General features: G+C 43.2%; 10 protein-coding genes and 1 non-coding gene across 41 annotated transcripts in view; 2 read left to right on the forward strand and 9 right to left on the reverse strand.

Annotated features, from left to right (window-relative positions):
• Positions 1-28,965: 28,965 nt before the first annotated feature.
• TMEM42 (transmembrane protein 42) lies at positions 28,966-34,329 on the reverse strand. Of its 4 annotated transcripts, none has more exons than XM_003409706.4 (3): positions 34,106-34,329; positions 31,961-32,107; positions 28,966-29,892 (listed from the first exon to the last, which is right to left on the reverse strand). In XM_003409706.4, the coding sequence occupies exons 1-3, from the start codon at positions 34,295-34,297 to the stop codon at positions 29,752-29,754; spliced, it is 480 nt and encodes a 159-aa protein (XP_003409754.1). In that variant the 5' UTR covers positions 34,298-34,329; the 3' UTR covers positions 28,966-29,751. The 4 variants fall into 4 exon arrangements, 2 of the variants coding, with proteins under 2 accessions (XP_003409754.1, XP_010588183.1); XR_010319014.1 differs by lacking the exon at positions 34,106-34,329 and adding an exon at positions 33,547-34,027 and having other exon boundaries at positions 29,775-31,609; XM_010589881.3 differs by having other exon boundaries at positions 29,775-31,609.
• A 4,988-nt stretch (positions 34,330-39,317) lies between these two features.
• KIF15 (kinesin family member 15) lies at positions 39,318-100,957 on the reverse strand. Of its 4 annotated transcripts, none has more exons than XM_064274681.1 (35): positions 100,679-100,957; positions 95,266-95,308; positions 94,365-94,545; positions 91,740-91,816; positions 90,228-90,265; positions 88,906-89,003; positions 87,587-87,766; positions 81,482-81,691; positions 78,693-78,818; positions 78,457-78,579; positions 74,537-74,690; positions 73,711-73,787; positions 73,014-73,223; positions 72,016-72,193; positions 70,174-70,315; positions 68,919-69,060; positions 65,343-65,540; positions 64,397-64,504; positions 63,740-63,845; positions 63,075-63,240; positions 61,724-61,874; positions 61,423-61,508; positions 60,204-60,273; positions 59,721-59,807; positions 58,810-58,914; positions 57,885-58,007; positions 52,128-52,274; positions 51,356-51,457; positions 50,931-51,095; positions 49,431-49,540; positions 45,225-45,297; positions 44,832-44,869; positions 40,566-40,731; positions 40,196-40,327; positions 39,318-39,872 (listed from the first exon to the last, which is right to left on the reverse strand). In XM_064274681.1, exons 1-35 carry the CDS (start codon positions 100,695-100,697, stop codon positions 39,810-39,812), a joined length of 4,194 nt encoding a protein of 1,397 aa, XP_064130751.1. In that variant the 5' UTR covers positions 100,698-100,957; the 3' UTR covers positions 39,318-39,809. The 4 variants fall into 4 exon arrangements, with proteins under 4 accessions (XP_064130751.1, XP_064130752.1, XP_064130749.1 ...); XM_064274682.1 differs by having other exon boundaries at positions 74,567-74,690; positions 94,365-94,548; XM_064274679.1 differs by having other exon boundaries at positions 94,365-94,548.
• LOC111750646 (U6 spliceosomal RNA) lies at positions 46,960-47,066 on the reverse strand. The gene has a single exon (XR_002785748.1). It is a non-coding gene; the product is annotated as a U6 spliceosomal RNA (small nuclear RNA).
• On the forward strand, positions 100,920-108,355 carry KIAA1143 (KIAA1143 ortholog). Its single transcript, XM_003409707.4, has 3 exons — positions 100,920-101,070; positions 105,869-106,013; positions 106,873-108,355. The coding sequence occupies exons 1-3, from the start codon at positions 100,963-100,965 to the stop codon at positions 107,085-107,087; spliced, it is 468 nt and encodes a 155-aa protein (XP_003409755.2). The 5' UTR covers positions 100,920-100,962; the 3' UTR covers positions 107,088-108,355.
• Positions 108,356-109,633: 1,278 nt separating this feature from the next.
• Positions 109,634-122,302, reverse strand: ZNF501 (zinc finger protein 501). Of its 4 annotated transcripts, XM_023547808.2 has the most exons (4): positions 121,656-122,302; positions 120,223-120,304; positions 117,557-117,642; positions 109,634-116,088 (listed from the first exon to the last, which is right to left on the reverse strand). In XM_023547808.2, exon 4 carries the CDS (start codon positions 115,844-115,846, stop codon positions 114,971-114,973), a length of 876 nt encoding a protein of 291 aa, XP_023403576.1. In that variant the 5' UTR covers positions 115,847-116,088; positions 117,557-117,642; positions 120,223-120,304; positions 121,656-122,302; the 3' UTR covers positions 109,634-114,970. The 4 variants fall into 4 exon arrangements, with proteins under 4 accessions (XP_023403576.1, XP_064130768.1, XP_010588186.1 ...); XM_064274698.1 differs by having other exon boundaries at positions 117,557-120,304; XM_010589884.3 differs by having other exon boundaries at positions 120,223-122,302.
• A 1,769-nt stretch (positions 122,303-124,071) lies between these two features.
• ZNF502 (zinc finger protein 502) lies at positions 124,072-135,860 on the reverse strand. 2 transcript variants are annotated; one of them, XM_064274692.1, is made up of 3 exons: positions 135,780-135,860; positions 129,904-130,017; positions 124,072-129,354 (listed from the first exon to the last, which is right to left on the reverse strand). In XM_064274692.1, exons 2-3 carry the CDS (start codon positions 129,956-129,958, stop codon positions 127,781-127,783), a joined length of 1,629 nt encoding a protein of 542 aa, XP_064130762.1. In that variant the 5' UTR covers positions 129,959-130,017; positions 135,780-135,860; the 3' UTR covers positions 124,072-127,780. The 2 variants fall into 2 exon arrangements, with proteins under 2 accessions (XP_064130762.1, XP_064130763.1); XM_064274693.1 differs by having other exon boundaries at positions 129,904-135,854.
• Positions 135,861-150,243: 14,383 nt separating this feature from the next.
• On the reverse strand, positions 150,244-153,100 carry LOC135228450 (zinc finger protein 3). Its single transcript, XM_064274250.1, has 2 exons — positions 153,038-153,100; positions 150,244-150,906 (listed from the first exon to the last, which is right to left on the reverse strand). Exons 1-2 carry the CDS (start codon positions 153,098-153,100, stop codon positions 150,244-150,246), a joined length of 726 nt encoding a protein of 241 aa, XP_064130320.1.
• Positions 153,101-156,629: 3,529 nt separating this feature from the next.
• Positions 156,630-174,740, reverse strand: ZNF35 (zinc finger protein 35). Of its 2 annotated transcripts, none has more exons than XM_010589883.3 (4): positions 174,618-174,740; positions 172,254-172,571; positions 170,895-171,063; positions 156,630-166,654 (listed from the first exon to the last, which is right to left on the reverse strand). In XM_010589883.3, the coding sequence occupies exons 2-4, from the start codon at positions 172,443-172,445 to the stop codon at positions 165,408-165,410; spliced, it is 1,608 nt and encodes a 535-aa protein (XP_010588185.3). In that variant the 5' UTR covers positions 172,446-172,571; positions 174,618-174,740; the 3' UTR covers positions 156,630-165,407. The 2 variants fall into 2 exon arrangements, with proteins under 2 accessions (XP_010588185.3, XP_064130765.1); XM_064274695.1 differs by lacking the exon at positions 174,618-174,740 and adding an exon at positions 174,187-174,534.
• A 4,701-nt stretch (positions 174,741-179,441) lies between these two features.
• Positions 179,442-213,533, reverse strand: ZNF197 (zinc finger protein 197). 9 transcript variants are annotated; one of them, XM_064274684.1, is made up of 7 exons: positions 198,369-198,458; positions 193,857-194,062; positions 193,141-193,619; positions 191,755-191,914; positions 191,315-191,406; positions 190,909-191,035; positions 179,442-182,010 (listed from the first exon to the last, which is right to left on the reverse strand). In XM_064274684.1, exons 3-7 carry the CDS (start codon positions 193,537-193,539, stop codon positions 179,717-179,719), a joined length of 3,072 nt encoding a protein of 1,023 aa, XP_064130754.1. In that variant the 5' UTR covers positions 193,540-193,619; positions 193,857-194,062; positions 198,369-198,458; the 3' UTR covers positions 179,442-179,716. The 9 variants fall into 9 exon arrangements, with proteins under 9 accessions (XP_064130754.1, XP_003409757.4, XP_064130756.1 ...); XM_003409709.4 differs by having other exon boundaries at positions 198,313-198,445; XM_064274686.1 differs by lacking the exons at positions 193,857-194,062; positions 198,369-198,458 and adding an exon at positions 213,421-213,533.
• Positions 206,388-244,430, reverse strand: ZNF660 (zinc finger protein 660). Of its 6 annotated transcripts, XM_064274696.1 has the most exons (7): positions 244,180-244,430; positions 242,049-242,557; positions 239,253-239,421; positions 237,668-237,753; positions 237,256-237,382; positions 233,958-235,370; positions 206,388-213,636 (listed from the first exon to the last, which is right to left on the reverse strand). In XM_064274696.1, the coding sequence occupies exons 2-7, from the start codon at positions 242,469-242,471 to the stop codon at positions 212,774-212,776; spliced, it is 3,081 nt and encodes a 1,026-aa protein (XP_064130766.1). In that variant the 5' UTR covers positions 242,472-242,557; positions 244,180-244,430; the 3' UTR covers positions 206,388-212,773. The 6 variants fall into 6 exon arrangements, with proteins under 6 accessions (XP_064130766.1, XP_010588190.1, XP_010588189.1 ...); XM_010589888.3 differs by lacking the exons at positions 233,958-235,370; positions 237,256-237,382; positions 237,668-237,753; ... (1 more) ...; positions 242,049-242,557; positions 244,180-244,430 and adding exons at positions 218,218-218,255; positions 219,795-219,902; positions 221,446-221,529 and having other exon boundaries at positions 206,388-213,945; XM_010589887.3 differs by lacking the exons at positions 233,958-235,370; positions 237,256-237,382; positions 237,668-237,753; ... (1 more) ...; positions 242,049-242,557; positions 244,180-244,430 and adding exons at positions 218,218-218,255; positions 219,767-219,902; positions 221,446-221,529 and having other exon boundaries at positions 206,388-213,945.
• A 29,934-nt stretch (positions 244,431-274,364) lies between these two features.
• The window catches only part of ZNF445 (zinc finger protein 445), a 23,590-nt gene continuing 10,430 nt past the window's right edge, over positions 274,365-287,524 (forward strand). For 5 of the 7 annotated variants that reach the window (XR_010319016.1, XR_010319015.1, XR_010319017.1 and 2 more), the window contains exons 1-2: positions 274,365-274,446; positions 286,836-287,422. Coding sequence is in view for 2 of the 7 variants with exons in the window: in XM_064274699.1 (XP_064130769.1) it covers positions 286,994-287,422 (429 nt within the window). In the remaining 5 variants the exon portion in view is untranslated. The other 2 variants (XM_064274700.1, XM_064274701.1) reach the window with 2 other exon arrangements.

A 287,524-nucleotide genomic window follows, 5' to 3' on the forward strand; every position in this document is an offset into this window, starting at 1 on the left:
CCAGTTTGGGGTACTTTGTCATGGCAGCCTGAGGAAACAAATCCACCTGACACAACCTACAGGCAATCTGCAGTGGCCTCCCCTGGTGGCCTCCCACCTCTAGTAGGCCCTGCAGAGTGACCTGGGCATCCCCTGACAGGCAGCTCTGTGGGGCCAGAGGGAGCCCTGGTACTATAGAAAGCCACACCAAGGCCATCATTTTTTTAAATGGCTTTGTACTTTGTAGCTATTGCACCTGGATATACAGTAAAAAATTGATATAAAATGTTAAATGCTTGAAATTTCATAAATGCTAGAAGGATCATTCTGATCAGGGAAAGCTACAAAGAAAAAGTATTAGTGAGACACAACTTCCTTACTCTTTGCCACCCGTAGGTGGGTTGCTATCTAAATTCTTTGAGTATTAAGAAGAAAATAAGTCTCCGTAAGTGATGGTTTTTGCTATAATTGTTGCCTGCTGGAGCCTCTGAGGAAAGGGAGAGGACATGGACAGAGAGGCAGTCTCCAAAGGAGACACCGTGGGAGTTTCATGGAGCTGTTTTTCCTTGCTAATGAGCTCTTATGGAACCAGATGTCTGACCCCTAGAAGCCAGGACTTTTCCAGCCTGATGTGCATATTTCTGAGTGGGTCATATTTGGACTCCCGAGTGACAAGGCAAAAAGGGCTCAGGAAAGCCTCGTTAGTCATTTGGGCTTAGAACACAGCATGCTGCCCGGCCCAGCAGCCGTGGTGGTGTCAGCTGCAGACTCGTTCAGCCTCAGCACACACCATGCCCACCTGAAGCAGGCACAGCTCAATGAGCAGCGCTTGGCTGCAGGGACTGCTGTAGATGTGGGACACACCTCTGTGGCTGCTGGCTGGACTGTTGGGGTCATGTACAAATGTCCACAGGAAAGGGCTTGTTCTCTGGTGGGACCATCTGAAGTCCAACTGTGGTGGGCTCTTTCTTTCTGATGCAGAGGCAAATTGTCTTCTTAATTGTGATTCCTGCCACAGTGGAGGGCGCATAGCAGGGGCTGTGACTCTTCTGCTCACTCCTGACAGGCTACTCTGGGCCCCTCAGGGATGTCTCACTGTTTGTTGACTTGTGTTCAGCTTTCCAGATCAGTTGCAGTTTGCAGCAATGAGTGGGTAGCCTGGCTCTTCATCCCTCCTCTTTCTTCTGGTGCACCCACCCTCCTCAGTCTGGCAGCTTGATTAACTGCAGCTCCTCAGAAAGGGATTGACCTTTTCCAAGCTGCTCAGTGGATAAATTATCAGGAAGAAAGGGGTGGGGGACTGTGTAGCCCACTGTCTTAGTTGCCTAGTGCTGCTGTAACCCAAACACCACAAGCGAGTGGCTTCGAAGAACGTAAATTTACTGTATCAGAGTTCTGGAGGCTAAAAGTCCAAAACAGGGTGTCAGCGATGTCGAGTCCTTCCTTGTTGGTAGCCCCAGGCATATGACAACCTTCATATGGTGTCTGTCTTCCCCAGTCTCTGTGTCTATACTGTTCTTTATATAACTCGGAAGTGATTAGGTTTAGGATCCACCCTACACTGGTATAACATCCACTGACTGGTTACAATACATTAGATTGCAGTATGGAAGGTGATTTTATTACATTAGATAACATCACATTACATCTACAGTTATAGGGGCCAGGATTTCAATACATAATTTGGGGGGACACAATTCAATCCATAACAACCACTTTGAAAACTCAGGATTTCCTCCTAATTCCTGAACACGATGTATCTTTCTGGCTAAGTTGTATAAAAATGTTTTCCTGTGAAAATGCATACAACCCTTCCAAAGAAAGGTCTGGGTGAGAATAGGGGATGACTAAAAAAACGTAAAGTTATGACTGCTGAATGGGACACACTGGTTATGTTACAACAGAGAAAACACTAAACCTGGGGAGGCACGGAGGAGGGGGAAGGCATTGATGATCTCTGTTTTTCAGAATTTTTCTGGAAGCTTCCCCCTCCTCCTGAAGGAAAATTCCCATGGTGCCTTTCCAAGCTGCTGTAAGGACTCTAAATTCAAATGGAATCCTGAGCTACAATCACACCACAGACAGTGGACAGCAGTAACTCATGCCAGCAGAGGTGGCCTAAGAGCCTGCCCTTTCCACACAGAACACTCACAGATGCTGTCCATATTCTGAGGAGGATGAACTGGTGTCATAGACAAGCAACACTGTTTGGAACTGACTGCCTTAGGCAGCCCCTCTGAAACCACGGACTGAACTGGATTAATTGAGTAGACTGGGAGCTCTAGGGCAGAGGCCCCACAGTGGGAGGCCTCACTGGGGCCCCCTGAACCTGTACTGCCCAGTGTATGTCCTGCTTGGGGAGCCCCAGCATTTGTTAACTGTGTAAGGAGCATCACATGTGCCCTCTGGGATTGCATGTCTTCTGACTATCATGACGCTGCCTCAGCACTGGAAGGCATCAGGTCAGCTTCAAACTTACTGACCAGAATTGTGCCTTGCCTGAATTGGTGCCTTGGCCAGGTAAGAAAAGTTTGTACAAAAACTTAAGGAGGACTACAGGGTTAATAGCCTACAAGAGCCACATCCTTATCCACTGTGAAACCAGAAGAAGTAGATGGCGACCAGCTACCACTAACAACTGTTTTGATCAGAGCCGCAACAGATGGACCTGGACAGAGTAGGAGAAAAACGAAGAGGAGAACTCAAATTCTTTAAAAGTCCAGACTTACCGGACCAGTTGAGACTGGAGGACTCCTCAAGACTACTGCCCTGAGATACTCTTTAAACTTTGAACTGAAACTACCCCCTGAGGTCACTTTTTAGTGAAAAAACATTCACACACAAAATAAAGGATATTACCCATGAGTACAGGGCTCCATTAAAAAGCCATCTACTTCCAGCCAACATGGCGCCATACGCAGAGGCACCAGGCCGTCCCTCTACAGCAAAGCCCCAAAAAACTAAGTAAAAACAGAGACAAATGTCATTCCTGGAACCTGAAGTGCCAAGAGATAAAGAACTCAGCCCTGCACCGAATGGAATAAGAAACTGACAGAGGACAGAGAGAGAAAGGAGAGATACCTGTGGAGGGCTCCATTGCTTACGCAGCATGGATCCACCATTTTGGACTCCTGTTGGAATGGGCAGACAGGGAGCACGGGAAAGCAGCTTTGCAGAACTCCCAGCAGGAGACAGAGCACCCAGTAACCAGCGATACACACTTTTCCACCCCCCATTCTCTCTTCGCTGCTCTACCTCCGAGCTTGCTGGCTGGCTGCAGTGGCTCGGCCAGCCGGGAAGTGCAGTGTCTGGGCCGCTTGGTTTCACCCCATCCACATCCGAGGTCAGCGGACAGGGAGTATGGGAAGGCAGCTTCACGAAGTTCCCAGCAGGAGACAGAACACCTGGTAATGAGCAATATAAACTTTCCTAACCACTCCCTTCTTCCTCCCCCCTTCACCCTCCTCTGCTTCCTGCCAGCCGCAGCCTCTTGGCCGGGAAGCAACTGCTTTGGCCTCAGGCTGCTTGGATTTGCCCTGCCCACACTGGCCGGGCTCCTGAGCTGGTGTTGGTTCTTTGTCTCTTTTGGTTTCTTCTGTGCCTCCTCCCACCTCCCCCTCCTTTCTCTGGAACACCTGGCCCCGTGTGCCATCTTTGCTTTTTCTTGAAAGGCTGTGAAGCCACAGCTCGACTGGGGAGCCACTCCCCTGGCCCACGACACCACACTGGTGGGATCCCTGAGGCTTTTTTTTTTGCCAAGTTTTGCTTTGTTTTTTTTTCGTACCTTGGGAGGCCCTTCTAGCCAGGCTGCACTGCAGAGCTTAGGAGCCACTCCCCCAACCTGTGTAGCCTCGTAGGTGGGATCCCAGGGTGCGTTTCTCTTTTTTTAAATTTGCTCTCTCTTTTTCCCTTTCTGTCTTTCCTCATTTCTCAGTTCTCATCTCTCTACACTTATCTTCTTTTCCTGTCTCCTGAATACTTGCTGCTGTGTGACATCTATACCCCTCTAGCCAGGCTATACTGTACAGTCTGGGGGCCACTTCCCCGGTCTTAGCGGCCCCACTGGTGGGACTCCGGGACTCCTGGGAGCTTTTATTTTCCAAATTTTTATCTAGTTATTTTTTTCTATTTCTCGTTTTCTTTTCTTTTTTGCTCTTCTCCATTTCTTGGTTTCTTTTCTCTCCACTCCAATGGCAAGCTCCTTAGCACTCTTTTTTTCTTTCTTTGCTTGTTTGTTTTTAGCTCCTGTTTCTCCTCTCTCTCCTCTTTCCCATACCCCTATTAGCTCCACACATCACAACTTCCCCCCTCTTTCCTACCTACCTGCACCATGCACTGAACATCACACCCCAAGTAGCATAGGCACGGCCTACTGGAACCTGCCCAACACTGATTCCGGGCCTGCCCTGTTGGCCCTAGTACTTGCCACAAACAACCCATTCCAGCCCCTCCCCTTCAGCTGGACCTGCCCTGCTGCACCATAGCTGACTGACTGGCCCTGCCCATTGGACAAGGAGGTGAAAAGTATTGTGACTACAGATGAGCAAACAACAAAGAACACACAGCCCGCCTACTCAGACATAACCAAATAAAACAAAAAAAAAAGCAGGACAAAACAAACAAATCTACAATCAACAAATGAAGAAAATAACTACTGAATGTTCTGAAGACAGCAGACAACATATAAAAAAAAGGGACAGGATGGTTCCAGTAGGTGTCCAAAATAAAACACCAGATGACTTTTCAGTAGAAGAAAAGGCACTAGACCTACCTGACAGGGAATTCAAATCTCTAATATTCAGAGCAATCCAAGAGTTGAAGCAAAAAGTAGACAAAAATGAGGAAAAATAGACAAATTTATGGAAAAGGTAGACAAATTCATGGAAAATACAGACAAAAAATGGAACAATTCAGGAAAGTAATACAGGAACAAAATGCTAAAATAAACTCACAACTAGAAATCATACAAAAACAACAATTAGAAATCTAAAAGATAAACAAGATTTCAGAAATGGACAGTGTCATAGAAGGGGTAAGGAGCAGGTTTGAAATGATGGAAGACAGAATCAGCGAAATTGAAGACAAACACTTGGATACAACCCTGTTTGAGGAAAAATCAGAAAAAAGAACAAAGAAAAATGAAGAAACCCCGAGAATTATGTGGGATACAACCAAAAGCAAAAATCTGTGAATGACTGGAGTTCCAGAACAGGGAGAGAAATTGGAAAACACAGAGAGGATCTTTGAAGAATTGCTGACAGAAAACTTCCCTAATATCATGAATGATGAAAAGCTGACCATCCAAGAAGCTCAATAAACCCCATATAGGATAGACCCCAAAAGAAAAACAACAAGGCATATCATAATCACACTCACTAAAACCAAAGACAGAGAAAAAATCCTGTGAGCAGCTCGAGAAAAACAAAAAGTCACATACAGAGGAGAAACAACAAGACTAAGCTCTGATTATTCGGCAGAAACCATGCAGCCAAAAAAGACAATTGGGATGCCATATATAAAACCCTGAAAGAAAAAAAATGCCAACCAAAAATAATATATCCTGCAAGACTTTCATTCAGATATGATGGTGAAATTAGGACATTTCCAGATAAACAGAAATTAAGAGAGTATGTAAAAACAAAACCAAACTTATAAGAATTATTAAAGGGAGTCCCTCAATCTGAGAACAAACAACATAAGACCACAGCCTGAATCTAGGAGGCAAGATTGTACCAGCCAGACACCAGCTTAGGAAATGAACTCTCAAGGACTATTCAAAACAAAAACAATTGCAACAGGGAACCAGAGAGATTAATCTGTAAATGACAACAATGTCAGAACAATAAAAGAGGGAATAAATGGTAAAGGTATAGAACTTTCTAATGGAGAGGAAAGCAAGGTGATACCAAGTAATAACAGAGTGGCTCTAACCTAGGAAGATAAGGGTAAATTTCAAGGTAAGCACAAAGAAAGTTAACAAACCTACTCATCAAAATAAAGAAGAAAAACATAAAGTCTCAATAAAAACAAATTTACAAAAGCAAAAGTAATCCACAAACAAAAGGAACTCAGCACAAGAGATTAAGAGGAAAAAAGAAAATGTTAGCACAACAAAAAAAAAACCACTACAAAATAACAGCAATAAACTCACACCTATGAATAATTACACTGAATGTAAATGGCCTAAATGCACCCATAAAGAGACACAGAGTGACAGAATGGATTAAAAAAAGGATCCATCATTATACTGTCTACAAGAAACACACCTTAGAAACAAAGACATAAATTTATTAAAAATCAAAGGATGGAAAAAATATATCAAGCAAATAACTACCAAAAAAGGGCAGGAGTGGCAATACTAATCTCAGATAAGATAGACTTTAAAACAAAACCCACCATAAAACACAAAGAAGGGCAGTATATAATGACTAAAGGGATGATCCGTCATGAAGTCTTAACCATAAAAACATCTATGCACCCAATGACAAGACTCCAAAATACATAAGCTCTAACAGCACTGAAAACAGAAATTAACAGTTCCACAATAATAGTAGACTTCAACACACCACTCTCAGTAAAGGACAGGCCACCTAGAAAGAAACTCAACAAAGATGCAGAAGAGCTAAACAGCACAATCAGCCAACTTGACCTCATAGACATATACGGAACACGCCATCCAACAGCAGCAAAGTACACATTCTTTTCCAATGCACACGGAACATTCTCCAGAATAGGCCACATCTCAGGCCACAGAGCAACCCTCAACAAAATCCAAAACATTCAGATAATGCAAAGTATCTTCTCTGACCACAATGCCATCAAAGTAGAAATTAACAACAGGAAGAGCAAGGAAAAAAAATCAATTACATGGAAACTGAGTAACACCCTGCTTAAAAAACACTGGGTAATAGAAGAAATCAAAGATGGAATCAAAAAGTTCCCAGAATCAAACAAGAATGAAAACACATCATACCAAAACCTTTGGGACACGGCAAATGCAGTCCTCAGAGGTCAATTTATAGTACCAGATGCACACATCAAAAGAGCAGAAAGGGACAAAATCAAAACATTAGTTACAAAACTTGAACAAATAGAGAACAGCAAAAGAAGCCCACAGCTACCAGAAGAAAGGAAATAATAAAGATCAGAGCAGAAATAAATGAAATAGAGAACAGAAAAACACTAGGAAGGATCCATAAAACCAAAAGTTGGTTCTTTGAAAGGATCAACAAAATGGACAAACCACTGGACAAACTGACAAAGGAAAAAGAGGAGAGAATGCAAATAACCTAAATAAGAAATGAAATGGGGAACATTACAACAGACCCAACTGAAATAAAAAGGATCACAACAGAGTATTATGAAAACCTGTACTCCAACAAATTTGAAAACCTAGAGGAAATGGACAAATTTCTAGAGACACACTACCTACCCAAACTAACACAAAATAACATTGAAAATCTGAACAGACCCATAATAAGAGAAGAGATTGAAACGGTAATAAAAAAAAAAAACTCCCAACCAAAAAAAGCCCTGGCCTGGACGGCTTCACTGGAAAATTCTACCAAACATTCAGAGAAGAGCTTAAACCAGTACTACTCAAACTATTTCAGAACATAGAAAAGGAAGTGATACTTCTGAATTCATTCTAGAAAGCCAGCATAACCCTGATACCAAAACCAGGCAAAAAAAAAAAAAAAAAAAAAAGAACTACAGACCAATATTTCTCATGAATATAGATGCAAAAATTCTCTACAAAATTCTAGCCAATAGAATTCAGCATCATATCAAAAAAATAATACACCACGACCAAGTAGGATTCATACCAGGTATACAAGGATGGTTCAACATTAGAAAATCAATCAAGGTAATCCACCACATAAATAGAAGGAAAGAAAAGAATCACATGATCATCTCAATTGACACAGAAAAGGCATTCAACAAAGTCCAACACCCAGTCCTGATAAAAACTCTCAATAAAATAGGTATAGAAGGAAAATTTCTCAACATAATAAAGGGCAAAAACCAATGGTCAACATTGTTCTCAATGGAGAGAGGCTAAAAACATTTCCCTTGAGAACAGGAACAAGACAAGGAGGCCCTTTATCACCACTCCTATTTAACATTGTGTTGGAAGTCTTAGCTAGAGCAATAAGGCAAGAAACAGAAATAAAAGGCATCAAAATTGATAATGAAGAAGTTAAACTCTCCCTATTTGTGGATGATATGATACTATACTCAGAAAATCCAAAAGAATCCACCAGAAAACTACTGGAACTAATAAAAAGATTCAGCAGAGAGTAGCAGGATACAAGATCAACATACAAAAATTAGTTGGATTCCTATCACCAATAAAGAAAATGATGAAAACAATACCATTATAATAGCCCCTAAAAAAATAAAATACTTGGGAATAAATCTAACCAGGGATGTAAAAGACCTATACAAAGAAAACTACAAAACACTACTGCAAGAAACCAAAAGATATCTACACAAATGGAAAAACATACCATGCTCATGGATAGGTAGACTCAACATTGTGAAAATGACAATTCTACCCAAAGCAATTTACAAATATAATGCAATACCGATCCAAATACCAACGACATTCTTTAAAGAGATGGAAAAACTTATCATTAACTCTATATGGAAAGGGAAGAGGCCCTGGATAAGTAAAGCACTACTGAAGAAGAAGAATAAAGCAGGAGGTCACACTACCTGACCTCAGAACCTACTATACAGCTATAGTAATCAAAACAGCCTGGTACTGGTACAATGACAGATACACTGACCAATGGAACAGAATTGAGAACCCAGATGTAAATCCATCCACCTATGGTCACCTGATCTTCGACAAGGGCCCAAAGTCCATCAAATGGGAAAAAGACAGTCTTTTTAACAAATGGTGCTGGCAAAACTTGATGTCCATCTGCAAAAAAATGAAACAGAACCCATACCTCACACCATATACAAAAACTATCTCAAAATGAATCAAAGACTTAAATATAAAGCCAAAAACTATGACGTTCATAGAAGAAAAAATATGATCAACGCTAGAGGCCCTAATACACGGCACTAACAGGATACAAATAACAACACACAAGCTCCAGAGGATAAGCTAGATAACTGGGATCTTCTAGAAATTAAACACTTATGCTCATCAAAAGACTTCACCAAAAGGGTAAAAAGAGAACCTACAGACTGGGAAAAAAAAAAAAAAATTGGCTATTACAAATCAGACAAAGGTCTAATCTCTAAAATCTACAAGAAAATCCAACACCTCTACAACAAAAAGACAAATGATCCAATTAAAAAATGGGCAAAGGATATGAACAGACACTTCAAGTGGCCAACAGACACATGAGGAAATGCTCACGATCTCTAGCCATCGGAGAAATGGAAATCAAAACCACAATGAGATACCATCTCGCCCTGGCATTACTGGCACGAATCAATAAAACAGAAAATAACAAATGTTGCAGAGGCTGTGAGGAGATCAGAACTCTTACGCACTGCTGGTGGGAATGCAAAATGATACAATCATTTTGGAAAATGATATGGCGCTTCCTTAGAAAGCTAGAAATAGAAATACCATGTGATCCAGCAACCCCACTCCTAGGAATATATCCTAGAGAAATAAAAGCTGTCACACAGATAGATAAACCTGCACCCATGTTCACTGAAGCATTGTTCACAATAGCAAAAAGATGGAAACAACCTAGATGCCCATCAGCAGATGAATGGATAAACAAACTGGTAATTACACACGGCGGAGTATTACGCAACGGCTAAAGAAGGCTATCGAACAACGATGAATCTGTGAAGCATCACATAACATGGATGCATCTGGAGGACATTATGCTGAGTGAAATAAGTCAATCACAAAAGGACAAATATTGTACGAGACCACTACTGTAAAAACTCATGAAAAGGTTTACATACAAAAAGAAACAATCTTTGATGGTTATGAGGGAGGGGAGGGGTTGGGATGGAAAAACACTTAATAGACAATAGACAAGCGGTAACTTTGGTGAAGGGTAAGACAGTACACAATACCGGGGAAGCCAGCACAGCCTGTACACGGCAGGGCCATGGTAGCTCTGTAGACACACCCAAATTTCTGAGGGACTGAATTGCTGGGCTGAGGGCTGTGGGGACCATGGTGTTAGGAACATCTAGCTCAACTGGCATAACAGTTTATAAAGAAAATGGTCTACATTCTACTTTGGTAAGTAGCGTCTGGGGTATTAAAAGCCTGTGAGTGGCCGTCTAGGATACTCCACTTGTCTCACCCCTTTGGGAGCAAGGAAGAATGAAGAAAACTAAAGACATAAGGGAAAGATTAGTCCAAAGAACTAATGGACCACATCTACCACAGCCTCCACCAGACTGAGTCCAGTACAATGAGAGGGTGCCCGGCTACCACCACTCACTGCTCTGACAGGGATCACAATAGAGGGTCCCACACGGAGCTGGAGAAAAATGTAGAACAAAATTCTAACTCGAAAAGAAAGACCAGACTTCCTGGCCTGACAGAGACTGGAGAAACCCTGAGAGTATGGACCCTGGACACCCTTTCAGCTCAATAATGAGGCCACTCCTGAGGCTCACACTTCAGCCAAAGACTGAACAGGCCCATGGAACAAAACAAGACTAAAGGGGCACACCAGCCCTGGGGTAAGGACTAGAAAGTAGGAGGGAACAGAAAGGCTGGTAATAGGGAACCCAAGGTTGAGAAGGGAGAGTGTCGACATGTCATGGGGTTGTTAACCAATGTCATAAAATAATGTGTGTACTAACTGTTTGATGAGAAACTAATTTGTTCTGTAAACCTCCATCTAAAGTTCAATTAAAGAAAGAAAAAAAAAAAGCCACCTTAAAGAGACCAAAAGGTCAACAATTACTCTAAAGCAAAGATGAGAAGACAGGCGGGCAAGGAAATGAGAGTACCAGAGACAGAACAACCAGAACGCAATTAATGAGAATGCTGACACATTATAAAAAACATAACTAATGTCAGTGAACAGCTAGAGTAGAAACTGTTAAACAGGAACCTAACTTCCTTGTAAACTTTCACTGAAACACAATAAAGTATTATTAAAAAAAAAAAAACTTAAGGAGGAGCTACTTGGCTTTAGAGGATAGGCCTTTATGACTAATGGGATTTGTCTCAACTGGCTGAGTCCAGGTTTCCTAAAGGGCATGACTGAGATTGTTACTGCCGGTTGGCCCTTCTAATAATAATTTTGCTGTAAAGATGCCTTGGTCAATGGCCAAGGGGGTGGACTGTGCAAAAAAAAAAAAAAAAAAAGGAGTTAACAGCGGACCTGAGACTGCTCTCCTTAGAAAGGCCTGTTTGCAAGGTTGGCTCTTGGCTGGTGTCTGGGAACTTGGATTTTGGGAGCATTCTCACCATTTTCTGGTATGAGTGGCTCACTGAACCTAAACTTTTGTACAAACATTGTGGTTATTCTGAACTCCTGCTTTCCTTCTGGAAGGCAGAGGGTGCCTATGTGACCAATAAACCATGGGTACTGAATCTCTAATGAACTTCCCTGGTGGACAACATTTTACACATATTGTCACAACTCACTGCTGGGGGAATTAAGTACATCTTGTGTTGATTCCACTGGAGAGGGCTTGGAAGCTTGTGCCTGGTTCCCTCTAGATTTTGCCCCATGTGCCTTTTTTCCTTTGCTGATTTCAGCAGAAACTACCCAAGTATTCCCCAGGAAATCAGATAATATAATGTACAGACTATAAAATAATATACCACCTACAAAATATATGAAATAGCCAAGTCAAAAAATTACTAAGGACGTAAAAGAAGGAATCAAAAAGATAAAAAAAAGGAGTTGGACACTATTAAGACTGAGCAGAGCAATTTGAAAAACAAACAAACAAAAAAACTTAAGAACGAAAAACCCATAAAAATATGGCCCTTTAAATTAAAAAACTCAATGGACATGTTAAACAGATAGATATAACTGAAAGAAATGTAGTGAACTATAAAATAGACTGGAAGCAAATACTCATAATGCAGCCCAAAGAAATAGAAAATAAATATGAAAAAGCAGTTTAGAGACATGGAGGCTTGGACGAGAAGGTCCAAAACACATCTAATAGGAGTTCTGGAAGTAGAGAATCAAGAAAGGGGGAGCAGCGGCATCAAGGAAGTGATGTTTGGAACTTTCCGGAATGGACGTGAGACAGGAATCCCCTTATTTAGGAATCACAAAGAGACACAAACAGGATAAAAATAAATTCCCATTGCGAAAAATAAATCTCTTTCCCATTCCAGACTCCCAGGCCCTCTCACCAGAGGTAATCACTATGAAGTGTCTAAGTATCTTTTCAGTCTTCCCTGCCCTAAGCAAATATGTATTTATTTACACAAATTGGAGATTTCTCGAGATAGTTCTGAGTCTTTTTTTCTTTCTTATATAACATATCTTGAAAGTTATTTCCAAAATCACCCAAGTAAACCTATCTCATTATTTAACAAGGGCAAGAACCTCATTTAATGGGGAAAGAATAGCCTCTTCAACAAATTATGCTGGGACAATTGAATTCCCACATGCAAATTAACTCAAAATGGACAACGATCTAAACGTAAGAACCAAAACGATCACACTCAGAACAAAATATAGGGGTAGTGCTTCCAGGTCTAGTTTTTGACAATGGATTCCTAGGACATGAAAAGCACAAACAAGAAAAAATAATCAGACTTCATGAAAATTAAAAGCTTTATATCAATTTGAGGATATTAATTAAACTTCTAATCATGTTCAAGCACTGTCGAACTGGAATCACAGTTTTGACTGTGGTTTGTATCATGGTCTGTCCAACAAATAACTGGATTCACTCTTGATATTAAAAAAAAAAAAAAATAGAAACTTTTGTGCATCAAAGCACTTTATCAACAAAGTGAAGAGACAACCTATAGAATGGGAGGAAATATTTGAGAACCATATATCTCATAAGGGTTTAATATCCAGACTATATAAAGAACACTTACAACCTAACAACAAAAAGGCAAACAATCCAATCAAAAAATGGACAAAGGATTTGAATAGATATTTCACCAGAGAGGATATACAAATGGCCTGTAAGCACATGAAACGATGCTTAATGTCATTAGTCATTAGGAAAATGAAAATTAAAGACACAGTGAGATACCACTTCGCCCCCACTAGAATAGTTACCAGAAAAAGGGAAAACAAATGTTGGTGAGGATGTGGAGAAATTGGAGCCCCGAGCCGCTGCTGGTGAAATTATAAAATGGTATAGCCACTGTGGAAAAACGACTTGTGGCTCCTCAAAGAGTTAAATACGGTCCAGCAATTCTGCTCTTAGGTATATACCCAACAGGATTGAAACTAGGGACTCAAACAGATACTGGTACACCAATGTTCACTACAGCACTATTCACAACAGCCAAAAGGTGGAAGCAACCCAAGTGTCTACCCACAGATGACTAGATAAATTAAATGTGGTGTATCCATACAATGGAATAATATTCAGGCATATAGAGAAATGAAACCCTCATACATGCTACATCACGGATGAATTTTGAAACCATTATGCTGAGTGAAATAAGTCAGACACAGAAGGACAAATATTGTACAATCCCACTTATGTGAAATACCTAGAGTAGACAAATGTATAGAGCTCAGTGTTTATTGGTGGCCACCAGGGGTGGGAAGGCGGGGAGAAGGAGGAGTCGTGGCTTAAGGAGCATGAGCTTCTGTTAAGGGTGATGGAAAAATTTGGAAAGAGATAGTGATGATGGTTGAGCAACATGGTGAATGGAATTAATGTCACGGAATTTTACAAGTAAAAAGCATTGAAATGGCAAATATTTTGTTATATATTTTTTACCTCAATTTTTTAAAATGAGATACCACACTACATAGCTATTGCCATCAAGTCAATTCCAACTCATAGCAACCCTATAGGACAGAGTAGGACTGCCCAATAGGGTTGCCAAGGATCAGCTGGTGGGCTCAAACTGCTGACCTTTTGGTTAGCAGCTGAGCTCCTAACCACCGTACCACCAGGGCTCCAGACACAGCAATTAGAATGGCTAAAATCCAAACCACTGACAACACCAAATGCTGGCGAGGATGGCAAGCAACAGAAAGTTTCACTCATTGTTGGTGGAGATGCAAAACGGTACAGCCACTTTGGAAGTCAGTGTAGCAGTTTCTCACCAAGTTAAACATAGGCTTACCATTGGATCCAGCAATCGCATGCCTAGGTATTTACCCAAATGAGGTGAAAATGTACGTCCATATAAAAACCTGCTCAAGAATGCTTACAGCAGCTTTATTCATAATTGCCAAAGACTGGATGCAACCAAGACGTCCTTCAACAATTGAACAGATAAACAAACTGTGGTACATCCATACAAGGGAGTATTACTCAGTGATCAAAAGAGATGAGCTATCAAGCCACGAAAACACACAGAGGAACCTTAAATGCGTACTGCAAAGTGGAAGACGCCAGTCTGAAAAAACTGCATGCTGCATAATTCTAATTACATGACATTATGGAAAAGACAAAACTACAGAGACAACGAGAAGATCAGTGGTTGCCAGGGGCTCAGAGGGAGGGGCGAACAGATGGAGCACAGGGGATTTTTAGGCAGTGAAGCTATTCTGTATGACACTATAATGGTGGACACATGACATCGCGCTTTTGTCAAAACTCATAGGAGTGTACAACATAACTCTAATGCAAGCTATGGGCTTTCGTTAATAAAGTTGTTTTAGGTGCCGTCAAGTCAATTTCCACTCAAAGCAACCCCATGTGTTATAGACTGGAACTGCCACCATAAATTTCCTAGGCTATAATTTTCACGGGAGGACATCGCCAGGTCTTTCTCTTGCAGAGCTAAGGGGGTTCAAACTGCCAAACATTCAGTTAGCTGGTATGCGCTTAACTGTTTGCACCACCATGGCTCCTTTAATTATTATTGTTGTGTGCCATTGAGTTGATTCCAATAGGAACCCTATAGGACACAGTTGAACTGTCCCATAGGGCTTCCTAGGCTATAATCTTTATGGGAGCAGATCACCAGGTCTTTTCTCCCGAGGAGCAGCTGGTGGGTTTAAACCCTATGAGGCAGTTCTATTCTGTCCTGTAGGGTCGCTGCGAGTAGGGATTGACTCGTTGGCAATGGGTGTGTTAAATATATATGGTCCCTAGGTGGCACAAATAGTTCACTTTCAGCTACTAACCAAAAGGTCGGCGGTTCAAATCCATCCAGTGGCACCACAGAAGAAAGGCCTGGCGTTTTACTTCTGTAACATGAAAACCCTCTGGAGCACAGTTCTGCTCTGACACACACGTGGTCTCCGTGAGTCAGAATCCACTCCACAGCAATGGGCTTGGTTTTTTTGGTTTTTGTGTTAAGTACACAGATTCCCCTCACAGCCTTCTTCAAAATAGCTCCACAAGGCAGGTTTAATTATTCCCATTTTACAGATGAGGAATCTGAGGCTCAGGCCATACAACACAACACTGGGTTCTGTTCCTTCAACCCTGACCTGGCTTTTAGGGAAATGTTTCTCTACTGTGCTAACCCACAATGGAAGAACTTGTCTGCTTTCTGCAACAAGAAACTGTAGAAAAAATGTAGCATTGTTTAGTTACGGGTGAGTGGAAATGGAGCTGGCAAGTTGGGGCCTGTCTTAGTCATCTAGTGCTGCTATAACAGAAATACAAACAGAAATTCATTTTCTCACAGTTTAAACCAAAAAACCAAACCCGATGCTGTCGAGTTGATTCTGACTCATAGTGATCCTGTAGGACAGAGTAGAACTGCCCCATAGCGTTTCCAAGGAGTGGCTGGTGGATTCGAACTGCAGACCTTTTGGCTGGCAGCCGAGCTCTTGACCACCGCACCACTAGGGCTCCTCTCACAGTTTAGGAGGCTAGTAGTCAGAATTCAGAGCACTGGCTCTAGGGGAAGACTTCTCTGATGGGTCTGGAAGAAGGTCCTTTTCTCTTCAGCTTCTGTTTCCTGGTTGCTTGGAGATCTCCACGTATCTTGGAAACTACCTTACTCTATCTCTACTTCTCTGGCTTGTTTAATCTCTCTTTTATATCTTAAAAGAGATTGATTTAAGGCACACTGTATCAGAAGCTGGCCAAATGCACACAGAAATAGAGTGGAGGGAAGGAGTGTGCTGTCTTAGAGGGAGAGCAACTAGGAGTATATAGGAAGGTGTATATAAGTTTTTGTATGAGACACTGACTTGGTTTGTAAACTTTCACTGAAAGTACAATTAAAAAAAAAAAAAAAAGACATACCCTACACTAACCCTGTCTTATTAACATAACAAAGACAAGCCATTCCCAAACTGGATTTTAAATACAGGCATAAGCAGTTCACAGCAACCCTATAGTGACCCTATAGGTCAGAGCAGAACTGCCCCATAGGGTTTCCAAGGACACCTGGTGGATTTGAACCACCGACTTTTTGGTTAGCAGCCTTAGCTCTTAAGTACTAAAGGTTAGGATTTACAACACATATTTTGGGGGGGACATAATTCAATCCATAACATTCCACCCTTTGGAACCCCAAAACTCATGTTCTTGTCACATGCAAAACACATTCACCCCATCACATCATCCCCAAAATCTTAAATCAACTCCAAGTCCAAAACCTCCTCTTCTGAATCATCTAAACCAAATCTGGGTGAGACGTTAGGCACATTCCATCCTGGGCAAAGTTCTCAGGGTTTTGTTTGTTTGCTTTTTTAACAACCCATTATTTCATGAACAGATACTTACCAGCTGCGTAGACTTGGGTAGTTACTTACCTTCTCTAAGGCTTAGTTGCCTTTTCTATAAAACGGGATGAAAATCCCTACATCACATGACCTTTGTGACAGTATTATGTAAAAATAAAGTACACAGAGATTCCACCAGGTTATTATACCATATTCTACTCAGCTGTTGTATTATTGCTGCTAGAAATTTTTCATTATTGTAAGTAATCCTGCAAGGAACATCTTTGTACACTGGGAGGAGGAGGAAGAATCTTTTTTTTTTTTTTGACTTTTTTTCTTTTTATTTAATTTTAGATGAAGATTTACAGAATAAACTAGTTTCTCATCAAACAGTACATACACTGTTGTATGACACTGGTTAACAGCCCCACGACATGTCAACATTCTCCCTTCTCAACCCTGGGTTCCCTATTACCAGCTTTCCTGTTTCCTCCTACCTTCCAGTCCCTGCCCTAGGGCTGGTGCGCCCCTTTAGTCTTGTTTTTTTTTTTAATTTTTATTAAGCTTCAAGTGAACTTTTACCATTCCAATCAGTCTGTCACATGTAGGTTTACATACATCTTACTCCCTTCTCCCACTTGCTCTCCCCCTATTGAGTCAGCCCTTACAGTCTCTCGTTTCGTGCCAATTTTGCCATCTTCCCTCTCTCTCTATCTTCCCATCCCCCCTCCAGTCAAGAGTTGCCTACACACTCTCCCGTGTCCACCTGATTTAATTAGCTCACTCTTCATCAGCATCTCTCTCCCCCCCACTGACCAGTCCTTTTGATGCCTGATGATTTGTCTTCGGGGATGGTTCCTGTCCTGTGCCATCAGAAGTTCTGGGGAGCATTGTCTCTGGGATTCCTCTAGTCGCAATCATACCATTAGGTGTGGTCTTTTAGTGAGAATTTGGGGTCTGTATCCCATTGGTCTCCCGCTCCCTCAGGAGTTGTCTGTTGTGCTCCCTGACAGGACAGACATCGATTGTGGCCGGGCACCAACTAGTTCTTCTGGTCTCAGGATAATGTAGGTCTCTGGTTCATGTGGCCCTTTCTGTCTCTTGGGCTCTTAGTTGTTGTGTGACCTTGGTGTTCTTCCTTTGCCTTTGCTCCAGGTGGGTTGAGACCAATTAATGTATTTTAGATGGCCGCTTGTTGGCATTTGGAAGAATCTTTTTAACAACTAAAACTCAGGGTTGGGGGTGGTTCCCACTGGCATTTGGGTATCTAAGGAAATATATTTAAAAGTGAAAGCGTGAGAAGGGTGGAAGATTCTTTCAATCATTCCCAAGTCACCAGTCACACTGGCAGTCCCCTGCGTCCCCTGAGGGGAGCTGGAATATTTGTCTCCAGGGTTGAAGAAAGGCTGCTGCTCTCAGCCCTCTCCCGACACATTCCTCTCAGGGCTTGTTCCAGAGCAAACTTCCAACTGTAGGTCACAGTGTTTGCATCTGATTCCTTCCCAGGCATTTCACTCTGGTCTCCTGCCACCAAGCACTGGTGCTCCTCCTTGCTGGCCTCTGGAGGTGCCCAGCCATTCCAGGAGAGTGCTTTGCCAAGGCTCTCAGTTGCTCCTGGGTAGTGTCTGAGAAAGTGGACTGACCAAAGCAATGCCTTAGGACTGACCCTTTGGACTCCAGCCTGGGTGGACTGAGCGCCACAGGGACAAGCAAGGGGAACAGCTTTGAACCAGTCCTTTCCCCTTTCTTGGCCTTGATCTCTGCAGCTAATAGAGAAAGGGTGTTGGATCATGTCTAAGGTCCCATGCAGGGCTCCAGAATAGGGCAAGCTAGAATCCTAAGGAAAACCATCTACCCAGCCCTCCCACAACTCCTCTCCAAGCACAAGGAAATCTAACTAGCATCTCAAACTGGACACATCCCAACCAAACTGCTCTCATCTCCTCTTCCTCTATCTCAATCATCCCCTCTCAGCAAATGACAACTCCATCCTGCCAGGTACTGGGACTGAAAACCTTGGACTCCCCTTGATTCCTCTTTCTCTCACACCCACCATCTGTCAGTTAATCTTGTCTAGAATCAGACCATTTCCCACCACCCCACTTCTACCACCCCGGTCTGAGCCTCCAGCCTCTCTCACTGGATTTTTGCCGCTTCCCCTTTACTAGGTGACCAATCATCCCAGTTTGCCTGGGACCAGTGGTGTGCCCAAGGCACTAAAACTAGGACAGGCAAAGTGGGTTGAGTTGGTCACCCTACCTTTACCCCGTTATAGTCTCTCAATACAGCAGCCCCAGGATCCTTTTAACACACATCAGTTATTATTCTCCTTAACACTTAGCACTCCTGGGATACTATGTATTTTACTGGTTGATGTGTTTGTTTGCTTCTCCCCAATAGAAGGAATACTTCATGAGGACTGGGACTTTGTTTTCTTCTCTGCTGTCTTCCTGATACATGGTATCTAGAAGACCCTCAACCAACTTGACTGAATGAGTTCATGAATCTTTCTGCCACCTTCTGCCTCTACCAACTGGCTCTTACGTACACAGACCTCGGAGCAAAGTCAGCGTCCCTCACCTGGCCAGTTGTTACTGCACTTACAATCTTCAGGCTCAAACAGTACCACTGACTCCCCACCCTACTTTCCTGCCTTAGCGCCTGCCTCGCTATTTTTAGCAGCACTTTCAGCTGTCAGTGAGCAGCTTCCAGCAACCCCATTACAGTACAAAGCAAAGACAACACAGGCATTCCCTCTGGGGCCCTACCTGGTTCAGCTCTGACAACTCCCCAGGGAACCTGGAAAATTAGCAACCTGAGCAGACTCACCCTCGGGGCTCGCCTCCACGAGTCTCCAGGAGCTACTGTTCACGCTGCAGCCTTCCTCAATTGTTCCTAGCCAGGTGCCTGAGAAGAGCTTTCTTTCCTGATATCGGTGTTCCAAGTCATCCAGGGTACCTGGTTCCTCTGGCTTTTCCTGCTTTCACCCCTCCTGTTCTGCCAGTTCCTCAGAGCATGCCAGTCCCAGCCAGGGGCTGTAACCTCTAGGAAACTCACCCAACCTTGGTCACTGAGAGAACATTACCCACTTTCATTGTTTTACATTGCCCCACCCCAGCAGAACCAACCAACCTGTACAAAAGGGCTGGCCTTTGATCAAGACCCTCGAAGACAAATGACAGAATGTTCATGCCAGGAACTAAGTTCCAGGGAGATGAAGGAGACCTAGTGCAGCCCCTGCCTTCAAGGGACTTGGGCAGAAGGAGAGGTGAACCACTGCTTCTTAACTGAATTGACAAGCCTGGAGAGGAATCTAAACAAACTTGAGTGGTGTCACTAGGGTTGGTACCACCCAGTGCCGTAATTCACGCTGTCACTGCCCCCCACCCCCCGCCATGAACTTCCTCCAGTACCAGGTTCACGGATACTAATCACCACAATATTGTGGCTAAAATATCAGAAAATCTGACAAAATCAGCAACTATAAAAACCCTGGCAGAAATGAAAACAAAAGCTCGTGTACAGTGCTGTGCAGATGAAACCATGTGATTCAAAGCGTCATTGCAATCGGGCAATAATGACAGCTCTGACTCTAAATTAGCATAGAGTTTTAGCCTTGTAGTTATAATGATATATGTGAGCTAGGCAAAGATGTCACTTTAAGGACTAAGGTGCCCCTGACCCAAGCCATGGCGTTTTTCAGTCACCTCATATGCATGTGAAAGCTGGACAATGAATAAGGAAGACGGATGAAGAATTGATGCCTTTGAGTTATGGCGCTGGTGAATGTCATGGATTGAATTGTGTCCCCTCAAAACATGTCAACTCGGTATTGTGTAGTTGTCCTTCATTTTGTGATTGATGTAATTTTCCTACATGTTGTAAATCCTAATCTTTGCCGGTGGTTAATGAGGCAAGATTAGATTATGTTAAAGAGGGTTAGGGAGAGATACAACACCCTTACTCAGGTCACAGCCCTGATCCAATGTAAAAAGTGTTTCCCTGGGGTGTGGCCTGCACCACCTTTTATCTTACAAGAGCAAAAAGGAAAGGGAAGCAAGCAGAGAGTTGGGGACATTTATCCAGCAAGAAAGCAGGCCAGAAGCAGAGAGCGTCCTTTGGATCCGGGGTCCCTGTGCCTGAGAAGCTCCTAGACTAGGGAAGACTGGTGACAAGGACTCTCCTCCAGAGTCAAGAGAGAAAGCCTTCCCCTGGAGCTGACACCCTGAATTCAGACTTATAGCCTACTAGAGGAAACCCTGGTGGCGTAGTGGTTAAGTGCTATGGCTGCTAACCAAGAGATCAGCAGTTCAAATCCGCCAGGCACTCCTTGGAAACTCTATGGGGCAATTCTACTCTGTCCTATAGGGTCGCTATGAGTCGGAATCGACTCGACGGCAGGGGGTTTGGTTTTGGTTTTGGTAGCCTACTAGACTGTGAGAGAATAAATTTCTTTTTGTTAAAGCCATCCACTTGTGGTATTTCTGTTACAGCAGTACTAGGTGACTAAGGCAGCAAAGAATGTTGAATATACCATGGACCGCCAAAAGAACAAACAAATCTGTCTTGGAAGAAGGACAGCCAGAATGCTCCTTTAAACAAGGATGTCGAGACTTCGTCTCACATATTTTAGACATGTTATCAGGAGAGCCCATTCCCTGGAGAAGGACATCATGCTTGGTAAAGTAGAGGGTCAAGGAAAAGAGGAAGACCCTCAATGAGATGGGCTGACACAGTGGCCGCAACAATGGGCTCAAGCATAACAACGATCTTAAGGATGATGCGGGACTGGACAGTGTTTCGTTCTGTTGTTCATAGGGTTGCTATGAGTCAGAGCTGACTCGATGGCACCTAACAACAACAAAGCTGGGCTTACAAAAATGTTTTTGTTGTTAAAACCACAGGAATATTTTTATCAAAAATAATACATTTCTGCTGAAACTCTGCACAAAAATCTTATAGTCATTTTGGTGTCACCCCCTCTGACAGTGTCATCCAGTATTGTCAGCACCCCCACACTCCCCTAGGGATGCCGAGGGCCACTTGGCTGGAGGGGCACCAAGATGCCCAGCTGGCTGAGACATGTGGCTCCACAGAGATTTTTCCACTATTTGAGGGTTCCGCGAGCCCTTCAGCTTCTCTGCTGCAACCGCCAGGGAGTCTCTAGTCCTGATGCCGGCTGCTTCCACAGAATTGGTTCTCAGTAGGGAAAACAACCCCTTTTTATGTGGCCCTGAGTTAGAAGTTACCCTGGTATGGCTGCCAAGGGGCAAGCTTGGGAAAGGGACGTTGATTAGAAATAATGAAACCTTGGAACCTTCCATATCAGACTTAAGAAATCAGGAACCAAGATGAGCTGACTTGAAAGGGAAAGAAAATGGAGAATTACATTTCCTTGTCTCTTCTGTGGCTCCAACACATGGACCACATAACCTTGCCCACATGTGACTTGAAGTTCCAGTTACCGTCCAGATCAACTCTCAAAGAGCTGGGCTACCTTTACAAACTGTATGGTTTTCTTTTTCTTAAAAAGAGCTGCTTGTGGTTGTTTTTTTTTTTTTTTTCATTCTTTTGAATACATTATGTGCCCACATGGTTCTAAATTTTAAATGGGATCCAGCCACCCTGATGCATCCTAGTTACCAGTTTCTTTGAGATCCTTCCAGATATGCTTTTATACACTGAGAAGCAAATATACATATGTATCATTTCCCCCTCTTAGTTACACAAAGATGAGCATATTGGTATGTTCTGCACCCTGAGTTTTCACAAATAATATGTATCTGGGAAATGTGGGCAATCTTTCCATCAGCCTGTAGCGACCTGGACCACTCTCTCCTACAGCTGCAAAGTACTGCATTGTATCGAAGGTCCACAATTTATTCAACTAGCCTCGTCTCCATAGGCATTAGGGTTGCTTCCAATCTTGCTGTTATATTCAGTGCTCCAAAGAATAAACTTGTACACAGCTCATTTCACCCTTATGTGAACACATGTCTAGGAAGAATTGAATGTCTTAAAGTGAAATTGCTGGGCCAAAGGGCACGAGCAATGGTAACTTAGGTAGATATTAATGCTCTGCCCTCCACAGGGATACCTGTAGTTTTCTCCTAATGTTAATATTACTTGAGGGAGCCAGCCTGGTGTAGCAGCAAAAGTGCCAGACCAGGGGTGAAGAGATCTGAGAGCCAGCCCTGATCCCACACTAACTCGCTGTGTGTTGTGGGGAAAGTTGGTTGGCCTCTCTCGGCTTTCGTTTGGTTCCTCACCTGGAAAATGCAAGGATTGAATGATGATGTCAAAGGTCCCTTCCAGACCAAGCAGCCCAGACACCGACAGTTGCCCTTGCTGGCTTAAGAAGAAACAGAGTTATTCCTGGTCACTTTGAGTAACAAGAAAGGCCAGCAGCTTTCTGCTGTCCAGAGTACAAGCAACTCAGCACTGCACTTCCAAATATGATAAATCAAACCGAGCCCTGAAGTGCACCCAGCATTTACAAAAAGCCTCGGCTGTGCTTTGTCTGCAGGAGGTGCTAGGCCCTGCTGTTGGGGGCTCGGGGGTGCGGAGGGGGATGCTTACTTTTCTCTGTATTTCCTTTTGCATCATGAGAATTTAGCACCATGCATGTGATTACCTATTTAAAAACAAAACCAACTATATAAACTGGAAAGGGAGGTAAGCCTCTGGAAAGACCTGGCCTGCTGTGATGGGGTCTGGGTTTTAGCCGCCTCGCCTCTCCGGGCCTCCTTTTTCTCCTCTGACAAATGAGGGGCTTGAACAAGATGAGCTTTTCGTGGACCTTCCGGGCCAGAAGAGCCAGGGTACCAGAGTAAGTGCTTAAGCATCTTAAGGGGGCAGGTTTGGGGTTGGACAAAATGGGGCCTGTGTCCAGGGCCCTCTGCAGCCCCACTGTGTGACCACAGATAAAGAACGTCTCTGAGGCTCTGCTTCCTCACCTGGAAAATGAGAACCAGTGTGGGCACCCCTGCCACAGGGCTGTAGTGAGGACTACGAGATCGCACGTCTCAAGGAGCTCCACAGCGCCTGGCACAGAGGAAGCACTTGGGAAGGGATGCTGTGATAAGAAGAAGGTAATTCCAAACTCTTTACAAGAAATCAGCTCTATGGGGGAACCCCAACACTCCCATTTTACAGATGAGAAAACTGAGGTCCAGAAAAGGTGGCCCTACAGGTGTCAGCAGAGGAACCGAACTCATTACTCCCAGACCGGTAAGTCTCCCTTTCCCCCTTGTAAATGGAACATCTGGGCCTCCGCAGAGCTGGCTGTTTCATCTGTGTTATGTGGTGTGGCATTTTACCTGTCAGCTGGCCCTAAATGGTCATCTATTCTCACCTTTCCAGCCTGGGCCACAGCTAACCCCAGGGTCTGGTCACAGGCCACTGGGGGTGCGAGGCTCCCCAGGACTATGCCATCACGGTGCTCCTATGTGATGGATCCTGGGATTTCAGGGTTGGGGGGCCCCACTCAAGACTTTCTGCTCTCTGCTGACAGGGGGACCAGGCCTCAGGCCGCACTGCAGGAGGGAACAGGAGGTTCTAAGTGTAAACTCTCCGTGCCTGAATTCAAGTTAATCCAGGGATGACAGAGGTGGGGAAGGGAGGGGAGAAAAAGGCAGGCAGAAGGGAAACTGGGTGAGGAGTGGGAGATGGAGACACATTTCACAATGAAACTCACAGGGGACTCTGACTTTATAGCCAGAACGGAATCCTCTTCTTTCTGCGTCCCCAGCACAGAGTCGGTGCTCAGCAGAAGAATGAACGCCTGCCTGTGGTTCCTCACCTGGCAGGAATGAAGGCAGGAATGAAGGCAGGAATGAATGAGCAAGGGCACAGCTCAGAGAGCTGTTCTGTTTACTGAGAACTGTGAGGCAGGGGTTTGTGGCAACACCACGGCTGGTTCTCTTGTGCCCGGCGAGCATCTGGTGTGCAGGAAGCCCTCAACTGGATCAGGGTGACTAGGATGACTGGCTCACAAAAGGGCTGGGTGCTCAGGTGGCAGGCTGGGAGATGCCCAACACCGTGTGCCTGGGGGCAGGTACCTCCTCCGGAGGTCAGGGGAAGCTGTGTGCTATGTCCTCTTCTCCCAGAGGACGTTCCAAGTCTGTTTAGGAAGAAAAGCCTGGTGAGCATTGCTCTGGGGGATTCACATCCACCCCCTCTCCCCACCACCCCGTAATCTCTGAACTCACCTCCCAACCCGTCTCCCAATTCTGAGGAAGAAAGAGTGGTCCAGGCCCTCCCCGCTGTCCCAGGCACCATGGGGGCTGCTCATGGTACCAAGCTCGGGGTCTCAGTCATGAAGATTTCCATCCTGATACTTTTTCCCTCTTTTGTGTGAACAGAGAGGAGTTAGTAAATAGCCATCCATGGATCCACAGAGGCAAAATCTTTTCTTCTTTTATCTGAAGCTTTTCTTACCATGTGCGTAAACTTTATAGCAGAAAATGAAAGAATGCAATAAACCCTGAAATCTCTCTTTGTTGAGCCAGCCCTAGTGCTTGCCATGGTACACAAGTGTGTCTATGCCGTGCACACCCACAGGGCTGCAGGACATGCCTGGCTCCCTGACACATGGACTTCACCTAGTACCCTCCTACCTCAGACTCCTTCCTGTTCATGGGCACATGGCATTCTGCTGTATCTGCCTAATTATTTTTGTGTGTGTGTGTGCTTAAAGTCATAGTTTACAGAGCAAATTCGTTTCTCATTAAACAATTAATACACATATTGTTCTGTGACATTGGTTGCCAACCCCATGATGTATCAACACTCTCCCCTTCCCAACCTTGGGTTCCCCATTTCCATTTTGTCCGGCTTTCTTGTCCCTTCCTGCCCTCTCATCCTTGTCCCTGGGCTGGTATGCCCATTTAGTCTCATATACATGGTTGAACTATGTGTTATTGTTTGTTTTATAGGCCTGTCTAAGCTTTGGCTGAAGGGTGAACTTCAGAAGTGACTTCAGTACTGAGTTAAAAGGGTGTCTGGGGGCCATACTCTCAGGGTTTCTCCAGTCCCTGCCTAACCAATTCTTGATTGTCAGGCAACTGAGTGCTGTTAGTAGGAATGCAACGAGGAACCCTGTGGCCCAAATGGCGTATTATTTTCTTTTGGATCTCTCTCCAGTGTAGTGGCACCAGGGCCAAGATCACAGTGCTTTGCTTTGCCTTTTAGCTTTGGTGACATCTGGCTAGATTGTGTTGGGCAGGGCTGTGCCCATGAGACACAGGGACTACTGCTTCTCCAGAGAAATTGCCCTACTTTCTAAACGCCTTCTTATCTGAATATACATATATTTCACTGGCAGCCTGGCTGTACCATTTATTATCTGTATTTTCTTTTACTCATTCATTCATTCACTCATCCATCCATTCATTCAACAGCAAATTTTGTGAGCACTTACCAAATTACGAGTCCCTGGGAACACCGCTAGTCCCTGACTTACAACGGGGTTCCATTCCAATAACTCCGTCTTAAGTAGGTTCGGACATAAGTCGAATAACTAATTTTGTTTTTGGTGTTCATTATTGCCTTTTATTAACAATATTGTTCTAAGTCTGACCTTTGCCTGGGGTTGGAAATATTACATATATGATGATATCAGCGAATTATGCACTGGAACATAGTATTCTGTACATATTACAAATGATAAGATATCCAAAAAAAAAAAAAAGGTGGTCGTAAGTCCTGTTTGTCACAACTCAAATATGTCATAAGTCGGGGACTACCTGTACAGTGGTGAATCAAACAGCCACAGCCCATGCCCTTAAAACCAAACCCATCGCCATCGGGTTGATTCTGACTCACAGCCCTGAAGGCATGCACAGTTTAGGTAGAGAGGAAGCGGGTAAACTGACTAGTTAGTTTCTGGAAGTGAGAAGTGCTGTGCAGAGAATTAAAACAGGGTGAAACAGAGAGCAAGTCACTGAGTGGCTCCAGTGTGAGTAGAAAAAAAACACACACACACACACAACAAAAACAAAGCCCCAACCAAAAGAAGAATGGGCAAGGGAAAGGAACAGAGAGCTACGCAATGGAATATTATCCAGCCACAAAAAGGAATGAAGTACTGGCTCACGCTACCACATGGACGAACCTTGAAGACACGCTGAGTGGAAGCAGCCAGACACCAAGGACCATATTTTCTATGACCCCATTTATATGACATGCCTAGAATGGACAGACGCACAGACACAGAAAGTAGGCTAGTGGTTGCCACGGGGTGGGGGAGGAGGGAACGTGAAGTGACTTCTAAGTGTATAGCGGTTTCTTTTGGAGGTGATAGAAAATGTTCTGGAACTAGATAGTAGTGATGGTTTTATAACCTCGTGAATATACATTAAAAAACAACAACAAAACACTGAACTGTACACTTTCAAAAACAATTAAGTCAAAAAACAAAACAAAGGGTAATAGAGCCCATTCAGAGCTTATAAGCTAGTGAACCTGGAAGTTGAATTGCTAGCCCACAACAAACCACCTAAGGTTCAAGCCATCATCCAGAATGCACACCAGCAAGACAAAATACCAACACACAGTTTATTCTCTTATCAGTGTACCTCCAAAACGAGGAAAGCACAGGTTGAACACTTCCCCACCTTCAACCAGAAACGTGTATCTCTGTTTTTCAAAAAATGACTCATCTTCCTCTTGGAAAAACATCTCCTTCACAGGCCTGTTTGTTGAGAGTGACAATAGGTCAACACCAGCCATCATTATGAATGTGGCAGGTCTCTGGAATGGAGGCTGGGTCCCCTCAGGACAATGCCGGCTCCAGGGTAGACTTCTCTCAGTCCTTTTCACTGACTAGCTCGGGGGGCCTGAGCCCTGGCTCCCAGCAGCCCCCAGGCCTGGCCTTGGCCAGAAGTCTGACCACATGTGGGAACACACCCTGCAGAGCCTTGAATGGGCTTCATCTTCCTCTCTGGTAAAATGATGGGGTGCGGTCAGACCAGGGAGACCCAGAGTGTTTCACAGAACATGAAGGGCCCTCAGCGAAGGTGGCACATGAGAGATGAAAAAAGGGGTCTGAGATTTGGGGAGCGCTGTGGTAACAATGTGTAACAGGTTCCTCTACAGCAGGACCTCTCAGGGGCTTTAACATGCCGATGTGGCAGGGCAGTGCAGGGTTAAGTGCTGAGCCCTGGAGTCAGACAGAAGGGCTGACGCTGGTTCTGCTGCCCTTTAGCTGTGTGACCTTCTGTACTCAGTGGAGAAAACCGAGCTGAGCCTTAGCTTCCTCACCTCTTGTTGTTGTTAGCTGCTGTTGAGTTGATTCTGACTCATGGTGACCCAGTGTCTGCAAAGTGGAACTGCTCCATAGGGTTTTCAAGGCTGTGACCTTTCAGAAGCTGATCGCCAAGCCTGTTTTCCAAGGTGCTTCTGGGTGGGCTCAAACTGCCAACCTTTCAGCTAGCAGTCGAGCACTTAACTGCTCATACCACCCAGGGATCATTCCTCACCTCTGAAACGGGAATAACAAGAGCACCTCCCTCCTGGTATGGCTGGGGGACTTACATGTGCCAAAGTGAGGTCAATACTGTTCCATTCTGTGAATCAGAGTTTTGGCTGGGCCCCCGTGGAAGCACAAAGAGAGGAGCAAATTGTGTCTCAGGGTTTTGAAGGAGGAATAGGAGCTTGCTGGGAGAGGTGAGGGGGAAGGGAACCCAAAGCAAGTGAAACAGCGAGTGCGAAAGCACGGCGGCAGGAATGGACATGGTGGGCTTGACAACTATTGAGACGCAGCTGTTTGGGGTGACTGAAGCATGGTGGGGAGGCAGAGGAGGCAGGGACTAAGGAGGTGGCAAGAGAGAAGCTGGAGAGGTGGGTTTGGGCCAGATCGCCACCAGAAGGTGGTGTGGACCGGTTTTAGGAAGCTGGTTCTATCAATGCATGGAAGCCATGAAGGCGCTACTTCAAGCAGAGGCCGGTGGGAAGAGGCGTCAGCCTGGAGAAGGCCTCTCTCAGCCACTGCTGTCAGTCCTCCCACCTGCCAGGGAGCTTGAAGAGGACAGGGCCAAGCCCAGGACAGCTAAGAGGGCCTTCTGGGCATCAGGGAGTCCCTGGGGAGAACTGGGGGTGCTCCAGGCACCGAGCTACACTGGGAGAGTGTGCAGGCAACAGAGATGGTTTGGAACTAGAATTCCATGCGTATATGTAAGACTCAGAAAGAATCCAAGAGACCTGAGATAGAAAAGAACAGAAGAGGCCTAAAGGGAGGGGGGCGGGCAACCTTCTGGGCCAGTTTCCTTCCTCATACATAAAATAAGATGGGGTCCCCAAAGAGAGGTCACACTTTTCTCCTTGAGAGCACCAAGGGAATGGACAGCCCCTCCCGAATTAGAAGAGTTCTGCCATTTGAGTTCAGGAAGGAACACACAAATGCAGCCACTGAGAACACACTAGGAGGGAGCCAGCAATGGGGCCTGCCCCTCCTCTCTGGAAACTTCAGCTCACCCTGGCTGCTACTGCTTACTCCCAAGAGTAGGAAAAATGAAGATTCTGTACCTGGTAGTTTCAACTTAAAAAAAAGTATTTATTACCCCAGTTTTCCTTCTCGTGCCACAATACAGAAGCATGACACAGATGGCCTGGTGAATTGGCATGAAGGTGTCAGCAAGCCCCACCAGTCACTGATTCCAGTGTGTTATGTGACTGGCAGTAGTCAGGCAACATGACGACAATTACAGCTTGGTTTCAGGGACCACACAAAAAGCGGACCCACCCCAGGACCCTGGCATCTGCAGAGGCTCACCAGCAGAGGAGGCTCCCTGGGGCAGCCTGGGAGCGTGCAGGTCAAAAGCGTTATACAGATACATCAAGAAAGGGTCAGTCAGAACACTGCTGCGGTCGTACCTCCCCTGACAGAAGCCGGAGCTTCATGCCCGAAGGCCTCTCAAGGTCTGCATTCCCTGGCAGCAGAGCTGGCCTGGAGGCCTGGCCGGGTTGGCACTGCCCTCTGGCTGAGCTTGGCCGCCGTCGTCACCTTTCCAGCTGGTCTGTCCAGCCAACGGTGCTACTGCTGCTTCTGTGGAAGGGCCTTCCAGGTGGGCGGGAGTTTTCTGTGGATCAGGGTGAGTCCGCAGAGGATAAGGAACACACCCCCCCACCACAGGACCTCCTGGCACTCTCCGTACAGCACGTAGCCCAGGAAAGCCTGGAGGACAGACATGGAAGTAAGGCAGGGTACACACAGTGCCCAAGAGAGTGCCACGGTGGGTGGGCCCAACCTCACACCCCTGGGGTGGGCCTCCCTCCTAAGGTGCCTGGAGGAAAGGCACAGAGCTGGAAGTCCTGGGCTTGAAACCCAGCTGTACCTTCAGGCAGGTCAGAAAGTAGCAGAGGGGACACTACCTTCCTCAGAGGGCTGTGCCCCCCACCTGGTACATGAGAATGACCCAGCAGAGCTGGCAGGCAGACCCAGCACACAGCAGGCATGGTGTTCACGGACCAAGCCCTGGCTCCCGCATCCTCCCTCACTCTACACCGGGACTGGTTGGGTTCAACTTCAGCCCAGGGCAGCCAGCGCCACCTTGTTGGCCTCAAGGAACCCCAAACTCCAGACAACGGGGCTGCACAGGGACTTCAGAACCAGGGACAGTGAGTGGGTCAGCTTTTCACAGTTGGGCTTCACTCCCATCTAATGTGAGAATTCCTCCATGTTTGGGAAGTGAGACAGCAGCCACTCGGTTGTGGTCACCAGGAGACAGGCTGGCAGTCCGGGGTCCCAGGGCCTCACTCCAGCTCTGGGCCTCAGTCTTGTAGTATGCTTTTAAAGAGGAGCACTCACTACTTGGAGCCTGTGCCCACCAGTCACCCGGCAGCATGGCCTCAACCCCGACCAATGAACCGATGAGGAAAGCAGCTTAGAGAGGCTAAGCGAGGCACTGAGGGCTCTCATGCTTCCATCAGAAGACCCGAACTCTGCCAGGGGAGCTGGCAGCTTGTCAAGCCCCAGACGTACGTGGGGTGTATGAAGAAGCACCGCCACCACCACCCCGTCCCAATCTCAAGGCAGGTCTCATACACAGATGCACTGCTCTTTTCTGGCCTGTTTCCATCTTCCAGATGAAGAAGGGGTGACCAAACTGCCAGGACCATGTCTCTAAGCTCTAGGATTCCAATTCAGGAACTACCCAAACAGTTCTCTGCCAGGCTGTGTTGGCAAGAAGATTCAGCAAGACCTTCTTTCCTGCACCCTTCAGCCCTCACCTGACTCAGGGCCCTTAGGAATAGGCTCATGGCCTCCCACTGAGTCAGGACTACTGTGGCGGAAGCTGCGCCACAGGCAAAGGAAAAAACAGTTACCTCAGCTTCCACATCCAGGAGCCACCACGGCTGGCTAAACAGCTGTACAGCCCTAGCAAGGGGGCTAGTCCAAGCAGAAACGTGAGCAGGAAGCTTTATTGCTAGAAAACTTTAAAGTGGTTCAGAGAAACCGTTACTGACCACAGCAGAGAAAATGTCCTAGCAAAAACCCAGCTTACACATAAGAACTTTAGGCCAAGCTTATGGAGACGACTGTGTTTCAGGGGCTTGAGACAATGCAGCCTGCCCTATTGTGTGTCCATCAGAACATACATGTGTCATGGCTCAGGCACGTGAACACCCCAGCAGCCCAACCTCTATGGAGATGTCATAGATTGGGGCTCCCCAGCCTGGCTGTGCATCACAATTACTAGAGGGACTTGTTAATAGATTCCTAGACTCCACAACCTGGAGATTCTGACACGATAGGTGTGGGCCAGGCCCCAGGAATCTGTGACTCTGTGAACATCTTGGGATCCACTGGTTTCTTCTCTGTCGTCTGGAACTAACACTTAATTCTGTACCACGTTAGGTCTGTTCACACAGACCCTCTGGAGTGGACGGATCTGTTTTTAAGTAAGAGACAGGAAGAGGAGCAGAGTTAGCAGGAACCTGGGGAGGGAGAGGAGAAGATGAGAGGGGACTTCCTAGATTGGCACAATGACCCTGTGAGAGCCAGCCCCGCAGTGGCCCTGCAAAGCAGTCATCGGCCACATTCCACTGCTGGCATGTGGCCTGCTGGTCAGAAGGCCCTGGCTGGCTGACAGCACAAAAAATGAGCCACAGCCAAGCCTCTACTTCAATTTCTGTCTTTAATCCTTTTCAGAAAGCAGGAGTTCCCCAAGGATAACTCACCCAGATAATGAGGAGTGACAAGCTTTAGCTCCCAGAGCCCAGGTTTGGGACAGACTACTCACCGAGCTGAGGATGTTTGAAAAAGTCACCGTGACAGATGCAACGGCCGAAGACATGGAGAAACTGAGGCCCCGGCTAAAGAACGTCCACATCAGAGAATTGGTGAACGCCATCCCAACAATGCCTAACACGCATAAGCCCATGTTGACCTGCGGGAGAAAGTGTCACTGTAGCCACGTCCACCCGGGCAGCGCGAGCTGCAGCCCCACTCATAACGCACCCAGACACGTGGATGCAGGCAGCCCGGCCTCTACTGAGATCCCACCACGAGCCCAAGGGGCCTCACTGCTTTCCTGCCCAGGACTCCCTTATCCCTCAGTGGGCAGCAGACGAATTTTACAGATGAAACAAACTTAGAGAAGACACTAATTTGGCCACCTTGATGGCCATGTGACCTTGGGCAGAAGTAAAATGCTTATCTATAAGCAGTATTTTCTATTGCACACCAGTCCCTTATTGATTCCACAGTGACCGATGCTTGGAGATAAGTCCCAGAAGGTCAAGTATCTGTTATTCAGTAGGCAGTACGAGGAAGTCAGGTTCCAGACTACTCAGGCCAGCCCCACTGGGAATTCTTGAGCTTTTACTCTGCGCCAGGCCCTATGCTAAGTGTTTTGAGTGCATTCTCGCTTATTCCTTAACTTCATTTTACAGATAAAGAATGTGAGATGCAGATAAGTACTTTGCCCAAATGCCACTGCTGGTGAGAGCCTCCAGGATTCAAACGCAGACAGTGAGACTCCATGCTCTGCACCAGCACACAGCCCTGCCTGGGGAAAATAACACCTGAGACCAGCTGGCTGGTGATCCCAGGTGCCACTTTTTGAAAACTTGCAGATTCCTTTTTGGTTTAAGAAGAGAGCCTTGAGATGAGAAGGTCTTTCCAAGCCTCCTGCACAAAGGATATGCAGACCCCTTTGCTGGTCTAAAATTAGAAATCTGCCAGCAAAGTTTTGTATCCTCCTGGATCGGGCTGCTTTCTCTGGACGTTGTGCCCATCTAGATTTCACACCCAGCGTACTTCCTGTAACGGTTTTCCAGCAGCTGAACAGCGTCCTGAGCAAGGGATGCCTTCTTATAATTTACACAAAGGCATGGTCTGGGCCTTGTGGAAACCCTTTATACAAAAGGTTACAGAGGCCTGCTTCACACCTGAAAAGCAGAAAACCTCATGGCCCATACAGTCACTCATCTTATTTTGGACCAAACCAAAACCAAACCCACTGCTGTCGAGTCGATTCCGACTCATAGTGACCCTATAGAACAGAGCAGAACTGCCCCGTTAGAGTTTCCAAGGAGCACCTGGTGGATTCAAACTGCTGCCCTCTTGGTTAGGAGCCCTAGCACTTAACCACTAGGCCACCAGGGTTTCCTATTTTGGACCACATACCCCTAAAATTACAACCAAGATATTAACCTCAAGCATGGTAGCTCCCACTGGCTTAGAACTAAATAGGCTTCAACTGAAATAATTCTGGCCTTCAGTCTGTCCACTGTTCAGGTCACAGCCTAACCCTGAATTGCAGACGCAACAGAACCTCTAGCAAACAGAGACTGGACTGTGCTATGGCTCAGGCTGATGCAATACCTTAGTAGATGTGTGAGGAGGCAGTTTTGGAGTTCTTAGCGTCGGAAGACTATCCAGAACGTTCCTCTCAGTCTTCCCTTAAACCTAGGACCCCACACACCCCTAATTTTCCCATCAGCAGGATAGACCGGTCAGAACACCTGTTTATTACAGAAGAGAGATGGGCAATAGGCTTCTCACCTTAAGAGTCAACGCGGAGAGATTTAAAATGAGAGGTACAGGATGCATGTAGGTGTACGTCTTCCCCAAGAGCGAACTAGCCCAATCGGAGGAAAAATTTTTGGCCTCTGGTAAGGGAAGGGGCCTCAGTCCCTGCCATCTCTTACCGCCTGCACTGGACCAGGGCTTGACGCGATTTAGAGTCGAAGGATGCTCTCCCACCCCGGCTAACCGCAGCGCCGTGCCCCGGGACCAGGGCCGCACGGACCCGCGGGGGTGAGGCGGCGCTCTGCGCCTCCATCCCCGCTCCACCCCGGGAGCCCCGCGGGCCATGCAGCGCCCCTCCTCCCCCCAGCACCACCCGCCCGCCCGCCCGCAGCAGCAGCGCCCCGGGCTCGACCTCGCTGCCGAAGGCCAGCTTGGCGGAGGCGGCGGCCACGGCCCCGAACGCGCCGGCGCACAGGCAGTTGAACACGCCCCAGAAGCGGCGCCGCATCGCGCCGGCCTGGAGGTGCGGGGGACATTCGGCAGGGGTGTCGGGGTAGGCGGCCGCGCACACGGCACCGCTCGGGGGCCGCGACCTCCCAGCCATGGTGTCAGCCGACGACGCCCGGGTCGCCGGCCTCGCCTGCCTCAGCCAGGGTGCAGCAGGCGCCGCTATTGGACGGTGGCCTCACGTGACGAGGGCCGCACGTGACGTGAGCGCGGCGGCCAATTGGGGCACCCGGAGGGCGTCGGCGGGTGGGGGTGTGGCCGCCAGGGCTCCGCCCAGTGTTGCGGGCGCATGCGTGTTACCGGCGAGCCGCTCTCCCGGGGCGGTGGGCGGTCTCCTGCGTCGGACTTAGTGGTTTCCGCGCCAGGAGGACGCTGGGGCGGGATGACGGGGGCAGACGTTGTAGTTGCTGGTGTAGCTTGTAAACTGCACCACGGGGCATATCAGTTTCAATCCTTGCCACGCAGTGTGGTCCAGCCTTGGCCTCTCCTGCCGAATCCTAGGCTCCGCCTCAGATCCGCTCAATCGGAACCACCTTTCTAAGAAGACCCCCCAGGTGACTTGGGGTCATATTGCTGTTTGAGCAGCGCAGGTGTAAGTAGCTGTTGGCTGGAACGGAAAAGATGGGTCGGTAGAGGGCGCTGGAGACCTCCAGAGGAAGGCGACAAGGCTCTGACAAATCAAAAGCCCCAGATGGGCACACACTCATTGTAGCAAATTCAGAAAATAGAGATAAGCAATTAGAAGAAAATGAAATCATAATCACTACACTCTGGTAATCGAGATTCCACAAAAGTGGAATCTACCTCCTTATTTCCACTCTTCAGGAAACCCACTGTCAACAGAGTATTCTCCATTTAATCATATATAGTACAAACGTAAAATATACATACATACATGTTTTACATAATATGTACGAGGCTCTTTTAACAAAAACGACGTCACAGAATATATACTGTTCGTTAGCATTTTTTGTTGTTCATGTTTTCGTGGAAATCCTTCCACACCACCCTGCCTCTTACAGGGTGGTTTTTTGGCTCAAAAAAGCATGGATAATCTCTACAGACGCCTATGTGGTACAAATGGCCCCATTTTGCAGGAGGAAATTGAGGTTCAGAGAGGCCTCAGTGTACCACGCCACTGAGCAAAGAGCTGGGTGAATCCCAGCTCAAAGATGCTCCACTCTGAAAGCTGTTGTCACTTTGAACCTTCATCAAAGAAAGAAGTGTTGGACTTGATCAATTGTGCATGCTTTAAAGATCTAAAAGGAATTGTCTTAGAACAAGTGATGCCTCTATTAGCACTAGAGGTTGAGTATCTCAGAGCCACCTGCTCCCTAAAGCAGCCTGTACCACTTTCCAACCTTATCAGTCCTGTCTGGATCCTGTAGCTGGCTGGCTGCCTCCCTGCTTGCTGCAAACTCCTTGACGGCAGGGCTCACATTTTTCTTTCATCTCCAGGTTCCCAGTGCCTGGCGCAGGGCCTTGGTCTGGTGATGATAGTTGACTTAACACTATCCCTGACCACTCTGGGGGGGAAGTGATCTCTGCCTCCTAGACAGAAACTCTTGTGTACATACAAATCACTTAGAGATCTTGTTAAAATGAAGAATCTGATTCAGAAGGGCTAGAGCTGGCTGAGATACTGCATTTCTAACAGGCTCTAGGATATCAGTGCTGGTGGTCAGAGACCACACTGAGTAGCAAGGCTCTAAATGACTGTTGTCCTCAGTGCCATCACATATTTTGCAACATATGTGCCTCCCTAACAGGGCTATCGGAGTCCTGGTGGTGCAGTTAGCTGCTAACCAAAAAGCTGGCAGTTCAAATCTACCAGCTGCTCCTTGGAAACCCTATGGGGCAGTTCTATAGGGTCCTAAAGGATTGCTGTGAGTTGGAATTGACTCCACAACAATGGGTAACAGGTTTAACAGGGATATGAGGGCAGAGAAGCCCTGGTGGCACAGTGGTTAAGAGCTCAGCTGCTAACCAGAAGGTCAGCAGTTCAAACCCAACAAGCTGCTCCTTGGAAATCCTATGGGGAGTTCTACTTTGCTATAGGGTTGCTATGAGTCGGAATTGACTCAACTGCAATGGGTTGGGTTGGGTTTTATCAGGGCAGAAGTCACATGTCTTCTCTTTGTTCCCGCCATAGTGCCCAATACTGTTACCAGCTTGCGTATTTGCTACAAAGGTTTGCTTGAAGGGATTATGGTCTGCTTAATAAAAAAACAAACTTAATAGTAGCAACACAGATGTAAGCTAGAGGACCCTGAACTGGGACAGTGTGGAGCGGAAGGAATACCCCACCTCACATTTATTGAAACATCAATTAAAACAAACCTTAAAGATGGCTTACAGGCAGAAGATGCTCCACAAAGTTCTGGGAGACCCCTTCACATTCCTCCTCACCTTTAAAGGCCAGAAGTCACAAACTTAAGAGGGCTTAGGGGCCAAGGAGTGGATTTAAATGTGTGAAGCCCATTTAGTAAATGGAGTGAGACAGTAGGGATGGGTGGAGCCTGTGATTTAGGGAGTGAATGTCTCACCTGAAGACTTTCCCATCAATAATTCTGAAAATATTTTGCTGCTTTGTAACTCAGCTTCAGGCTGCATTCAGCCACCATCCCTCAACCCTTACTCCAGTAGTACTCAGCCAACAAAGGCCAGAGACTCTCCAAGTTCCTCTGGAGGCCTCTTGAGGATGGCCTTTTGGATTCCATGCTCCTCGCCTTCTCCAAGACGTAACTCCCTTCTGGCATCATGTCTTTCCCAGGCACCACAAAGGCACTCTTGTGCTATTCTTCTGCTGTAAACAAATAATCCTCTTCAGGATTTGGGGTCCATGAGAATTTTAAAATTCTGCTATCCATTTTTCTCCTTTTGATGTAACCTCTTTTTGAAGGCCCCACACTCCGCTCCTACCTATCCCTCCAACTTCATCCACTACCAGTCTCCCCGCTCACACATGGTGTTCTAGGCAGACATGGTGTTCCATTCCTCTGGGAAACCAAGCTGTTTTTCATTTCTACCTGGAATCCTCTTTCCTTGCCTCTTCAAGTGGCCAAAGCTTTCTCATACTTCAGATCTCAGGTTAAATGTCAGCTCCTGTAAAATGGTAGTTAGTAGCAGCCTCAGAATCTAACTTCAGGGAGAATCATGACCAGGATCAAGCCAAAGTTGATTCCCATGAGGGGGATGTGAGACATCCATCCAACTTCTAATCTTTTCACCAATTCTGATACCAACCATCCCTCCCGCTGCACTCGACTTCGCTTCTGAGTTTGATAATCCGTTGCAATGGCCACAAAGAACTCACAAACCATACTTACAACAGTTGAGGAAGCAAGAGGGTACACCTTGGGATCAGGATCAGGACGCACGTAGGCAAAATGATCCTTCTTCAGAGCAGTACAACTCTCTCAGCTCCTCTCAGCTGTGTAGGCCTCCTCTCAGCCCCCTCAGGACAGCCTCCTCTGGACCTCCCCAGGACAGGCCTCCTCTCAGCCCCCTCAGGACAGCCTCCTCTGGACCTCCCCAGGACAGGCCTCTCTTGGCCCTGCCCTCTGTCACCACACCAGTTCTGCCTCAGGGCCCCTTCCAGGCCTATCACTGTCTTCAGTGTTTTGGCCCTCGATCCCTGTTACAGCTTTTTTTAGGAGGCTCCTTGCCTTCTCTCTCTGCTTCTTCTCCTTTCTTCCTTCTGCTTCTCTTCCTGCTTCTTTCTGTCTGAAAAACCTCTGTGGGGTTGGCTGCATATATATACAACTCCCTGTAAATTTCAAGGCATGGCCCCTCCCAGTGTGGGGGAGGCGATCAAAAACTGACCAGCCCCCTCTTGGTAGGCCACAGACATTTCATCTGCATAGTAGGCTAGTCACCTGATTTGCATATTTCATAGTCACATCATTTGTGCAGTATGTTGACCAATCCTTGCAAGAAGCGTTACCAATCACAGGGCAGGCTACAGCCCAGGGCCAGACAAAAAGTATCAAACCAAGTTGTTAACAGCATACCCAGGAAAAGTAAACCCTCTAGGTAACTCCTCAAGGTTTTGGGGGAAAATCTCTCCAGCTGTTTTTCCAAAGAACCAAGGCAAAAGGCCACATAAAGGAACTCCTTTCACCCAGCTCCTCAGATGGGCCCTTTCTGATCACGCTCCCTTAAAACAGATTCCCTCCCTACCCGCTTTCTGCCACACCACATTACTCCCTTACTCTGCTATGCCTACAGCACTTAGAACACCTGTCACTTGGTAGAGGCTCAATAAACAGTGAAAGTGCCTCCCTCTGAGGCAGTCATTACCACAAACCAGTTTTAAAACATTTCTACCACCCCAAAAGTTTCCCTCATGCCCATACAATCATTCCCACTCCCATCCCCAGCCCCTGGCACTAATGATCTGCTTTCTGTCTCGATAAATTTGCCTATTTCAGACATTTCATATAAATGGAATCACAATAATATGTCTGGCTCCTTTCACTTAGCATAATGTTTTTTGAGGTTCATCCATTTTGGAGCATTAGTCAGTAGTTCGTCCCTTTTTTTATTAGTGAGTAGTATTCCATAATGTGGAAAAACGTTCAACATCATTTGTCATTTGGAAAACGCAAGTGATATACCACTACACACCCACTAGTACGGCTATAGTCAAAAACCTGGCAATAACAAGTGTTGACGAAGTTGTGGAGAAATTGGAACACACTGCTGGTGGGACTGTAAAATAGTGCAGCCACTTTGGAAAACAAGCTATGTCTTATAAAATTAAACATATACTTAATGTACCACCCAGCAACTCCACTCCTAGGTATCGATCTACTCAAGAGATATGGGACATGTTCACACCAAAACTTACACACGGATATTTACAGTGGAATGATTCATAACAGCCCCCCACTGGAAACAAATCGAAGGTCCATCGTTTGGCAAATGGATAAAATGCGGCATATCCATACAATGGAATATTATTTGCAATAAAAATTAATGAAGCTGTGATCCATGGAAGTTCTTTGAGGGCAGGGTTTTGTTTGCTTACTGTCTAGCATGTAGTAGATGCTCATTCAGTATTTGCTGAATGAACAATGTAAATCACTTTACCAAATTATTTCATCTTTTTCAAAGATTTTATTACATTTTGAAAAAATGGTCATTTTACAGGCATGTAAACGCTCACAAGAATACTCAAAGTAGGAATACAAAAATAAACTATATTAACAAGTCTGCTTTTCACATGTTGTTAGAAGTTCTAACATAAAAATCAAAGGAGATCATGGCAGTACACGAGGAGAAAATGTCTGCTCTGACCCCACGTCCACTGTAAGAACCAAGGACTCTTATTTTCAAAAGGCACAAGGTTTTCCTGCATTTTACAGCTGATGTAAAGCCTTGAAATGGGCTGGTAGCCTCCTAATGGTCAACTGCCACAGGGAGTAAGTACATGGATGTGGAATGCTTGTTTGAGGGTCAGGCACCACCACACACACATTTTACGATTCAGGGCCTTACAATCAGCTCCACTAAGTGGACAAAAGGGGGTCTTACTTTTATACATAAAAAAAAAAAAAAAAACCTCTAGACAAGATGATGCCTTGTTTGACCAGTGACCACGATCCTTATGATTCACTCCTTTTCTTTTCTTTTAAGAATACATTTTCAGCCCGCAACTTTCCCGTCTCCTAGTAAGCCATTAAAAGAAAAAGAAAAGGAAAACAAATTAAAGCTCTAATTCTTATAAGCAGAGTTCTTCTTGGCCTTTGTAAGTTCATATTGCAAATGAAGAATATAATATTTTCAATATGTAAACTAACATGAAGCAAGAATCTGATGTTTATGATAATTTAAGTGATTGAAGTATACTTGGGATGGATAGCAATGACAAAGTTTTTTTAATTCAAGAAGGTTCCCTGAAGTAAGAAGTAATTGATTCAATAATTTGATTTTAATTAAATATACTTTTTAAACTAGAGTGAGTGTGTTCAGAATAATTTTCAGAGTTTACCTCCACAAGTCTGATGTTTTCCTTCTTCAGCCGCACTACGTACTGAATCTTCTGATGTGGGTTTTGGTGACCTACCAACTTCCCATTTTCCTCAGCAAGACATTCCATCTGCTTCCTCATCACTTCCATCTTCTGCAGGTAAATCAGTACAAGAAGGATTAAATTTTCTTCTAAAATGCCATTATTTCATGCCTTCCAAGAATACAGGGAATGAGAGACAGCCCAGATTCCCAGTGTTTTCGACCATACATCTCTGCATCTGCCAAAGCCACTCTGAACAGAGGACATCCAATAACAGGCGATTAACCCTGATTCCTTTTCTTAATTCAAGTGTCCTAAGTGCCATGAAAAAACAAATGCACAAATGCACCTGAAATGTTCTCTCCCTTTCTTCATACATTTCTTCCAGCTTTGATCTCAGTTGTTCCTTTTCCTGGAATGCTTTAGACTCCAAAGTTCTGATTCGTTCGACTTCTTCGGCCATTCTAAGGCAGTCCCTCTCTTTGTTCTGAAGGGTACCCTGAACTTCTTCCAGGCTGTAAGAATAAATATCGCTTTATGGTACTCCAAAGGAGCATAAGTAGAAAAAGAGCACTCCAACTAGACATTTTCCTCCCAAGACCAAAATTTCGATTTGAAAATGTCATTAATATTCAGCCCTCCCCTGCTGCTGGCAAATGAAGATTCAAGTGCTGCCCTGGGTCAGATGTGCTTTTATTTTTTGTTTTTGTTAAACATTTTATTGTGTTTTGTATGAAGGTTTACACAACCGTTTAGGCGCCCATTCCACACCTTCTACACAAGTTGCTCAGTGCCCTTGGTTACATTCTTCACAACACATGAACATTTTGTTTCCATTCTGGTGGTTCTGCTTCCATGAATCTAGTTTCCCTGCCCGCTTACATCCTCATCTTTGTTTTAAAGTAATTGTTGACTGTTTGGTCTCATATACATGAGTTTTTAAAGGACCACAGTACTTACGGGTGATTGTTTTGTTCTGTTTTTACCTAAGACTTTCATTTTGGAAAACACCTCACACCATTTTTAAAAATAATAAATAAAAATTTAGAATCGAAATTCTTTTAGAGTCAGCCCACTTGGACCAAACGTAATTTAAACAGCATTACACTTTGCATGGTTTTTTCCAGTGCCCCAGATTTCAATAATTTCTGACTTCAGAAACTGATCCTGACAATGGGGACACCAGTCATTTCTTCAAGGATGTGCTATTTAGAATTTAAGAACTTTATACAACTATCAGAGCCCTGGTGATACAGCGGTTAAGAGCCTGGCTGCTAACCAAAAGGTCAGCAGTTCAAATTCACCAGCCGCTCCTTGGAAACTCTATGAGGAAGTTCTACTCTGTCCCACAGGGTCGCTATGAGTCTCCAACTTGATGGCAATGGGTTTGGTTTTTTTTCTTTAAACAACTATCAATTGAAAAGAAACAAGGTTACTACTGTTATACAGAATTTCACTGACTTTATAAAACTGTCTAACTCCTAAGTGTTTCCCAAAAGAAACAAATGTCTTTTATTTTACAATGTATGTGGAATGTTGATCATTGAAATAATGTAATACACAGACTTAAATATACCATTTAACGGCAGCTGACTAAGGAAACCTAGTGGCATAATGGTTAAGTGCTTGGCTACTAACCAAAAGGTCAACAGTTTGAACACACCAGCCACTCCGCAGGAGAAAGATGTGGCAGTATGCGTCCGTAAAGATTACAGCCTTGGAAACCCTATGGCACAGTTCTACTCTGTCACGTGGGGCCGCTGTGAGGCGGAATTGACTCAACTGCAACGGACGTTTTCAGACTACCCTCTGGGAAACCTTAGGAGGAGGGTATGAGGGGAAGGGCACGATGCTCTCCTAGTTCTTCAGATTCCCTCCACGTTTGTCTTGTCTTACATATTTGCTTTGGTTTGAAGAAAGGTTCTATATCATGGCAGACACTGCAGTAGCCTACCCAATACTAGTCCACTGCTTCTTCCTTGCTGACGTTTTTGTGTGTCGTCGAGTCAAGTCCGAGTCATGATGATCCTATAGGACACAGTAAAACTGCCGCATAGGGTTGCCCAGGTTGTAATCTTTACGGGAGTATATCACCAGATCTTTTCTCCCACAGAGCAAAAGGTGGGCTCAAACCACTAACCTTTTGGTTAGCAGACAAGTGCTTGACCATTGCGCCACCAGGGCACCTTTCCTTGCTGGTAGAAATCCAATTTTATTTGGGGGTGGAAGGAAATAATGATTGATCTAAGCTAAGCATGGTTATCTTTATCCTGTTGCCAGGTGCTCGTTTTCTCAGCTTGGCCGGCAGGTAGAAACAGTCAACGTGTGCCAATTCTGGCCACAGAGACAAAAGCTGATTCCAGGAGGCTTCTGGGAGTTTTTTCCCCTGACCAAAGAAAACCCTTTTGAACCCATTTCACTACAACCCACGCTGCTCTTGTGGCCAAGAGGCTACAAGCTAGAGGACCCAAAGCAGAAAAACGGGAAGGGTCTGGGTGTCTGATGGCATCACTGAGTCAATATACTTCCAGACCTCTTGTTATCGGAAATTGAACATCTCCTACCTATAGGTATTCAGTTCCTTGCAGCTTTTAAAAGGATCCTCACTTATACATAAGGCTAACATAAAGTTTAAAGCCACTGGTGCAGGCTGGGACTGGTAAAACTGTATGCCATTTGCTGGAGTGTACCTCCCTTGCCCACAAGCATGGGCTCTTGTATGTTCTAGGGACAGGGTCTCACTGAAGATCATTGGTCACTCAACTACATGTCAGCTTAGATAGCTATTATTCTCTTTTGCTAGAAGGCCTCAATGGATGTTATTTCTAAAACAGCTGCAATTCTATAAACTGTACAGCTGGACTTTCACAGATCCTGTAAGTGACCTGGGTTTCTATCCTAGTATACCACTAACTGACCAAGAGCCAGCCCCTGAACTGCTCCTCTGTGATGGAGGGGTAGAACAAGCTCTGTTCCATATCGATACTCTTTGGTTTTGGGTATGACTCAATGACTGGGTACAAATCTTTTCACAAGTCAGGTGGTCTCTGTCAGCTGATTGTGAAAAAGAATTTTTGATGGTAGATCACTATGTGGCTTTTGGCATATAACTTAGATTTCAAATAACTGAATGACAATACTCTAACAAAACTCCTTCTACTGCCATGTACTTACTATGGGAATAAGATTTCTCAGCACATACATCTATAAAAACAGAAAACAGGAATAGAATTTGTACTGAATCCTGTCTTATCCCAGAACTAAGTGTAATGGAATAATGAGCTAACTGAAGAATAAGCATCAAGATGAAATGCATTAAAAGGCATTGCCACTGAAATTTTACTTTCTACAGGTAATAATTATCAAAATTTATAATAAATTTAGGATACTTTGATTAATTGGATACTAATAATAATTGTAATGAGAATGCAATCTAGGATAAATATAACACTTAGGGACATATAACTAAAATATATTTTTAAATGAGACTATGTGGGCAGCTCCTGTCTGGAGGCAAGATGAGAAGGCAGAGGGGGACAGGAGCTGGTTGAATGGACACGGGAAATACAGGGTAGAGAGGATGAGTGCGCTGTCACGTTGTATGGAGAGCAACTAGGGTCACATAACAATGTGTGTATAAATTTTGTATGAGAAACTGACTTGAATTTGTAAACTTTCACTTAAAGCACAATAAAAAAATAAATAAAAATTTAAAAATTATTTTCAATCTATATACATATTTTCATTGCTAAGTAGTATCATGGGGTAATCCAGAAAAGTTTCCAAAAATATATATTACATTGGGATAAAATTCTGTGTGGAAGTAGAATGAAAACTCAACTTCAAAGGAAAAAAGAACAATGTAAAATTTTAGGCTTAAGTGTTTGTTCGTGTATTTTTAAATGGATAGAATGCAGCCAATCAGTTGTATACTTTTAAAAGAATATCATAAGACATCTTTATGCTATGATGCTGAACAGGTTTCATCAGAGCTTTCAGACTAAAACTAGGAAGAAAGCCCTGGTGAGCTACTTCTCATAATCAACCAGTAAAACCCTGTGGGTCCCAGTGGGCTGACCCGTCGTGCACGATCACCATGAGCCAGGGCTGAGTGCACGATCACCATGAGCCAGGGGCTGACAGCAACACTCAGGATGCTGAAACCTCTATCCTTTGCAGTCACTTAAACTTACAATGAAAAATTTCAGAATTAAAGTCAGCTTTAAACGTGCAAAAGGGTATACGGTATTTCAAAATTCTCTTAGGAGGTATGACAAGCGAACACATTTGAGGACCTCTATTCTTTAAGAGGAATATTGACCCAGAGAGTACAGTATCTTTCTAATTTCCTTTTATCATTTTATTTGTAATACTGACCATTTTCCTTATTTTGAACCTGACAGAAAAGGGAAGCCTAGTCAGTTACACTATTCTCATTGTCCATCAATTCCTCTGGGGAAGCTAAGTTTTCCTGGCCCTGATTTCTTTAAGATTTTTTTTGGAGTAGCCTCAAATGAGGAACCTCTTTAGCAAGTTATATCTAGGAAAATAATTCTGTAAACATCTATTATGTCCATATATTACAGGAAATTGAATTACAAAATAGTATACTCACTGTGCTTTCATTTTCAGCATTTCTTCAACTATTTTATTCTATATAAGACAAAAATAGAAAACAATGGCGTAAGTTCTTAAGCAACATTGCTTAAAAAAAAAAAGATCCAAAGTAACCAGCTTACTCTCCCTTATGGTAATAAAATCAATTAAAGCAACATCCTTTTCCATAATCCCAGCTACAGGCACATAACCCAAACCAAAACAAAATCCACTGCTATGTCTAAATACTGATGGCAAATATACTTAAATAGTGGCAACAGAGATAACACAAGCATTGAAATAGTGAAATGGTTTCTAAAATACGTAACAATAAACACTAACCATAAAGGTAAGTTAAAAAGCATTTCTCAGACAAGGATAAACAACTATTATGCGAAAACAAAAATCATACTTTAGCAAGTCTCTCTTGGATAATTTCTTCTTGTTCATTCTTCAGCTGTTGATTGTCTGGGTGATTCGGATCACTGCACAGGTCAGGAAGTGGGGGGAGACAGAGAAACACTGTCAAGTATATTCGAGCATCAATTTCAAGTTTCTCACAAGCAACAATGCCAAGTTGTGCAAAGAAAAGGTGACTTTATGGTGATCAGTCAAGTTAGCACAGTTGATAGATGTGATCCACACATGGAGATGAAATAAGACACCTCCCCAGTTTCCAGTGCTGCCTTAACAGAAACCACAAGTGGGTGCCTTTAACAAATAGAAATTCATTTTCTCACAGTTTAGGAGGCTGCCAGTTCTAGGGAAAGGGTTCCTCGGCTCTGGAGGAAGGCCCTTGTCTCTTCAGCTTCTGCTTTTTCCTGGTTCCTTGGAGATCTCCATGTATCTTGGCATCTATCTTACCCCATCTCTATATCTCTGGCTTGCTTGTTTAATCTCTTTTATATCTCAAAAGAGACTGACTCAAGATATACCCTACACTAATCCTGACTCATTAACATAACAAAGAACCCATTCCCAAATGGAATTATAACCACAGGCATGAAAAAATCAAACCAAACTCATAGCAACCGTATAGGACACAACAGAACTGCCCCGTAGGGTTTCCAAGGAGCTGCTAGTGGATTCAAACTGCCAACCTTTAGCTAGCTGCCAAGCTCTTAACCTCTGTGCCGCCAGGATTTACAACACATATATATATATTTTTTGGTGATTAACTGTTTTTTTTTTTTAATAATTATTATTGTGCTTTGAGTGAAAGTTTACAAATCAAGTCAGTCTGTCACATATAAGCTTATATACACCTTACTCCATACTCCCACTTACTCTCCCCCTAATGAGTCAGCCCTTCCAGTCTCTCCTTTCGTGAAAATTTTGCCAGTTTCTAACCCTCTCTACCCTCCTATCTCCCCTCCAGACAGGAGATGCCAACACAGTCTCAAGTGTCCACCTGATACAAGTAGCTCACTCTTCACCAGCATCTCTCTCCAACCCATTGTCCAGTCCCTTCCATGTCTGATGAGTTGTCTTCAGGGATGGTTCCTGTCCTGGGCCAACAGAAGGTTTGGGGACCATGACCGCCGGGATTCCTCTCATCTCAGACAGACCATTAAGTATGGTCTCTATGAGAATTTGGGGTCTGCATCCCACTGTTCTCCTGCTCCCTCGGGGGTTCTCTGTTGTGCTCCCTGCCAGGGCAGTCATTGGCTGTGGCCGGGCACCATCTCGTTCTTCTGGTCTCAGGATGATGTAAGTCTCTGGTTCATGTGGCCCTTTCTGTCTCTTGGGCTCATAGTTATCGTGTGACCTTGGTGTTCTTCATTCTCCTTTGATCCAGGTGGGTTGAGACCAATTGATGCATCTTAGATGGCTGCCTGTTAGCATTTAAGACCCCAGAAGCCACATTTCAAAGTGAAATGTGGAATGTTTTCATAATAGAATTATTTTGCCAATTGACTTAGAAGTCCCCTTAAGCCATAGTCCCCAAACCCCTACCCTTGCTCCGCTGACCTTTGAAGCATTCAGTTTATCCCGAAAACTTCTTTGCCTTTGGTCCAGTCCAGTTGAGCTGACCTTCTGTGTATTGAGTATTGTCCTTCCCTTCACCTAAAGTAGTTCTCATCTACTAACTAATCAGTAAATAACCCTTTCCCACCCTCCCTCCCTCCCCCCCTCGTAACCACAAAAAAAATATGGAACACTTCACGAATTTGCATGTCATCCTTGCACAGGGGCCATGCTAATCTTCTCTGTACCGTTCCAATTTTAGTATATGTGCTGCCGAAGCGAGCACTACAACACGTATTTTTGAGGGACATAATTCAATCCATAACACCAGTACAAAACAAAATAGAGGTGAGAAATCTAATCAAGTCTTGGTTGAAAGTAAAATAATGTGAGGAAAAGGGGGCTGAGGGAAAGCGCAGGCCAGGAGTCTGACGTGACTATGATCAGCTGTGAGGAGGCACGTTTGGCAGCCGAGGTTGCTCAGGCTTCAGGCTGGCCTGGCCCCTGCAGCCCCAGACTCCCCCTTCTTTTGGAATCCATGGTAGGCTGGCAATTTTCTGATGACCACTCTGGCTTCCCATGTATGCTGACACCAGGAAAGGGGTTCTCTGAGTACCAGCCATAAATCTCTTCATGGTAAGGGAATGCTTCTCTATATAAAATAAGAAAATTATGTTCCGGATGATACACCAGTCTGGTGTGAATTTGATTAGTGTGAGTCTGTCTTTGTGAGCCTGACCACCAAGTTGAATTTCTGGATGAAAAAAATTTGTGGGCAGCCCCTGGACCAAGGAGGCACTGCCCTTGGAGAACCTGCTTGATGTATGCCACAGGCTTCTTTAGAAACATCTGATTGGTGAGTAGAAGACCACTTCCTGAAGAAAAACAGAAGCTACAGTAAGGTTTCTTCCCCTTGATGAATCTGCCAGCCTAGGTAAAAACTGTATGAGAACTCAGTGAAGAAAATACACCAAATCATTAGAAGAGACATGTTTTTAGGGCTCTAATCCAGGGGCCGGCAAACTTTTTTCTGTCAATGACCACGTAGTAAATATTTTAGGTTTTGTGGTCTCTGTGGCAGCTATTCAACTTGGCTATTGTAGTTCAAAAAGCACCCATAGCAATATAAACAAAAGCACATGGCTGTGTTTCAATAAAACTTTATTTACAAAAACAGGCTGCAGGCCAGATTTGGCCCCTAGGCTGTAGTTTGCCAATTCCTACTCCACTCTTTTGAGAAGAAGGTTCTATGTGGCTCCTCATATAAGGGACATGGGATTATAAAATAGTGTTTTTAATTATGGTTTTACAGTTGAACTGGAAATGTTTTCTTGCTCCATGTGCATACTAACCCCTGATAAAAGAAAGTATACCAAACACTTTAATATGGCTAGACATTGGGTGGAGCACATGGAAACTAGGTGAGCAGACAATGGACTACTTGCGTCACAATCATCTAGAAAGGGAAGGCATTGCTTTAATAAATGCAGATTTGTGTACTTCTCCCCAGCCCTAGTAAATGCGATCTCTGATGCTCACCATAATTTGAAAAGACCCATTTAGGAACAGACTGTTAGTGCAGCCACCATCACAACCCTCAAATGTCTGTTATCTCATTTAGATCGGGAACAGGGCATCTTGGGGCTGCTCCAGGACAAGGACAGGAGCTGCATCCCAGCAGCTGACAAAGCTGTTCCCTGGCTTTTCTGCAGGGGTGGGAAGGCTTCAGCCAAAGACTTTCTGGCAATAGCAAGGATGGCAGACACCCCTAATCTGGGAATCTGAATTCAGTAAGGGCCTCCACGCCAAACAGAGACCCTTTTGATTCAATTCAACATCCTGCCTAATTTTACAGGCCACCTTCATCTCCAATCCCTCACTCAGAAAGTTAACAATTGGTAGGCTCATAATCCTACCTTGCTGTACTTAATGACTACCATTTATTGAGTGCCTTTCCTCTGCCAAGCACTGTAACCAGCACTTGACACACGTTTTTAATTTTTGAAATACGTTTTGAGCCAGTTATCATTATTTCTAAGGAAACTGAGGCACCAAGAGGTTAAAAAAATGTGTCCAATGTCACATGACTTTAAGTGTCAGAGATGGGACATTAAGCCCAGGTGTGGCTGCCCCTGATGCCATGTTGTACCATTAGCAAATGCAACTAGAACACTGCCTTAGCTGAAGCCCCAACCCAGACAGGCAGACAGAGACAGATGCCTGAGCCCAGGGGAGCACTCCTCTGTAAAACACGGAGGTGACCTTGTCTTGCCCAGGGCCTTTCACTGGACCACACGTCCCACAAAGCCAACTGGCAGGAAATCCTCCTTTCCTCTGCAGTGCTTCCTCAACCTTGTCTTGTTGACTTCCTTACTCCTTTCTTTTTTTCCCACAGAAGTAGAAACGGTTCAGTTCAAGTATTTCACATGTTTTACATTCATTTCAGTAGCTCTACAACAACGCAAAGGTTAACGAAGTAGGTAAGATCATGAATGCCTTATTCTCCCACTCTGGGAACACTGATATACTCATCAGACCTGTTCGAATGCAACCGATGGAACACCTCCTGGATTAGCGGAAAACATGGTACACCCTGTGAAACCAGTTCCCACAGCATTCACACAACAAACCCAGGCAGGCTCTTTCTCACCTGTTGTCCTTCTGTCTTGTAATGTCATCCAGCTGACCTTGAAGGAGCCAGTTTTGCTCCTTTAACTGTTGAGCTTCCAGACGTAGGTTTTCCATTTCACACAACTGCTCCTAATAACAAATCAAATCATGTCTTTTCAGAAAATTCATTATAGGAGTTATTACTCTGCTCCCCAAGGCCATGACTCAGATAGGTATTCCTCTTTAAAGCTCCTTCACAGCACAGCACATCCCTAGATAAAAAGTCAGCTATGACAAGCACTCGAAAGCCTGGAACTGGGATTCATTTTCATAACCACAGTGCCTTCAAGATAGATTCTAATTACATTATTTCGTTCAGTCCTTTATGAGAAAAGATGATTGAGTCTTTACTTTGGTAAACGCTCTCAACTATTTGATTCCATTTAGTAGATTCTAATTTTAAAAAACTAATGCCACAGCCCATCCTTCTAAATATTAACTGGATCCCAACTTTAGAATCATAAGCATAATCATCCTGGAAAAATACATACTTGTCGCAACTAGCGTCCCTTTGATTTACTTCTACTTGTCCACTGCCTGATTTCCTTTTTGGGTGACAGCCACATTCCTGAGATAGCATACTGAGAGTGGTCTTTGCCGTGAGATACAAAGCTTAATAGTAAAACTGTCTTTTAAATGCTTTATGCCACTCTGTTAAAGTGAGCCAATTTTCTTCCTAAACAAAGAAACTCACCGCAGAGCAACGACCTCACAGACTAACTGCTATCTTCTATGGAACGCTGCACCCTCCCTCCGCACACACACCCCTACACACCATCTACCCAGACAGTCCTCCACGTATCTCCCACCCCTAAACACAGAGCCCACAAAACTGTACCCCCAAGTAGATGGGAGAAAAACCAGGAAAATACGGAAGTTTAAAAGAGAAACACAAGAAGAATATTTTGAGCTATCACAGACAAAAGCACATCTCTCTACAAGATAAAGAACACCTACAAATCAATAAGAAAAAGTCCAACAATGGAAAAAGGGGTGAAGGATACACAGTCCACCGGGGGCGGGGGGGAGGCTAAATCTTACTCCTAATACGAGAAATACAGATTTATAACTACACCAAGATAACTGCTTTACCTATTAAATTGGTAAGATCCAAAAGCTGGATAGCACTGAGGTAGGATTTAAGGAAACAGGCTCATTCGTTGCTGAGAGTGTCATTGGCACAGCCTGTATGATATACCATTGTGTAAAAAGCAAGTGAGGTAGGCAGAGGGTGCTTCCCGACTTGGTTGTATATGCACTGAAAAGCTCTAAAGAGGTAAATAAGAAATGGCTATGCTGGGAGCCTCCAGGGACAGCAAACTGGGTGGGCGTGGGGTCAGGCCTGGGAGGAAAACTTCTGTCTACCATTTGGCTCTGTGACTTTTGAATTTCGTATCCTCAGTAACCATGAGGATACTGCTTATTCAAAAACATTAAAATTATTTACTAAAAAAAAAAATAATAATAATTACCCAGTTACCTTCATTCTGAGGATTTCAGTGTTTTTGACTTCTCTGTCTTCATTTAGCTTTGTTACCAGGTGTTGCAAAGAAATCTTAGAGGCTCTTCCATCTTCTATCTCTTGTTCTTGCGTTTCCAGGAGTTTTGCCAAATGTGTTTGAAAGTGAGGTGGTGTTTTAGGGCTCTAAAATAAAATCATATCTCATCCAGGTACCCAGTTAAGCCAGAAAACACTCAGGTTATTTAGCTTGTTATTCTAATTTTTGTCCAAGTAAAACAAAAGACTGGTACCCTCATGAAGTAAAAAGAAGAAATAGGGTGTTAGTGAAAATCTTTTTCTTTAAAAAGACCAAGTTACGGACTTGGTAATTTTCACAGCAACACTTTCATCATTCACAGAGCTGTTTATTCCCTCTTAAACTGCACTCTTTTCCTGAGAAGTACCTGGGGATACTCAGCGGCGGAATCCATCACATGGTCCAGCTGCCTCATTTTAAAGTTGTATTCATTCTTCTTCTGTTCCACTTCCTCTCTGTTTTGTTTTAGCTGGAAAATTTGAAGAGATGTAAGGTTACAAGCTAAGGACATAATGTGGGGACCTGGTCCAGTTAGGAAAGACAGGCTTTCCAAAGTTTGTGGGTGGAAATAAGCTTTCTACGGTATTTTTTCAGGAATTGACTAATACTTTAAATATCAGTATGTTACTAAAACAGAACAAAACAAAGCCATAGCATATTTTAAAGTAGTACATTGTGAAACGTGGGGCTATCTTTGGTGTCTGTCTACCCTGGTTGCTACTATAACCCAACCATCTCCTTTTCTCTCATAAATATACTCTTTTTTTTTAAACCTTTCTTTTTAAATTTCACAATAAAATGCTCACTTGAGAAAAAATACAAAATATAAAACAACGACAACAGCCAAAAAGAAAACAAAAAGCAGCCATAACCTCACCACTGTGGTTAGACTTGCTGCTGAGTCTCAAGGACCCAGGGTAGGTGGGGACATAGCCAGGCAAGGCTCTATTCACACGAGCACACCCACGTCCTTAGGCTGCTGACTTAGCAACCTACGCTGTAAGCACCAGATTACCTGACAGCTACACCAGCTTACCTTTTGTACTGGAGAAATAGCCACGGCAGGGCTGTCGTGAAGACCCCCATGCGTTTCTCTTCCCCTTTCTGGAATACAGCAGTGACACCTCTCTGCACCTCACCTTGTGCTGCAGTTCCTGGATCAGGGCCTCCTTCCTGGTCAGCTCTTCCTGGGCAGACTGCAGCACTCCCGAGTGCTTTTTCGAGGCCTCTGTCAGCATGTTCAGCTGCTCAGTGGCATGAGCCAGGTCTTCACAGAGCATATCCCTCTGTTAAGGCACAACCCCACAAACAAGAACTTCTGAATTGTGGTACTCTAATGAGGACATACAAATTGTTTGTATAATTCTTAAAAGGTTAAGAAAGTTTGGTTTGTGTGCCAGTCCATTCCAAGACAAACCAAGCAATGAACAGGTCTAGAAATAAATATTGCTACAGTAAATTCATATGGCTATTCCATGGGAGGTTTAATTGCACTCTGGCCCCCTCTTTCCTACCTGTAGACCTATCGCCTCACCCCAGGATCTCAAAGCTAAGCCTTCTTTCCTCTCCAGCTTACCTGCTGTCTCACCAACTGACTCTAGTCCTTTACACACAGGAGAGTAAACAGCTGTAAAGATGGGCCCCTCCCAGACAGGTGGGGAGGGGCTGGGTAGCTCACCAGATGGTGACACATTGTCATAGGCCATCAAAGCTTCAGGGGAGAAGCTTGATGGAAAGTGGCGGAGGGAATTAGAAGTCCTGTGGATATGTAGTGCATATCTAAACCCATTGCTGTCCTGTCGATTCCGACTCATAGCGACCCTATAGGACAGAGTAGGACTGCCCAGAGGACTTCCAAGGCTATAATCTTTATAGAAGCAGATTGCCACGTTTTTCTCTCACAGGGTGGCTAGTGGGTTCGGACTGCCAACCTTTCAGTTAGCAGCCAAGCACTTAATCATTGCCCAGACCTCCTTGCAGTATATACGATACCTACTAAATTGGAGCAGAATTTATCTTTCCTGTCCAAATACATGTGTATATGTGTGTATATATATACTCTCACACACACATACATATATGTGTGTACATGTGGTACCATTCTTTACAGGTTTTTTATAAACTGCTTCTAATACTTGATACATTACAAACGTATTTCCCTGTCATTCATTCCTTTGTTATATCATTTTCATTAGGCAGGCTCTATTTCAGCTTATGGAGATACCACAATTTAACCCATCATTGAATATTTTGGTTCATTTGAATAATTATATGCATCTTATTCTCATATTGATTTTTTTTGGGGGGGGAAGAGAGACTAAATTTCTCTAAGTGCAAATTCAAAGCATATACAATTTAAGGTTATATATTTTTTGAGGCCTCCCCAAAGGCTAACCATAAACCTCACCAGAAGTTTCTTGGTACATCTTCCTCAAGTCTTGAAATTTGCTAGTTGTGAGATCACAATGGCTTTTGTTTTAATTTGCATGTCTTTGATTCCAAAGAGGCTTATGAGCCACCTGTATTCCCTTTCTGGAGAATTACTCACGCCCCTTCTTATGTTCATTGTTCATTAGGAGTGTTTCCTTCCTTCTCATGCCACCTAAGTGCTATATGTATTAAGGAGATTAACCCTTGGTCATCAGTTGCAAATATTTTCCTCCAGTTTATCGTTAGTCTTATTTTTGTTTTTAATATTCTGTAATCTTCCTTTATGGTTTCTAACCATAGTGTCAAAATTTTTTTTTTCAAAGTCCTATTCAATTTAAAAATGAATTTGTATTTTTCCTAATACTTTCATGATGTCATCATTTATACAGAACCCGAATCCATTGGAACTTATTTTGGTTTTGGTAAGACTCTGACCTTATCCGTTCTAATTGATCAGACAATCTTCCCAACACATTCACTGAAATCAGCCCCTCCTTTCTTCACTGCTGTGAAATGCCTGCTTCACTGTTACACTAATTCCTCTCATATTCCCGTGGCTGCCATGATCTCTATCACTGACACAGTGTCTGTCAAGCTGGCACTGTGTATGGCTACCAGCTAGCTTACAAGTCTCTCCACACTACTCCTATTTATCTATGTATCTATGTATCCTATGTATCTATTCCAAAGGAACTTTAAAATCATCTTGCCAATTTTTTAAAAAATTGGGATTTGGATTGGAATAACATAATTAATTAATTAATTTCTCAATTACTGTGAGAACTAATGTCTCAGCAATATTGTACCTTCTTGTCCAAGTCTGTTTTCATATCCCTTGGAAAGTTTTACGTCCTCATTAACATTAACATGTCTTAAATTTTCTCCCTAAGGTCGTGATTCTCTTTGTTGATTTTGTACCCATTCTACTTTTCAGCTGGTTATTGCTGGTATATAGTAAAGCTATTCTTTTATTTATATTTATTTTATTACAGATTACCTCACTGAACTGCTGTTATTTCTCACAGACATGCAGGCAGTGCTTGGAGTTTCCATGTGGAACACTCATATCAGCTGCAAATAAGGGTTATTTTTCTCTCAGTTTCTATAATATCTATCTGTATTTCACTTATTGTTTCCATTTTACTGCATTGGCTACGAACTCATGATGTTGAAAAACAGTGATGTTTCAACAATTTGAACGAAAATCCACAAACCATAGCCATAAATCTAAATGTTAGCTAAAAAAGACAGACAGACTACAAAGGGAAGGTGAGCTGGCTGTTTGTGGAGTTACTTCCACTAGAATCCAAAATACTTCAACACGTGTAGTCACAATTATTTTGAGAGAGGAAAGAAGTGTGTAGGTACATTCCAAAACTCAGGTGCTTGGCATGGTAGAGGCTTCTGTCCGAAGTCTAGGCCTGACTCTATCTTGTATTAAGATTTCCTTCTGCTTTAACGTGTGATTTATAACTACGGGATAGGAATTTTCACAAGACATTGTACAAACTGAAATCGTCGTTGTGTTGTTGTTAGGTGCTGTCAAGTCAGTTCTGACTCATAACAACCTTAATGTACAACAGAGCAAAACACTGCCCTGACTGCACCATCCTCACAATCGTTGCAGCCACTGTAAATTAGGCTATGCTAAAGAATGCGGTTTTGTTTGCCCCCATTTTGCTTGCAGGGATGTTCTAAGAAGCATGTGACTTTAATGGTGAGCCAGTTCTCAGAAAATGCCCCTTGGTCCCCCTTGAAAAATGTCTTCACAACCTTATACTTTCCCATGGATATGTCTCAACTAATGTTAAATGTCAACCAATCATATTTTATGCTATAAAGTTCCTCATACTTGCGGTTTTTGCCTTTATAAGGACTTGTTGTAGGAGGCCTGGTGGTACAGTGGTTAAAAGCTATGACTGCTAACCAAAAGGTCGACAGCTTGAATCCACCAACCTCTCCTTGGAAACCCTGTGGGGCAGTTCTACTCTGTCCTATAGGGTCGCTATGAGTCAAAATCAACTCAACAACAACGAGTTTGGTTTGTCAGGATTAGCTCTTCAGAACACTTAGTGGTTTCACTTTGGGCTGTCCAATTCTCGAATTGTATTTTCCCTCAAAAACAATTCTTTTGCTTTATCTTAACAGAGTTGAGGTTTCATTCCTTGATAGAGGGGAGAAAGAAAGGAAGGGAGGGAGGGCAAGAAGGAGAAAAGGAAAGGAAGAAAGAAGGAAGGTAGGTAGAGCTTTTAGGTGAACTGCCATGAGTTCTTATCATTCAGCTACTCCCACCCAAACACATAGATTTCCCTTTATAATTTGACAGCAAGAAGCACAGAACTGAATTTTTAGCCCACATTTTATACTTTATATAAGACCATAGGGTATGGTTTTTGTGTACTAACTAAAAGCACTACCAGTTAACATACATTGAGCACTTCCATGGTACCAGGCAGTGTTGTAAGCACTTTACGCGTATGATCTCATTTCCTCTTCACACTTTATTCAATAGGCAGTATAATGTTATTTCCTTGGAGGCCTGGTGGCGCAGTGGTTAAGAGCTTGGCTACTAACCAAAAGATTGGCAGTTTGAATCTACCGGCTGCTCCTTGGAAACTCTATGGGGCAGTTCTACTCTGTCCTATAGGGTTGCTATGAGTCGGAATCAACTCGATGCCAATGGGTTTGGCTTTTTTTTGTAATGTTATTTCCACTTTACAGATGTGATAAATGAGGCACGGAGGGATGTATAACTTTCCCAAGGTCACACAGACACACTTCAAAGCCCTAAGCAGTCCAACTCCATAACTTGTGCTCATAACTACTTGTGACTACTGGTATTTTCCCCTTACTTCAATTTTTGTTTGTCTATTTTTATCTTCTTATACTATATGTATGTTAGTTAGTGGTTTCAAATCCCCAAATACAGCAGGAAATAATATAAACTACTGGTTATGCCCACAATGGATATCCATCCCCATGAGTTCTTAACGTTCAGAACTGGTATGCATACAGTTTATCACATTAACTTTCCCCAGGCCCATTTTCTCCATCTGAGATGTACACACCCAGGCTGGAAACCTTGGTGCCCATTCTGCCTGCTTCCTCCCTCACCAGCACAGATCCACCTGGCCAGCGACAACTGTCAGCCCTAGCTCTGAAAGACTTCTCACCTCTAGCTCACCTACTGTTCCCACTAGCACTTCTTGGTTTGGACCTCATTAGCTTCTGCCTGGGCTTAGAGTCTAGGTGGTTCTTGTTTCCTAAAAGATACAGTTGATGCTCCTCAAGACCCTCCACCCCAGTCTCGGTCTGTTCTCACCTCCGCTCCCACAGCTCCAGCCAGCCACACCCACTGCTCCCTAAGCTGAGACACTGCACACTGCTGCCAGGCCACCCTCCCTAAAGGCCTTGAACAAATGCTGTCTCCTCCAGAAATCTCTTTAGAGTTCCCTGGGCAGAATTACTCTCTCCCCTCCTTTCTCTGTGTTTCCGTATAGCACTGTAAAACACCTAACTCTCAAGCTAGATTACACGCTTTGAGGTAAATAACGGTGCTTTCGATCATTCTTCCAACCCAAATGCCATGCCAGGTACAAGTCAGCTCATACAGTAGGTGGGCTCAATAAATAGTTGCTGAATTTGTTTCAAGGGCAACACGGTTTGACAAGAACAACTTATTTCTAAAGCAAGTACAGAACAGTATACACGTAGGTTACCATCTGTGTGAAAAAAAGGAAAACAAAAAATATGTAGGATTTGCCTAAAATATCTCTAGAAGAATATACAAGAAACTGGTAATATTGGGTGGCTGAGGGGCAGGGAACCCTGGTGGCGTAGTGGTTAAGTGCTACGGCTGCTAACCCAAAGGTCAGCAGTTCGGATTCACCAGGCACTCCTTGGAAACTCTATGGGGCAGTTCTACTCTGTCCTACAGGGTTGCTATGAGTCGAAGTTGACTCGATGGTAATGGGATTGGGTTCGAGGGGCAGAGAAGGGTAGAAGGGAATGAATGTACAGTGCTTTATATATTCTTTGAATTTTGAACCATGTGATGGTACTTCTTCCTTTAAATAAGATAAATTCACATTAGCAACAACAAAAAAAACGTACTTTAGCTAAAACACAAGAGGCAACCTTGAGGTTAACCCTGTCATCTAGCCCCTTTCTTGCTCCCTGCTATAACCACTACATCCAAGGAAACTGGTTTCCACTCTGCTCCCCTTACTTAAAGGGTCAGTGACCTACACTTACTATGGTGTCAGCACAAAGGAGTAAAAATAGATCAGCTAGATATAACAACCATTTTAGTGTTATCTTTTAACTGCCTGGTTACCCTAAGGAAAAATGAATCTGATTATTAATCATTCCTTCAAACAATCTTGTATTCATTAACAACGTCCACAAACAAACACCCATGCTGACAAGTAATAAGGCAAAAGGAGTTATGATGTGTGAACATCTACCTCTATGTCCTCCGAGAGTTTTCTCAGTCTAAGGGCTTCTTTCAGATCCAGAATCTCCACCTCCTGTCTCTTAATCAACACTTTGCTCTCTTCTTTGTCGGCCAGGGCAGAGTTGTATTTGCACTGCAGAAAAGAAAGTCACGGTACAAGAGCTGTCTGCTTTATTACCTGTCTATGTGTAGATTAAGATAATTTAAGAATGAGTCTGAGTGATAATCAGATTCCATTTCCACATGCTGATTCCATAAATACTTATTGAACGAAGAAATGGAAGAATAAGTGCACAAATGGTGGAGAGAAGTGGAAAAGTCCCACAGGCATCAGAGCAAAACCATCTGGTTTTTGATCTCTATCAGGAGGCTACCTTCAGAAATAACATGGAGTACAGCAAGCTCCTATAGAGCAGAGCAGTGAGGAATGTTGGCAAAAACCTTCACCTTGACCCAAAGGAAGGAGGAAGCATCAACATTCAACTCAGACGTACCCCGGAGAAATAAGTAGTTATTTTATGGAATCCTAAGTCCAATATTGGGGTAAATAAACTTACTTTCTATATAATTAATGCCTCTGAAAAATGAATTTTTTTTTTTCTCTTGAGGCAACTAAGGAACACCACGTAGCGTTAACTGTCACAGGCAATAATCAGTTAGTGTTTTATCTGGTTCCGATTAGTGAGTCCCTAATGGTGCTCAGAGAACAAGTGCCACAGCCATACTGCTCCTCAGAGATGTGTACTGCACGTTGGATCTTAAAGGCTCTGCAAGTCCTGCAAATATAGAAACCTGCTGAACTGTAACTGGCATTTCCAAACTTATCTGTCCAAAGAATCTTTTTTTCTGGTGGAGTATTTATTAACCTGTCATAGAGTCTGTGAAGTGTGTCTCGTGCTCAAATTTCACGATGCCTTATTGGGGGCAGAACTTACATTAATGTCCTTCAGTTCTTGCTTCAGGGTGTCTATAGTTTCTGTTTTCCCGCAGAGTGATGTTCTCAGTTCCTGGATCTGACTCATGAGGTCAGCTACAGCTTCCTGACGAGGACAAAAACAGAATCTTCATACCCAGTGACATGAAGGAGGAGATCATTTTTAAACGATAACTCAGCTATCTTTCCTAATGGCAAAAGAAGTCAATTTCATCTTAGGAAAATATCAGAAGTCACACTACATTATTAATATTATCAATTTAAAATTTAATGGCTTTGTACTATTTATTCAATCTGTAAATTCTCTTCAGGTTTATGAACAAATAAAGGTTAAACGTATAAGGAATTTTTATCAAATGTTATGCTTCGATATACAATGAAACCTGTGAGAGCAGGAACTCAACGGGACTGCCTTGTTTTTCCAGGTCTCGAAAGTTTTCCGCCTTAGAAAGGGTGCAGTCTTACCACTTCTCTCTCTCTCTACTAGTGGAGATATTTGAGTTTTCCTTCTCTGACAGGTGCACACCTTACACAGGTTCCTGCTTTCACAGGTTTTACTGGACAAATTATTTTAATTGTACTAGTTAAAGCTGACACCAGGGATTGGAGAATTTATATCACAGACTCAGAGTCAGAGGACCTCATTCTCTAGCAACCTTACAGGATGAGCTAGGCCTAACCGCACACAGAAATCCTAGCCATCAGGCACCACAGTCACCCTGGGAGGTGTGAGATGGGGCAGGAGGAAACTAGAATGTTAAAGCAAGTCTACATGGCACTGAACTGTACCTGCAGAAACCACTGAACTGATGTATGTTCTTTTGTGTATATTCTCAACAACAGTAAAGATACATTCTTTTTTAAAAAAGCAGTGATTATAAGAAAATCCACAAAGGAATGCACTCTACCTACCTTTTCAGCATCTCTGGACTTCTCCAGAGAACTGATTACTTTTTCAGAAGCAAACAAACTCTCTTCTAGTTTCTGTACTTTTGCCACCTATAGGGAAAATTAAATATTTTGGAAAAATAATTTTTAAAAACAATTAAATCACAAAGTTAACCACACACATATTAAAAAAAACAAGCTGACATCTGTGTTCCATAGTATCAAGTCTACACTATGAGCAATCCTTGACAATGATAAACTGGGTTGAAAGGCAATGAGTCTGCGGTCTCTACGAGGAAACCACCCACAAATTATGCTTATAGGCACCTGGGAATTAGAAAAACAAGAGATGAAAAATAATAGAACCAGACAAAAATCCCATCTTTTTATTCTCAAGTTTCCAACATCTGAGAGCTGAAAACTTTTTTTTTTAAATAAGCTTTTTTAGATGCCATGAATGAAAGTTACAAGCCTCAAATTCAAGCCTGAGAGTAGTAATACATTTACCTGCTCCTCGCACTTGGCCATCTCTTTCTGTTTTTCCTGACGTACAGTCTCAAGAACTTTTAAGATTTCTCTGGAAGAGAAGAACCATCTTTTACCGCTGACTTCATTCAAAGGAAGCAGGAACTAAGTCTATCAGTATTTAAGAGATTCAAGGCAATGCAACAGGACGTTTTTAGGCACATAACTTGGGCTAGGTGTCAGAAACTTGACTGTCAACGACTCTAACAACTCCAGTGAGGACCCATTTGTGCACCAGGGCAATTTACTTTTCTTCAGGGTGCTTAATACCCAGGAACATATTATATATGTATTTGTTTCCTTCTGCTGGAATGCAAAACCCACAAGGATGAGAATGCTTTGGTCACTGTTTTATGTTCTGACATTTACCAGGATGGTACCTGCCTTGTTGGATATCACTAAATGTTTGAATGAATGAGTATGTTAATCACCCGTCTCCCAACTGGATGTATACTCGGTGTTCACTAATGTGCACCAGGGCCAAGAAAAGAATCTGCCTCATAGTAAGAACACTATCAATCTGTTGAATAAATAAATTCTTCTCATTACAGTGATAATCAGCCTATTGACTGAGGCCCAGAGACTGACTGAGATTACCAAGGAAATGAATTCAGAGTGGAAAGAAAGACAATGACATTCATATTAAAGGGTCAGGAAGAAAAAAGAGCAGTTAAAAAAAAGACAGAAATAAAAATCAGTCTCCAAATTTCAATGATAAAAGGAACAGTTAGAATTCATTATATATATATATATACACACATACATATACATATACACACAACGTGATTTACTATAGAAGGCCCTGAGTTCTGATACTCCACCAATTGCTATTCTTTAAAAATGTGTCATAGCTAATTGTTGAATGCTTTGAAAAATTAAGTTTCTCTACACGGCACAGTGGTAAAGAGCTTGGTTGCTAACCAACACGTTGACAGTTCAAATCCACCAGCCTCTCCCTGGAAACCCTATGGGACAGTTCTACTCTGTCCTATAGGGTGGCTATGGGTCAGAATTGACTCAATGGCACGTAACAGTGCAACAACAACAAACATAACAATTTACATAAAAGAAGCTTATGTTCATTTTGGAATACTTTTGAAATAATAACTTTTTATCAGGTATTAGCATTTTAAAACGAACAAGATAAAGTGTTAATAAACAATAATCTAGTCATCTAACAGAAAAAATAAATAGCACTCACTTAGAACTGTTTTCTTTATCTTCTTCAAACTGCAATGACAATTTGTTGCTGCGTTCTTTTTCTGCCTCAAAAAGCTCCATCAAATTCTAAAAGACAACACTGTATTAGATTTTTAGTAATTGTTATTAGCAACATGTGGTTAGGCAGTCAACAAACCTATCAAGTACCTATTCTGTGGCAGGCACTATGGACCGGTACAGGACGTTAGGAAGAGGTTAAAACAGTCCTTGCCCTACACTCGAGAGACACAGCCAGACATCCAGGACGAATTCACCAACAACCAGGACGCTTCTTAACTTACTTTCAGATCAGATTTCAGAGTTTCATTCTCTTTTTTGTAGTTTTGGAGGTTTTTTGAAAGCTGGTCAATTTCAAACTTCATTTCTTCTTGTAAGTTGTCATAGGAATCCTGAAGGCAGACTTTTCTCTCAAGAAGCTTTTCATTTTCTAGTCTTTATCAGAAGATTTTGACAATAGTAAAGACAAACATTAAGTGTACTTCTGATAGCCAGATTGTCTGTACTCCAGTTTATCCAATCTACAAGCCATTCCCAATTCACATAAACCTTGACTTATGTAAGGCTCCTCATGAGCTTGCGTGAAATGTCAGTGACGCGCAAACATGGACGCCGCCCTAGACCACAGAGGCATCTGGTGGGGATAAAACAAGACAGGTGGACATAGCCATCTGTTTCCCCATTCTGTTTCAATAGCATGTGTTTAATTAATTGGCACATTAGGGTGATCAGACTCATTCGGGGGTTTCTAGACCTAAACTCTCATGGAAGCTAGGAACTGGCTAATTAGCAGCTTGTCTAGAGGGCGTACTCATAGCCATATCACATTCAAAATGTCCAGGAGTAAATTATGGCCATAGACCCAGGAGACAGAAACAAAAACACAAAATGGTTTTGTTAAATTACACAAAAGGTTAAAATTAGCAAGAAGAAAAACAGTAAAAAAAAAAAAAAAAAACCTACTTACATTTTAGATTTATATTAGCTGTAATGTCAATTTAATTTAGGTTTAGATTATATTTTAGATTACTTTTATTTCAAGATTGCCAGGGCATAACCAACCAGCTAGCCTCTGGAGGGTTTCTGGAGACAATGGTAACAGCTACTGTTTCAGTCTACCTTGCACTGCCCCTTCTTCTGGGAAGAGCACACCTTTTCCTTGGAGCAGGTACATCACCTGTGTTGGGCCAATACTACCTCAGACCCTTGTTAAGTGACGACTCCAAAGGAAGGCAGGTGACCCAAGCTAGACTAATTTGTATTTTCCCTGGGATTGATACATGGCTGTTTGGAGAGGATTTCTTTGCTAGTTATGTGGGTAAGCAGAATATGGGGCTGTCTCCTGCAAACTGTTCCCTGTCACACAGGAAGGCTCTCAATAGTAGGAGGTAATAAGGGCAAGACGCAGTGGGAAGAAGAACTGAAAGAGAGAGAGAGAGAGCACTGACAATACTATTTGAGACAGAATCTAGTTTGTCCCTGAAACCAAAACTGCCCCTGGGCCTTCCCAATATTGTGAGCTAATAAATTACCTGTTTTCATTTAACTAGAGTTGGATTTATAGCACTCGCACTTTAAGGAGCTCTGGATTACAGGCCAATCAGGCACCTTAAAGCCATAACAGAACAACTCTACCTGACATTATCTAGCTGAAGCTGTACGTGCATGTGTCTTTCTGAAAGTTGATTGAGTTCTTTCTCCTGACTTTCTTTGAATGAACTGTACTCCAATTTCACCGAAGATAGCTCCTTGTCTGCAGAATGAAGAACTACTCGAAGGTCATGCACCTCGCTTTTTAGAACTGAAAAACAAACAAAACAAATCCTCCACAGATTTCTTTGTAAGTATTTTTACACAGTAGGCACATAAATCTGATAGGCACTCTTCCCACAATCTGCAAGACAGAGAGAAGAGACCATCTTCAGTGAAGCTGTTAAACAACTAAGCAGGAGGCAGGAGCACTGAGTTTTCTGCTTTCCTCCTGTCCCTTGCTCGTGGTTTTTGTTACATTTCTGTTTACAAAAGTAAGAGTCAACATCTGCCCCTTACTTGTAGGTCACTTGACGTTTCTAGATTTCTCCTGTAGAATGCAGATCAAAACTCTTTACATACAGGGGGAAAAAAATTAGAGATTTGATATATTGTAAGTGACTTCACCTGACTTACTGAAAATTCTTTGGCAATGTACCATGATTTTCTAAGATAGGTTAAACACCTCTGGTTTTGTAAGGAAAGCAACTGGTAATAAAATCAGTTGACTTTTCCTTCAGGTCACAAAGCTCCCAGTTGTTCAAACTTACAGTCATTCTTAGTCTGTGTGTCTCGAAGTTGCTTTTCAAGGTCATTTAACTGTGAGAGATACTCCTGTTGCTGTTTGGTCCAATCAGTTCTTTCTGATAAGAAAAGCTTTGGGAAAGAAATAAATGTATTGGAAAAAGGAATACTGGCATGTTAAGACGTACTACAAATCATTAACTTGGTTTTTTAAAATCCAGTTTTAAGGTATCTAAAACCCGTTGCCATCAAGTTGATTCTGACTCATAGCGGCCCCATAGGACAGAGTGGAACTGCCCCATAAGGTTTCCGAGGAGCAGCTGGTGGATTAGTACTGCTGACCTTTTGGTTAGCAGGTGTGGCTCTTAACCACTGCGCCACCAGGGCTCCAAACAGGGCTCCCATGAACTACAGTGAAGATGACCACTGTAAAGACCTGGACTGTCCACTTTGTTTATTTCCAAACAAACAGCAAGGAATCCATTGTACTATCGGCTAAGTCAACTAGAACTCAGTCTAAGGAATGTTTGTCTCATTATCAGAGCAGGTATGCTGAGTAACAAAGTAGAGACTGAAACACAAATAAGTCATGACCAAGGTTTTGTGGTGCCATTTTCGCCTCTAATACTCTTACTCAGAGGATACATTTCATACATTGTCTGAGGACACACTCTTGGTCTCACCTCTTGTACTTGTGTGGAATGATGTTCCAGTTTGTCAATTTGCTGCTGAAGCTTTACATTTTTATGCTCTTTCTCATCCAACTTGACTTGAAGAGAACTCATTTGTTCCTGCAACACAAAACTTTCAGCTGTCAGAAATTCTTTTAATGGAATTCTCCAACAGTCCACCATTTCTACTGCATTACAAAATAAAGAAAAAAAACTAAAAATCTCACATGTGCCAAGTGTCAAAGGCCGGTCTGGAGCCAGAAACACTTTTAAAAGGCTACACTACTGATTTCCCATGGTTCAGAATTACACTTGTGGTCTATCAAAGTAGATCATGTGAAACACAAAGAAATGATTCAGATTAAAACCCTGGATTAAACCATTTTACAATCTTGAGACTTCTAAGCTTCCTCAGGGTTGTTAGGGGTGACCTTGCCAGGAAGGCGTTCATGTCCTTTAAAGGGCTAATTAAAGGGATTTGGGGTGGTCTGGCCCATTCCAAGTTTTACTAGATAGTGAAAAATTTTTTTTTAATTACCAAATTCTGAGATAATCAAATTTCATATACTATTTCAAATACCCCAAAAGTTGTCTGTAAATTCGATGTGTGATAAGACTTTCAACTATTTTAACTTTTGTTAGTGGACACAGCATTGTGCCATAAAAACTAGTTATGGAACTTGAAACTAGTGGCAAACTGGTCATTTTACACGTGAGGACCCCAAAGCCCACAGAGACTGGAGAGTGCCTTGCTGAAGATTGCAGGGCTAATTAAAAGAACAGAAGTGGACTGACTTCCAAGGCAGAGACCTTTTCACAACCCACACTTAACAAGATACGAGCTTAATATTAAATAGATTTGAATACTGCAAATTACAGAGTTAAAATGATAGACAAAGGAAATTTGTTTAAATGAACGTCCATCCACATATTTATTTCTTCTAAAACTATACATTACCTGCACTATTCTAAGCTCCTCAGAAATGGCCTCAAAAGCTTGTTCACTCATCTCAGGTGGGATTGGCTCATTGAAGATATCATTATCTAATTTATTAGAATTCTGAGCAGGCACAGAGCCAAAGCTCTCCATTTCTGGGCTTAATATTGGAACTGGGCGAGATCGAAGTTGATATGCCTTGGTTGGTGTAGTTATAATCTGCAGCAAAAAAAAATTATGAAAAACATTAGCACACATTAAAAAAAAAAAAATCCCTAGCATACTTATCAATTTTGTGAACAGAACGGACAAAACTGAAATTCTGTTCATCGAAAGCGAAAGTGTCCTTGAGAGGCAGCATAAAAATGCCAAATGGAAACAAACCTATGAATTCAATGCAGTTCTAAGCAAAACTAATCAGGTTTTTCATGCAACTTGATAAGCTGATTTTAAACTTCATCCAAAGGATAAGTGTACGAGAAGAGACAAGACAGTAATAGAACGAACTAGGGAGACTTGCCTGGACAACATAAAAGTACAGGAGGGTATAGTCACTAATATGTGCATTACTAGTGCACAAAGACTCAAACGGCACTGGAAAAAAATACCAAGTCCATATCCATTTGGACAGTATATGCAGAAATTCAAAGTCATAGGGAAAAAAATAGACTATTAAAAAAAGTTAAGATTCCTATATCCCACCCTTCAAACACAAATTAACAGCTGTATTAAAGAGTACAATGTAAAAAACAACATTATATAAGTTGTAAAAGACAATAGCATATACTGATGATCTTGGGATTATCTGGGCCTTAAAAAGACATAAAAAAAAGTAACAAAAATAAACTAAACCTGGTTACATCAGAATTTTAAAACTTCTGTATAATGAAAGGCATCAAATGCGAAGATGGAAGATAAGCAACATGATGGGAGAATATATGGACAGTGTAAAAAACAAAGAAAAGACTAATACATAAAAACCCCTAGAAATCACAAGCAAAAGATAAAGAACTCATTAAAAAATGGGCTCTTTTGTTCTCCGAAAAGGATATACAATTAGGCAATGAACTTACAAAAAGATGTTGTAGTCACTTTGGCAACAGTTTGGCAGTTCCTCAAAAAGTTAAACATAGATTTATCATGTGACCCAGCAATTCCACTCCTAGGGATATCCCAAAGAATTGAAAGCAGGGACTCAAACAAATGCTTCTTCACCAATGTTCATAGCAGCATTAATCACAATACCCAAAAGGTAGAAACAATCCAAGTGCCCGTCAACAGACAAATAGATACACAAAATGTAAGACGCCCATACAATGGGATATTATTCAGTCATAAAGAAAAACGAAGTTTTGACACATGCTACGACATGGATGAACTTTGAAAACATTATGCCAAGTGAAATAAGTCAGATGCAAAAGGACAAATATCGTATGATTCTACTTATATATCTAGAATAAGCAAATGTATAGAGACAGAAAGCAAATTAGAGGTTACCAGAAGCTGAGGGGACGGAGACTAGGGAGGTATTGCTTAAGGAATACAGAGCTTCTGTTTGCAGTGATAAAAGCTGTGGAAACAGATAGTGATGTTGGTTACACACTGAGAATGTAATCAATGTCACTGTACCGTTTGGTTAACATGGCACAACGCCAGCTATTCAGGATGGTGCTGAAAAATGAGTTCTCTCATGCTGAGAAGGTACGTGGTGCAGCCTCTTGCAGAGTACTTCAGTAGGATGGACTGAGGTGTCCTAAGACTACGACTTTTCCCTCAGAGAATCCACCCTGAAGAATGTCTGCACTGGAAACCACCTAAACAAGCTATGGGTCAGCCATACCATGGAAACCCAGGTTTAAAATGATGAGGTAAAGTCTGGGAATGTGGGAAGACCCAAGACATATCACTGAGTTTAAAAAAGCACATTGTAGAATAACATGGGTAGGATGATACCTTTTTTAAAAAAAAATAAAGTAAAACCATCTATGAAGCAGCTATATATACTCTCTCAGTCCATGTACATTTGCTGTACAAAAATGCTAAGCAAAAGAACTCCTGAATTAATAACAAACCACCTCTGGGGGTGGTGGCTGAAGGACTAGAATGTCCCCAAGTTGGCACTGATACTCAAAAGGAACTTTAACCTTCACTTGGTTAAATACACACACACACACACCTTTTAAACAAGGAGCATGTATTGATAACGTATTTGTGCAATTAAACATTAACAACAACAGCAACAAGAGATCTGAATTGCTATGCCACCCATGGCAAATCTTTTAACCCCCTTAGTCCTGTTTGCTCCATTACAAACCAAAGGGTAGTGCTAGAACACCAGAGGGCTTCAAGCTCTACAATTCTACTGCACTAAGGTGTTATAAACACAGCGTTATAAAATATTTGGCAATATTCTTAAAGTCTTTTAAAATAATTTCCTACACTAACAGATTTTAAAGTCTACTTTTTTAAAAAAGCAAACAGAAAAACTCTACCTTTCTAAGAAAAAAATTGCACTTTCCAGGTTAAATCATGATACAGACATATAATAGATTTTTGCACAAAATCAAAAACCCAAAAAAAGGAGAGCACCTTTTCCCTCAGCCACGGGACTAACTTTAAAATATCAGTATGCTTAAAGAGTAAGGAGAAGAAAATAAAACCACACCCGAGGTGTAGAACAATGTGCACAACTGGCTACCATGTGTGTAAAAGAGGAAAATAAAACACAAGAAGACTTGATAACATTGATCACCTCCAAGAAGGGTCTTGGATGACTGGAAGGACAGCAGAAGTCGCTGTACTTCCCTTGTACCTTTAAAAATTTGTCATGTGAATAAAAAAAAAAATGAATATAATTATTTTAAAGAGAAGTCTTCTATTAAAAAATGGTCCTGCTAAAAATAACCATGACAGATACATAAACATGTAATATTTTTAAAAAGTTTAAGATGCATAAGGAAGGTTTTTTTTAATCCTCAGAGAATTTGGTACAAAAGCTAAAATCATCATCGTCACCTTCTGGTGCTTTCCTTGTGCATTTCCCCTTCTCCCTCCTCACTCTCAGACACTTGCACACGTTTTCTCTTTTGAGGGCTATGGTTTTTAGGGAGAAAGCCTTCTGGTTATTCCCGGAGTTACTTATAATCCCTTAGTGGTCTTTGTCTTTAGGATTCCTATTCTTCCACTGCGAGCTTGAAGCACGTGATACGTGAGAGCAACAGCTGTCATTTACTGAGCTCAGCCCTGTGCCAGGCATTGCACCAACGATCTCACGCAATGCTCTAACAAACTTGCAATTAAATTATCCTCATCCACAGTTCAGAGACAAGAACTATGAGGCTCAGAGATCAGGAAACCCTGCCGAAGGTTAGTGGCCAATTGGAATTTGAACCCAGGTTTGACTCTAAATGCCGCATCCTTTCCTACAGCACCCTGCCTCTGGGGTACACACCAGAGCACGAGGACCAGCGCCACCCCAGGGTTAACTGACTGAAAGGGATTTGATCTGTAGCTGGAGGTAAACCATGCACTAGTTCCATTATTAGCAAAATGAGGCCACAATGCCTTATGGTGGAAGCATTGCTTCAGATTACCTACCTTAAGGGTTTCAGCATGAATTTTATTCAGCTGGGAAACTTCTTGCCGCTTGCAGACTTTGGTTGCTTCCAAAAGGTTTTCAAGATTAAAGTTCGCTTTTTGCAAAGACTGAAGCTCTGATTCCAATTCTAGCTGCTTTTTCCTAATAGGTGTAACACACTTGAGTATTTGAGGTAATGAGTCATGGCCTACATTTGTAGAGTACTTTATAATTTACAAGGAGCTCTAGAGGCGCAGTGCTTCAGCTCTCGCTGGAGGTTCGAACCCACCAGCTGCCCCACAGGAGAAGGATGTGGCAGTCTGCTTCGGTAAAGATTACAGCCTTGGAAACCCTACGGGGCAGAACTCTGTCCTAAAGGGTTGCTAAGAGTCAGAACCGACTCAACGGCAGTGGGTTGTAATTTTTATATTGTCATATAACTTTACAGTTGTCTCTTTTAATCAAAGATATTCTTTCAGATTATTACCCTGATTTTCCTATTGGGTAATACACAGCTTAGAGAAATTGATGACTATTTAAGGTATACAACTAGTAAATAGTAGAGCTCCAATTTTAAAAGCCCAAATAATCCCTAATGATGCCATATATATTATTTTTAAAACAAATATTTCCTTGACTATATTTTATGATTATTTTTGCTATTGTTAGGTGCTGCTGGTTGTTAGGTGCAAGTCAATTCTGAGCTCATATGATAGAGCAGAACTGCCCCACTGGGCTTTCTAGGCTGTAATCTTTACAGAAGATCACCGGGTCTTTCTCCTGCAGAGCTGCTGGGTGGTTCAAACCACCAACCTTTCAGTTAGCAGCTGAGTGCTAATCCATTGTGCCGCCAGAGCTCCTTATATTTTACGATAGGGTGACTTTTAGTTCTAATATGAATTATCTTTAATATTATTTATCTTTGTTTTCTTTTATGCAATGAGCATCAAGTAAGAATATTAATAAACCTATCATTTCTAAAACTCCTGATTTAGTGACTAAAATTAAGTAACCAGATAAAGAATTTACAATGTAAGCCCAACAGACACTAACGTCAACAGAAGCATCGCTTAAAACATTCATATCATATAGCTCATGAAATGTATTGAAGAGCCAGAAGCAAGCCTTTTCTCTTCATGCATAAGTTAGTTGTTAATGTGAAGGTTTAATATTTAAAGTGAAATGTCCAGTTAAATTTTCAATGTTAAACACTAAAGCGAACCAGCATTAAAAGATACTAAAATAGGTAAGCACGTATGTTTATTGACACTTTACCTCGTTAGTTCTTTGAATTCTTCATATTCTTGCTTCGAATTATTCAGCTCTGTCTGAATTTGCAGGAGTTGTGCTTTTAACTTCTCAGTGTTTGCCAATGAACATGGCTCTTTTGGAGCTTTAGGAGAGAAACCTTGCTGACCTGTTAAGAAGGAAACCACCTCAGTCTTTGAAATGACAAAAAATAACACAACACATTTTCTAAGTGCTTTGTCAGATATCAATCTGAGGCACAAGGAGGAAAAAGAAGAGACATGGGTTAGAAGGTGGGCCCTAAACCACAAAAGCGTGCAACTCAGCAGGAGAGACAGGGGTCAACACAGCTCATCAAAGATACTGGAAGCTGCATGAAGAAGCTCAGAGGCCACAGGATGGAGGCACATGTGTAAGCCGATGCCTTTCCAGCTGGAGAAGGAGCAAACAAGGAGTGAAGCAACATGCATAAATCTGGATGGAGAAACATCGACAGTTGGACTTTGCAGCAATTAATGGTAAAAGGTAATGTTAACAGTCTGTGGATTATTGAGGACATGGAACAAACAGTAAATGCAGTGGGTGAAAGAACTTATCATCCGCCAGGTTACGTGCTGTCGAGTCAGTTCCAACTCATGGCGACCCTAGGTACAACAGAACGGAACACTGCCCGGTCCTACTCTATCTTCATAATTCTTTCTGTGCTTGAGCCCACTGTGTCAATCCACCTCCTCTTTTTCACTGACCCTCTACCTTACCAAGTGTGATGTCCTTCTCCTGGGACTGGTCCCTCCTGGTAACATGTCCAAAGCACATGAGACAAAGTCTTGCCGTCCTCACTTCCAAGAGCCACCCTGGCTGTACTTCTTCCAAGACAGATTTGTTCATTCTCCTGGCAGTCCATGGTATAGTCAATATTCTTTGCCAATACCATAATTCAAAGGCATCAATTCTTTTTCGGTCTTCCTTATTCACTGTCCAGCTTTCGCATGCATATAAGGCAATCAAAAATATCACAGCTTGGGTCAGGTGCACCTTAGTCCTTAGTCCTCAAAATGACATCTTTGCTTTTCAATCCTTTAAAGAGGTCTTTTGCAGCAGATTTGCCCAATTCCATGGGCATTGATTATGGATCCAAGTAAAATGAAATCCTTCATAACTTCATTCTCTTCTCCATTTATCATGATGTTGCTTATTGGTTCAACTGCGAGGATTTTTGTTTTCTTTATGTTGAGGTGTAATGTATACTGAAGGCTGTAGTCTTTGATCTTCATCAGTAAGTGCTTTAACTCTTCTTCACTTTCGGCAAGCAAGGTTGTGTCATCTGCATATTGCCGGTTGTTAAGGAGTCTTCCACCAATCCGGATGCCACATTCTTCATATAATCCAGCTTCTCAGATTATTTGCTCAGCATACAGATTGAATAGGTATGGTGAAAGCCTGATGCACACCTTTCCTAATTTTGAATCATGCAGTATCCCCTCGTTCTGTTGCAACGATTGCCTCTTGTTCTAAGTACAGGTTCCACATAAGCACAATTAAGTGTTCTGGAATTCCCGTTCTTCCCCAGTTGTATTTTGAGAGCCTTCCAACCTTAGGGGCTCATCTTCTGGCACTATATCAATGTTCTGCTGCTATTCATAAGGTTTTCACTGGTAATTTTTTCAGAAGTAGACTGCCACGTCTTTCTTCCAAGTCTGACTTAGTCTGGAGGCTCCACTGAAACCTGTCCAGCTAGGTTGACCCTGCTGGCATCTGAAATACCAGTGGCATAGCTTCCAGCATCCCAGCAACATATAAGCCACCACAGTAGGACAAACTGACAGATGGATGGTGGATCTACAAGGTATTTATACGCTCATCCCTTACCTTTGTCGTTTTTCTCTGCGTCACATACTTCAGAGAAAGCTTTTTCTAGTTTTGCAATGGTCTGGGCATCCATTTCTTGGGCTTTTTTCACGGGCTCTAATAATCTCAGTCTTCTATTTTCTTCCCTGAGGGAATGATTTTCCATAGCATACTTTGCAACTCTGGGGTGGTGCTCAATCTATGACAGAAGAATTACAGACACAGCATATTTGCATCCACTTCCTTAATGAACAAGTCTTTCCAAAAAGCCCGCCACTGTGGAAAGCAACTTGGCATTTGTGATCAGATTGAAATGCTCATAGAACAACTCTGTCATTCTACATCTGAGTTCTATGACTTTCACCTGGGGCCCAAGGAGATAAGCACAAGGGTGTCCACTACAGCAGACTCTTCATGTAAAGTGGACAGGCCAAATGTACGGTGGGGGTGTGGGAGAGAATAACGAAACTCTGACGACTAAGTGTGAATGCCCTCCAAGATACAATGCTAAATGAAAAAGGCAAGGTGCAGAAAAGTGTGTACGCTGTGCTGTCTTTTGTATACAAAAGGAATAAAACTATCCATATTTTTATATTAGTGTGAATATACATAAAAAAAAAAAAACTCTGGAAAGATACACAAAAAAACTGATAACAGATTGTCTTTGGGTTTTGACCATGGGCCTGTTATTACCTATCCATCCTCCCCAGGGAAAAGGAAAAACAAAACAAAAAAACTTTTCTCAAAGTTTTTCAACTCTAAAGAGACTACCTATTCAGATAACCACAAGCGCCCACTAAGGTAAATCATGCTTGGCCTGCTGGGGCTGAGTTCTATGGTACCAGTATCACTACATTTTCCCTTCAGGTTGTTTGATTTTAGAAAAGGAGGAAAAGGAAATATGAAATCATTCTGTCAGTTGAGTTCATTTAAAACAATTTCCATTGTACAAAAATTACAAGAATTCAGTGACAATTTTATGTTTCTTCTGAAATTTTTTCCAAATGCCATGCACTCACCTGTTCTCGCAGAGTCTGAATCTCATCTCTTAATTCTGAGAGCAAACGATCCTGCTCCTCGGGCAGAAAGCTTCCCCGAGATTCCTTGTGGAGCTTCTCCAGCCGCGTTATTTGATCTTCTCGAAATTTCACAATCATTTTATTAGATTGGATAAATTTTTCCTTTTTGATCGTGAGGTCTTCTAATTGGGTAACTTTTTCTATTAGAGCCTTAAGAAAGCCAAAACTTGGTTAAACAAAAATAATTCAGCTTCCCTAAATATTCATAAACCTACAAATAAACACTAACTTCACATTTAATCTTTTTTTCGATAATATATTACGGTGTGTTCAGTGAAGGTTTACACAGCAGTTTAGGTTCCCAATCAACAATTTCTACACAAGTTGTTCAGTGACATTGGTAACATTCTTTATAATGGGTGAACAGTCCCTATGTCCATTTTGGTTGTTCCATTTCCATTAATCTAGTTTCCCTGCTCCCTCACATTCTCATCTTGGTTTTAAAGTAATTGTTAACCATTTGGTCACATATAGGTAATTTTTTAATTCACGTTTAATCTTAAAGGTAAAATTAGATTCTTCACAGCCTTCTTTTATTTATTTGGTGCCATTTACTTCACTTAGTAAGGCAATAATAACCACACAGTAAAAACGTGAAGTATCTTGAATCCCCATTATACCAAACTCAGTTTCCTACCTTCCTTTCCTGTTCAGACTTCTTAAAGAATAACATTGCCTCTCGGAAACACTTCACATAGTTAGTCTTCTCTGGGTCTGTAATTGATCCAGTAAGGAAGAAAAGAAAAAAGGAGAGGGGGGAAAAAAAGGTTTATTTCTCAAAATTTTAAAACCAAAAGATGAACTAAAATAGGCAGCATTTGATGGACTGCTCTCTCAACTAACCTAAAAGAACCAGACTGCCATCACAGGATTATAGATTCAAATTAACCCATTCTACATATTATTCTTTAACAAAAAATCAGTTTCTCTTTATTTAGTAAATGTATACAGATTACATATGGTATGACAGAATCTTAGAAGTGGCCCTAAAATAAATTGGGAGAGTCTTACTGGGTTATGTGCATATCGTTCTTGAGATCTATTTCACTCTCGTGGTTTTATGGATTTCAAATTAACTCATGCTACACATTAGCTCTTCTCTGAAGAAAAATTAAATTTCTCTTATCCTGTTTTGTAAACATAAACGGATTACATATGGTATGACAGAATATTAGAAGTGAATATAAACATAATTTATTAGTATCTTTGTAGCATATAAAAAAAAATTTTTTTTTTTGTAGCATATATTAGGGATGAATTGTTAAGAATTATTTTGATTCCCTCTTCCCACCACATTTCACAGAATTCAGTGCCTCTGGTATGTGTATATGATTACAAAGTACCGTGTTCCTATGTAGGTAAAATAAACAGAAAGGGATCAATATGGGCAGATTACATAGTCTTATCATGGCTGCCAATCCATCAGCAAGGGTTCTCATACTAGTATTAGCAGGTGGCCTTACCCAGGATAAAGGACATGTTGCTCATCTCACCTCTGGTCAGAAAGCTTTCTGGTAGTACCTGCCCTGAAGTAAACTGGGCCAGTTGTTCTTTGAGCCTCTTCACTTCAGCTTGCAGCTGGCTCACATTTCCTTGGGTGTCTTCATTTACCACTGCCTGTTTAAGAATTTTTAAGGAAGCATTAAAAGAATGTTCTTTGAATTGTACAGTCCTATATTCACATTTTTTTCTATGGTCTGGAGTGAGGAACACCAAATGAAGCTGTACCTCCATCTCACCCACAGTCCAAAGGCCACCAGAATCACAGTCTGCAGGCCTGCAGAGGAAGCTTCCCTTCTCTGGGCCTTCACATGTGGGGCCAGAGACAGACCAGCACCAGCCAAGCTCTCTGCCCCCTTACTACTCCTTGCTTCGGCTCCTACTTACCTCCTCCCTCTGCTGAACAGCCCTGGGTGCTGTTGGACTAGATCACCCTTGGGATCTAGGTATGTTCACCTAACACTTCCTTCTCCTAAAGGGCAGCTTCTCCCTCCTGAAGAAGGGCACACACCTCCATGGGTGTCATCTCCCCTGTCCTGACACACAGTGGTGAAGGAGCCTAGCCTATAAGAGCGTGATGACCTGAAGGACTGGCCCAACATCCATCAGCTTGGCTGAAACAACTCTTCTCAGAGGAATCCAACACTGTATCAAGTCTTAACAGCCTTCCTGGAAGGATAAGGTGGCTTGACAGCTCCATCTGGTTTTCATCACACTAAAGGCCATCTTCAATTTTCTTAAAAGAAATGCTTCATTTGAGACAAGTTTTAAAAGGGTTTAAAAGGCCACAAAGACCTTCAGGGTGACCACAACGGCCAATAGCTGAGTACCACCCAGGTTAAATGTACCCAATTCTGAAATACCTGACACTTAGTGAGGGAAGAAACCCGCTAACATTCCCAAGGTCCCCTGAGTTCTTGTCATAGGCCTAGCAGCCTGCCCAATGGGAGAGATTTAAATAGCTCATCTTTAAACAAGTCCCAGATAGCCCAGCCAGTAGCAATGAGACAGTTCCCACTGGTAGGCTGCAGCAGGGGGCTTACCATTGATAGTGACTAGTATAAGGATCCTAGCTTTGCTGTTCTGTATGTCAAGAAGTTATTTCAGTTGCTCCTAATTCTCACAGCCAGCCTCATTATGAGGCATGCCTGTACACTTTGACATCACTGTCACATTGGTGACATCATAATTTTAATTATCACTGCAGTTCTCCACTCTTCAAAGACTCCCAGTAAGTACCCAGAAATAGGGTCAGAAAGCTCTAGTCATTTTTTCTGTTCATATAACAAATACCCAACTACAAATCATAATCTGAGGACATAAAATGAACTACTCTTCTGATTTACCCAGGTGTGGCCCCAGAAAAGTTTAATTAAAAAAAGAAAGCAGAAAGAAAAGAAACAAAACCTACAAGTTGATCTCCATATCCATGGATTCTGTATTTGCAAATTTGCCTACTTGCTAAAATTTATTTGTAACACCAAAATCAATATTTAGAACACTTCTGTCATCATTTGTCGGCATGCACAGAGAGGCAAAAAAATTTAAGTCACTGAACGCACATTGTGTTGAAAAGCAAAGATGTTACCTTGAAGACTAAGGTGTGCCTGACCCAAGCCATGGTATCTTTAATCACATCATATGCATGCGAAAGCTAGACAATGGATAAGAAAGACCAAAGAAGAATTGATGCTTTTGAATTGTGGTATTGGTGAAGAATATTGAATATACCGTGGACTGCGAAAAGAACAAACAAATCTGTCTTGGAAGAAGCACAACCAGAATGCTCCTTGGAAGCAAGGATGGCGAGACTATACCTTACATACTTTGGACACGTTGTCAGGAAAGATTGGTCCCTGGAGAAGGACATCATGCTTGGTAAAGTACAGCATCAACAAAAAAAAAGAAGACCCTCAACAAGATGTGACACGGTGGCTGCAACAATGTGCTCAAGCATAACAACGATTGTGGGCATGGTGCAGGACCAGGCAGTGTTTCTTTCTGTTGTGCATGGGGTCGCTATGGGACAGCACCTAACAACAAGGCACACATTCCCAGCTGAGGTCGAACAAGGCAAAACTCTACCTTTTTGTTCCAACTCCCAAACTATAAACAAATGTCCTTTTCACTATTTAGTACATTTTTTGCATTTTTGTGCTTTACGTTGGTGATTCTGCCATTTAAAATGGCCCCCACGCATAGTGCCGAAGCGCTGTCTCCTGTTCCTAAGTGCAAGGCTGTGTGAAGTGCCTTACAGAAAAAACATGTGTGTCAGATAAGCTTTGTTCAGGCATGAGCTATAGTTCTACTTTCAAGAGTTCAAAGTTAATGAATTAATAATATATATTTAAAAAGTATCTTTAAACAGAAACACACAGAAAACAAGGTTATGTATTGTTTGCTGTTGTTAGTTTCCATCTCCGACTCATGGCAACTTTATGTGTAACAGAACTAAATGTTACCCAGTCCTGCGTCTTCCTTACGATCGTTGGTATCTTTAAGTCCATTACTCTGGTTATGTGTCAGTTCATCTCACTGAGGGTTTCTCTTGTTTTCGCTGACCTTCTATTTTACCAACCACGATGTATGCATACGGTGATAGACTGATGTTGTTAGCAGAGGCTCACAGAAACCAACCCTGTATTTCTCCCAAGAGCAATGGCTTAGCATTCGCTATTCCAGCGTTCGTGGCAACTTTATAGAACATAATGCAAATAATGAGAATTAACTGTATGTCCCTCGAATGTAGTATGTGACTACCTCAGGGGTTGAGGAGACTATTCTAGCTGACGGAGAAGAGTCAACATGGACCTTTTCACTCTCACCGTAACTAGATGATCAGATGATCATGACATTTACTTCTGAGATAAGAATGGCCAATTTTCCCCCTTGAAGGAAAAAGGAAATTAATCAACCAATTTATGGCACTAGGATTCCTTTTTCTGGAACCAAAGGGTCTCCAACCTCTTCAAAGCAAGCTGTGAACTCCTTGGTCTTTTGACAATCTACACCAGGGGTTGGCAAACCATGCCCATGGGTCAAACCCAGCCCACTGCCTGTTTCTGTAAGTAAGGTTTTGTTGAAACCAGGTCACACTAATTTGTTTACATATTATTTATGGCTGCTTTCTGAATTACAGGAAACCCTGGTGGCTTAATGGTTAAGTGCTACGGCTGCTAACCAAAAGGTCGGCAGTTCAAATCCATCAGGCACTCCTTGGAAACTCTATGGGGCAGCTCTACTCTGTCCTATAGGGTTGGTATGAGTTGGAATTGACTCGATGGCAACACTTTGGTTTGGTTTTGGTTTTCTGAATTACAAAGCAAAGTTGAGTAGCTGGGACACAGATCAAATGGTCCAAGAAGTGTAAAACACCTATCATCTGGCCCTTTACAAGCAAAGTTTGCTGACCTCTGGTATACACCAACATCAAGGAAGATTCTTGTATGTAAAGTAAAATGCAGAATTCGTGGAGTCACAGACAACTTGAAAGACAGTTTGTCAATGTTATCAAATTATTTTCATAGTGTACCACCTCTGCAAACACACACACACACACACACACACACACACACACACACCTGCTAGCATGATTTAGGCAAGTAAATTTAGTCTCCAAACAAATAACAAAGGAAAAACTAGTTTTTCTCTTAAGAAAAACTAGCCAAACAATAACACCCATAAGAATCTAACCTGGGTCTCCAATTATACCATGTATGAAACAGTTGTATGAAAAATGAAATGGAAATCTGGAAGTTAAGATAAGCTTTCATGGAGAAATAAAAAAGTATGGTTAATATTAGGATAATCAGAAAAACGGGATGCTACAAGTTTAGGTATTTTTCTAAATTGTTTAATAAAGCATGCTCAGAAGAATTTTTACCTTGTTTTTAATCAGCTTGGCTCTTTGAGCGAAATTAAGCGTTGACAGGGTTTCCCCAAAACACCTGGATCCAGGATGAACGTTTGCAATTATGGCTGTTTTGGCATTACCTCCAAGGGAATCCTGTTTAATGACATGAATAGTCCACATTTTCAGGTGAGAAATCACACGACCCACTGTCTGCCATAGTGAGCATAATGAAAACCAAGAGCCCAGGAAGCTCTGGTCTACTTTACCCGCAGTAAGAAGGTGAGTTTGGAGTCTCTGTAGCAAACGTGCCTCTGTTTTCCGTTGCCCACATCAACAAGTGCAGTAATCACTTGGCCCAGGCAGCTCAATGATCGATTTATATTACCTGCTTCCTGAGGGGATGGGGAAAAAGAAAAAAAAAAAATTAGGTACACTGGTTACCTTTTGGTATTTTGAATTCCAATAGTTCAAGCAGGGGTGACAACTCTGGATGGAAAGTCAAGGCAGAGACAATATGAGTTAAGGATAACTAACATTTCAACAAAAAGATGCGCTCAGCTATTCCTAACCTGCTCCTATTCGATATACACTGCAATTTAGTGTTCAAAGACAAACATAAAAAATCACGTGCAGGAAAAAAATTACATTAATTCCCTTCATGATTGTAATAGTTTAAAATTGATCTGTAGGTAAGGATAAAGACCAGAAAAGGCCAGAGGAAAAAGCTGGGATAGTACGCATTTTTCAATCCTTGTGTTAAATATTTGCTACATTATTTAAAAAAATCCATTGCTGTTGAGTCAATTCTGACTAATAGTGACCCTATAGCACAGAGTAGAACTGCCCCTAGGGCTTCCAAGGAGCAGCTGGGGCATTTGAACTGCCAGCCTTTTTGGTTAGCAGCTGAGCTCTTAACCACTGCATTGCATTATAAGGGTGTGATAACTAACAATCTACCTTCCAGGCCCTCAAAGCTACTGACAATTACAAAAAAAATTCAGTCTAATCCTATGAAGTATCATAAAACCTAAGCCTTCTGATTTCCTGTTCATTCTCTTTCTATATCATGAAGAGGGCACAGAAAGAGGACAGGGAAAGGAAAATAATTTGAGGGTGTTCCTCAATGGACAAGTACTCCTCTTACTATCCTTACCATTTCCTACTAAGGACTTTGGTGGCTACTGGAGTCACCTCCAACTCATGGCAACCCCACGTGGGTCAGAACAAAACTGTGCTCTCCAGGGTTTTCAACGGCTGATTTTTCAGAAGTAGATCGTCAGGCCTTTCTTCTAAGGTGCCTCTGGGTGGGCTTGAGCCTCCAACCTCTCAGTTAGCAGCTAAATGCATTAACCGTCTTTTCCACCCAGAGACTCCTAAAGTATAACAATACAATGGATTGGGAAGACAGGAAAAATGTTTGGACTAAATGATCACATTGGATTTTTACTGTAAATAGCATCTGCAACGGTGGAAGTGTAGACAAAAAAGAGAAAAAGAATGAAAATTATAAAGCAAGATGTACTAAATTCAGAGTTGCTACAATTCATTATCATTCAGTAAATGAGAAAGGCAGTGTAGTGTCATGGCTGAGGGCACTATTCCCGGAGCTACATGACATCAGCTTGAACCTGAGCTCTACCGTTATTAGCTGTGTGACCCTTTTCTTTAACTGTACAATTAAAAAGGATAATAGTACCCATTTCCCAGAGTTGCTGGGAAAGTTAAATGAGTTAAGATATGCAGCACACTTGCAAGCGTGCTGGCATATGTGCTATTATAAGTGCATACTATTATCACCATGTGCCATGAGAAACACAAGCCCTTCTGCTTGAAACTGCCAAGAACTCAGAGGCTCAAATCCTCACTTATAACGCAAAGAGTGGAAACCCTGGTGGCGTAGTGGTTAAGTGCTACAGCTGCTAACTAAAGGGTTGGCAGTTCGAATCCACCAGGCGCTCCTTCGAAACCCTACGGGGCAGTTCTACTCAGTCCTATAGGGTCACTATGAGTCGGAATCAACTCGATGGCACTGGGTGGGTAATGCAAAAAGATCTCTCCTCCACCATTCCCAACTCTTCTCCCCTTGCCCACATACATCCTAAACTACAGAATCCACACGTATTTATTGACAATATGTATTGCAGTCTATATAACACACGTAGAACCTCTGCTCCCACTGCTGATATCTTAGCCTGGGACTAGGCCCTTAACCTTTCATACCTGAGATATTTATTCAACAGCCTAACTCATCTTCTTTCTCTTTAGGCTCTCCCCTCTTGAATCTGGCATTGGTGGTGCGGTGGCTAAGTTTTTATGAAACAGGCTTTCTTCATGAAATCACTCATCTACTCAAAACTTTTAAGGACTTCCTAGTGTCAGCTCAGGAAACCCTGGTGGCGTAGTGGTTAAGTGCTATGGCTGCTAACCAAGAGCTTGGCAGTTCGAATCCGCCAGGCGCTCCCTGGAAACTCTATGGGGCGGTTCTACTCTGTCCTATAGGGTTGCTATGAGTCAGAATCGATTTGATGGCAGTGGGTTTGGTTTGGTTTTGGTTTTAGTGTCAGCTGAGTGCAAACTTGGCCTGGCACTCCTCGTCCTCAGTGATCCGAGTCCACCTGCTTACCTAACCCCAGTCCAGCCACTGGGTCCATGCTGAAATATGTCATACTCACTAAGCAACCACAATAACCCTTGAGATGTTCCCCTGCGGAGCATGTATTCCCTGCTCCTCTCTCCCTCCCCAAATCTTGTTCCCTCTGAGACTCAAGAACCACTTCTTTCCTGAGCTTCCCCCAAGCAGTCCCTGTCACATGCATCTTCCTCTGACCTCTGCTGCCACTTGTACCATTAACCCCCTAGTATGAATTCAAACACTTTTGCTTCTGCCAGAGTTGTCCTATTCCATGTATATTTACTGTCTCCGCCACACAACAAAATATGTTTCATTCAGATGGAAGCAATTTCTTATTTCTTTGTAGCCCACACAACACTTTGCTTGGTATTGACTTCTAGTAAGAATTCACACACAAGTTGAAGACCATAATTTCATTGTTACCTTCAACCTCATCCCTTCTGTGTGGGTATCTTTTTGCCTTTCAGAGCCTGCTAAATCCACCATGTTGAGGAGGGAGGTACGGATGTTCACAGTCTCGTTCATCTTCTCCATTGACTCTATCGTAATTGTGAAGACTGCGTGGGACCGAGAGGACTCTCGATTCATGGATGTCGATGCCACGCGTCTGTTTCTCCATCCTCCAGACAATACCTAGGCAGAAGGAAAATATATGAAAAGAAGCAACAGTGTGTATGTTTAAGAAAAACTTAAGACATAAAATAAGTACCTGAGAATCACTCATTTTAATAAGTACAGGCATATAGCTAATTATCTGCTTAAACAATATTTACACAAAGGGTATCTCCCCTCTAAAACAGGCGTGGGGAATGTACGGCCTTGCCATTGTTATCTAGCTCACTAAGTGAAATTATAGTATCACAAGTGGTACACAACAGCCACCAGAATCATCAGTAGGAAATTTGTAAAGAGTAGTGAGAAAGAATACTGGTCTACCAAGGAACATTCTCAAATTATTTTCCTTACCCTGTCCTTTTCCTGTTCCCTCTCCATAATATGGAAAGAGAGTCAACAAGAAAACAGAAGGTTTACATTCTAGAACTGGTTTTGCCACTCTCTATTTGTGTTAACTTAATGCAAACCACAAAATCTCTTTGAATGTCTTTATCTAGACAATAAGAAAGGTGGACAAGATAAATCTCTATATTATCTCGAAGGCAAAGTTTTGTCAGCTCTTTTGGTCTTCAAAGAATTGTTTTTTTCCTTCCCTATACCCTGGTGACATAGTGGCTAAGCGCTATGGCTGCTAACCAAAAGGTCAGCAGTTTGAATCCACCAGGCACTCCTTGCAAACTCTACAGGACAGTTCTACTCTGTCCTATAGGGTTGCTGTGAGTCGGAATCGACTCGACGGCAGTGGGTTTGGTTTGGTTTTTTCGTATTCCCTACGAAAGCATGAAAGTTCCGACTGCAGGTTCTTGAATCAGATGAACCTAAGTTCAAACCCTGGCTTCACCGTTTATTAGCTCTGTAGTCTAGGGCCAGTATAACCTTTTCAAGGATCAGTTCCCATATCTATAAAATGGGAATGTGGGTACCAATCCCACAGGGCAAAGTATCTCAAACTTTAAAGTGCATACGAATCACCTAGGGATCTTGTTAAAATGCAGATTCTGATTCAGTAGGTCTGAGGGGGGCTCTCAGAGTCAACATTTCTAATAAGCTCCCTGTCTTAGTCACCTAGTGTTGCTGTAACAAAAACACCACAAGTGAATGGCTTTAACAAAGAGAAATTTATTCTCTCCTAGGCTAGGAGGCTAGAAGTCTGAATTCAGGGTGCCAGCTCCAGAGGAAGACTTTCTTTTTCTGTTGGCTCTGGGGAAAGGAAAGTCCTTGTCATCAATCTTCCCCCGTCGAGGGGCTTCTCAGCACAGGGACGCTGGGTCCAAAGTATGCACGATTCTCCTGGCTCTTGTTTCTTGGTGGTATGAGGTTCCCATGTCTCTCTGCTCGCTTCTCTCTTATATCTCAAAAAAGATTGGCTGAAGACACAAGCTAGTTCTTGTAGACTAAGTCCTGCCTCATTAACATAACTGTCGCTAATCCCACCTCAATAACACCATTTCGGTAGGATTTACAACATACAGGAAAATCACATCAGATGACAAAATGGTGGACAGTCAGATAATACTGGGAATCATGGTCTAGCCAAGTTTACACACATTTTTAGTGCGACACAATGCAATCTATAACATTCCACCCTTTGGCTCCCCAAAGTTCATGTCCTTGCCACGTGTAAAATACATTTACCCTATCATATCATAGTAAAAGTCTTAACTCCAAGTCCAAAATCCAAAAATTCCTCTTCATCTGTGAAATCTAGAATACAAGTTATCTACTTCCAAAGTACAATGGTGGAACAGGCACAAGCTAGACATTTCCATTATAAATGGGAGAAATTGGAGGGAAAAGAAGGAGTAACAGGCACCAAGCAAGTCAGCAGGACACATTACATTAGCCCTCAAGGCTTGAAAATAATCCTCTATTCTCTGAGACAATTTATACAATGGCCTTTCCCTCCAGACTCTAGGTATGGGCCATACTCTCCGGATTCTGAGTGGATGCCCCTCAGCCCTGGGTATCAGCTTCGCCTTCCAGGCCCACTGGAAAGGCAACTCTGCTCCCTCGAATTTGGGTGACACCATTTTTCTTGTTCATCTGAGTGGTGACTCCACCCTTTGAGACCCCAGAGGTTGTGGTTCTTCCCTTTGAGACTGAAGAAGCTCTGCTTTCTGTGTTCCTTGTCTCTTCAATTTCTGCTTCCTGGTTCCTTGGCCTCTTGGCCCCTTGGGCCTCACCACTAGTTTCTGTCCTGCTGGGGCAAGTGTTCCAAAGCTCTGTAGCTCTACCAATAAGCGCCTGTAAGCATCCCACTCTGCCAGTAAACTCTGGCTGGAAGGCACTCAGCTCTCTTGTTTTGTGGGTCAGCAAGCCTAGCTCTACCAATAAGTGCTCAAAGGCACCCCACTCCACCAGGAAACCTGCCAAAGGCACTCAGCTCCCTCACTTCATGGCTGGGTTCTAGTGCTTTCTCACGCTGGTCTCCTGCTTCTGCTGTGGCCATTTCTCACTGTTTACACTGTCTCCAGTTTAACAGTTCTCATCTCCTTCGGAGTCCTTACCAGAATTGTCTTTGATGTCCATAATTCCATCAATGGTCTCTTCAAGGCAATCTAGGCTTTTACTATTAGGCACTTCAGAACATTTCCAGCCTCTATCCATTCACCATTTCAAAATTGCTTCCACATTTTAGGTATCTGTTACAGCAGCACTGCACTCTTAATACCAAATTCTGTCTTAGTCATCTAGAGCTGCTATAACAGAAATACCACAAATGATGACATTAACAAAAAGAAATTTATTCTCTCACAGTTTAGGACACAAGTCCAAATTCAGGGTGCCAGCTCCAGGGGAAGGCTTTCTGTCTTTGTGGGCTCTGGGGAAAGGTCCTTGTCATTAATCTTCCCCTGGTCCAGGAACTTCTCAGCCCAGGGACCCCAGGTCCAAAGGACATGCTATTCTCCTGGCTCTCGTTCCTTGGTGGTATGAGGTCACTATGTCTCTCTGGTCACTTCTCTCTTTTGTATCTCAAAAGAGATTGACTTAAGATATAACCTAATCTTGTAGTTTGAGTTCTGCCTCATTAACATAACCACAACTAATCCCACCTCATTAGCATTCAGGTAGGATTTACAACCCATAGGAAAATCATATCAGATGACAAAATGGTAGACAATCAGACAATCCTGGGAATTGTGGCCTAGCCAAGTTTACACACATTTTTGGGGGACACAATGCAATCTATAACACTCCCAGATGATGCTGATGGCATGAGCACCACATTTTGAGCCCCCAAACCAAACCAAACCTGTTGCTGTCAAGTCAATTCCAACTCACAGTGACCCTGTAAGACACAGTAGAACTGCCCCATAGGGTTTCCAAGGAGCGGCTGGTGGATTTGAAGATTTGAACTGCCGACCTTTTGGTTGGCAGCCAAGCTCTTAACCACTACGCCACCAGGGCTCCATCCACAGTAAGCACTAAACAAGTGTTAGCCATTATAGCCCTCTCTTATTAACCAGCAACAGTATAAAATTGAAAGTATTTGTATCTTTTACATTTCTTGGATAGTATTTTATACTTCCTTTTTATAATATCAAATACTGTATATTAAATATTAAATAAATCATGATAGACCCATACAGCTGCATAAAAACAAGAGTGAGTCCCTCAAACATAGAAAAACTTCAAAAAACTGCAAAATATACTTAAAAAAAAAAAGAGCAAGGTACAGAACAATCTGGACAGTGTACTATTATTTGTGAAACATAAGCAAAAAAAAAAAAACAAATGCCAGCATATACAAAAACCAAAATACAAACAAAAACAAAAAACAAAACTACTCAGTGACTGTTCATGGACTGGAAGACTCAATACTGTTAAGATGTCAATTCTCCCCAAATCTATGGATTCACCACAATCCCACTCAAAATCCCATCAGGCTTTTTATAGATACTGACAAGCTGATGCTAAAATTTATCTGAAAATGCAAAGGACCAGGAATAACCAAAACAATTGTTAAAAAAAAAACAAAGTTGGAGAATCTAGCCTGCCTGATCTCAAGGCCCACCACTTAGCAACAAGCTACAATAATCAAGACAGTTCTGTATTTGTGAATAGACAGATCAGTGCAATAGAATATAGTCCAGAAATAGATCCACATCTACACAGTCAATTAATTTGCAACAAAAGTGCAAAAGCAATCCAATGGGAAAAAGATTTTTTTTCAACAAGTGGTGTTGTATGCTGGGTTTGAAAAAAATGAGCACTGAGTCTTACTTCTCACCATACCCAGAAATGAACTTGAAATGGATCATAAGCCTAAATGTAAAATGAAAAGCTCTTCAACTTCTAAAACATAGAAAAAAATATTTGTGGGACCAGGGAAGGCAAAGTTTCAGACAGAATACAAAATGCAAGAACCATAAAGAAAAATGGATAAACTGGACTTTATCAAAATTAAATACTTTTGCTTTTCAAAAGATACCATTAAGAAAATGAAAAGACAAGTCATAAACTGGGAGAAAATATTCACAACATATTTATCAGACAAAGGACTTGTATCCAGAATTCATAAAGAACACTTATACCTCAATAAGACAAACAACCCAATTAAGAAAGATGATTTGAACGAATACGTCATAAATACATACAAATCAGCAACAGGCACATGAAAAGACACCCAGTCATCAGGGAAATACAAATTAAAACCATAACAGGATTTCTACCACACACCTATTAGAATGGCTAAAACTAAAAAAGACCAACTACACCAAGTGTTAGCGAGGACGTGGAGGAAGGGAAATTCTCATCTACTGCCAGTGGGGAGGAAAAATGATACAGCCATGTTGGAAAACTATTTGACAGTTCCTTAAAAAGTTCAACATAAACCTACCATACTAACCAGCCATTCCACATTCAGGAATTTACCCAAGGGAAATGAAAATATATAGGCATACAATGACTTGTACAATTGGAAATTTGAATTCATATGGAATATTTGATGATATTAAAGAGTTACATTTTAAATTTTTAAGTGTGATGATGGCATTGTGATTCTACTTTTTTTAAGAGTCTTAATCTTTGAGATACATACTGAAATATCTACAGAAGAACTGATTATATGGAATTTGCTTCAAAATAATACAGAGTGGGAAAGTAAGTGGGGGTATAAATGAAACAAGATTGCCAGGAGTTGATGCGCACATGAGAGTCCATGTTTACGCTCCACTACCTACTATTGTGTATTTTTAGATTCTCTGTGATAGAATTTTTAAGAGCCTGCTTTACTTAATATTGCTTTTTACTGATAGATTCTTGATTGATATTTTGTTTGCCCTTCATTCGCTCCTCAAGACAAGGTACAATCCCTTTTTGTTTGAGTAATTTTACTGGAAAAGCTCTTAAATTCAGACAGTGAGGCTCATTAGGCCCCCTTTAACCTCCCCCTCCACACATACCTCTAAGAATTTACTTTAGCAAAGACTTACGGCCTTGCTGCCCAACATCAAGGCCTAAGGACAATGCTTTTGCCCAAGTCAATAACATGTATCCTATTATAGGCCAAGAAGACAAAAAAAGCAACATTCACACCTAAACACACTGTAGTGAAAATACAGAACACCAAAGACAAAGAGAAATCTTAAATATAGACAGAGAGAAGGCAGATCACCACAAACTACAATTAGGATGACAGTAGACTTCCAACGGCAACAATCCAGAAGACTACGGAAAAATATCTTCAAAGTACTGGGAGAAAAAAACCGATAACCCAGAATAGAATAACCCAGCAAAAGTATCTTTCAAGAACAAGGAAAAAATAAAGACAATTCCAAATAAACAAAACAGAGTAATTACAATCAACACATTTTCCAGTGACCTGCAGAATGGTTTCTACTCTCTTGAGGTCAAGCTGCTTTTCACAGCATGGCACATTGCATAAGCATCAAAGAGCTCAAGGCAGCGTACCTGGTAGGCTTCAGCAGCTGAGGTTACCACTTGCTCCACTGCGCCAACAACAAAGACTCCCTTCTTGATATGCTCCCTTAAATACAGTCCAGCTGATGCAGAATCCAACAGGTCATATATCTGCTCATTGTAGATTTCAATAAAGGAACACTTACAAAGGAAACTCATTCCAGCTCCAGCCTGTAAAAAGAAGCCTTACTTAGATACATTATTTTCATCCCTATTTTACACAAGAGCTAATCTTTCACTTGCTTCCTAAGGTATAAGTTTCCCACAATATTACCCACTAACACAATATAAAATACCTTAAAGTTAGCTTAAAAAAAAAAAAAAATCTAGGTAACTAGTTTCAACACATTATTACATTTTAAGGAAGCATCAAACCATCGTTCCAGGAGCCTGAGAGGTTCCAGAGGTGCCTCAGAACCAACACAGGGAGATGGCAATCGGGCGGTCTACTTGAGCAAGTCTACTTTTTGTCTATCTTACATCCTCGTAAAGTTTTATTTGAAGCAAGTATTATGTTCTTTAAAAGACTGAAAATAATTTTAAAAGCCTTTCTATAGGATTTCTAACTACAGGAATGTGTGATGCTAAACTTAATTACTTCACTGGCATTCAGCGCATGCGTCTAACTGCAACAGTTATGGGCCGACAGTCCCTGCAAAGGAGGAAATGGTAACCCAGTGTTATATATCAGTTTCCTTAACAGACAAATGATGGCACACATAACATTAATGGCCCTTTACCCTGGAGTTCACCATGCTAAAGAAGCACAGTCTGAGGATGGCCAAAGTAGGAATCAACAGAAGAGGGATGACCATATCCTCCAGATGACAGAGCCACACCACATGTGAAACAAGGGGATCTTGGTTAGGTGGTAGCATGTGCTGCAAAGGAGATAAGGATAGGCCTGTTCTACTGGACATCGTAAGTATCTAGGGACACCTGCAAGTCATCTGTGAGCCTAGGTACAAGTAGGTGTTGGAGCTTCGTGTATCTGCTTTCCTTAATTGAGATTCTCTTTATACTTTCTCTCCTCTAAAATCTGACAGCCTAAGCAGTACTACTTCTTTTTTTAAACCAGCAATCTAGGTTAAAGGATGGTGCATCTTTTCTCATCTGAAAGCCCAATTAAAATTGAAAATGAAAAAGCTTAATGTTGTCTTAAGAACTGAAGGTTTTTTATACAACACTATCTTATCTACAACGGAGAGTGCCACCCATGCCTCTCCGTGTGTTACAAGCTAATTACTAGTAACCAGCTACTCAAAACTAGACATTTCATAGCACCACTTTATTTTTACACTAAGTTTTACCTTCTCTTTTTCACGATCAATTAAGAAAAACAAATATTCAAAACTTCGTGGGATTACTCCTCTCAGGTTATGAGAAAAATTATCAGATTCAGATGGTCCTAAAAAAAAGTTAAAAAAAAAAAAAAAGCTGTTCATTTTTATTCTATTTTTGGAGTCATTTAAATGACAACATAAAAGGCAATTTATACAGAAACAGATGACACACTGTATAATCAGTTTCCTGTTTATGCTCCTAAACAAGTGAAGTTTAGGCCTGTGAGAAATACTGTAATAGCACCTGTCTATCAATCGGACGGAGCCCTGGTGGTGCGGTGGTTAAGAACTCAGCTGCTAACCAAAAAGTCAGCAGTTCAGATCCACCAGCTGCTCCCTGGAAACCATATGAGGCAGTTCTAGTCTGACCTATAGGGTCACTGTGAGTTGGAATTGACACCACGGCAATGGGTTTGGTTTGGCTTTTTATATGCAACATAGAAGCCCTGGTGGTGCAATGGTTAAGCACTTGGCTGTTAACCGAAAGGTCAGTGGTTTGAACCCACCAGCCACTCCTCAGGAGAAAGATGTGGCAGTCTGCTTCTCTAAAGATTACAGCTTTGGAAACATTATGGGGCAGTTCTACTCTATTCTGTAGGGTCGCTATGTGTTGAATCAACTCAATGGCATACAACAACATACACAACACAAGGATCCCTGGTGGTGCAATAGTTAACTGCTCGGCTGCTAACTGAAAGGTTGGTGGTTAGAATCCACCCAGCAGTTCCACAGAAGAAAAGACCTGGTGATCTGCTCCCGTAAAGATTACAATCTAGAAAATCCTATGGGGCAGTTCTAACTCTGTCACGTGGGGTTGCTATGAATTGGAATCAACTTGATAGTACCTAACAACAATAAAATATGCAACATGAACGAGTCTTATAAACTTAATATTGAGATAAAGAAGCCAGGAGCAAAAGAGTACATACTGTATAATTTCATTGGTAGGAAGTTCAAAAACAAGCAAAACTAATGACAGAAGTCAGTAATTGGTACTCCAATGGACAGGGTAGGGTAGTTACTGACGAGGAAGCTTGATTTGCGTAGTGATTACATGGGTGTACAAACATATAAAAATTCACTAAAGCCTTGAGTTGGGGAACATGTCTGCGAGCACGATTAACACACAGCTACCAAGGAACTAGAAATCTGCCAGAAGCCCGGAAAATATCCCTAATTTTATTAGGTCAATGTCCTATGTAGAAATATGCCTTCCCTACAAAAATGTATCTTGTTGCTATCAGAAGAAAAAAAGCAAACCAGCAAATGTTAACCTTTAATTTTCTTACCCATCATAGTAAATGTTTTCCCTGAGCCTGTCTGTCCACTGGAAAAAAGAAATTTCACATGTTATTTTTACACATAAAATTAGAAGACTGCTATATTTTAATATGGTCTACTACTGTATAAAATTTCCCCCAAAAAGCTTATGCTCTTTCTTTTCTTAAATTATAGACAGTAAAAAATTAATGATCCACCTTCCCTCCTTCCAATCCAATCCCTAATAGCTCATCACTGTTAACTGTCCAGTACATGCTTCCAGGTTATACAAACATACCCATCAGTTTTCATTTACTTTTTATTTATGAAAACTGGGATCACGCTCCTCATACCATTCTGCAACCTGTTTTTTTCCTTAATTTTAGCTCAGATGTCCAAGTAAGTAAATAGAGAACTATCTCATTATTTTTAGTCATTACATAATATTCACAGATTTAGCACACCTTATCTATTTTCTTCTTTTAAATTTTATTTATTTTCTTGTTATTTTTGTTGAGACTATACATAGCAAAACATACACCAATTCAACAGTTTCTACATGTATAATCAGTGATACTGATTACATTCCTCGAGATGCACACACAGTGCTTTCATAATCTCCAGCTTATATTCCAACACTAAATCTGTAGCTCCTTGGAAACCCTGTGGGGGCAGTTTACTCTGTCCTACAGGGTGGCTATGAGTCGCAAATGATTTTTCTGGATTATCAGTTATATGAGGCGCTAACATTAGGAGAAGCTGGCTGAAGAGTATATGGGAACTCTCTGTACTATCTTTGAAAATTTTCTATAAATCTAAAATTATTCTAAAATTAAGTTTATTAATTTAAAATATCTGCAGTACAGAAAAATGAGACTGTATCTAGGTACACACACACATTATGAATGATTAAAGTCACCAATTCAAAAAGTGGTAAAAACTTATCTCACACATACCTTCATATTTCTTGATAAGCACTGTGGTAGGCAGATAATGGAGCCCCAAGTATGTCTACGTCCTATCCCCAAAACCTGTAATTATGTTACCTTACATGGCAAAAGGGACTTTGCTGATGTGATTGAGGTTAAGGACCTTGGTGGGAAGAGTAGCCTAGATTATCCAGGTGGGCCCAATCTAATCCTATGAGTCCTTAAAAGCAGAGAACGTTTTCCAGCTTAGTCAGAAGAAGGATCAGACATGCAGCCTTGCTGACTTTGAAGACAGAAGAAGGGGATATGAGCCAAGTAATGTGGGCAGTCTCTAAAAGCTAGAGAAAGCAAGGAAACCGATTCTCCCCTAGAGCTTCCAGAAAGGAACACAGCCCTGCTGACACCCTGATTTTAGCCCAGTGAGACCTGTGTTGACCTTCTGACCTACAAACTCTAAGATAATAAATATGTGTTGTTTCAAGCCACTAAGTTTATGATAATTGTCACAGCAGCCATAGTAAATGAATACAAGTGCTTACTACCATACCTTTGTGTAAGGGCAGAGTCAACTACTTACTATGCAAAGATGGTACCATTATGTCAACTACTTACTATGCAAAGATGGTACCATTATAACCACTCATGCAAGACTCCACAATGCTTTTGGCCACAGTTGAGAACACAGCCTCCTATAAATGTAAGCACCAAACTCGTTAAGATTTTAGAAAAGTGAGAACATTTTTCCTAAGTTATATTCTATAACACAAAAACGAAAACCATGTTTAGATTTTTAACACTTGTGTTAAAGTAACAGGAAAATTACATCCACTGTAGGAAAATGGCTAATGCATCTAAGATGATGAAACTTTAAACATAACTATATCCATTAATCTCCTATACAGACAATTATAGATTTAAAGCTCATATCTCAACTTTAGACAGAATTTTGTATAGTATACTGCACACAAATATTATACTGGTGTTAGCATAAAATACATAGCCTTACATTTTCTCCAGTAATTTTCTTAGGAGCTTCTACTAAATACATCCACTCCTCACTTATGAACATGGTTAGGTTCCAAAGACCAGGTCATTATGTGAAAACTGGCGTTATGTGAAAATGGAGGATTTTTTTTTTCTGTTTTCGGAATACCCATTTATCTGAGTTTTTTTTTTTTTTTAATTTAGAAAATATGATCACAGAAGTAATAACAGCTAAGATTTACTGATGTGCTCATCACAGTGATAAGTCCAATTATGGATTATTCCTCTGCAGAGGAGGCTTAGAAGAGACAAAGCCAGATAAAGCCAGGCTGTGACAGGAGGGCCCACGACTTAACCATTTCACCTTCCTCCTGTGCTGGGTCAGAGCTTCCCTCGTAGAGCCACCTCCAGGGCTACATTCCCACACCTGTTCAGGCCTGGCAAGTCACCAAAACTTGGGGCTTCTTTTGAGGGTGGTGGAAGTCTGGACACGCACTGGGTGGAGGCTTCAGGCCCAGTCTGGCTCACTTTGGGACATCATTAAACTTGCATGCATTTCTTGCAAACACCCTGTCCAGCACTTCTTTCTTTCCTCCCTTCCCAACCCACAGCAATTTTGAGCTGTAGGGCCTCAGGCCGCGTAGGAGCTAGAACCCAAAACAGGTGCCCTGCTGGCTCAGTGCTGTCTGTGCATCGCCCCAGAGGATGTGGCCATGGAGGAGGCCACCCCAAGCAGCAGCTGAATGCTGCGCTCCCACTGGCAGGATGGAGCAGAGGACATAGGGCAGCACGGCCCAGCTTCCTGGAGGTCACCAGGAGACCCTCCTCAAGGGAGGGGACACTCCACAGCTGTTGCCGCCATGCCTGCTGCCTCGTAAATACACAAAATAGTCAGGTAATAGATTTTTTACTATTGCTGTAAATACAAAATGTCAGATAACGAGACAGGCAGTAAGTGAGGTGTGGGTGTAATCAGTATGTGATTTTTATTCTTACTTTTACATGTAAGTAGACACAGCCTTATCACCCATGCAAGAATCCTAGACCTATGTGTCCAATACCATAGCCACGAGCCAAACGTGACCATTAAGGTCCTGAAATGTGGCTTGTCCAAATTGATGTGTGCTATAAGTTAAAAAAAAGAAAAGTCCCTGGGTAGCAAAAATGGTATGAGCTCGGCTACTGACCAAAATGTTGGCAGTTTGAATTCACCCAGTGGCACTGCTGAAGGAAGGCCTGATAATCCACTTCCATAAATCACTGAAAACCCTATACAGCACAGTTCTACTCTGACACACATGGGGTCACCATGAGTCAGAGTCGACTCAATGGCAACGTGTTTATAAGTGTAAAATAAACACCAGATTTTGAACACTGACTATGGCAAAAGGAATGGAAAATCTCACTAATAATTTGCTTTATATTGATTACATGTTGAAATGATATTTTGAATATATTGTTAGGTGCCACTGAGTCAAGTTGTTCTGTTATACACAAGGTCACTATGAGTCAGAGCCAACTCGATGACAACTACAACTAGAAAATTTTAAATTATATATGTGGTTCACTTTATATTTCTATTCGCCAGCATTGCCTTAAATGAAAAGAAAAAATATCTAAAGTTCTAAATGTCTCAGCAAAAACATCCACGTGTATATATATATATACATATACATATATACATATATACAAGTGAACAATCTAGATCTGTGATGCCCATTACAGTCACATTTCAAGTAGTCAACAGCCATATGTGGCTGTGCATCTGAGGAACTGAATTTATTCAATTTTAATTAAACTTACATAGCTACATGTGGCTAGAGGCCACCGTATTGAACAGCACAGATACAGAACATTTCTATCATTACAGAAAGTTCTATTACGTAGTGCTGACTAGATTTTAACTAAATTGCCCTTAATTAGAAAAGCAGTTATTGACATCATAGTAATCCTAAATCTATCACCCTCTTTAAACTAGGCAGCTTAATAGTACTTATCGATCATCCAAGTAGCTCTGAGAAGTACATCCTCATTAATCCCCATCAATGGATGGACAGGGGAAGAAAAGTAGGCTTATGTTATTGATATAAAATTTGATGAAGGAAGAAGAAAACTATTTAATAAAATTAGATTAAAAAATTTTAAAGGAATGTTTGAAATTCCTTATCTGAGATCTACCAGAAACCAAATCCTAAAAATAACAAAAGCTTATACGTTCCAAGTGAAAAGTTAAGTTTCCAGAATCATCGTTACCTGAGTGATGCCCATGTCTGCAACATGATCAAAGGTGAAGGTTTTGGGCTCGGGGTTGGAGTGCAGCCGGAGAGTGGTGGAGGAGAGCACGGATAAGCATAAGTTTTGCTCTCCCTCAGCTGATCCAGGACCATCTGCAGGCGGACGAACTCTCACAAAAACTTTGATGGCATCACCTTCACTACTAAAGACAAAAAATGTAAAAACTAAGTTTACTGGAGAAAAGACAACAAAAAGGATCTGACTCTTTGTCCACCTGTAATGCTTCTACACTGGAAGTTCCCCCAACAAAGCCCAAGATCTGCCCCATTTGCATTTACCTCTTCTGACAAATAGCCTCCCAAGACCCACACCCTTTACTGATTTACTTCCCAGTAGGCATCTTCACACCCTTTTACTGTGTCAAAGGGAGTTTGTTTCAAGCTCTAAGCACTGCTTGTCTCTCAATTCCTTCTTAGCAGCAACAATAAAAAAAAGTCATGTCAAGGGAGAGTTAGGTTATTGATTCCGTCTTTCAGCCTAAAAGTCAGAGGGTGGGGGAAGTATGTGTTTTTCTCAGATTTCCAGTAGCCAGGACCAAGTTTAATTTTGAAACAAGTACCCTCTACTATAATAAATGATTATTTAGGAATATTACACCTCTAATCTGGGTAATTCTTTGGAAAGGAGCCTGGTGGTACAATGGTTAAGCACTTGGCTGCTAATAAAAGGTTGGCAGTTTGAACCGACCCAGTAGCTCTGTGGGAGAAAAGACCTGGTGATCTGCTTCCGTAAAGACTACAGCCTAGAAAACTCTATGGGGCAGTTCTTGTCATATAGGGTCGCTATGAGTCAGAGTCGACTCAACAGCACCCAACAAGGACAATTCTTTGGGGGCTAATCAACAGAAGTTTTCCCTTACCTTGTTTGGTTAGACTGCGTATTTGTCATGCTGCGTAACTCAGCTAGAAAATAACACAAGAAATCATTAGAGTTGTTTAAAATTTCATTCTTACATAGCCCGCTCCTCAGCTGATGATCCGTCTGTCTCAGCCTCCTCTGCTCCCTGGCTTAGTCCTCATTCCACTCTTCCGTCCATACTCACTGATGGCATCCAGTCTCATGGTTTTAAATGCTACCTATACGCTGATGACTCCCAAATTAAAACCCTCTCCCTGGACTGCTCTCCTGACCCCCACACTCTTATATCTAATTGCCTACTTGACACCCCCAGTTGGATGTCTAATTGGCAATGTTTCAAATTTAACGTGTCTACAACTAAGCTTCTGATCACCCCCTCGGCCCAGATGTGCTTCTCCATCTCAGCTAATGAAGACTCCATCTTTCTAACTGCTCAGGCCAAAAATCTTGAAGTCATCCCCAACCCTTTTCTTACTCACAGTTCATATCCCATATGTCAGCAATTCTTTTGGGTCAACCTTTAGAATACATCTAGAATCCTACAACTTTTTGTCAAAACCACTGTTACTATCCTGGATCAAAGCCAGCAGCATTTCTTACTCGGGTTATTACAACAGGCTCCCTGTTTCTCTCATTCCCCCTACCCTAACCCCATCTAATCTCAACCCAGCAGGCAGAATGGTTGTTTAAAAAAAAAAGTCAGACACGAGTACTAGATGCAATGTAAGATCCTGTATTGAATCTGGGTCTGGGTGAAAATAGCTATAAATACATTATTGGGACATTTGACAAAAGTAAAACATGGACAACAGTACTACATTAATGTAAAATGTCTTGATTTTGATAGTTGCCATGTGATTAGTTAACATCCTTGTTCTTAGAAATTACACACTGAAATATTTAGTGGTGAAGGTACACAACATCCCCAATTTACTCTCACATGGTTCAGAAAAAAAATAATAAGCACGTATATATTTTAAATATATCTACACACATATACACATATATACAGAAAAAGTGACAGATAGGATGGGGAAGAGAGAGAGAATGATAAAACAAATGGGGCAAAATGTAAATCGGTTAATACGAGTTGTTGTTGTTAGCTGCCATTAAGTCGATTTCGACTCGTGGTGGCCCCATATGTGCAGAGTGTAACTGCTCCACAGGTTTTTCTTCTGGAAGCAGATTGCCAGGTCTTCTGAGGCACCTCTGGTTGAGTTCAAACTGCCAAACTTAATATGGGTAAAGCGTATTATACAAGAATTCCTTGGACTATTCTTGTATTTTTTTCCCATAAGTTTAAATTACAGCAAAATAAAAAGCTACTAAAATAAACAAACATACATACACGTGAGCATGTGTGTGTCATAGTAAGTCACTCTTTTCAAAACCCTGCTGTGGCTTTCATCTCATTCAGAGCAAAAGGCAAAATCCTTACAATAGCCTACTTGACCCTACATGGTCTGTTGTAACCACCTACCCTGTGCCCCGCCCCTACCTCCACAACTCACTCCCTGCTACACAACTTATTCCACTCCAGCCACAGGGGACTTCTTGCTTTTCCCTGAACATGCCGCACTTCAGTACCTTTGCACTTCCTGTGGCTTCTGCCTAGAACATTCTCCCAATTTCTTTAGGTATTTATTCAAATATCACCTTCTCAGTAAGATAGTCCATGACCACCTGCTACATGACATAATTGCGTATCTTCCCTCCCACCCACCCACCTATCACTCACTCTCTTTCCATGGTTCTATTTTCCTACAAAGAACTTAGTACTGTTGCCATGATAATATACATTAATTTATTCTCTGCCACTCCTAAACAGACAATATGGCATTATCTAGAGCAGTGCCTAACAGTAAACACTCAATAAATATCTTTGAATGAATAAATATTATGACAACAGTAAAAAAAAAGAACTTCTTTTTAATTTCTACTCTGCTCACATCATAAGAGCTCAAAGCAAAAAACTACCACAAAACAACTCAATTGCCTCAAGTAAATGAACGTTTGTGAAGCAGGAAATAAACCACACGTTGCCCAATTCCCCACCTGCCCTGCACAGTCCTTCCCCCCCAAGAGTTTTGGCATAAAGAAACCATTTCTCGATATTTTTAGCAAAATAATAATAACAATAAATGAGAAGACCCAAAGATACAATAGGGAAGCTTTCGTGTTAGTAAAGATGAGGCCTGGTCCTTAAAAAGCTGGAGAAAGAAGAAACTTAGGGTTAGGATAGAGAGCATGGGCAGGGCTCAGTGTATGTCCCGACAGCAGAAAAGGTCAGCGCCAAACAGAAGCACAGGCTGAAGTTAGGCACTCGGGTGGTGTTTTGGAGGTCTCATGGGGAGGAACGGTCAGAACCGGCACCTAAATCTCAGCCGTCCTTAAAGATCATGGACAACGCTAAAAGCAGTCGGTGAACACAGTCCGGCTCTTCATTCTGTACAAACGATGGCATCTCTGTCACCATCATTTACAACAACCACGAATCCTCTAGACGACAGCAAAAGATAGCGCACTTTACAAATGCTTTAAGGTTCAGGTCATCCCTGCACGCCAGAGCTAGGAATAGTAGAACCAGAATGTGAGTGGCTAGGGAGGACTGTAGCATAAAGAGATGACACTTCAAAAGGCAGCAGTTATAACCTTTCTTCATGTTAATAGGATTTATTTCAATCTTCTTTCTACTTTTCACGCTCCCTCATTTATAGACCGTTTTGATTTCTATTCCAGCGTAAAACTGTAGTTTATTAAAGCCAGGCTTTCCTTACTATTACAGCTCCACTGATAGATTCTGCGTATAGAACTCCACCTCAGGGCAACTAGAAAAGCAGCCAAAACATAGAAAACATCTCTCTGAAGGCACTGGAGACCTACCAAGGCAGTAAGGAAACGCGGAGACAAAATCCAAGAGGATGGGAACCCAAAACTGTGAGCCCAGCATTTGGGCTCCTTTTCCCCTGGAAGTGATTGTTGATCCTAAAAGCTGCAGCTAAGAGGCTGAGAGGAATGAAAATTTGGGTTCAGAACCCTGGAAAACACCCATGCTTTCAAATGGGAGACCAAAAGGCTACAGCCTAGGAATAAAGACAAACCAAAACAGACTTCTACTTTTAGCCAAAATGTTGTCACAGGGGCTGGGCTTACCCTTCTGTCTTAAGTAACCGGGAAACTAGACAAAATATACGCAACAACTTTTCTGATATTGGACAAGAGGCAGCACAGTAAAGCGATCCTGAGATAAGGAGAGCAAAACCAGTGAGCCCTTCAGTTGCTCCAGTTTCACCAGTTTAACTGCCTCGAGTTTCCAGGCCCCAGTCCAGGGAGGGCAGTCCAAACACAGCTTGGGGGTCTCAATGAGCTGAGGAGAAAGAGAGGATTTGGAGTTTGAGGAAGCTGAGCAGCTGCCATTTGTCGGGTAAAATGCCAGAGAAGAGAGGTTCAGAGAGAGAGGACACCTCAGATGATTGGACGAATACTGATTTGCATGTGTGTGCAACTTCTCTGTAAATCTAAAATTATTCTAGAATAAAAAGTTTATTTTAAAAAAAGGAAGCAAAGCTAATAAGTCAACAGTGGAGATAAAACGAAATTTAAAACTACAGAGGTAGATAGTTCTGGCATTATTCTTAACCGAGATATGAGAAGAGTTAGTCATTGAGAAGTACTAGGATTTGAACCCAGGCATTTTGGATCCAGACTTCATGCTCTTCACTAATTTATTATGCTCCAGGAATTGACAGAATATCAACTGAGCTGTTTCCACAAACGGATGCAACGCTGGAAGCCCTCACTCGTCTATGCCAAGACATGTGGAAGACAGCTACCTGGTCAATTGACTGAAAAAGATTCGTATTTGTGCCCATTCCAAGAAAGTTGATACAATGGAATACAGAAATTACTGAACAATAAATATTATTAATATCAGACGCAAGTAAAATTATGCTAAAGATAATTGAAAAATGGTTGCAGCAATACATCAACAGGGAACTGCCAGAAATTCAAGCTGGATTCAGAAGAGGACATGGAACAAGGGATATCATTGCTGATGTCAGGCTGAAAGCAGGGATTACCAGAAAGTTGTTTACCTGTGCTTTAGTGACTATGCAAAGGCTTTTAATTGTGTGGATCATGGCAAATTATGGATAACATTGCAAAGAATGGGAATTCCAGAACACTTAATTGTGCTCACTAGGAGCCTGTACACAGACCAAGAGACATCCATTCCAAACAGAACAAAGGGATACTGCATGGTTTAAAATCAAGAAAGGTGTGTGTCAGGGTTGTATCCTTTCATCAGACTTAATCTGTATGATGAGCAAATAACCTGGGGAGATGGGCTATATGAAGAAGAATGTGGCATCCAGATTGAAGGAAGACTCATTAACAACCTGTGATATGCAGATGACACAACCTTGCTTGCTGAAAGTGAAGAGGACTTGAAGCACTTACTGATGAAATCAAAGACCACAGCTTCAGTATGGATTACCTCTTAATATAAAAACAAAAACCCTCACAATTGGACCAATAAGCAATATCATGATAAACGGAAAAAACAGTGAAGTTGCCAAGGACTGCATTTTACTTCGATCTGCAATCAATGCCCATAGAAGTAAAGAAGTAGCAGTGAAGAAATCAAACGACGAACTGCATTGGGCAAATCTGCAGCAAACGACCTTTAAAGTGTTAAAAGGCAAAGATGTCACTTTAAGAACTAGCGCCTGACCCAAGCGATGGTGTTTTCAATCGCCTCATATGCATGGGAAAGCTGGATAATTAAAAGGAAAAGCTTTTGAATTATGGTGTTGGCGAATAATATTGAATATACCATGGACTGCCAAAAGAAAGAACAAGTCTGTCTTGGAAGAAGTACAGCCAGAAGGCTCCTTAGGAGCAGGATGGCTTCGACATGTTATGAAGAGGGATCAGTCCCTGGAGAAGGACATCATGCTTGGTAAAGTAGAAAAAAAAAAAAGTAGAAGGTCAGCAAAAAAGGGGAACACGCTCAACGAGATGGACTGACACAGTGGCTGCAACGAGGGGCTCAAACATCACAACGATTGTGAGGATGGCGCAGGACCAGGCAGTGTTTCGTTCTGTTGTACACAGCGTCAGTGAGTCGGCAGCGACTGACGGCACCTGACAACAAGCTCTTCCCAAGCGCCTAGAGCAGCGCCGGGCTCGTAGCATGCGCCCGGTACACAGAGAGAAGGGGTGCGAGCTGTTCCACCAGTGTATTGTCTCGGAGGGGCAGAGAGATTCCAAACACTCCTCGTCGCTCAGTCAGCCCCCGCCGTTCACACACAACAGGGAACCTTCCGAGCGCCTGGGGGGCGGGGGGCAGCGGTCCTTTCGCAGCTGTATTTCAGGGCGGGGACGGGGTCACGAAGCGGGAGCTACGTACTTACTTTTGCAGCCGGGCGCCATGGCACCTTCACTCCCGGATCCTGACCCAGACACCTAAGCAGCCGAAGCCTCCGCCTCCTAGCCGCGCCGCGCGCCGGGATTCCGCCCAGTCAAGATGGCCGCGAATTTGAATTTGGCGCTCAGGTCGGACGTTATCGCCATCACTGAGGTCGCGGGATAGCCCGGCTTCCGCCCTAGGGGCGGGACTTACGTGACGTCACGGGGAAGCGCCGTCCCCTTTCAACGTCATAAGTCAGCTTTGGGCGCTGTTGTTCCCCAGACCGCCATGAGCAAGCGGAATCAGGTGTCGTACGTGCGGCCTGCCGAGCCGGCGTTCTTGGCCCGCTTCAAGGAGCGGGTGGGCTACAGGGAAGGGCCCACCGTAGAGACCAAGGTAAGCCGCGGCCAGCCGCATTACCTGGGAAACTGCGGCCCACCCCGCCATTTCCGGTTTCTGCCTTGACTTGGAAGCCAGTTAGTGACTGGTACCTCCCCTCACCCACGCCCAGTCCTCAAAATTGTTTTTCAGAAATTCCTATTCTAACAACTAGTCCTCTTGCGCACGAGAAGATCTTTGTCGTTTTCAAGGCGCTGCTGTGTTCTTGAAAATGATCTGATCCAGGTAAAGCGCCTGGTCCTTGGTAGATTCGTTAAGAAATACCTGTTACCTGCCTTTTCGTTCTCACTTGCTTACCTCAAAGCTTCTGAGGTAGCAGGGTGGATAGTGCGTCGTCCCCCTTTTTCAGATAAGGAAACTTGAGGCCACTCTATCAAAGAACTTAATGTCCTAAGACTCGAGTCAAGCGTGTTGGGAGGAAGGTCCTGGATCTAGCCCTGTGCTTTGTTACCAAAAAGTAAGTCTGAGAAGAGTGGATCTGAGTCAAAACGTTTATATTCTGAAGCCTAATACGAGAGAACTTCAGGAAAGAATCACACTTGACTAGTTTAGGGATAGGGTCGGTGGGAATCGACTTCTAAGCCCTCACAGACTTTCACCCTAACAGATTCACACCAAAACCTGCTCTTCGTCTTTCAGTAGTTAGAGACCATTATGCTTAGGGGATGTCTGGAGAAATAATTTATTTTGTACTCTGCCTAGCACGTATACTAAGATCCAGCCTTCAAGCCTCTTAAAGCATAGAAGAGACAAGATAGACTTGAAATTATTCAACCCAGTGAGTATGCGCTAAACCAAGGCACTGTGTCAGGCTCTGAAAGGACAAAGAAATGGGTCTCCAAAATGCCATTTTCTTTAACACCTCGCTCAGCCTCTTTTTTTACTTTCACGGGTCACCACCTCTGTGAAGCCCTTCAGATCTCCCCCAGACATTTGCTCCTTCTCTGTTCTTCTCTTCACTTTGTCCACTTCTCAGCTCTAATTAATAACTCATCATTTTGCATTGCAACTAACTACCTGAGGACCCGTGTGTCTCCACCACTAGATGGAACTCTCTAGGTTAGTACCTTAATCCTCTGTACTTTGCCAGCACAAAGCCTGGCACCAAGTAATGGTCAATCAGTTACATTGGTTGGATGACTGTGCTTGTAACAGTCAAGGCTTCATGGAGGAGTGAATATTCTGATTAAATTTTGAGCATAGATAGGTCAGGAGCTAGAGATGGGAACAGCATGGGTAGAGGTGATGATGGCATTTAGAAGTGATAGAGGGACTAATGGCAATGAAGTGTGGTATGTTTATAGTATATATTTTTTATTATTTCTAAACGTGTTTTACTTTTTTTTATTCAGTAGGCAACAAGGAGCCATTTTTGAGTGCCAATAACATGATCAGGTGATAACATGACCACTCCCCACTATCAGAAACAGTGATGATGCCAAAGGGATGAGGTTTGAGAAAAGAGGCATACCATAGATTCAGCAAGGAGAATATGAGACCTAACTTTCTGGTTTGCTTGAAGTCCTGGTGCTGATCATGGACCCACAGTTAACACCTTGAAGATTACAGCTTGGAACACTGTCTTAGGAGCACACTGGGGGAAAACACTTTCCAATCAGTATCAGTGATTTGGGTTGACTGATTTAATCAAGAGGTTTTTCTATAGAGAAATACCCATGTTGCTGTGTTTGAGAGGCCAACTTCATTCTTAATCAGTTTGAGTATATAGTTAGCATTCTGATGAACTATTAACAAAAGGAAAAGTGTTTCATGGGGAATCATTATATAATTGAGGTAAATCATCTTACCTTCTTGGGAGTTGATTCAGGAATAGCTTTGGACAGTCCTCAGTGGTTCTTGCCACAGTTATTTAGACTGTTTCTCTCGCTTGTCTAGTTTGAAAAAAAAGGCAGAAGAGACTCAGAATCATGAATGTCAGTGTGATGAACGCCAGGAATGATTTTATTTCACTTTTCCATTTCCTTGGCTAAAAATACTAATTATCTACTTGTTTGTGGTCATTTACTGGAAGCTTTCAAAGAAAAATAAGCAGAAACTGATTGTCTTAGTTTTCTAGTGCTGCTATACCACAAGTGGATGGCTTTAACAAACAAATTTACTCTCTCATGATTTAGGAGTCTATAAGTTCAGGTTCAGGGTGCCAGCTCTAGGGGAAGGCTTTCTCTCCGTCTGCTCTGGGAGAAGGTCCTTGTCTCGTTTCAACATCTGTGGGCCCGACCTTACTTGGAAATCTCCATGTGTCTTGGCATCAGTCTTCACCCTGGGTCTAGGAGGTTCTCAGCACAGGGACCCCGGGTCCAAAGGACGGGCTCTGCTCCCATCTCTTCTTTCTTGGTGATAGTAGGTCCCTCTCTGCTCACTTCTCTCCTTTTATCTCTTGTAAGATAAAAGGTGATGTAGGCCACACCTCAGGGAAACTCCTCTTACATCTGATCAGGGCTATGACCTGAGTGAGAGTATTGCATCCCACTCTAATCCTCTTAAAACATCAGATCACATCATAGGGGATGATTACATCATTACTGAACTGCCAAACCACTGAGAATCATGGCCCAGCCAAGTTGACACATATTTTTAGGGGACACAGTTCAATCCATGACACTGATGATTAAATAGTGAATTAACATGGGTATCATTAAAGACCACCATCCATCTGTCAGTTTGTCTTACTGTGGTGGCTTGCGTGTTGCCATGATGTTAGACGCTATGGCACTGGTATTTCAAATACCAGCAGGGTCACCCATAGTGGACAGGTTTCAGTGGAGCTTCCAGACTAAGACAGACTAGGAAGAAGAGCCTAGCAGTGTACTTCTGAAAACCATATGGATCACAACAGAAAATCGTCCAACTCACTTGCTGTGGACACATCATCAGGAGGTATGAATAGCTAGAGGAGGACATCGTGTTTGGTAAAGTAGAGGGCCCGTGAGGGCAAGGGGGACCCTCAGTGAGATGGACTGGCACAGTAGCCACAATGATGGACTCAGCCGTGCTGGCTATTGTAAGGACGTTGCAGGACAGAAGGTCTCCATGAGTCAGAGCACTCAGTGGCAGCTGACAACAACAACATGAAAGAGCAGATGTGGAGTGATCCAGGCAGACTGGGAAATGAGGGGTGTAAACAAAATGGGTGGATGTGCTTGTGAGTAATTTGCCAGGGCTTCAGATGGTTCATCACTGTTCCTCACTGTTGGTCTTTTGTGAATAGATAAACAAATATTTTCTTGAGTTTCTGCTGTGTGCCAGGCTCGGTGCCCTAGATACAGAGACGAAACACATAGTACCCTCTTGAAGGAGATAGCCTAGTGGAGACGTAGACATATATAAAAGTGTCATGCTCGTCACTTATGGGCCATGCACGGTATAAGTAAGAAGAGGAGGTGAGGTCAGGCAAGCACTCCTAGAGGATCTAAGTCTGGAAGGTGGCTTGAGTAGGAGTTGGCCAGAGGCAGGAGGCCAGTCTAGGCACTGGGAACTTGTTCAGAGACAGGTGGAGCAAGAGCTGATATGGTCATGGATGCCAAGTTCTCACATCTGGCTGGAGTCTAGAGGCCATGAGAGAGTTGTGGAGGATAAGCTGTGGTTGTAGGCTGGAGCTGGATCACACAGGGTTTTGTTGCCCTGTTTTGGAGACAAGTCTCTGTGAGAAGTAGAGTAACGGAAGCTATTGAAATAATGTGTGAAGACACATTTTGGTGTGCATGCCTTTCAACCCAGCAATTTCACTTCCAAGAATTTATCTTACATATAAGATCACAAAAGTAAACAAAAACATATTCAAGGATTTTTCATAGTAGGACAAAACTGGAAACAACCAAATTTTTAATTTATGAAGCACTGGTGGACAAATAAGGAGCCCTGGTGGTGCAGTGGTTAAAGCGCCTGGTTGGCTGCTAACCCGAAAGGTTGGTGGTTTGAACCCACCAGCCACTGCAGAGGAGAAAGATGTAGCAGCCTGCTTCCATAAAAATTACAGCCTTGGAAACCCTATGGGACAGTTCTACTCTGTCCTGTGGGGTCACTGTGAGTCGGAATCGACTTGATGGCAATAGGTTTGGTTTGGATGGACAGATCATTTGGCAAAAGGTTACCGTTTGTCATATATGTGTAGTGAGTACATGGTTTCTGTTACGTTATTCTCTATCCGTTTTTATATTTGAGAAATTTCATGATCTAAACTAATAAGGAAAAAGAAAGGAAAGCAAGTCACCAAGTAGTCTCCTGTTTGTACACAAAATGTTTCACATGCCTACATGTTTGTATACATGTAGAAAACAGCTGAAAGGATACCCACTAAACAGGCTGCTGGAAGGGAGAAGGGATGAGCAGAGGTGGGAGAAAGCATACATTTTACTTGTTGCTTTACGAACTTTGCTGCTGCTTGGTTATTTTTTGGTCTAACTTTGAGAAGAGATGGAGGTGAAAGGGTTGGTGAGGACCAGGGAGGACCAACATGGTTCACCACTGCCCCAGGGAGGATGGGAATGATGGCGGTCCATAAAGCAGAGGGTCCTCAAGGTGGAACTTGCAGCCTGGGGTCCTGCCAAGACAGAAATGAATCCAGTGGACAAGCACCAAGGGCGACTGGCAGTAGGCCTGTTCCCTCCTATGGAGGGGGGCTAGGCTCTTTGGAGTTACTTGAAAATTCATTGCCAAACACATTTATTCAATTAAGTTACTGCTTTCACTTTCATAATCACAGTTTCTCACAGAGCCAGTGAGTTGTGTTTAGGTCAAGGTCAGTGGCCTACAGACTGTTTATGCTTTCTTCTAGAAAATCCAGCCTCAGCTCCCAGAAGAAGATGGTGATCACAGCGACAAAGAAGATGAACAGCCCCAAGTAGTGGTTTTAAAAAAAGGAGACTTGTCAGTTGAAGAAGTCATGAAAATCAAAGCAGAGATAAAGGCAGCCAAAGCGGGTATGTCTGAAAGAAGTCTGGTTTTTCTAAGTTTAAGGAGCCTGGAATATGAAATGGCTTTATTTATGCAGTGCTTTGAAGGGCATGATCCTAGATTTAAACTTGGGGTTTGACCCTCAGTAGATTAGATGTGTGACCTTGAGCAAGTTATTTCACCTCAGCCTTAATTTCCTCATCAGTAAAGTGGGGGCAATCATTGTACCACCTTATTGGATTGTTAGGATCAAGTGTGAATTTAAGTAAAAGCATCCTTTTAAAAAAATAAGGTGGTTTGGTTTACAAACCAATAAACAAAAGTCTATTTAATTAGTACCTGAAGTGCGGTTTTTTATTATCGCTAAACATTTATTACATTGTTTTAGGCAGAAATGCCAGCTTTCTAAACAATCACTTTTCAGAGTACTTATAAAATACAACCTGATTGTAATTAGCTGGGCGCTGACACATTTATGGAACACTTCAGCGAGTTTTTGTTGAGTGACCACATGTCTCGTGGGGCATATAGCTAGAGGCTAATTGACTGAAAGACATCCTTAATACAATATGAGATGTTCTTGCCATTTGACAATGCAATGAAGACAAGTATATAAAGGGAAAGGAGTCCCTGGGTTGCAAATGGTTAACATGCTCAGCTGCTAACGAGAAGGTTGGAGGTTTGAGTCCTCCCAGAGGTACCTGGGAAGAAAGGCCTGGCAATCTTACTTTGGAAAAATTCAGCGATTGAAAACCCTATGGAGCGCAGTTCTACTCTGACCCACATTGGGTCGCCATGAGTTGGAATCAGCTCACAGCAATAGGCTTTACAAAAGCAAAGTGGTGCAGAGGGAAGAAAAGCTCTTTAATTCTGTTTTTGCTGCAGATGAAGAACCAGCACCAGCTGATGGAAGGATCATGTATCGAAAACCTGTCAAGCGTCCCTCTGATGAAAAATATTCAGGTTTAACAGCAAGTTCAAAAAAGAAGAAGACAAATGAAGATGAAATAAATAAGCAGGACTCAGTTAAAAAGAACTCAAAAAAGCAAATCAAAAATAGTAGCCTCCTTTCTTCTGGCAACGAAGATGAAAATGAATAATTGTACATATTTTGGACTTAGTCTCCTTTGAGAGTTTATGGGATTTTTTTTAAGATAACATTTTTTTCCTATTATAAAACTGTTGATCTCGCGTCAATACTCAGACGCAAGATGCCAACCATACAGAAATTAACTATTATAAATATTTTGTTATTTCCCGTGTATGGGTATGTATGTATGTAAATTATATATTTTTTAAAACAAAATTAAGATTATATATGCCCTGTGACCAGCTTCTCACTTAACATTACAAGCATTTTCCGAGGTCAGTAAAATCCAAAAACCTGACATGATTAAGTGGATCACCCCTTGCATCTTCCTCATTAGCAGAACCCCACTTTAGGTGGGAAGAATGATACCTCCACAGCTCCTGACGGGTGATCATGTGACTCAGCTTTGGGCAGTTAAGAGATACAAGCTGACAAAAACCAGTGGTGTTCTGATGTAAAGGGGCAGACTTGGCGAGCGTGAACTTCTGTCCTCCTCTCATCCTGCCTGGAGCACGGATGGGAAACCTAGGAGTGCCAGAGCCATCTTCAGGTGTAAGGAAGGCAGCAGCTTGGTCTGGCTGGTACAGTGGAAAGGTGTGGAGCGAGGGTCCCTGGTGGCATGCCTCGTGGGGCTGCTGCACCAGCTGTGACCCCTGGACCTCTTGATACATGAGCACAGTCATCATCCTGCTCACTTAAGCCTCTGTCAGGTTTCTGTTACATGTAGCCAAATGCAGTCCTAACTGATACTGTAAATAACTGCAATAAAACAGTTCAGAAAGGCTTTTTCAGAAATCTGTGGGTACATTTCTGATGATTTCCTTAGAATAAATTGCCAGACGCAGAATTATTGGGTCAAAGCATTTGAATAGTTTTAAAGCTATTGATGCTTACTGTCAAATTGTTTTCTAGAGAGGTTACCTAAAATTTATTTCTTACCATGAGATGGTAAGAAATACCCGTTTCACCTCAACCATGATAACCGCACCAGCCTTGGACTGGCGCCAACCTTTTAATTTTTATCAATTTGATGTACTGAAAATGGTACTTAATGGTTCAATTTAATTGGCATTTTCTTTGCTCTGCCAGGGATGCTAAACTTTTTCATACATTCATAGACTATCTTGTGTTTTTTTTCAATTAACTTTCTGTTCATTTTCCACTAGTATAGTCATATTTTTCTTACTAATTTGTAAATTATCTAATCTAGCAATCTTTTGCTCTATTTTTGTTGTTCTGTTTCTCAATCTCTATTAAATAAATAATTATATTCTCTTGTTCGTTTTTTTATTTTTTACATTTTAAACTTGACTTCACCTGGAATTTATTTTGGTATATTTTTCCTTGACTAATCAATTGTCCTAGAACTTTCTTTCTCACTGATTTGAAAGGCCATCTGGATGAGAGAATTCTTGACAATTCATTTATGTTTATTCAGTTGAATGAGAAGAGATCCGAATGTTGGAGTGGGGCAGGAGGGAGGCACTATAAGGTCTGAGCCTTTCCAGGTGATTCCTCGAGATCCTACTTAAACCTAATAATTTTCCTCGTTAGAATAAGTCAAACCACCAAAACTGGGGGTTTGTTAAGATCACGTCCTCCGCCAGCCACATCCATCTGTAATTATTCATTTCAGAGCATTTTCATCATGACTTTGGTGCCACATCTTTCTCTTCCCCCATTTTAACTGCCTACTGTAAAGAATGCTCATAAAGCGATTGTGTGGGTGGGCTAGGGAGTCCGGAAATAGGCTTTCCTAAATCTTGCAAACTCGTCCTGAAGCCATTCTGCAATGTTGTCTTTAATGCATACTAACTTGTTATATAAGCCAGTTTTTTTTTTCTTTTCCTAATCTGTATCGTTATAGCTATTCTTGCACCAATATCGTACTGTTTTACTGTAAATTTTAGTATGTCTTAGTACCTGGAGGTGGGAGTATTGAGGGCAGGGACTTTGTCTTATTAACTGCTGTATCCTCAGTACCCAGAATAGTACCTGGCACATTAAGTGCACAATAAATATAGTTAGAATGAATGAGAGTATTTATAGCTTTTTATAGACCTCTTGGGGTTGTGGCACACAGCCTTCTATACTTGACATTGCCCTCCTGATCCTACCTCCCCGCCCCCGACCCCACACCCCGTGGGACAAAGAACTAGGTTTGGCCCTTTGGCTCTGGTTTCTGAAAACAACCTGATCAATGAAGATGCCTTTGTTTTCAAAATAGCCCAGCAAGTAGGGGCTACACAGAACCCACACCTGGCAAACTGACTTCCAGAAAGAAGGGGACGTAATGCAGTCATACATATTCATTGATTGTACTGATCATAACTATGCTTTAAGACCCAAGTCATGCATATTCACTGAGGTCCCAATGACTAGGAGACTCGGACCTTGGAGCGCGTCTTTGAGGCCTCCTGGATCTGTGAGAACATCCATGCATGGGAGAGGGAGCAGCAAGCCCCTGGGGACAACAGAGGCCCCATGCCAGGAACTCTCCCAGGCTTTACCTGATGCATCTCTTTGCTTGTCTCCTCTCTGGTTATCTATAATAAGTATAGATAACAATCTCTGTGAATTTTGTGAGCCTTTAGAGTCAGTGAACCCACGGGGTCAGCAAGCCAGCAGGGGCTGGGAGTACAGAGTCGATTTGTATAGACCTAGCTCTGGGTGGCTAGTGTTAGGAAAAGGCTGCATGGGCAGTTGATGAAGAAGAATAAAGTCCTCCTACCTTGTGACCTAGTCCCAGGGGACAAGACAGGGGCCAGCTGACCTGAAGTGCAGGGAGCTGTACAGACTCCTGGGCCTACGGTTGCTCCCTGGTGACCAGGCCTCAGGGTAGCCGAGGTTGAGGTCTGATCTAATTCTGGGTGGTCAGGGTCAGAGAGGAATTGTCAGGGAAGTGACTGGCAGTGAGCAGTGGACATGTGGGAAGGTGAGGCATGGATCCACTTCCAGTTGGGAACTGGATTCATGCTGATCCTTGTCATGCAGTTAGCAATTAAGGTCGGGTTTGCCCACCTTACCCCTTTTATAGTGCAGTTTGTAGCCTCACAGTCCTCGCACCCCCAAACCTTAAAAAGAGCATATGTACTCAAATAAACTGCTCAACTACCCCATAATATTCCTGGGGACAGGAGACAAGAGCACAACTCACCCTTCTAGGTCAAGTTGTCACCTTGACCCCTGCACAGGGTTGCACACCACCTCTTCCTGCACACACACACACACAATTTGAGTTTTGAAGCTAATTCATTTGTTGTTTCTCTTATTTTCCTTCCTCCACATGTCTTACCATTCTGGTACCTTTACCTAATACCAGGTGTTGAACCATCAGCAGAGAGTTGGGGGAGCCCCAGAAGAACCGAGAATTGGCCCTGTCCTTAGGATTCTGAAGAGGTTCATAGGTGCTAACATGCCCCTCCTTCAATCCCTGGAACCCCAGGATGACCTGATCTACCTGCTTCCTCAAGGGAAGAGTCTTTGGGACAAGGTGTAGCACCCACACCTGACTGCCCCCCACACCCTCAGGCCCCATCTTGGGACTCCTGACTAAGGGAAGACCAGTTGCAGCATGGAGAGCTGACCCTTCCCTGCTATACAAGCCCCATTCGTAGAATCCTACCTGGGATATTGTTGAAGTCAGACAGACTGATCCCCCCATATCCCCTTCCCTGGTCCCTGGCCTCCTTCCCCAGTTCTATCTCCAAATTAAGCATCTCTCCAAGAACCCCTTCTTGTTCAGTCTTCCTTGTTGCTAGGTGCCGTTGAGTCACTTCCAACTCATAGCAACCCTATGTACCACAAAACGAAAATATTGCCCGGCCCTGCACCATCCCCATGATCTTTGTTATGCTTGAGCCCATTGTTGCGGCAACTGTGTCAATCCATCTCCTTGAGGGTCTTCCTCTCCTTCACGGAGCCTCCACTTTACCAAGCATGATGTCTTTCTCCACGTACTAGTCCCTCCTGGTAATACGTCCAAAGTATGTGAGACGAAGCCTTCCTTACCTCACCGTATTTCCTAGGGACCCTGCTATATGCACCAGCTGTGTTCCATTCTATAGGAGCCAGATCACCCCGTATGTCCATCAGCCCCAATCCCTGGACTTGCTGACACAAGGGACCCAGAAGTTGAAGGGTATGTCCTGGGGTTGCTCCTGCCACCCTGGCTTCTTCAAGCCCATAGGGGCTGCTGAGCTGCTGTATCTGAGCGAGTGGTGGTGACAGGTCAGATGCCTACACACATTGCCTTCCTCCAGCATCACCACTGCTGCTCCCACCAGATCCTCTCCCAGAGAAGTTCAGGGCAGCCTGTCCTTCCTTTCTCCTGTGAACTTGGCTTCAACTCCCAACAAGACCACTTACCAGTTGTGTGAACTTAAATTCATTACTGAACCCCAGTAACTAAGACTCAGGTTCCTCAACAGTAAAGTCAGGATAATTCCTACCTCACCCAGTGGTTGAGAAGATCACAAGAGATACCTATATAAAAGGCTTAACACAGTTCTGTATGCAAAAATTGCTCAATAAATTATAACCGTTACTGTTATTTCCTCTGAATATGTGCTTAGCTACAGGCTTCTGGCGATTTCTTGCAGTTCTGAGCAAAATGGAAGCATGACTTTTCCAGGGTCAGTTTTCAGTCAGAATCCCAAGGTCACTTTTTGGATAGTAATGCAAAGTGGAAGCATGCTGACTCCATCTTGCACACGAGGCTGTCTAAAATGCAGCTCTACACTTCTCTCTCCAGGACTAAGAAGGAAAGATCTGCGATGAGTTCCATGAAGTTTAGAGCAGGATCAAAGTAGAACCCTCCTCCAAGGCTCAGATTCTAGATTACCGGACCACTGCATGCTACCCTGCCATCAATGCCGCCAGCTCCAGGGCAGGGAAGCTGAGAGCTACCAACTGCCTTCAGCGTCCGTAGTTGGCAGGACTAGGTGTAAGGAGCTGGAGTGGATGCCAAGGAGTCCCCAGACCATCCTGCCACAGATGCAAGCCAAAGGAAGTGTCCCAAACTCAGGGCATCTGCTTTCCTTAGGATGGATTCTTCTCCATCTTTAATCTCAGAGATGATTTCAAAGGTGTGAGACTCAGGCTTGCAGAACAGACAGCACGATGGGCCAGTCGTGGCCGTATCTAAAATCCAAGCTTAGGCATGAGGGGCCCACAGCTCACCTGTTGCATTGGTGTCATTGGCACAGTGGCCTTACGGGCTTACCCTGGCACTTCTTTTGGAAAGAGGCAGAAATTTGAGTTGTAGAAGGCACTGTCATAGGAAAGAGAGCCAGGAATAAGACCAGTTCTACTTCTGGATAGCCACAGAGAGGAAACCCACACCTTCAGTCTTTCTTCCCTAATCAATAGGAATAAAGGGGAGTCTTGGTTTGGTTGGGACCAATTTGCAAAACCCACTGTCTATTTCAAAGTCAGAGTGAAAGGGTATTTCTTATTTCTCCCCAGGCCACCAAGCCAGGACATTATAGTGTGAGAAGAAATCTGAACTCCAAATCCTGATCCCCAGGAGACGGGTCTTTCAGTGCAGTGCAGTGAAGTCCTGGGCAACCCCCACACTGATTTCTCTAGGTATCTAGTCCCTCTCTTAATTTTATAAATGTATTTCATTGGGCATTCATTACTTTAAACTAAGAAAATAAACCTTTGATTTAAAAAGTGGTTTCCACAATTCTAACATCTCACACATCAGTAAGAGGAAGGTTCAATAATGGAAAACTACCTGTAAGTGAGTTTGGTACTGTAAAAACCACGGCTACGCTTGGACTAAAAAGACTAAAAAGTCAACTCTGACATCAGCTGCTTGACTTTGAGCAACCCAAATATCTTCTGTTTTCTTGACTCTGGAATGTGGATAGTAACATCTATCTTTTTTACCTGGTGATTTATTTCCGAAAAAATCAGGCACCGAAAACCCTATGGGGCACAGTTCTACTCTCACAAACACGGGGTCGCCATGAGTAGGAATCAACTCCGCCACAACTGCTTTTTTTTTTTACATGAGTGCTTTTAGATGTCCATTAAAGAGCTCAGCATTGCATGAAGCACCAGAAAAAGTATCCTTTGGTTTATTTGCTTCTTTATAGGTTAAAGAAGCCATTCTTTGCTGTGAAGCAACCCCTGATTCACAAGCATCCCCCAAGACACTGTTCTCCCTTGCTTTTAAAGGCAACTAGTTGTTGGTCAAGAATCCCTGGGTGGTTGTCTTAGTTACCTAGTGCTGTTATAACAGAAATACCACAAGTGGGTGGCTTTTACAAACAGAAATTTATTTTCTCACAGTTTAGGAGACTAGAAGCCTGAATTCAGGGTACCGGCTCTAGGCGAAGGCTTTCCGTCTCTGTCGGCTCTAGAGGAGGTCTTTATGTTTTCTGAGCTGCTGCTCCTGGGTGATCTTGATGTGGCTTGGCTTCTCTCTTCCCCCATCTCTGCTCTGCTGGCTTGTTTAATCTCTTACATCTCAAAAGAGGTTAACTCAAGACAACTCCACACTAATCCTGTCTCACTAACATAACAAAGACAACCCATTCCCAAATGGGATTATAACGACAGGCACAGAGGTTAGGATTTACAACATATTTTTAGAGGACACAATTCAATCCATAACACTGGTGCAAAGGGTTAAGCACATGACCACTAGCCAAAAGGTTGGTGGCTCAAACCCACCCAGAGGTGCCTCAGATGACAGGCCTGGTGATCTGCTTCTGAAAGGTCACAGCCTCGAAAATGCTATGGAACGGGTCTACCCTGCACACATGGGGTTGCCATGAGTCGGAATCAACTGGCAACTTACAACTGTTGTTGGTCAGTGGCGCCACCTACCGGCACTTGAGAACTCAGTATCTCCTACCCTCCTTTTCCTTCAAGAGACCCCATTTAGTGCTGTGCTCCTAAAATTCACAAGTACAGCCACATCTTCCTCAACATGCTCGTACTCTCCATCTCCCACCCCTTGACTAAACGAATGTCTGTCTACTCTCTGCCTTCTGCCCTCTGTTCATGGAAAAGAGAAGCCTAGGGTTTGAAGTGAAACTAGACCCAATAAAACCCCAAACTAAACCCATTGCCGTCAAGTTGATTTCAGCTCATGGCAAGTCTACAGGGCAGGGTAGAACTGTCCCATAAGGTTTCCACAGACCAGCTGGTGGACTTGAACTGCCAACCTTTTTGGTTAACAGTCATAGTTCTTAAACACTGTGCCACCAAAGCTCCAGACCCAATAAAGGGAGGTATCAAAATCTAAAAAAAGCTCTTCCGAATATCCAGAAGTATAATCACAATGCCCACGCAAACTCCAATGATTTCTTTTTTCTGTGATTAAATCTGATTTTTCTCAAGGATAAACCAGTCTTAAATTGCATTCTGCTATTAAATCTAGACATTATCGTTTAGGCTTCCGTAGATAAGCGTGACATCTTAGCTCAATTATAAGAACGTTCTTGAGAAAAAGTACATTATGAGAACCAAAAAACCTAATGCTAAACTTTTGCTCATTTTCGATAGCCAGATTTTTTTAAATAAACTTTTGGAACATCCGTAACTCAACACCAACTAACGGCAGCTAATTACTATATACAACTTATTGTATTCTCAAGATAACCCTAGGAAGTATCCCTATTATTCCTTTTAAAAAAAAAAAAAATGGGGAAACCAAAGCTCAGTAATTTGCACGTCACACAACCATTAAGTGGCAAACGGATCAAATTCTGGACAATGTAGTTCTGAGGCCTATTTCTTAACTTTTTAAGATATATTGTCTCTTGCTCAAAATATAAAACATTCATCTAACCTTAGGAGTCTTAAACTCTCAGGAATTTAGAGGGGGAAAAGTGGCATTTTCATAGAAGCCTTTCCACACTCATTGTATCCCAAGTTTTAATCTCCAGCATGAAGCTTCTGATGTCTAACAAGTGCTGAACTGTGCCTAAAGGATTTTCCACATTCAATACATTCATAAGGTTTCTCTCCAGTATGAATTCTGTAATGTTCACTAAGGTGTGCTTGCTTGCGGAAAGTTTTTTCACACTCACTACACTTATAAAGTTTCTCTCCGGTGTGAGTTCTCTCATGTTCAACAAGGGAAGAGCTCTGACTGAAAGCTTTCCCACATTCGGTACATGTATACGGCTTCTCTCCCGAATGGATTCTCTGATGCTGTGTGAGGCATGCACTCTGATTAAAGGCTTTCCCACACTCATTACACTTGTAAGGTTTATCTCCAGAGTGACATCTCTGATGACGAGTAAGGCATATGCTCTGACTGAAGGCTTTATCACATTCACTGCATTTATAGGGTTTCTCTCCAGTATGAATTCGCAGGTGTTTAGTAAGGGATGGGCTCTGACAAAAGCCTTTTCCACATTCATTGCATTTATAGGGTTTCTCTCCAGTATGAATTCTCAGATGCTGGACAAGGACTGCTTTTGTTTGAAAGGCTTTCTCACATTCATTACATTTATAAGGTTTCTCTCCTGTGTGAATTCTCAGATGCTGAGTGAGATTTGACTGTTTACAGAAACAAGTTCCACATTCACTGCATGTATAGGGCCTCTCTCCTGTGTGAATCCTCTGATGCTGGGTAAGAGATGATCTCTGAGTAAAGCACTTCCCACATTCGCTGCATTTTGAAGTTTTCTTCTGCATGTTAAGTCTCTGGGGTTTCGCTTGGAGTGAAATCTGGCTGGAACTCATGCTGCTTGTAGGACACCGCTGGGGCTTCTCTCCAATAAGTTCGGATTTAGATGAAAGCATCTCTGAAATTCATGATACACGCAAGGTGTTTCCTCAGTAATGATTATCATTAAATAAACACTGTTCTCCTGGGAAGGGTTTGTGTGTGTATGTGGTGTTCTCCCAATCATTCCTACAGAATTTCCCTTCTTCCTTGTTCAGTGTGCATTTTCAGTGGCTCCAAATGAGAAATCCAGATGACCGACCTCTCTGACTCTCCACTTCTTCCTCAGCTAACTTGACACCAAGCTTGGTCTTCCTGCCTGAAAAGAAAAATTACAAAAGCAGCCACTCATTACAGAAGATGCTGAGTATAATGAATTATTATAATGTTGCCAAAACATCCTGAATCAAATTTGGCTCCCAGGCTTAGGTTTCTACTTTCAGCTCCACCACTGTGTTCACCTGATATATTTATCTTTTGAGGCCTCAGTTTTCTCATGAATAAAATGGTGAGACATTCATTCAATAGATATGTTGAGTACCTACTATGTGCAAGACACTGAGCTAGATGGGGAAAACAGATAAACAGACTCTCAGTGAATATACCAGCCTCACAAAGTTGAGAGGATCAGCTGCGACAATACATTTAAAATCACATCGTAACAGGAAAAGGCCACAGCAACAAAAGAATCTGTTATTAGAACTTGACAATTACAGTAAAAGCCCAACTCTGTGCAAGACAGTCATTCTTTACTCCAGAATATTAACACTTTTACTAAAACATTATTTTGTCTTCTACTGGAAACCCTGGTGGTGTAGTGGTTAAGTGCTACGGCTGTTAACCAAAGGGTCAACAGTTCAAATCCGCCAGGTGCTCCTTGGAAACTATGGGGCAGTTCTACTCTGTCCTACAGGGTCACTATGAGTCGGAATCAACTCGACGGCACTGGGTATGTACGTAAACCTTTGCATCTAATTGGAAAATATATTCTGTACTGAAATTTTCAATTTCAAAAATACCATTAAGCATTGATATATTAAGAATTGAGAAAGAGTTAACATATGGTTTAGTGAATTAGGCATTTTTTTTTTCAATATTTGGGGGGGGGGCAAAAGAAAATGTGCCCTGTGCAGAAAAGGGGACCTGCATTGTAGAATCTTGACTTGTATCCTCTTCTCAATAATACGGAAAGTCGTAGTGAGCTGGGAAAAGATTAGAATAGGTGACACAGAGCGGATAGAAATCAGAGGACAGGCAGGCAACAGATTAAATAGCATCAAGTCTTACAAATTCTGTAAAATTTCTTACGACTGATTCTGAAATAGTCAAACACTAAAACCAAGTCCAAGAAATCTGGGTCATCCAGATTTGTGTCCAGAGTGATAAACAGCAGGAAAATATGAGAGACAAGTGTCCTACATTAGGGTAGGTTATGTTTTGGGGAAAGTTACTGCCCATCTTTAGTCTCCACTCCTCCAAAAATATATGAAAAGTAGTTATCTTCTTGCAACCCTGGTGGCGTAGTGGTTAACAGCCACAGGTGCAAACCAAAAGGTCACCAGTTCGAAACTACCAGGTGCTCCTTGGAAACCGTATGGGGCAGTTCTACTCTGTCCTACAGCGTTGCATGAGTTGAAATTGGCTCGATGGCAATGGCTTAGGTTTCCTGTAAGCATTACCTTGGCAGATTAGTGATAAGTAAAACGTATTTTCCTTCCAAGATTTCAAAGGTGACCCAGGATCTAACTTTTGCTAGGCCCACCTCACATCTTTCCTTATTCACTCACCTGGATAAGGTGTCTCTTTGGGCCTCTCTTTCTCTCCAGAACACTCAGCATCTATAGCTTTCCCCTTACGTCCAATTGGGAAATCTCTAGGTTTGAAAACAAAAGTCACGTACTGAAAGAAAATCAGATATCACTGTGTGTTTACAGAAAAACAAGAGTGAGGTGGTGCATAGGAAAGAAGGTCTCACAGGACAGTGATTTGACTATAGCGTTACAGTCCAGAATTTGGCCCTCACCTTTGTAGCCATAGAAATCCTTCAGAATCTGAATGATGTAGGAAACAGAAAGTCAGTATACAATTACAATGAAAAATTTCTATGCTCCATGTCTAGTGGTTAACACATTCTACGCTCCATGTCTAGTGGTTAACACATTCTCTCCACTATAGAAAAATGGTATGAGAATCAAATCAATCTCATCAGGACATTCCTCAGGAAGCACAAAATTGGAGACAGAGAAGAGTACTTGAATAATCTTAATGATATCAAACTCTCAAGCCCTAATGCCCTGGGTAAGAGCACACAGAATCAGAGAACAGAGACTGAGGTGCCACACATCAGGGCAAGCTCCTCACTGGATGGTGCTGAGACATGCAGACATTCTTGCTCTGAGGCCCCGTTTCATTTCAGTTTTCTCATTACACAAGTTACACATGAATGTATCCTCACAGTAAAACACCTGGACAACACAAAAGTATGTAGAATAAAAGTTATTTTTATAGTCATCACCACCCCACCATTCAAACAAACAGATTTCCTTCACCAAACATAATCATTATTAAGTTTGGAGTATATTCTTTTAGTCTTTTTTCTATATATTTTTCCACACACAAATAGAGGTAGATTCTTTTTACCTAAATAAAATCCTTCTATAGGTACTGGTCTGCAATTTGCTTTTTGTATCACATAAGAATGGGTCTTAGAGGTCACTTCATGTTGATATATATGGATCTACTGGGGGCTGAGAGTCAGCTGGCACACACTGCTATATCTGCACCAGCTGTTTACAGTGAGAGGCTGATCTGAGTGGGCAGTGCCTGTACCCACACTGGTTGTTAAACATACTGAGTATCTTGCCTGGACCTCTCTCTCTGTCCTTACCAGTTATATGAACTTCCAGTACGGATATACCATTGTCTTGGTTTGTGAGTGCTGCTGTAAGAGAAATACCACAAGTGGGTGGTTTTAGAGAACGGAAATTTATTTTCTCAGAGTTTCAGAGGCTGAAAGTCCAAATTCAGGGCACTGGCTCTAGAAGAAGGCTTTCTCTCTGTTGGCTCTGGGGAAGATCTCTTTCAGCTTCTGTAGATCCAGCACTCTTTGGCTCCTTGGCGATTTCCACATGGCACGTCTCTTCCCCTCCTGCTTGTACTTGGTTCTCTGTGCCCGAGCTGCTCTTTTTATATCTCATAAATTAGTAGGTTTAAGACACATCCTACACTGATATGGCCTAATTAGCATAACAAAAATTAGCATAACAAAGATGACCTTATTCCACTGGTATAGGAAGTAGGATTTTGGGGAGGCACACACAATTCAATCCATAACAAGCAGATACAAAGATAAACTCCAGGTGGTTTAAATCAGTAAACACAGAACCAACATTCTAATCACACTTTTACCTCCTTCATTTTTTCTTCCAAGATAAAGTGGTTTTTTTTCCTATCATACAAAGGGGAAACCCTGGTGGCATAGTGGTTAAGTGCTACAGCTGTTAACCAAGAGGTTAGCAGTTCGAATCTGCCAGGTGCTCCTTGGAAGCTCTACGGGGCAATTCCACTCTGTCCTATAGTGTCGCTATCAGTCAGAATCGACTTGACGGCAGTGGGTTTTTTTTTTTTTTATCATACAAAGGATATATGCTAGTCTTTGTATATCTATACATGCTATAGATTCTTTGCATAAGATGTTCTATAATTAGTCCAGAAAGGAAATCACTTGAAATCCTACCACCAAGAGAAAATACAGTTGGCTTTTTAATAAACTTTTTTCTAGGCATCTCTCAACGCTTATACACATATACAGACATAAATGTGACACATGTATACATTAGACTATACCAAATTCTTCAGGACATAAATAATCATGATCTATTCACAAAGTTCCTATAACCTGAGATCACTTTGCCCAGTACTATTCTTACTGGGTTTGACGGCATCCAAGTTCCACATTGCCTTTTGACAGCCAGTAACAATGGCAGCTGTGATAATCTAGGCTCTTATTCCAAACAGGTCCAGGAGCCCATTCTACATTTCTGAGGAAACAATTACCTTTGCAATGGGTCTTCCAGTAATTTACCATCAGGTTCCCCAGATCTGACCACTACAGCATGAAGGTATCATTTAGCAATTCAGTGACTAGTTTCAAGGTGTTCCACCAAAAGACTGCAGAGGGGGTAGCTCATCTTGCTGCAGTTCAGTTACGTGTAACCAGAAATTAGTGCATTCTCTGTCCTGTCCTATAACCAATTAATTCATAGCCTTCTTCTACATTGGGTCACTATCTAATTTGAGTAAGATACTGCCCATTTCTGGGTAGTCTGTGGTTTAATCTGCAGTGTCCAGGTGTAGCAGTTACTGGTGGGTCCCACTGTAGGTCTGCCGCCACTTGTGAACGAGAACGCCCATAAAAACCCCAACCTCCCCTCTCTAGCTAGATTTCACTTACCCAGTGACAATGTGTTAGGAACACAAACAACACTGACTTGCCTCCTCGGAGCGCTTCTTTTGAAGGGCAGGGATCTGAGGCACTGAGGGAGGAAAAAGAGCCATCCATAAATTATCAGCCTTCTTCCCTCATACTCAGGACTCAGGGCAACCCAAGAACAGCTTCTCCCTAATCAAATGAGTATTTTAAGTCTAAAGGAAAGCACATAATTCTCCTAGAAGAGTATCACTGATGACAAAAGTCGCTAAGTGGGTAGACTTCAGAGACACAGCAACACCCAGAGAAAGAGGGCAGACCCTCCCAAGGACTAAGCATAATGGGATAAATACTGTTTCACAGGAGATAAAGTTGGAGCCTAAAGGCTTCCAAATCTACTGGAAAATCCACTGATCTCAAAAGTCAAAGATTGTGGGGCAATAAGACCAGCACTAGATTGAATCAAGAGGCCTGGATTCTAGTCTCGGCTCTCCCGCTAACTTGTTCAGTGTCCTGAAACAAGTCACTCAGTCTCACCGGATTTGTTTTCTTATCTGTAAAATGAAGGTGGAAAACTAGATAGGTAAGGCCTCTTATTCTGTGTACCAATATTCTGTGACTCTTTAATTAATTCTAAAAATCTCAGGTCCTTTGAGTACATCTTTGATTGTAGCTGGTTTTTGCAATTAATTTATTTAAAAAGTACTGAGCACCTACTATGTATCAACCAGTGAGGTCAGCGGTCCTTGTTAAGAATGTGCTGAGTCAACAACAGGGCAACTCCCAGCAGTTATTCACCCACAATCGTAGGTGGAGAAATTTCTGGAAAATAATGAGGGCTGCCTCTTCAAATGAAATAGGGTGGGGAGAGTATGTTGGAAGGTGTTGAGGACCCCTTAACGGACCCCTTCTAATGAAAGGAAAGAATGCTGTATTAGAAGGCAGGGACCTGGTTTCCAGTTTAATCCACCCCAGTCCATTAGAACCCCTATCTGACAGTGAACAAACTTCTTTTCAAACGTTTAGTCTAATATTCAGCTTAAATGTGAGCCACACCTCTTCCCTGTGGAAAAACTTGACTTTTCCAAGGTATTTCCTTTCTCTACATTCTCACAGAATTTGCATATCTACTGTAGCACTTTCCATTCAGTGTGTTAATTCTCTACTTACATTTCTGTCTTCCACCACTAAATTTGAAGACAAGTATGGCCGGGGCTCTGAGGTTAGATGCTCTGGGTTGGAATCTCCATTCCACCATTTTTTAGCCAAATGGTCCCCGGCAAGTTACTAAACCTATGTGTGCGCCACTTTTTTCAACCGTTAAATAGAGATGATATCGACAACTCCTTCACAGGGTTGTGGTGATGAATACATGAGTTAATACATGGAAGGCACTTAGAAAAGTGCCCGGCTGGTAAGTATTCAATAAACAGTACCTGCTGTTAAAATATTATTACCATTATTGCATCTATACGTCTTCACATAGTACCGATTTTGTTAGTTGCTGTTGTCTGCTGGGTCCATTTCAATTCGTAGCGACTCTATACGACAGAGCAGAACTGCCCCCTAGGGTGTCCGAGGCTGTAATCTTTACCGGAACAGACTGCCAGGTCTTTCCTCCCGCAGAGCGGCTGGTGGGTCCGAGCCACCGACCTGACCTCACCTTTCGGTCAGCAGCCGAGTGCTTAACCACCGTGCCACTACGGCTCCTTCTGCCACCGGTTAGAGAAGGATAAATACTCAATGAAAGGATAGAGGTAATGACCACACATACATTCTTATCCAACCAGCACAACTCTGCGAAGTGGCAACGGAAGGAATAGTATTTGCTTCCCGGTAATCAGAAAACTAAAGCGGAAGTTCGCTGACTCGCTCAAGTAGACGGAATTGGACACCACGCCTTCCGACTCCTAGACCCGAGTTCTTGAACAATCTTCCGCCTCCCCTCTTCACCGCAAGCTTTCCCCAGGCATCGGGCCTCCGCCCCTAAGGCTCCTGCCCGATCGGAAGGAAGAGGCGCTGCGGTCAGTCGGCCCCCTGGGCCCAAGGGCGGTCTGGGGCTGAGCCCGCCGCAGCCGAGTACAGCAGGAGCCGCTCCCCAGGCAGCGCTGACCCGGCAGCACCTCGCAACTCTGCGCCGGAAACACGCCGAGGACGCGCTCCGCTGCGTGACGTCATCAGCCCGCGCCGGGCGGAGAGCCGTTACTGTCTCCTCTCTAGGAAGGTGGAGGGGGGGCTGCTTCTGCGTGCCCTCGGGCTGGGGGTTGCCGCGCCAGGCTGGGGAGCCTCCAGAAATGCTTGTAAACCCATCTCAGCCTGCTTTCTCCCAGTGTAAAGAAGCCCAAAGTGAAATTGGGAGTCGACCCAAGGGAGCTCTTAGAAGCAACCAAACCCACTGCCACCGAGGCCGTTCCCACTCATAGCGGCCCTATAGGACAGAATAGAACTGCCCCACAGGGTTTCCAAAGCTGTAATCTTTCTCCCGCTGAACGGCCAGTGGTTTCGAACGCTGACCTTTCGGTTTGCAGCCCAGCGCTGAACCACTGCGCCACCAGAGCTTATAGGGAGCTCTTACTATGCCAATTCATACCGCCCCCGGCCACATTTATCTTCCTAAAATACTCCTTTTTCCTTGTCATCGCCCTTTGGAGGTTCTGAAGACTTCCACAAGCTGGTCTCAACCTTCCTTACAGATATATTCTTTCCTGTCACAAATTGACCTCCTCGCAGGAACTCCAAACACCTTACTTCCTCCATTCACTGCTTGGGTTTAAATCCCAGATTTTCAGTGTGTGAACTTGGGTAAGTTTTACTTCTCTGTGCCTGTCTCCTCACTTATAAAAAATAGTGGTACCCAATTCCACAGGGTTGTGAGGATTAAATCAGGTAAAAATTACTAAGAACGTCTGACACTTAAATGTTGAGTAAATGTTAGCCTATCACCCGTTCCTCAAATTCCTGCTCCAGGTCCCATTGTTCCGAGTTGGCTTCTCTACCTTTCCAAACTCAGAGGTGCCCCTACCCCAAATGCAAAACTTCAGATCTTGCTGGTCCTCATTCAGGAGATACTTGCACACACTCGTTCATCCTGACAGGTGTATCCAGGGATGAATGTGTGGGCAGCAGAGCACCCGACCCACTCCATGAGACTATGCTAACCATCACTTCCCTGGTATGCGGTACATAACAGGCACTCAGTAAATACTTGTCGAAGAAATGAGTGAGATGGCAGCAGTGAAGTTACCTGCTTACATTTCCAGATGGGCTGCTTTCCCAAAATGGAGTCCCTTTGGGAGGCTGAAATTAGGAGTGGAGATGCCAGACTGAAGCCGTTGCAGCCACACTTACCATAACTGACCAGTTAGAAAGGGGCCCTTTGTAGAAATGCCAGCTGACACGTCAGGGAACAATAATGCCTTACTTTTTACCAAATGCCACATTCTCAGCACTTCTCTGAAATCACATGGCAAATTCTCCCCAAAGCTCTAACATCCCCACAGGTCAGAGAGCCTTAGCCTAGTCATTTTCTATTGCTTTTTAGGCCTTAAAAAAATCTTTAAACCACAGCGTCTGCTGCATGGAAAGTAACTCTGGAGTGCGGTACCCTAGGCAAACCAGGTTCTAGAAACAGGAATCTGGGGCTTAAGAGCAGTTTGGAATATGGGCCTTTGAATGAGATGTGAAAAGTGGATAAGAAGCATGAACATCAAAAATTTTCCACAGAACTAAAATGACCTTAGCCCTGACGTAGCCAGCGGCTGACCGGTAGTGAAACTGGAGCCAGCTGGGGTCAAGGTTAGGTTTCTGCATTACGAAGGGAATAAAGGTCAAAGTGCAAAACCAACTTCTTCCTCACCCTGTAACTCCCAGGCAAGTCTGAGATCCTGAGGGCAAAAAGTTTCTCTATCTCTTGAGCTCCTCCATCCTCAGGAGTGGGGCAAGATTGGAGCTGTAAGTGATCCACTCTGTAACTGCCACAAGTAAAGAGGCACCATGGAGAGGTATAACCAATAGAGAAATCTGAATGAAGGGGACAAGAAGGACTGGAGTTGAAACTTCACCTGACGTTAGTTCCGTAACCTTTCTCTTGTTGTTTTGAGGCTGTAAAGTGGCCTCCTCCCCGTGTCCTTCTGGAGTTACAAATTAAATTGCAGTGCACCAAGAATCAGCAACACATTCCAGTTTTCATCATATCACTATCCAGTGCAGGCCATGAGCTCAGGAAGTGTTTCCTCTTTGGGATTTCTAAGCTCCAATTGCTCTGCTGTCAAGCCAGCATCATTGTCAAATCCTACCTATCATATGTCACAGATATTTCAGGTGACATAGCTGTGCCTCTGCAGCTATGTGAATCCTTCTCTTCCTGTTGACCTAACATCAACTCATATGTGACAGCACTTTAACTGTGATGGGACTTTTAAATGCCTAATTTGTTTTTTTTGCTACAAAACACCACGTTTTCTTATGGGGTCCTCTACTTAATACAACTACATGCTGTGTGTCTTGGGGAACAGGTCAGGATTCTCCTCTTGGCAAATACTTCATGGCCACACACACTCACCATTCCTGTTTTCTAATGGTAACTTTGGGTCCACATCACCACCTGCTGGCTGGCATGAAGAAATGTCTGACTCAATATTTTAGCTGAGTTCAACAAAAATTTATTGAGCACCTTTTAAGTGCCACACATTGTGGACACGAAGATGAGTAAATATCACATGTCCTGTGGAGCTAACAGTCCAGTGGGAAGAGGAAAATTTGTAAACAAACCATTACAATACAAAAGAATACAGAAATAATACAAAGTGAATGACATTAGAGACAGCTTTCAGGAGGCGTTGCCTGAGCATATTTATACATGACCAATGAGTTTTGCTGCAAGGAGGAGCAGGGAATGGAATCTGAGGCAACAGGAACAGTACGTTCAATGGCACCTTAGAGTCCAGTTGTAGAATCACAAGGAATTTGCACTATGGAACAGAATGTGCAAGGCAGGGAATGGCAGCTGAGGCTGGAGATGTAGCACAGGCCAAATGAGGAGTCTTGGATGACTTTTTAAGGGCATGTGGCTTTATTTTGAGAGAATAAAGCTGCCATAGTTATGTCTGAGAAGGATCATCCAAATGAAACGTAGATGACCTAATGGGCCAAGAGACTGGAAGAGCTGTTAGGAAAATAGAAAATAAACTCTGAAGACCTGACCTAAAGCAAGCAGTGGATATGGCTTCCAGATTTAGAAAATAATGCCAACAGGGTACATTGGTTGATTGGATGTGAAGACTGATTAAGAGAGAAGATTGAGGGGAAGGGCAATAGCTAGGTTTGGGGTCCACCTGGAGTGACAAGGTACATGATGGGCCAGCAAGTGAGAGAAAATCAGAATGCCAAATATGTGCATCAGTGAGAGTACGAAGTGAGGGCAGTGCAAAGAAGCGACGATTTCCTTCCTTTCCTGTTTCCCCAGGATGTGAACATGTGCCAGACTCCCTTAGCATCAGGATTAAATTTTAGAAAATTTCTCACAAGAACTTAGAGATAACGTCTAAGCTAAGCTTTTTCCATTTCTTCCTCAAAAAAATTCTTGCCCTATTCTACTTTCCACTGAAGTCTCCAAAGATAGCATATATATATATAACTAAGTATATATGTTCCTATATATAAGTTCTTATATATAAGTTCCTAAAAATCTTTTGATGAGCAAGGGTTAATTAAAATATATTTATTCAATAAATAAATACTTACTGAACATTTACTATGTACCAGAAATTAATCCTGTATGCCATTTTTCACTTAGGAATACAGATACATTGAGGTTTGCTTTTATTAGCGTATGTACATATATACTTTTTTTCATGAGTATGAAGTTTTCATAGTATTATTTTTTCCCACAGATATTAATATTCTCAATTATGAATTCCCCTGTGGCAGGTTTTCAGAGCATCATCTTCACAGCTGGACAGGGACAGTGTATACACTATTTCTGTCACATTCCCATTAATGGAAATTAATGCCCCAAACCAATGCTTATGTGACAGTTCTGGAAAAATCAAAACTCAGTTCTGAACAACCAACCGTTTCAGAATCAACTTAGTTCATTTTAAAAGTCATGCTTTAAAAACTGGCTAAGCCTTGGAGTTCAGAAACTTCATTTCAAATACCAAAGGCTATCCTCCATGTTCCAGAGCTCGGTCTCTGGATAGCAGTAAAGAACATGAAAGAGATTAGAAAAACAAAGGGGAACCCATGCCTTTTCCTGCAAAAGAATAAAATGTCATCATAGTCTGTGGCAAACCATGCTATCTTGATTTTTCGGAATTTAAAAGCAGGTAATTCTCTCTAAAAGTCTTTCCAAATTCCTTTTGTAAGTGTTTACCTGAATATTCCCAACCATCAAGTAATATTCTTGAATATGAATATACGAGAATATAAAATCTATGATTTTAGCCACCAACAGCCTAATTACAGGAAATCCAACCCTCTCAGCTACAGCTGTCAACACTCACTTTAGAACTAGCCCAAAAGCCTCCCTCCCCCAACTCCAGCCAACCTAAAGGGTCTTCTCCATTAATGTTTTCTCTTCCCTAATGGCCAACAAATTGAGTCCCACTTTGCTTGGGCCTTTTACTCCTAGAAGGGTTCTCTGCCCTGGCTGCAAACCAGTGGTCCCGCCAAACATACAAGACACAGGTGTAAACCTTAGTCTGGGGCACAAATATGTTGGTACCTTGCTCTGTCACACCCAGACTTCCTCCTCAAAGGCCTTATCACCAACAGCTTAGCTCAAACCAATTCTCCCCTGGTAAGCCAGTATCCCTCTGGTACAGAAGTTGGGCCTTCTTCTTCCTATCTCCCTTTCCACAAGCTGGTATCACTGAAGTCTCTCTTGACCTCCTACTTTCTTCTGAGTCTCAAATTCCTCCAAAGCTTGAAAAGATCAGGAAAGATATTTCTCACCCTGATAAGACTTCTTCACTAGCATATCTGAAGGGATCAGCCCAGTTCTTGCCACATATTCCTTTACTAAATTATTGAATACAGATTCTTGCTCTTCACTTGTTCCTGTCTCCCATTCATAGGACCACTTCCCACTGTGCTCTACAGGTCAGGCAGCCTCCCCACAGCAGCACAGAGAGGGCTACCTCAAACACTTGGAGGCTGCTCAGCACTACCTCAGAACTGTTAACACTTTCAGAATGACAAGTAGTGTTTGGGAAAGCACCTCAACCAACTGGCCAGAGAACAGGAGTAACAAGGTGGGGTAGGGCTGTAGCAAAGGAAACACAAGTGCTAGCTTAACAAATGCTAACTCAAGATACAAAGTACATGGCCATGAAGGAGCGGCAACCTGCAAGACTTTATAGGAAAAGCAGGAACTTCCTTTCTACCCTGTATTCCCAGATGCCAACCAGAAATAGGCTCTGCATTCTCCAGGTGCCCACTTCCATTTCTGGAAATACTCTTCTCCAAGCACAGTAGCAAAGACTCCTTTCTCCTTGCCTTCAGGAACTCCATCTGCCCCTCTTCCCCACAGCCATATTCCTAGTTGCTCTCTAAAGAAGCTGTCATACCTAAAATGCCAGGATTATTCACAACTGTGGAGTTTCTGATGTCTGAAAAGGACTGAACTGTGTCTGAAGAATTTCCCACATTCAATGCATTCATAAGGCTTCTCACCAGTATGAATTCTGTAATGTTCACTGAGGTGTGCATACTTGCGGAAGGTTTTCTCACATTCACTACACTTATAGAGCTTCTCACCAGTGTGAGTTCTATGATGTTCAGTGAGAGATGAGCTATGTGCAAAGGCCTTCCCACATTCCTTGCATTTATAGGGCTTCTCACCAGTATGAATTCTCATATGCTGAGTAAGACAGGTATTCTGATTAAACCCTTTCCCACATTCACTGCACTTATAGGGTTTTTCTCCAGTGTGACTTCTCTGATGCCGAGTAAGGCAGATGCTCTGAATGAAAGCTTTACCACATTCACTGCATTTGTAGGGTCTCTCTCCAGTATGAATCCTCTGATGCTTAGTGAGTGGGGTGCTCTGAGTAAAAGCTTTGCCACATTCCTTACATTTATAAGGCTTTTCTCCAGTATGAATTCGTTGGTGTTTGATAAGGGATGGGCTTTGGCAGAAGGCTTTTCCACATTCCTTACATTTATAGGGTTTCTCTCCAGTATGAATTCTCTGATGCTGAGAGAGGTTTGCCTTCGTTTGGAAGGTTTTCCCACATTCATCACATTTATGGGGTTTTTCCCCAGTGTGAATTCTCTGATGCTGTGTAAGATTTGAGTGTTTCCGGAAGGAAGAGCCACATTTATTGCATAAATAAGGCTTCTCACCAGTGTGAATTCTCTGATGATGAATGAGGTGTGTGTTCTGATGGAATGCCTTCCCACACCTGTGACATTTATAAGGTTTCTCTCCAGTGTGAATTCTGTGATGTTCAGTGAGATGTGAGTGATTGCGGAAGGAATTCCCACATTCATGACATTTATAAGGTTTCTCTCCAGTGTGGATTCTCTGATGCTGAGTAAGAAATGATTGACATCGAAACACTTTCCCACACTGTTCACATCCATACGGTTTCACTCCAGTGTGAATCCGTTGATGTTGAACAAGGAATGAGCTACGACTAAAGGCTTTCCCACATTCTTCACATGAGTAGGGTCTCTCCCCAGTATGAGTTCTCTGGTGTTGGGTAAGGGATGAGCTCTGAGTAAAAGTCTTTCCACATTCATTACATTTCCAAGATTTTTTCTGGGTGGAGAGGGTTGGGCATTTACTTTGCTCTGAAATCTCACTGGTGTGTATGCTAGTGGTCTCCCACTGATGCAGGCTCTCTTCTGTAGAAACCCTGAGATGTGGAACAAGGCTTGAGGTCGAAAGCAAGCTTTTTTCGAGGTTATAGTCTTGGCTAATTATTTCCGGAGTTGTTTCCTTGTGGATGAAGGTTATTCCCCCAAAGCCTCCTTCTTGGAAAAGGCATGGCCTGGGAAGCTCTCTGGAAGGGCTTTCCTTCATGCCCTCGCATGCATGTTTTTCTACAAACGTAGAATCCTGGTGTTCATTCTCTTGGAATCTCTCTGCTACTACGCCTGGAGAATCAATTTCAGAGACTTCTTGCTCTGGGGCAGGCCTGTTCTCCCAACCTGAAAGAAATCATCAGAGTAAATGTCTCCTGTGCAGAGCACAGCAGAGGCCTCTGAAGTTGTGTGGACCTAACTCTGACCAGTCTCAGTAACGGCCTGTGAGTAATGGTGAGTAAAAGCAAACAGGGCAAGTAATTCAGAATTAAGCTGCATCTGGGTCAAGTGTTTACCATTAGTGAGGAAAGCCTCACAGAAAAGAGCAGCTACACATACCCAGGGAGTCAGAGACCCACAGGCAATGGAGAAAAAGGAGAAATAACACAAAACAGTAGGCTAAGATTAAGAAAAAACAGGAAACATGGACAGTTTGTATTCAGACAATGGACAGTCGGAAAATGATAAAGGACAAATCCTGAAAATAAGAGAGAGAAAACGAATACTGGCGAAAAGTTGGCCTTAAGCGACACTCACCTCCAACTGTCCCCCACATCCCTAAAACAGAGGGTAATTTTATCTCTTTAGCTTCTGTCAAGAGTTTCTCTTCCAAGACTTCCAGAGGCTTCCTACTGCCCAGCTATTTCTCCCACTGGTTGTCTCTTGCTCACTCACCTGGGCTGGTCACTCTTGCACTCCCTCTCTCTTCAGCTCCTTGCATATTCAACATCCACAAATCTTCTCTTTGCTTTGACTGGAAAACACCTCAGATCTGGAAAACTAGGGACCCTGCTCAGAGGGAAAAAAAGGGAGGACGGATATAACTGTCCCAGTAAACAAAAAATGGTAAAAGTTGTCTAAGGTTGCTCCCTAATAACTCATATCAAAGGTGAAGCAACATGAGTGCCTCAGCACGAATTGGAGTTGGCTTGCAATTTTCTGGGTTCACAAACTCCATTTGTCAGCTGTCCAAGAATTGACAGATTCAGACAGACTAAGATACTATCAAATACTCAAGAGCTTGATGGATAAATCAGACTGCCATTTATTACCCTACAATGATAAAGATAATTATGAAATGAATAGGAATATTCACGTCAATTAGTACATTCTATCAAACAATAATCTATATGAAAAGTCAATCAATATAATCAAAAGATGTGTGAGGAAATGGCCTTATAGCAAAGCTAATGCATCAAATCTGATCCATCCACCCCCACTATATGTCCAGGGGCCTGGGCAGTGGTTAGGGAGTCCTCTCTACTTGATAAAAACCAGAGATAGACCGACTGTCCTTGGATGTTATACCAATTAAACAGTTTTTCTTCAGACACAGCTCAATTAAGAGTGTAGGCTGTAGTTTTTTAACAACAAAAAAAAAATTTTTGAAATAGTTTTTTGACTTACAAAAAAGTTACAAAGATAGTACAGAGAATTTCTGTGAAGCCTGGTGTTTGAAATGTCTCTCCATATAACCCCGGCGTGAAAAGAATTGCTAACATTATTTCAAGGAAGTAAGAAGACAGAGAAATGGATTTTTACCAGAGTCAGAAGCTCTGCAAGTATGGAAGAACAGAATGAGACAGCTAAAATACATAATGAGGCTGGTCCTATAGTCTTCTCATTAAAATCTGTGCCTCTCCATTTGATTCTGAAGATCTAAGAGGATCCTATCTGGGCTTTCCTGATCCTCTTACACAGAAGGGGCATGTCTTAGTTACCTATTGCTGCTGTAACAGAAATAGCACAAGTGGATGACTTTAACAAACAGAAATTTATTCTCTCACAGTCCAGGAGGCTAGAAGTCCAGATTCAGGGCGCCAGCTCCCAGGGAAGGCTTTCTGTCTCTATCAGTTCTGGGGGGAGGTCCTTGTCATCAATCTGCCCGATCTAGGAGCTTCTCAATACAGGGACCCCAGGTGCAAAGGATGTACACCACTTCTGTTGCTTCTTTCTTGGCAGTATTAGGTCCCCTTGCTACCTGCTTGATTCTTTCTTTTATATCTCAAAAGAGACTGACTCAAGATACAAACTAATCCTGTAGATTGAGTCCCACCTCATTAACCTAACTGTCTCTAATCCTGCCTCATTAACATCATAGAGGTTAGGATTTACAACACACAGGACAATCACATCAGATCACAAAACGGTAGACAACCATACAATGCTGGAAATCATGGCCTAGCCAAGTTGACACACATTTTGGGGGGACACAATTCAATCCATAACAAGACAGAAAGGGGGCCTGCCAGCTACCACACAACCCTACAGAGACTCATGCAGTAGACTGAGATTTAGGTGTAACAGTGCTGGACACTGGAGAACAAACAGGACACAACCCTATCTGCTTGAAGCTTACATCATAGCCACACAAAGACATTAAACCAGTAATTACAAACATGGGAGGTACAAAAGTACAGAATGCTACAGAATGTAGGGAAACGGGGACCTAGCCTAGTCTGGGAAATTAAGGCTCTCTAAAAAAGGAATAGGCATTAGACAGGTGATAAGAGAAAAGAATATACCAGAGAGATAGAACATAATATACAAAAGGAATCAAGCTTAGCACTTTGGAAGAATGAAAGACAGCCAGTAAGGCCAAAGTATTAAGCACCAGAAATGAGACAGGAAGCCCCAGGCAATCAGAGACTAAATCATATAGAACCCTGCAAGCCATTTTAAGGACTTTACCTTAGAAGCTGCAGAAAGCCATAGAAGGGGCATAAAAAGGTTTAAAAACGGAAGTTTTAAGAAAAAAAAAACACATTCCTCTGCCTGTAGTGCAAGGAATGGATTGTGTGTAAAGGGTTGGGGGTGGAGAGGGAAAGACGAACACTGGCAGACCTCTAGGGAAGTTGTTTCAATAATCCAGTAAGGGAACTAGACTAACTAAGAGACAAAATCAGCCAGCCTGGCTGCACATTGAGCAGAGGTGTTCAAGAGAGGAGTCAAGGGTAATTCACCAGTTTTTGGCTTAAGCAACTTGAAACCAGTCCCCTTTAGTCAGCGTGGGAACACTGGCTTGGGGAGGAATAAAATGCATTTAGTTTTGAAAAATCCAAGTTTAGAGGAGGACATACATGTCTAGAGTGGAGGCGAGAGGTGTGGGCTGAAAACATGTATCTAATTTTGCCATAAAGTCATTAATTGAAATCATGGCAGCAACAGTTAAGATTATCAAAGAAGTGTGGCTAGAAAAACCTCGGCAGTGAATCCATAAGTTTAAATTGAAGTTTAACTATGATTTTGATTTAAAAGATTCGAAACACCTTAAGCTGACATGTATGGTAATAAAAAAAGATTATTTATAAATTACGCTGGGACTGGTGCTTAACCACTTGGAATAAAAACACTTAGTGAGGGTCCTACCCCACTCCACATACCAAAACAAATCCAAACTGATAGAAGAGTTAGGTATAAAAAATGAAACCACAAATGAAATGTTAACAAATGATTGTTTCATTATGGGGTTAGGGTAGACTTTTCTAAGCATTATGCAAAAAAGCACAAACAACAAAGGAGACAATGGATAAATTTGACCACGGGGGGAAAAAATTTCTATATATCTAAAATACTCACAAATAAAATTAAAAGACAAGCTAGGAAAAGTATCTTTGATCTATGTCAAGGGGTAGATAGATCTCATAAAGACTTTTTATAAATGAGTTAGCAAAAAGGTAAACTGATAGAAAAGAGGAAAAGTACAACAAATATAACAAGAATGACAAAAGACCAATAAACATATCAAGACAAAGTTCTATCTTTGTGGTAATCAAAGAAATGGGCACTGAAACAATGGTAAATTTTAATGTCAAATTAGAAATCTTATTTTTAATGTTAAAATTCAAGACTGGCAAAAGTGCAAGGAAAGAGGTTTTCCTACACCACTGGTAGGAATATAAACTGGTAGCATCTTTCTGGAAGTGATTTGATAAAATACATGGGTTGTAGTTGGGAGGTCATGACACAGAAGACATGTTCAGTACACACAACCCTTGCAATGTCTCTCAGAAACTCTTCAAAGCAATTAGTATGTCATAAAAATCCCTATATCTTTTGACCCAGAAATTCTACTGCTAGAACTTTCTCAAAAAGAGAAGTAACTTCCCCAAAAGGAAAAAAAAACTAAATTATTTTATAAAAACATCCTATAAAAACATCCCCTATGGTGTTGTTGGAAATTATCATTGTTTTACTGTTGAACAGTGAGGTTTAGCAAATTACAGTATTTCCACTTGGTGAAAAATTACATAGCTATGAAGATAATTAAAAATGAATATATGTGACTATTTGGGAAAATATTTGTTTTAGTGTATGAAAAAAAAAACAGGATATTAAAATTCTGAAGTACAACATAACATATATATGTTAAAATACTCATATGAATGAGATCAAGAAAGAAAAGTAATCATCACTGTGGTGACATGTGAATTCTGAATGTTTTTCTCTGCTATTTCCTAAACTTCCTCTATACCTACATTTAGTTTTGTAATTTTTTAAACCTCTAAGAATATACATCAAATTGTTAACTGTGATTATCTCTAAGAGATAAGGGTATGGTATACTTTTAAGGCCTTTTTGTAATGTTTCAAAGTTTTCCCACAAAAATGAATAACCTCTGTAATCAGAGGAAAAAGTGAAAAAAACACAGTGAGAATCTGGCACAGAGATTTATATACAAAGATCAAATCGTGACTACAATTGTAAAAACCAGGTAAATGAAAACAGGCATACTGATGATGGCATACCAATATGATAGAATATTATGAAGCTACTGAAAATCAAGTTTTCTAAGACTATTCATGAGAAAATACAATGTTACAACAGGATGATATAAAACAGTGTAAACAAAAATTATAAACACATATACTAGCACTAAACACATATACTAGCACTAAGTAAGCATTCGGTAAACAGAAACTATTACTAATACACAGATACAAACAAACACACACATAGAAAAGGGTATGAAGAAAAATCACCAAAATATTAACATTTATCTCTAGGTCAGTTAACAGATGATTTTGCCTTGTACTTTACACTCTTCTATATATTTCACTTTTCCTACAAAAAACATGCATTATTTTTGTAATAAGAAAAAAATTGCTATTTAAAAAGTGAGAGATCCAGTGGATATGTGGTACTGGCCTCCCATTCTGAATGAGATGAAAAAGGGGTCAGGAAACTTCACTCAGCCACAGCCCAGGTGAGTGGGCACCGAAGACAGGGTAGTGATCTGAAAAAGGTGACAAATTAGATAGTGTCTATGAGTCCTTCCAGCTCTAACATTCTGTGAATCCTTGATTAAACCAGTTAACTCATAGAAGGCATCTTGTACCTATCACATCTGCAGCCTTGGGTCATTAGGAGCAGTGGGCACTTCCACAAGTTATGTATTCTCTCTGTGCCTCAACTTCTTCATTAAAAACTGCAGATGACAGATTGTTGTGAAGATTAAATAAATTAGCACAACTGCTCCGAACATTGCCTGTCGCACGTTGTTGTGTGCCATTCGAACTCAAAAACCAAACACCAATGAGTCCCCTCTGACTCACAGCAGCCCTACAGGAAGGAAAGAGGAGAACTGCCCCATGGGGTTTCCAAGGCTGTAATTAATCTTTACAGAAGCTGCCACATCTGTCTCCAGGGAGCTGATGGTGGGATCCAACTACCGACCTTTTCAGTTAACAGCTGAGCACTTAACCACTGTGCCACCAGGGCTCACAGCGACTCTATATGAAAGGGACGAGCTGCCCCATAGGGTTTCCTAGGCTGAAATCGTTACGGGAGTAGGTTGCCAGGTGTTCTCTCCTGAAAAGACGGTTGGGTTGGTGAGTTCGAACTGCCAACCTTTCAGTTAGCAGCCAAGGCTCCTTGCCTGGCACATGGTAAGTGCCAAATAAATGTACTTTTACATATTATCACAACTATTGGCTCCCAGCACTAGTCTGGGGGCATCTTCCAATTTGGCAAGCTACAACGTCACTCATTTTGTAACACGCCTCTGAATTCTGTATGTTTGGCAAATACAGTCAGTATCATTTTTTTTGCAAGACATACATGCTACCACATACATGCTATTGAGTCTTGCGAAGAAAGCAAGGCATGAATAACTAGGCAATCCAACTTGGAGATGTAGGAACAGACTGTATACTCGGGAATTCTAACCCAGGTCCTGAGACTCCCAGCCCAGTGCGCTTTACACGCCGTCTCCTATGGGGCCGGTTCCTAAGCAAGTGTCTGAGCTGCAGCGTGGGATGGGACTCTGGATGGCGAGTGGCAGAGGCTGGTATCCGGACCGAGAAATCTGACTGAGCCCGAGGATTTCGTTTCCGGACACGGCTCCTATCCTTTGTTCATTCACTCATCACTCAATCATCATTTATTCATTTCCCTATTCCATCATTTTATTAGACATCTCCTGTGTGCCGGGCCCTGGGGACTGCACCGCTGAGGCTGCAGGCTGGGAGCGCCCGCGTCTCGAGCTGCACGCGCAGGCAGCTCCCGCTCGGAACCCGTCCTTTTCCTTCCCCCGGGCCCAGCTCGCTCACCAAGAGAATCGGAGGCTCCCCGCCGGGCCGGAACTGGGGAGGGCGCCCCCGACGCGCACGGCGGCCCAGGGGGCAAGCCCGACCCTCCGCAGCCGGAAGAGCAGTGGCCCGACCGGAAGTGCGTCACAAGCGGCCGCGCGCTTCTCGTGCTCTCTCCGCCGCTTCTCTAGGAAGTGGGAGGGGCGTCTCGATGTGGGCCTCTGAGAAGGCGGACCGGGTCCCTTTTCACTCCGAGCCCTGAGAGCCCATCAGGGACCGCCGTGACCCGGAAAACAGTGGCTACCTCATCCCCTATGGAGACCGGAGATGGGGACATTAGATATGGAAAGCGTACTGAATAGGCGCCAGAATGGGTCATCTCAGTAAGGGACTAATATATTCTATCTGCTCATAATTATTTTGTGAGCTCAAGGACCCTAATTAAGAACCTTCAATAATCCCCTAAATAGTCAGAATAAAAGACTAACTCCCAATAGAGGCCCACACACACTGACCGCAACTAGCAACATCTATAATTCGGCTATCATTCATACACATTTTCCTCTAACATAACTGAGTTCTCATTGGCTCCCTGAAATCGCTTTCCTGGTTCTGATCTGACTCTTTTTTTCCAGAATTTGCCCCTTTGGAATATTACCCCTCCCCTTTATTTGTTCTCTCCGCATCTCAGCCGTCCAAGTCATAGTGTTTCTTCAAAGCCCAGAGCCAATCCTCATTTGGCCACTTTGGCTGTTGCCTTCACTACTCTTTGTACTCCATTATTACCCCTTCAGAGAAATTCCAGCTGTAGCTGGCCCCCTACTCACTGACCCCCTTAATATACACACATGCGTCCACTTTCATAGATGGGTTATAGGGGAGATATAAATGACACATTATGCCCCAGGGCAACTGTGTGACCAGACTCATCTCTATACAACTCATCTCTAAACAACTCTAACCAGGCATATGGAGCTCTTATTCACCATTATAGTCCAGTGTTTACACACTGTCTGGCAGAGAAGGCATTCAATAAATACTTTTTGAATTCATTAATCAGATGCAAAATTTAAAGTTCAAATTCTTCGCATTTTTGAGAAACTGAAGAATGCAAATGCTGTAGATTAAATCCAGATAACAAGCTCTCTGTACGCTCAAAAGGAAGGACCACCTAGCTGGCATATTCCCATCTCTTCACCTCATTCTGTCCAACTGCTGTCTCCCTCAGTATAATGTAAGCTTCATGAAGGAGGGACCTTGTCTGTCTTGTTCACACTGTATCTCCAGCACCTGGAACACTGGCTCACATTCTCACTCAAAGCAACCCTATAGGACAGAGTAGAATTGCCCCATCAGATTTCCTAGGTTGTGATCTCTACAGGAGCAGATCACCAGGTTTTTTTCTCCTATAGCACCACTGGGTGGGTTTGAACCACTGACCTTTCAGTTAGCACCCAAGCACATAACCATTGCAGCACCAGGGTTCCTTTGAGATATATGTTACTTCGTGGGAAATAAAGACTTCTGATAAATCATATTTACCCCCCCCATGCAAAGATACTACATGAAGAATATAGCACAGAGATACTTGTTGCTTTTCTGTGCAAGATATAACTACTCGTATCATTCATAGTTGATTACCCAACATTCATTCTCCCTTTCTTTTTGACATTCTGTCCACATTTTAAAAACAAGGAAAACAGGCTTAGGTGATTAAACCAGCATCTCACTGTAAGCTAATCAGAAAGCCAAAACTTCCAAATCCAAACCCAGTGACCTTTGTGAACTACAGCAGACCACTCCCCTCCCTTCCCATCATTTCAGCTTTCCTTGTCTAGATCTTCTCCTTTTTCCTTACACCATCTCTAAGGTGACCAGGACAACACACACAATTTCAGATCCAATGATAACCATTTTACCAAGGATATTATGGTAAACACTGCCAGTTGCCTATAAAATATCTGTTCTCTTCATCTTCCTTACTAATTAAACCCAATTTTTGTTCAGGTTGGCACTGTGTCCAGATCAAACATGATTTCTCAAACTCCTTTGAAGCTAGAGATGGCCATGTGACACAGTTCTGGCCTAAGCAATATAATAAATAGAGCACTTCTGGACTGGGCTTACAGGAAAGCTGCTGTTTTCCTAATTAAAAAGAACAGATTCAGTTGGCAATTGCCCTCCTTCCTGGAACACAGTTATGAGGCTGGTGATTATATAATCCCAAACGGGATTATAAACACAGGCAAGAAGGATAGGATTTACAACACAATTTTTGCAGGGGGTGGACACAATTCAGTCCATAACAACTGAAAACTTAAGTTTTTTGTCAAAGCAGTTCTTTTTTGTGAGGGCAAAGTTGTGTGTGAGAGCCGAACACTGCAGCCATCTCACTCTGTGCCTGGGGATGAAGCCAATACTTAGAGGTAGGGCTGAGCAAGGGACTCAAATGAAACAGAGCCAGAGCTGCTGGCATAAGCCAACCCTGAAGCCCACCCCACCTTTGGTTATCTGGTAACCTGAAGCAAAACATTTCATTATTGATTAAGCCAGTGAGTTGAGCTTTCTGTTTCTTGAAGTTGAAAACATTCTCTAAAAGAAAAGCTTTTCATTTGCAGTAGCGTTTTCCTAGGCTGACCTCAAGGAAAGACATCCTCTGATTAACCTTCCCATGAAGACACTTGCTCATTCCACTCCCTCACATATGATTTTTTCTAGCCTTGTTTACTCCTCCTTATAAAAGAAAATTCCTTTATGCTGGAACTTTGAGATCCTTGCAGATCTTATGGTCTGAGTGTCCTCCCTATTGCAGCAGTCCCCTTGTTGTTGTTGTTAGGTGCCGTTAAGTCAGTTCCGACTCATAGTGACCCTGTGTACAACAGAACAAAACACCACCCGGTCTTGCTCCATCCTCACAATCTTTGCTATGTTTGAGCCCATTGTTGCAGCCACTGTGTCAATCCATCTCCTTGAGGGTCTTCCTCTCTTTCGCTGACCCTCTATAAAGCATGACGTCCTTCTCCAGTGACTGATCCCTCCTGATAACATGTCCAAAGCGCATGAGACAAAGTCTTGCCTTCCTTGCTTCTAAGGAGCATTCTGGCTGTACTTCTTCCAAGGCAGATTTGTTCATTCTTCTGGCAGTCCATGGTGTATTCGGTGTTCTTCGCCAACACCATAATTGAAAGGCATCAATTCTTCTTCAGTCTTCCTTATTCATTGTCCAGTTTTCAAATGCATATGAGGCGAGTGAAAATACCACAGTTTGGGGACAGGCACACCTTATTCCTCAAAGTGACATATTTGCTTTTTAACACTTAGTTCCCTTACCCCTATTAAAACTATCCTTTTAATAAAGTCTCTCCTTACCTAAGTCCAGATTTGTTTATTTGACAAATCAAGAATCCTTGTAGCTTCACAGCCCATCTTACCTCCATGCAATGGGTTGAAGAGCATCGTCTTGGGAGGCAACCTGATCTTTTACCATCATTGGAGACCTCTATAAGCACCCACCAAAAAAGTGAGCTGTAAAGAGGTGCTTTTGGAGACCTGGTGGCACAGTGGTCAACAGCTTGGTTGCTAACCAAAAGGTTGGCAGTTTAAATTCACCAGCTGCTCCTTGGAAACCCTCTGAGGCAGCTGTACTTTGTCCTATATAGTTGCTATGAGTCGGAATGGAAGGCAACAGTTTTGGTTTTTTAGTTTTAAAGAGGTGCTTTTAGGTTGTAAAAGCAGGTGGGGTTGAATACATCCGTCCCTAAGATTCTTGTGTTTTTCTTTTGCTGTCTGTCGCTCCCCTGTAGATTGTTGCCTGGCCTCCAAAACACTGCAGATTTTTAATTGGCATAGATGGATTGTGGTTTCTCCCGTTCAGAAGTACAAGGCCCAGGTTGGGAGGCGCCGAGATGAGAAGACCTCCGCCATTCCTAGAGCGGTCGGCCCAGGGGCCTGGAAGGCGTCTCGTCCGTGTTGCCGGTGTGGGCACACTCCGTTCAGTTCCAAAGGTCAAGTAAGGACGTTGGTTGTGAGCACTTGGGAGGCAGTGTGTCCCGGTCTGTCGGGCCTGGACCACGCCGGAGCCCTTGGTGAGGAGCGAGACCCGGACCAGAGAAGAACCCAGGCCCGCAGCGGAGCCCACCAGGCTTGCCGGTGGCTGCGACCCGGGGCCACCCCCGTGGGTCGGCTGCCTGCAGTCGGCAGAGGGATGGGCAGGAATCCCCACACCTTCCACCCGCTTGGGCTTAAAGTGCAGTTGGCTTGAGGGGAGAAGTCTTTTGTAAACTTCATAAAGGGTTTGTCTTTGCGTGTGAACTGGGGACCTGGAAACGGGAGTTGTTGGGAGGAAGGTAGCATAGTGGAGGTGGGAGTGAGGGGACTGTGATATTAATCACAGTGTGAGAATCTGAATTAGGCCAGTGGCCAAATCAACAGATTTAAGTAGTATTAAAGAGGCACATCTGCAAAAGAACTCTTTAAAGTGTTGAAAAGCAAAGATGTTGTCTTGAAGACTGAGGTGCACCTGACCCAAGCCATGGTGTTTTCAGTCTCCTCATAGGCATCCAAAACCTGGTGGATGAATAGGGGAAGACTGAAGAATTGACACCTTTGAATTGTGGTGTTGGCGAAGAATACTGAATATACCGTGGACTGCCAAAATAACGAAACAAATTTGTCTTGGAAGAGGTACAACCAGAATGTTCCTTAGAAGCAAGGATGGCGAAACTACGTTTCATATACTTTGGACATGTTATCAGGAGGGATCAGTTCCTGCTGAAGGACATCATGGTAGGTAAAGTCGAGGGCCAGTGAAAAAGAGGAAGACCCTCAACAAGATGGACTGACACAGTGGCTGCAACAGGGGGCTCAAGCATAACATCGATTGTGAGGGTGGCACACAAGTGGACAGTGTTTTGTTCTTATGTACATTGGGTTGTTATGAGTTGGAATGGACTCGACAGCAGCTAATAACAACAACAAAGAGATAAAATGTTAACAGATATCAGTGTAATGCTTAGTGTGCGCCAGGCACTGCTCTAAATGCTTGATTCATTAATGCCCACAACCCTATAAAATAGATACTATTATTATTCCCATATGAAGATACTAAAGCTCAGAGAGGTTAATTTGTCTAAGGTCAAACAAACAGCTAGTAAGTGGCAGAGTGTGGATGGAAACCCAGGCAGTGTGGCATCAGAGTCTGCCCTTAACCACTGTGCTGTAAAGAGGTCTTATGATTGAAGGGCAAGGGAGAGGGAGAAGGTGGGGAATCCCTCAGGTTTCCAGCTTGTGACAGGCTGGATGAGGGTACTATTAGCTGAGATGAGAACAGAGAAGGATTGGGGTTTTGTGGGGAAAGATAATCAGCTTAGCTTTGAACACATTTAGTGATGGCACTTTCCATAATGCATTGGCTAGATGTCTTTGGGGCTAAGGGAGAGGTTGATCAGATGTCAGATTTGGAAGTCATAATTAATAGGTGATGGTTACAACCAGGAGGGTGAATGAGGTCTTTGGGGCAGAGATTACAAGTTAGAGGTTCATGGGCTGGATCAGACTCGTAGATGTGCTTTGGCCTACACAGTTAACTTTTTTTTAAAAATTGAACTAGTTTCCAGCTTTCCATTATTAGATGCTATATACTAGTTAGCGACTCGACGGCACTGGGTACTGGTTATATACTAATCTACTCAGTCCCTGGGTGGCACAAATGGTTAAGGCTCAACTACTAGCCAAAAAGTTGGCAGTTCAAACCCACCCAGAGGTATCTCAGAAGAAAGGCCTGGCAATCTTCTGAAAGGTCAGCCTTGAAAACTCTATGGAGCAGTTCTACTCCACACACATGGCGTTGCCACGAGTCAGAATCAACAGCAGCTAAACAATATATCCAAATCTACGTTTGTGGTGTTTCTTTAGAAGCCAGAAGCTCTGGCAATACTTGGCTCACATTCCCTCAGGGGATTTATGTGCTAGTTGAAGCAACATGCATCCCCTTTTGATGAGCACGCACTCCAGTTACACTCAGTCCTCACCATGCCCTTATGTTCTGTACAGCCCTGCTTGTTTTGTTCCTTTACAGTAGCTGCCTGGCCCCTAAGGTATTCAGTCTTTACCCTCTCACTAGTGAGATCCCATATAGAGTGAGAAAAAAAGCAAGTTAAGATTGCATCCTAGGGCTACTGTCATGCAAGCACGTGGGAGTCAACAAAGCAGCTTGGGGAAGACAGTTTACAGTTGGTTGACGGATGTCCGAAAGAGAAGTACAAACTATTCTTTCCGAAGAGTGATGTCTTAGTTATCTAGTGCTGCTGTAACAAATACTACGAGTGGATGGCCGTAACAAAGAGAAGTTTATTCTCTCACAGTCCAGTAGATTAGAAGTCCAAATTCAGGGCGCCGGCTCCAGGGGAAGACTTTCTCTCAGCTCTGGAGGAAGGTCCTTGTCATCAGTCTTCCCTTGGACTGGGAGCGTCTCAGTGCAGGAACCTCAGGTCCAAAGGACACACTCTGCTCCCAGCACTGCTTTCTTGGTGGTATGAGGTCCGTCTGTCTCTCTGCTTGCTCCTCTCTTTTATATCTCAAAAGAGATTGGTTTAAGACACTATCTAATCTTGTAGATCTCATCAATATAATTGCCACTAATCCATCTCATTACATCATAGCGATAGGATTTACAACACATAGGGAAATCACATCAGATGACAAAATGGTAGACAGTCATACAATACTGGGAATCGTGACCTACCAAGCTGACAGATATTTTTGGGGACACAATTCAATCCATGGCAGGTGGGAAAAAGATGAGGCCCTAGCTTGAGAGGAACAAGTGTCAAGGGAGGGTTGTTGTAGAATAGGTGAGATTTCAGCATGCTTATAGGTAGCTAGGAAAGAGGAAAGAGTGAGCAACTAGCAGTGCAACAGAGAGAGAAAGTAGATAATTACTGGAGTTTTCTGAGGAATCTGGAGAGGTGGGATTCACAGCTCAAGTGAGAGACTTGGCTTTGAACAGAAATGGACACCCACTCCTTGAGAATTTTCCTCAGTCAGGACCTCTTTCCAGAAGCTTCATCTCCCTCCATAGCTTAGTCTCCACAGGCCACAGAACTCTCACCATGTCACCCTGGGGGGAACCCACTGAAAGGATGGAAAGCCATTGCTGGTAGCAGATTGCAAAGCTGAGCGGGCAGAATTGATGGGAAAGGTTCCCATTATTTTCTTTTGTTCTTCCCAACATTTGTCCGAATATTCAGAAATTTTAGAGCCACTGTAAGTTCCTCCCCTGGGTTGTTTTGTCTTGTCCCTGCACCCCCTCCCCGCACCCCCCACCCCCTGCCCCAGCCACCACAGCCTTACTCATCTCTTTCCTCTCTGGTAGCAGCAGTGGCGTCAGCTCCCCCAATCTCCTGTCCCTTTGCTCCTGACACCCAGTGGGACAAGCAACCAAAGTAAGCCTTGGCAGTGGAAAAGAGGAAAAGACCCAGATCTGCTGTTCTCTGAGGCCGTCTGCCGATTGGGCTGATTCGTGCATCTTGTATACAGAGGGTCCTGTCATCCTAGAGCCAGGGGTTTTGTTTTTAATTTTTTCTACAAGTCATAGAAAATGAGGGCTGGAAGGAACTGGAGGGAGAACCTAGTCCAGCAGTGTTCTGCAAAAGTGCCTCTGGGACATCCTGGAGGGCTCTCAGGCAGCTAAGCAGGTAGATTCTGGGCCCCCTGCTCATACTTTCACCAGAGCAACTGTGGATTTTATATACCAAAATTTATGAAAAAAAGTGCCAGATTTATTAAAAAAAAAAAAAAATTGGGGCCGGGGGGAGGCTTCTGCTAAGCAAAGTTGTGGTGGACAACCAGCAGTTTCAGTCCTAGGCTTTTTTAGAAATTGAGATTCAGGGCCTAGCACTGATGAAGGGCCTTGGTTATCTGGGCCTAGAGCCCTGGGGGCCCCTGGTCAGCCATTTCTCCTTGTCAACAACGGTTTCTGATGTCTTCTTCCTTAGGTGACCACTCCTTGCCAGTCCAGGGGCCACTGAATTTCAGGTTTCGCAGGGCAGGTCCTCACCAGAGTGAGGGTTATGGTGACAGTAATGGCGATGAGGGAGCCCGTTTCACAGAGGCAGGACCTGGGGCAGTGAAATAGGAAGAGGATAACAGGGATGCCTGGGACCAGGTGAAGACCCAGGCCAGGGTGGCAGGGGGTAGGAGGAGTGGGTGGGGGTGATCTCCAGACAGGCCTCAATAGGCCAGGATAGCATGAGCTACAGGAGGTGAACTGTGGGCTGGGACCTCCGAAGGTACCAACACAAATCTGTGGGCTCTCTGTTGTTCAGAAGCCAGCGAGAACTTGCCCCATGCAAATTCCAGACCTTTTAAATGAAGTGTAAAGGCCTCAGCCTGGGCTTTCCAGGCCCTACCTGATTGACTCTGCTCTTAGCTTCATCTTCCACTGCTCCCCAAGTAATAACACTGCCAGTCCTCTTCCAACACGCTCTGCCTTTCCACTTTTGTGTCTTTGCTCTTTCTGCTGCCTTTATTGGAAAAAGTCCGACCTCCAGGCTCTCTTAACACTATGAAATCCCAGCTCTTTTCAAGACCCAGCCCAAATGCCAATTCCCTTAAACAATTGCTCTTGTCCTCTTGACCTGCAGGGATCTTTCCCTCCCCAGCCTTCCCTTATTTCACTTTGCCTTGTACTTTCTTTACATAACTGTCAGCCCACTTGATTTTGAGTTCCTGGGGGACAGGCCAAGTCTTAGCTAGCTAATACTCTTAGTTAACCTGGGACTACACTTGAGAGCAGTGCCTTTTCCTCCCTCCCATCCTTGCCACTCCCTAGGGAAAAGAGGACAAGGGTTTCTGACCTTCTCATGAGACCTGGGTCTCCATGTTCTTTCCTTGATTGCACCACGCTCCGTAGTCTCAGTGGCAGAACTGCTCTTGGAATTTTCTTCTTCAAGCCCCATCCTCTCAGAGGATTTTCTGAGGCTGGTTGGCTGATGCTGCTCCTACCTAATACTGAGGCAGGGGCAGACATGGGCAGAAGGGGGTGCCAGGAAGCCTGACGGCCTTGGGAAGGGGGAGCAGCCATGTGATAGGTCCTGAGGGGGACTGTGATTCTAAAGGTTCACAGGAGAGAGGAGACCTGGGTGCTGGGCCAGCTCCACCATCTGCCTGCTGTGGTACATGGGCAGGTCGCTTCATTACAAGTCACATCCATTACTACTATGAAATGAAGAGGGACCGCCAACCTCCTCTCAGTCCCAGACTCTCTTAGCCATGGGAATTAAAGTCAATCCAGTACCCCCTCTCTTGTCCTCTGACCCTGTACAGTGGTTCCCGTCATCTCTCTTCTGAGGTTTGGCTTCTAGCTCCTACCTCGGAAGACCTGCCTGGGCAGGAGCCAGTGACAACAGCCCAAGGATAGAGCCTTCAGTTTCCATCTCTACCTGGTGGCAGCAGCTGCTCACCTGAGCCCCATTTGGCACCTGCTCTGAAAGCCTCAGAATGTGAGGCTGGCACTGCATGGGAATGACCGGGGTCTGGCCCCTGCCACCCCTGCCGTTCAGGGTTGCCTGCCTCTGCAGAAGCAATGGGGTCTGTGCTCACCCTCCGTGCTGGGAAGGGTCTGCAGCCTTAGGGATTTCTGAGGCTCCTTCAGCCTCTGTATCAAATGTTTCCTAGTCAGACACAGCTGCAAACAAAGTACATCTTCACAGTAACTCTGAGAACTCGTTTTCTGTGCTGTCTTTGGGCTCCGGAGGATGCCCTACATTCGGGAGTGTCTTTACGTTCTGAGGCTCATCAAGTGTGAACAGAATGAGCGGGTGAGGGACTTTCTTAAAAGAATGTGTGTGGCTGACTTCAATAATGATTGTAAAGAGAATGAGAGGTGGTTCCAATGCATGAATGAGAGAGGAAAGTTTTAAAGTGCAAATAGAGATTAGAGGGTAATGGAAAGAATGACAAGAGCTGAGGGAGAATGAGGAAGAAAGCAGAAGGGAAGAGGAGAATTGAGGGGTGGGAAAGAATGCATAAGAGAAGGAATGAGAAGAGCAAAAAGAGGAGGAAAAAACCAGAAGGGAAGCTGATCTGTTCCATTGCCACCACCTCCAGACCCAGCGTCCCTTTCCAAGCAAGCGCATCTTCAGCAGAAGTATGAAAATTCTCCCCCAAGTCTGTACATCTCAAGTTCCCCACAGCACAGGACTGCCTCCTGATTTCTAGGTGGCTATTTCAGAATCCAGCAACACTCGTGAGGGCTGCCCGGCTCTTTATGGTACAGCGGCTCAGAAACAACACGGACAAGGAGAGGTGTGAGCAGTCCCCACAGAACATGGACAAGGAGAGGTGTGAGCAGTCCCCTGAATGTGGCCTGTTCCCTGGCCATAATCAGGAGGTCTTTATAACCCACCAGAGCTTCACGCTGACGAAAAGGAATGTTCCCATCCTTTTAGTGAATGCTAAGCCTTGCTGCCGCTGCCCCCGCTCCCACCCCTGCTCACCCTTCCTTCCCCGCTGCCTGCTGGCATTTTTCTTTCATAGCTACATCAAGCAAACAAAAAACCAAACCAGTTGCCAACGAACTGGCTCCAACTCACGGTGACCCCATACGTATCAGAGTAGAATTATGTTCCACAGGCCTTTCTTCTGAGGTGCCCCTGGGTAGACTCAAGCCACCTTCCAGTTAGCAGCCAAGCACTTAGCCATTTGTGCTACCCCGAGACTCTCAGCAGCCACATTAGGAATGCCCTAGACATGTAAATGTCATGAATGTCTAGACTATGTTAGTATCACTTGAGGATGTTTTCCCTCTCCATCATAGGAAACAGGTGATGTTTCCATTTTCTGTATCTTTTGTTAGGTTATGAGGTCAAGTCTGAGGCTGAGCAATTGGTTCCAAAGCAGGAAGTATCAGAGGAAACAGACATACATGGAACCACCTCCAGAGAACTTCAGCACAACAATCCCCAAGAGTGCAGGACTGGAGGATTCAGAAATTGGGATGACATGCCAGGGAGATGTTGAGGACGAGGAGCAGAAATTTAAAGCCAGCAGAAATCAAGGATGCAAAAATCATCCCAGAGAAGAAAAGTCAGATGTATAAGGAATTTGAGAACTGCTTTAACCTAGGTTCAGAGAGCATTTCACATCTGAGAATCGAGAGGGAGCAGAGCAAGGAGCCAGTTTCAGAAGATGAAACACAAGTGGCAGCAAGTGAGAGGCCTCCCAGTCCTGCCCTGGAGCAGCCAGGTTTAGAGACATCCCAGAAGGGCAGGGGAGTGCTGGGAGGCAGCAGGGAGGCTGGCGGGACCCAGAGCAAGGAGAAGGGAGAAGGTTTCCAGGCATGCCGCCCTCACGGATGGAAATGCCCTTGACAGGGAAAAAAGACCAAAAATCTACCTAGGAGAGAAACCCTTCATCTGTCAGGGGTGTGGAAAACCTCACAGTGCACCAGAGAACTCACACCAGGGAGAGCCCTTTCCTATGCATTAAGCACAGAAAAGACTTCAGTCAGAGGTCCCGCCTCATCCCACGTCGGAGGATCCACACTGGCAAGAAACCCTAAGAGTGCCAGAAATGCAGGCAGACCTGCAGCCAGAGCTGAACTCAGTGCTCTTTGGGGCATCCACACTGGGGAGACAATTTTTGAATGTGGTGAGTGCAGCCAAGCCTTCAGCCAGAGCTCCAGCCTTACCATCCATCAGAGGGGCCACACAGGGGAGAAGCCATTTGAGTGCAATGAGCGTAGCAAAACCTTCAGTTATAGCTCATACCTTATTGTGCATCACAGAATCCACACTGGGGAGAAACCCTGTCAGTGTAATGAGTGTGGAAGAGCCTTTGGGCAGAGCTCCCATCTTATTCTCCATCAGGCAACTCACGCCCAGAAGAAACCCCAGCTAGCTCCCTGGGTTAGTGCTGCATGCTAGCGAGTGCTCATTCTGTTCTGTGTTCCATGTTCCTGTGCTAGCACAGGAACAGGCTAACATAAATACTAGGAAGTGAGTGAGAGTGTATGGACTGTTCCCCACTGCTGGAAATCCAGACACACATACTTCTTGCTTAATTTTCTCGTCTTCATTTTGTATGTGTGTCTCCAATCAGATTTTTAGTTGCAAGAGGTAGATGCAAGGTCCTCTCTCCATTTTGACAGGTGTCTAGAACATTGCCAGCATAGACCCAGAGGGAGAAGGGACACACACGGGAGGGAAGGGTGGGTCAGAATGGGGCAGGTGTTGGGGATTTTAACTCTATGGTGTCCTGGTAATTCTTTCCTGTGGAGCACCTTGGCAGTTCACAGAGATGTCAGATTGAAAGGGCTGGAGATGTGGAATTGGGCAGAGTCCCCTAAGACTTGGGAGTGTGGGGGCTCAGTAAGAGTGTGAGAGTCCCAAGGGAAAGTGTGTGTTGCAGGTACTGCTTATTTATTCAGGCACGGGGCACAGCTGCACAGGGGCATTTGGCCCTCCATTCGGGGATCCCCCAGGAATCCCACCTCTGTTCAGCAGTTTGGTTATGGCTTCAGGGGTCTTCTCCAAAATACGAATACCCAGAAGTTTTGATTGCTGTCCAGCCTGGCACTCACCTCCCCCTTGCCAGAGCCAGACTCTGCAGCTACTCTGCCTGGGTTTGAAACCCTTTTCCACCACTTACTGCATGCCCATGGGCAAGTTTCTTCACCTACCTCTCTGCCTCAGTAGACATTCCCCTCTGTAAAATGGTGGTAGTAACTATCTACCTCAGGCCTCACACAGAGGAACATCGGAGGGAGGGAAGACAAGATGGGGTATCTCTTCTGTCTGCTGCCTCCTGGCTTTGGCACCTCGGTCCGGCAGTGCCTCATCTCTCTGTTTCTAGAGCTCCTGCCAGGCGCCCAACTGATACTGCTGTGAGCCAGGGGACTGGGTGCCTTGGACTGTGTGTTTGTTTACTAGATCAGGCCATATTGGCATTTTAAGCTAAACTCTGCTTCACACGCTGGCATTCTCTTTATTTTTAAAACTTTCACATTACAAAAGGAGACCGTGCTAGAAGGGGTTTTGGACTCACTGAAACCCTACAACTCATGCAGCGTGAACACGACCAAGCAACAAGAGCATGAACGGACCTGCCATCTTGTCTTTTCGAGCCAAGACAGCCCTGTGCTCCCAACCTGCTCCAAGCTTCCTAGGCAGACTCTTCTCTGCCCCCATCAGTTGGAAATCCTAACCACCCTTGGAGGCTTAGCTCAAATGCCGCCTTCTTCATGACTCACCTTCCTCTTCCCCACAATGAGCTGCAGCTCTGATCCCATTCAGCACGTTCTGCCTTCTGTTGGTCTTTCCCTGCTGGACTCTGAGTTCTGAAGGACCAGGAACAGGCCTGGTTCACTGTGGATTCCTTAACTACCTAACATGATGCCTTTTATGCAAAAAGTGCTCATTGAGTGTCTGCTGAATGATGGGCAGAGACTAAAGTGAGGTGCGGTACGCTCCGCTGGCTAGGCAGGGGCACCTGCTGGAGCTGCAGACGTCTGACAGACCAACTACCTGGCCTTCTCTGTCTGCTTCCCATGCACTCTTCCTGCCTCCTTTTCCTCCCTTTTTGCTCATTTACCCTGAGTCACCACCAGCTTAATCCTCCCAATACCTTTCTCTCCCCCCTCAGTCCCCATTCTGAAACCAACGATGGCCTTGTGCCTTCTGAAATCGCAGGTGTCACGGAAGACAGCTCACAGCCCTGCATGTCCAACTCCTTCATGTGGACACCGTGCTCGGAGCACACAGCGTACCAGGGTCACACTAATACAGGCGCCCAGTACTGTGGGCAGGACTTCAGCTTTGGTTTGCAGCACCCACACACCAGGGCTTTTGACCTGAACCCTCCTGCCTCCCCATGGGCATCTCAGGCCAGCCACTCCTACCCATCGAGTCGATTCTAACTCATAGCGACTCTACAGGACAGAGCAGAACTGCCCCACAGGGTTTCCAAGGCTATAATCTTTAAGGAAGCAGACTGCCACATCTTTCTCCCTCGGAGAGGCTAGTGGGTTCAAATGACCGGCCTTTTGGTTAGCATTCAAGCACTTAACCACTGCGACACCAGGGTTCCTTCTGCCACTCCTAGTGACCCCATATCCAGTCTCTCCCCTCACTGGGACCCAGCTGGACTCATTCCTGGACACTTTCTTATTCTAGTTCCCTCCCTAGGCTGCCCAGTGCCAACCCATTCTCCCAGAGTCGACCCAATGAGGCCTCACCCAGTGTCCCCCTCCACCCTGATCCCACTTTCTCTGCACATACCTTGGCACTTCTTCAAGCTATGTCGCCTAATGTTCTCTGGTCATTTGTGTGTCTCTATGCATGTGTCTTGTCTCTCCAAAGACACTAGGAGAACCTCACGGGCACCTGCCTTAGCCCTGATGGTGGCTCCTGGCACAGAACCAGGTTGATGACCAGAGCTCAGCCTCCTCTGACTTGGACCCAGCATTGAAGCTGACGCTTTGACCCCATCAACACTGGGTTCTCGCCAGGGATGGCAACTGGTACTTCTTGCCGGCATGAGTGGTCTGGTGGAAGATGAGATGGGAGCTCTGGCCGAAGGCCTTCTCACACTGTGTGCAGTGATAGGGCTTCTCACCTGTGCGGGTCCGCTGGTGCATGAGGAGGTAGGAGCTGCAGGTGAAGGCCTTGCTGCACTGGAGGCACTCATAGGGCTCCTCGCCGTGCGGCTCCGGCGGTGCACCAGGAGGCAAGAGCTGCCGCTGAAGGTACGCCAGGAGGCTGGCGTCCTGACTGAAGGCCTTGCCGCAGGTGCCGCAGACATAGGACTTCTCCCTCATGTAGACCCTCTGGTGTGGAATCAGGCACGAGCTGCGCGTGAAGGCCTTCCCACAGTCCCCGCACCCGAAACGCTTCTGCCCCGTGTGGATTCTCTGATGTATGATGAGCGTGGAGCTATGGCCGAAGGCCTTGCCGTGCTCAGGGCATGTGTAGAGATTCCTCCTGGGGGTGCAAGAGCAAACATCTCCCCCAGGCTCTCTATAGCTCAGGCCTCTCTCTCCTGGGAGGCGCTGCTTTTCTCCTGCTGTGGCCTGTCTGATGCCTGGCTTGTCCTTCCTTGCTCGCTTGTCTGTAGGCTGTTCTGAAACCTCAGCTCCCAGCACCTTCCTTCCCTGGCCTCCCCAAATGCACAGTCCAAAAGATACAAATAGAATCAGCTTTATATTTCTGGACAGGAAACGTGAGATTATATAGGGATTTGAGGAAACCCAATAAAAGGCACCCCTCTTTCAAGAAGCAATAAAGCATTGGGGCCAAGAGTGTGGTTTCTGGAGCCAGACTGCCTGGGGCCAAATCCTGCCTCTGCCACTGACAAGCAGTTACTTGGTCTCTCTGTGCCTCAGCTTTCCAAACTATAAAATGGAGTAATACTAGTACCTATTTTTCATGGTGATGTGAATAAAATTAATGTGTATAAAAAGTGTTTAGGTAAGTGTTGTTGTTAGCTGCTGTCCAGTCGGTCTCAGACTCATGGTGACCCCACGCACAATGGAATGAAATGATGCCTGGTTCTTTGCCGTCCCCATGATCGGTTGCTGACCGGACTGCTGTAATCCATAAGGTTTTCATTGGTTGATCTTCAGAAGTAGGTCGCCAGGCCTCTCTTCCTAAACCAGTTGCCATTGAGTTATTTCTGATTCATGGAGACCTGTATGTGTCAGAGTAGAACTGTGCTCCATAGGGTTTGTTTGTTTTTTTAATTGTGGAAAAAACATACATAACAAAACATGCCAGCTCAACAATTTCTACATATACAGTTCAGTAATATAGATTTATTACATTCTCTGTGGAGTTGTTAATGGCTGAGTTTTTGGAAACAGATCACCAGACTTTCTTCTGAGCAGCCTTTGGATGGACTCAAACCTTCAACCTTTCAATTGGCAGCCGAGCACGTTAACCAAGAGTGTTAACTATTTGCACCACCCAGGGGCTCCAGGCAAGTGTTAGCTACTGTATAATTCTCTGCTTGAGTCCTGTACCAATTGAGAAGTAAGACATGGGGAGACTAGAATGTTATGTAGAAAAGCTGATATTGGTGAATGTGGCTTAGATCTGCAGGCAAGCAGGGCTACCAACACTGAACTCCAGGATTAGACGGCAATAACCACCCAGTGACAGGCAGCGCCGGGCTGCCATGGTTTAGCTCCTGTAAAACTTACAGCAAGGAAGAAAAGGGCAGAAGTCATGGTCTCTTTAGACGTCTGGATGCTAAGGGGGAGGAGAAAGGAGAGGACTTGCTCTTCAAAGCCCTTTTTTGCCCTGCGCAAGAGTGAGTGAGGGGTCAGAGAGAGGCCACAAGTGTCACACCAGAAAGCTCCCTGAAATATCAGGAGTAGGGAAGCAGAGTACTTAAACTCATATTTTTTCTACACTTTCACCATGGTATCAGGTAAAGAAAAACAAAAAAAGGGAAGGCAAGGCCTGCAGAGAAAAAGACTGCCAAGCCAGCAGGCAGACAGGGATATCTTGAGACTGGCCCAGCAGCAAGTAGGGTGGTCAGAGGACCACAGAAAGCTAGCACTGGAAGGGCCTGGAATGTGACAGTGGGGTCCTGGGAGTCAAGTAGCTTGACCAAGTCCTCTCAGGTAGCTAGGGTGAGGTGGGACAAGAACTCACAACTCCTGAGAAAGAACTCAGGGATCCATCAGATAAAGGGGAAGAAGGGATAACAAGGGAACCACCTGAAGAGAAGGGAAGTCAACTAGCCAACAGGTATTGAGGGCTTGCTTGGTGGGTAAGGCAGACAGGTGTGGCCCACCAACCTCACGGTCCACAAGCTTAGTTTAGCCAAGTAGACAAAGGACGAGCACATGCAAATGGACAAGCAGATACTCTGCAGGGGTAGGGAGAGACACATATGGGTCCCTTTCCACCCTCAAACTACAGGGAATGGAGCAGGAAAGGAGGAACGTGCCCTAGGAGGTTCTGGGGAAGCAGCTCAGGCTTTTGCTTCTGGGAGGGCTGCAGAAGCTTGAGAAGAAACTATCTGGGTTCAGAGGGGAACTCGAAAGAGTGTGAAAGTGCTAAGGGCGCTCTTTAGTACAGCTGTCCAGCTTCTTCCCTTTGGATACGGGAGACCCAAGAAAGGGAAGACTCAGGTCCAGCCCTGGGAAAGGGTGTTACCTGGTCAAACTCTTCTTGGCCAGAGACCGCCCCAACACAGCCCAGCTCCAGTTTTCCTGCTGGTCTTATTCCTATTCCTCCTCACCCTTCTCAGGTGCCCGGAACTCTAATCTTACTCACACTCCCCAGCACACACATTTCCTGCTTCATGTCTTTCCCCTCATCCTTCTTATGCCCTACCATGCCCGCTCCTCATCCTTCTTTCACCAAAACTGCTCACCCACTCACCCATCCAATCCATCCATCCATCCCCTCTGTCCATCCACCCACCTGCTCATCGCCCATCTATCCATCCATCCATTCCTCCATCCACCAACCCCCTCTGTCCATCCACCCACCTGTCCATCACCCATCCATCCATCCATCCGTCTGTCCGTCCATCTGTCCATCCATCCACCCATCCACCCACCAACCCCCTCTGTCCATCCACCCACCTGCCCATTGCCCATCCATCCATCCAGGCCTCATTCAAATCACTTCCTCCAGGGAGTCGCCCTCCTCCTCTGCCCCCTCTTCTCTCCTTGGCCACAGTCTGCCACTCAACACCACTACTTTGGCAATGACCTCATACATCATGGCAATTAGGTTTCTTCTTGTCATATGGCCATCTTATCTCCCCAGCTAGGTTGTGAGTTTCTCCAGGGCAGCCACTGGGTCCTATTATGCCATGTGAATTCTTCACCTGAGGTTCAGTGCGGGTCACTTTGTGGACACAAGGATGGGCTGATATAGCCCCCGCCCTCAGATCTGTTCAGGGCGCCAGGGACAGAAGCAAGGAAACATGCTTCTGTTTCTGCTGTCCTCGGGACCCAGACGGCACAGTATTAGTGTACATCTGGCGTTTCTTGGGAAGGCTCTGAACGGCAACCACTGGGTCCTATTATGCTGTGTAGAATTCTTCACCTGGGGCCTATTTCTGAGAGGTGGAGGACAAAGCCTGATGGAGAGCAGTCTGTCTGGCTGAGGCCAGTCACCCCTCCAGCAGCATTTTTCTAACAGTGGCCCTCGGGGCAGGGTCCAGATGAGTCCCAGGCAGCAGGTGGCCTTGGAGGGCTGAAGTCAGAGACACCTCCCCTGCTCTCAGATAGGTTTTCTTATTCCTGAGCTCATGCTGTTGTCACCAGAACCAGTCTGAGACCTGGAAAGATATGTCAGAGAGAAGTCCACTGCTGGACTTGGGAGGGAAGCTAAAGAGAATGAAAGTTCTAGCCCTACCTTCTCCCCTTCACTTGGCTGGGGGGGCAGCAGGGAGAGCCCATCGTAAGTGCAAGGCAAACTTTCTGGAAGGTCTTGGACTTGAAGGCAAAAAGGCATCTACAGAACAGTCATTTCCAGGAGGGGAGGCTGGCCTCATCTAGCCCACACAAGCTTCCCTGCCAGAGAGTACGCCATCTCTTCCTGCAGGGTGGAGCCACCCTGGTTAATAATCCCACTGATGCCATGTGACTGGATGGTCTACAGCCTGGTCCTATCTCCAGTCTCCTTCAATGCACACCACCCTGTGAAGGTGGCAGGGTAGGAAATGATGCCCCATTTGACAGGTGAGGAAATTGACTCAAAGTTTTGTGACTTCTTTCAGATGACCCAACTAGTCAGAGGCAGAGCAGGTCCTAAAGGCCCCTCATGGTGGGCTGGTGCTCAGCACCTGGACACTGAGTCAGTAAGGGAGGAATGAGCCCAGTGTATCTCTCAAAGTTCAGGGCCCATGCCCCACCAGGGAACAAAGAATGGCTTGTCCGAGGACCAGAAGACGAGTTCCCACCCCTACCCTGGCCACCTCTGGTCCTTCTACTACTCTCTTTTAGGGCCAGCCCATCTCCCACCTCTCAACTTCAGCTGTGGCCCATCAAGCTTCAAGGGGAAATGCCTGCCCTCAGCCTTGGCACTGGTGTTCCCAAGGCCAGCGCCATGGGCCCGAGGTTCTGCCTCCTTTAGGCTCACAGGGCTTGGCCTCATTTATGTGCATCTCATTCTCGCTCCACCCCAAGAATCGGCAGAAAGTCTTATGTGTTCCCAATGCCAGCTTCCTTAGGCTCAGAGGGTGTCATCTGCTGTAGGACAGTAAATACTGTTAACTGGAGATATGACCCATCTCATGACACCAGCTCTTAAAGGAGGCAAGGCCAGCCAGCCTTGGGACCAGACTCCCTGTGAACACAGCTCATGACAGTGAGTACCCATCTCTCCAATGGCCCAGTGGTACCCAGTAGGGTGAAAGGCAAGAGAGGTGCTCCAGCCCACCCCAGCCTCTGGAAACCACCTGGCCTTGTGCTCCTGCCTCAGAAAGACTTGGGTTGGGGTATAAGGAATTGACCCAGGCCCTGCGAGAGACTCTAAGTTCCTGTGACAGCTCTTCAAAGTGTCGTCTGGCTCACTCTTCAGCACAGCTGCCCCTGAGACTCAATTCTAAACAGACTCCACCTTTACAATCTCCCTCCCTGACCTGTTGCCTGTCCCCTCATCTACCGGGGCCTCTGCTTATTTATCAGCTTCCAGTAGGTTTAGTGTAACTCTCCAAGGATGGGTGATGGGGAATCCAGCCTAGCTCAGCAGACTGTGCCCTGCTGAGGCCTTTGCTGGCTTCTGTCTCAGCCCAGCTCAAGGGCAACCAGCAGGGGAAAGGGCTCTAGAGGAGGGTCACCTAGCAGCTCCTCACACTGATATCTAGGCTCCTGTGTAAGGCAGTCAGCTGGAACTGCACCCCAGGTTAAACTGTGGAAGCAAACCTGTTTTCCCAGTCAGGAAAGCTTGGTTGTCTCATCCATGCCTCCCCTGTCCTCCAGCAAGAACGTGGCAGGGTTGTGGCAGGCCTGTGCAGCCCGGCAGCCCTTTCAGAGTTACAAAGCCGTTTCATACCCTTCATTTCGTCCCATCTTCATGCTGGGCAAGGGGGTCAGGAAGGGCCCATCTGACTTAGGGCCTTGTCCTGGGTTAAGTAAGGGGCAGGGCCAGTCTAGAATGCCCTCTTCCCCACCGCAATGTTTGGGAAAATAATCTTGCCGCCAGAAGCATCGCCTGGTTCATGCCCACCCACCCAAAGCCCGAGAAAGCAGCTGGGCAAGACAAGGGACAAAGGGTCTTGTTAGGAGCCAGAGACCTGCGGAGAGACTTAAAGACCCTCCCCTCACCGTGCAGCGCATACTTGTTCCTCCCTCCCCCCAGTGCCAAAGCTCAGTCTCGGAAACCGCCTTCCTTCCCATGCCCTTCCCCAGAGCTGAGCCCTTCCTTTTCCAGGCCACACAGCTGACCCTTTTACTCGTCCTCCCGCACCCCACCCCAACTCGCCTCTCTTCCCCATCCCCAGTCCCTATTCTTCCCCTGCCTTACCTGGCCCCACCCCCAACACTTTCCCCACACCCATGACCCCCCCCTTTTCCCCTCCGGGGCCTCTCTCATCCTCCTCTCGGGCCTCCCCCTCCGGGACCTCCCTCCCCGTCCCACGCCGCGACGCGACTCGGTCCCAGGCTACAGGCCCGCCTCCCGCATCTCCCCCGACATCCTTCCATCGCCGCCCCCGCTCTCCCCGCCCCGAATCCCGCTCACCTCAGGCGCGAGGAGGCGGCGCCGCCCGCCCGCTGAGCTGGGACCCCCCCGACCCTGGGCCTGTCCGTTGCCAAGGGCGCCCGGCTGGGGCGGAAGAGCCTCGCTACCCGCTTCTGGCTCAACTGCTCTAGGAAGGCCGGAGGGTCTTTATCTTTGTGATTCTTCTGCTGGGTTTCTTCAGCTGGACCCCGGGGAGGAAAGGGTGGGACGCAGGGCCAGGACCGAACTCGTTCCTTACTCCTAAATAATTTCAAATGGACTAATCTCAAAGTAATAGAAGAAATCATGGGAGAACGTATAATCTTGAAGATGGCAAGTCTTTCATTCGATATTAAGTGGAAAATATCCAAAAATTCAAAAATTAACAATAAACTGGGGAAAATATTCGCAACACATCTGGCAGATAAGGACCATTTCTTTACTACAGACAGAGCTTGTAGAAATCAATTTTTAAAAGGATCAACAATCCAACAGAAAAAATTGCTAAAGAATATGAGCAAGCAACTCACTAAAAAAGAAAATACACATGGCTTTTAAATACGGAATAAAGATACTCAGTCTCACTCATAATTAAATGCAAATTAAAGCATGGAAGGGCATTTTATCAGATTAAAAAAACCTGAGAAAACATAAAATATATATATTTATATAGTATTATAAAGGATTTGGGGGAACAGGCATTTTCATACACATACTGGGAACCACACTGGCAGCTTTTACCAAAATATCAACTGCACCCACCCTTTGATTCAAAAACTTATCCTGCAGATAAACTCACACACGTGCCAAGCATGGCGTGCAGGGATGCTGACCACAGTGCTGGTAACAGCAAAGTGTAAGAGAGAACCTTCCTGACCACCAACGGGACCAACTCACTATCTGAATTATGGCAGGTCCATACTACAGAATATCATGCAATTGTGAAAAAAGAAAAAGAATGAGGTAGAGCTTATATACTAATATATACTAATACTAGTAATATATACTTCTATACTAATATAGAACCATCTCTAAGACACACTAAGTGAAAAAAGCAAGATGTATACAGTGTGTACTGTAAGCTCCCCTTTGTGTTTAAAAAAGTCTGCTGGGGGGAGTATATAAGATTATAAATGCACAGACTATCTGGAAGGAACCTCAAGAACTTTAACACTGGTTACTTCTGGGGCAGGGGACAGGTTGTCTGAGGTGAGAGGGAGACAACTTTTCATTGTATACTTTTGTATACACTGAACTTCTACACACTGGGGTTGCATATATTCCTTGGCTGAATTCCTTCACCTGGAATTAGGTCTTCGCTAACTGAGCCCCTTATTTCTCCAAATCCTTACTCTGCTGCTCCACACTCCCATTGCTCGTATCTCATCACTCTCTGAACAAGCCTGATCGTTTTAACTTTTTCCCACCTGATCATACAAGTAACTCAGGTTCACTGTAGAAAATGTAGACAAGCAGGAAAATTTAGCCACTGTTAACACCTGATCTATTTCCTTCCAATCTTTTCGATGCTGTACATTTTAGAAAACTGGGCTCTCTGTATGCACAGTTTTATTCTGTACACTTTTCATTTAATATTGCGAGAATTTTATATCACTATTCTTTGAAATGTTATTTTTAGTCGTTGCATAATATTCCATCATCAGTTCCCTATTGTTAGTTACTTTGTTTCCATTTTTTTGTAAAATAAGTAACATTGACATGTATGTAAATCTTTCCCTAACTATTAATTTTCTAAAAGTGGTTACCAGCATTTTTTGTAAAAATGGTTTAGCTCTCCCTAAAATAGTAACAATGGATTAAAATATATAAATAACAATAATAGAATAAGGGATTTCAGCACATTCCTGGAAGATGGAAATGGATGGAGAAGTGGCAACTGAGACAGGTGAAGGAAGCGGCGGCTGGAGAACTTACTGAGGGTAACACAACGGGAGGAGGTAGATGACCTATCCTCCACAACCACAGAGACTTGGGACCTGAAAACCCAGGTGCAATGAAGGGTGGGAGGGAGAAATGAAGCTAAAGATAAGGGCACTAACTGCAAGTCTGTATAAGAACACTTGATTCGTATCTGAGGTATGTGCCCAAAAGGATCAAAAGGAGCAATGCAACAGAAAACTCGTACACCAATGTTCATTGCAGCACTATTCACACTAGCCAAAAGGTGGAAACAACCTAAATGTCCGTCAGCAGATGAACGGATAAACCAAATGTGCTACATACAAACAACGGGCTGTTACTCAGCCATAGAGAAATGAAGTGCCTATACATGCTAAAACATGGATAAACCTTGAAAAGAGGTTGAGAGAAAGATGTCTGTCACAAAAGGGCAGCTATTGCATGATCCACATATACAAAACATCTACAACAGGCTAATGTGTAGAAACCAAAGCTCGTTAGTGGTTACCAGGGATGGGAGGAAAAGGAAAGGTGGAGTCTTTGCTTAAGGGATAATGAGTTTCTGTTAATGGTGGTAGAATAATTTGGAAACGGATAGTGATGTTTGCATAACATGATGAATGTAATCAATGTCACTGTACATGTAAAATCAACGTACGTGTATAAAACATCAAATATTTTGTCACATGTATTCTTATTTTGTTGTTATTGTTGAGAATATATCAGCAAAACGTACACCAACAGTTTCTACATGTACTATTCAGTGACATTTATGACATTTAAGTTGTGTAACCATTCTCACCCTCCTTTTGAGTTGTTCCTCCCTGATTAACATAAATTCACTGCCCCTAAGGTTCCTATCTAATTGACAAATGTATTTTTACCACGATAAAACAATTTAAAAAATAATAAAACACTTGACTCTTCTCTCTCACTCCTCTAAGCCCTTACAATAGGCAAATCTCAGACAAAAACATCAGCGGATTTTTCCCCAAAGAAATTTATAAGCCCCAGGCAAAAGATATCAGCATTCCGGTATTTTGAGGTCTCCAGAGAACCATCCTGCTACCCACCAATAACCCTAGAAAGGAGCCTTTTGGTGGGTAAATCCCACTCCCATGCAGTTGGGTTTTTAATTGCCACGTGAAGGAAGGGGAAGATAATTCAGGGGACAGAAGAGACTTTTAACTCAGAGAGATTTGAGAGGTATCCTTAAACAAGAACTGTATGCTATAAAAAGGAACACAGAGAAAACAAGAAAAAGCTCTTAGAATTAAATTACTGCCATAATAAAAAAGTCATTGCAAAACTTGAAATATAATAAAGGGACTCTCAGAAAGAACAAGGACACAGAAATGGGAGAAAAAGTAATAAGGGATCAATCCAGGAGGTCCAACATTTATTTGATTGACAAGGACTCCAGAAAGAGTAGAAACAGAAAAAAATATGGAAATGGAGAACTGTCATACAGATACACAAAATTTTCAAGAGCAGAAATAACTCAGTCGCTAGATTAAAAAAATTCCATTGAGTACATTAGAGAATTCAGTACACCAAGAGGAGGCTTAGAAAGTTTCCAGACATTGAGGTGGTGGAACAGATACAATAATAAAAATACTGTTGACCGACTGTCAAAGAACTAAGAACCACACTGGAATCAGACATCTCATTAGCAATGGTGGATGCCATAAGTCATTAGCAAGGCCTTCCAACTTTTAGGAGAGTGATTTTCAACCCAGAATTCTACAAACTATTAATCAAGTGTGAGGATGGAGACAGAAGTTTAGATATAAAAGCACTCAACAATTTTGCCTTGCATGTACTCTTTCTTTCAAGTGACTTGAAGATGCGCTGCAGTGAAATGAGTAAACAAAGAAAGGAAGATGTAGAACACAGGGTGAAATGGAGCCCAGGATAACAGCAGAATGAGCATGGAAGACATACTGGAGCAGGAGGCTGGAGGACCCTGGAAGGGGCATGTGCAGAAAAAGGAGGATGCAGAAGAGTATCTAACTGGATGGAGAATCTGAAAGTAACTGAGGATGTGCTAAAAGCAACTAATTCAAGGGGGCAGGGGGAACGCAACTAGAAATATCAGCAAGAGCAGAAAGTTGTTCCCAAAAGGAAATATAATCTTAGTACGCTACTTAAATCTGCAATGAACAATATTTACATCTACAACATTCACACTATTTTCAACTTTTTGAACAAATCAATAAACACCAAAGATTAACTATGGTTACAGAATAGAATGCAAGATCAGGCTTGACCATGTCAGAAGCGGGGAAATGGAATATGCAGAAGGAAGGGTTTATTCCACATCTAACAAAATGGGGAGCTGAGATACTGTCTGTAGTTAGTACAGTGAAATTAAAGATATAAATGCAGTGATTTATTTTCTCCTGATTATAAAATTCCTGCTTCTTATAGAAAAATGAAAATTATTTTTTTAAAAAACTTTTTATCACCCATAACCTCATCATCCAGAGGACTTGGGTTTGAGTCTAAGCTCTGTACAGCTGTGAACAAGTCACTTAACCACTTGTAACACTTTATTGTATTTTCTTGGGGTAATTTATCCAAATGCTTTTAAAGTGCGTATACTAAATGTAACAGTAACAGCATACGAGAACTGTACTATATATACAATTTTGGATCCCAATTTTTTTATACATAAAGCAAAACTCTGGCTACATATCATGTCATGGTCTTCAATAATTCTAAAAGTTCAGAAGGGCCCTGATCCAGCTTGGTCAGAGGGCAGTCAGAGGTTTCCCAGAGATGGGACTTGAGCCAAATCTTAAACAGAAGATTAGGCAAAGTAGGTGGTGAAGTGCTACGGGTGCCCAGGACTGTATGCACAAGGGCACAGTGGTCAAGCATGCGCCTCTAGGCTGCAATGAAGGGTGAATGGGAAGTGATGAGGCTGGGAAGAGATTATAAAGAGCTCAGTAAATTATGTTAAGAAATCTGGACATTTTTCCAACAGTGATATGAGAACAGGGTTTGGTATATGTTATTTTGGCACCTCAGAATCTAGCACAATTTCTGCCACAAGGCAAGTGCACATTATATATTTTTGGAATGAATGATTGATATGCAGGAAACTGAAGATGCCTTCTGGGTTTCCAATCTGGGTGCCCCAGGTGGTGGGGATAATGTCATTTGCTGAGGAAGGGAACCCAGGAGAAGCAAGATTTAAAAGGTCATGTGTCTAGGTGACATCCTTAGAGATTCCATAGTCTGATCCTGTTTTTTTTTTAATGTCACAGGCAATTATGTATTATATTCCCACGTGAGGCTTTTCACCCTAGAGAAACCACGGATTGGCTGCAGAGAGCCTGTACATCCCCACAATCATGCACAAAACTATACATGCAATGTGCATGCCTCAGAGGATCCACAACCTCCATCAGGTTCTCCAAGGGTCTTATGACCCCAGAACGGTTAGGCATGGATAGAGGAGTAAGTGAAGAAGCAAGAGATGTGAGAGGCAAGAAAGGGAGGGGATCCAGAGGACAGAAGAGGGATTAGTTTTGACACCTCTTCCTGAACCCAGAAAAATGGATTCAGGGCTATGTTTGAGTGTGTGTGTATGAGGAAGTCTTTCTCCTTATGATCCCAAAGCACCTGTACATGACTTCACTATCACCTTCATGTCACTGTGCTCCACTTGTACACACCTGTTGGTCTCACTGGAGGGGGAGGACAGGCTTTATGGCTCTATCCCTAATGCCCATCACCAGGCCTGGCACACAATTCTTTGTGGGATGAACTAAAAGTCTGATAAAAAAAGATAGCTCTTGACCATTTAAGAAAATGAGGCTTTAAAGTTCCCTCCACTTCTAGCAAGACCAGCCAAGGGGAAAGGTAGGTGACCCACAAGAACAAGAAAACCTAAGCCAAATCTGATCATGAAGGGTAGTCATGCCTCCCCTATTAAAAACCCATTGCTGTCGAGTCGATTCCGACTCCTAGCGACCCGATAGGACAGAGTAGAACTGCCCCATAGAGTTTCCAAATAATAATAATCCCCTATTAGAAACCCTAATGAAAATGGTGTGTTACAATTTATTTTGAGGGCTACAACTGAATTCAAGTTGGGAGGGAGAGTTGTAATTGGTGGGGGAAGAATCTGTTAAGTCTATTAATGCAATAAGAGCCACTGCCGTCGAGTCAATTTGTACAGGATGCAGGGGGTGGGGGGAGGTGTTGAACCTGTGTGGAGGTTTGTGGAAACTCAGATCCAAAGATGATATGCAAGTCAAAATGTAAAAAGGCATTTTGTTGAATGAGGAACATAAAAGTATGTTATATAAAATCTGGTTTGCTCATATAAATATTTAGTATATTCAATTAAAATAAAACAGTAAGTTTGGTCTTAGAACCTTAACATCTAATGGTTGCAGGTCTTCAACACCCAGTCAATGAAGAGTTAGTGTCCTGTTTTGCTGAGACCATATATCACACATTTCCATTTATATCCTTATAGTAGTATCACCCCCCACCCCGCCACCCCATTTGATTACACATGTAGTGGGCTAATGACCTTGGCTGCACATTGCAACCATCCACAGAGTTTTAGAAAAATACCAAAGCTTGGGAATGGAAATTTTAAAAAATGCCCTACGTGGGTCTAACCTGTGATCAAGGTTAAAAACTACTACTTTAAGGTAAGGCAAGGTTGGGTCAGTAATTTTCGAAACCTAGCTTTGGATAGAAGCACCCGGACAGCTTGTCTGAGCTACCTATTAATGGAAAACTTTAGCCAGGAAACCAAAATCATCAATGACTGAGTGTTCAATTATAAGGATGAATATGATCATGAACTAGAATAGTTCAGCAGTCTTAATGGTCATAAATTCCAGTTCCTACCTCCCAGTACACTTTTGGCCTCTTGGTGGGTTACCGTCACAAAACTATTCCAAAGCTTCAGATCTCTCTCCCTCTGTACGAAGCTTCCTTATCAGGCAGGGAGAAAACCTAACTTGTTCCTAGTCTCAGCACAGACATGGTGTTACGTTTGGGCTCCTTCATTCTCAAGACACGGGAGACAGAAACATAGTCACCAACTGCCATGGTCAGCAAGGGCATGGGTACTTTTGATTCCCAATTTTAAATCTTTTTGTTTTCTTGTATTTGTGCCTAGGATTTAGAATGAAACTAGGAAAAGAAGTTGCAAATGCTTTGATAAGACTGTGGCTGGAAGGGAAAAAAAGGTAAGAAACAAGCATTGTTACGTATGCTTTCTGTACGTGAATGTGCCCTGTAAACTACCATGTTGATATTTTGTATTACAAACATGGGATAATTGTATGGGACTTCTGTATGAAAACTGCACCAGGCAACGTATCACCAGGTACAGCACTTATAATAAATACCTAGCCATTAGAATGGAGGGGAGAGAGACCTAGAAATCAGGAGACCCAGAGTTCAATCCCAGATTTCCTGCTTTCAGGTCACACTGCCTAAAGTACACCCCAAGATTAGTCACCTCTGTTTCCTCACCTGAAAATGAGGACTATACCCCCTTTTGGTGCTCCCCCACAGGTACGGGTGGGGATGACAAGTACTTACAGCTAAGACCAGCAGCGTGGCAGAACAGAGAACCTGTCCTCAACTTGAATAAAGGCTCTACCACCTGCTACTGATCTACCTCCAGTTAAATGACCACTCTCAGGTAAATGGGCCACACACCTCCTTCAGTGTTATGAGGACTACTGGCAATGATCTACATGAAAGCATGAAGTATAATGCTAGGTACCATTTTTCTATACATGAAGGTACACAACAAAGAATAAAGTTCTGTATAAATACAAGGCAATATTATTACATAACACTACCTATTGCATAGTTTTATAAATTATTTTTTCAGGAGTAAAGGTTTAATGTCAAAGCTTTACTCAAATGAGTAAAGGCTTAGCTTACCTTAGCCAATTTCTTCATACTTCTAAGTTCCCATATTCCAACATCTCTGAACTTCTCAAAACCCAAATATAGACCTTAGGAGCCCCACCCTGCCTCCTCCCTCTGCTTTCACATCCCTCTTTGGCCCTTAGAATTAGAAGAGCTCCACCACTTCCTTTAAAGACCACCCAGAAGATGAGACTGACAACCAAACTGTGCCCTGGCTGGGCCTGAGCAGAAGGAGAGCAGAGACAACTCGGCCATGCCGCTAGGCAAGCTTTATTCTTTGACTCTTATCTGGGAAGGGGGCTGCCAGTAGCATCTCATCCAAATGGAATGTGATGGCACTTGGGGGTTGTTTGGAGAGAAGCTGCTGATTTTAGCAAAAGAATACAGCTCAGTAGCCTTGGTGGCCACTGTGTGGAGTCTCCATCCATCCTCGAGTGATTGGCCATGCAGACTGGGGAGTGGACAGAAGAGACTGGTCAGAGGTCCCCAGAGCTTTACCACACCAGGGTTTAGGAGGCATTGACATGAGAGAAAAGGCTATTTCCTACTTTTGTCCATTTTAGGAGCAGTAGACAGTTAATATTTTTGTTTTGGCTGGTATGTTTTTTAAAAATTATCTAGGGAATGGAAAGTTTATAAATGTTCCTAAGTGGGTTGTTGTTGAATTCTACCCCAAGTGGTCTCCTTAACCACTCACTGCTTAACTCGAAATATCAGAATACAAGGCTCAGAGCTCTAGAATTCAACTGGGAAGTTGAACTTTAGCTCCAGATCTAAACCAGTAACCTGCCTGTTTAAGAAGTTATCAAAGTTTTAAAAAACAAAATGTAGCAAAAAACGCCTTCCCCTAAATGAGCTTTATCCTAAGAAAGCCACATTTCATTTCAGGGTGCATTCCATTTTAGGGTACAGTTAAAAAAATAAATCCTTGCCTTTAAGTTCTTAGTTTTCCTTTTCTTTAAATTAGCCTCTGAAATCCTTGTCTATTGTGGTACATTCCTGAAAACATAACCTTTAAGGACATACAAGGCCTCGTTTTTCTCAAAGGAGGAAGAAAATGGCAAAGAGGTGTCTAATTTGGGGGGTAGTAGGTAATGGTCAATGCCTGGAGGTCTTTCTCTTCATTTGCGTGTTACTCAACAAGATGGGTTCTGTGGTGTCGCATGAGGTGTGAGTTAGAAATGAAGGCCGCGCCACACTTCGCGCATTCGTAGGGCTTCTCCCCAGTGTGGGTTCTCTGGTGCACAGTGAGGCTCGACCTCTGCCGGAAGGCCTTGCCACACTCACTACACGTGTAAGGTTTTTCCCCATTATGGATTCTCTGATGAATAAGTAGGTACGAGCTACACGTGAAGGCCTTTCCACACTCATTACACACATAAGGAAGGTCTCCACTGTGAATCCTCTGGTGGACAATAAGGCAAGAGAGCTGGCTGAAGGCTTTCCCACATTCACTGCAGTCATAAGGTTTCTCTGCAGTGTGGATTCTCTGGTGCACAATTAGGTGTGAAAAGCAACTAAAGGCTTTCCCACACTCTTTACACTCATATGGCTTCTCACCAGTATGGCTTCGCTGATGCACAATAAGATTTGCACTCTGGGTGAAGGCTTTGCCACAGTCATTACAGGCAAAGGGCTTCTCCCCAGTGTGGATCCTCTGGTGGACAATGAGGTTTGAGCTCCGAGTGAATGTTTTCCCACACTCGTTACATTCATAGCATTTTTCAGTAATGTGGACTTTCTGGTGCCGAGCAAGTTGTGAGCTGTAACTGAAGGCTTTCTCACACTCACTGCACTTAAAAGTTTTTTCTAAGGAGTGAATTTTTTGATGCACAGTTAGATTTGAACTCTGAGTGAAGGCTTTCCCACATTTTGAACAAACGTAAGGTTTCTGTCCAGTGTGGATTCTTTGATGCACAACGAGGTTTGCGCTCTGAATGAAGGCCTTCCCACACTCATGACATTCAAAGGGTTTCTCTCCAGTGTGGATTCGCTGATGCACCACCAGGTTTGCGCTCTGACTAAATCCCTTCCCACACACATTGCACGTAAAAGGTTTCTGCCCAGGTTGGATTTTCTGATTTTTAACAGGGCCAGAACTAAGGCTGTATCTTTCCCCAGAATTCTGACACTTCTGGTCTCCCTCTTCTTTGAGGCTATGAGGTAAGTGGCAGTCCTTCACTGTCACTTGTCTGAAATCTTTCTTTTCCCTCTTAATTCTTTGCCTCTTTAACATGATTCCCTTTTCACAGGCTTCTCCTAACTTGGGTCCTTTAGGGTCAGCTTTCTGGATTCTTCCTGGTATCAGGAAGGGTTTTTCTGCTTCATCACACATCTCAGTTTTTAGAACCAAAGACTGCGGGTTGTTGATTTCAGCATCTGAACAAGAAACAGAAAATACAAATGTCAAGTTTTTCTGGTCTACAGAAAAAGTAGGATCAAGACATAAAGGCCAGGAAGTACATGACTTAAATGTCTCTGCAACATGACCTCATCAAAAACAAAAAACAATCTCCTCTCATGTTACCTCTCTTCAGCAGGTCTTCTGCTGGATCCGCACCCCCCACCCCGCCCCTGCCTAGAGCAGAATCCACTGATCCATGGTCTTTCCAGCACTTCCACTTACCTCTGTGAGACAGGAAACCCACTATCTCAGACCAGGGAAGCCCACTCTCCACACAGCTCTCCTCCCAAATGACTGCTCTTACAATTAAGACTGCCTATGAAAGACAAGCACTCAGCTGCTAGTATAAAGGTCACAGGTTTGAAACCACCAGCCACTCCAAGGGAGAAAGATGCAGCAGTCTGCTTCCATGAAGATTTACAACCTTGGAAACCCTAAGGGGCAGTTCTACTCCATCCTATAGGGTTGCTATGAGTTGGAATCAATGTATCAGCAATGGGTTTGGTGTTTTGTTTTTTGGTTTATGAAGGACACCAGGCCCTCCCCAGGCTTGCCTTCTTACCTCAGCTACTTACTGAGGCTTACAACCCACAAGTTAGTTAGGGTTCTTCCCTCCCTGGATGATAGGAGGGTCACAGCAGCGAAAAGCATCTGGAACACTGAGCCTGTGCAGCACAGATGATAAGAACATGAATTCTGGAGCCAGGCTGCCTGGGTTTGAATCCTTGCTCTGCCACTTCACAGGTACATGACTTTGGGCCAGTTACTTAAGTGCTCTGTGCCTCAGTGTCCTTATTTCTAAAACAGGGTCAATAACAGAACAGTGCCTGCATACAAAAAGTGCTCTGTGAGTCTGCAGTGACTTTCAGCCTGACTGATAGTGCCAGGGGTCCAGGAGGAAAGATGAACCCTTAGGGAACAGGAGTCACTATGGTGATAGAGGGCTACGTGAGAAGGGATTCAAAAAGAAAGTGAATGTAGTGAACAGCCTAAGCTTGTGTCTGGAAAAGCTGACTATTTTTAGTTTGAGATGTACATAGCCTGCTTCATGAGAACACCAAAACATCCTAAAGTTCTGAAACTGGCTGGCTGCTCTACAATGCCCCAGAACCCTAAGGGGGTTCTGTTGTCAGTGATATTACAGTTCTTTATGTTTGTCTCCTCTCCACCCTCCCACAATCTTCACCCTGGAATGTGTACCTGTGCAGCTCAGTGTTGGCAGAGCGAAAGCTTAATATGTGTTTGTGAATTTAACTAAGCTCAGGAAAAATGCTCAAGTGATAAGGCAATGAAATGATGACCAGCAGGAGTTGGAGGCAGGCCCACAGAGGAGGGAGGAACTACCTCAGCTCAGAAGTGAGTAGAGGAACTGTGCAGCTCCAGATCACGCGGCAACTGCAGTGGGGGAATCCAGCATCCACCAGAGGGAGCCCAGGGCAGTCAGTGAGAAGAGTAGATGGGACAGGATGGTACAAAACAGTATCAGGGAGCAGGAAAACACCCCAGTTTGGTTGTTGCCCAGTTAAGACCATAGGAATCTGCAATGCTATCATAATGATTCAGACAAGATGGGCAATGATGGAGAAGGGAAATGCCTGAGCATTGAATACAACAGAGACTAGAATGTGACAGCAAAAAAAAAAAAAAAGAATCATTTTCTGGTTGTCTCTATTTCTACTTTTCTGATGCCTCTTCTTTAATCTACTCTATTTTTCTCCCTTTAGTTTAACTGCTCTTATATCTTCTTTCCTATCTTTTTTTCTGCTACCTCTTTCTCCTACTTTCTCTTTGTTGCTTTCTTCTCCTGGTTTTATATTTTAATTTTGTGTGTGTACAAAATATTCTGATTTTTTGCCTACACACTTTCCTGTCTTTTTTATCTTACATAATTGCTTTCTTCTCCTTTATGTTCACTACTATTCTTTATCACCTATATCGCACCTTATTTTCCCACCCTTCTAACACCTCCCTTGCTTTTTTTCACTTCCTTCTCCTTTCTTTAGCTCTCCATCACGGACACTGGGGCCTCCCATTCTTCACCAAGCGTCTTTCCAACAGCAACAGAGCCCATGAAAACTTGAGTTCACAGATGCACTCCCTCCCCTGATCTTCTCTCCTACCCTCCTTACCATCAAATTGAGAATACGGGTAGTCCTAGACTTATGACACATTTGACTTATGACAAACTGCACTTATGACCATCTTTTTTAATACATCTTTTTATTGCTAGTAATATGTAGTATGTACAATGTTGCAGTGCAAATTTGCTGATGTTATCATTCTCAGATGTCCACTTGCAGATGTTCAATTTTATGGCTTACTGTTCAAAACCCTGCTGTCTTTTGACATGAAAACTAAAAAAGATTAGAGTCACTACCAGAAAAAATTCCTAGTATTTGTATCATGCTTTAAGACAAAATTATTATAAAACAGGGTACAACTCTAACCCAGAAGGTCTTAATGTAAGTGGTTATTTAACAGTTTCACCACGAGAATGAAGTAAGCCCTACGGTCCTAGCAAATGCTCAGGGTCTAAGACAAGAAAAACAGGGCCTATCCTGTGTGTGTTCAAGTTTAAATCTTCTTGGGCCAAAGATTAATTAGCCAATAACCCAGGACTTGTAACCTATGCTTATTTGAGATGGTATTTTCTTTTCTGGGGATCTGGTAAGATGACTGTAACCTTTTCTAGGAAAAGTACAGAAAGAAAATGAAGAAATAAACTAAAAACTCACTTTGTGAGCAACTTTAATAAACTCAACATTAATTAAAATGCAGGGAACTTTAGATAAAAATTCCTCAGACATTAAAACCCAATACCATATCAAAGGACTTTCCAAAGGACTTTTGTGTATATTATACGATTTTGTCATCAAGGTGAAGCTGTTCTCCCTCACTTGGGTGGGAGCTACACAAGGCCAGCCTCCGTCTTACTCATTGCCACATCACCAGCACCTATCACACTTCCTGACACATAGTAAGTAGGCCTCCAGAAATCCCGTACTTATGGAATGAATGCACCCCAGTTTAGAGAACAGGAAATGGAGGTAAAGAGAGAGAAAGGATTTCCTCAAGGTCGGAGTCATCAGACACGTGCGGCAACTAGAATCAGAGCTCTGAATTCCTACAGCTCAGTGTTCCCACCATTACCTGTGGCCATGGGAATAGGTAGCAGCACAGAAAGGTAAGTCTTGGGTAGAAATAGGGTCTTGAGGTAAAAGGCAGAGAAGGAAAATAGAGGTCGTTCCTGATGGATGCGTGCAGCTGTTGGATAAAGCAAGGAGACAGAAAAGAAGTGATACACGGGGGAAAGCACCAGAGAGAATGGAGCTGAAAACTATAAGTGGCGAACACAAGCTGCTGAGAATTTGGGGGATACTAATTAAAAAGCAACAAAAAAATGAAAGGTGGATGTTCTAACCTTCCCCACGGCATTGGTTAAAGAAGTCATTTGGTCTCCAAACGCTCAAGGTATTGACTAGGGAGGAGAGTGGGTTCAAAATATGCAGACACAGCCCTGCACTCATGCAGGTTCAGAAAACATGAGTGCCAGAGGGGCCCTGGCCATCATCCAGGTAACCACTTCTGCAGCACAGGGCTCAGGGATACCACATTCCTGACCCATGGTTACATGTCACTCCTTCCAAGGCAAGCTTTCACCACTGCTAATTTGTCTTATAGAACATACTTCCCTTCCCCGAGTCCCAGCTTACAGAGAACCAGGTGATAAGCCATCAGTGTCTGCCATAAAGACCCAGTTTTGAACATCATTATGGTGGATAAAAAACATCTAACTTTGTACAAAACAGCTATGAAAACAGAACATCTGCATGGCATTTTCTCAAAATCACCACTAAAGCTGACCCGTTCTACCTTAGCTAGCTTCTCTAGTAGGCTCACCAATCTATGGTCACAACAAAGCATATGAAGGGGACATGTGTCTACACGTGTGAGTAGATAAAACCTGCTGAAAAATAAATGTGATAAAAAGGTGAATTTGGAGTTCACCAGTATTTGTCTAGTGTCCTGAGACTGTGTGGAAAATAAGGACATTTCCCTTGACAAATGCAGACGCATCTCTCAGCATTCCACTACCCAGCTTTCCCTGACACTTTCAACACTTTAAAACTCCCTGTTGTGCAAACTAGGAGACCAGGCCCCCACAGCCTCTGAGAAACCCCAATGGTCAGATGCTGAATCAGAGGGTAAACTTACCTAGAGAAGTCATGTCTCCATGAGCCTCCAGTATCTCGCTCTTGGCTATGATCACCTGAGCAGGCACCTCGCTGGCCCCAGGTAATGAGTAGCTGCCAAGAGGTGAACCAGCAGGGGCCTCCTGTGTTGCTTTCAGGATTACTGCCATGTCCCAGAACATGTTCTGACCCTACAGACAAGCAGCACAGGTGGGTTTATAGAGGACGGGTGGTGGTGGTAGTGGGGGGAGGGGGGACGATTACAGCAACCAGAGCCTTGAGGACAAGAACATAGGTACCTGTTCCTGGAGGCCGCAAAACATAAAAGGAAAGGAAAAGGAAGTCAGTCTCTTCCAATCCCAAAGGTGAGCTGGGCAAAAAAGCAAGCCTACCACTTCTTCCCTGTTCCTTTGATTTCACCTCTTTGTCCACTCTAGAATCCACATCTAACTTGCCAGTAGACATACGACAAGAAAGCCCCTGGGGAAATTTTTCATAGAACAAGATTTTCCGGGGTCTAAAGAATCAAGGAAGCAAAGTTCTGAGCCTATAATTACAGAGGCTCTTGACAAACTCTGCCACCATTTGGCAAGTAATGGTAAGAGATGTGTTTGAAAACACTAAGGACCCCAGCAGTGTATAGCCTTGCTATTCAATGTGTGGTCCACACAGCAGTAGTATCAGCATCACTGGGAGCTTGTGAGAAATGTATACTCTTAGACCATACCTCAGACTTCCTGAGTCAAAATCTGCATTTTAACAAGATCCCAGGTGATGAAGATCACCTATAGGAACAGGGGATTCCTATGCACGTTAAAGTTCGGGAAGCACTGCTGGAGTTGTCAAACCCTGTCTGGAATCACCTGAACAGCTTTAAAAAGTATACATGCCTGGGTCCTATATTCTGATTTGATTGGAATAGAGTAAGGCACAGGCACTCAAACCAAAAAACCAGTTGTTTTCTAGTCAATTCTAACTCATGATGATCCCATGTGTTGTAGAGCAGAACTGCACTCTACAGGATTTTCATGGCTCTGACCTTTTGGAAGCAGATCACCAGGGCTTTCTTCCAAGGTGTCTCTGGGTAGGTTTGAACCATCAACTTTTCAGTTAGTTGCCTAGCACTTAACCGACTGCACCAACCAGGAACTCCCAGCACGGGCATCAAGATTTTATAAAAAGTTCTTCTGGTAATTCTACTCTACAGCAAAGTTTAAGAACCACAGGTTTATAGATGACACTGAATGTCACATCAATCAGAAAAGAACATTTCTATTATATTCCAAAGGACTAAAGGCCAGAGTTCTAACCAGTTCTCCCAAAACCACTCAAGACTGTTTTCAGGTCTTTCTTCCCTCCTTCCTCCCAGGCCATCATTTACCTTTTCCTCCTGTTCTGATCCATCAAGACCTGTCTGAGGACCCTCCCCATGGGCCCAGGCTTTGATGTTGTCAGAGTGTAGTTGTTGGCTGGACACCTGACCCAGAAGATTTTCTTCCTCTTCCTCCTCCTTTTTCACTGTCACTGGGCCCCAGGGGGCCAGGGCCACAGCCTCTCTCAATTCTGCAGTCATCTTCTCTGCTCAGCTGGGAACTTCTATAGCTGGGGGCTGCCCAGCAGAGGTCAAGCCCCATCTAATCTTCAAGTTTCAAAAGCTTCTTCTTGAGTTTCTTCCGAGGGCCAGGATGAATATTGTCTCCTGGGAAATCAGAAAACATTGTTAGCACCAAGCAGAGGTTTTCCTGGTTGCCAGTGCCCACAGACCAGTTTTACCAGAGCCCAGGCAGCTGCCATTCTAGTCCAGGGGATGCTCTTCTCCTCCTTCATAGGATGAAAGGGGTTGGGCTGAAAACATGAACTCTGTACCCACAGTAATCGCATTACAAATAGCTTTACACAATATTTATGGATTTTCTTCTGATTATAAAGCTAAAATTTTTATTGTAAAGACTTGAAAAATACAAAAAATGATTTAAAAAAAATCACCTCAGGTCCTCCTCCAAAGAGATAACCACCATACATCATAGAATTTGAGATTTTTTTTAAGGGAAAATCTCCAAACATACTAACAATGATGATTTTATCAACCTTCTTGTTTTCTGACTCAGGGATATATATTTTCATAATTATCATCATAGTGTTTTTAAAGAAGGAATATTACAACACAAAGCTTTTGTACTGCCAGGATACACAATAGTGTGGATAAAAGAATCTCAAGAAAAAGACTGGAAGTCTATGCACCAACATATTAGGAATACTAGTCATCTCTGGGTGGTACAATTACAGGTAGTTTGGAGGTTCTTTCTGTTTGTTTGATTTTTACACTTTTCACATCTTCCAAATGTCTCATGAGACCTCTTAATATAAGAAAATAGATTTTTCATGTTGCTATTCTTCATGCTTATTTTTTAACAACTGCACAATAATCTACAGTATCGATAAATTTTTGTCCTCACTGAAAAAGGAGCAAGTATTACAGAAACATAAAATTAAATGTCTGTCCTACACAACACACATACTCTATATTACCAGTCTAGGTGGGCCTCCTAGTCTCTTTTCTCTGCATTTAAATACACAGATGTACACCTTCACACATACTGCTTTTTAAAGACATAATTTAGATCACCCTTCTACATTGTTCAGCAACCTGCATTGTCTGTTTTTTTTAACTCAATTCTCCTATTCCAAAACAGTCTTAGAGACCTTTCAATGCATACATAATAGGTCTACCTCTTGCTGGCAAAGTGCTCTAGATTATGGTTATATAATCATTTACTTAACCACTCCCCATTTATGCACCATTCCTTTAGCAAAAAGCTTTTATTGTTTCCACTGTAGTTTTTCAATAATTAATATTTAAAAATTCTGTGCAAAGAGTTTTTTCTACTGCCAAATTATTTCTTTAGAATAAACAAAGGGATTACTGGTTCAACGTTTATGGTTGGTATGTACTACCAGACTGCTTTCTAAAAGGACCACAACCAAATGACACCACCGCCAATTAACAGCACCCTTTTATCAGAGCCAAGCCAGTACCGTACCAGATTTATGATTTTTTAGATTTGTGAGTAGGAGTAAAACAGTCAATTTTAGTTGATTTCTATTTAAAGATTTAGATTTTTCTTTCTATTCTCCTTTACATGTTTTATTAGAAAAGGGCGTTAAATTTTATTAACCCTCTTTTGTAGCTCTGAAGATCATATGCCGACTCGTATCTAACTTACTGACAACTTACTGAATACACTAAATTTCTTAAGTAACATAACAGTCTTATTTCTGGAGGCTCATTTTTTCCATGACAAGCTGAATCCCACCTTGTAAGAAGGCCCTAAGACTCGGTCCACCTTGTGTACACGTGGGATTGCCTTCCCGAGCTCTATCACCAGACTTCGGATAAGACCCAAATCTGCCTCCACGTTAGTATCAAGAGCTTCCCTTCCAATGACCTTTCCCCATTTCCAGACGTGGCAATTCATCCTCCCCACCTACAGGACCCTCGGGGCCCGTCGCCAGGATCTGCCTGGACCCTGGGGCGTTCTGCATCCAAACTCCCCCTCAAACAGGCCCCAGGCAGGAAGGGGCCTGGCTTCCGAGGAGGCGTGGTACAGAGGCGCCCCAGGACAGACAGAGCTGGGGTCCCCAAGGTTCCCGGGGGAGGACACAGCGGGTTGCCCCTCGCGCCGCCACCCCTGGGCTGGTTCCTCCTCCACCCCCGATACTCGGGCCTGCCCCCCGACCCGCTCACCGTGCACTGCGGGAAGGCCCGGCTGCAGCTCGTTGGAACTGAAGCAGGAGGCCAACGGGCCGGGACCCCGGAGCCCACCGGTACGAGAACAATGACCGGACAGGAAGTGCCTTGGGATGGGCTTCCGGCTCCCCAAATCGCCCGGCCGGTCTCTCTAGGAATCTCGGAGGTGCTTTCTTCTCGATGGGTGTCCAATACAGCCCTGGACTAGGGGCGAGAGCAGAAGCACTAGAAAGGGGGCGCGGGTGGCCTGTGGCCCTGAGTCCCGGGGAGCAGGCAACCTCAGGCTGGGCAGGGACACTCAAGCCGGCGCGCTCCGGGGAGCCTCAAGCGTCAAAACAATCTGTAGAAAGCCATGATTAATTTCCTCTAAAACGTTTTACTTTGAAAATATTAAGCAGTACAGAAAAGTGGAAAGAATGGTACCCTGAATACCCGTACCCTCCATCTGGATTCAACAGTTTACATTGTGCTGTTTGTGTTTCTCTCCATACTTAAAAAAAAAAAAAAAAAAACAGAAACCAACAATTTGAAAGTTGTAGATATCAAAACCCTCCAAATACTTCAATATGCATCACTTAAAAAAATTCTCCAAAAAAGCATCACAAGAAAATTAGGAGTAATTCCCTATTATCACCTAATACACAGCCAGATTGAAATCTCCCCAACTTCCTAAAACATATTTCATAATTTGGATTTTCTAAATCAGATTCACCCAGTGCGTTTGATTATGGGTCTTCAGTTTTATATTTTAGCCTTTTATTTTGAAATTATAGATTCACAGGAAGTAGCAAAGATATATTAGTTTTCCCCCAATGGTTACATCTTACATAATTAAAGTACAATGTCAAAATCAGGAAATTGGCATTGTTATGTGTAGACTTTCATAACCACCAGCCCAGTGCCAATCAACTGTTCTATCACCACAAAGATCCCCCTGGTAGTTACCCTTTTGTGGTTATACCCATCCCCCTCCCTCCACCATCCTGAAAATGCTCTATGAATGGACTCGTACAGTATGTGACCTTTTGAGAATGGCATTTTTCACTCAACATAATTCCACTGAAGTTCATCCAGTTTGTTTCGGGTATGAACAGGTCATTCTATTTCACTGCTGAGTATAAGTATTCATGGTATAGACACACCAGTTGGTTTTAACCATTCACCTGTAGAACATTTCGGTTGTTTCCAGGTTTTGAGTATTACAAATAAAGGTGTTACGAACATTCACATACAGGTTTTTGTAGTTTTCATTTGTCTGGGATAAACGCCCAGGAGTGTAATTATTGGGTAACATAGTTAAGTATATGTTTGGTTTTGTAAGAAACTGTTACAGTTTTCCATTTTACATTGCCAGCAATGTGTAAGAGAGTGTTTCCCCACATTCTCAACATATTTTTTATTTTAGCTATTCTGATCTGTGTGTAGTGGTATTCCATTGTTACTTTAATTTGCATTTCCTTGATAGCTAATAATGTTGAACATCTTTTAATGTGCTCATTTGCCATCTATACTTCCAGTGAAATGTCTGTCCATGTCTTCTGCCCACTTTCTAATTGGATTAATTTGTGTGTGTGTATGTGTTTTTAGAGTTCTTTATATAGCCTAGATACAAGTCCTTAGATAGGCGATTTGCAAATATTCTCTTCTAGTCTGCAATGTTTTCTTCCTTCTTAACAGGATCTTCTGCAGAGCAAATTAATTTTCGTGAGGTCTGATTTACTGTTTTTTCCTTTTATGGATTATGCTTTCAATGTCAAGTCTAAGACCTCTTTACTTAGTCCTAGGTTGTGAAGATTTTTCCGTACTTTTTACTAAGTTACATAGCTTTTATGTTTTACGTTTAAGTTTCTGCATAGGGTGTGAAATGTAGGTAGAGGGTATTTCTGCTTTTGCCTGTGAATAGCCACCCAATTTCTCCAGTAGTATTTGTTGAAAAAGCTAACCCTCCTCCACAGAACTGCTTTTGCACCTTTGTCAAAAACCAACTGGACATCTGTGTGGGTCTATTTCTGGTTCTTACTATCATATGGCTTTTTAGTATCTTTAAGAAACAACACCCCTCATCTACTTTTTACACATTTTATTATAAAACATTTCATACAAATACAAAAGGAGAAAATAGAATAATGAACTCCCAGTACCCTCATCTAGCTTCAACAATTATTACTCTCCCTTTTTTGTCATCATGATCCTGGCTTTTTGAAGAGTCCAAGGCAGTTTAGTTATACAATACTCATTCTGGATTGTCTGCTCTCATGGTGGTGGTTGTCTTGTTCCTCTGACCCTGCATTTCCTATCAACTGGTATTTAAGTCTAAGAAGCTGGATTACATTTAAGCATTTTTCTGGGTCATTGCACCACATAAGGAGGCACATTATGTAAGCTGTCCCTGTCCTTAACATTACATTTTATCTCTTGGTTAAGAGGTAGATGCCAGCATTCTCCATTGTTAAAGTACATTTTTGTAGCTACCATGTATCGGGGGTGATACTTCTACAGCACGGCTGTTTGAAAGTTCTTCTGTATGCCCCATATCCTTCTGGCCCATACACAATCCAGGAGCCTACAATTTCCTCACTATGCTGACTACCCTCATCAGCAGGTGACTATCTAGGTGTCTATCATATGCCCTACATGAGGCTCACAACCCAAGGGAACAACTTAGCTGCAGTTGTCAACACTCAAGATTTAAGGGGCTTTTTGTTGTATGTTTAGCAGGTGGTGACTGTCTCCTCTAAACCTCCCCTGTCCTGCTCTGCACTGTCATATTTCCCAAGGGTTATAAATACCAATTTATACAGTATCACCCACAGAGACCCTTTGGCAGTGATGTTCTGGCTTCTGACCATAAGCATTTCTGAATTTAAATACCAGGATCCAGATTATGCTAGAATCTGTCAGGCACTGACCACTCAAATTCCCCGTTTGTTCTCTTTAGGACCCACTCCTTTCTGTGTGACACAGAGACAGCAGGGTGGTGGAGTGGTTAAGAACTCAGCTGCTAACCAAAAAGGTCAGTAGTTCAAACCCACCAGATGCTCCCTGGAAACTCTACTGGGCAGTCCTATAGGGTCACTGTGAGTTGGAATCAAATCAATGGCAACGGGTTTAGGTTTTTGGTCCTGTGTTTCTATAGGATTCAGGGTTTGGCTTTTCCACAGCAGCTACTACTACCTTTTCCCACCTGAGGCTCCCAATGCCCAGGACAGCTTGAAATGGGACACTGCTAACATCTGCAGAGTTTTTCTCTCTGTAAAGTATCTTCATATTCATTATCTCATAACAACTTTGTGAAGCAGATACTATTACTCCTGTTCAACAGATGAGAACATCAAGGCTCCATAAAGTGATGGGATGTATTTGTTCAAGGAAAGCGGCAGAACTCATACCCAGGTTTTGAGACTTTAAACCTTAGGTCCTTTCTAGTTTTCACCCTTTGGTACCTTTCAGTCTGAGGAACTAGTAGTCCCCAAGGAGCTTTGGGGTTGAAGTAATAACACTTATAAATAACAACACTTAGGTGCTACTAGTATTAGAAAGCACAATCCTTGATATTAAGGTATTTATAGTACAGCTACTGAATTGGTTTTGAAAATTACAACACATTATTACCAACTCAAGCTCAAGAACACAGGATGAATTTTATCTACAAATGTACAAAGGGCACGGACTGAATAAATGAGTGATAGGAAGCAGGTTCACAGGTACTGACTGCCCAGGGGTATATTCTGAACTGGGTTCATCAGAGCTTGAAGGGCTGTGTGTACAAAGCTTAGGGAGTATGATAAGTGCTTGAACAGAGTATTGTTTCAGAATATGTTTTCTGGCCAATACAGAATCCAGGAGCCCATATTTCCTCACTATGCCGACTGCCCTCATCACGGCAGGTGACAATCTGTGCATATCATGTGCCTACATGAGGGTCACAACCCAACGGAACAACTTAGCTGCAGTTTCTTAGTATTCGAGTCATCCGTAGTTCAACAACGATAACATGTTGTTTAGAACTGCGAGTAACAGTGGCAGGGATCATCAGCTCAGAGGCTAGGGTTAAGGATTTTTCCCTACGAACAAGGAAAACAACACAGGACTATCCTTCCATTTTAATGGTCTACATCTGTCAAGCTCAAATTTGAAGGTTGAAAAATGAATTGTTTTCCTTGACATGAATGTTAATGTCTAGACATTTTTTTGCTAGACATATGTCTAGACATATTTTTTCCGGTAATAACCCAATATTTTTTTCCATAAAGACTAACGAGGCACCTTATGTAACTCCCTTAAATATTTTAAAAGCTATATTCTTAAAGAGTACTGAATTCCAAAGTTAGCTATCCACCATACTTCCTTTTATTCTAAAAATGAGTATCTTTTGAGATTCAGGGAGTCTCCATTCTAATATTCAGATTTAATGAACAAACTTACATTATGCCATCTATAACTTATGCTCTAGACTTTGATCTCACCTCTTTTATCCAATTTTATTGACAACTGAACGACTTTACAAAGTACTTTCACAAAGATCCTTTCACGGAACGCTCAGAACCACCCTGTGAGGTAGGCATTATGTCAACTTTTGACTTGGAGGGAAAACTGAGACTTAGAGGCTGGCTTAATCAAACATCACATATCTAGTAGGAGAAAGAGCCAGGACCCAAACCTAGCGCTTCTGATTCCAAATCCAGTGATCTTTATAGGTTGTCCTCAAACAGCAGACCCTTTCACACACAAATCCACATCTCCCAAGTATGGATCATACTACCTATATAGACTTTCCGTAGCAGTGATGCTACCTTTAAAATATTTAGCACTATACATACATTTTCAGAATCAATGCCCACTTTTTAATACAAAGATATTTTTGCTATCATTTACAGCCACATTACATCTCATAAGACATAAATCCAGTTTCTTCAGAGTCCTTAATTGCTCCAAGGTCCCTTTCAAGGGTCATAACTTTCTGTAAGAGTCAATCATTAATTTTTTCCTTATAGGAACCATATACTGTCATTCCCCTAGCAGTTACTTAAGGAGTAGAGATTCTATTTGATTTTACATATATATACCATTAGATTTTCTGAATCTCTGCCTTGGACTCATTGGTATTCTGTAGCCAAGAGAATTCCTCCACGGTATGGATTTTTTTGTTGATGACGAAGGTCTGAAGTCTGAGAGAATTCTTTTTCAGACTCATCACATTCATAGGGTTTTTCATCTGTATGAATTTTCTGATGTACAGTAAGGTTTTTTCTTTGCCTAAAAACTTTACTACAATCATTGCACCCATAAGGCTTCTCTCCTGTGTGGATTCTCTGGTGGCCAACTAAATTTCTCTTAGAAGTAAAGGATTTTCTACATTTCTCACACTCATAAGGTTTTTCCCCAGTGTGCATTCTTTGATGTACGACAAGGTTTTTATTCTGACTAAAGTCTTTTCCACACTCATTACACTTATAAGGTTTCTCCCCAGTATGGATTCTTTGATGTACCATAAGATTTCTACTAGAAGTAAGGACTTTTCTACATATATGACATTCATAGGTTTTTTCCCCACTGTGAATTCTTTGATGTTCAATAAGGTTTCTATTGTAAGTAAATCCTTTCCCACACTCATTACATGCATAGGGTTTCTCACCAGTGTGGATTCTCTGATGGGCTATAAGGTTTGAGCGATAACTAAAGACTTTTCCACAGTCATTGCATTTGTAAGATTTTTCCCTTGTGTGAATTCTCTGGTGTCCAATGAGGCTTTTCTTCAGAATGAAGCATTTGCCACACTCATTACACTCATAGGGTTTCTCACCACTGTGGATTCTCTTATGTTCAATGAGGTTTCTGTTAGAACTGAAAGCTCTTCCACACTCACTGCATTCAAAGGGCTTTTCCCCGGTGTGGATTCTCCGATGTACAAGCAGGCTTGAATTGTAACTGAAAGCCTTTCCACAGTCCTCACATTTGTAGGCTTTCTCTTGTGTATGCAGTTTCTGGTGGACCATAAAACTTTTGCTCATAATGAAGGTTTTCCCACACTCTCGACATTCATAGGGCTTCTCCCCATTGTGGAGTCTCTCATGGTCAATGAGGTTTCTGTTAGAACCAAAGACCTTGCCACAGTCTTTACATTCAAAGAGATTCTCTCCAGTGTGGAACCTCTGATGTAAAATGAGGCTCTTCTTCAAAATGAAAACTTTTCCGCATTCATTACACTCATAGGGCTTCTCCCCATTGTGGAGCCTCTGATGGTCAAAAAGGTAAGCACTCTGAGTGAAGGCCTTCCCACACTCAGTACATTTATATGGCTTCTCTCTGCTGTGCATCCTCTTATGGTCAATGAGGTTTGACTTGGAACTAAAGATCTTACCACACTTTTTACAACCAAAGGTTTTCTTTTCTGTGTGGACTCTCTGGTGTAAGAGGAGGCTTTTACTCCGAATGAAAACTTTTCCACATTCTTTACACTTGTATGGGTTCTCTGCACTATGGAGTCGCTGATGGTCAACAAGGTAAGTGGTCTGAGCGAAGGTTTTTCCACATTCATCACATTTATAGGGTTTTTCCCCAGAGTGGATTCTTTGGTGCAGAATGAGGCTTTTCTTCAGAATGAAAGCCTTCTGACACTTATTACATTTATAAGGTTCTTCCCCCTTGTGTAGCCTCTGATGGTCAATGAGGTAAGCATTCTGAGAGAAAACTTTCCCACACTCATTACATTTATAAGGTCTCTCTCCAGAATGGCGCCTTAGATGTATAATAAGGCCAGAATGCCTATAGAAGCCCTTTCCACACTCCTTACATTTGTAAGGTTTCTCCCCAGTGTGGATTCTCTGATGGTTTAGAAGGTAAGCACTTTGAGAAAAGGCTTTCCCACATTCATTACATTTATAAGGTTTCTCACCAGAATGGTTCCGTAAATGCATTAGGAGGCTTGAGCGCTGAATAAAGCCTTTCCCACACTCCTTACATTTATGAGGTTTCTCGCCAGTGTGGATTCTCCGATGGTTTATAAGATGAGAGATTTTATTGAAATGTTTACAACATATATCACATTTATAAAACTTCTTTCCTTCAGCACCTGTTAAACTTTCAGAAAGAGCTGACCCTAAAGCCAAGCTTTCTCCAAATTCTTTCCACTTCTGGACTCGTTTTTCTGATGGAGTTCTTCTCTTCTTGTCTCGTTCATGTGGGAAACCTTTCTTCATTGTATCTACCCTTTCCCCTGTTTCATTTCGCCACTGACTTGCCAACACTTGCCATGCACACTCCTCCTCAAAGTCAAGGACCTTGGGAACACTTCCTTGGAGTCTTTTTGATGTTCCTTTCTGAGAATCTGATCTTTGAGAAACGCCTGGTGTTGACGGCGCCTCCTCATTCTCAGTCATGGTCTCCCATTCTGGTAAAAGGAATTAAAAACGCAAATGTTACCACGTCCCTGTGTCTGTAAGAACAAGATCTTTAAATGACTTTAAAACACTCTAGAAGGGCATACTTTTATATGCATACAAAAAAGTTTCAGCAGTTTGAGGAGCAAAAGGAGAAACTTTTTGTTAGATGAAGATACAAAAAGCAGAGTATTACGCTGACAGGATGTTGTAAATGCATTACCATAGAACTCACCCTGAGATACTTCTAAGCTCTCTGTCTTCAAGGAGCAGATAGAAAAATACAAATGTTACTGGGAAAATAGATGCAAGGAACAATGGAGAGAGAGAACATGGGATCTTATGTATGTGGTTCAGATCTGAGGCTCAGGAAGTTAGATGGAACTGGAAGGACCATTGGGCTTAAAAGCATTGTCCGTCTTTCCTCCATGCTAGGAAAATGGAAACTCTAAAGGAGGAAAACACACCTAAAAACTCTGAAAGATAATTTTTAATTTTTGAAGAGTCAAATCAATGAGCACTTTTTAATTAATTGAAAGCAATTAACCTACAGGGGGGAAAAAAAAACCATTAAGCAGCAGCTTAATTCTTATAAAACTCTCCCTCCCAACCCAGTACCGTCGAGTCGATTCCGACTCATAGCAATCCTATAAGACAGAGTAGAACTGCCCCATAGAGTTTCCAAGGAGCGCCTGGCAGATTTGAACCGCTGACCCTTTGGTTAGCAGCCGTAGCACTTAACTACTACGCCACCAGGGTTTCAAAATCCTTTTAAAATTGAGAAATGGAAATGATGCGGTTGAACTAGTTAATCTCCAAGGTCCCTTCTACTCAACATTCTCAAATATTTTAAGGTATGAAATTATTTCTGTGAAAAAGTTTCAAAATTTACTTTCAAAGTACCTAAGTATGAGAAAAATTATGAACTAATTCCCCAAATTATCTAGTAAGTAAAGCTCTATGAAAAACATTAGCTTATATCTGAGTATAAGAATACTTTTCTTCTACCTACATGTTAAGAAAAGACACGGGAAAGGAGTTTTTTATTTCATTATGAACTTCTTTAGGTTTATGACAAGGTAGAGATGTAAAACATTCAATAAATATTAACTTGAACTACAGACAATTTCAGGTCAGGCCCTGATATTTTGGGATTCCAGTAGAACCGCCAATCACATTGCCCTACTCCACTTTCATGTGGCTGCAGGGATCATGTGACCTAGGGCAATCCAGTATTAGCACGCTAAGTTTCCTGTCCACAGCGACTGGATCAAGGAGTGGTTTCATGATTCAAACAGGGTGTTAGTGTCCCTCCATGATATCTGACACAGGGATGCTGGTAGAAAGGAGAGCTCTCTTTCTTTATATAATGAAGCAATCTCTAAAGAAGCTTTAGTTCTGCCTAATGCTGAGACAGAAACCTAGAAGTGCTGTTTGTGGTTAAATTGAGGCGGAAAATGGCTAAGAAATTAGCAAATGCTGAGACAGAAACCTAGAAGTGCTGTTTGTGGTTAAATTGAGGAGGAAAATGGCTAAGAAATTAGCAACTCATCTATCAGTAACTTACTAGCTAATTAAACTATCTGCTGCTTTAGTGTAGGATTCAGACTGCCCATGCACTTACTGAGCGGGGGACTTGGTATACTGAAAAATGTCAGAATGGATAGAGGGAGCTGGTTACTTTCCGGTGAAGTCCTGCAAGGACCAGGTTTCTCTACTTCTAATTCTCCTCCCCTCCTCTAATCCATGCCCACTCCATTACTAAGTATGTTTCCAACAAGTAAATTTGACCATGTCACTCACCTTCTTAAAACCAACAGACCCTCATTGTCTAAAGGATAAAGTACAAACCATCCGCACAGCCCGTAAGTGATGGCTTTACCCACTGTCTGCTTATTTTTCTGCTATCACCTCTTATCCGTACCTCTTATTCCTGTAGACTCTAGCCATGATGATCTACTTGGAGCTGCCCAAACATGTCATGAGTCTGGTAGCTTCTCTACCACTGTCCATGCCCTTCTCTCTGCTTGACTGAACTTCCTCTTCTCAACTCCCTGCATGCCTTCTTCCTACCCTTTTAAAACTAAGCTTGACTCACCCCCTCTGGAAATTACTATTGACCTTACAGAAATAAAAAGGATTCTAACAGAATACTATGAACAATTATGTACTAATAAATTAGACAACTTAGGCAAAATAAGCAAATTATTAGCAAGATATAATTACTAAAATTGACTCAAGAAGTAGTATATCTAAACCAACCTATAACAAGTGAAGAGATGGTGATGTAGAGATCAAAAAACCTACACACAAGGAAAAGTCCGTGCTCAGACTGCTTCACTGGTGAATTCTACCAAACATTTAAAGAATTAATACCAGTTCTTCACACATTTTTCCCCAAAATAAGAGATGGGAACACTTTCCAATAAATTCTCTGAGGACAGTATTACCCTTGATACCAAAATCATACAAAGAAAACACTACAAAATAAAACTACAGAATGATGTGTCTATGAATATCGACACAAAATTCTTAAGACAGTATTAGCAAACAAAATCCATCAATGTGTAAAAAGGGTTATACACCATAATCAAGTGGGATTTATATGCCAGGACTGTAAGGTTAATTTAACACTCAAAAATCAATTAATGGCATACCCCATACCAAAGGAAGGAAAAACCACATGACCATCTCAATAGACACAGAAAAAGCATTCGACAAAATTCAACACTCTTTCGTTATAAAAAACACTCAACAAATTATAAGTACATGTAACTTCTTTAACCTGATAAAGGGCATCTACAAAAAACCAGTTAACATCACACTTAATGTGAAAGAAGAGGAAGAACAAGAGAAGGACATCTGCTCTCGCCACTTCTATTCAACGTGTACTAGAAGTTCTGTTGCTGTTGTTAGGTGTTGTTGAGTCAATTGTGACTCATAACAACGCTATATGGCAGAGGAGAACTGCTCCATAGGGTTTCCTAGGCTGAAATCTTTACAGGAGCAGATTGCCAGGTCTTTTCTCCCATGGAGCCACTGGTGGGTTCGAACCTCAGACCTTTTGGTTAGTAGCCAAGTGCTTAACCACCAGGGCTCCTTACTGGAGGGTCTAAATAGCCAGGGCAATTTGGCAAGAAAAAGAAATATAAGGTATCCAGAATGGAAAGGAAAAATACCTATATTTGCAGATAACATGATCTTGCATATAGAAAATCCTAAGAAATCCACTAAAACTATTAGAACTACTAAGAAACAAGTTCAGCAAGGATGTAGGATACAAGATAAAGATACAAAAATCACTAGTATGTTTTTACACTTCTCTGGGTGGCTCAAGCAATTTGTAATCAGCCACTAACTTAACGTGTGGGTTCAAACCTGCACAGCAGCAGTACAGAAGAAAGCCTTGCTGATCGGCTTCCATAAAGATCACACCTTAGAAAAACCTATGGAGCAGTTCTACTCTATAATACACGGGGTTGCCATAAGTCTGAATCAACTCAAAGGCCAACAGTTTTGGCTTTTCTTGGTTTTCTTTACGACTTGGAATCTACTCGATGGCAATGGGTTTGGATTTTTTGGTTTTATACACTAGCAATGAACAAGGAGTCTCTGGGAGGCGCAAATGGTCAAGCACTTGACTACTAGCCAAAAGGTTGCTGGTTTGAACCAAGCCAGAGCACCTGGCGATCTGCTTCCGAAAGGTCAAAGCTTTGAAAATTCTATGGAACAGTTCTACTCTGCACATATGGGGTCACTGTGACTCGAGAGCAAGTAACAACAAGAAGCAATGAGCAACGTGAAAATGAAACTGAAAAAAAACACTTACATTAACATCAAAATAATACAATACTTATGCATAAATTTAATTAAAGAAGTATGAAGCCTGTATCTATGAAACGACAGATTATAAAACATTGTTGAAGGAAATCGAAGACCTAAATAAATGCAAAGACATTCATGCTTATGGATTGGAAAATTTAATACTGTTAAAATGGCAATATTCCCCAAATTGATACATGAATTCAACATAACACCTATCAAAATTCCAGGTGTTTTCTTTGCAGAAATTGAAAAGGTGATCCTAAATTCTATATGGAAATTCAAGAGAGCCAAAATAGCTAAAACAATCTTGAAAAAGAAGAACAAAGTTGAAGGACTCATATTTCCTGATTTCAAAATATACTATAAAGGTATAGTAAAAAGACAGTGTGGTACAGACTTAAGAATAGACACACTGACCAATGGAATAAAATTGAGAGTTCAGAAATAAACCCTGACATTTACAGTCAATTAATTTTCAAAAAGGTGCCAAAATAATTCCATGGGGAAAGAACAGTCTTTTCAAAAAATGGTGCTGGGACCACAAGGTAAAAATGTGCAAAATAATTAAGTTGGGCCCTTATCTCATACCATATACAAAGATAACTCAAAATGGATCAAAGGCTTAAATGTAAGAGATAAGAGTATAAAACTCATAGAACAAAATCTAGAAATAAATCTGTATGACTATGGTTTCTTAGATATGACAACAAAAGCATAAGCAACAAAAGAAAAAAAAATAGACTTCATCAATCACAGGGAACTGCCAGAAATTCATGCTGGATTCAGAAGAGGATATGGAACAAGGCATATCATTGCTGATGTCAGATGGATCTTCGCTGAAAGCAGAAAATACCAGAAAGATGTTTACCTGTATTTTATTGGCTATGCCAAAATGACAGTGTGAATCATAACAAATTATGGATAACACTGTGAAGAAACAGAATTTCAGAACACTTAATTGTGCTCATGTGAAACCTGTACATAAAACAAGAGGCTACTTCATGGTTTAAAATCAGGAAAGATGTGTGTCAGGGTTGTATCCTTTCACCATACTTATTCAATCTGTATGCTGAGCAAATAATCGGAGAAGCTGGACTATATGAAGAACGGGGCATCAAGATTGGAGGACGGCTCATCAAAAGCCTGCAATATGCAGATGACACATCCTTGCTTGCTGAAAGAGAAGAGGACTTGAAGCATTTACTGATCAAGATCAAAGAATACTGCCATCAGTATGTACTGCACCTCAACATAAAGAAAACAAAAATCCTCACAACTGGACCAATAATCAACACCATAATAAACAGAAAATATTAAAGTTGTTAAGGATTTCATTTTACTTGAATCCACAATCAACATGAAAGCAACAGTCAAGAAATCAAATGATGTACTGCATTGGGCAAATCTGCTGCAAAAGACCTCTTGTAGAGTGTTAAAAAGCAAAGATGTCACTTTGAGGACCAACGTGTGCCTAACCTAAGCCATGGCATTTTCAATCACTTCATATGCATGTGAAAGCTGGACAGTGAATAAGAAAAACAGAAGAAGAATTGATGCCTTTGAATTATGGTGCTGGCGAAGAATATTGAATATACCATGGACTGCCGGAAGAATGAACAAATCTGTCTTGGAAGAAGTACAGCCAGAATGCTCCTTAGCAATGAGGATGGTGAGACTTCATCTCACGTATTTTGGACATGTGATCAGGAGGGACCAGGCCCTGGAAAAGGACATCATGCTTGGTAAAGCAGTGGGTCAGTGAAAAAGAGGAAGACCCTTGACGAGATGGACTGACACAGTGGCTGAAACAATGGGCTCAAACACAGCAATGATTGTGAGGATAGCGCAGGACTGGGCAGTGTTTCGTTGTGTGGTACATGGGGTCACTATGAGCTGGAACTGATGTGACGGCACCTAACAACAACAACAGGATTGCTATAATCAAAAGGACAACAAACGTTGGTGAGGATATGGATAAACTGGAATCCTCATATGTACACTGGTAGTAAGAGTGTAAAATGGTGCAGCCACTTTGGAAAGCAGTCTGGCAGTTCCTCAAATGATTAAACAGAGTTATCATATGACCCTGCAATTCCATTCCTAGGTATATTACCAAGAGAAATGAAAACATATGTTCACACAAAAACTTGCACACAAATGTTCCTAGCAGTATTATTCTCAATAACATTCAAAAGTGGAAGCAATCTTAATGTCCATCTGATGGATAAACAAAATGCGGTATACCCATACAATGGAATCTCATTCAGCGATAAAAAGGAATGAGTACTGATTCACGCTACAAGATGGATGAACTTTGAAAACACTATGCTAAGTAAAAGAAGGCAATCACAAAAGACCACATATGGTATGATTCTATTTATATGAAATGTGCAGAATAGGCAAATCTATAGAGACACAAAATATATTGCAGACACTTTCTAGTGTTTGCCCAGGGCTATAGGTGAGAGTTGCAAGAAATGGGGGATGATGGCTGAAGGGTATGGGGTTTCTTTAAGAACATGAAAATGTTCTTAAATTGATTGTGATGGTGGTTGCACAACTCTGCAAATGTACTAAAATCCACTGAACTGCGCACTTTAAATGGGTGAACTGTATAAAATGTGAATTAGATCTCAATAAAGCTGTCACAAAAAAAAAGTCACTTCCTCTGGTAAATCCCTCCCTGTCCCGGATGGAACTAGAAAAACAATGTAAGACAAAATTCAAATTCCTAAAAAAGGCCAGACTTACTGGACCAAGGAAACCCTGGTGGCGTAGAGGTTAAGTGCCATGGCTGCTAACCAAAAGGTCGGTAGTTCGAATCCACCAGGCACTCCTTGGAAACTCTATGGGGCAGTTCTACTCTGTTCTATAGGGTCGCGATGAGTCGGAATCGACTCAATAGCAATGGGTTTTATGGGTTACTGTGTCAAGAGAGATGAGAGAAAACCCCAAGACTATCACCCTAAGATACCCTTTGAACTTGGAACTGAAGCCACTCCTGGAGGTCACCTTTTAGCCAAATAATAGGTTGGCTTATAAAATAAATGACACCCACTTAAACAATCAACTATATGAGACCAAACAGAGGGGAAGGGAGCTAGATCAATGGAAACGGAACAAACAGAATGGAAACGATGAGAAAGCTGACACAGTGTGAAAACTGTAACCAAAGTCATGGAACAATCTGTACAAAAATTGTTAAATCAGAACCTAATTTGCTAAGTAAACTTTTACCTAAAACACAATAAAATATTTTTTAAAAATGCAAAAATAATGTTGAAAGGCAAACAAATGGGAAAAACATATGTAGCACTTGACAAAGAGTTATGTCTCTATATATTAAAGAAAAATAAGCTCCACAATAAAAAAAAACACAGGGACGATATAAATAGGAGAAAAATGACCAACAAACATGTGAAAAGGTAAGAAACGCAAAACAAACAAAAAGACGGTATTATTCATCATTATTCATCTATCTAGCAAAGATTCAAAAGACTGACCATATCATAAACATACACAGGAATATGGGCCTTCTTGTGCTCTTTCTGTGAGACTGTAAATTCTTAGAAAGAAGTATGGTAATATGTACCAAGATATAAAACCTACAGAATGTTTGACCCACTATTGACACTGCTTAGAAGTTACTTTCAGGATATATTTTCCTAAGTATAAAAACATATAGTATAAATTACTGTGAACAATAAAATAACTTAGTAAGTTTGCTGGATACAAAATTAATATATAAAAATCAATATTTTTACATAGGCAAACAACAGTTAATTAGAAAATATCAGGTAAGACTCCAGTTCCTAAGAATAAACTTAACCAGAAATATGCAAGATCTAGATAAATATGATTTTAAAACAAGTCTGAAATACATAAAGGTAAAAAAAATAAAATTTTAATTAACAAATAGAATGGCATGTAATATTCTTAAATAGAAATATTCATACCATAAAACTGTCAATGTAAAGTATGATACACAGACAATGGAATACTATGCCACCACTTGTTGTTGTTAGGTGTCGTCAAGTCAGTTCCAAATCATAGTGACCCTATAGGACAGAGTAAACTGATACCATAATTTTTATTTCAGTCAAAGTTAGATCTTGAGGCTGATTCTTCAGTTTGTAATGTCTATTTCTTCAAATAAAATCCCACTCTTTCTTCTTCAAGACCCAGTTCAAATGCTCCCTCCTTTACAGCCTTTCCTAAACCCTAGGAAGAGAACTGGTTGCTTTGTCCTCTGTGTTTCTGTCATACAGGCTTATGCCACTCACACCTCAATGATCGTACTTGGCCTCGTATGTTATATATTCTTTCTATGCTCACCTCCCAAACCATAGTAAGCTATTCATGGGGAAAATCACATCGTTCCCACCACATGATAGGTGTTCAACGTTTGCTGGAAATAGAAATGGCTAATAAAAATACAAAAAAGGAAAACTCATATTTCATTACTAATCAAAGAAATTCACTGCAGAATAAACAGACATAACTTTTTTCTTATTAGCAAAAAATTTAAATGTTTATTTAAAATTAAAAAACGGGATTACTCAGTGCCAATGAGGGGGGAGCAAAAGGATCGTGGTTATGCACTACTGGTAGGAGCAGAAGAGGCCAGGGAGCATTATAGAAAGCAACGTGGCAGTACGAAGCAAGAGCCCCAAATCCATTCACTCGGGCCTGGTAATTCTACTTCTAAGAAGTATTGAAAAGCCTTAGGCACAGAGACGATTATGACAGCAATTATTTCAATAAGGAAACGACTAACTGAATTATAGTACAAATTGTGTGGTAATATAAATAATACTTGCAAAGAGTTTGTAATAGTACAAGGGCAAGAAGAACATAATGGAAAGCAGGCTATATACCATGCACACATACGTATTTGAAAAATGTAAAAAAAAACCTCAAACACAAAAAAAGGTAATACATTAAAATGTAGCTGTCGGCAAATAGTGGAGTTAAGAAAAAATTTTTCTTTCTCTTTTTCTAAAATAAGTATATACTACTTTCATAATCAGAAAACAAAGGCTGACGAAACAAAGATTAGCATTATGGGAAGAAAGGGTGCTTACCTAGGGAGGTCACGTTTCCGTAATTCTCCAGCATCACATCCCAGTACAAGGCCCTCTGAATTGGGCCCAGACAGGCCCATTCCTCTGAAGTAAAGCATACTGATACCTCCTCAAACATCACCAACTCCTGGAACAATAGGTGTGTGCCAGATTACTCATGCCCAGGAATGTCCCTACTGAAAGGTTCCTTTCACTTATGGGGAAGGGATACATCATGAGGTCATGAAGTAGGCAAGGGATATCATGGAGAAATAAGAGCCCAGGTACAGTCTGTCATCCAGTAGCACGGACTTTGCTTTAGAGATGGGAACGGCCTGGACAGCAAAGCACTAGTAGGAAAGACGGCACGGCCACAATTAGGTAGTACGGATAGGGTCTCAGGAAGGAAAAAGGGTGCAAACCCTACCTGGGGCTGGGCTGTTAGGAGCATGAGAGCCATTAATTGATTTCTTGGGTTCTCTTCCTGGGAAAGGGCAGAAGCTTCGGGGGCTAGAGCATCTGAGGAAGGAGAAAAGGCTGCATGTGAGATTATGACTGCTCCTGCCCACCACGCAAGCCCTTTACCCCCTACACACAGGCTACATATTTATGGCTACAAGATGACCTACAAGCATTTTCTGAATGATCCTTATGTGCAGGGCTGGAACGCAAAGAGTAGCAATAATAACGCACGGAGGGACCCAGAAAAGGACAAGAGGGAGAACAGCAGAAAAAAAACAAAGAGCTTGGTACTATGAGGAATTCCTATACAGAGCAAAAGGAGAGAGAGCAATTCCCTGGGAGTAGGGGGATGAGCTCAAGTAAGGGTCCTGAGGAAATTCAAAGCCAGGGCCACTGAGTAAGCACCATGCTGAGGATCCTGGAGGTTAAACACCACTGGGTCAGGAGGAGGACTTGGGCATGCTCCAGCTGATATGTGGCTGTTGGCACATGCAGAAGGAAGCGTGGTTCCTGGACAGCTCATCCCCTCCTGCAGAGTGTCCTGGGCCTGCGTAAGAACTGGAACCTGGAAACAAGACAAAATAAGCTGGCTCTCCTTGTACCTCCAGAGAGCGGACTCACCTAACCACCTTGGACCTCTTTCTGCCCACAATCCAGAACTGTGAGATCAGAGATACCCACCTCGAGTATGGAGCATCAAAACAGCAGTAAAGCTTTGCCTTGAGAACAATGGAGCTGCCATTATGCCCTTATGGCACTGGTGACCTCTCCCACAGGAGACTGAACAGAACAGTGGGGACAGAAGCCAGACCTGGGGGTGGGTTAAGGAGGGAATGGGAAGTAACGAGCAGTAATTAAGAGCATGGATTTTAGAGTCAGACCTGGGTTCAATCACAACTCTTCTACTTATTTAACACCTTTACTGGTTCCTTCCTGCCCCAATAGAAGGAACACTAGAGTGGGAACCTAGACACTCGGCTTTGCTGCCAGCTACATGTCTGACCAACCTCAGGCAATTCATTTAATCTTTCTCTGCCTCAATTTTCTTATCTCTCAAATGAGGAGGATGATCGATTAGTGATTTTTAATGAAACAGATAACTTTAAAATTCTTTATTATGATTAAAACAAATAAGCCAATCCTTGGTACCACTCCCTAGTTTAAGCTACGGATCAGATATCATATATCCAACTCATCATAAAAAAAGGGTTTTTAGTGGGCTACAAATTGACAGAAAGAGATCTCACAGGAACACTAGAGGCTATATAAGGATTTCAATTCAACTGTCAAGGATATAAACTTTTTATCAGTTTTCAACCCAGTCCCTTGGCTCCCAGGATCCCCAACGACGGCACAGGGCCACACAGGGAGGCCTTACCAGACCTGGAAAGCTTCATTCTTCCTGTGCCAGAGCTTATATCATCATTCTAAACGGACTTACACAAAAAATACATAGGCTTCTATTTAGCAACACCTACAAACATCATCTTCTTCAGGATCTTGAACCAAAGTCAGCATTAGCAAGCATCACCCGGAGTGGGGGAACAGGCAAAGCAGAGTCAATGCCTTTCTGCTGATTCTGAGTTGGGCCCAAAGAGTCCAATCGTAAATCCATTTCTCTGCAAAGACATTCTATGGTTGGAACGGCTCATGAACTTACTTTAATTAGCATTAGAGTTGCCAGTGTGGTACTATTAATAAAAATCACAGGATCACCCTCCAGCCCAGCCTGCCCTGCCTCAGTTTTCTCCTTCCCTCTATTCCAGATCTTCCCCCCTCCCACTGTCTCACTTTTAGTGCTGGTCCATCAAGGTCTTTCTGCAGCTCCTCTACTAGGGCCACGGCCTCCTCCCCACTCCCGGGGCGATGCAGCTGCACCCAGGTCCGGAGCTCCCCAGGCAAGATGCTCAAGAACTGCTCGAGCACCAGCAGCTCCAGGATCTGGGCCTTGGTGCGTGCTTCTGGCCTCAGCCACCGGCGACAGAGCTCCCGGAGTCGGCTCAGGGCCTCCTGGGGCCCAGATGTCTCACTGTACCGTAGCTGTCTAAAGTGCAAGTGGGAGGTCTCCCAAACAGAAGAGCTGCTCCCTTGGAGGCTGGTTCCCCATTTCCAGACATCGTCCTTTCCCTTCACAAGACCTTCTTGTCTCAGAGCATTGTGGGCCCAATTTTCTCTTGTCATTGTTGTCATTCGAGAAGGCTCCTCTCCAGGCCAACCTCAATCCTTTCTTGACTTCTTCCTTAGATCGTGGAGAATATCATCTACGAGACCTCAAGAAATCAATGTTAAAGTTAGCCAAGAGAAACAGCCAACTTTCCAGACCTTGCTCAGTTCCCAGTAATAAATGGAACCTCCCTTCCTCTGACAGACGTGCCCTGCCTAAGGGCCTCAGGGACGCATACAATCATGTTATCCAGACCACTGCTAAAGCCAAACTCATGTGATTCCTTTGGTCTTTATTCATAGCATTTCCTCCACCTGATTACAATAAACATTGTCTCACGTACTTTGGACATGTTATCAGGAGGGACCAGTCCTGGGAGGACATCATGCTTGGTAAAGTGGAGGGTCAGTGAAAAAGATGAAGAGCCTCAATGAGATGGATTGACACAGTGGCTGCAACGATGGGCTCAAGCAATGACGATTATGAGGATGGTGTAGAATCAGGCAGCATACATGGGGTGGCTATAAGTCAGAATCGACTCGATGACACCTAACAACAAAAATTACAACAAACTCTTTATCCATCACTTTAGCAACAGACATCCTGGCTACTCCTGAGTGACCTTGAATGAGTTACCTCACATCTGGGCCTTAGTTTCTTAACCTGCAGAATAGGGATAATAACAATTCATCTTATAGAGTTGCGAGAATTTGTTGTCTAAATATATGCCAAAATTTTGCAATATAGTAAGGACTTAAACATCAGTTATTATCCTTCTGTAACTAGACTTTTTCCTATGTTCAAGACAGTCAACAAGCAATCAGTCTTAATGCTGACACACATGAGATAAAATCCTAAAGCCTTCTCAATTAACAAACAAAGCTAAATTAAGTTCTGTGTAGCTTTGCGGTACATACTTTGAATTCTCTGAAAATCATTCAATCTATTAATCAAAATATTTGGATAAATTTGAATAGGGTTTTATTATACAGAATTTAGGCTTACTTCCCCCTAGAGATCTTTTTCTGCTCTTTAGAAATAACATTTTTCTGATTACAAAATAAAAAACCTGTAAAACCGGAAAACACAAAAAATGGTTACCAGAAAATAATCATGCTATCATTTCGGATTGTGTCCTTTCAGTCCTTTTCCTATACAGCAATTTGAAGGGATCATAAGGTTGGATCCAGCTGTACTGCTCTGTTACTTGCTTTCCTCAGAAAGTATGTCGTAAATATATTAAATATTTTACGTCATTATTTTTAAGAGCTGTATTAGTCCATTCACACTTTAAATAGTCCTCTGTTGTTAAACATTTAGGATATTTCTAATCCTTGCACTATCATAAATAAAGCCATAATGACTACCCTTGCTAACACACTGTTCGTTGCATCTCTGCTTATTTCTTCAGTATAAATTCCAAGAAGATAAATTGTTAAGCCAAAGGGTATACATATTTTTAAGCTTTTAAAGTTGTAACAGTTATGTCACCATCAGCAACATATGCCAACACCCTCACTGATTTTATTTAATACACGAACCCTTAAGGAGCTTGTTCATAAAAAAAAAAAAATAAACACAATTTCAGTATAATGAGTTAAACATGATAACAAGCAAGCACAGAATGGATTCACAAAAGGTAATGTTGGATTGGGCTTTAAAGGAAAAATGAAAAGATCACTGGAGTATCAGGAAAGCCACTCCAGGAGGAAACTACACGTTCAAAAGCACAGGAGTGACTGTACATACGACTGTTAGAAATGTGCTTTGCAAACCAGAGGAGGGAAGTAAACTTTGGAGGCCAGGTTGCAGGAGGAGTGTCAAAAAACCAAAAAACCAAACCCAGTGCTGTCGAGTCAATTCAGACTCATAGCAACCCTATAGGACAGAGTAGAACTCCCCCATAGAGTTTCCAAGGAGCATCTGGAGGGTTCGAACTGTCGACCCTTTGGTCAGCAGCCGTAGCACTTAACCACTATGCCACCGGGGTTTCCAGGAGGAGTATAGAGAGGTAAAAAGCAGCAGAACAAGGAGGGCAATCTTGTCCTGTAAGCAACGAGCAACCATTAAGGAGGTTTTACTTTACATTTTTCCTTGTTATTTTTTTTTAAGTAGGTAATATATTCGCTTGGCTCAAATTTTAAAATTACGAAATACATGTAGAGTTTCCTTCTCCCCATTAGTTTATGTATTTTTCCAGCTATTTATATACACAAGAAAATGTGTATATATATTGTTCCGTACATTCCTTTTTTCATAAATGGTGGAACACCATGAAACAATGTGCTGTACCTTTCTTTTCTCAACGTATCTTAGAGATCTTTCACGTCAGGACTTAAAAGAAATTGCCTCTCCTGCCTTTTTATGAATACATGGTATTACTGGATGGATGTGCCATTAATTTACCGATCTCGGACTGATGGGGAAGGTTCCTGGGTGGCACAAGTGGTTTGTGATCAGCTGCTAACCTAAAGGTTGGCAATTTGGACCCAACCAGTGGTGCCGTGGAAGAAAGGCCTGGCAATCTGCTTTGGTAAAGATTCAAAAATTCCACTGCCATCCAGTCGAGTGTGGGTGGCACATGTGATTCGTGATTGGCTGCTAATCTAAAGAAAGCCCTAGCAAACTGCTTCCGTAAGGATCACAGGCAAGAAAACCCTATGGAGCAGTCCTACTCTGTAACACACAAGGTCACCATGAGTCGGAATCAACTTGATAGCAACAGGCTTGGTTTTGTACTGATACGGGACTCCCTGCATGTGCAAACAGTTAATGCACTTGGCTGCTAAGAGGTGCCTCAGAATAAAGGCCTGGTGGTCTACTTCTGAAAAATTAGCTGTTGAAAACCCAACGGAGCATAGTTCTACTCTGACACACGCTGGGTTGCTATGACTCAGAATCAACTTAATGGCAACCTTTTTTTTTTTTTTTTTTGACAGGACATTTAGGCAGTTTTCAATTTTTTCTTATTAACAATATTATCATCCACGACCTTAGATATATTTCATTTTGCATATGTACGGGAATATAGGAGAACTGCTGGATCCAATGGTTTGTGCATTTATAATTTTGGTACTGCCAATTAGCCCTTCATTGGGATTGTACCAGTTTACAATTTACACTCTCATAAGCATTAGAGACACGAGAGTGCCTGTTTCTTCACTCACCAATACAGAGTTGTCAAAGTTTGGGATCTTTGCCAAATTGTTAATTTGCATTTCACATGAATGAGTCTATCATTCAGGGCTGTTCCTATTTTCTTTTCTGTTATGAGTTCATAGACCATGCTTCTTTTGGGGTGTTTGGTCTTCTTAATTTGTACACACTCTTTATATCACAGAAAAATTAGTCCTTCTCTTACAAAATTTTCCCAGTTTATCATGTGACTTTTAACTTTGCTTACAGTGGTTTTTGACATGCATTCAATCTTATTGCTTCTGGGTTTTCTGTCATAATTAGAAAGGCCTTACTCGCTTGAAGGATAAAGGGAGTTTTAAGTAACTGGGTCAGGAATCTATAAGGAAAGAATAAAAGGGAAGGGAGGGCTGGAAATCCGGAAGGCCAGTTAGGTTTAGCAATTGCTGTTAGGTGCTGTCGAGTCGATTTTTAATCATAGCGACCCCATGTGACAGAGACGAACTGCCTCATAAGGTTTCCTAGGATGTAATCTTTACTGGAGCAGACTGCCAGGTCTTTCTCCCATGGAGTCTAAACAAATGATTCAGTACTGAAGTAAGTAGCAGCAGGGATGAAACAGAGCTGAGTAAAAGTAAGCAATTTTTGATAACTGATGTGGAGGTCAATTGACTGACGTGGAAAGAAGTTAAAAAAAGGATTGCTGAGTAATTTTTTATTGCATATTATGATAACTCTATTTACTCTTATTTTGCAGATAAAAATAACAAATCCTCAAAGATACATTATTTTGTTTGTTTCTCAAAAAGACAAAAAGGTTTGTGAGGCAGATGGTATCACCCCCCAGTTTAAAAGGAACCAAAGGAGGCTCAGAGGAGCCAAGTGATTCATTTAAGCCCACTCAGCTAGTTATGTCATGGGAGCAAATTCTGAACTCAGGATTCTAATTCCAAAATCTCGAAATAACTCCATCTAAAAAGAAGCTTCTGAATCCCGAACAACAAATATCCTAAAGCAATGATTTCCAAATGCTAGTCCATAATAAAGCTTTAACCTGGCAAGCTGTAAAAGGGGAAAAGTAATAACTATACATGGTCACTGAAGGAATGGCAATGATCTTTTTGCAAAAAACGGCCTTCATTCCAAGTTTATGGTCTCATCACTTTTTTGGCGTTAAGAAGTATTCTGTGAAGTACTGGTTGTATAGGTGGCCTAAGTTTTGCTTTTAAATGCCATTAGTCTGCAAATGTAATAGATGGCAATTGGTCCATCCCTCAAAAGAAAAAAACAGTCCACTACTCTGGGGAAGTCTCGAGCAGCTACTCCGCGCCAGCCTGAGAAGCCGCGAGGGGCGCAATGGCCTGCGGTGGAGGACCTGGCTCCCGAGGCGGCAGTACTCAGTGCGGCAGAAGATCCTATGTAAGTCCGGGGCCAGCACAGAGGCGCGCACCGGCTCGGAGATACTGCTCTCAAGGCCTTCCCCGAGCCGGCTGCAGGCCCCAGCCGCAGCCACGGTGGCGGACTCCGACTCGGGGCAGGAGACGGTGCTGGGGGGTCCCCGCCGGGAGGCGGCTGGCCAGGGATGCACGGCCCCAGCGAGCCCAGTCCCGCGCCAGGACCGCCAGCCGCGCACTCCCACCCGCCCACAAGCTCAGCCCGCTCACCGGGAGCTCCCGCGGCGGCTCCGGCCCTGGGTAACGTGGCCTCGGCACCTACACACCTGAAGTTGACACCAGAATAGGGGGCGGCGGCAACCCAGACCCAGAATAATGGCTGATCCGCCGATACCGCTACTTCCGGTCGCTCAATACCTCCTCCCTGCTGGTCGGGCTCTCTAGAAAGCTCCATCTCTGTGGTACCTTGCTGTTCCCTTTCGGAGGCGGGGGGGCGGGGCTCTTGGGACCCTGGTTCCACGTTCGTCTCAATAAGGGTTCGGTGCGGGCTGCTGGGTTCCACATTGTGAGGATGATGCAGAGATGAACGGCAGGGCCCAAGCCCTCAGGGCGCTTGTTCCCTCCTGAAGGATTTGCATTGCAATTGAAGTTGATAGGGAGCACAGTCTGTTCAGGTAAAGTCCAACCGTATATAGCTCTTGGTCCCATAAGGTTATAATACAGTTCAGAAATCCGGTGAATGGGAGGTATCATACCCGGACATAGCCAACCAACAGCTTCCCACACATAACACATGTTATCTCAAGTCTCTTGTATACACCTAGTCCCCAGGTTACAAGGTCCATTCCTAAGTCTGTCTTTAAGTCGAATTGGTAGGTAAGTTGGTACAGGTAGATAAGGTTCTTACTTAGCATCAGTTAGTCAAATGTTTGTCTTAGTGTATAGTATGTAATTTACCTTTCTATGCATATAAAGGAACCCTGATGGTGCAGTGGTTAAGAGCTGCAGCTGCTAACCAAAAGGTCAGCAGTTCAAACGCACTAGCTGCTCCTTGGAAACCATATGGCGCAGTTCTTCTTTGTCCTATAGGTTCCCTACGAGTCAGAATCGACTAGAAGGCAACCGGTATGCATATAAAACACCTAAACACTTCCAAACCATGCGGTGTTTTTATGAGTGTCACAAAGTAGTGTGTTTGTTATTAAAAAACATTGTATTTCAAAGTTTTACTATAATAGGCTTTATGGCAGTCTGTTCTTAGGTAACAGTTTTCTCTAAGTCGGACATTTGTAACCTGGGGACTGCTTGTCATGTGATGTTCTCACAAAGTCCAGATCACATAATGTCATATTTCACAGAACATATTGTGGACATTAAGCGATGCATGACTATAACCGCTCATCTGTCTGAACAACTGTGTGGATGATTTTCCAGTTTCCAGAGCCTATGGCATTTCCCACATGTAAATAATAACATGGCTTATAAATCACTCCCTTGTAAATTCGCTTACTGTGTATTTATCTCTTGCACTAGTGATGAGGTAATGGTGTGCTGGTATGACACAATAATCAAGCTGTAGCTGTGAGGTCACATGCAGATGGGGGGACACCATCTCCTCTAGAGGAGGGGGTCTTTCCAGTTGCCCACCACCCTGGGTAAAGGTCAGTCGGATAAAAGGAAAATGGACCCTGAAATTCTCCTCAGTCCTTAGCCTCTTAGGTTCAGGTATTCTGGAGTTGACACTCCCACTATTGGGCTGAGGCTGGAATCAGGTTTCAAAAAGGGCAAGGGCCACATTTATGTGGATTCCATGTATACCAAGCACCAAAGCCCAAAGCTGGAACCATACTAGGGGCTAAACGAATGTTTATCAAATTATCGAGGTTCATGTTATTCTGTTAATTTTTATGTGTTCTCTTCTGGCATTCATTAAACTCTTGGTTAAATATTTCAGCCTCTACTTATTCAATCATTCAACAGCTATTAATTAAGTGCCTACCATGTTCCAGGTACAGTTCTAGGCACTGGGGACATAAGTGAAGCAGTAAAGTCCCCAACCTTTCAGCTAGTAGTCGAGCACTTAACCGTTTGTGCCAGATAGTTAGATAGATATATTCTATTTAGTGTGGCTGTTATCCTGTCATGTCATGGTTCAAAATATGGCTGTTCTACCTCCAGTATAGCCTTTCTCACAAAAGAGAAGAAGGGGAAGGGCAAAGGACATTCCACCCAGTGATTTTTTTTTTTATATCTCATTGGCCAAAATTGTGTCACATGGTCACCCCTATCTGCAAGGAGTTTGGGAAATGTAGTCTTTTTCAGAGGGCCATATTGATCAATCCCCACTGAGATTTTTATTAGTAATAAGAAATGGAGGATAGATTTCAAACAGACAACTAGCAGCTTCTGTGACACACGTGCCATTTGACAATGGATCAGTCAAAACAGACTAGGTTATTTCGCAGTAGCAAACAACTCCAGGAATCTCAGAGATTTAATATAGGTTCACTGCCTACTAATACTCCATGTTCAACGAGGATTCGCAGTGAGGTCTTTGCTCGTCATAGTCACTCAGAGACTCAAGCCAACAGAGGCTCCATATCAACACAGCTTCTACTACTTCTACGGAAGGAAGAAAGGATCACGGAAATCAGATACATCTCTTAAAGCATCTCCCCAAGAGGGTCACATGCCATTCCCACTCATATTTCATGGATCAAATTGAGTCACATAAACACCTAATTTCAAGGGGGTGTGAGAGTATAGTCTACCATGTACCACAAGGATGAGAACTGGAGACATTTGTTGGACAGCAAGAATAATGACTACAACAAAATTAGGCCCCAGATCTCTTACCTCTGTCTGCACAGCTAAATAAATGTTCCTTCCCTAGGCTGGCAGAAGACAGGACGTTTTGTCTCTAGGGAACAATGGGCACAGATAATGTTAGGTGTAGGAATTCACCCTGATAACAAGGGCGTTAAGTAAGAGTCTATACATTAAGCATTGGCCCTCCCCCGACCCCTAGCCCTCTTCTCTCCTGGGCCCCCAGAATACTGGCAGTCAGGCTTATACACCCAGGCTGGATATTAGAGAATCCTTCTGGGGAAACTGACTCTAGAAATATAGAGACTGACATATGGTAGTCTCTCAATAAAATGGTCAGATCCCCATCTAATCAGGCTAATATTAGGCTCACCAATTGTGAAGCCTTGCTCATGCACATGAAGCTTAAAATCAGCTCTAAGAGGAACAGAGTCAACGATCACCAGGCACTTGAAGAAACTCTCTAACATGAAAGATAGAGACCAAACATACAGAGAAAAGGAACCCAGATGGAACGAAGACCATACAGAGAAAGAAAAAGAGGAACCTCCAAGAGATAAAGGAAAATCAACCATGAAAGCAAGAACAGAGAGCTGTATAAAAAGGATCATAAAGAGAACAATGAAGAGGTCTTAAAAAAAAAAACAAAAACAAAGAGCTAGAAGATTAAGTTGAATAAAACCTCACAAAAAAAAAAAAAGGTTAAAAGATAGCCAGTAGATGGAAAAAGTTAAGAAAATTTGAGGATGAATCTAGAGGTTCTACATTTGACTAATGAGTGCAGGGGACACTGATGGTTCAGTGGTAGAATTCTTGCCTTTTGTATGGAAGACCTGGTTTGATTTCTGGCTAATGCACCTCATCTGTCAGTGGTGGTTTGCAGGTTGCTCTGATGCTGAAAGGTTTCAATGGAGCTTCCAGTAGACTAAGATGGACTAGGAAGAAAGGCCTGGCAATCTGCTTCCAAAAAATTAGCCAATGAAAACCCTACGGATCACCATGGTCCTATCTGCAAATAATCATAGGGATGGCACAGGACTAGGCAGCATTTCCTTTATTGTATGTGAGGTTGCCATGAGTCAGGGACCAACTCAATAGCAGCTAACAACAAGAGTGCAGAAAGAGATATCAGAGAAAATAGAGAATAAACTATCCAAGAAGTAATGTAAGAAAATTTCTCAGCTCTGAGGGACCTCAGTGTTAGAATAAAAAGGCTCTACAACAGCCCATGCTCTAGAGGAAAGAAAACTCATACCAAGACACATTGTGAAATTTCAGAGTATTAGGAATAAAGAGAAAATCCTAAAAGAATTCAGAGTAAAAAACAGGCCATGCACAAAGAAAAAAGAATCAAAATGCTTTTGAATTTCCCAATAGTCACACAAAAAGTTAGAAGACAAAGTCACTAATTGTCACAACTCATGCCTTTCTTTTAGTTCGTATCTTACTCCACCTCTCTACAGCACCTGACACTGTTGAGCACTCTTTCCTTCACTTCTGATGGCTAATCCCTGTTACTTTTCCTACTCTTTAAGTGTTCAAATTCTGCTCATTGGTAAGGGCTCATTTCTCATTTAACTGTACCTTCTCTCTGGACTTCCTCAGCTACTCCTAGGACTTTAACTACCACAGATTTCTGATAACTCCTAAATCTCTCTCTCTCCTAGTTAGACACCTTTTACCAACTACTATTATGTATATATCTACCTAAATGTCCTGCAGGCACCTCAACAGATTCAAAACTAAGTAACCCCCTTCCCTTCCCTCATTTATGATAGCCTTTCATATCTTGGATCACAGCATAATTATCCACTCAAATAGTCAAGATAAGGAATGGTCGAATTACTTTTGATGCCTCTCCTCTCTTGACTTCACTTAGCTACTAATCCCAGCCACTGCTATTTCAGAAATGTCTCTTACATCCATGCCTTCCTGGTCCCACTGCTCTAGCCCAGGATTTCATCATCTCTTATTTGGACCAGTACAATTATCTTCTTTCTCTGGGACAGCAGCTCTTTTTATCCTGTCACTCTCTCCTGGGAGCTAGGACCACTGTCTGCAGGTTCAGTTGTGAGGACAATCCACTTTTCGTGGGAAAGCAATAGGCTGTAAGAAGGATCATATGCAAAAAAGAAGTGAGACCAGATGATTATTGCTATGTTGGGGTCTACTGGAGCAGCTATTCTGCTATCCATCTTATTGACAGTTTCCCTCATTGTTATGGGATGAATTGTGTCTCCTCCAAATATGTGTTATAAATCCTAACCCCCACACCTGTGGCTATAATCCCATTTCGGAATGGGTTTTCTTTGTTGTGTTAATGAGGCACTATGAGTATAGGCTGTGTCTTAAGTCAATCTCTTTTGAGATAGTATAAGAGGGGATTCAGCAAGGAATTAAGCAAGAAAGGAGAGATGGGGGGAGACAATTCACCCTTGTTATCAGGGTGAATTCCTACACCCACATGAGAACTTCAAGGAACCCAAGAAACAGAAGCTGAAAAGCAACAACAAAAAAACCAAAAAACTAAACCCATTGCCATCAAGTTGAATTCCAACTCATAGCAACCCTGCAGGACAGAGTATAACTGCCCCATAGGATTTCCAAGGAGCTGGCTGGTGGATTCAAACTGCCAGCCTCTTGGTTAGCAACTGAGCTCTTAACATCTGGGCCACCAGGGCTCCGAAAAGAGACAAGAACCTATATATACCCAAGAGACTTGAAAGCAGCACCTCAAACAGGCACATGTACACTAATGTTCACTGCAACATATTCACAATAACCAAAAGGTGGAAACAACCTAAATGTCCACCAATCAATGAATGGATAAACAAAATATGGTATAAACACAATGGAATATTACTCAGCCATAAAGGGAAACGAAGTCCTGATATATGCTACAACATGGATGAATCTTGAAAACATGTTGAGTGAAGTCAGTCACAAAAAAAAAAACAAAAAAAAAAAAACTCATTTTTCTCCAATTTCTCCTATTTGGAACGGGAATGTCCACCATTGTATTTTGGAAGCATAAAACTTGTATTCTAGGTATCACAGATTCACAGATGGAAAGCAGTTTTGCCCCAGGATGGAACACATCCAGAGTCTCACCCATACATGGTTTAGATGATTGAAAAGTTGAAATTTTGGACTTAAGAGTTGATAATAGAATGGTTAAGACTTTGGGAATGATGTGATAGGGTGAATGTGATTTGCACATGGGAAGGACATGAATTTTGGGGGGAGTTGCAGGTTCCTATATTAGTTTTATGTTTAACTTTTTTAGGAACAGCCCAACCGTTTTCCATAGCCCAAGGCTGAGCTCTCTGAGGAGCAGTCAGAGGCTTCACATTGTGGTGGTTGGGGGAATAGATTTCACTAAAATAACACAGCTAGTCTCTAAACAAATAAACAAACAACAACAAGCCCAGGAATGAGGGATGGAGACCAGTACCCAGAGAAGCCACAATATGTTATGTAAAATGTCCAGTTTCCAACAAAAAATTATGAGACATGCAAAGAAACAATAAAGTCTGGGTGCAAAAAATAGTTAACATAGCAGGCCTGAGACTCTTATCCTTAGGCCTGCTTGCAAGGTTGGCCCATGGTTGGCACCTGGGAGCATGGATTTGGGGACAGTTTCCACTATACCCTGATACAAATGGGTCACTGTACCTAAACATATGACCAAAGGGTAAAATGTTAGATTGTGTACCCCCAAAATATGTGTTGGAATTCTAACCCCTAGACCTGTGGATGTAATCTAATCTGATCAATCAGTTGAGGTCATACCAATGTAGGTGAATCCCAAACCTAACCATTTCTGAGTTATATAAAGAGTAGCAAAGACATACAGACATGCAGAAACAGGGGGAAAAGGGATGCTATCTGACAATGGAGGCAGATGAATCTACAAGCCCAGGAACTCCAGGGAGTGCTGGATACTAGAAGCTGAAATAGACAAAGAAGGATATTCCCCTAGAGCCACACCCTGAATTCAGGCTTCTAGCCTCCTGAACTGTGAGAAAATAAATTTCTGTTCTTTGAAGCCACCCACTTGTAGCATTTCTGTTATAGCAGCACTAAGGCACTAAGACAATGGGTATAGGCATTTAAGCATCTGGGTTTCCTGTAGAGAGCTTGGTTTCAATTCTCCACCTCTTGCAAACCCAAAGACTCAAATCTTGCTCTTGAGTAGCTGATAAAATCCCTTGGTTATTGTCATGGATTGAATTGTGTCCCTCCAAAATATGTGTCAACTTCATTAGGCCATGATTCCCAATATTGTGTAGTTGTCCTCAATTTTCTGATCGTGATTTTATGTTAAAGAGAATTAGGGTGGGATTGTAACACCCTTACCAGGTCACATCCCTGATCCAATGTAAAGGGAGTCTCCCCAAAGTATGGCCTGCACTGCCTTTTATCTCTCATGAGATAAAAACGAAAAGGAAGCGAGGAGAGTGGGGGACCTCATACCACCAAGACAGCAGTGCCGTGAGCAGAGTGCATCCTTTGGACCCAGGGTTCCTACACGGAGAAGCTCCTAGTCCAGGGGAAGATTGATGACAAGGACCTTTGGAGCCAACTGAGAAAGCCTCTCCCTGGAGCTGATGGCCTGAACTTGGACTTCTAGCCTACTAGATGGTGAGAAAATTAAATTTCTCTTTTTTAAAGCCATCTACTTGTGGTATTCCTGTTATAGCAGCACTAGATAATCAAGTCAGAGTTACCAAGACCACAAACTGGCTTATGGCATCACCACACACTTACCTTTCCAGCTTTCATTTCCTCTTCATTTCTGAGTCTAAGGATTTGTTTCACTTTCTTGAAAGCCTTTTAAAAGGATGTTTACATTTATCCAAGATTTCTAGGTGTTTTGTAGGCAAAAGGCTTTATGATTATACAGATTGTCATATTGTTCTAGTCTGTTTCAAACATAATTCTCTCTCAATTTTGTGGTTAAATCAACACTACAAATGTGACAGCTTTTTCTTTCACTCAGTAAACTGGTTGCTATTTTGTTATATGCTTATACAAACTTTGGTACATGTCTCAATAATTTTGTGATTTACAGGTTTTTCTGGGGGAAATAGGCAATCATTATAAAAAATGGTCATATAGAAAGTCAAGGCTCCTAACAGAAAATTTTCTTAGATTCCCATTGCAAATGTTTTGTGTTTTATATAGGTTCCTAAGGAGCCATGGTAGTGCAGTGGTTAAGTACTCGGCTGCTAACTGAAGAGTTGAGGGGTTGAACCCACCAGTGGCTCTGAGGGAGGAAGATGTGGCAGTCTGCTTCTGTAAAGATTATAGCCTTGGAAATCCTATGCGGCAGTTCTACTCTGTCCTATAGGGTCACTACGAGTCGGAATCAATTTGACAGCCATGGGTTTGTTTGTTTTTACGCCAAATATGCTGATTTGGCAGGCCTGGGAAATTTACCTGTAGGTGTAAACTTACCCCTTTAATTCCAGGATTTGGAATCTACTGGTCTAAAATAGTTTTAAAGATTAGTTATGGTATTTGCTTACCTACAATCCATATAGTCAAATTGTGCCATCTGGATTTGAAATGATCAGTAGGAGTGGGAAATAGTCAGGTCCTGTATCTACACTGCCCAGTAACGAATATGTCTTCTTGTTTTTTCGCTCCCATAAACCACCTTCTGGAACAGAAGTGGACTTCAGGGAACATGTCTGGTTTTATACAGCCAACTGAGTCTACATAATAATAGAGATTTGAAACACAAGATGAGGCCAGGTAGTGGGGGTGGGACTCTAAATGCCTACACAGGTCCTCTACGAAAATAACAGAAGGGAAATTTCTAATGGCTAGAGAGAATTAAGTATTACACATGTGAAAGTAACAGACTCCATGTTGTGTCTGTATCAGAGACAAGCCAGAATCACTTCTTCATCCCAAAAACAGCTGCTTAAAGAAACGCAGATTTAAGTGTTTTCTCCCCACTCTGCACAAAAAAAGGGAGCAAAAAGAAGAAGAAAAAAAACTCTACGGATAATAGATGTTTATTGGAGAAATTATCAATATTTTCTGCAAAAACACTTTCATGACTCCAGTTTTATAATATCAGAGGTGATTAACAAGGATTTAGTTATTAAAAACAATTTGACAATATGAGCATCACTTTCTACTCATATTGTGTAGAAAAACCAAAAGAGGAAATCTGTCACTGGGGATACAGAGCTGAAATTAAATTTAGTTTTAAGGAATTTTTATTCAACTGAAATATCTGGCAACTTAAAGCTCTTTTTGGTTTCAATTTTCTTCTTAGCTCCAAGTTAACTCTTTTGTCCCTGGCGGTACATATAGTTACTGCTTACTTTTTCAGCCTCTGGGGTTTATTGGGAAGCTGCTTTCCCACTGATAGTGCATGCTGCCACATGGCGGAGACCTTTATGACTGTTTGAAACCAAAGAAATAAGCGTGTGCTGCAAATTACTGTTTGTATTTACAGAGTATTATATAAGGTGATGCTGAATCGATTTTTTTTTTTTTTTAGGTAAAATATGGAGTTTGAAATTTTTTAACTGGTACACATATGTACCTCTGGATCCAGGGTAGAATTAGGGGTACACATATATACCACGGTACTCTGAGGATAGGGTTGTGGGAGGGGCCAAGAAAGAAATCCATACTAGCTATCAAAAATTCAGACACACTCAAAGATTCAGCATGCTTCCATAATTAAAACACATGGTATCAACAAAAAATTCAAAACAGAAAATAATTGGGTATGAAAGGGTTTAAGACTTAACACAGCACATACCATCTATGCAAAATCTCTCTAAATCCAGGGAGATATTTTCCTCTCTATGCAGATTTGGCTTACACATTTCCCTTTAATCAAGGCTATACAAAATGAGATCTTATTTCATATTTTCCTCCCAACTAAAAAAAGACATATAGTTTTATTCCATAGAAGAGCAACTGTATATAAACAAGATGTCTGTGGCTAAAAACATTGCCTCTTTGTATTCCTCAGGAATATTCAGGGTACTACAAACTTTAGTGAGTGAGAGTGGACAGGAGGCCAGCAGATGACAAAAACATGGATGGGTAATAGACGGCAGTCTAGTGATATACATTTCAAAAGAGCTGGGTTTTTGATGATTAAAGGAGAAACAGCAGTACAGAGAAGTACATGGGTTGACGGAGACAAAACTACCACTTGAAGGAATGCAGATAGCAATGCCCTTAGGGAAGAACCAGGCTTCCATCAGAACAGGAAGGTAAAGAGAACACACTCAAAGAGACAGACACTAAATTGCAGAGGGCAGCATGAATGGGCTTGAAAGAAGATAAGGGCTGGATGCTTCAACTATGACTGAGGCAAACAGCTCGTAATTGTGGAGGAAGATGGGTAATCAGTTCAAATTATATTTCAGGATATTTATCTGAAAGGGTTACAGGGGCTACTTGTCAGCATTACTCCTGCTGCTCAAGACATGTTAGTCTAGGAGGTGGTGGATGGCCCCCCAAAAAGACTATTAGATAGCTCGCCTGGGACAAAACTGTGAAGCTCTTCTGCATTCAGTGCCTGTGTTTGACATGACAGTCTCTACCCTTCCTAGAAGGAAAGTACTTTTTATTTTTTTATTTAAAAAGCTTTTATTGTGGCAAACTATACATACCAAAACATTTGCCATTTCCAGTTTTTACATGTACAATTCGGTGACATTGATCTTACACTCATCTTGTGCAACCATCACCAATATCCGTTTCCAACTTTTTTTTAATCACTCTTAACAGAAAATCAATAGTCCTTAAGCAGTGACTCCCCATCCCACCTCCCACCCCCCTCTGGTAACCACTGATAAACTCTGGGCTCTATGGATGTGCCTATTCTAGATACTTCATATAAATGGGATCACACAATATTTGCCCGTTTGTGTCTGACTTACTTCACTCAACATAACGTTTTCAAGGCCAGTCCATCTTGTAGCATGTATCAGAACTTTATTTTATGACTCCTGTTCTCTTTTTCATTAATTTGTGCTATCATTTTTATGACTTGAAGGTATTTACTCTTGAAGATCATAAAGTCTTTTAAAATGAAAAAGAAAACCTATTTGAAGGAAGAATTTCAGACCCTATGACACAGCAATGGAAAAATGTTTTGGTCAGAGAATATCCACTCGATGTTATAGAAAGCATCAACAACTCTGTCCAGCAATAATAAATGCTCAAAAAAAAAAAAAAAAAAATCCTAACTGCCACACAGGCAGCTAATTGCCTGTTTTCTTAAGGCAGTTTTGGCAGGGCCAGTAGACACTGGTCATGAGGAGTATAGATAATCAGCAGGAGAAGATGGCTAGCATGACAAAAGGCATGAGACTACTTACAAACTCCTTTATTTTGGAAGCACATGTGACAAGGAAAAGATGATGGAAGAACCCTTACTGCTGCAGTGCTGTTTAGCTACTGCCACAAGTGGGTTACACTACCCTCGTGTCTACCCAGATCCCTGGGGAAGCCCCTACCCAAGGGTGATAGACAATACAGTCCTATCCCATGAATGCAGCAAATCTGCTAAAGGCCCTCAAAACCCTGCTTTGAATAACCAGCAAAGAGAAACAATTATATTACAAAATTATGTGTAAGCCACTATCCTATCAAAACAGGGCAAGATCAGTCATTTTTCATACAAATATACAACCTTCACACCGTCCACTTTCTTTCTAGTAACAGCCAGGAAGAAATATAAAGACCTTAAAACTAAAGTAAAAGGTGCAGAGATACCTTGTACTCATAGCTAAGTCTGAGGCTCAGGGCAAGTAAGTGACTTTTTCAAAACTGAAAAACTACTAAGTGGCACATCTGGATTAGAACACAGATTTCTCTAATCCCAAAGTCGGTGCTGTTAGTCACTAAACTAAACACAACACGTGAAGGCAAAGTCTTCTACTAGTTTTATATTATGGTGATATTCTTAAGGTTTCTGAACCTCCAATTGTTTCAATTTCATAAGGACACAATGTTCTGGAGCCTAAGTGTACTCCTTTATCTCCGGATTCTTCCATAACTGTGTGAGAGAAGGATGCGGGGAATTTTTGCTGTTCTTTTAACCCCCCAAGAAATATAAAAAACCAAACCTGTTGCCATCGAGTCAATTCCGTCTCATAGAGACCCTCTGGACAGTGAACTGCCCCATAGTTTCCAAGGACCGCCTGGAATCCAACCCAGAGATGACTGATAGCATCCTTCTTATGAAGACAGGGTCAAGTAATTGTCCCCAAGTGGTCTCCCACTCAAATACAGAACCACCACAGTGGACAGAGGCATTTTGGTATAATGAACAAAGCATGGAATTTGAAGTCAGATCTAGTTCAAATGCTGGCTCGCACCACTACTAGTCAGTCACTATGACTCAGTTTTCTTGTACAAATGTTGTGAGGATCAAATGAGATAACATATCCTCAATAATTTCTGAAATAATAAATCACTACATGCATAAGAGCCCCGGTGCCTCAGCAGTCAAGCACTCAGCTCCTAAGTGAAAGGTGAGTGGTTCAAACACACCAGCTGCTCTGTGGGAAAAAGACGCGGCAGTCTGCTTCTGGAAGTAGTACAGCCTTGGAAACCTAAGGGACAGTTCTACAGGGTCGCTGTGAGTCGAAATTGATTTGACGGCAATGCGTATGTATATAAGACAAATGGCATTAAGTTTAGGGGCTTGGTATACACAAGGGAAAACAGAAATGGACTAAGAATGGGGAAATTCTAAGCATTCCCAGATAGATTTTGACGTAGAGACTTAAAAGTTTTAAGTATGGGCTGAAGATGGGTTAAGGCCTTCTTAAAGGGATGGACATAAAGAAAGGCAGGGAAAGTTAGTGGGCATCTGTAGCACTGACTGCTTAGCAACTGTCCCTTTTTTTGGGAAAGACTTTTCTCAATAATGAAAGGAGAAAGGAAGCAGAGGAGAAATGCCCAGCTCCCTTCCCTCACTTCCTGACTTTAAAGGGACGATGTAAGGAAAAAGAGGTCTGCAGCTATGGCCACCATCTTGCAACCGTAAGGATGCAAAAAACAAAAGCCAATATGCTTATGATTATGGAGTAAAGACGGAAACCCCGGTAGCGTAGTGGTTAAGTGCTACAGCTGCTAACCAAGAGGTCAGCAGTTTGAATCCGCCAGGCACTCCTTGGAAACTCTGTTGGGCAGTTCTACTCTGTCCCATAGGGTCGCTATGAGTCGGAATCAACTCAGTGGCAGTGGGTTGGGTATGGAGTAAAGGTGGAACTTTGATGAACTATTGAGTTGCCAAACCAAAATTGGAATTGCTTACCTCTACACCTCCCCATAAGTTAACAATCTCTGTTCTTAGGGTTTAAGCTACTATTACTTAGTTTTCTGTTCTTTACACCTGAGAATATCCTAAATGGTACCATAAATTTACCTTGATTCACTTTCTCAAAGTGTTCAGAAACATTAACATGTGTCAGGCTTGTCAAACATTACATGTATTACCTCATTTAATTCTCACAACAACCCTGTGAGGTAGGTAGTTATTCCCTTTTCATAGGTAAGTCTGAGGCTCAGAGCAGGTGACTTTTTCAAAACCGAAAAACTACTAAGTGGCACATCTGGATTAGAACACAGATTTCTCTAATCCCAAAGTCAGTGCTGTTAGTCACTAAACTAAACATAACACGTGAAGGCAAAGGCAAAGTCAGTGCTGTTAGTCACTAAACTAAACATAACACGTGAAGGCAAAGTCTTCTACTGGTTTTATATTATGGTGGTATTAAGGTTTCTGAACCTCCAATTGTTTCAATTTCATAAGGACACAATGTTCTGGAGCCTAAGTGTACTCCTTTATCTCCAGATTCTTCCAAAACTGTGTGAGAGAAGGATACAGGGAATTTTGCTGTTCTTTTAACCCCCCAAGAAACAAAAAAAAAAAACGAAACCTGTTGCCACCACGTCAATTCTGACTCATAGAGACTCTCTGGACAGAGTAGAACTGCCCCATAGTTTCCAAGGACCGCCTGGTGGATTCAAACTGCTGATCTTTTGGTTAGCAGTCATAGATCTTAACTACTAGGCCATCAGGGTTTCCTCTTCTAACCCAACAGTAATTAAATAAGGAGAGTATATACTTTGTTGACAATTGTTAAGTCAGCTTATTAATCATAGTATCTGTTTACTATGATTTTACTGAATAGGAAACAGGTTATCAAAGGAAGTGACTTGCCCATGGCTCCACTGCTACTAAATGCCAGCATTAGGGTACAACCCCAGAATGTAAGGCTCTATGTTCTATGTGCTTTTTTCATAACACTGTTCAGTGAAAATGAGCATGTGCTCATTACATTTAAAAAATAAATACATTTTTACTGAATATAAAAGTAGTACATTCTCATTGTAGAAAATCTACAGAACATAGAAAAGTATAAAGAAAATAGAAATCACCTATAATCCTATCATCCAGAAATAACTGTTAACATTTTGGCTTGATTTATTTCCTTCCCATTTTTTCATATATACACCCATAACACATGTGTGTGTACATATGTATGTGTGTACATATATATGTATATATTTTTTATTGGATCGTTCTTCATTGTTTTTTTCTTTATCTTTCATTTAATCCAAATCATTTCTCTGTGGCATTAAATATTCTTTACAAATATTTATAGGGGCTACAAAACCAGTCTTATGGGATGGATTATCACTCATTTAAACTTTATACTGTTAAAAACCTAGTTTTCTTCTTATAATTATATATGATGCTGACATGAATATCCCTTTCGTTGATCTTTGTCTACTTCTGATTACTTTCCCTACAGGAATTCTTAGAAGTAGAATTAAGGTTGAAGATACCGACAAACTGCTTTTCAGAAAAGTAGCAATAAACCCTACTACCAATAATCTATGTTATTTACGAGGCTTCTTTCTCCTCATTATGTTTTCTCTGGTGTTGAATAAGCTGTGAGCTGTAACGATAGGCTTTCCCACACTCACTACATTTATAGGGTTTCTCTTTTGTGTGGGTTCTCAAATGTAGAATAACTTGAGAAGTCTGCCTGAAGGTTTTCCCACATTCATTACATTTATAGGGTTTCTCTCCAGTGTGAACTCTCTGATGATCAATAAGGTTTCGGTTAGAAGTAAAAGCTTTCCCACATTCATTACATTTGTAGGGCTTCTCTCTACGATGAAGTCTCTGATGTTCATTAAGGGTCTTCCTCAAGATGAAAGCCTTTCCACACTCATCACATTCATAAGGCTTCTCCCCAGTGTGAATTCTCTGGTGGTCCATAATCTTCATGTTAGAACCACATGTTTTCCCACACTCCTTACATTTGTAAACTTTTTTTCCTTTGTGCATTCTCTGGTGCTGAGTAAGGTTTGAACTACGGCTAAAGGCTTTCCCACACTCAATACATGTGTAGGGCTTCTCCCCAGTGTGAACTCTGTGATGTGAAATAAGACCTGAACTCCGACTAAAGGCTTTCCCACACTCCTTACATTCATAGGTTTTCTCCCCACTGTGAATCCCCTGGTGCCGAATAAGGTGTGACTTACCACTGAACGATTTCCCACATTCGCTGCACGTGTAGGGCTTCAGTCCAGTGTGGATTCTCCGATGAACCACAAGGTTGGAGCTATGGCTGAAGGCTTTGCCACACTCCTTACACTTATAGGGCTTTTCTCCTGTGTGGATTCTCTCATGTACTGTAAGGTTTGCACTCTGACTAAAGGCTTTCCCACACTCACTACATACATAATGTTTTTTTTCAGCCTGAATTGTCTTGTTTGTTGCAGGGTCGGAGCAATGACTATCATCTTTTTCAGATCTCTGGTCACTCACTTCTGTGAGTGTTTTATTGTCCTTAACTGTCTTTTGTTTGAAGCTTCTTGTCTTTCTCCTCATTTTCTCCTGCTTGGAACATCCCAGTGGCCTCTTCAGTCTTCCCTTTCTTTTCAGAAGCTTGCTAAATTTTGACTTCCTGGGCAACGCCTGTGTGGAGTCCTCCTGACAGTATGAGATTCTGATTTTTCAGGAACGATGCTTTGGAATCAACACCTCCTCAGTCCCAGTTTCACCATCTGATGTGAGAAACAGAAATTGCACATGTCACCTGTTCTCTGTACTAGAAGAAGGAGACTTACCCAAGAACAAGAAGATGTGACAGACCACAGAATCTCACACGGAAGGGTAAATGTTCAAAGGCAAGGGGAAAAGAAGGTGACAGAAATGAGGCTAAATATAGACAGGGAGGCCAAGGTAAAGGCTTATGGAAAGCTGGCAGCTGAAAGGAGCCCAAGAGGTCCAGCATCAGAATGAGCAATGAATAATATAAAATCCACTCCCACCTCATCCTTTACTCCCAGAACCAGAGCCAACTAACTCCTAATGGCAGGCTCAACTGTAATCTGATCCCTAGTAAAAGTAAACCAAAAGCACTTTACCTCAGTAGCTCAAATGGCCAGTCTTCATATAGTTTGTCTTTTAGTGCTTGCTGACCTATTCTCCTAGTATTCGTGATATAGTGGTTGGCACAAAATAGATTCTCAGGAATTGTATTAGAGTATGACTAAGATTTCACTTTGTACTCTAAATCCAGGTACTAGACCCCTATCTACATTCCTGTAATCAAGTCCTATCTTGATAAAGAGTAACCCAATTCTACCAATATGGGAGCCTCATCACATTACAGCCTACTCCCTAAGGGCTGGTCTGTAGCTGAATACAGCCTTATGTGTCAGTTTAGTCTATTTACTCTTCACCAAGCTATTACTCTGACAGACTGAAGTCTACTAGATAAATCTGAGAAGTTAAACCATGGAGGAGGGTTAGTTAAAGCCTTGCAGGGGAGAATCTGATAGGAACTCCTATCGTATACTAGTAAAGTACCTAGAAATGGAAAAAGAATGACAGTAGGGAACCGCACAACCAAGAGGTACTGATACATGCAACCAAATATCATGGATGAGCAGGAATTTCCCAAATGGTTTGGCATGTAACTCTGAACATAGGTAACCCTAGCAGACCTCAAGTCTAGAGGGGGTTAGGTTGTGAAGAAAACTGAAAGATAACTGTGATACTAACATGTAAACAATTTTCCTTTTGAGACTTGTCCATATGCATATTGTTATATAGTTACAAACATGCTTTAGATAATTTTGAATCCTACTTCTTCCACTTAATTTTTCCTATGTATTTTTCCACATTGCTCTTTAATTATCATAAGCCCATTTCGTGGCTACAAAATATACCACCAATTGGATTCATTATCAGTTACCTACCATTCTGCTAGTGTTAGACATTTCTGTAGTTCCACGAGATTCAACCACAATCAATAATGCTATCATAACCACTTTATAATACAATGTTTTCTTCTTGTTGAAATATATCCCTTGGATAAATGTTCCATGAGTGGGTTATTGGGTCAGAAAGAATGAAATTATTTTGCAGTACTGCCTATTCTTTTTCAGAGAAGTCTGACCGGTTTCCATTGTCTCACAGCTCTCTTTTAAACTGAGTCATACTCTCTGGAGGAAAGCCATATCCAATGGTGAGTGCTCAAAGCCAGCAAGAAAAGAGAACTGAGAAGGGGGTAGAGGAGGCTGGAATTCACACCTCAGATATGCAGGTGCCACTGATTCCACACATACATGCACACACAGACTCATTCTCAAGATATGAAGGGCAAGCAGAGAGAATGGTGGGAGGGAGGATTCTTGCCAAGAGCCTGAGAACACACCCACATCTAAATGCTGCTACATTTCTTAACCTAACAGGATGAAGCAGTTGGAGGAAAATTAGTGAGAAGTCAGGGGATTACAAAGCAGACAGGATAGCAAGTGAATGCACCTTCAGAATTTCTCTAAGAAAGTTGATGGTTCTTTCTGATTTTCTTTTCCATTTCTAGTTTTCTCTGAAACTCTCTCTTTTCTTCACATATTTTTTAAACTAATAATTATTGAGCACTTTGACCTGCATATATCTGTTCTGGGTCTAACATGAGGAAAATTTAATGCAGCATGAAATGTCACCTCTACATTTAAGGGGCTTACAACTGAGTAGAAAGGCAAAACCAAAAGAGAGTAAATACAAAGTACGCAATCAGGAGCTAAAGGGGGATGGGGAGGGAGGAATTATTGGGTCTTAGAATATGCTGGGTGTAAGATTCTTAAAAGAGGCAAAACTTAGGCCGAGCCCTAGAGGATATGCAGAAATTATTTTCTCAAAAGGAAGTTGGCGTAGGGTTGATGTCCTCAAAAATAAGTGGGAGGTTATACTATAATGTAATTCTTCACAAGGAGTTTTGTCCATTTTGTTCACCGTTGTATTGCTACCACCTAGAGTAGTATCAAAGACTTAGTAAGTGCTCAAACATTTTTTTGTTGAATCAAAGAATCAAGTTGCATGAAGTGAGTCAGATTACACACGACTAGAAAATATAGGACAAAAAAGATGGACATAATGTAATAGTCAATGGGAAACCAGCTTGAAATAGAAGAATGAAATCTACCCTTAATTTTCTTCCCTTATTCTATTTTCTATCCTGCTATTGTCCTCTACTGTTACTTTCCTTCTGTTTCTCACTTGTCAAGAACAGTTTTCCAAGCATTAGCATTCATTTTCCCCAGTCTCTGTACTGCCCCCACCCCCTTTCCCATTCATGTTTCTCCTCAGTTTCGTGAAGTGGAGGACAGAGGAGAAAGGCAGGTGAGGCATCCCATGGGGAGTAAATTAAGGGAAATTAAAAATAAAAAATAATTCAAGAGATGCCACCCTAGGAGTAGGGAGATCATTCATACATCCCGGTTTGCACAGAATACTTCTGGTTTATACCTGCTATCTTATGTAACAGTGCTCCCCTTAACTCTGAAAAGTATCCCATTTTAGACAATAAATTTTGTATCACCCTACCCAAAAGTGACATTAGGGAAATAATGCTTTAGGAGGATTATCCCAGATAGATTAGAAGGGAAAAAAAGAATGGAGGATGGGAAATGAGTTGGGTGACAACCATAGGAATACAGAATCAGTGACCACTGGAGGGCTTGCACTTTGAAGATGCATGATAAGTGTTTGTTGAATAGATGAATAAATAAATGAGACTACAAGACCCTAGTGTAGGACAGTGACAGGAGAGAGAAAAACGAAACTCAGCCATTTCCAGGAAAGCATCCACAGATATTAAACTGGACACAGAGGGTGATGGAAGGAAAAAAGCCAAGGTCTTCAGGTAAGTCTGGATATCAAGAATAGTAGTGTCAGTAAGAGAGATGGAGATGTGGCAAAACTGGGTGAAGAAGGAGAGGACTATGCCAGGAATGCAAATTTGAGAATAAGACAGAGAGTACAGAGGAAGTCACAAAAATGTATAAGCTTACTGCGACAGGGAGGTGGGTTAGAAGGGGAAGGTAGGGAGAAGGAAAATGCCCAGGGATGTGCTGTGAAGAAGGCCCAGGGACCTGAGGAAGGGACAAGATTTGTCAGGAGACCAAGAAGCTTCAGTTTGAGGAGAGTTTGCTCAAAAGGAAATCTGTTTTCTCTCTGCCTGACTGCATGTGAAATTTCTTAAGTAATTCTAGGAGAATTCCCAGGCACTAGAGAAGTAGGATCTTGGCTACAGAAGTAGCAGGAGGAAAAGATGAGGTCATGGGCCAGGAGGACACCAGGCACTGTACACAAAATACATTCTAGGATGGCTGAAGAACAAATGAGGAACAATGAGGCCCCCAGCTCTGACTCACAAGCTGGTGGGTGAGTCTTCTGATCCCAGGAGCCCAGCCATTTGAGCCTCTACGGAAAGCAAAGGGGAGGGGCAGAAGGGGAGAGAAAGGGAAGGAAGGAGGCTGTATCTAGAGGTGCCTTGTTCCTTTAGTTTGTCAGCATCACCTGCCTGTTCACATCCCTCTGAGCAATAGTCACATGGTCCTTGGTTACTGATTAGTTGCTATGGAGTGAGAAATGAGACAATACATGAAAACAAATTCTAGAGAGACAGATGAATGAAATTTAAAAACTGAAAAGAAAAAGTCCAAAGCTAGAAGAAAATATCAGAGGTTTGGACTTTGTGGACCATAACAAATTATAGATAGCATTATGAAGAATGGGAATTCCAGAATACTTAATTGTGCTCATGCAGAACCTGTACACAGATCAAGAGGCAGCTGTCTGAACAGAACAAGGGGATACTGAGTGGTTTAAAACCGAAAAAGGTGTGCAGCAGGTTGTATACTTCCACCTTACGTATTCAATCTGTATGTTGAACAAATAACTCGAGAAGCTGGACTATTAACAACCTGCCATATACAGATGATACAACCCCGCTTGCCAAAATGAAGACAACTTGAAACACTTACTGATCAAAGTCAAAGACGTCCTTCAGTATGGATTATACCTGAAAGTAAAGAAAACAAAAATCCTCACAACTGGACCTATAAATAACATTATGACAGAGAAAAAATTGAAGCTGTCAATTATGTCATTCCACTTGGATCAATAATCAACATCTATAGTAGCAGCAGTAAAGATATCAAACGACATATTGTATTAGGCAAATCTGCTGCGAAAGACCTCTTTAAAGTTCTAAAAATCAAAGATGTCACTTTGATTTCTAAGGTACACCTGACAAAATCCATGGTCTTTTCAATAACCTCATATGCATGTAAAAACTGGACAATGAAAAAGGCAGGCAGAAGATTTGATGAACCTGAACTGTAGTATTGGTGAAGAATATTGAGTATACTATGGAATGAACAAATCGGTCCTAGAAGAAGTAAAACCAGAATGCTCCTTAGAAGTGCAGATGGTGAGTCTTTGACCCGCTTACTTTGGACACGTCGTCAGGAAAGACCAACGGCTAGAAAAGGACATCGAGGTTGGTAGAGGGTCAGCAAAAATGAGGAAAACTCTCAGTGAGATGGACTGACCCAATAGCCACAACAATGGACTCAAATATACTAATGATCAAGAAGATAACGTAACTTTCATTCTGTTATACATAAGGTTGCCACGATCAGTGCCAACACAATGGTAACTAACGAAAATAACGGATCTCAGGAAAAGAAAGGTCTAAGCCCTAAGCAGAAAAGAAAGGATGACGTCACAAAGAAAAAGGGTTGTTTTTTAACCATATAAAAATTTCTGTACTTCAATAAAACACCACAAGAAAGCTATAAAAAATATAGGACAAACTATATGTTATACTAGAATTAGCTGAGTGCATGTCTGTGTCCTTCCCCATATGTACACATTAAGCTGTTAAGTCCCCAAAGAGCAGGGCCCATGACATTCGCCTGTGGACCCCACATAGTGCCTGGCATAAAGAATGCCCAGTAAGTGTTGTTTGATTTGAAGTGTTGAATTAAATAAGTTCAGAAATCCTTCTAGTATCTGCAGTGTACATGCGGATGGTGAGAGGTGAGTCCTCAGCACATCACCACTCCTCCTCCAACTGATCATCCTGTTCGTGGTTTATACTGTCTGATAAACACCATGAAGGTGTATTCACAATCTTGGCAATTCTGTTTCAACAGGGCCATCCAAGGGTCTAAATTCTCTAAGAGTATGACACAGGCCCACTACATAGAGACTTCAGATTGTCAGAGCTGGAAGAGATCTCCTACATCAACTATTCTTATATCCAAATGTAGAGATGGGGAAACTAGGACTTAGAGGCAAGCTGGGACTCAAGCCCATAGCTCCTGACATTCAAATTTGAGTTCTACTACATCACCCTGCCTCCCATCCCAAAACTCTACTCCTCAAGGTTCAGAGGACCCCTTCCCACTTATCTGCTTCTCTCCTGCTCCTTAAGCAGCCATCTCAAAATGTTCCTTATCATCCCTGGCCCCCATATCCTCTAACAGGCAGGATTCCTGTCCCCAGGCTACACAGTATAAGTCTTACCTGCCCAGGAGAGAAAGAAATGATGTACCTTCACTCCTACGCACTGCAGCCTCACTCCAAAGGATCTAGCCAGCACAGATCTTGCCTGATCTCATCCTTGGATTTGGTGAAGAAGTTCCTACTGTGATCTTGGTCACTGTAAACAAATAGAAATGACAGAGTCCTGACTGCTGTACTCCAAGAGGACACTCAGGACAATATATCATTCCTGGACAACCTCCCTTCCTATAGAACCCTGGGGCAGTATGGATGGCCATTCTTGTTTTTTTTAAGATGAGGAAGTGAAGTTTCCAGATGAAGCTGAATGATTGCCCAAGGTCATATGTCTTGGTAACAGGCCTTCTTTGTCTAAAGGAAATGCTCATTCTGTCATACCACAGCCACTCCTTTTCACCTGTTCTACTGATATCTATAAGCCTCAATATTCTCCCCTAATTAAAAAATACATACCAACTAGGCAGTTCTCTGCAATTCAACTTTGCACAGAAAGTTCACACAAGGGGGGATGAGAAGGGAACTTTGCTGAGGCTACTGTGAGAAAAAACAGGTTTCAAAGGGAAGCTAGAAGAATTTTTTTTTCTGATTACTCATTTCTTAGGATTAGTAGGAGTCCTGGGTGGTGCAAATGGTTAAGCGTTCAACTACTAGCCTAAAGGTTGGCGGTTTGATTCCACCCAGAGGCACCTGGGGAGACAGATGTGGTTATCTAGTTTCGAAACGTCACAGCCTCGAAAATTCTACAGTTCTGCTCTGCATACATGGGATCACTGTGAGTCACAATCGACTAGAGAGCAACTAACAACAACAGTATTACTAAGTCTCAAAATACTTTTTGTATCCCCATGAGACTCCCAAATCTCCAGCCGCTGCTTCTAACACTCCAAGCTGGTTTCATTTCTTCCATACTAGAATATAGCTCTGTCTATACTTTTTTTATACACAGCTGTGGAAACCCTGCGGTGTAGTTAAGTGCTAGGGCTGCAAACCAAGAGGTCGGCAGTTCGAATCCGCCAGGCACTCCTTGGAAACCCTACGGGGCAAGTTCTACCCTGTCCCATAGGGTCGCTATGAGTCGGAATCAACTCGATGGCAGTGCCTTTGTTTTTTTTTTTTTTTTTTTTTTGATACACAGTTGTAATTCTGGGACGTAGCACACTACCTGGTAGGTGGTCAATACTTATTTCTTGCGTGAATGAATGAACCAGTACCCTTGGGCAAGACTCTGACCTCCTCTTTGGGTCCAGCTTCCTCACTAGTAGCAGAGCCGGGAAGGGAGTAAGGAGGTTGGACTGGTGATCTGTGTCAACGGTTGTAGAGGCTGCTCAGAGTCTGGGATGAGCCTCGACCACTATTATCAGGGAAAGGCTGGGGGGCACCTCTTCCACCCAGCGACCCACGGGCTTTCTGAGGCCCAGCCCAGGGGTTAGGGGCGGGGATGACAAAGCTCTGTCACCACCACCCGGGTCCGAGCGAACGGCAACGCGGAGTCGGAGACAAGACTCAAGACAAAGGGGCAGCGCGAGCGAACGGAGAGGGCGGCCCACAACGGCACCTTGGGCTGCTGCGCCTCCGTTTTCGCAGCTGGTGGCCTCAGAGGGGCCTGGCTGTCGGCCTGTGTCCCCACTCACTCCCAGGACCCGGCCCAAACTCCCACCACCAAGCTGCCGCGGACCGCTCACCAAAAGCTCCGGACCCACATCTGGAAACAAAGCGGAGGCGGAATGACGTCACCGACTCCTCTCCTGCCCCTCCCCCAGCTCCCACCTGAGCCTTGGCCCCTCTAGGCACTGGGAGGTTTCCGCATCTCTGTGCCCCGCAGTTAGAGTCCTCAGGGCGCTCGGGAGCCCAGCGGGGTCCGCAGGCGCCCCGGCCCAGCCTCCCGCCCAGTTCCTGCCCTACCATTGGCTGGGAGGGTGGGAAAGCTTGGCGAGTTCAGCCAATGCGCTGGCGGGCCCTGAAGGGCCTGGGGAGAGACTTGGTTAGGGCGGGAAGAGGAACCAATGAACTGGGGGGCCAGGGCACTTCTCTCGAAATGAGGCTCCCTGAAGTCAGACAGAGGGTTGGTGAGTGGAAATGTCCTATTTCCTTCCACAGATCTCGAGGGCTTTCAACTTCAAAGCCAGAATCAGCTACTGTTTATCGGCAGCATTAGGAAAACGTTTATTGCCAGTGGCAGTTCTATGCTGCGGATAGAGCAGTGAAGAAAATGAACTCCTTGCCCCATGAGGCTTACATTCAAGTGAGGGGAGAGGGACAAAAAAATAATAATACGTGCAACATAGTACTGAGTAACGGGAGAAAGAGGTGGGGGTGGGACTACTTTACAGGCAACAGAAGAGGCAGAGGCAGGAAGTCATCAGTTCAGGCATACGAATATATGGGAGAAGAGTGTTCCTGGCAGATGGAACAGCAGGAGCCTTGAATCAGGTGGTGGAGGGGGTTTGCACTTAGGACCTTGTAGGCTCTAGTAAGGAGTCTTTGGGTGGCGCAAATGATTAAGCACTTGACTACTGGTTGGCAATTCAAACTCATCCAGAGGCTCCATGTAAGACAGACCTGTCAGTCTGCTTCTGAAAGTACACAGCCCTGCAAATCCTATGGAGAATATTCCTACTCTGCACAAATGGGGCTGCCATGAGTTGGACTTAACTAGCCAGCAACTAACAATAACAACAGGCTATATGATAGAGGGCAGTGTGGTTCAGTGGTAGAAATCTTGCCTTCCATGTGGGAGACCCTGGTTTGATCTCAGCCACTACTACCCTGGCAAGACCAACAGCTCTCTAGCATGACTACCACCCCTCTAGCATAGCCACTACCCATCTGTCAGTGAAGGGATTATGTGTTACTATGATACCGAATAGACTTCAGAGGAGCTTCCAGACTGAGAGGGACTAGGAAGAAAGGCCTGGTGATCTACTTCCAAAAATCAGCCAATGAAAATCCTATAGATCCCAACAGCTAGATCCGTTGTGCCTGGGGCTGCCATTAACTGGGGGCTGACTGACAGGCAGCTGACGACAAGAACAGACTATGATAAGGGCTTTGGATTTTGCCCTGCATAATATGGGGAGCTATTGGAGGATTTGGGGATGAAGAGTGACCTGATCTTTTTTTCTTTTTGTTTTTTCCTGCCACATGTTCAAAGATTTATTAGCTAGCAGACACAAAAGAAGGCAGAACCTGTTTTATGAATTCTGTGAATTCCTTTCTCTTTGCTTTTGGTCATTCTGACATCAACCTTGCATGAAGGTTTCAGTCCATGACTTACATTTTTAAAGTTCGCTTTGACTGTTCTGTTGAAAACAGCTGTATATTACTCAGTTGGAAAATGAGGGTAATAATCTGAGACAATATCTCTGATTAAAAGAGACAACTATAAAGTTATATATGAGAGTATAAATTATAACCCACTGCCGCTGAGTTGATTCCGACTCATAGCAACTCTATAGGACAGAGTAGAACTTCCCCATAAGGTTTCCAATGCTGTAAGTCTTCATAGAAGCAGACTGCCACATCTTTTTCCCCTGGAGCAGCTGGTTAAGCATAAAAATCACTTGGATGAATGTTAAAAATACAAATTCCAGGCCGCTATCCAGCTTTTGGAGCCCTGGTGGTGCAGTGGTTAAGAGATCAGCTGCTAACCAAAAGGTCAGCTGCTCCTTGGAAACCCTATGGGGCAGTTCTACTCTGTCCTATAGGGTTGCTATGAGTCAGAATTGACTTGACGGCAGTGGGTTTTTGATTATTCCTTCTTGATCTGTCCTACTGCATTAAAAAACTGAACATCCAGGTCTGGGGAGGCAGAGTATAGCTGTGGAATGTTTTCTGTGTGTATAAAAGGTAAGTGAGATAAGTGTCCACTCCTAGCACCTTCACCATCATATTTAACCACCTGAACTATTTCCTGGGTTTGAATTCTCCTTGATTTTTAAAAATAAATTGGAGATTCTGTCACACTGGTTACTAATACCCTTTCTCTGCATTGTGGATTCATTGATGCGTAGAAACTATTTGCTATAACTGAAAGTTTTTCCATACTAATTTCAAAAATATTTTTCAGAAATGTGAAGAAAAAGATGGGAGTTCTGGATGAATGGTTTATCACCCCTCCAAAAACCAAAAGGGATTCTAATGTGTGTGGATTTTCTGACGTCAAACGAGAAATAAACTGTAATCAACACAAATGAGTAGGCTGTCATGTAAGTGTAACGTCTCTGGTGGATGACGTCTGCTACAATTGAATGTTTTCTCACACTTATCTCAAGAATAAGTTCTTTTCCCAGTGCAGATTCACTGGGGTAAAATAAAGTCTGAGCTGTGAATGACTCATACTGTGAGTTGGAATAGACTTGACGGCATTATGTGTTTTTGGTTTTGTGAATAAATGCTTTTCATTCAGTTCACTCACAAGCTTCTTCCTAAAGAGGCAGAGAACTTAGAAAAAGGCGGGACTACACTGGATACTTAGTCTGAAGGCCGAGCCAAAAAGAAAGCTAGATACAAAAAGCTGGCCCTAGGTGGAAAGTCTTTAAAATTTTGAGCTGTTTCTTTATTTCTTTACTGCTGAGCGCATAGTTGGTTATTATGTTTACAACAACTGGCTTTTTAGCTTCAGACAGAAAAAGGCAATTTAACAGCATTCAGCTGGACTGAAAAAGACACAAGGAAAACCCACTTTCCCTATCGTGGGGCAAATATCAGGACTGGAAAGCCCTCATCATTCAATGGGGGAAAAAAATCAAAGGTGGGGCCAATAAAAATTGTTTTCAGTTTGAGGTAATAGAAGAACATATGAAAAAATATATTTAAGAAAAAAATGAAGTTCAAAAAGAGAAACAAAATAAACTACCCTGGGCAATCCTGACCGAAAAAAATGGAAAGGAAACCAAAATGTTAAAACATTATGTATGACAAAGGCGATCTAACCACATATACAAAAGAGTAAAAGAATTTTATGGAATACTAGATGCAACATTACGACAATAAGTTTGACAGGCTAGTAAAAATGATGATTTCCAGATATTAAAAAAAAAACAAAAACCAAACCCATTGCCGTCGAGTCAATTCCGACTCATAACGACCCTATAGGACAGGGCAGAACTGCCCTATACGGTTTCCAAGGAGTGCCTGGTGGATTCGAACTGCCGACCTTTTCGGTTAGCAGCCGTTGCTCTTCACCACTATGCTACCGGGGTTTGCAGATATATAGTACCACAATACGTACAAATAGAGGTAGAAAACATGAAGACAGCAGCCACTGAAGAAATTCAAATGTTGCTGAAGGTATTACCCACCGCCCCGTCCAAAAAAGGTCAGGCCCAGGTATTTTGAGCTAACCTCCAAGGAATAATTCCTACATGTGCACTCATCCAGAGTAATAAAAGAAACAAATCTACCAAATTCATTTTCCAAAGGTAGCAAAAACTTTAGCAGATTGAATCTAATTCTGCACTTAAAAAAAAAAAAGGATTTTATGCAAGGAGTACAAGAAGATTCCACTTATTTGGAAATTTATCAACAAATGGTTAACAATAAAGAATAAAGAACACAAACCATGAAATTATACCAATAGATTTTTTTTTAAGCTTGATACAATTTAGCAACCATTCCTAATAAAATCCCTAAGAATAATAAACTTACTATTGTGCATACTATGTGCCAGGCACTCTTTCAGTGCCTTACACATACTAACTAATGTAAACCTCATGGCCCTATGAGGTGGTTGTTGTTGTTTGATGCTGTCGAGTTGGTTTTGACTCATAGCGACCCTATGCACAACAGAACGAAACACTGCCTGGTCTGCACCATCCTCACCATCATTGTTATGCTTGAGCTCATTGTTGCAGCCACTGTGTCAATCCACCTCATTGAGGATTTTCCTCTTTTATGCTGACCCTGTACTTTGCCAAGCATGATGTCTCTCTCCAGGGACTGATCCCTCCTGACAAGATGTCCGAAGTATGTAAGACACAGTCTCGCCATCCTTGCTCCTAAGGAGCACTCTGGTTTTACTTCTTCCAAGACAGATTTGTTCATTCTTTTGGGAGTCCATGGTATATTCAATATTCTTCGCCAACACCACAATTCAAAGGCGTCAACTCTTCTTCAGTCTTCCTTATTCATTGTCCAGCTTTCACGTGAATATGATGCAATTGAATATACCATGGCTTCGATCAGGCACACCTTAGTCTTCAAGGTGACATCTTTACTTTTCAAAACTTTAAAGAGGTCCTTTGCATTAGATTTGCCCAATGCAGTGCATCGTTTGATTCCTTGACTGCTGCTTCCACGGGTGTCAGTTGTGGATTCAAGTAAAATGAAATCCTTGACAACTTCAATCTTTTCTCCGTTTATCAAGATATTGCTCATTGGTCCAGTTGTGAGGATTTTTGTTTTTGAAATCTTCTGTTCAGTTCTTTTACTTCATTTCTTCCTTTTGCTTTAGCTGCTTGATGTTCGTGAGCAAGTTTCTGAGTGTCCTCTGACATCCATCTTGGTCTTTTCTTTCTTTCCTGTCTTTTCAATGACCTCTCGCTTTCTTCATGTGTGATGTCCTTGATGTCATTCCACAACCCGTCTGGTCTCCTGTCACTAGTGTTCAACGCATCAAATCTATCCTTGAGAGGGTCTCTAAATTCAGGTGGGATATACCCAAGGTCAATTATTGAGCAATTTGATTCCTGTGTGTTCCATCTGGCAAGGTCCATGTGTATAAAAAAAAAAAACTATAGTCGCCGTTCACGTTGGTGAAAGAAGGTATTTGCAATGACGAAGTGTTGGTCTTACAAAATTTTATCATTCGATCTCCAGCATTGTTTGTATCACCAAGGCCATATTTTCCAACTGCTGATCCTTCTTCTTTGTTTCCAACTTTTGCATTCCAATCACCAGTAGCTCCATTTTATAGATGGAAGAACTGGGACACAAAAAAACTTAAGCAACACACTTAAGAAAGCGGTGGAGCCAGTATTTTAACCTAGGGTGGTGGCTACAAAATCTGTACTTTTTACCACTGTACTATACTCTCTCTTCTAAAATAAAAGGAAACTTCCTAAACACAATAGGTTATTTATCAGAACCCAACAATAAACACATGAAACTGTGAAATAGTAAAAACATTCCCCCTGAAAATTAGGAACAAGACATGGAATGTCTGTTATCCACTCCAGGCAGTCCCTGGGTTACCAACGACATCCGTTCCTAACTATGCCTTTAAGTCCACTTTGTAGGTAAGTCGAATTTGTAGGTAAATCAGAACAGGTACATGTGGTTTTTATTTAGCTTACTTTACATCGAATCAACTCAGTGGCAATGGGTTATTTTTGGTTTAGTGCAAGGAAAGGCTCACAGCCTTTTCAGTGATTTAAAAGCTGCCTGTGCAGCAAGTGAGGGTAATTGTGATGAAGAATTTGTTGCGAGTAGGGGTTGGTTCAGTCATTTCAATGTGAAGGCAAATTTACATAACATTAACGGGAAGTAGGAGTTTAAGTCAGACGTTTATAACCGGGGGACTTACTGTGTTTGACATTTTTTGAAGTTCTTGGTAATGCATAAATGGCATACAGGTAGGAAATTAAGACACAAGCTAATCATTACTTATTATATACCTACATAAGCTAGAAAATTAAACTATTAAAACTTAGAATAATTTAGCAAGGTAACTAGGTCCAGATTGTCCTGGATTGAATTGTGTCCCCCAAAAATATGTCAACTTGGTTAGGCCATGATTCCTGATATTGTGTGACTGTCCACCATTTTGTCATCTGATGTGATTTTCCTATATGCTGTAAATCCTGCCTCCACGATGGTAACAAGGAGGGATGGGCAGCAGTTCTGTTAGTGAGGCAGGACTCAATCTACAAGATTGGATTGTGTCTTGAGGCAATCTCTTTTGAGATGTAACAGAGAGAGGCTAGCAGAGAGACAGGGGGACCTCATATCACAAAGAAAGCTGTGCCAGGAGCAGAGTGCGTCCTTTGGACCTGGGGTCCCTCCAAGGAGGAGCTCTAGTCCAGGGGAAGATTAATGGGAAGACCCACAGAGAGAGAAAGCTTTCCCCTGGAGCTGACGCCCAGAATTTAGACTTTTAGCCTACTTTACTGTGAAGAAATAAATTTCTCTTTGTTAAAGCCATCCACTTGTGGTATTTCCGTTACAGCAGTACTAGATAACTCAGAGATGAAATAAAAAATAAAAGCAATAACCAGTAGAAATTGAGGTGTGATTTTCAAATGTGTAGGGTAATGATATTCAGCTATATGCATCCCCTCCCCAGTGGAATCAGCTTTGCTCTTCCCCGAAGCATGCTGGGGATGAATTCAGGATGGACTCAGGCTAAGGTTCAAGGCCAGGAGTGGCATGAATGGGCCAGTGGCCAAGGCCGAAGAATGCCTTAGAAACAAGAAGGAAAACACCTGGACCTGGACATGAAGTCCCTGGGAACACTGACTGCCCAAGGATGTGGGAGAAAACAATGAGCCTTGGTCCCAGCTGGAATGGTATGTAAGCTTGGGTCCCTTGCTAGGTGGTTGCAGAAAATACTCTAGCTGGCCACCACTGGAGACCAGCTGCTTGCCTGTGTCAGTAAATTTCCCTGAATAAACTCATAAATCTGGAAAGCGCTACCTGTCAGTTCTTCGGATTATCTTCCAGGATGCACGGTGAGGGTCTTTCCTTGCTGGGGCTGTCCTCCGACAGAATGCAACCCTTTTTCCTCTGTGCAAGAGACTGAGTGCTTTTCAGGAAGTCAAGACATTCATTTCCAGTGGGCACCTACAGCATAGTTAAGAATAGTGCTGGTTCCCACTCTACAGAGGCTTAGGGTGGTAGGGTAGGGGATGAGTAGACAAGAACCATAAAATAAAGTTGCAGCATCCAACAGGCAAGGGGATCCTACCGAAGATGAGACCAGTAATGTCCAACTCAGAGCTGGAGATTTGGAGCCAAGTGGGGATGGGGTTGGGCTTTTCCCTGGGATCTGGGGGCACCCAAAGTAAAACACTTAAACTAACAAACGAGAATCCTATCTGCACATCTTTTAAAGGAGAATGAAAACCAATACTGAAAACATAGCTGAAACCAGAAATTTATTTTAAAATACATATTCACAAATGACAAATTTCTAGCTGTGTCCTGGGCTCGGTAATTTTTTAGGTTACCGATAAACATTCTAACTTTGTCTGAAATGTCTCCCCCCAAATCACATCTAATTTTTATTTTCTTGAGCTTCAACTCTCTTGCCTTCCTTCTCCATTCTCTAAGTTAACAGTAGCTCACAAAATGTCTCCCCTCTGGGTTCCATACCTGACATTGCCTGTTATGAATTGTGTCCCCCAAAATTTGTGTTGTAAATCCTAACCTCTAGGCCCGTGGTTTTCACTAGGTAATTTTTTTTTTCTACCTGTGTTTCATTTACTATGCAAAGGCATTTGAATGGGTGGATCATAACAAATTATGGGTAACATTGTGAATAATGGGAATTCCAGAACACTTAATTGTGCTCATGAGGAACCTGTACATAGATCAAGAGGCAGTCGTTGGGACAGAAAAAGGGAATACTGAGTGGTTTAAAGTCAGGAAAGGTATGTGTCAGGGTTGTATCCTTTCACCATACATATTCAATCTGTATGCTGAGCAAATAATCTGAAAAGCTGGACTTTTTGAAGAACAAGGCATCAGGATTGGAGGAAGACTCATTAACAACCTGTGTTATGCAGATGACACAACCTTGCTTGCTGAAAGTGAAGAGGACTTGAAGCACTTACTGATGATCAAGGACTACAGCCTTCAGTACGGATTACACCTCGACATAAAGAAATCAAAAATCCTCACGACTGGACCAATAAGCAACATCATGGTAAATGAAGAAAAAATTGAAGTTGTCAAGGATTTCATTTTAGTTGGATCCACAATCAATGCCTATGGCAACAGCAGAATACTGAATATACCATGGACTACCAAAAGAAGGAACAAATTTGTCTTGGAAGAAGTATGGCCAGAATGCTCCTTAGAGGCAAGGATGGCAAGACTTCATCTCGCATATTTTGGACATGTTATCAGGAGGGACCAGTCATGGAGAAGGACATCATGTTCCGTAGAGGGTCAGCAAAACAGAGGAAGACCCTCAACGAGATGGATTGACACAGTGGCTGCAACAATAGGCTCAAGTATAACAAGGATGGCGCAAGACCGGACAGTGTTTCGTTCTGTAGCACACAGGATCACTGTAAGTCTGAACGAACTCAAGGACACCTAACAACAAAGGCCTGTGGTTATAACCCCATTTGGGAATGAGTAGTCTTTGTTATGTTAACGAAGCAGGATTAGTGTAGGGTGTATCTTGAGTCAATCTCTTTTGAGATACAAAAGAGATTAAGCAAGGAAGCAGAGCAGACAAGGGGAGAGATGCCAAGCCACATGAAGATCCCCCAGAAGCAGGAGCTCTAGAAACAAGGACCTTCGTCTAGAACCCACAGAGAAAAAGCCTTCCCCTAGAGCTGACACCCTGAATTTGGACTTCTAACCTCCTAAATTGTGAGAAAATAAATTTGTTAAAGTCACCCACTTGTGGTTATTTGTTATAGCCACACTAGATAATTAAGCCTCCTCCTCCACCTCTGCCACGCTGCTAATCCTATCCTCCTGTTAAGAGGAAGTTTGGGGAATGGGCAGAGTAAGGACTAGGTACCAGAGGCAAAGGTCTCCCAGCACTGGGGCCCTACTACAAAAGTGGAACGGAAAAGCTGTTCAAGCTCAGGTCTGATAGGATTGTAGGAGAGGAAATCCTCTGAAGATTTCCTGTTCCTTTTGCTTTTGTGGAATGAAAGATAGCTTGGAAGGTAATTACACTTCTCATCTTGAAAATAAGACGGCAGCTGCAGGTAGACAGGTCTACCTAATAAAGAAAAACAAATTTGTGAACAATGCCTGCTTAACCAGATTAGTTTTACCTCTATTTTCTTGCCACAAACCCCATCACTGTGAATTCCAGTCACTCAAGAATGCTTCGGCTGGGATTCTCAACCATCTTTACCATGAAAGTCAAGTCTTTGCAATAAGCTTTTGACTCTGCTCTTAACCTGTTTATTTAGGAAGCACAGTGCGGTCAGCTAGTTCAGAACTGGAATCAGTTTGCAGGGCACAGCACCTCTATCACCGGGACGTGACTGCCCACCCCGATACCTGGATACGCACACACACTCACTCATGTACAATTCCATTAGCTCTTTAAGGCAAAAGCCTACAGTAGTGAGATTTCCAGGTAGAACATCAAAGGGGCCTTTGCATGTGATATCCTATAATGCCATTTTCATCTTTAGAAGCTTCTAGCCCTGGGTTGGGTGGGGGGGATCATGCCACTTTATAAGAGTCAACTAAAAAAACTTTATTTAACAACTTGTATGTGCAAATCTTTACCCATACATTAAAATAAACAGATACTATACCCAATCTCAAAAAGCTTACAAGTTGGTATGAAATTATACACATATGCATTCATTACATTGAGAATAATTTACAAGGCAATTTAACAACAGTTGCTCACTGTAGCACCAGCTAATTGAAAGTACTGAGGTCAAATCAATAGAAGTTTAAGTGAAATGAAAAAGCATTTGAAAAAGAAGTCTTTCAGAGATGAGCTGGATCTTGAAGGTTTGTGAGGGACATAGATTAGTAAACAGGAAGAAAAGGTTTCTAGACAGGAAAAGTGATTACAGTAGATTAGACTAGAAGTTTAAAAAGTAGATTGGGAGAGCCATACCCAAGAGACAGGAAGGAATGAATCAGTCTTTGTCAAGGATTGAGCTATGTCCCCCAAAAAATGTGTAAATCAACTTGGTTAGGCCATGATTCCCAGTAGTCTGTGGTGGTCCTCCATTTTGTGATTGTAATTTTATGTTGAGGATTAGGGTGGGATTGTAACACCACCCTTACTCAGGTCACCTCCCTGATCCAAGCTAAAGGGAGTTTCCCTGGGGTGTGGCCTGTACCACCTTTTCTCTCTCAAAAGGAAAGGGGAGCAAGGAGAGAGTTGGGGACCTCATACCACCAAGAAAGCAGCACCAGGAGCAGAGCTTGTCCTTTGGACATGGGGTCCCTGCGCCTGAGAAGCTCCTCGACCAGGGAAAGATTGAGGACAAAAGGACCTTCCTCCATAGCTGAGAGAGAGAGAAACCCTTCCCCTGGAGCTGACGCCCTCAATTTGGACTTGTAACCTACTAGACTGTGAGAAAAGAAATTTCTCTTTGTTAAAGCCTTCCACTTGTGGTATCTGTTACAGCAGCACTAGATAACTAAGAATTTGGTACCAAGACAGTGGGGTGCTATTCTAACAGACACCTAAAATGTGTAATTGCTTTTGAAACTGAATGGATAGAGTAGTGACAGTGGCAAAGGACCAGTGCAGCAGAGAACCTGCAGTGGCAGAGAAGCGGCAGCAGCAGAGAACCAACAACAACAGAACCAGGAGACCAGTGTAAGATGGCACTGGAGCTGACCCATGGAGCGAGAGAGCTGAGCGCCTGTGCATGGGAGGCTTGCTGGCAGAATGGGATGCCTCCAGGCACTTATCGGTGGAGCTACAGAGCTTTGGAACACTTGCTCGAGCAGGGCAGATGTGGGCGTGAGGCCCGAAGAGCTCAGAGGCCAAGAAACCAGGAAGCAGAAGCTGAAGCGACAACACAAGAAGCTGAGCTGCCTCAGTCTCAAAAGGTATGGCCGTGACCTCAGCAGTTACAAAGGGTGGAGCCATGGCCTCTTGTGTTTCTATGGGTAAAACTGCCACTCAGACAGACTATGAGAATTGTGCGCCTAAAGCCAAGGGAACAGAGTTGCGGTTCCAGCGAGGCTGGAAGGTGGAGCTGAAGCCCAGGGGCAAGAGACCTCCACTCAGAACACTGAGAGTGTGGCCAGTACCTAGAGTCTGGATGACAGTTATTATGTAAATTTTCTCAGAGAACAAAGGTTATTTTAAAGCTTTGAGGGCTAATGTAATGTGTTCTGTTATCTTGCTTGGTGCCTGTTATGCCTTCTTTCCCTACAGTTTCTCCCATTTGTAATGGAAATGTCTAGCTTGTGTCTTTTCTGCCATCATACCTTTGGATGCAGATAACCTGTGTTCTAGACTCCACAGGTGAAGAGGAATTTTTGAATTTCGGACTTGGACTTATGACTTTTGCTATGATGGGAGGAATATGTTTTGCATGTTGCGAGGATGTGATTTTGGGGGGCCACAGGGTGGAATGTCATGGATTGAACGTCCCCCCAAAAATGTATCAGTTTGGTTAGGCCATGTGTGGTTGTACTCATTTTGTGATTTTCCTGTATTATAAATCAAAATCTTTGCCTGTAGTTAAAAGGATTAGGGTGGGATTGTAACACCACCTTTAACCAGGTCACCTCCTGGATCCAAGGTAAAGGGAGTTTCCCTGGGGTGCGGCCTGCACCACCTTTTATCTCTCAAGAGATAAAAGGAAAGGAAAGCTAGCAGAGAGTTGGGGATCTCATACCACCAAGAAAGCAGCACCAGGAGCAGAATGCGTCCTTTCGACACAGCGTCTGAGAAGCTCCTTGACCAGAGGAAGACTGAGGATAAAGGCCTTCCTCCAGAGCCGACAGAGAGAAAAAGCCTTCCCCTGGAGCTGATGCCCTGAATTTGGAGTTGTAGCCTACCAGACTGTGAGAGAATATATTTCTCTGTGTTAAAGCCCGCTTGTGGTATTGCTGTTATGGCAGCACTCGATGACTAAGACAGTCTTTGAGAGTGACTTTATGTAAATGGTGACATGGAGAAGATGGAATAAAATAAGGATCTCTGTCCTTGACAAGCGCACAATCTGATTACGGGATGTATAACTAAGAAATGAAACAGATTTAAAAAGTTTTAAAAAAAGGAAAAAGAAACCTACAAGTAAATGAAATGTGTGGTCCTTACTTTCCTAAGAGCGGGGAAGAGCTGCACTAAGTTGCTCCCATTCTCTCAGCTTGGTAATCCAATGCAAAACACTTAGGGGAAAAAAAAAAAAAATTTTTTTTTTTTTTTTAAGGCCCACTTGTAATCGGTGGTTCCAAGGGGACCAGGTGAGCATCCTTCTTATAAAGAAAGTTTAACTCGAATCAAAGCACCTTGCTCCCCTTGGAGAACCATGCTTTTAAGAAACTGACCTAGCCAGAGCTGAGTGCTTTTCTCCAGTGTGAGTTCGCTGGTGGTGATTAAAAGTGGAACGCTGACTGAAGGCTTTCCCGCACTCATTACATTCATAGGGTTTCTCTCCTGTGTGAACTCTCTGGTGCACAATAAGCTGTGAGCTGTCACTAAAGGCCTTCCCACAGTCGTTGCATTTATAGGGCTTCTCCCCAGTATGGGTTCTCTGATGTACCATAAGGCTAGAGCTATAACTGAAGACCTTGCCACATTCATTGCATTCATAGGGTTTCTCACCAGTGTGAATTCTCTGGTGTATAATGAGGTGTGAGTTTTGATTGAAGGATTTTCCACACTCTTTGCATTTGTAGGGCTTCTCACCTGTGTGAAGTCTCTGATGCCGAATAAGACATTTACTTAGACTGAATGCCTTCCCACACTCACTACATTCAAAAGGTTTTTCTCCAGTATGCATTCGTTCATGGTCAATCAGTTGAGAGTTCTGATTAAAGGCTTTCCCACACTCACTACATTTGTACGGTTTTTCCCCAGTGTGGAGGCTCTGATGTCGAATAAGACATTTACTCCGACTGAAGGCCTTGCCACACTCATTACACTCATAAGGCTTCTCCCCAGTATGGATTCTCTGATGGTCAGTAAGATTCCTATTGGAACAGAAAGCTTTCCCACACTCATTACACTTGTAAGGTTTCTCCCCTGTGTGAAGTACCTGATGTCGGGTAAGGCTTTTACTCCGAATGAAGGCTTCCCCACACTTGTTGCATTCATATGGTTTCTCCCCAGTATGAGTTCTCTGGTGGTCAATGAGTTGGGAACTTTGAGTGAAGGCTTTTGCACATTCATTACATTTATATGGTTTCTCCCCATCATGGAGTCTCTGGTGTTGAATGAGATGGGAGCTGTGCCGGTAGGTTTTCCCACACTCGTTGCATTCGTAGGGCTTCTCCCCCGTGTGGATTCTGAGATGAACGATGAGCTGAGAGGTTTGCCTAAAGGTCTTGCCACATTCATTACACTCATAGGGTTTCTCTCCAGTGTGGATTCTCTGATGGCCAATGAGGTGTGAGCTCCGATTGAAAGCTTTGCCACACTCATCACACTGATAGAATTTCTGTCCCTTCAGAACTCCTTGATGTTCAGCAGGACTGGAGGACAGGTTAAAATATTCACCGAGTTCCTTATATTTCTCACATTTGTCTTTTATGTTTTTTTTTTTATCCTCATCTGTTATTTCCAAGAAATTACTTTCTAGTCTGCTCCCTTCTTCATCTGAGGGCTGCTGTTCTAGATTCTTTAAGATATCTTCACAGGCATCTCCAGCCTCTGGTGCCCCAAGAGCCATACCATGAAGTCCTCCTGATGTCCTCTCAGATGACCCAGGTCCCTTAGAAAGCTCTGGCTTTGGAGTCAACTCTGAACTCTCCATTCTGTTCTCACTTGCTGTGAAAAGAAAGAAGAAAACAACTTTTACTCATTCCTTGTCCTGTTGAAGAAACAAAACGAAGAGATCTACACACATGAAGGTAACTTCACTCTATGGGTAAAGAATGAGGTGACACATTGAGAACAGAAGAGGAAATGGGCAGAAAAAACAAAGAGACAAGATGGTCAGTGGAGGAGGGTGGAAGAAGAGACAGCAGAAACAGACAGATGTTGAGCCAGCACAGCCAAGTTAGAAGGACGATTGGCAAGGTAAGAAAGCAGACTGTAAAGCACAGTGTGATCTTACAGAAGTCACTTAATGTTACATCTCCTCAGTACAGTGATGAACTCTAAGGTCTTTTCCAAACATGGCATTGTGTGGTCCCACAGTTCTCAGAAAAAGATGTTTAGGAAAGAAAGGGGTGACAAACACCTCAAGTCAGATATGTGAAACAATGACAGCAAAGATGGGAATTGGTGGGAGAATTATATCATGACGGTATGATTAGGAAAAAGTGTACAAAAAGGAGTGATTCTGATGTAACAGGGCAGTGACAAGATTTGGAGAAGCTATAGGTTCAAGAAATAAGAAACGGCAAAAGCTGGGGAACAGTGATGAAGAGAGCAGAGGTCTAAAAGTAGAGATTCCTTTGGCCTCCAGAGCACTGGACTGATAGGAGTCAATAGTGTATGTGCTCTAAGAAAAATTAAAAAAGGTACCGATGACTTAAAACAGAACCAAAATGCATCTTTGTGATCTTGATTCTCCACAACGATAAGGAAACTGAATAGCTGAACATTTGGTTTTGAATTCTGGAGACCAAATACAAAAGCTGGGAGAAGATAGAGTAATCTAGTCATTTATAGTTAAACATGAAAATGTTGGTTCCCTTCAATCATGTCTTAACCAGGGCCACAAGCCATCATGCCGTGGTATCTGAGAAGTTGGAGATATCTGGGTCCCAAACTCCTAAGCACATCCTCTCCAGAGTTGGCTACTGTAGTAGACTTGCCAATCATAGGGCCTGCCCTGATGACAGCCCCTCCAGGAACCTGCCCTGTCCCAGCCTTTGCTGAAGGGGAAGCTTAGGCAACCATTCTTTGTTCCAAGTGACTGCTCATCCCATGATGGACCACAGGTGACTGAACCAGGGCAAAGCACCAGACCCAAATGTAGCTCATTGTAGGCTAGTCAAAAGCCTCTGCTGTGGTCTGGGGCCAAAGCTCTGCCCAGACAGAGATGACATTTAATGACTGAGCCAATTGGAGTCCTTCTCTAAGAAAAGTCTGAACTGGAAGTAGGGATAAAAATAAGACAATTAAGACCCGGAGCTGAAGCTGAAATGATGCATGGAGAGAAGCAAGCCATTAGAAGCCACAGAGCAGAAATTCTGAGGATACATAAGCTATAATTGAGATAGAGCTATGAGGAGGACAACATATTCAGAGTGAAGAAACTGGGTAGCAATGAGAAGAGAGACAGAAAACATATGCAGGGAGTAGCTGAGTTACATTCACAGTAAAACACTGGCATAAAGGTTCATTTGCTTTTGCTGCTGAGGCAAGGCCCAGTCTCCACGAGACCCCATTCCCAGTGTGGGCCAGCTGACCAGTTTGTTCTGGGTTCCCATTCCTTGAAGCCTTATTAACACCTAGCTTGTTACTTACAGTAACTTGGGTGGGTCTATTCCCTACAACTAAGAAGCCCGGCTAAACCACCCTATGTCAATCAATAATAATGAAGCAAAGAGAATACAGATAACCATAAAGCTGGGTGACAGATACAGAGAGGTTCATTATACTATTTTCTCTGTATTTTTCAAAACAAGAAATTAGAAGGAAAAAAAAAAAAGAATATAACGACGAAAGCAGACTCTAAGTTACTAGGGAACAGAATCATTACCCAATGAGGCCATGCTGCGATAATTTTCCAGCATCATGTTCCGGTACAGGGCTCTCTGACTGAGTGCCGGACCTTTCCACTTCTTCTGAGTATAGTCCACAGATAGGTCCTCATATGCTGCAGACTCCTGGAATGACAAACTTCCATTGCTCGGGAACATTCCTACTGTGAAAGGCATGGTCGTCGGGGCAGAAAGGGCAAAGAGGGAGAGAAGCTGGGAGACAACTAAAAGGACAAGTTCAGGGCAAGACAGAGTCCATCAGCTCAGCAGAAGAGACTCAGCATGGGAAGTAATTAGGCGGGGAAGCCAAAGTGGAAGTCTTAGAATGGGACAAAGCCCTGGATAGCAGATGCAGCCATTCCTGGGTCACAGAGATGGGAACTCAGGAAGGACAGAAAAAACCAAGCTCACCTGGGGTCTGACCATCCGAAGCACAGATGTCACTGCTTGGTCTCCTGAGTTCCCCACCAGGGCAGGAACTGGGGAAGCAAGTGGAGCTGAGGGAGGAAGAAAGCTATGAGTGGGGCAAACCCAGCCCTTGGCTCCATAAGGTCTATATCCCCAGAGTGTGGATTAAAGAGAGCCTAGACAGCTTCCCACACTCTAATTCTTATCCTTGCATAAAGGCATTAACCTAAGCATACTGTGAATTTTCCCTGGAGGGCCAGGTAAAATCAAGAATTGTCTGCTCCTCCCAGGCCTCGCTCTCTTCAACTTCTCTGAAGGAAGCTATGCTTCTGACCACATTCTCACTCCCATGGCTTCCCCAGCACAAGCAAGCCTGACTTCCCCCTCATATCTCTAGCCCCTTATCCCCATGTCTCTCTTCCCATTCCTGCCCTCTCATTATGGAGACTCCTTAAAGCTCAGGCCTCAGTACTTCTCGTTTCTCCCTGTCAGAGTATCACAACTTCCACTGTTTAAGGCTGCTGTTACAGGTAGCACCTCTCCCCAGGCCCTTATCACACACTTCCATTTCCTACTGGACATTTCACTTGGGTGTCCCACAACACCTTAAACTCAATGTCTAAAATGCACGTTCTTACATCTTCTTTTCCTGACTTCACAAGTTGTCAATGTTTCCAGACATTACCTAGAACCCTCTAATACCTCCTCTCCCTTCCTCAACCCCATGTCCCATGGATCCTTCCTTCACAATATCTTTCACATCTCTCCCTTTCCATTCTGCTTGCCCAGTTCAGGCAGTAATCACCTCATATCTATTCTATTGCACTAACCTCCTACCCAACCCCCCTGCCACTAGTCTCCCCATTCAATCCACAGTGCTCACCTATGCCAGAATAGTCCTCCTGAGAAGTACCATTTCTAACACATCATCCCCTGCCCCCAAAATCTTCCTGGCATCAACCCCAAGGCCCTGAACAAGCAGGCCCTGGGCTCCCAAATCCACAGCCCTCCCTGACCCTACCTCAATGAGTAAGAGTCTTTGCTCATGTCCTCTCTGGGTCTTTGTTCATATCCTCTGCTCCTGGAATGCCCATCACTTTCCTCTCCCCTTCGAAATCCTCCCCTACTCTTCACTGTCCATCCTACTGCTACTCTTCCATGAAGCATTCCCTACCTGCTCCAGCCTACAATGATCATGCTCACCTTTTATAACGCCCACATTGCTCATCTGTGACTGGATCATTTGATCATAACTACCTAGAGACAGATGTCACTCATAAGTACCTTATGAGGTTGCCTCTTCTTACACAAAGACTAATTCCCTCTGCCAAGTAGATAAAAGCTCTTTGAAAGCAGTGGCAGTGTACCATATCCCTCTGGTCCCCAGATGTGCCTTTCCTATGACATGTGCTACATACACGAATGACTGGCAGATAAGGAACAGACAAGGTGACCAGAGAAGGAGGACAGATGGCAGGACAGCGAGGGATTCAAATGGGGCGGGAGGTGGGGAGATTGAGGGAAAGGAGACTTCAGAGAGAGAAGGGAAGGAGGTGTGACTTGAGGCCAGAGCCAGAAAGATGAGTACCAAAGTGCCCGTTGGGGAGATGCTGTGCCACGGGGTCATGGGGAGGCTCTAGGTGTGTTTCAGGGACTGAGCCCCTGCTGAGGGGTGAGGTAGGAGGTGATTCCTCTGTTGCACCCAGAGCTGTTGTCTCCTCCAAATGCATTTCCTGTTCCTCTGCAGGGGCTGAAACCTAGAGACAAGGAAATACAATGAGGTTCAAGAGAACATCCTTGCCTAACACTGGTATTCAATTAATATTTGCTAACTGACTTCCTCTCGGTATTTTGCTAAGAAGTGTTTAGGGTTATCCACAAACCCAATTTTCAGTACGTACTACTTCTCCTCAGTAGCATATAAAAAGTCCAATAAGATCAGATAGGACCAATCTTTACACAAAACACAGTGCTGTCATGTTGATTCCGACTCACAGCGACCCTATAGGACCAATCTTTAGAGACCTCAAAAATACCTGAGTACAGACCTTTTATCTTAAGCCCTTGCTTGTTGTCACCAAACTAGCTCCTCATAATTTCATGTTTACTATTTTTGCCAGCATTTGGAACAGAAGTCCTAAAATATTACCTAAACAAATCATACTCACAAGCTTGCTTGCTCTGTCATGTCCACAGCACAGCGTGAGGTGAAAATAACTTCACCTTCAATAAACCTTGCTGGATTTGCCCTGCTGGGTTTCATCTGCTGAGATATTTGGGGATACTCTCCTTTATAATGTATCTCACCAGTGTGAATGGTAGGAACAGGAAACTTCCCAGGGTCTGTACTTCCCAGCTCTCCACTGGATGTTTCTTATAAATGGGAGTCAAAGCTCAGCCGCGGGTATTGGAAGAAGGTAGGACCTACATGCACTATGGTAACAACCTTATAATTCACTGACAGTTAAATCCTGGTCCAGTTTCTACTCATTATTTAGGATTCTGACTCATGTTTCCTTTCCTCGCAGGCATGAAAACCCCATTTCAATTCTCACTCTAAAATGGTATTCTATTCCACAGCAAGACACTGGAGAAAAGCTAGTGGCTTAGAACCTAGAGAGTTGGAAAATCCTGGTCGCCACAATTGGGAGTATTCAGCAATAACCACACTTTGGCTGAATCTCATGGACAAAGGGAACATGTATAAGCTGTGTGATCTTGGACCACTCAATTAACCTCTCTGAGCTCTCCTCACTTGTTAAATGGAGATAATGATTACTGCTTTGCCTATTTTGCAAGTCTGCTAAGACCTGAAATAAGATAAAAGATGTAAAAGTACTTTTTAAGTTGCTTGATGAAGCAGCCCAGCGGGAATTACTCTCAAACCCTCTCACAGCCCCAGCATGCATGTACATAGATGCTCTCCACCAACCAAACCACTGCCGTCAAGTCGATTCCGACTCACAGCAACCCCATAGATGCTCTAGCTGCAGCAATAAAGTGGCTCGTTCCTGCTAAGCAGAATGACTCTGACTTGTCCTGTTCGTCCTTGATTTCCTCCTGGCAAATTCCCATGGAAAGCGTGTTTATTCACTTAGCCATTCTACAAACATTTTCTGCTAGAAGAGACACTCCCTGCTCTCACGTCAGAAAGTGTATGCTCTGACCTTTAGAAATGGAGTCCAAAGACCCCATTCCTAGGCCACAGCCATGAATGCTCAGCTGCCCTGCCTGTCAACTGCTAGTCAGTCTCAAGAGACTCAGTCACCTTTCCCTGAGGCTTCCTGGATAAAAGACTATGAGAGTTTTAATGGAGGGAGCATGCTCTTCTGCAAAAATTTACCTTAAATCTTAAAATACAAAGTAAGGAAATAGGGAAATTGTCCTTCCACCCACCTCACTAAATGTTGCTCTTAAACACTGCTTCAGCCTCTTGTCTTTGCCCATGGCTGGACCTTGCTGCTCCCTAGGTCTTTGCAATGTTTGATTTATTTGTGTGCGTTTGCTCGTTTTCACAAAGGAAATGATGGCTGACAATGGATTTCATAATGCCAAATGGGTATTGACTGGTACTCCTGGAAAAAGGTCAAGCCCCAGGATACGTACCTAGGCAGAGATGTGTAATCGTTTTTAAAAGAGCACTGAGTAAAATGATGTGCTGGGTAACTAGGAATTTCATATACACATTTTCCCTGGTAAAACACAAATGGTTAAAATTAGAGGCGACCCCAGCTTACCCTGCTGGGGCTATAGGAGAGCAATCTGAGATTCACTAAGAGGAACTGACTTATCCATGGCCCCAGAGATAGATAGCTCTGGGGCCCTAGAAGCTAAGTTTCTCACTGCATCATACTGCTGACTCTTTCCAACTTCCCTCTAGTTTAAGTTACTTTGCCTTTAAATTTCAGACAACGCCAGGAAACAAGGAAACTAAAATTAGAATTAAAGAGGTAAAAACACAATAGAAAGACCTCAGTTGGGACTGGAGAGCTAGCAAAAGGAACAAATCACTGCGAGGCCCAGGGCATCACCTCTCATAAGGAACATAAGCAGGAAGAGACGGAATTGGCTTTGGAAGTTAGGGCCTGTGTAAGCGGCCCCAAACCCCCTCTCCCAATTTATGCAGTGTGCACCCCCCTGCCTGCCAGAAGTGCTATGTGGATGGCCAAGCTGGAGATAGGCTCACCACACAGTATTTCACAGAACTTGCTTGGGGTTTGCATTTTTGTTCATGGCTGGGAGCACAGAGCTATTTCCCTCTACCCATGGAAGTAGCTCGGGAACTCTAAAGGCAAACCAGCCTGGAGCCTGGAGAACACCTATTCCAAGCTAACCCAAGCATTAGAGAGCGGTCCCAAATGCCATTCTGGGTGAAACTGCTTACCTCTCCTGGTCCACTGAGGTGTCTCTGGAAATCTTCCACCACGGCCACGGCCTCGTCCCCACTCCCGGGGTGATGCAGCTGCACCCAGGTCTGCAGCTCCCCAGGTAGGATGCTCAGGAACTGCTCCAGCACCAGGAGTTCCAGGATCTGCTCCTTGGTGTGTACCTCTGGCATCAGCCACCAGCGGCAGAGCTCCCGGAGTCGGCTCAGAGCCTCCTGGGGCCCAGACATCTCGTGGTAACATAACTGCCTGAAGTGTAGCCGGAAGATTTCGCAGACAGGAGGGTGGTTCTTCTGGAGACTGCAGCTCCGCCCCCAAGTCTGGTTCCCTGGCTCTTGCTTCACAGCCAGGCGCCCCTCCTGCTTCTGGAAAACAGGACCCCTGGGGGTGAGGCCTAATGTTCCCCTGCCTTCCATGGCCATTGTGACCCCGTGGTTTGTTCCAGCTGTAATTCAGGTCTCCGGAGCTGTATTTCAAGGTCAGTGAGAAGAAGGCAATGGAGTGTCACCTAGAGAAATGTCAAGAGAGAAATCAGAGTTCCTGGAGTGTTCAGTCCCAGGCTCACAACAGACCCTTCACAGAGTTAAAAAACAGAGCTCTGGAAAAAAAAGAACGCAACCAGGACAGTCTCTCCAAGTCACTTCATTTCTTAAGCTTTCAATGGCTCCTGCCATCTACAGGAAAAAACCTAAATGTCTACGCCTAGCATTCACAGTTCTTCACAACCTAGCCTTAGACCTCTGTTCCAGGCACCAGCCCACCACTCTCCCAAGCATGCAGGCTAGAAAGACAGCAAGGGTCTCCAGCGTGGGATCTGCAAGATGAGTCAAAAGGTGCAAAAGAAAATACTAAGTGTGTATTTTCACTTGTCTTTCCCACCTTTCAAACTTCTATGTAATGTATATTTTATACTGCACGTTGAAATATGTATGATAGCACTTATCTTCAGTTTAAAAAAACGAACCTACGTTGGGAGTGCACGCTCAAAACTCACTGATAGGAATGCACAATAAAGAAAGTTTGGAGACTGAAGCTCTAGAGACACTGCTAGAGCCATACTCTTCCTCTGTTTGGATTTTTCTTCTTTCAACTTTTGACACATCTCTGAAGGCCCAGAACAAATGCCTGTTCCTCTTGAAAGCTCTTCTGCAGGGAGACAGTGGGCAGCTTGCCTCTCTGTACCTCACACTGTAACACTTTATACACAATTTACCACTCACACACTTCAAATTGCTGGATGATGACCAAATGAAAGGAACCAGATGGAGTGAGCAATCGGCAGAACTTCTTCAACTGAAGTTACCTCCCCCAGAAAGCCTTCCTGATTTCTCCAGGCATAAATGCAGTTGTCATCTCAGTGATCCCATAGTTTTTTTCATTCAAACCTCTGACAGAGCACGCCTCACAATGTAACTGTTTGTGGTTTACATGGTTGTCTACCTCACTTCTGGGAGGGCCCAAAAAGAAGGCTGGCTTCCAGTCATCTTTGTTCCCACAGCATATAGCACAGAGAAGCACATACTTGGTGAATGAACGTGGAAATGAAAACCCTTTCAAGGACTTCCTGCAGCTTTCTGACTCTTATTCAACTCAAAATCTGTCACAGGTATCTGAGGGTAAATATTTTCTTGATTTGGTTTCTAGCCAATGTTTATTATTCTAACCAGTTGCAGAACTGAAATTTTCAAGCAGTTTTCCTTTAAGTGAGAGGTAAACTTTTATCCAGTTTACATATTGTAAGATCTTGTTTGAAAATCAGTACCTCACTGGTAACTAGGACATCTGCGCTATGCTTCAACTCACCGTGCATCCCGGATCCCTGGGCAAACTACTCTCTGAGCCTCAATCTCTTTAAAAAGACAAAAATGGGCTTAAAAAACAATGCGAACTCTGCTCTGAGATCTCACACATCTAGCAAGATCGGGCCATTTTCTACTTCTATTATCGTTCCGAAACTCAGCGGCTTATCTCATCTGGATTCTTGAGTTTCCAAGTCACACTTCACGTTTGAAATTCCAAGGCTGCATCTGACCCACTTCTGATGCTTCGTATTGTCTGTTTCCCAGTGCAAGGCTGGGAAAACATCTACCTACATTTCACCCTAAACCAGGCCGCTGCAGCGCCCCTCACCTGACCACGTCGACCCTGTTCATCGCTGTGCCCGCAGATGCCCGGCTCGGTGCAAGGCACGGCTGGTCAGAGAAACGGGACAAAAAGGTAGCTCCGCGTCCGGCGACTTCTGAGCATCATGGGGGCGGAGCGTGGTCCGGGCTGGCGCCGGCGACCTGAGCTCCGGGCCGCGGCGGCTGGGGCCTGACGACCCCGGCCCTGCCTCCTCCCGCTCCAGGACCGCTCCCTGGGGCACCCGCGGCGACAGCCCCTTGGCACCAAAGTCGGACGCCGCGGCAACCCGCAGAAAGGAAAACAATGGGCCGGCCGGAAGCGGGTGAAGCCCCCACTTCCGGCCCTTCAGGTTCCCGGAAGTGTCGGTGGTGAAGGTGGGCGCGCGCGCCCAGCACCCGGGAGGGCGGGCGTGTTCCTGGGCGCTGGCAGCCGGTCCGCTGCGACAGGGCCAGGCTGACCGCGACGGGAGTGACAGCGGAGGGCGTGACTGCGGCCTCGGACTGCCCCCACCTGCCCTCAGGCCATTGGAATTCGGGCAACCCAAACGCACCCCAGCTCTGCCTCTTCCGTTCCGGGGGACCTTGAGAAAGATCCCCGACTTCTCTGAGCCAATTTCTCATCTGGAAAAAGCGCAGCATGGCGGGTGCCTCACAGGGCTGTAAGCCTTGAGTGAGGTAACATACAACACGTAGCAATAGGCCTGGCTGAGCCTGAGCGCTCAGTCAGTTATGACGTGTGTGCCAGGTGCATTTTTCACACAGTATGAGTTTCAGTGAAGTGCGCTGCAGGCATCCCCGTCTTAGAAGTGAAGAAGCAGGCCCAGGAATTGTGATAATTGCACTCATGTATGTGGTTGACCGTTCCCAAGAGAGCCCTGGAATCCTGGTGTCCAAGGAGAGGCTCTTAGGGAGGGCCAGGGAGCCAATAAAAAACCAGAAATACCCGAACAGGGTAATATAGATAACTGCTTCATGTGTTGCAACTGGTCACTAATCTCTGGGAGGCAGATGTTACCTAGGTGGGTTTGTAACCCGAGGAGGGTGGGCCCTGCCCGGCATGACCCCTCGAATCAATTGAGAGACCCCCGCCAGGCCTTTGAGAAAGCAGGCTTTATTGCAAACTGGTCAGGCAAGGAGCTGGGAGACGAAGTCTCAAATCAAGCTCCCTGAGGTTGAGGCTTCTAGGGTAGTTACAAGGTTTCAGATAGGGAAATTAATCATAAATCATGAAGTTTCTGGGAATAGGTGGGCAATTCCAGGAACTAATTAACATGTATGAGGGTGCTGTGGGGGGTGCAATATGGCGGCTAGGGGGTGTGTTTTTGGGAGATGTGACTTGTGAAGTTCATTTGACAGCTTTGGGGCTATTGGGCATGTCTGAATGGAGGGGTGCAAGAAGCGGCCCTGAGCAGAGGACCAGTAAGGTGACCTGGAGCTACTACACAAGATGCCTTAACAGGATCTCACAGATCAGGGTGTGATGAGAGGAGGAGAAACAGTTTAACCCTGTTAGTTACAGGTTTTACCTGGAAAGATAGTTTGCATACAGAAGCAGGGTGTGAACAGGTCCTTGCTGCTAACCTGATTGAGCAGGCCCTGGAGACACAACCTCTGAGTATAATGGCCATGGGTGAAGCAGAGGATAAGATGGAGTTAAGTATGTACGTTATTGTGGTCCAAAAGGGTAGGTCCTTTACAGGATCCAAAGTAATAATCCTCTAGGCTGTCCATGGGTCAATAATATCCAGAAGATGCCCTGGTTCTACCTCTGGCCTTGACACGTGTTCCTCATGTCTCTACACAGGCTAGACAGAAACAAAGGTATCAGAAGTCCTGCTGCAGAGTCCACAGGCTTAAAGGAGGCCATTGGAGCAGTCTTTGCCTATTGAGCCTGTTGGGTGGCCTCCTGACATTAGTATCATCCTCTTCATTTGGAAACCTAATGGGGTGGTCTTAACTGTCTGGGCCTGAGCTTCTGCCTGATATTGCCACTGGATGTGGCTCATTGGTCCATCAAGGCCTCAGAGGCTCAGGGTTCTTGAGCCAGAAATGTCTTAAGGCTGGGAAGGTGCTATCGACACCAGGTTTCAGGTTTCCCTGACTGTATGTTGTCCAGTTCTGGGTGCCTAGTGTGTAAGAGATACAAGGATCTGGAAACCAAGATCAAGTTTTTTTATTCCTCAGAGCTGTTTCATGCTCATGTGGTCAGCTTTCATTGTCTGTGAGGTCCAGGACCACCTGGGCAGTGTGTCTAGACTTCAGAGGTGTCCCTGTGGCCAGCACTGTGGGCCTGATCTACCTTCAGTGGGTTGGCCTGAGAGAATTCTGAACTCTACCCTGATCTCTTTTAGAAACCATCACACTAGCTTTGGTACAAGAACTAATACATGGGTTACCAGAATTCAATATGCCTAACACAGAACTCACCATCTACCCTCAACTCTGAAGCTCCATTCCTGTTCTAATCACTGTAAAAGTCACTGTTATTCACCTAGGGGCCCAAACTAGAACCCTGAATGTCATACCATGGACTGCACAACTATGGACAAGTTACTTAGCCTTTTTGTGCTGCACCTTCCTCACCTCTAAAATGGGCGTAATACAGTAAAACCTGTGAGAGCTGGAACTCCACAGGACTGCCTTGTTTTTCCACGTCTTGCAAGTTTTCTGCCTTTGACAGGGTACAGTCTTCTACTTTTCTATTGCTTCTTTTAGTGGAAAATATTTTACTCTTCTTTCTCTGACAGGTTTCAGCCTTACACACTACCTAACTTGTAGAGTTGTGAGAATTACATGAGTGAGATAAAAACAGATAAGGCAAGTAGAATGATGCCCGGCACATTGTAAGTACTACAGGTGTTCCAGTATCATGTTTACTATCCTGGCTTCCTCCTACTTCTCTACCCCCTGTACCCAGTCTATTGCTAAGGTCTGCTGAGTCTTTGCCCCATTTACATGTAATAATAATACTAGAAAACCCCTATTCCACTTACTGTGTTGCTCTGCATCACCACTGCCCCCCTGCCTCATATCAAGTCCTGCCTGGGAAGGGGGCAGCTGTGAGAAAGGTGTCCCTAGGAATGTTTTAGATGTAAGGAGACTATAAAGAGAAGACTTCGGTCAGGTCCTGAGATTCTTTGCCCCCGTACTCCTCAGAGCTTCTGATATCATCCGTGTGGACATTCCCCTTTTCAACAGCCAGGACTCTAATTGTTAGTTGGTTGCCATCGCCTGTTCCAACTCATGGCTACCCCATGTATGCAGAGCGGAACTGCTCTATAGGGGGTTTTCATTGCTGTAATCCTTTGGAAGCAGATCGCCAGGCCTGTCTTCCAAGGCACCTCTGAGTGGGTTTGAACCACCAACCTTTTGGCTAGTAGTGGAGCGCTTAACCATTTGCATGACTTGGGGACTCCCCGGATACTCATATACACCTAGAAAAGAAAGTGGAGCCTTTAGACACATGGGGGTAGGCAGGGCGGGAGAGCCATGATAAGGGTGGGAAAAACCAGCTACTGTGCTTGAATGGGCACTAGCCCAAGCCCTAGCTAGGAGAGTGAGGAAACCCTCCATTTACCTGGGAAACTCCTACCTGCTTGTCCTTCAAATCTTAGCTGAGAAGTCCCCTTCTCCAGAAAGTTTTCTCTGTACCCCACTTCCCAATCTGGATTAAGTGCCCCCTCCTTTGAGGTCCTGTGGTGGCCTATTTTATAGCCTTGTCATGGGCCTCATTATCATGCTGTATTAACACCATCTGTTTACTTGTTAGACTCTCCTAGTGTGCTGTAAGCCCCATGTGGGCTGACATCATGTCTCCTGGCTCACAGTTGAACCCCCAGGAACCAGCTCAAGGCTTGGCTGGTTTTCGTTTCTGTCTCCGGCAAGGAAGGGGCTTGGCTGGGAGGTTGGTGGGTGTGCCACCACAGGTCACAGACACTGATGGAAGGACAGGCCACCATGGTTTCCCTGGCATCCAGCACAGTTCCTGGCCTAGCCTCTAAGTGTACCTTTGCTCCAGGTTGCTGTGGGAGGCTTTTAAGCAGGACAGGAAACTGATCTATCTGGGTTTTAGAAAGTTGCTATGATGGCCAGCTATACTGAGGGGTTTGCTTAGCGCTCTGCCTCTCTGAGACAGGATCATTAGTTCCTACTTTGCAGATGAGGATCCTGAGGCTTGGCAAATGTCCTGCTAACTGGGTGACCTTTTATTGGCTGAAAAGTCAAGGAAGGCCTTGAACTCAGGTCTTTAGACAATTCCCCTCGCCTCCTTTCTATTGCAAGGTGCTGCCTCCCTCTAACCCTCATTCATTCCTTCAAACGTTTTTCCTCTCGCATTTCTTCCTGCTAAATGTGTGCTAAATGTACATGGGGGGCGGCGGGTGGTCAGCGATGGCCCCAAAACATGGCCACAGGGAAGCTCGGGGAGGAAGCCAATGCTCCTTGTCCCCGGGTCTCAGGGATCCCCGCCACGCCACTCTTGGGGAGCGGATCTTAAGCGAAGAGACCACCGAGATGAGCAGCCCTCCGAGATTCCTAGACGGAATCGGAAGTTGCTCCAAGGGCCGAAGACCACCGAGGGACTCGCTTCCGGCCCGTCCTTTGTTCCGGATGCCTGCAAGGCGGCCGCCGGCGGGGCAGGGGCCAGGCTGGGAGGTTGGGGGACGTGTCACCTCAGGTCGTAGACGCTGATGGAAAGACAGGCCCAGAGAGCGCTGGGGTCCTGCTGGAGATGCCGGCGGGTCTACGAAGGATTTGAGTGGGAACCTAGACCTCTGCCTCCGCGCCCAGTGCCGCCCCCACTCTCCGTGCGTCCTTGCCCGGGCATCTAACTCCAGTGGTCTCCCAGGGGCACTATACTTCCCGTTCTCCGCCTTAACTTCTCCCCCAGACCTGTCATCCGGTTCCTCTTCCCCATCCCCTCACCTCCCCGCAGCCTGGTCTCGGCTTCTGGCGCATCTGCAAAGTGGAAGGAGCATTTCCAGGTCCTCGGTCCACCTTGCCCACAGCCAGCGGAGTTGTGACAGTGCACTACTCACGGGTTGAGAAAGGACCCTTAGAGTCTCTAGTCCAGTCACCACCTTTCTGTTTTACAGGTGGAGAAACAAGCCCACATCCAGGTAGGAACCCACTTCTACTGCCTCCCAGTCCGAGAACCTTGTCTCTTTTTTGAGCCCCTGTGGGCTTGGTTCTCCTAAAGCACTGTTGTGGTCTTGGAAATAATAAACTTGATATCATTGGTTGTAATCTATCAGTTTCTGGGTAGTGCTGGGTCTCAGATTTGAAATCCGAATTCTTCTAGAGTTATCTCAAATGCTGCAGACCCCAACTTAACTAGCTGGGATTTGTGACCTTGAGTAAGTTAACATAGCCACTCCGAGTCCTATTTTCTACATTTGTGAAACGGAAAAAAAATAATACCTGCTTCTCTCTCAAAGTTGTGAGGATCAAGTGAAGTAAATTGTGAGCTTTGACATGTTCTTTTAAGCACACTATAAACATAGCTTACTGAATACATCTATGGAAGAAACTTTGCATTCTAGGAGGGAGACAGGGGAGTGAGACCTGGGCCTTGCTTTGGGAGCATCCCATTCAGTTCAAGGGGTAGGCAGACACCTGGTGACTCTAACCAAAGTCTGCCTTTGACATCCCATATATGAGCAGTTTAGAGAACTGATGGACTGATCTTGAAGGAGATCAAAAGTAGCTTCAGAGGAAATAGCACTGAGTTGGGCCTTGTAGGATTTAGACAGATGTGGGGAAAAAGGGGAAGCATTTCTGGCAGAGGGAATAATATCAAATTTACAGAAATAGACATTTGTGCATGTGGGAGGAGGTATCATTATTTCACTTCGGGTTATTTCCTTTTGTAGGCTGTCCTGCAGGGAGTTAGCTTGAGGCTATTTAAAAACAAAACAACAGGTATGCAATCTCAAAAACTGAGGAATGGAGATTTTCTTTTCAAAGGGTCTCATGCCAGATACGTGGCTACCTGTGAAAAAGAAGTAGAGTTCTAAGCTTAGAGATGGAATTCTTTCTTCACCTGGTGGTTTGAAAGAAATGATTCTCTTCTGACATCTATGTATGTACAGCTCCGCGCAAAGGAGCATTATAAAATCTTTGCCCAACAGGGAATGTTTCCTTTGTAAAATGTGGTAACTTGCACACAGCATTGTTTACAATATCAGAAGAAAATAACCCAGGTATCCGTCAGTAGGGAACTGGTTAAATAAACCCGCAATAGTATATCCACAAAGAGGAACCTTGAAGTCTTTGAAAATGATGGAGTTGAAGTATTTTAATGACGTGGAAAGGTGTCTAAAACATATGACAAATATAAAAGCAGCATATAACACTTTGATTAAAAACCGCATATACATATATGTTCATATATGTATATATACACGTGGAAATATATATGGAAAAATTTGGAAGAATATACATATGTTTATATATTTGTGTTTATGATATATATATGAGAATGCACACACATGTATATATGTGTGTGTATATATACATATATATGGAAATATATATGGAAAAAATCTGGAAGAATACACACAATGGCAAATACTTGTGTCCAAGTGATTGGAATTGTGGCTCTCTTTTTCTTTGCTTTATTTTTCTTCTGTTTCCTTATTTTTCAAAGATAGAAATTTTTTTTTAATGAGAACGTTACTTTTTTAAAAAAGTTGATGTAATAATTTTAAGTTGGATATGATAGAAATTTTATGGTGTTATTATAGAAGGGATACAATAGCATTTACCATATAATATGAATTACTCTGGGCAAAGCTCACAATCTATTCCACTTTCCATATGATACAGAATATGGAATAAGAATTCACTAACTATAACAATTGGATAATATAGTTATCTGTAGTATTGCATACATCTGAGCATTTAGTAACCAAAGTTCAAAGGGCCACAGAGATTTTATTTTATAAAGACTGTGCATGAACTCTAAAACATTTCTTTCAAATTGGACATATAAAATCTGTATGTCCTTAAGCCAGCATAGTGTCATCTGTTGATCTGCTCTTCCATCACTTTGCAGAATAGGTGATACTTATATTTCTTATTTCTTGGTTAAATAATGGGAAGAGAGCCAAGAAGAAGAAGCTGAGTCCTGATAGTCCAGGGAATTTCTAAAGCAGTTTCACATATGAGACCTCTAGGATGCCTTGATCTGCTCTTGGAGCCGTGTTTGGAGAAACCCATAAACTGGATGACAGGTTAGAGAGGCAGCTGGGACACACTATAGGGGCAAGGAAAGTGGTGGTAAGCTGGAACCTGGAAGGACAAAAAAGAGCTCCAGAGAAGAGAGAGACAAAACATGTAAGGGTCTTGTAGAAACCTTGTGTGTTGCCTCGAACCTTGCCACATATCGGGCAAGGCTTAAGGACCAGACCACCCTAGGATGTGATGCACGAGGAGGTTTCTGTGTAATATGCCGATCTTCTTGGACTTCGGAGAACCTTCACTGAGAAGATTCCTGAGTACCTCTAATGTGGAAAAGCCTTCATTGGAACAAAATCCCCATTTAGCTTCTGAGAATCTACATTTGAGAAGTAATGTGTATGAGAAAGCTTTCAACCAAAACCAAATCCTAGTTCAACACCAGAGAGTCCACACTGGGGAGAAACCTTGTGAATGCCTTAAGTGAAGAAAATATCCAGCCACATCTCATGGCATTGTCCACCAGGGATTCCACGCTATCAGTTTAGTTAGTGTAGGAAAACATTCAAGCAGACCTGAGGTCTTAGCCAGTTATGAAAATTGAAAGCTTGTACTTTATTCCCAATGCAGAGTCGACACTGGGGAGTGTCCTTCACTCAGAGCTCATCTCACATGGAACATCACTGAATTCACACGGGACAAGTGCTACACATGTAATGCATATGGAAAGCCTTCACCCCAACTCACTTACTATTCAGAAGGTACATACTGAAATTAAGACCTAGGATTGTGCCCAAGGCCAAATAACCTAAGAACACAGTCTTAAGGCATAAGGGATAAACTGTGGTCCAATAATGTGAAGTTTATTGACCCACTGCAATGAGGGAGATCTCACACTAGAAGAACTGTGGGGCATCTCACAAAACAAGGGAAAAGGGAGAGCTCTTGTGTAATTTGGGGGAAGAGTGGAGTTTAGGTAGAATTTAAATGATGCAGTGTTCAGGGTCCCTAGGTGGTGCAACAGTTAAGCACTCAACTACTAGTAGAAAGGTTGGCAGTTCGAACCCACAAAGAGGTGCCTTGGAAGACAGTCCTGGTGATCTGCTTCCGAAAGATCATAGCCTTGAAAACCCTATGGAGCAGTTGTATTCTGCGCACTTGGGGTCGCCATGAGTTGGAACTAACTAGATGGCAACGAATGACAACAGTGATTTGATAGCTTACAGCAAAGCAGAGCTGTTTGTAAAGGAGTCAATATCAAGTCTAGACTGAGAGGTGGACCTAGTATCCTGTTTACTTGGAAACAATAACATTAACCCAGACATGGAATGTTTTGTCCAGAAACATCTTATCTGAAGCTTGTCACCTGGGTTGGACATGGAGGCTGCTTCTCTGTGTCAAATTGACTCAGATTCTCTGGGCAAGAGAGGAATGTTTTATTCTTACTGTTAAAATTTCAGTCATTGCCACCAAGCTTACCGATAGGGATATACAATAAACAAAGTTTAGAGACTAAAGCTCTAGTGAAAACTTGTAACTGTGAAAAGCTCAATTGGATATTGGAGTTTGGCTTGTGTTTGCTCTTTGCTATGTGGACTGGAATAAATGTTACAATTCTTCTCTAGAAGAAATACCTCAAAGTTTTGTTGTATCTTTTCTTTTAGGACTTTTTTTTTTAGCCCTCTAGCTAGAATTTTCATTCATTTCACTAATTCTAATCACACACCCCATTCCAGACAATTCCTCTCTGCTGTCTGTCCTTCAGTGTCAAAGCCCATAGCAAATACCAACCACTAAAAATTTCTGGAAGCATTCATTAGAAAATGAACTTATTATAGCTGCCTTCTACTGTCTTTGAATTCATTCCTCCTGTCTACCAGGAGGACATACTAAGCAAATTCTGGAATATCAGCTCATTAAATTCAGATTTTAGTCAACTAATCAAGCAAACAAGCAATTAACCACTCCCATGTACTCCAGTCACTCAAATCCAAAAATCTCTAATAAGTGTACCAAGAGTGATAAATTCAGCCCAATCTAAAATTATGTTCTTTTGCCCGCTTGTCTAGTTCCCAGAATCCATTACTATGCTTATTCTCTGAATGCAATTTATGGGATAGTCATGAGACCTCCCCCGCCAAAAAAAAAAAAAAAACCCATTGCAGTCGAGTCGATTCCAACTCATAGCAACTGTATAGGACAGAGCAGAACTGCCCCGTAAGGTTTCTAAGGCTGTAATCTTTTCTTCTTCTTCTTCTTTTTAAAATAATCTTTATTGTGCTTTAAGTGAAAGTTTACAAATCAAATCAGTCTCTCACACAAAAACCCATATACACCTTGCTACACACTCCCAATTCCTCTCCCCCTAATGAGACAGCCCTCTCTCTCCCTCCACTCTCTCTTTTCACGTCCTTTTCGCCAGCTTCTAACCCCCTCCACCCTCTCATCTCCCCTCCAGGCAGGAGATGCCAACATAGTCTCAAGTGTCCACCTGATCCAAGAAGCTCACTCCTCACCAACATCCCTCTCCAACCCATTGTCCAGTCCAATCCATGCCTGAAGAGTTGGCTTTGGGGATGGTTCCTGTCCTGAGCCAACAGAAGGTCTGGGGGCCATGACCTAAGGCTGTAATCTTTACGGAAGCAAACTGCCACGTCTTTCTCCTGAAGAGTGGCTGGTGAGTTTGAACTGCTGATCTTTCAATTAGTGGTCAAGTGCTTAACCACTGTGCTACCAAGGCTCCTTTATGAGACTCTAGGCAGAGTAATCCTGTATTAACCCAAAAAACCCATTGCTGTGGAGTCAATTCTGACCCATAGAGCCCCTATAGGACCGAGTAGAACTGCCCATAGGGTTTCCAAGGAGCTGTGGGTGGATTTGAACTGTCGACCTTTTGGTTAGCAGCTGTATCACTTAACCGCTGTGCCACCAATCCTCTATTAGGGAAGCTGTATTCTCATAAGTCTCTGCTTTTGTCACTGTCTTGCAGAACTCTGCTGAAAATAAGTAGAGCATACACCCAAATTCTGGGTTTTTCTGCCAATTTCCTCTAACATCCCAGCTTTCATCAGCATGAGATCTGCATCATGGTGGACACCGTGTGACTGAGCAAAGTCTTTTCCATTGCACAATCAGGGTCACCAGCGGTATTCAAGTACAGCAAAGCTTCTCAATCTCAATCCTATTGACATTTTAAACTGGACAATTCTTTGTTGTGGAGGGCTTTCCTGTGCATCGTAGGATATGTAGCAGCATCCCTGGCCACTACCCACTATATACCAGCGTTAAAAGTAATCAAAACTCAACAAAATTTGGACATAAAGTTTATTCTGTGCAGTTATTCTATATACATGTAAAACTAACCGCACTGCAGTGGAGCCGATTCTGACTTATTGCGACCCCATAGGGCTGAGTAGAACTGCCCCATAGGGTTTCCAAGGAGCAGCTGGTGGATTCAAACTGCTGAACTTTTGGTTAGCAGCCGTAGCACTTAACCACTACACCACCAGGGTTTCCAAGCCTAATTAAGACTTAATTGAATATTAAGCTCCCACCCCAGGCAGGGCTTATCTGCAATTTTCTATACATACTAAAGGAAAAAATGCAATTCATCTTAGTGTACCTGCATGCCATGATAACCTGTGTAGTTCATTATGTTTGTATGTACTTCCTTGTGAGGAACGGTATAAAAAATTTCTGCCTCCCTTTGCTCCAGGAGCTTGATTTGAGGTGTACACCCTCTTGCTCCTTGCCCCGCGCTTGGGATAAATGCCCTTCTATTTCCTCAACTTGGTGTACTTTCATCAACTCGAAGCTGTACCAGGCAGGACCTACGTTTAGGTAGCAGAACGAGGCTTATAATGAGAAGTTGTTGTTGCTAAGTATCTTCAAGTCGTTTCTAACTCGAAGCGACCCTGTGTACAACAGAATGAAACACTGCCCTGTCCTACCCCAGCCTCACAACCCTTGCTATGCTTGAGCCCATGGTTGTAGCCATTGTGTCAATCCATCCTGCTGAGGAGGGAGAAATATAGAAAATCAACGGTTAGCTAATTTTAACATGATTGATTGAACCCTGCCCTCCGCCTTTTACTGAGATCAACTGATAACAGGTCACAAGATGGTCTCTGGCCTTCTACCCACCTGCAGCTATAATAGATAGCTTTTGAAATTTAAATTCAGTAAGCCTGGCTTTGAGCTGGAAAGAAAAGATTAGCAATTTTGGGTGAAAGAAAATCTGCTGGAGGATTAAATTTGGTCAGGGATTTCTTTAAAGTGAATATTTGGTTTTATGGGTAAGAAAACCCCAAGATCAAAGAAAGATATGTGCTATTGATTTCTCTCTTTGACACCAGTAATGCCTCCTTCCCCCAAATGTGACAATAAAAAATGTGTACAGACATTGCCAAATGTCCTCTGGAGCACAAAAATGACCTCCAGTTGAAAACCACTGTACCGCAGAATCCAAATTCAGTATCAGTGTAATTCAGAGTAATGCTTTCAGCTGTAACAGAAACCGGAAAAACAGTGTTGTTGTTAGGTGCCATCAAGTCGGTTCCAACTCAAAGGGACCCTACGTATAACAGAATGAAACACTTTCCGGTCCTGCACCATCCTGATGATTGTTGTTGTGCTTGAGCCTGTCATTTCAGCCACTGTGTCAATCCATCTCGTTGAGGGTCTTCCTCTTCTTTACTGACCTCTACTTTACGAAGCATGATGTCCTTCTCCAGGGACTGATCCCTCCTAACAACGTGTCCAAAGTACATGAGACGAACAAAGTCTGAGAAGCATTCTGGCTGTTCTTCCAAGACAGATTAATTTGTTCTTTTGGCAGTCTATGGTATATTCAGTATTCTTTGCCAACATCATGATGCAAAGGCATCAATTCTTTTTTGGTCTTCCTTATTCATTGCCCAGCTTTCACATGCATAAGAGGTAATTGAAAACATCATGACTTGGGTCAGGTGTACCTTACTCCTTAAAGTTACATCTTTGCTTTTTAACACTCCAAAGAGGTCTTTTACAGCAGATTTGCCCAATGCAATGCATCGCTTGATATCTTGACTACTGTTTTCATGGGTGTTGATTGTGGACCCAAGTAAAAGGGAAAAGAGTACCTTAAGCAAATAAGGGGTTTATTTTTCTCAATACCTCCAGGCATTGCATCTGCATTGTAAGCAGTTCAGAGGGGGACTGTCAAGTCTTCTCCCTAGAGTGCTTTAAAAAAAGTTATATGGTAAGGGGTACTCTCCCCATGGACTTTCTCCTGCACCTTAGAATGATGCCTATAGCCACCTCTAGCTAACCAAAATGTCAGCAGTTCGAATCCACCAGGCACTCCTTGGAAACCCTATGGGGCAGTTCTACTCTACCCTATAGGGTCAATATAAGTCAGAATTGACCTGATGGAAATGGGTTTTTTTTTGTTTGTTTGTTTTGTTCTAAGAGAACCTAGAGACTGAATAATTTAGGTTTCCAGTCTCTATGGCAACACTATCCAATAGAACTTTCTGTGATGATGAAAATGTTCTCTGCCTGCTCTTTCTAATATGTTGGCCACCAGCCACATGTGGAGACCGAATACTTAAAATGTGGCTAGTATGCCTGAGGAGCTGAATTTCTAATTGTATTTAAATTAATTTAAAATGAAATAACCTTACAGAGCTAGTAGCTACCACATTGAACAGCCACAACTCTATATTAAAGGCAGTCAAGGAAAAAAAGGGTTGGAAAGGATGTTGGGTGAGCAGACCTAGAGTATCTGACACAGGACCACACTCACCTTGTTGAAATTCTCTTCTATCTTGACATCAGTGATAAGTACTCTCTCAGTTCTTCTTTGACTACCCTTCCCAGTTTATTTAGCACCAAACAATTACTGGACTCTCAATATGTGCCAAGCTCTTGCTCTTTTACCCCTTAAATGTCAGGGTTTCCCAGAGTTTTCCTGACCTTTTCGCATCTCACTTTCACACTTTCCCTTTCTGGATGAGTTCATCCACTCATTGCTTCCCCCACCTCCAGTAAGCAGATGACTTCCAAATCTGTATATCTACTTCAGTGAACTCCGACTACATACATCCACCTCCCTACTTATCTCTCCCTAGATGTCTCACAGACACCGCAGTCTCAACACATCTCAAACTGACTAGTCACTGGTGAAAAAGATACTCATTTTGCACCAACTAAATGCCAAACAGTGGCTTAGACGTGGGGAATAAAGATGTAAACAGGCTAGACATGAGCCCTTTTGGTACTTAAAGTTTAGTAGGTGCAACAGAGTAGGTTTTCTCTAACTGAACTGACTCCAACTATCTTTATCTGGTTCCATTTATTCTTGCCCAAGTGCAGGTTGTCCCCCCACCCCACAATGCCATCCTTCAAAGTCTGTAGTCTCAGAACCCCTTGATACTCTTGAAAATTGTTCAGAACCCCAAAGAGCTTTTGTTTGTATAGGTTATATTACTATAAAGAAAATGGAGATAATTTAAAAATATTTATTAATTCATTTAAAAATAACAATAAACATATTGTATGTTAAAATTTATGTTATTCATAACACATTTTTATGAAAAATAACTTTTTCAAAACAAAAAAGAAGAGCGGCATTTCTCTACATTTTTGCAAATCTCTTTAAAGGTGGGTTTAATAGAACATAGCTGGATCCTGATATCTGCTTCTCCTTGTAAAAGTAATATATATTAATTATCGAAAAAAAAATTATTCAGAAATATAGATGGCCCTGAAGGAGCAGCAGAACAGTGGGATGCAGACCTCGAATTCTTGTAAAAAGACAAGACTTAATGGTCTGACTGAGACTAGAAGGACCCCGGAAGTCATGGTCCCCAGACCTTCTGTTAGCTCAAGACAGGAACCATTCCCAAAGCCAACTCTTCAGACAGAGGTTGGACTGGACTATGGGATAGAAAATGATACTGGTGAAGAGTGAGCTTCTTGGATCAGGTAGACACATAAGACTATGTGGGCGGTTCCTGTCTGGAGGGGAGATGAGAGGGCAGAGGGGACAGAAGCTGGCTGAATGGACACGGAGAATACAGGGTGGAGAGAAGGTATGTGCTGTTTCATTGGGGGAGGGCAACTAGGAGTATATAGCAAGATATATATAAGGTTTTGTATGAGAGACTGACTTGATTTGTAAACTTTCACTTAAAGCACAATAAAAATTAAAATATATATAAAGAACCCCCACTAATTTACCTTTGGGTTAAAAAGCTGCTTGTCGTTTTTATTTTTTGCTTTGTATGTTTCTAAGAGAGATGGGTTGTCTTTCCACTCTTGATTTTGTGTATTTCTGTTTGTAGTCTATCAGTGTTTGCTTTATGTATTTTAAAGTTCTGCCGATAGGTACAGAAGTTCATCCAAGCTCATGACAATTATTCCACAGATTTTTTCAGTATTTATGTGAGGCACTGTCTAGGGTGCTAAAAATAGAATCATAAACAGGATAGAGGCGCCTCCTAGTGGAGAGAGAATACATGATAATATCTCAGAAAATGAGTAGGTACTCAGTGGAGAAATAAAATAGGCTGATTTGAAGGAGAATGATTGGGTGGTCAGGGTTGGCTTCTCTGAGAAGGTGCCACTTAAACTGAAAATTGAATGAGGAGAAGCTGCTAAGCCCATGAAGATGTAGGGAGGAGCATTCTAGGCAGAGGGAATGGTTTCTGCAAAGGCCCTGAGGTGTAACTGGCTTGGCTGTCTAAGTAAGAGAAGGGAGTCCGCTGTGGCTGGATGAGAGAGGCAGTGTCAGATGCAGCCAGAGGCGGGCAGGGACCAGCTCTCAGAAGGTCATGTGGACAGGTCAAGGCATTTGAGGTTGCTGGGGGAAAAAATTGGTTTCGGGGTCAGGAGGGAAAGCGGGGAGGCCATTACGGTAGGGGACCATGGCAGGAGTGCACTTGACAGAAGATAGGGACAAGGACCAGGGTGTTGTGGAAGTGGGAAAAGTGAACTTCCTTTGTATTTTGGAAGGAGAGAGTAAACAGGACTTGCTAATGGCTTAGGTGTGGGAGGAGAGGAAAAGAAGAATCAAGGATAACTTCTAGGTCTTCCAACTTGGGTTGTTGTTGTTAGGTGCCATCGAGTTGGTTCCGACTCATAGCAACCCTATGCACAACAGAACGAACACTGCCCAGTCCTGAGCCATCCCTACAATCGTTGTTATGCTTGTGCTCATTGTTGCAGCCACTGTGTCAGTCCACCTTGTTGAGGGTTTTCCTCTGACACTGTACTCTGCCAAGCATGATGTCCTTCTTCAGGGACTGATCCCTCCTGACAACATGTCCAAAGTATGTAAGACGCAGTCTTACCATCCTTGCTCCTAGATTTGTTCGTTCTTTTGGCAGTCCATGGTTTATTCAATATTCTTTGCCAACACCACAATTCAAAGGCATCAATTCTTTGGTCTTCCTTATTCATTGTCCAGCTTTCACATGCATATGATGCGATTGAAAATACCATGGCTTTGGTCAGGTGCACCTTAGTCTTCAAGGTGACATCTTTGCTTTTCAACACTTTGAAGAGGTCCTTTGCAGCAGATTTACCCAATGCAATGCGTCTTTTGATTTCTTGACTGCTGCTTCCATGGCTGTTGATTGTGGATCCAAGTAAAATGAAATCCTTGACAACTGCAATCTTTTCTCCATTTATCATGATGTTGCTCATTGGTCCAGTTGTGAGGATTTTTGTTTTCTTTATCTTGAGGTGCAATCCATACTGAAGGCTGTGGCCTTTGATCTTCATTAGTAAGTGCTTCAAGTCCTCTTCACTTTCAGCAAGCAAGGTTGTGTCATCTGCATAACACAAGTTGTTTATGAGTCTTCCTCCAATCCTGATGCCCCGTTCTTCTTCATATAGTCCAGCTTCTCGTATTATTTGCTCAGCATACAGACTGAATAGGTATGGTGAAAGAATACAGCCCTGAAGTACACCTTTCCTGACTTTAAACCAATCAGTATCCCCTTGTTTTATCTGAACAACTGCCTCTTGATCTATGTAAAGGTTCCTCATGAGCACAATTAAGTGCTCTGGAATTCCCATTTCAACTTGGGTGTGCTCCTTTTAATCAACATAAAATGTTCCATTTTTTTCACCTTTAAATACTTAACCTTGGAGTCTGTTTTACCTGATATTAATATTTCTACACCAGCTTTTTGTTAGCTTGTTTAAAATTTGCTTGGTATGTCTTTTTCCATTCTTTCTTTTTGACCTTTTCTATTGTGTGATTTTAGGTGAGCCTCTTATAAATCTTTCTCTCTCTGCCTTTTTTATTGTAGTAAAATATACATAACATGAAATTTACCATTTTTAACTATTTTTTGAATGTAAAATCAGTGGTGTTAAGTACATTCAGAACCTCCCTCTGTCTTTTATTAGGGGAACATAACTCACATACATTGTGATTGACTAATAGGCTTGGACTTTGTGTTGCCGTATTCGTGTCTTTTATACCCTATGCTTTCTCTCCTTTATTCCTTCTTTCTTTCTCTTTGGGGGAGTAAAAATTAAGTGGGGAGACAGGAAACGAGGAGACTTAGTAGGGAGTTAGTGCAGTAGAGTAGACGTGAGGTGATATTACTTTCTGAACGGGGCTGGTGGGATAGAATGGGAGGATGCAAAAGAATGTGAAAGGAGAACCCATAGGGAGGGGAATCATGGTTGTCTGAGAGTGCCCACATCTGAACTGTGACAGGAGGAAAGACAGTTGGTTTTAGAGGAAAAGAGGTTGGATTTTAGACTCACAAGAAGTTGTAGAAATAGTACAGAGAATTCCTATGTACCCTTCAGCCAACTTCCCTCAATGGTAGCATCTTACATAACCACAGTACCTTGTCAAAACCAGGAAATTGACACTGGTACAATACTGTTAACTAAACTACAGACCTTATTTGGATTTTATCAGTTTTTACATAGTCTTTTTCTGGGAGGGGGGCTATGGTAGATTGAATAATGCCCCTTCCCCCAAAGATATCTATGCCCTAATCCTTGGAACCTGTGGATGTTGCCGTGTAATGCAATAAAAGGACTTTGCAAATGTGATTAAATTAAGAATCTTGATACGGGGCCATTATCCTGGATTATTCAGATGGGATCTAAATGCAACCACATGTATCCTTATAAGAGGGAGGGAGAGGAAGATGCAACACAGACAGAAGAGGCATCCTACGGACCACACAGACCAATGGAGGGAGAGATTGGAGTAATGTGGCCAGGGAATGCCAGCAGCCACTAAAAGCTGGAAGAAGCAAGAAAGGGATTCTCCCCTCAAGCCTTTGGAGGGGGCACAGGTCTGCTGATACCTTGATTTCGATCCAGTGGAACTGATTGCATACGTCTGTCCTCCAGAACTGTGAATACCTTTCTGTCATTTTAAACCACTAAATGTGTGGAGATTTGTTTAAATGTGTGGTAACATTGATACAGGGTGCATCCCCCACTGCCATCAAGTTCACTCTGACGCATAGCGACCCTATAGAACACAGTAGAACTGCCCTATAGGGCTTCCAAGGCTGTAATCTTTATGGAAGCAGACTGCCATGTCTTTCTCCTGCAGAGCAGCTGGTGGGCTCAAACTGCCAACATTTTGGCAGCCAAGCGCTTTACCACTGTGCCACCAGGACTCCTACAGGGTGTATAGTACTGAGTTTTTATCACATGTATAGATTCATGTAACCACCACAAGAATCAGGATACATAATAGTTTCACCACCGCAAAGAAATGCTCTTATGTTAACGCTTTATACTCACACCCTCCGCCTAACCCTAAAAACACCCATCACCACTGAGTTGATTTCGACTCATAGTGACCCTATAGGACAGTGTAGAACTGTTGCATAGGGTTTCCAAGGAGAGGCTGGTAGATGCAAACTGCTAACCTTTTGGTTAGCAGACAAGCTCTTAACCACTGTGCTACCAGGGCTCCCCCCCAATCCCAGCCACTGGCAAATACTGATCTGTTTTCCATCTTTATAATTCTGTTATCTTGAGAGTTCAATAGGTAGTCTTTTCAATTATTTATCAACAAAGAGGAACAGAAGCAGAGACCATAGAAATGTTAACAAAAGCAATCCAGCATTGCTGAAAAAGTTGCACTTGAACTTGAGTGCAAATAAGCCAGTATCCCCAATGGACATAAACCTAAAATATTCCCCGAATCCTGAGTGGTGAAACGCCCTAAGAATATTCTCCTGGGGTCTGATCCCATTTTTTCCCCCAGGAATTGGGTCTTTGAATGTCTCTGGGCTTTTCGCTTCTCTATTCCCTGTTTCACACCCACCCTCTGCACCTGTCAGTGACATATGACCAGCATGAGCCCCTCTCACCTCCACACAGCTGACTCTGCCTGTAGCACTGAATGGAACATGGGATTGTTCCCAGGGAAGCCATAACGTATCTCAGGAGTTGACCTTTGAAGATGTGGCTGTCTGCTTTACTCAGAACGAATGGACTGGGCTGGCCAGGACTCAGAGGGTCTTGTACAGAGATGTAATGCTGGAGAATTATGGGAACGTGGGTTCCCCAGGTAAAGCCCTGGGTGGTCCTGGGTGGTCTGCCCCTTCAGTGTTTCCTTCCTGACTTTTCCTTCAGAGGCTCTGGAGTCTCAGATTGTTACCGGATGGAAACCCCAGGTTCTTACTCGGCGTGACTCATACTGGCCAATAAACAAGAGACTGAGGTGGGAGAACAGAAAAGGCACCTTTATTTTGTTGTACAAGGAAAAAGAGTCAGTCCGAGCTGCTGCTGCCAAGACTGCTCACCAAGGGTGTGCAGGCAAGTTACTTTTAAAGGGGTTTACAAGTAGGGAGTTCATATGAGTTACATCAGCAACATTCTTAATCATACTACGCAGGCGCAATGGGGTTTACATACAGCCTCCAAGCAAAAGCAGGATTCAGATGCAAAGCTGGGGGGGGGGGGGGTGGAGCCCAGCAAAGGAAACAGGGCTTTTTTTTTAATTATTATTGTGCTTTAAATGAAAGTTCACAAATCAAGTAAGTCTCTCATACAAAAATTTATATGCACCTTGCTATATACTCCTAGTTGCTCTTCCCCAATGAGACAGCACACTCCTTCTTCTCCACTCTCGATTCTTGTGTCCATTCAGCCAGCTTCTGACACCCTCTGCCCTCTCGTCTCCCCTCCAGACAAGAGCTCCCCGCATAGTCTCATGTGTCTACTTGATCCAAGAAGCTCACTCTTCACCAGTATCATTTTCTATCCCATAGTCCAGTCCAATCCCTGTCTGAAGAGTTGGCTTTGGGAATGGTTCCTGTCTGGGGCTAACAGAAGGTCTGGGGACCATGACTTCCGGGGTCCTTCTAGTCTCAGTCTGACCAATAAGTCTGGTCTTTTTACGAGAATTTGAGGTCTGCATCCCACTGCTCTCCTGCTCCCTCAGGGGTTTTCTGTTGTGTTCCCTGTCAGGGCAGTCATCCGTTGTAGCCGGGCACCATCTAGTTCTTCTGGTCTCAGGTTGATGTAGTCTCTGGTTTATGTGGCCTTTTCTGGGAAACAGGGTTTTTAATATAACACTGTGGGGGCTCTGTCTCAAGATGACTCTAGAGTAGAAATAACCCCTCCATGCCCCTCCTCAGGTCTTGATTTGAGGCTTCTTTGAGACCTAATACAAAAACATTTGCTGTGGTGAGGTGGAAGACAAGCTGACTGTTCTTGACTTTCCAACCCTATCTCACCAGGTCTCTCTGAGATCAGGACCCAGAGCTTGTTTCCTGAATCCCCCAAACCTTCCTCACCCTCCTTCCCTGGGTATGTCCTTTTTCCTTGTACCCACTCCCACAAAAATGAGCCTGGGAGGGGTTCTGGAAATAGCTGACACTTCGCTCATCTTTTTTGTCCCACTTCATTTCTTCGAGTAGCATTTCCATTCCCGAAACCAGTTCTTGTATTCAAACTGAAAGAAGGAAATGAACCTTGGAGCCCCAGTCCCCAGGGAGCTCTGGGTGGAGAAGGTTCTACCCACCTGAGGTGAGGTGAGTGATGGAGAATATTCTTTACTTTCTTTATGACACTTTCTTTTCTAATCTCCTGGTGCATTTTGATGTCCACAGAAAAATTCCGTTTGGGAAAGCCAAAGTTATCGCCACAGGAGAGAGAAGTCAGACCCGAGGTATTCCTGGTTCTTTTCAGAGTTTTCCTCTTTTCTCCTGGGCCCACCTCATGTGCAAAGCTGTAAGATTCCTCTTCTGGTTTAGGACACAGTGAGATCCTCCCTCTTTGTGCCTTTACCCCACCCAATTCATTGTTGCTCATTCTCTGAAAGACTCATGCTCCTTTTGAGCTTCCTGTACTTCCATTCCTCACTCCCACTTAATGAATGGGTCTTCCAGTCCAGTGGGGCATCACTCCTCCTGCCCTCTATTGGAAATGAGGTATCAAGGATAAGGATGCAGGATGTCTGACTTCTGCTCTGCCAGTCTTACTTCCTCCCTACTGAGCTCCCAAAGGAGATCCATGCCCAGTGGGAACTACAATTTACCAAGTGTATCTCTCTGTCATTAGCTGGGTCAGCACCTGGTTCTCTAATTCAGGCCCTCTGTTGAAGTTGGGTTTGATTACACAGCTTAGGTCTAGGATGACCATAATTTATCATCCAAACTGGGACACTTTTTAGAATCAAAATGAATGAACGAAAGAGGCTGCCGTTAATAATTATACCAGGAAAAAAGGAAGACCAGGATATATGTTCATTCTCTTTAGATCAGAGACCCAAGTAGGACTTCTACTGCTCTCTGGAGGCTGAAGCCAAAGCTTGACTACTAACCTAAAGGTTGGCACCCAATGGCACCATGGAAGAAAGGCCTGGCAATCTGCTTCCATAGAGATTACAGCCAAGAAAACCCTATGGAGCAGCTCAACTCTGTAGAACATGGGGTTGCCATGAGTCAGAATTGACTCAACGGGAACAGGTTTGGTTTTTTCAGTATTACCCTCTGGCCTGTCCCATAGCAGAACAGTCAAAAAGAGAGAAGGCATTGAGGATCCCAGATTAAGAACAAACATTTATCTTGTCCACTGATAAGGTTGGCCAGGTAGTGTCTGGGAGTCCGACCTGTTAATTAGCAATGTCTCCTCCTTTGCTGAATTTACCCAGTAATCTATCATTAGCTGGGTCAGCATGTGGTTCCCTAATTCAGGCCCTCTGAATTAGGAACATAGGAAGGGGGTGAGTAGAGCGGTAGGCAGGTGAAGCTTTCTCATCAGGAAGCAGAGACAGGACTTTCCTCCTCTTACAGTCTCATGCTCTAAGAGTTTCTATGCTGTCTTTCCTTCATTGTCATTTTCTAGTTACATCTTATCTGATATCAAAGAGTTCACTTCCTTCTTGTACTTTGTTGACCCCATCTCTTTGCATGCTCTCAAGTGTCCCAGTTACTTCCCTATATGCCCTGTGTATTTGCATTTTCTGTTCCTGGCAGAAGGTGAAGCCAGAACTCAGAACAAGATATTGATTCTGGTTTAGAATATAATGTTAAATTCATCAATATTAATATCAGACAGAAACAGATGTTTGAGACTGGGGCAGCCTGTGAAATGAAAAATAATTTAGAGAGGATATGGGAAAAGACTTCGGAAAAGGGCGTAAACAGAGAGGCAAAAGATTTCATGCCAGGAACAACTAAGGATTAAAACAACAACAACAAACACAGAAGCCAAGGGTGAGGAAGGTCAGAAAAGTAAGGAATAGGGAAAAAGCTTCAGTTACAGCTTCAATTTAATTGAGCAGCACAAAGTTCCCAGTGAAGGGAAATCCTGTAAATGTGCTGAATGTGGCCAAGAGCTCTCTTTGAACTCAGCTTTTCATCATCATCATCAGAGAATTAAATGTCATCAAGTTGGCCCCTGACTCATGGTGACCTTGTGTACAACGGGATGGACGATTGTGATCCATAGGGTTTTCAATGGCTGATTTCCAGAGGTAGATTGCCAGGGCTTTCTTTCTATTCCATCTTAATCTGGAAGCTCTGCCAAAACCTGTTCATCATCACGGCAACATGAAAGCCTCCACTGACAGAGGGGCAGAAGCTGTGTTTGAGGAGCATCGGCTGGAAAGGGAACCCAGATCTCTTGCATGAAAGGCAAGAATTCTACCACTGAACCACCACAGCCACCCTTGAAACTTAGAGGTGCTGAGGGAGATTTGGCTTTCCATGGAGATATGCACGAAGATGGGGACCAAGGGTGGGGAACAGGCTGAGGGGGTGGACAAGCAGTCTATGGGGAAGCAGCACTCTAAGCAAAGCCTGCAGCTCTGTCATGAAGTGAATGTCACTGGTGTGCACGCTTGCTAATGACTGACAGTATTGAAATGATCCTCTGCTGTGTACCCCACTCTAGAAGTGTTGACTGCTGGGTCTGTTGGGGTGGGGGTGGGGTAGCAAGGCAAGCAGCCTCATTTATCAAACTATAGCTGGAGTCATGTGTTTATTTCTGGCCGCTCCCATCCAAGAGAAATGCTGCCAAAAGAATATTTAACCAAAAGAGACTGATCAGGCCTGGAAAAAATGCTTGAGAAGGAACTGTTTGTCTGTTGCTCTTCACGGAGATTGTCATCGGTCAGAAAGAGAGTTGCCCAGAGGATCTGTAAGGTGTCTGTGGGTTGGCAGTTGGCTCTGCTTCAGTCATAATGGAACAGACTGCTCAGCCATATATTGAACAGAACCTGTGCCATTTTTTCCTTCCCTAGCCTGTTTCTATCTCCGAGTATGATTTTGCTGTTTTTGTGTAGTTCAGTTCCTCTAAAAGTTAAAAATTAACCAATGTTCCCCTTAGGACAGTGGAAAAATAAGTGATATCAATCTAAGTTTGTCAGATAGGACAATATACCTGTCTTGTGACCAGGAACCAGGATGGCACCAGTCAACCCCTGGGCTGATAATGACAGAAAAATGTCAACATGTCTGAGACGTGACCACACAGGAGAATGGATATTCCACAAGTTCCTGAAACCTATGTCTCTTTTCCTATAAAACCTCCAGCCAGCCTCCAGTTCAAAGAGGAAGGTCTAGGAGGAGATCATTCCCCTCTGTCTCTTACATATCAAGATATAATAAAGCTCTTGCTACCCACCTCACCCCGTCTCAAGAATTGGCTGTTCACAGCAGGTGGCTCTAAATTGTGAAATTGGGGTAACAGTAAGGCCCTGCTTCCCTCTCTGGGACAGCACCAGCATTCCTCCTGCTCTTTTTTATGACCTAGTCTTGGAAGTGACATGTCATCATTTCTTCCTTTTTCTGTTTGTTAGAAGCAAGTTACTTAAAAACAGGTGGGAGGAGAGGGAAATTAAGCTCCATCTCTTGAAGGGAGGAGTATCAAAGATTTATGGATGTATTTGAAAAACACCCCACTTTGTCATTCCTCCAGGTAGTGTTACCCCACTGCTTCATCCAGACTGTGATTTTACAGCCTTTCTTTTGAAGGTCTGGGTGTTAGCCTTTAGCACCCACTACTGCTCATGTCGGAGCTGACCAAAAGGTCAGCAGTTCAGATTTACCAACTGCTCCCTGGACACCCTATGGGGCAGCTCTACTCTATCCTGTAGGGTTGCTATGAGTCAGAATCAACTTGACTGCAACAGGTTTTTTTTTTTTTTTTTTAACTTCTCATGTCAGGAATAACACTCATATTTTGCCACTCATGAAACATGCATCGTGGCCTTACCTGTTCATGAAGGAGATGCCCTGACCCTGTGACCCCACCCACTTAATTTTTAACTGTCTCCAGTTTGTCTCCTGATCTTGGAAAGAGCAGTTGAGGTGTTCTGACTCTGTATTTTCCCGTTCTCTGCCCAGTTTCCACAGATTAATGATCACACATGAAGTGTATGCTGTAGACTCAAGAATATCTTCCTACTAGCAATTCACTTGGTCCTCCCATCACACCTCCCACAAGTCAGCATCCAATTTGCTACACTCCAACACACCCCAAAAAACAATTATGGCTTTTACATTTCCCTGCCTCTCTATACCCCTAGCTACCTGCTTCTCTATACTCATAGATCCATTAACACACTAGCAGGAAAACATACAGGAGAAGCTATACTTTCTGCTGGCCCTGAAAGTATGGTAACCAGAACCAGGCCATGGGGGAGGCCATGAGCATGGGACACATTCAGTTCTTTTCCTAGCACCTTCACACCTCCCACCCATGTACAGCACAATTATCTGGGTTTGTTCAGAATGAAAGATTTCCTCAACCCCATGGGTTAAGGAATACATATGGTACCAGCTACAGAATGTTGCTAGAAATGTGGACATTAATTTGGGCAATGGAGGAATAACAATGCGTATTATTCATTGGCAAAGAATTTGTCTGAATTATGTTCAAATCTTTGTTGGAAGGTAGAACTTGTAAGTGATGAACTTGGATATCTGGCTTATGAGATTTCTAAGCAACATCTTAAAGAGGCTTTGTGGTTTCTCCTTGCTGCTTATAACCCTTTCACAACCAATGGGACATATAATGCCCACCTACATTTTCCACCTCCCGGGGTTATTGGAAAGCTACTGTCCCCCTGACAGTATGTACTGCTGGCAGGGACCTGTGTAACTGTTTGAAATTTAGTGATTGATGTGAACATTTAACTTGGAGATATAAAGATAAAAATCAGACTTGGTCTCTGCCCTTCAGGAGCTCTCAGGCCAGCAAGGGGCATAAGATCTATAAAAACATAGGTAACTATGACATAAGTTGAATATAAGAAGTGACACAAAAGTCCCAAAGACCTGGCTTGGAATTTAGAGAATATCCATTTACTTATTCAACAAATATTTATTGAGCACCTGTCCTGTATCAGGTGCTGTTTTAAGTGCTTAGGATACAGCGATGAACAAAAACAGACAAAAATTCCATAGTCTCTCTTCCCCATGGCTACGGCATGACCCAAAGATAGATAGATCCCATCCCGGCTCCCCATCACCAAGAGAGTCGAAACTCCCCATGTGTTCCCTCCTCACCTCCTCATTCATCTCTCTCCCCGTGCGTCTAGAGGCACAGACTTCCCTCTGGAGAGGGAGACTGGAAGGCTGGGAAGGGAGGGGCAGCTGACTTCCATTTTTAATTTTAAGTCCTTTGTGTTGTTATTGTTAGCTGCTGTGGAGTCAGTTGGCCCCGACTCGTGGAGACTCCATGTACAACTGAACCAAAAGTTGCCTGGTCCCACACCATCTCCATGATCCCTTGCGAATTGGACCGCTGTGATCCATAGGGTTTTCAATGACTGATTTTTGGAAGATCACCAGGCCTTTCTTCCTAGTCCATGTCTTAGTCTGGAAACCCCGCTGAAACTTGTCCAGCTTCTTAGCAATGTATACGCCTCCACCGACAGACTGGTGGTGGTGTGCATGATGTGGCCAGGAATCAAATCTGTGTCTCCTTCCTGGAAGGTGAGAATTCTACCGTTGAACCACCACTGTCTCCAAGACCTTTTTTTAGTACTGTTTAAAGTATTGCTACATTTCTTTGATATAAATCACAAAATAATTTAAAATTTCATTTAAAATCAGATAACCTTCTTAAAGAGGAAACTCATTTTTATTTGGAAACCCTGGTGGCGTAGTGGTTAAGTGCTACGGCTGTTAACCAAAGGGTTGGCAGTTTGAATCCGCCAGGCGCTCCTTGGAAACTCTATGGGGCAGTTCTACTCTGTCCTATAGGGTCGCTATGAGTCCGAATCGACTGGAGGGCACTGGGTTTGTTTTTTTTGGTTTATTTTTCCTCTAAAAGAAGGGGCTCAGAATTTGTGGCCAGAAAAGCGTGAAAAATCCCATCTGGACAATTTGCTGTTTGCCACTGGTCCACAGCTGATTCTCAGTTTACCATTTTTGTCTCTTTTCTCTGGTCATAGGCCAGAAGCCTACCCCCTCATTTTTTTGACTCGACGACAATATGTTTTTGGTTTTATATTAAAAAAAAAGAGGAAAAAAAAATTAAGGGGGAAAATTTCTCTCTATTTTGGAGAGGCAAAAGCTTGATACATCTTAAGGGCCAAAACAAATGAACTAACAAAAAACCTTTAGCCCATGCCTTTTGTATGCATCAAGGAACACAATGAATAAAGAACCCTCTAATTCCAGGATCTCAATATTGGCTACACATTGGAATCACCCAGGGAGTATAAAAAACTAGAAATTCCTGGGTTCCGCCCACAGAGATTTAAATCTAATTGATATGGGATGTGGCCTGGGTTTTTTTTTTTTTTTTTAAAAAGCTCCTGAGGGGATTCGAATAGGCTGCAGAGTACACAAATCACTGATTTACATTCACAGTTCTTTGCTATACAAAATGTGTGATGGGACCTGCAGCTTTGGTGCAGCTGGGAGTTTGTTAGCAATAGACTGTGTTTGAAATAAAGTAAACAAATAAGTAGGCCTTTTGCCAATTGACCTTTCAGTAGGAGGGCTGCCCATCTGTGCTCTAGGCTTTGGTGCTGTATTTAGTGCTGTGTTTTCTGGTGCTCTATTATAGCGTCGCTATGAGTTGTATTCGACTGGACAGCAATGGGTTTGGTTTTTTGGTTTGGTTATATTAAGGGGAAGAAGCCTTCCTTGGTGGCTCAACAGTTAAGTGCTCACTGCTAACCGAAAGACTGGTGGTTCGAACCCACCCAGCGACTCCATGGGAGAGAAGTTCTGGCTATCACTTCCATAAAGATTACAGGCTAGGAATCCCTCTGGGGCATTCGACTCTGTCACACGGGGTCGCTATGAGTCGAAATTGACTGTACAGCACCTAATAACAACATATTAAAGGGCATCACCTACGCCCACTGCTGGGGGCAAAAATATCTTGGGTTCCACTCCTTGGAGGAGGCCACAGGGAAGAATGAATGGCCTTCTTAACAGCTCCCTCCTTGCCCCTCCCCAGACCTCTTAAATTAGAACCTGCAGTTTAACCAGATCCCCACATGATTTAGACTCATATACGCATTAAAGTTTGAGAAGTACTGCCAAGGGCTCATACCAAGAAAACTGCCCCAATTAGATCAGAGGTAAAGCACTCAGGAAATAAAGTCTGCGAATATAGGCCTCTTACTGGGGGGAGGTAAAAATACCTCATTGCTCCAGGTTCCCTGCTGTGGCACGCAGAGAAATCAGGTATTAGCAGAAGTTGGCTGAGCTTCAAGAAGCTGTGCAGGACTTCAGTGGCTGCTCCTGGAGCTTTGCAAGAGACTGGTGAGGCTGGTCTGGGTGCTATCCATATTAACTGCCTAATGATCATGTTGAGAACCATCCAGCAAGACCCCAAACACAGGGAATCTCTGTGATGGGAAAAATTCTGTTTTCAAACAAAACTCATCTCTCCGATATGGGTGGTTCTAAATGCTCATTTCTATCCCTCTTAGCATCAAAAGGCACCTAAGAACATTCTTTCAAATGGAAATTAGGGGGTAAATTAGACGTTGACCAGCATTTCTTAGTTTTGTTTTTGTGTGTACTGGATATTTTCCAGTTTCCCTTCCATATTCATTCTCAATCCTTCTCAGCCCTGCTCTGAGCCCTGGGCAAGTGACCAGAGTTGGCAGGAGATCAGGAGAGTCAAGTTCAGGCTGTTTATTCCCCCAGCTTCTTCCATGCTGGGCCATGACTTGGCTGTGTCCCTCAACCAAAGGCCACAGGTAGCCTGCTTCTCGGGGAGGTAATAGCCTCCAAAGATTGTTAGCCCTGGATTTCTGCACCACCCCATGTTGAGTTTCCTTAACATTGTTCACATTTTGTAGATAATCCCTTTGAACTCTCCTCAGTATGTTGATGTTCCTCTTGTTAGGTACCTTCGGGTTGGCACTGGCTCATTATGATCATATGCTATCTGCTTCTCTTCCATCCTATCACCACCCTTCTGGTGTTCAGGGACCATTCTATTTCCATACTTGGTGGCTGGGACATTAGAAAGGAGGTTGTCTAATAATAATAATAGAAAAGAGAATGAAGGCAAAAAACAAAAACAAAAGGATGTTGTCTGCCTGGGTTGATTGAGATGGGTGGAACAAAGCTCGGGACACAGATGGGCAGCCCTCCTACTGAAAGGTCAGTTGGCAATGTGCTGAGACTCATCAGTAGGAAGCCATACCAAAGAGCAACCTGGACAAGTACCTGTTCTTCTGGCACAACAGCTTGCCGTGTGCCCTCCAGTGGCAGCAGATGGTCTCATGGCATTGGCTCCACACACTCCAGGCTCTCTAGCGCTGGTGATTGGTGATGTTTGCTCCTACGGGGATTGGGCAGTCTCCAGATGTTGCTTCAGCTCTTCTTCAGGCAGACTCTCCATCTCCCACCCTACTCTTCCAGAATTCCACATGTTGGTGAATAGCACCTTTTTTCACCCATCAGTCGAACTCACCCACAGGAAAAACAACTATGTGATGGGGAAGGGATCACCCTGGAGAGGCAGAAATCACTGCAAACAGCCACCCATAGGCTCTGGCTCCAAGGAAGGATTAAAGGGTGTGGTGTACGGGTGGCTGATAGGGGCCCTCGGCATTCATGGAATGCCAAATTTGCTATGTGTCAAAAATTAATTTGACTGAAATGCTATCAAAACAAACTAAATACCAAGTAGTTAACATACATTTACGTGAATGTTCCCAAATTATGCACCCTGGTGCAGTGGCATAAACAGAGTACAGAACCCTGCTGTAGAAAACACTCTGGTACTTAAGAAACTACTGTTTATTTCTTACTTTGTTACTAAGTGCAAGTAGTCCTGGATTTACCGCATTGGAGTTACAAGGAAGTTCACTTATCACCATCAGTCTTTTTTATCTTATTGTTAATAATAATTTGTACGACATACATACAATTATTGCAGTGTCTAAATTGCTGATTCTCAGGTGTTCACTCAAAGATGTTCAAAAATCAGATTTATAAAGATATTGATAACAAAAGGCAATAATAATGAAAACTGAAAAAAAAAAAAGATATTTGACTTACTCAAAAAGGGCTTACCACTTCGTGGAGGGAACAGAACCCCATCATAAGTCTGGGACTACCTGTATTTTTCATTATTTTCCTCAATTTGTTATTTGAAATAAAGGAAATGAATAAGTAGACTCCCCGCCCCCCCCCCCGGTTCTAGATTAAAGGGAAGGAAATCTGGTAGCCCAACCGTTAAGCGCTCCACTGCTAACTGCAAAATTGGAGATTCATACCCACCCAGCAGCTTCACGGGAGAAAAGACCTAGCTATGGCTTCTGTAAAGATTAAACCCGTTGCCCTAGAGTTGATTCCAACTCTATAAGGACAGAGTAGAACTACCCCATAGGGTTTCCAAGGCTGTAATTTTTATGGAAGCAGACTGCCACATCTTTCTCCCAAAGGAGAGCTGGTCGGTTCCAACCTCGGACCGTTTGCTTAGCAGCCAAGTCCTTATCCACTGTGCCATCAGGGCTCCTGTCTGTAAAGATTATACCCTAGGAAACCCTATGGGGGCAGATCTACTCTTGTCACGTGGGGTCGCTGAGTCGAAATCGACTGGACGGCAACTAATAACAAATTAAAGGGCGCCACCGAGGTCGCTGCTGAAGGGGGGCGAATATCTTGGTCTGGCCTTGTCTGGTTCCATTTATTGCAGGGGGCCACAGAAGAGAGTGAGTGGCCTTCTGCACAGTTCCCTCCTCCCTGCTATATCGCGCAGTTTCCTATTTTGACTCCTACCTTGGATAGATAGGTAGGGATGCCTTTGGAGGAGGAAGGGAAAGAGGTGCGAAAGCCTCCAGGCCAGTCCTGCCCACACAGGAGGAGGAATGAGGGAAAACAGGCCCAGGCTGATAGGGCTCTGGGGCCCGAATGGACGTCCGAGTTGAGTGGGAGCGACCAATGGGGCGGGGGGAATCGGGGCACAGAGGCGCCTCAGGGCTCTCCTGGGCAAGCCCAGCGGCCCCAGGTCGCCGCGCTCCGGCGAGGGAGAACCAGAGACGAGGGCCTCCCAGCTTCCTAGAGAGGCGACGGAGGCCCCGCGGCGGGGACGCGCGTGCGCGCCCTGGCCGGCCCGGAGGTAGGCGTGGGGCTGGCGGTCGTGGCCGCTGAGGAAGGGGCGGCTGGCGGGCGGCCGCGGCGATCCGGTGAGCAGCCCGCGGGGCGCGGCGGCCGTTGGGGTGGCCGTGCGGGCACAGGGTCCCGGGAGGGCGGTGGGGCGCTGCGCCCTGCCCGGGAGGGCGGCGGATGCGGCCCGGCCTCGTGGCTGCGCCCGGGGCGGGTGGTCGGGCCGGGGATCCGGCCTACAGCCGGAGTCTCCTGGCTCCCCGAAGGCGTACGGTGAACCCCTAGCCTCCCGGGGCGCACAGGTGTGGGCCAGGGCTTGTTGGAGTGGTTTCTCTGTGCTTTCTCTTTCACCCGATTATGCAAGTAATGCATATTCATTACAGTTAGATAACGCAGGTGAATGTAGAGAGAGTAAAAGCCACAGCAATCCAAAAAGCCTTGGTATTGGAAAAGGAGGGTGAGCGAGGTCGCGCAACTCAAAGAATGTAATCAGTGTCACTGAATTGTACCTGTAGAAATTGTTGCATTGGTGTATGTTTTGCTGTGTATCGTTTCAACAACAACAAAATAATTTTAAAAAAGCTAAAAGCAAAACAAAAAAACGTACGGGTATATCTTTTCATTCTGAGACTTTCAGACATTTTTTCCTTTGTACGTAATTCTGGAAACGCATACATGTGTATATGCACATGTTTATTATGAAATGGGATCACACTGTTGCTTTTAAAAAATTAAAGTATTGTAAACTGGAGTGCATTTATTCATATTTTGGTTAAAATTGATGCTAGCATTGTGATACCACTAGAACAATTTTTGCGAGTATCATTAAAAGAGAACATTTTGTTTGCAGTTTATTTCCCCTAGTTCGCATTTACTTGAAGTTGGTTACAATGCTGAACAGGTGAAGCTCGTGCAGAAAAATAGCAAAATCTTGTTAGGGTGATTGTCTTCAAAATGAAAGAGGTGCTCTATAAAAATGCAGCTTTTAAACTCTAGTTATAGTTCTATCTAAAATAATTATACTCTGTTGGGACTTGCATAGTCCTAAGAAATCAGAGAATGGTCTCCTAATTTAAAAGTGGGGTTCAGGAAAGAACATTCCTTTTCAAACTGTGAGCGGTTGGAAACCGAAAACTCATTAATATATGTTCTGTTATTTTGCAAAGAAGGGCCAGCCAATGGTTGTAGCAGTAATTTGATAAGCGGTTTGCGGGAACTTCCATCTCTTCTCTGCGTGTGTATGTCTGTGTCAGTATTATTCAGGGACTGAAGAATGAGATTGCTAACTGGTTATGTGCTATCTTAATGCCGAAGAAAGGTAGACAAATACCGTTTAAAAAAAATCCCTTCTTACTGTAAGCCAAAAATACAGGACTGTTTTGAAGATACACCTCAATATGTACTTTAAAATGACACTGATGAAAGCATGAAAAATACTAACCATTCCACCGTCTGGCTTTCTGTGGCTCCCGGCATCCAGGAAGTGTTAGTGCTTGCGTGGTCAGTGATGTCAGAGACTTGCTGGAGAGTAAAAATAGATAGAGGAAAACACAACCTACTGAATTTTGCCATCTTTGATATTTTTATATTAGAAACCATCCGAAAGAGCTTCGAGTTGTCATACCCAGCATAGTAGACTCTATGATTGTCCAATTCATGATGCTTTTTATAAGACTGAAGTTTTGACCTTTTTTTTTTTTCCTTCCCTGATCTTGGACTTCCTATTCCCTTTTCCTGTTTTATTTTACACTGTAGCACCTGCCACCATCTAACATACCATATATTTTATTTATTTTATTGTCTGTCTTCTCATAAGCCGCTCAAGGCAGGGCTTTTTGTCTGCTTTATTCACTGCTGTGACCTTAGTGCCTGGGACAAAATTAAAACAAAACAAAACAAAAACCCATTGCCTTGAGATGTTTCCAACTCATAGTGACCCTGCCCCATAGGGTGTCGAAGGAGTGGCTGGTGGATTTGAACTGCTGACCTTCTGGTTAGCAGCCGAGTCTTAACTACTATGCCACCAGATCTAATTTTTTGAGTGGCTGTTGTCAATTCGATCCCATATAAAAAAACCAAACCCATTGCCGTTGAGTCTATTCAACATTGAGACTCATAGATAGGTCTTAAAATAGCATAATGCTCAAGGCGGACATTCTTTACTAGTTAAGTTAAACTACAGTTTGGTTTTAAGAAAACTTCAGGGGATATTTTTGGTTTAAAGTTTAAAGATTATCTCAGGGCAGTAGTTTCAGGGGTTCATCCACAGTTCATGGCTCTACAACTGACATTAATATCTTGTCTAACCATAGAACAATCACCAAATTAAGATATTTACATTGGTTTAATATGAACTGAAGATTTTATTCACAGTTCATGAGTTTTTCACTAGTGCCCTTTTTCCCCATTCCAGGATCCAATCTAGGACCTCTCATTATGTTTAGTTTTCATGTCTCCATATTCTCCTTCAATCCGAGACAGTTCCTTGGTCTTTGTCTTTCATGCCCTCTCCACTTCTGAAGTATTTTGTATTGCATTTTTGGAATGACCCTGAATTTGGTTTTGTCTGATGTTTTCCTGTGCTTAGGTTGAGAATACCATTGTGTATCTTATTACTAGTGATGTTAACCTCGATCACCTCGTGTCTGCCAGCTCAGTAAGTCTTTGGGGAGAGATACTCTGAGACTTTGCACATATCCTGTTTCTTTTTAAAACTTTCACTAATTAGCGTTCATTGATGGATCTTGCCTGCAGCAATTATTACTGTGGTGTTCTAATGGTGGTTTTTTGTTTCCTGATGCCTCTACATTTGTTCCTTCTCCCCCTTTTATTTATTCAGTCATTTAGCTATGTCAGCATATGCTTGTGGAGACTTATTCTTTGGGCTATAGTGCACTATTTTATAGAATAGTTTCACTGTCCCCAAAATCCCCTGTGCTCCGCTTATTCATCCCTCTGCCCTACCCCTGCCCCCCCAGTAACCTCTGAGTTTTTCAGTCTCTACGGTTTTGCCTTTTCCAGGACGTCATAGTGATTAAAAAAAAAAAAAAAATACACAGGGTATATTACAGTATATAGCTTTTTTGGACTGGCGTCTTTCATTTAATAGTTTACATTAAGCTTCTTCCATGTCTTTTTGTGGCTTGATTACCCACTTCTTTTTATCACTTAGTAATACTCCATTGTATGGATGTACAGAGCCATGGTGCCACAGTGGTTAAGAGCTCGGCTGTTAATCAAAAGGTCAGCAGTTCAAATCTACCAGCCACTCACTGGAAACCCTATGGGGCAGTTCTCCCCTGTCCTGTAGGGTGGCTATGAGTCAGAATCGACTTGACGGCAGTGGGTTTGGTTTTGGTTTTGTATGACTGTACAAGGAGCCCTGGTGGCTCAGTAGTTAAAGTGCTTAGCTGGTAACTGTAAGGTCCGAGATTCGAACTTAGCAGCCACTTTGTCAGAGAAAGATGTGGCAGTCTGCTCCCATGAAGATTACAGCCTTGGAAACCCTTTGGGTTAGTTCTCCTCTGTCCTACAGGGTTGCCATGAATTGAACTTGACTTGCGGGCAATGGGTTTGGTACGGATGTACCAGTTTGTTTATCGGTTTGCCTATTGAAAAACATTGTTTGTTTCCAATTTTTGGCAGTTAGGAATAAAGTTGCTATAAACATTTGTGTACAGGTTTTTTTTTTTTAATTGTGTTTTAAGCAAAACTTTACATAGCAGATTAGATTCCCACTTAGCAGTTTTTGTACAGATTGTTCCGTGACATTGGTTGCATTTTTCACAATGTGCCGACCTTCTCGTTGTCTTCATTTTGTTAGTTCTATTCCTGCGTTAAGGTATGAAGCTCTGGGGGAAGAGGCCTGAGAGTAAGATCTAGACCAGATTCCTTCCAGGCCTGTGTGTTCACAGTTGTGGTGTAATTTCAGCTAGTTGATAAATGAAGTTTCTCTTTTGTCCTCTTCAAAAGCTAGCCAGGGCCTTGGGGGAGCCCTGCAGCATTGGGATACCTGAACGAGCCTGCCTGGCCTCCGCCTTTTCACAGTGCTCTGGGTTTGTTATTCAGGGTGTGAAAGGCCGGTGAAGTTTTTTTTTTTTTTTTTTTTTAGCTTTATCCGTGCTTATGATTGCCCAGTGTCACACCTCACCAGACGAGCAGCAAGAGGAGTTCTGAGGGGCACAGGTCAGATTTCAAAAAAAGCAACAGTGAAAGCCAGGCTGATCAGACAAGGCTTTATGAGGGAACTTACAGAGATCCGTACCGGAAACCTCACGACAGAGAGCGAAGCGCCAAGAGTCACCTAGATAGAGGTCTGTGCAAAATGGTGAGGACTGGGTGTTTATATACCTGTCATCCAACGCTGCCTCGTATGCATGCGAAAGCTGGACAATGAATAAGGAAGACCGAAGAAGAATGAATGCCTTTGAATTATGGTATTGGCAAAGAGTATTGAATATACCACGGACTGCCAAAAGAACGAACAAACCTGTCTTGGAAGCACAGCCAGAATGTTCCTTAGAGGCGAGGATGGCGGAACTTCATCTCATGTGCTTTGGACATGTTATCAGGAGGGACCAGTCCTCGGAGAAGGACGTCATGCTGGGTAAAGTAGAGGGTCATCAAAAAAGAGGAAGACCCTCAACAGGATGAACTGACACAGTGGCTGCAACAATGTGCTAAAATATAGCAATGATTGTGAGGATGGCCCAGGACCTGGCAGTGTTTCATTCTCTTATACACAGGGTGACTGTGAGTCGGAACTGACTCAACAACACCTAACAACAACAACAACAACATTATCTAACGCTAATAGGTAGGGAGAACAATGTGCCTATGTGCTGGGGAGTCTAAACAATGATGAATTTTTTTTTTTTAAACTAGTTAATTGACTTCAATTGATATTACTGTGAAGTTGGGTGTTTGGTATGTTTTTCCCTGGCTCAGGTCACTGCTCAATGGGGTACTCTGGTACCTTCCCCAGAGTCCTTTGCGGGCAGGATCCATCTTTTATTGTTCAGGGCCTTCTCACCCAGTTTGGGCTATACCGTTCTTTGGTTGAAGAACTGGACTTATTGACCTCTTAGGACATTTCTTCAGCTTGTGCTTTGTGACAGTCTTTCTGCTACCCTTTCACCTCAAAGTTACTCTCGTAGTTTTAGGCTTTTCATGCCTGCAAACCAGCTTCACTCAAAACATCTTTCTGTTGTTGTTAGTTGCCATCGAGTTGACTGTGATTCGTGGCCACCCCACGTTTGCAGATTAGAACTGTTCCATAGGGTCTTCAAGGCAGTGACCTTTGGGAAGAAGGTTGCCAGGCCTGTCTCCCAAGGCACCTCTAGGTGGGTTCAAACCACCAACTTTCCAGTTAGTAGTTGAGTGCTTAACCATTTGCGCCATGCAGATACTCAGCACCTGCTTTGGAACGGGCTAGCACGGAGGCGTGTTCTTGGTACTAATTTCAATGTGAGAGTCAGTTTCCTGAGATGGGTTGGTGTGTTTGGGAAGTCTGGATGGTGCAGAGACTCACCAGAGGTGATGCAGTCTAGGGTTCGAGATCGCCAGAGATGAGCCTAGAGGTGCAGTTTGAATCTAACGGGCATTTCTTGGAAACTCTGTGGGGCAGTTCTACTCTGCCCTATAGGGTCACTATGAGTTGGAATCAACTCAACAGCAACGGATTGTAAGAGTAGGCATTACTTTAATCCTCTACGAGAGTTATATCTGCTGTGCCCCTGGAAAGTCCCCTTGCTGTTACCATGGCAATCTGTTCTTAAGTTACCTCTTCTGGAAAGTCTCTGCCTGTCACCAGAGCAACCTGTTCTTTTCTGAGCAGTTGGCAGTTTCACTGTTCTCTCTTGTGCATCCCAGGAGTACGTACCATAGTGGCCCTGTGAAATGCTCGATGGCCATGTAGCTCCCCCTTGTTAGCAGCCACTTTGTGTCCTTAAGCGTACTACATAGGTCAATGCCATTTTTGTTTCCCACTGGGTGCATTTCTCTTTGTTCTCCTTCTTACAAACTTCACTCTCTTCAAACTCACTGCCAGATTTCTCATTACGGTTATCAGCATTGAATCTGCCTTTCTAGTTCTTTTCTTTTTCTCCAGTCTGTTCTACAAGTCTGGCTGCATAGGTCTCTTTCCTTCTCTCTTTTGTCTTTCAGCTTCTTCCTGAGGGATTGTTTCCTGGTTCCTTTCTGCACCACTGGAGCTCAGCAAAATGACCTGTTTCTCTCGCTTCTGGTGTACCCTCTCCTCTTCAGCCTTATTTTGTTGTTGTGTATCTTCAGGTCTCTCTCTTTTTTTTTTTTTAATAATTTTTATTGAGCTTTAAGTGAATGTTTACAAATCAAGTCAGTCTGTCACATATAAGCTTATATACACCTTACACCATACTCCCACTTACTCTCCCCCTGATGAGTCAGCCCTTCCAGTCTCTCCTTTCGTGACGATTTTGCCAGTTTCTAACCCTCTCTACCCTCCCATCTCCCCTCCAGACAGGAGATGCCAACACAGTCTCAAGTGTCCACCTGATACAAGTAGCTCACTCTTCATCAGCATCTCTCTCCAACCCACTGTCCAGTCCCTTCCATGTCTGATGAGTTGTCTTCGGGGATGGTTCCTGTCCTGGGCCAACAGAAGGTTTGGGGACCATGACTGCTGGGATTCCTCTAGTCTCAGTCAGTTCAGGTTTCTTTTTACAGACCTTTGCTTGTTTACTTTATCACCTCTTTCATTTTTCCTTGTTTTTGCTTTCTCTGAATCCTTATTTTTTCATAGCAAGGTGTTGTTTCTGTTAGAACTTAGCAGCCTCCTCAGCATGCATGATTCCTGATAGAATTCTTTACTTGACTCTTCTTGACCCTTGGGCTGGGCGATGGTATGCTTTCTTGGTGTGAGCCTTCTTCCCATCTCAGGTTATGGTCATTTCTTTTTCAGGGGATGCTGCATCGGTATTGGCTTCTAGCAAACGTAGGAGATGGTGGCTTCTCTTTTAATATGATTGGTGAACATAGTACCTTCTTTGAATTTGCTTAACAGTGGTGGGAGATGGAGGGCACCAGACATCTGCAGATCTTCTGACGACCATTTGCGACTTCGTGCACAGGGTGATGGGGCAAGGCCTGTTGTCCATCTCCCACTTCTTTTTTGACTCCACAGCTCTTGTCTCAGGAGGCATTAGAGTTGTCTACAGTCTTTCAGTTCTGTGGCTGTGTGTGGGCATTTTCTGAGTTTGGAGTAGGTAATTGATGGCTGTAGCCGAGGAATCTTCCCCACCTGCCAATAATGTCAGAGCACTTTTACTCCTAGAGAAAGAAGCTTGTAGAGGCAAGAGGACTAATGATGGGACTGCTCTCCAGAGGTATGAACTGAGGGTTGTATTTGAGATTGTAGGCTTTAGAATTTAACTTTACCTGAAGAATATGGTCTTTGTCCTCAGTTCCTGGGGGATACTCTCTAAAACCTTGGAATTTCCCTGATGGTTTAAGTGTCTTCAAGGAATCTCCAGACCACCCCTAACAGGTTGCACTGGTGAGTTGACTCTTGGGTGGGGAGCTGGCCAGGCCAGAGGGTTCTACCTCATGATACCTCATAATGACCACATCATGATGACATGGTCAGAGGAACCCACTTTATGATACCACCTCATAGTGACCACCTCATGAAGACATAGCAAAAAGCCTCAACGATTAAGTTCTGAACACTGAATCTCCATGAGCTTCCTGCTTGGTGAAAGACATTGATGCGTGTGGGAAGGTAGGGCATTCCTTTCTGGGCCATGGAAGTTTCACTTTGGGAACTTACCCAGACCACGGCCTATGTGTCTCTTCATTTGCATCCTTTTTGCTGTAATAAAACTGCAATAAGTATAACACTTCTGTGAGTTCTGTGAGTCTTTCCAGTGAATTATTGAACCCGAGGGAGTAGTAGAAGCCAGCAGGTCAGAAGTAAGGGGACTGGGAACCCCTGAGCTTGTTCAGGGGTAGAAGGAACCCATGAATTTGTAGTCAGTAGGTCAGAAGTGAGGGAACCCACGGGACTCCAAAGCTTGTGGCTGACATCCTGAAGGGGTAATTAGAAAACCTCAAACTTGTTGCCAGCAAGACAGAAGTGAGGGGAGCCCTGGGAACTCCTAAGCTTGCAACCAGAGACTGAAGTCTTGGGTTGACTTGGCAGTCTGAAGGACTGTCCTTTAACTTGGGAGGTCTGTCCACTCCCCAAGTGGTTAGGGTCAGAGGAAAAAGTGCTGCAGCTGGTGTCAGACAGAGAGGCATGGAGCTGAATTGATCCTTATAGTTTGATGAGAGAAAAGTGAGAATTTCGATTTATGTTGACTGTTATCTGGTGGCACACTGGTTAAGTGCTCGGCTGCTAACTGAAAGGTTGACGGTTCAGACCAATCCAGCAGCTTCGTGGGAGAAAGGCCTAGCAATCAGCTCCCGTAAAGATTACAGCCTGGAGAAAAACCCTATGAGGCAATTCTCATGTCATGTGGGGTCTCTGTAAGTTGAAATTGACTCAATGGCACCTAACAGCAGAGATACTCTGGAGAGTTGTGGGGAGTGTGGTCAATCTTAGCTGATACTGTAATTATAGAGCGTTTTTTAGGGTGGAATCACAGAACCTTCCGAGACCATTTCCTGCCGCTTCTCCAGGCCTTTACTGGAACAGATTCAGTGAAGCACTGTTTTGTAATGCACCTTTCCTTCCTCGTTTATTTTCTTTTAAGTGTCTTTTGCCTTTTTTTCTTCTTTTGCATGTCATGTTTTCTCGGCAGCATTTTGCTCTTCTCATTCTCTACCTCCCTTGCCAGTCTTTTTCATACATCTGTTCTAGAGTCCAGCCATCCTTCTCTGATTTGGTGGCTAGCGCAAAACTAAGGCCCACCTGGATTTCTTCTTCCTTTTGCGGTTGCTTGAACGACAGCTGCCATTTATTTGTACCCAAGGCCCCTAAAAGGATGTGCTGCTCATCCTGCTAGGTGCTCGCCGTCTTTAGTCCTGGGAGCCGTTACTCAGTTGCCTCATTTTTAAAGCAGAATTATTGATCACTTTGCTGACTATAAAAGCATTGTTGTTGGATGCTGGCAAGTTGATTTCGGCGCAGCAACCTCATGTGACAGATTAGTACTGCCAAATAGGGTTTTCTTGGCTGTAATCTTTATGGGAGCAGATCGCCAGGTCTTTCTTCCAGGGAGCTGTAGGTGGGTTCAAACTGCCGACCTTTCAGTTAGCAGCCAAGTGCTTAACCATTGCACCACCAGAGGTCCTTAGTTGTAAAAGTAATGTGTAACAATTCAGGCAACATAGACAAGAAGGAAGGGAAAGCCCCCTTATCCCACCTCCTGCAGGAGATAACAGCTGGAAATACTATGGTTTTAAGGACTTTCTTAGGCATATGCATATGCAAACTGCTTTTTTTCCCTTTGTTTTAAAACATAAATGAGGTCATACCTTCATACCGTCCATAACTTGCTTTTTAATATACTTTTTATTTTGGGAAACTGGAAAAAGACATATATATATATAAAGAAAAAAATAATAGGCACCCACATTTCTAACATACAGAGGTAGCCACTTTTAACATTTTGGCATATTTGCTTCCTGTAATTTTCTATGTGCAGTCTTAAAAAAAAAGAAAGTACATAAATGAAGTCTTAAGAAATCAGACCACTGCAAATAAAGCTAAAGGCCCCTTTTACTACTATCCCCAAGCCTCTCTTCAGTAAGAGTTTTTGTGAATCCTTAGAGACCATTTTTTATTCCTTTGAAAACTTATGTGTATAAGACATATGCTCACAAGATAATAGCTTTTCTCTCACAAATTGTATCTACACCATGCTTTTTAACTTAGCATGTGTTGTTTTTTAGCTGTGTTGATGCGTAAAGATCTAGTACCTTCCTTTTAGCTGCTATATGTGATACTTCATTCTACAAAATGCTGTACTTTTGTTTAGCCATATTGGTAGGCAAGTGGGTTATTTCCATTAATGTGTTGTTACAAAGAGTACGCTAGTGAACACCTGGATAAATGTCTGTACAGCTGTGCCAGTGTTCTTCCAGGATAGATGCCTAGAAGAGAAATTGCTGGAGCATTAAGATACGTGCCTTTTTGGCTTTACTGTTACTGTTCAGTTACTGTCGAGTCGGCTCCCGCTCATAGCAACCTTCTGCACAACAGAAGGAAACATCGCCTGGTTACCCTGCCTAGTGAGAAAAGAGAAAAAAAAAAAAATTTTTTTTTTTGAGCTTGTATAAATTTACACATCTGTCAGTGGTGTGTGCAGCTAATTTTGAATTTTTACAAACATAGTTAATTCCGTATTTCTCTAACAAAATCTAAAGTCAGTCAGCTTCCTTCTAGGAAAGAAGGACTACAGCATGTACAACTGATTCACTGTCTGAAATTTTAACTGTATTTTTATCGGTATGCTCTTCTGATTTATTTAGACCTACATTCTACATTTTTTAAAACAATATTTTGTGTTTTAGGTGAAAGTTTACACAGCAAATTAGGTTCCCCTTTAGCAATTTTTAGGCAGATTGTTCTGTCATTGGTTACAATTTTTACAGTGTGTCAGCATTCTCGTTTCCATTCTGTTTGTTCTGTTTCCATTGATCTAGCTTCCCTTCCCCTCCTTGCCTTCACATCTTGCTTTCAGGTAGATGTTGACTGTTTGGTTTCATGTAGTTAATTGTTTAAGGGAGCACATACTGTTTATTTTATAAGCCAATCTATTACTTGGCTGAAAGTTGACGTCCAGAAATAGCTTCATTTCCAAGTTCAAAGGGTATCTTAAGGTGATAGTCTCGGGGGTTCCTCTAGTCTCTATCAGTCCAGTAGGTCTGGTCTTTTTTAGGAATTTGAGTTTTGTTCTACATTTTTCTTCCATTCTGTCAGGGACCTTCTGTTGTATCCCTGGTCAGAATGGTCGGTTAGTTGTGGTAGCTGGGCACTATCTAGTTCTTTTGGTCACAGGCTAGATGAGGCTGTAGTTCAAGTGGGCTGTTAGTCCTGAAGACTAGTTTCTTCTTTGAGCCTTTGATTTCCTTCATTCTCTTTTGCTCCATATGACTAGAGAACAATAGTCATGTCTTAGATTGCTGCTCGCAGATGCTACTCGCCAAACTTGGATGTAAAACATTATCTTTGTGAACTGTGTTATGCCAGTTGACTAAGTTGTTTCCCGAGACCATGGTCCCAGGCCTTCAAACCTAGTAAACCAACCCTACAAGTTGTTTGGACATGCCTGGGAAGCCTCTGTAACTGTGCCTACTATGTGGTTTGTTATATATGTGGGTATACCTGTGCCTACAGATACACCTATACATGCACCTATATGGCATATTTACTTGCATATGCCTTTCTGTATACATATTTGCATCCATCCACCTCTGTAACCACACACGTGTTTTCTGGTTGTTTTTACTGGTGTCGCAAAGTTGTATATGTTATAGCATTTACTGCAATTGTCCCTTTTTTTCACGTACTTCTTAGCGTCTTTATTTACCTTGGTCAGATTGTGCTGACTTCATCCATATTTCGAATTGCCTTTTCATCAACCAAAGTAACAAGTGTCTATTATCTAGAAAGTGACTCCCCCTCCCTCTCCTTCCCATCCCTGGTAAACTTCAAAGAACTTTGCTTTCTGTATGTACATCAATTCCTGACTTTATATAATAGCAAGACAGTATAATATTTGTCTTTTTGTGATTGGCACATTTTCTTTTATCCCACTGTTTCTTTAGCGTTCATTTTCCTTATTGGAGTATATGTTTTAATTCTTTCATTGAGGACCTAGGTTTGCAAAATTTCTGAGTCTTCAGGTATGCCTAGAAATGTTTTTGTTTTCCTCTTACTCCTGGCTAAATATGTGGTTTTAGGGTAAGAGTTATTTTCCTCTGCCACTTTTAAGACACTGCACCATCGTTGTGTAGACTCTGGCGTTGATGATACGCTTGATTATGTCATCTGTACATAATTGGTCTTCCTTCCCTCCTGGCACCAGGGTTTTTCTCCTTGATGTTCTGAAGTTTTGCCTGTGTGAGTGCATGTGCATGCGTGTGTGCGTGTGTATGTGTTGAGGGATTGTTTTTGACTCCACACTCGCTGTGATTCTAAAGTTCTTGCCGTTGTTTCTTCATATACTTGCCTATTTTCCATTCTCTTTCTGGAATTCCAATTAGACAGATGTAAACTTCTAGATCTGTCCCCCCGTGTCTCTTAGCTTTTATTGTGTCTTTTCCATTTCTGTGCCTCTTTGTGCTGTATTCTGGGATATTTTCATAGCTTATCGCATCACACAACTACACAGTCTTGCCTTGGTTTGCTTGGTACTGGCAGACACGTCTCTGCGGAAGCTCATGCTCATGTGCCCTTTCTCATACAGGCAAAGATAGTCCCAACTAACAGGATCTAGTGGTACCATGTACGATGGGCATCATTCTCTCATTCTCTCCTGAACAGGAATATTGGTTATTCCAGTCTCTTGCCAGTACCTTCTGACATCCCAGCAAATGACATTGTCCATGCCAGTGCTGAGAAGATGCTCCCGAGGACCCAGCAGTTACACAGCTAAAGCAAACTTGGTTTGTGCTTGGCTGGGTAGGCCCTGAACGTGAGAGATGCCTCCAGGCAGGTGGTATGCTGCCTATCCAGGGTCCCGAGCCCAGGCTTCAAGGGAGCGAGGGCGCCTTCAGGTGGCAAAGAAGGAGGAGCATGAGGGCTACACTTCAGTGCAAGCGGCCAGGCCACAGACGCTCAACCGTCCTGGCCAGGAGCTCTTCCGCCAGCTCTTCAGGCAGCTTCGCTACCATGAGTCATCTGGACCGCTGGAAACTCTGAGCCGACTCCAGGAGCTCTGCCGCTGGTGGCTGAGGCCCGATGTCCTCTCCAAGGCCCAGATCCTGGAGCTGCTGGTGCTGGAGCAATTCCTGAGCATCCTGCCTGGGGAGCTCCGGACCTGGGTGCAGCTGCATCGCCCCGGGAGTGGGGCAGAGGCCGTGGCCCTGCTCGAGGAGCTGCAGAGAGACCTAGATGGGACAGCACAGAGGGTGAGTGGGGGCAGCCCTGTCTGCCAGGGAGCCAGCTTGCTGGGGGTGGCAGGGCCTCTGAGCTGAAGTGTTTTGGGGTGCAGAGGAAGCTGCCCCCCTGCA

This window comes from Loxodonta africana, chromosome 22 (assembly GCF_030014295.1).
Source record: "Loxodonta africana isolate mLoxAfr1 chromosome 22, mLoxAfr1.hap2, whole genome shotgun sequence".
In the NCBI taxonomy this organism is placed as follows: Eukaryota; Metazoa; Chordata; class Mammalia; order Proboscidea; family Elephantidae; genus Loxodonta; species Loxodonta africana.

What these genes read in the sequence shown, in the direction of transcription:
- ZNF197 (XM_064274686.1), bottom strand. Translation starts at nt 193,539, where the DNA reads ATGACAACAATGACAAGAGAAAATTGGGCCCACAATGCTCTGAGACAA. An exon ending in TTGATGGACCAGCACTAAAA is followed by an intron (nt 191,915 to 193,140) that starts GTGAGACAGTGG and finishes TCTTGTTTCCAG; the next exon opens with GTTCCAGTTCTTACGCAGGC. An exon ending in CGGAAACGTGACCTCCCTAG is followed by an intron (nt 182,011 to 190,908) that starts GTAAGCACCCTT and finishes TCCTTTTACCAG; the next exon opens with AATGGGAGACCATGACTGAG.
- ZNF35 (XM_010589883.3), bottom strand. Translation starts at nt 172,445, where the DNA reads ATGACTGCAGAATTGAGAGAGGCTGTGGCCCTGGCCCCCTGGGGCCCA. An exon ending in GATCAGAACAGGAGGAAAAG is followed by an intron (nt 171,064 to 172,253) that starts GTAAATGATGGC and finishes GCTTGTCTGTAG; the next exon opens with GGTCAGAACATGTTCTGGGA. An exon ending in TGGAGACATGACTTCTCTAG is followed by an intron (nt 166,655 to 170,894) that starts GTAAGTTTACCC and finishes TTTCTTGTTCAG; the next exon opens with ATGCTGAAATCAACAACCCG.
- ZNF502 (XM_064274692.1), bottom strand. Translation starts at nt 129,958, where the DNA reads ATGTTGAATATGCAAGGAGCTGAAGAGAGAGGGAGTGCAAGAGTGACC. An exon ending in TGCAAGAGTGACCAGCCCAG is followed by an intron (nt 129,355 to 129,903) that starts GTGAGTGAGCAA and finishes GATTTCTTTCAG; the next exon opens with GTTGGGAGAACAGGCCTGCC.
- KIAA1143 (XM_003409707.4), top strand. Translation starts at nt 100,963, where the DNA reads ATGAGCAAGCGGAATCAGGTGTCGTACGTGCGGCCTGCCGAGCCGGCG. An exon ending in GGCCCACCGTAGAGACCAAG is followed by an intron (nt 101,071 to 105,868) that starts GTAAGCCGCGGC and finishes GCTTTCTTCTAG; the next exon opens with AAAATCCAGCCTCAGCTCCC. An exon ending in GATAAAGGCAGCCAAAGCGG is followed by an intron (nt 106,014 to 106,872) that starts GTATGTCTGAAA and finishes TTTTTGCTGCAG; the next exon opens with ATGAAGAACCAGCACCAGCT.
- ZNF660 (XM_064274696.1), bottom strand. Translation starts at nt 242,471, where the DNA reads ATGGCCATGGAAGGCAGGGGAACATTAGGCCTCACCCCCAGGGGTCCT. An exon ending in ACCTCAGTGGACCAGGAGAG is followed by an intron (nt 239,422 to 242,048) that starts GTAAGCAGTTTC and finishes CCTTGTCTCTAG; the next exon opens with GTTTCAGCCCCTGCAGAGGA. An exon ending in TCGCAGCATGGCCTCATTGG is followed by an intron (nt 235,371 to 237,255) that starts GTAATGATTCTG and finishes TTCTTTTCACAG; the next exon opens with CAAGTGAGAACAGAATGGAG.
- ZNF501 (XM_023547808.2), bottom strand. Translation starts at nt 115,846, where the DNA reads ATGCTTTCATCTAAATCCGAACTTATTGGAGAGAAGCCCCAGCGGTGT.
- KIF15 (XM_064274679.1), bottom strand. An exon ending in CCAAGCTGATTAAAAACAAG is followed by an intron (nt 74,691 to 78,456) that starts GTAAAAATTCTT and finishes ATTCTTAAACAG; the next exon opens with GCAGTGGTAAATGAAGACAC. An exon ending in AAAGGGAGAGAACATTTCAG is followed by an intron (nt 40,328 to 40,565) that starts GTGCATTTGTGC and finishes ATTTACCTGCAG; the next exon opens with AAGATGGAAGTGATGAGGAA.
- TMEM42 (XM_003409706.4), bottom strand. Translation starts at nt 34,297, where the DNA reads ATGGCTGGGAGGTCGCGGCCCCCGAGCGGTGCCGTGTGCGCGGCCGCC. An exon ending in AGCTGGCCTTCGGCAGCGAG is followed by an intron (nt 32,108 to 34,105) that starts GTCGAGCCCGGG and finishes TTTCTCCCGCAG; the next exon opens with GTCAACATGGGCTTATGCGT. An exon ending in TTTCAAACATCCTCAGCTCG is followed by an intron (nt 29,893 to 31,960) that starts GTGAGTAGTCTG and finishes TCTGTCCTCCAG; the next exon opens with GCTTTCCTGGGCTACGTGCT.
- LOC135228450 (XM_064274250.1), bottom strand. Translation starts at nt 153,100, where the DNA reads ATGGTAGGGCATAAGAAGGATGAGGGGAAAGACATGAAGCAGGAAATG. An exon ending in AAATGTGTGTGCTGGGGAGT is followed by an intron (nt 150,907 to 153,037) that starts GTGAGTAAGATT and finishes TGGGGAGGCCAG; the next exon opens with GGAAGGAAGGTGCTGGGAGC.